At 41.2% G+C, this 283,337-nt stretch overlaps 22 protein-coding genes and 1 long non-coding RNA gene across 30 annotated transcripts; 12 read left to right on the top strand and 11 right to left on the bottom strand.

Annotated features, from left to right (window-relative positions):
• Positions 1–2,750: 2,750 nt before the first annotated feature.
• Positions 2,751–25,823, bottom strand: ppap2d (phosphatidic acid phosphatase type 2D). Its single transcript, XM_079565004.1, has 6 exons — positions 25,045–25,823; positions 10,584–10,741; positions 10,186–10,472; positions 8,408–8,465; positions 5,025–5,201; positions 2,751–3,759 (listed from the first exon to the last, which is right to left on the bottom strand). Exons 1-6 carry the CDS (start codon positions 25,250–25,252, stop codon positions 3,655–3,657), a joined length of 993 nt encoding a protein of 330 aa, XP_079421130.1. The 5' UTR covers positions 25,253–25,823; the 3' UTR covers positions 2,751–3,654.
• A 10,502-nt stretch (positions 25,824–36,325) lies between these two features.
• On the top strand, positions 36,326–42,465 carry LOC306969264. The gene is made up of 3 exons (XR_013793306.1): positions 36,326–36,396; positions 41,685–41,712; positions 42,335–42,465. It is a non-coding gene; the product is annotated as an uncharacterized lncRNA (long non-coding RNA).
• Positions 40,037–42,706, bottom strand: tnfsf14 (TNF superfamily member 14). Its single transcript, XM_079564864.1, has 4 exons — positions 42,327–42,706; positions 40,696–40,735; positions 40,537–40,617; positions 40,037–40,455 (listed from the first exon to the last, which is right to left on the bottom strand). Exons 1-4 carry the CDS (start codon positions 42,531–42,533, stop codon positions 40,076–40,078), a joined length of 708 nt encoding a protein of 235 aa, XP_079420990.1. The 5' UTR covers positions 42,534–42,706; the 3' UTR covers positions 40,037–40,075.
• A 2,201-nt stretch (positions 42,707–44,907) lies between these two features.
• Positions 44,908–48,989, top strand: LOC306968579 (transmembrane emp24 domain-containing protein 1-like). Its single transcript, XM_079563997.1, has 4 exons — positions 44,908–45,112; positions 47,409–47,506; positions 47,582–47,759; positions 48,751–48,989. Exons 1-4 carry the CDS (start codon positions 44,948–44,950, stop codon positions 48,973–48,975), a joined length of 666 nt encoding a protein of 221 aa, XP_079420123.1. The 5' UTR covers positions 44,908–44,947; the 3' UTR covers positions 48,976–48,989.
• Positions 48,990–52,081: 3,092 nt separating this feature from the next.
• On the bottom strand, positions 52,082–80,466 carry dnm2a (dynamin 2a). Of its 4 annotated transcripts, none has more exons than XM_079564281.1 (21): positions 80,015–80,466; positions 73,265–73,338; positions 72,981–73,130; positions 72,566–72,769; positions 72,392–72,490; positions 70,227–70,387; positions 70,005–70,147; positions 69,355–69,490; positions 69,190–69,257; positions 66,653–66,791; positions 64,972–65,058; positions 64,604–64,674; positions 63,168–63,219; positions 62,134–62,145; positions 59,862–59,972; positions 57,159–57,268; positions 56,931–57,042; positions 55,473–55,634; positions 55,062–55,285; positions 54,488–54,751; positions 52,082–53,448 (listed from the first exon to the last, which is right to left on the bottom strand). In XM_079564281.1, the coding sequence occupies exons 1-21, from the start codon at positions 80,173–80,175 to the stop codon at positions 53,376–53,378; spliced, it is 2,613 nt and encodes an 870-aa protein (XP_079420407.1). In that variant the 5' UTR covers positions 80,176–80,466; the 3' UTR covers positions 52,082–53,375. The 4 variants fall into 4 exon arrangements, with proteins under 4 accessions (XP_079420407.1, XP_079420405.1, XP_079420406.1 ...); XM_079564279.1 differs by lacking the exon at positions 66,653–66,791 and adding an exon at positions 67,504–67,642 and having other exon boundaries at positions 56,925–57,042; XM_079564280.1 differs by lacking the exons at positions 62,134–62,145; positions 66,653–66,791 and adding an exon at positions 67,504–67,642 and having other exon boundaries at positions 56,925–57,042.
• A 203-nt stretch (positions 80,467–80,669) lies between these two features.
• Positions 80,670–86,534, top strand: qtrt1 (queuine tRNA-ribosyltransferase 1). Its single transcript, XM_079564905.1, has 9 exons — positions 80,670–80,970; positions 82,567–82,635; positions 82,710–82,848; positions 83,186–83,380; positions 83,642–83,780; positions 83,854–83,929; positions 84,043–84,152; positions 85,464–85,548; positions 86,079–86,534. The coding sequence occupies exons 1-9, from the start codon at positions 80,680–80,682 to the stop codon at positions 86,229–86,231; spliced, it is 1,257 nt and encodes a 418-aa protein (XP_079421031.1). The 5' UTR covers positions 80,670–80,679; the 3' UTR covers positions 86,232–86,534.
• Positions 86,535–91,423: 4,889 nt separating this feature from the next.
• kcnt2b (potassium sodium-activated channel subfamily T member 2b) lies at positions 91,424–172,471 on the top strand. Of its 2 annotated transcripts, none has more exons than XM_079564274.1 (30): positions 91,424–91,994; positions 121,571–121,650; positions 124,272–124,374; positions 124,580–124,642; positions 126,528–126,576; positions 126,881–126,940; positions 128,638–128,712; positions 131,713–131,796; positions 133,904–133,998; positions 135,518–135,698; positions 140,941–141,105; positions 143,189–143,325; positions 145,356–145,419; positions 147,493–147,601; positions 156,905–157,013; positions 157,141–157,197; positions 158,885–159,037; positions 159,370–159,623; positions 160,826–161,150; positions 161,330–161,435; positions 161,510–161,682; positions 162,691–162,762; positions 162,847–162,981; positions 164,325–164,436; positions 164,834–164,935; positions 165,852–165,935; positions 166,024–166,152; positions 168,273–168,612; positions 171,702–171,786; positions 171,863–172,471. In XM_079564274.1, exons 1-30 carry the CDS (start codon positions 91,906–91,908, stop codon positions 171,978–171,980), a joined length of 3,708 nt encoding a protein of 1,235 aa, XP_079420400.1. In that variant the 5' UTR covers positions 91,424–91,905; the 3' UTR covers positions 171,981–172,471. The 2 variants fall into 2 exon arrangements, with proteins under 2 accessions (XP_079420400.1, XP_079420401.1); XM_079564275.1 differs by having other exon boundaries at positions 164,837–164,935.
• Positions 172,472–181,896: 9,425 nt separating this feature from the next.
• On the top strand, positions 181,897–188,966 carry LOC306969216 (uncharacterized protein). The gene is made up of 13 exons (XM_079564815.1): positions 181,897–182,148; positions 182,230–182,281; positions 182,537–182,724; positions 182,923–183,084; positions 183,156–183,266; positions 183,629–183,738; positions 185,432–185,444; positions 187,167–187,442; positions 187,530–187,584; positions 187,835–188,022; positions 188,115–188,276; positions 188,365–188,475; positions 188,748–188,966. The coding sequence occupies exons 1-13, from the start codon at positions 182,005–182,007 to the stop codon at positions 188,859–188,861; spliced, it is 1,686 nt and encodes a 561-aa protein (XP_079420941.1). The 5' UTR covers positions 181,897–182,004; the 3' UTR covers positions 188,862–188,966.
• Positions 188,967–189,385: 419 nt separating this feature from the next.
• LOC306969344 (C-signal-like) lies at positions 189,386–191,274 on the top strand. The gene is made up of 6 exons (XM_079564963.1): positions 189,386–189,652; positions 189,734–189,785; positions 190,122–190,309; positions 190,419–190,580; positions 190,652–190,762; positions 191,132–191,274. The coding sequence occupies exons 1-6, from the start codon at positions 189,509–189,511 to the stop codon at positions 191,243–191,245; spliced, it is 771 nt and encodes a 256-aa protein (XP_079421089.1). The 5' UTR covers positions 189,386–189,508; the 3' UTR covers positions 191,246–191,274.
• An 11,337-nt stretch (positions 191,275–202,611) lies between these two features.
• Positions 202,612–203,786, top strand: LOC306969058 (C-signal-like). Its single transcript, XM_079564662.1, has 5 exons — positions 202,612–202,662; positions 202,778–202,965; positions 203,042–203,203; positions 203,270–203,380; positions 203,636–203,786. Exons 1-5 carry the CDS (start codon positions 202,659–202,661, stop codon positions 203,747–203,749), a joined length of 579 nt encoding a protein of 192 aa, XP_079420788.1. The 5' UTR covers positions 202,612–202,658; the 3' UTR covers positions 203,750–203,786.
• Positions 203,787–203,933: 147 nt separating this feature from the next.
• LOC306969391 (C-signal-like) lies at positions 203,934–205,630 on the top strand. The gene is made up of 6 exons (XM_079565009.1): positions 203,934–204,186; positions 204,438–204,492; positions 204,647–204,834; positions 204,906–205,067; positions 205,131–205,241; positions 205,497–205,630. The coding sequence occupies exons 1-6, from the start codon at positions 204,049–204,051 to the stop codon at positions 205,608–205,610; spliced, it is 768 nt and encodes a 255-aa protein (XP_079421135.1). The 5' UTR covers positions 203,934–204,048; the 3' UTR covers positions 205,611–205,630.
• Positions 205,631–205,794: 164 nt separating this feature from the next.
• On the top strand, positions 205,795–207,638 carry LOC306969088 (C-signal-like). Its single transcript, XM_079564695.1, has 6 exons — positions 205,795–206,047; positions 206,299–206,353; positions 206,508–206,695; positions 206,767–206,922; positions 206,988–207,098; positions 207,498–207,638. Exons 1-6 carry the CDS (start codon positions 205,910–205,912, stop codon positions 207,609–207,611), a joined length of 762 nt encoding a protein of 253 aa, XP_079420821.1. The 5' UTR covers positions 205,795–205,909; the 3' UTR covers positions 207,612–207,638.
• Positions 207,639–208,899: 1,261 nt separating this feature from the next.
• On the bottom strand, positions 208,900–213,434 carry LOC306969528 (E3 ubiquitin-protein ligase TRIM35-like). Its single transcript, XM_079565163.1, has 6 exons — positions 212,717–213,434; positions 212,479–212,574; positions 211,917–212,147; positions 210,168–210,190; positions 209,962–210,080; positions 208,900–209,841 (listed from the first exon to the last, which is right to left on the bottom strand). Exons 1-6 carry the CDS (start codon positions 213,245–213,247, stop codon positions 209,282–209,284), a joined length of 1,560 nt encoding a protein of 519 aa, XP_079421289.1. The 5' UTR covers positions 213,248–213,434; the 3' UTR covers positions 208,900–209,281.
• A 1,863-nt stretch (positions 213,435–215,297) lies between these two features.
• On the bottom strand, positions 215,298–219,169 carry gipc1 (GIPC PDZ domain containing family, member 1). The gene is made up of 7 exons (XM_079564289.1): positions 218,961–219,169; positions 218,072–218,553; positions 217,800–217,985; positions 217,549–217,729; positions 217,030–217,142; positions 216,770–216,851; positions 215,298–216,689 (listed from the first exon to the last, which is right to left on the bottom strand). Exons 2-7 carry the CDS (start codon positions 218,363–218,365, stop codon positions 216,538–216,540), a joined length of 1,008 nt encoding a protein of 335 aa, XP_079420415.1. The 5' UTR covers positions 218,366–218,553; positions 218,961–219,169; the 3' UTR covers positions 215,298–216,537.
• Positions 219,170–219,868: 699 nt separating this feature from the next.
• Positions 219,869–223,057, bottom strand: dnajb1a (DnaJ heat shock protein family (Hsp40) member B1a). The gene is made up of 3 exons (XM_079564285.1): positions 222,436–223,057; positions 221,341–221,954; positions 219,869–221,260 (listed from the first exon to the last, which is right to left on the bottom strand). The coding sequence occupies exons 1-3, from the start codon at positions 222,644–222,646 to the stop codon at positions 221,030–221,032; spliced, it is 1,056 nt and encodes a 351-aa protein (XP_079420411.1). The 5' UTR covers positions 222,647–223,057; the 3' UTR covers positions 219,869–221,029.
• A 1,834-nt stretch (positions 223,058–224,891) lies between these two features.
• tecra (trans-2,3-enoyl-CoA reductase a) lies at positions 224,892–228,376 on the top strand (the record flags this gene model as incomplete). Its single annotated transcript, XM_079565168.1, has 11 exons — positions 224,892–225,059; positions 225,651–225,702; positions 225,785–225,829; positions 225,993–226,096; positions 226,964–227,079; positions 227,206–227,311; positions 227,401–227,473; positions 227,562–227,605; positions 227,676–227,733; positions 227,824–227,912; positions 228,164–228,376. The coding sequence occupies 11 exons, from the start codon at positions 224,892–224,894 to the stop codon at positions 228,335–228,337; spliced, it is 1,029 nt and encodes a 342-aa protein (XP_079421294.1). The 3' UTR covers positions 228,338–228,376.
• A 1,789-nt stretch (positions 228,377–230,165) lies between these two features.
• On the bottom strand, positions 230,166–238,011 carry samd1a (sterile alpha motif domain containing 1a). Of its 2 annotated transcripts, none has more exons than XM_079564070.1 (7): positions 237,472–238,011; positions 234,471–234,795; positions 233,845–233,987; positions 233,694–233,760; positions 231,706–231,790; positions 231,502–231,616; positions 230,166–231,312 (listed from the first exon to the last, which is right to left on the bottom strand). In XM_079564070.1, exons 1-7 carry the CDS (start codon positions 237,832–237,834, stop codon positions 231,166–231,168), a joined length of 1,245 nt encoding a protein of 414 aa, XP_079420196.1. In that variant the 5' UTR covers positions 237,835–238,011; the 3' UTR covers positions 230,166–231,165. The 2 variants fall into 2 exon arrangements, with proteins under 2 accessions (XP_079420196.1, XP_079420195.1); XM_079564069.1 differs by having other exon boundaries at positions 230,168–231,312; positions 233,845–233,990; positions 237,472–238,006.
• Positions 238,012–239,015: 1,004 nt separating this feature from the next.
• Positions 239,016–256,678, bottom strand: prkacaa (protein kinase, cAMP-dependent, catalytic, alpha-a). Of its 3 annotated transcripts, none has more exons than XM_079564284.1 (10): positions 255,901–256,678; positions 248,140–248,201; positions 247,750–247,878; positions 246,875–246,973; positions 246,581–246,663; positions 246,373–246,499; positions 244,673–244,768; positions 244,473–244,595; positions 243,295–243,459; positions 239,016–241,687 (listed from the first exon to the last, which is right to left on the bottom strand). In XM_079564284.1, the coding sequence occupies exons 1-10, from the start codon at positions 255,944–255,946 to the stop codon at positions 241,562–241,564; spliced, it is 1,056 nt and encodes a 351-aa protein (XP_079420410.1). In that variant the 5' UTR covers positions 255,947–256,678; the 3' UTR covers positions 239,016–241,561. The 3 variants fall into 3 exon arrangements, with proteins under 3 accessions (XP_079420410.1, XP_079420409.1, XP_079420408.1); XM_079564283.1 differs by lacking the exon at positions 255,901–256,678 and adding an exon at positions 253,880–254,158; XM_079564282.1 differs by lacking the exon at positions 255,901–256,678 and adding an exon at positions 251,739–252,108.
• Positions 256,679–257,776: 1,098 nt separating this feature from the next.
• On the bottom strand, positions 257,777–260,487 carry asf1ba (anti-silencing function 1Ba histone chaperone). The gene is made up of 4 exons (XM_079564900.1): positions 260,105–260,487; positions 259,646–259,761; positions 258,439–258,615; positions 257,777–258,307 (listed from the first exon to the last, which is right to left on the bottom strand). The coding sequence occupies exons 1-4, from the start codon at positions 260,211–260,213 to the stop codon at positions 258,116–258,118; spliced, it is 594 nt and encodes a 197-aa protein (XP_079421026.1). The 5' UTR covers positions 260,214–260,487; the 3' UTR covers positions 257,777–258,115.
• A 2,221-nt stretch (positions 260,488–262,708) lies between these two features.
• On the top strand, positions 262,709–265,256 carry crb3a (crumbs homolog 3a). The gene is made up of 4 exons (XM_079565068.1): positions 262,709–262,942; positions 263,471–263,677; positions 264,495–264,544; positions 264,627–265,256. Exons 2-4 carry the CDS (start codon positions 263,590–263,592, stop codon positions 264,834–264,836), a joined length of 348 nt encoding a protein of 115 aa, XP_079421194.1. The 5' UTR covers positions 262,709–262,942; positions 263,471–263,589; the 3' UTR covers positions 264,837–265,256.
• A 435-nt stretch (positions 265,257–265,691) lies between these two features.
• On the bottom strand, positions 265,692–268,704 carry tubb4bl (tubulin, beta 4B class IVb-like). The gene is made up of 4 exons (XM_079565398.1): positions 268,509–268,704; positions 267,595–267,703; positions 267,397–267,507; positions 265,692–267,041 (listed from the first exon to the last, which is right to left on the bottom strand). Exons 1-4 carry the CDS (start codon positions 268,563–268,565, stop codon positions 265,984–265,986), a joined length of 1,335 nt encoding a protein of 444 aa, XP_079421524.1. The 5' UTR covers positions 268,566–268,704; the 3' UTR covers positions 265,692–265,983.
• A 2,163-nt stretch (positions 268,705–270,867) lies between these two features.
• LOC306968576 (nuclear factor 7, brain) lies at positions 270,868–273,591 on the top strand. Its single transcript, XM_079563994.1, has 6 exons — positions 270,868–271,358; positions 271,522–271,617; positions 271,700–271,930; positions 272,019–272,041; positions 272,734–272,849; positions 272,975–273,591. The coding sequence occupies exons 1-6, from the start codon at positions 270,969–270,971 to the stop codon at positions 273,511–273,513; spliced, it is 1,395 nt and encodes a 464-aa protein (XP_079420120.1). The 5' UTR covers positions 270,868–270,968; the 3' UTR covers positions 273,514–273,591.
• Positions 273,592–275,390: 1,799 nt separating this feature from the next.
• On the bottom strand, positions 275,391–279,162 carry LOC306969217 (G-protein coupled receptor 183-like; the record flags this gene model as incomplete). Its single annotated transcript, XM_079564816.1, has 3 exons — positions 278,972–279,162; positions 278,209–278,312; positions 275,391–276,342 (listed from the first exon to the last, which is right to left on the bottom strand). The coding sequence occupies exons 1-3, from the start codon at positions 279,044–279,046 to the stop codon at positions 275,391–275,393; spliced, it is 1,131 nt and encodes a 376-aa protein (XP_079420942.1). The 5' UTR covers positions 279,047–279,162.
• Between the last annotated feature and the right edge of the window lie 4,175 nt (positions 279,163–283,337).

A 283,337-nucleotide genomic window follows, 5' to 3' on the forward strand; every position in this document is an offset into this window, starting at 1 on the left:
AAGGGATAGGTCAGGATTTTTGATGTAGGGCCTCATTTCCTAGTTATCCAGAGTGTTATTGATTTCTGGAGTTTTTTTATTTTTTTTATTTTAATTCATGCAGTCCTTATATTTGAACAGTTTAGTCGTGCTAGGCTAATGCTAGGCTAGCACATGTCTATGGTAACTAGTAGCCTGCATTAAAAACCTATTCAAAATCATCAGGTAGTCTTCCAAACGTTGCCATGTCTGATTTGTAGAAAGCTCCTTTGTGAATTCCACATGTAGTAATGCCGGCCGCAGGTAAACAAACTACTGTAGATCCGGTAACCTAGCACATCACTCTGCCGTTGCGTAGTTTACAACCAGAAAGCTGATGCTGCTCAAATATAATAATATATTTAAAAAAATATTCAGTCAACACAAACATTTATATTGGTAGTCATAAGTGATTTGCCTCAGGTGCACTGTGCACTGTGTTTTTAATACCGGCTACTAGTTACCATAGACATGTGTTAGCCGAGCACTAGCCTAGCACCACTAACCTCTTCAAATATAAGGACTGCATGAATAAAAAATAAAAAAATATATATACTACAACACTCTAACTAGGAAATGAGGCCCTCTGTCTCCCTCCTCATTTTGCAATCTTACACACTATCACTTCAAGTACTCCTAGTGAGCCCAGACACACCTGTCCTCCACGGTCTCATGCACACGGCATCGCCCTACAATCAAACATGTCTCCTTAGTTACAGTATTATGAAACAAAATATGCCTCTGAACCACAATCACATTCTTCCCACCCGGGAGCCCCACGCCCTCCCTCTCCCCGAGCCACTTCCCATCTGCTCTGCCAACTGCTCACTGCTCACACTATACACTACCAAGCCTTTTTCTTTAACGTAACATTGGCGGCCCTTATTGCTTCTTCTTCTTCGAGCCTGTTTTTCTTTCTTCCCCCACCACCTGGAAGCGGTTCGGCAAAGGGGAGGAAAAAAAAGTGCCAAGAAAAGGCCTCAGTTGCCCTAATCTGTATCTGGCTAAGCATCTCCATGGTAGCATGACCTCCTAAAACATCCCATCATGCTTCAGTGCACTCCAAAAGGGGCTGAGAGCAGGAAAAGGCCAGAGCGAGGAAGGGGCATGAAGGAGGGGGAAAAAATGGCCAAAGAAATAAAAGAAATGCTGTTGAGCCGCTGGAGTGTAAGACAGGGGTTAAATCATTTATGTCAATGTTTATATTTGGGAATAAAATAAGCAAAATAACTTACTCCTGTGGGACCTTGTAAACATTTTGAATCTTTAAATAGTTGTTTTTTTAGTGGCAGAAATGTGTGACATTTCAACAGAGTGGTAAAAGTATAGAGTCATACTATGTTCCAAGATTTAACCGGAAAAATCATTTTCCAGTACCTCATTATTTTTTACTTACTTTGTAATATTCAGGGACTTCTGGTAGCTTTGAAAAGTATTTCAAACTGACTGTGAACTAGGTCATTATTTAGTACAATAGAGCTTGAATTAGTGTCATCTGCTGTGTAAGTATTCTGGGATTAGTTGCACAAATAATAAACTTATTTAGAGTAACAATGCACAGTCATAATCTTCTTTCTAAAAGCTCTCCACGTTCAGGACTGTGGGTTAAAGTGCGTTGTGACATCATCTTCATTCCCTCTACTGAGATTTACTGGAGTTTGGACATTAGCGTTATTTATGTGGCAATAGTGACATGTTGTTCCTTGGCACTTGTTTACTTTTTTATAGTGGTTTGGCTGGCTTTTAAATGTATTTGCTGCCTGCTGTCAATAAACTGTGGCGTTTGCCTGTAACGTTTATTTTAAAACATTTGAGCCTAGGATTGTGTCATCAAAACTATTCTAGAAATAGGGGCACATTGCAAAAAAAATAAACCAATGGAGATTTAAAAGTGTAAAATACTGTCAATGTTTTACTGAAAGCTATGTTTGCTTGTTTCTCCCAAAAATGTCTGATTTCAATTTTTAAAACAGTCCTTCCCAAACTCTATTGTAAATCTATGTACGTATATTGCTGCCTGTCAAGTAACATGACGGATTTAGCCTGTAACATTTTACCTTTGCAGCACTTAATTATAATCTCTATTACAATAACAGTGAAAGAAAGTCCATGTTGTCCATGTAAAAACGGGCTTTTAAATATTCAACATTCTTTTATTGGTTTGGTTTTTTTTGAGTACAGTGGTTATTTCTGCCTTCATGGCGTTCACAGACGGCATACAACAATAACTACAAACAAAAAATATAGCTTTCTGATAATAATAACTGTGGTGGCTCAGTCTAGTAGTTACAACATGAATTATATAGAAACAAAATCTTCGTACCTGATCAACAACAATAAACACGTGGAGAAAAAAAAAAACGGTCCAAAAACTGGAGCTAATACTTTTGAAATTCTTTGTGGTTTACAAAATGACATTGATATTTACATTCAATTGAATAATTATCATTCAACAATAAACATCGTGTATGTATGAGTTTGCCATTAACAAACACTGATTATTCAACGTGTGATAAAATACATTATACTGATTATAATTAGTTTGCACAATGTACTTTCAAGTGCTAGTAATAATAATAATGATAATAACAATAAAGACGCACAGTAGGGCTGCACAGTGTCGCCAAATTATTTTGATTGTAATGTTAACTGATGCAATATCTGTGGAGAAAGATGACACTAACATAAAGTCACTAATGTCTTCCATCTGACTGAGGACTGACGCCTGCAATGCTCCCAAATTCAGGCCCATTTTAGCCTTGTAGTGGTGAATGATAAACACAACAAATTCCTAAAGATTTTGTGAATTTTAATGACACATACTGCTCTGAAATGGCTTTATAATATATCGCTTTTTTTTTCTTTTCTTTTTTTCTTGTTGTGCAGCCCTAATGCACAGGGGATGAGTTACTCCCCTGTCAAGAGTGGCATAAATCAAGGTGCAGGTCAGGAGACAGGAGTCCAGGGGCAAAGAGCAAAGTTCACCAATTCAGTCAAACATCCTCCTCTGACACAAGGAAAAGTGGTTAGAACAAGAACAGTAGTGGAAAGAGAAAAGAAAAGTCAACATACATTTCCTTATACGCTAGTAATGGTTTTAGTAATAGTGATTAAAATGGCGCCGTAGCAACATCGTTTTGTCGATGCGGAGCTGGAAATATCTGGACAATGCGTTTCCTTATTACTGCTCGTCACATGGCACAGGGATGTTTCCAGGAAAGGCGCCAAAAACAGACGTCCGCTTGTCTTCACCAACAACAAAGGAAATACCAGTGGGGTTTACGAGAGCTACTCCAAAACTCACCTCCATCACGACAGAAACAAAAAATATATAATATTAACATTAGCAGCTTCTAAAAGTCCTCTCAAAAATAGATGCTTTCATATAAAAAAATCTGAAATATACTGTAGTACGTGGCTATGCAGTTTGCTTCACTGGACGGGTCTGGCTTGCAGTCGAGTGTGCGTCTTGAGTTTCACATGTGAGCGAGTTAGGTTGCTGTGTTTGTGTTTTGGATTAGAGATTGCATCTGTTCTTCTTTCCTAGTGATTCCCTTTCATTGAAATCCCATTGTCCCGCTGTAGTCCATCTGTCTCTGTCACTCGGTGATTTGCTTGGGAGATTGTAGGTAGGTGCTAACAGACAGTTTGCTGGCTGGACAGTGGGCTCTCCAAAGACATGCAGGTGGGCGACAGGTCTGGACGCGCGCAGGGCTTAAACATGGACGAGATGTAGAAGGCCTAAAGGGAGAGACACACAAACACCACACATCCTGTCAATCAATGGAGACTCGGAGAATGCCAAAATAGGTGCAAGGAAAATGTACACAGTGAGAATGACCAGAATTCAAGGTCAAGGACAGGCTCTCCATCCTCGAAATGACAATAACAAAGACTAAGAGGAAGTTACGCCTTGAGGATACTTGAGTAAACTAGGGGGAGAGGTCAGGGCAGATTTTAAACTTTTCCGCAAGATGAAAGGGTTGCTCTTTCTGTCATTAGGAGCACACTGGCACAATAAATGAGTAAAATACATATACAATTCCAGCCACGTCGTATGGGCGTTTTTTAAGATGGGTAGATTTGAGATATGTTCTTGCCTGAGCTTAGACGAGTTGATGGGTACCTGTCTGGTTTTTGTCCGTGCCCTCAGTCACGCAAACCAACCAAAGGTGTTTTTAGCATTTGGTCTCTCCCAATGTATTCCTATAGCTCCAAACGGGGGTGAAGTTGGAAGCTACCACACTCTTCCACGGGCACGCACAAAGACCAGACAGATACACATCAACTCGTCTAAGCTGAGGTAAGAGCACATCACAGTATGGAAAAACTATGTGCTCTCAGTCACGCAAAAAAACCAAATGTGTTCGCATTTGGCCTCTCCCAGCATGTTCCTATAGCTCCAAACGGGGTGAAGTTAGAAGCGATCAAGCTCTTCTACGGGCACGCACAAAGACCAGACAGATACGAATCAACTTGTCTAAGCTCAGGTAAGAACATATCTCAGTTTGTAAAAACAGTGGCCTGTTCCTTTAATACCTGGCAACCCCAAGTGCAGCACACCCTTGATAATTATGCAGACGAGTTTCTTTAATCTTAATTACATTTAACTACACACAAACATTTGCAGGCGTGGTTCCTTTTTTTGGCAAGGCTGGTATCAAATGTGACTCGCTTTTGAAAAAAGGTAGTTTGCCTTAGGGGAAGTTCTTGGAAAGCGGCGCGCTTTAATAGGTTGGAGACATCTGGTCTAATTGATCTGACATTGTTATGCTTTGTAGTTTTTAAATATTTAAATATTTCTTGTAAAAGTATCTGTCAGTGGGATTCAAGCTTTGTATTATTGTGAGAGCAATTGATCCTCTAAAATCAGGAACAAACCAAATTACACCATTGGAGTCTAATAAGCAAAATGAAACAGCCCAAAGTATTCAGAATTTGGCCATTTTCACTTCATTTCCTTGTCTTGCAGTGCAATATTTATGAAGCAGTGGTTTGGGACGTACCACCCAGTAGGCAGTGAGGCCTCCTTGGATGAAGCCGGTGAGCACGTCGGTGGGGTGGTGCCGGTAGTCGGAGATGCGGCTCAGTCCGGTGTAGATAGCGATCATCACCAACAGGAACTGGATCAGCGGACGCAAAAGTCGGGCCCCTCGCCATGACAACCGCGCCTGCAGATAGAACTGCAAAACACAAGAAAAGAGTTAATGCTGCGTATACTGTGTTGCTTCGTGTTCTACTATGAGTATGGCATGAGGCCGTTAAAGATACATTCATCAGTATAACTTATTTTTGTGATTATGAATGTACGATATATAATGTGTAAGAAAAAGTCATACACAAGCCCGAAACCTTTACATCACCCTGAAGCTGGGTGTGGGAAATAACTAAGTTGGCGTGACTCCATTAAAGCTATCTATAGTCCATTTCCTGCCTTTGTCCATCCGTGCCTGCCTCCTGCATCAGCATTGTGCTCGAGTGACGGTGTGGCGCTGTAAAATAGAGGTCGTGGGGTGAGAGTGCTGCACATGTAGTAGACTTTTATGAGGTGGTCGTGGGCTCGCGGGCGGTCAGTCTCAGGGGAAACACGTGGTGCGCATTCCTATACGGCGCTGTACCTTTCGAGCAGCTCTGAGCAGGTGTCACTCTTCCTGCATTAAACACGAGCAGCTGGCCACAGTCCGGGCCGCATGTACGTACAGGTCTGACATGCTAACTCCCTCAGGCTGCACACTACAGGCGGTTGAAAGAGTTGCATGCAACAGTGTGTGAGCGCGGTGCTGTGGGGCTGTGAGGAGAAATGTGGTGTCGGATGTAGAAGGGAGACAAAACCTGCAACAAACAAGAGGGGCTTTGTATTTCTTTAGACAAGTGGTTCTTAACTGGTGGGACGAGACCTAAAAGTCTGTCATGGGCCAAAAATTACTAATGATAAATAGTTCTGATAGCTCTCCAGCCCTTTCTAAGTCACTCGCCAAACACTTTCTACATGCCTCCATATGCTTGATAACTCACGTTTGTTTTTTGTTCTAATCATGCAGAACACAATCTGTAAATGTTTGGGTCAATATAGGAAAGTACAAGAGCATGTCTTCTCCTGGGTGAGCTCCATAAGACACATTTTACTCTTTGAAGCATACGTAGCTCTCTGATGTTTTTGTTGCATAAAAGTAGATTGTCGGGTGAAAAAGGTTTGAGACCCTGGGTATAACTGCTACACGTTGTTTGTTTTCATTATTAAAAGGTGAATGAAGGTGGATCCAAAAACTGATGAGAACCACTGCTTATAAAAAGACTGATATGGTTCGGATATGGTCAAATCGGTGGTAATAAGCGGCACATGACCTCGGGTTTTATAAATGGGCCATTAACGCTGTCAAAAGTTTGAGCAGTGTAGGGATGCACCAGTCCGGTACTGGTATCGGATATCGGAGCCGATACTGGAAAAAACATGATATCGGGTATCGGCTACAAATATCCGATACTGAACCGATACTAGTTTTGGCTCTCAATGCCTTAAAGACACAACTTTTACCACCTAAATCTAAGTGAATATGGGCATGCTGTATATCATTGTAAAGCTAAGAACCGGGAGAATTCAATCACTGGGTTAGTTTTAACCTTCGCAAATGTATTTTTGATCGCCGCACAAAATTCTGCAGTTAGCAATGGCATGCTAAAGCTAGCGGGAGCATGCTAATGCTCAAAAAACACATCAAGGCTGGGTCAGAAACTATGCTAGAAATACCTAAAGTCGCCAAATAGAATAAAATCGGTCACTGCTGAAGCCAAGTGTTTGTATTTTAGTTTAAGAAATAACTAATCTAACATATTTGTAATGATCAGATTACTTAATGTGATATGCTTTTATTAATGAAACCTAAAGCCTGTCATTTACCCAAGGATATTTAGTGTAGAAAAGTCATTCTTGTTAAATGTTTATCCAAGAGTTGATCAATAATTGATCATTGATTTGGAACATGACAATAAAATAGACTTTATTGATTTTAAAATGGAGAAATTAGTCAATTAAATTTTTCACTCAGAGAAAGCCACGTTTAAGAAAGTCTCTTAGTATCGGTAAACATCAGATATCGGCAGATACTCAAACCCCAGTATCTGTATCGGCAGCAAAAAAGCTGGATCGGTGCATCTCTAAGTGTAACAACACCATGCCCCAATAATACCGAATCATTCTTACATAAATGTTTTTTTTTTGCAACATGGCTACTGCAATGTCATCCAACTTTCGAGACAAATTAAGGCGGAGGACGTTTTTTGAATTAAATGCACAAACCAAATGGTAACAGATGGGTGGTAAATTATGGGCTCATTACGCGCGATCCATAAAACAAATGAAATTGCTATGTACTTGCCCTCTTCTATATTCTTAGCCATTGCCGCAGATGTCATTGGCACCGCACTCCGTACTCGCATCTCTTTTTCACTATTAACACAATATTTGGTTTGCGGCGTTATTTCAGATTTCACTCACATCCTCCGTTTCAATCAGCGAGCCCCAGAACGAGAACGAGAGGAATGTGGACTTTATCTGGTTAATAATGCCCTTTTGTCTCCCTCTAACTGTCATTTCTGGCCCACAATGCTGCGATGATTACTGGGCACTGGCGACTCGGTGCAAAACAGAGAGGAGAGATGAAGAGTTTTTTTTTTGTGTGGGGGGGGGCAGTCGAGGGCTGTCTCATGCTGAAAGAAGTCTGTCAATCTCTCAGCAGGCATATTCAGTACACCCCTCCAGCCGCCCCTCTCTCTCTCTGTGCTAAATGAGATCCACACAACAAGGCCCTCTCTGTCTGCCCGGTCTCTTCAACTATTCATGTTCCCAGTGGAAAAACATTCCCCATTCTTTAACTCCCTCCTCGTCTCTGTCTCTCTGCTGCTGCTTCTCTTTTAACTCAAAGGTCTTTGGAGGTTTCGCCGCTCTCAGAGATCTCCTCCACCGCGATCAGGGACGTGTGAATGTATTTAGCGGCACACATCTTTGTCAGAGTGTTTGCGAATGTGTAATTAGCTTATCTAGTTAATCATTGCACACAGCGTTCGCGCTCTCAAGGGTGCTGCGTTGGTCTTTAATAAATAGGAGCTGCTGTTTTGCTTGTTCAAATGTGGCGACAGTGGCATGAAGTACTTTAATGTAGATTCTGTTGTGAAATGCAGGTTACAGTTTTATCCTGAAAAAAAACCCCTCTTCCTAAATCACTTGTTTTAACTTTTTGTCAACTTTTCTTCACCAAGTTTTCACCTTAATAGTGATTAACACTAACAACAAAGTAATAATTCGAAAACCTGTCATTCAGCACTTCAATCTAAGGGATTATTTGAACAATAAACATGGGGCTAACATGCGGTGGCTTTCGGATATACTTACTGCTAGATACATCATGGTGTACATGGCGAATGACGCATGTCCCGAAAAGAATGATTTCCTGAAAGACAAAATTCAATGAGTTACACATTAACGCTATTGTTCGGGATAATGAAAACCTCGCCCTCAGTAAATCAAACGTTTAGTAATACAGTGGGTTCAGAGAGTTTTCAGACCTCTTTTAATTGTTTCTGATGGGTTTTATGCAGCCACCTGACCCCTATACTCACATATATGTGTTTTTCTATTGGTAAAAATTGATTTGAAACGGATTCCCAAACATACAAAGTAGAAAATGAAGAAAAAAACCAGCAACAACTGCAGACCCAGGCCAAAGTAGGTGAGAGTAAAAGTTTAGGTCTGTGGTAAACTCTATCCCTTACCCCCTACGGATAGGATTAACCTCTGATCTAAAGGTATATCCCATAGACATCACAGAGTGTTCTATCCCCATGCAAATGAATGGTGAACCAGGCCCTATATTAACCTTGTCACCCCCACTTTAATCGAGCGCATTTTCTCCTATTGAGCATTTACCAAATCTAAAAGCTTCCTGACGGGGAGAGCATACAGCCTATTGACCAGTGTAACACCTTATTTTTGTTGTTGTTTTTTATTGTGTTATTGTTGCATTTTCCTGTACGTTTTGTCATTTGAAATCTAACACCTTGTAGTTTCTGAGTGTAAAACAACTTATTGGTGGCGGATAACAGGAAACCGGTTAAAGAATAGCCAGGTATGGATGGCATGTCCGATTTTGGGAGAAGACTCAGAACGCTACATTAGGCCGATATGTGAAAGGCTGTGTATAGATTGCATGTAGCAGAAGGTGTTTTATATTGCTTTTAATTAAAATTAATTTAAAATTAGTTTTAAACCATTTTACAGAATAACATTTCTTTATGTCTGCTCTTGTTTGAGAATTAGAACAGCCAATCCTCCCCAGGAAATTTTAAACTCATCAGATAAAATTTTGTGCAATCTGGTGTATTTTAGGCAAGAATATGCTTTCCCTCCCAAAAAAGAAAAAGAAAAGCAATGCTTATTTTTATACGTAGCTGCAATTAGACTACTTTTATTATTTATTCTAGTAATTTATTGTTTTTTTTAATATACTGTTAAAATCCTTTGTTAGTGTTTCCTTGTTCAGAGGTGCCAAGCTGTATTAAAACAGAAAAGAAACCGCTAAATACAACTATGAAGGTAAGCTACATGCAAATGCTATGCTAACATCAGCTAAAGCTGCGCAAACAGTGGCTAAATGCTAATATCAGCAAAATCCCCGTTTAGAACAGCCGTATGATGTTGTGAAACATTAAATCCATATGACCTGTGTGTTAATAGTGAGGGCTGTCCACTCTGCCAATCAGAGGCCAGAGTCTGTTCACTAGCGCGCTTTGGCCACCGCCAGAGGTCGGTCCCAAAACCTATACCTGGTCAGACCAGTTTGGTCCTGGCCTTTGTTATGGAAAAGTTCAACAAAGCGGATGAAAGAGCCATTCGGCCGACACGCGCCTGTATATGGAAAAGGAGCTTTTGTTTATTTGATGTTGGTGATTTTCACCACCCAAGGTTGCGAAACTCAGTTCCACGGCCTGCTAACTGCAAACATAAGGATCGAACAGCGCTTCTCCTTTTTTAAGTAATAATTTTTTTTTTTAGTAATAATAAATATAATCTTCAGAATCCGATTTAGACACAACAAAATAGAGGAAAAATAGAAGAGGAAAATAGAGGGGTATGATAACTTTCTGAACCCACTGTAAAGTATCCTGACTAACCTGGCTTCCTCTATCAGCTTGGTAGTGTTCTGCCGACACTTGGGGTCATCTATGTATTCGCCAGGAGTGCAGTTAATGGACGAGTAGGTTATGTTGCACACCGACAGAAAGTTTGGCCGCAGTCTTCCTACGCTCAGCTTGGCCATGTTGGTGAGGGACTGACCGATGCAGCAGCCAAACAAGAAGCTCCCCAGCTCTTTATACAGGCAGGACACATATCGGTTTCGAACAAAGGCCCGCGAGTGCACGCCTCTGAATTTGACCCTATAACACTCACCCAGCGCTATCTGGAAAAGGAAATAAAACATGTGAAGTTATTGCAACATCCAACTTCTGTAAAGCAAACATCAGTATATTTTACAACATTTATGAAGAATATAAAAATGGGTGTCACTTACCGCAATGCCTGTGATCGCGATGCCGCCGGCGATAAGCCAGCTGTCTGGAATGGCCTCTCTCTCCACGTATGGATAGGTGATACTCGTGTCTCCGCAGAAGAACCCGCGTCGGTACGGAGTGACTGCTTTGAGCTCACATGCGAAGAAGGGGATGGAGGCTGGAGAAGAGGGGCAAAGGGAAAAGAAAACAAAAGATGGTTTGATGAATTTTCGTGAGACTTTGAAACATGCAACAAATCAAATTAGAGGTAATGGTCGCGGGGCATAAAGGAGGTCTTCTTCTGTCCCACCAGAGCGTTGGCCTGAGATGAAACGTGAACAGGGGGCATTTAATGAGTGCCAGTCAGGATGTCTAGGGGTCCCTGGGGATCAGGCATTCCTTGCATAGCTGATTTAACCAAAGAAAGAGTGACCAGGATGCACAAATGGACAATTAAGAAGATAAAGGAGCATGTTATTAGACCAAGCATTGGCTTCATGAGTCACTCCCGCTTCAGTGGCCAAAAACCTGAAGTGTCAAAAGGAGTTCATTAAGGCAGGTCTCACTTCAACCCACTTTCAACCCATAATGACAAGTTAACTGTTCATTGCCTCATTTATTATACATCCGATTACAAATACTATAATATTAAGGGTTCACTTGATTTAGATTCTTTCAAGCTATGAGCATAAGATGACGAAGATGAAGTTTTTGAGGGTCACAGCTCACTGAAAATGGTCCTGCAACACACCTTTGGGTCTCAGATAGATGAAAACTTGTGTATTGGATAGTCCTTTATTTACATATTTATTATATATTATATGTTTTTCCTGAAAAAGGAGATATTATTGCTTTTTGCTGGCATTTGGTAATAATCTCAAACACAGCTTTATCAATCACTGTATTGGCTAGAAAATGCAATATTATCCTACAGCTAAAACAGCTAGTTTCACTTTCTGATTGTCTCACCCCCCAAAACGCGGCTCCAAGTATGTTTTTGATGAGAGAGCAACATTGTAACATGCTTGAAAGCTCTAAAAAGATTTTGCCAAATATCCCTAGTTTGCATATCTACCCACACCAAGGTTGTTTATCAAGTTTATAGCAATTTAAAGAGTATACTTTTTTTTTTTTTTTAAACAAATAAGACTCCATTTCTACCTTGTTCATAAACACATTTTTCTATAGGACTTCCTTTTTGCCCTACATAGTGGATCACCATGTTTCTAGTTGGTCACTAATTAAAACAAATCAGTATCATGCGCTTCACCAGACGGTCAAAGTCTAAACCCTTACACTAAACATGCTCCTCTGCCAACTCTGCTCCAGGTTCACAAAGTAAATCTCAATATAACCCCAAAAGCAGCTACTGTGTATTAGGGCTTGCGTCCTACTTTGGGACAACAAGTTAAATTCTTCCATGTCCTTATCCCATGTCCCCTCGTCACCCCGTGGAATGCAGTTCGAATATGGGAATAATCATTAACCTCTGCGCCTCTCCCCATCACCCCGGGCCTGCTGCTGGTTGGCTGGAACGCTCCCAGGACTACACACTGTCCTAGCCAGGGAATCTATCCAACTACGTGACAGATCTGTGCGCAGGATGCTACATGCCCAAATCTGGGCCAGAACATACAAATACACATTCAAACATGACACGCGAAAAACCACTGAGCTACACCTGAGCCCCCATGCGTTCTGTAAGTGAGCTTTTCTACATTATTGCACTGATAAGCAGGGGAAAGGTCAACCAGCTGTGTTGGGAACAATTTAAAGAGCCAAATATTCTGTTAAACAGATCTTTTGTCTCTTTTAAACATGTTATAAAGGTAATTTCCTCATAAAAACAAACACCTGGGGTTGTGTTTTGTTACAAGTGTCCTCAAGTGGCACCATTTAAGTTTCATGAGATATTTCAAGTTTCATTTTTACACACCTTTTGCCGTTTTTCTGTACTTTTACCAGTTTCTCATCATACACTGTGTAAAAAACATGATATTCCAGTTTTTCAGCGGTGTCAAAAAGTGCTTTAAATAACCTGAATAGAGCAAACTATCTTCAAACTTGTTCCCCGCATGACCTTTGTATTTTAAGTTGCCCTGCCCTGCCTGAAAGACAAAACACTGATAAAAAGCCAAGTCTGCTTCCATTGACAGGGAGAGTGAGGAAATGTTGGAGGGAGAGCGAGAGGGAAGCACGTTGCAGGAGCGATAGCGTAAGGCAGCTGATAGGAGCTCTCCAAAGACCACGAAGGCTAACTTCAGTCAAGCAGGTGTGAGCACAGGTACTGGATCTCCCCAGTAACACATTTTAAGTTGTGTGTAATGGATTTATGAGAACGAGCAGCACCTCCATATCTCAAAATCTCACGCTGTAATCCCATTATCTGTGTATGGTGCCTAGTTGGAGGCCTACATAGATATGGTGCAGTTCATCCCTGGTACATCTCCATAAATACATCTGATATGTAAACGAAGGAATGCTACATGAGCAAATGCAAATATAGTTAAACAATCCACCAAGCCCAGGTAAAAGGGTTCAGTCAAGAAATTAATGGGTTTCGTTGTGGCTCAAGGAATAGAGCCTAAACTAAGAAATTAGAAAATACATGATTGTATGTGACTTAGTATAAGCACAATATGATTTGTCTTTTATATGTGCGTAATGAATGAGATAATTTGTCTCATTAGCATAAGTCACTTGCCCTGCTCCTATAGAGTCTTTCTTCTTTGCATGCATTGTTCACTCAGGCCAGTGTTCTGTATATAATCAATAGCTGGTATTGATGTGGAAGTCATAAAGTGATTCTATGCGGCAGTGATTCTGGCGGTTAAAGAGAGATCATTGTAAATGCAGCCAGACGCGAGTCTAATGGAGCTCACACAGGGCTGTGAGGTTACTGAGGTAAACAACACATTATATGGCCCAGGGATAATGCCAATACTAATGCTTTTGAAGGCAGGCAAAAGCAGTTCACTTGAGATCACATTTAAAAAAATCTTTGTATTGTTTTGCTGTTTTATGGCAAATTAGCTGTAACTTTTGAATTATCTAAAAAAAAAAGTTAATTGTTATAGATTACAGGGATCAATTATACAGGTTTAATCTTTGCTTTTGTGGCTTTTCTTTTTTTTACGTTTTATTGTAATCACATATCCCCCGCCTGAACAAGTGACAAAAACACAACTAAAAAGTGAAGAAAAAACAAAAGCCTAAAAATAGTGACAAAAGAAAAAAGGACAATGAGAAAGCAAAAAAAAAAAAAAAGAAGACAAAAACGCAAAGTAGGTTATTTCATAGGTTGTAAGCTCTCCAGTCATTAAGCTTTTAGATTTGGGTAAAGCCACGATCACGTGCTTGTTTCTAAATAACATTAATTCTTGGCACTTAACACACAACCCTAGTTCAGGAGTTTGAATGCCATTTGTTTGTTGAATATTTGAATATATCAAATTTCATGATGTTGTTGTGGCTGCATTCTTACATTGTTATGTCACTCATCAATCATAATTCCACCCGTGTGTAAAAGCTTGTAGTAACCTGTCGCTCTTTCATAAGTGCTCATTTAGATGTCAATAAAGCTTTGAACTTTCATTTTCACTCGTAGGTAACAGTTACTTGGCTGCAAAGCTCCAGTTGGTAAACCCTGCGCACCACATCTTGCTACAACTTGTGCCGTTCACGACGACATTCAAAACGTTCTTCACAACAAGGCCCCAAAAACATTAGAGACACGGCCACCTCATCTGTCAGGCAGCTGTGAACTGGGCCCTGCACCTGGCCAAGATATTGTCAAAGGAGAGCCGTGCCAGCGCGGGGGCCTGAGAGGGGACCCGCTCTGGCACTCTGCGGCGCACTGACACTCAGCGCAGGAATGCTTTTTCAATACGTGAAAGGCGATTGAGTGAAAGAAGTCGGGGCTAAGAAAAGAGCGGAGGAGGGAGGAGAGAGAAACTGTTCTGGTTCTAATTTACACATCTATGACCACAGCCCAGAATGAGCTCAGTGAGAACGAGAAATAAAAATGACAGGCCAGCGCAGACCGGAGTTGTTCATGGATTTAAGGTTGGGCAGCACAATATATTGAGATATTATAGTTTTTTTTTACCATGTTAGGTACGCAATATCCATATCACAAGAAGCCACACTACATCACTGAGGTCTTCTGTCTGAGATTTACATTTTGTGTGTTGAATGATATCACCGTCGCGATATTCAAGACAGTCATCGAATACTGTAATTTTATCTCACGAATCCCTAGAGTAGGTCATGCAGACAGATCAATATGCCATCAGGCTGTAAAGTAGGCCAAAGTGCATCGTGTCCAGGAGAGGCTGCGGAGAGGGGACGAGCGGAGATGATGGAAGCGGGGAGTATAAAGTGTGAGAGAAAAAACTGGGGAAACGGAGCAGCGGAAAGGGGTTTGTCGTCGGCGTGCGGCACACGGAGGTGATTAGTGGTGCTCCAGGAATGCGAAGGGTCAGAGATGTGGACTCTTTTGGGAACCGCTCTGTAAACACAACCCCGCCTTCAACCGTGCAACATAGACGCTTGACAGATTCGCATACATATAACAACGACCGCACTTGGAGGCAACCACACGGGCTTAAAAGACAACCAAACAAACCGCAGCGAGCCCACTAACGCCTGGAAAAAACCCAACTCGGTAAACACGGGCCGATCCTGGAAGCCACATGTAATCAAGACATCTTAAAAAGGCGAACACGGGGGCCTTTTCATTATCACAAATTGAACAGTGTAGCGAAAGAGCGTGTGAATTGTCCACCACAAGCCCCGGAGCGATCTGTAATCAGGTTCGTGGCAGTCGATAACGTCCGACCCAACAAGCCAGGTTCTGCTTTCACACAAGGAGAGGACAAACAATTAGTGACCTGTCAACAAAGGTCCATCTGGTCTACAGCAAAGGGCCCAGGCTCAGCACTTGAACACTTAATCTAGATCCTTCAGGGGTGGTCCACCAACACACCCACCCACCCCTCTGCTGGGCCTCTCACCAGCCCGCATGTGCCAGTGTTTCCCAACTAAAAATTTTAAGCAGCTTGTTTGCCTTCGAGTCATCGCTGCAAAAAAAGGAAATAATAAGCCGAAGAGCCCAGCCGTGAAGTGTTGTAACGTGAATCTCGGCAAAGCATGGTAATCCCTGGTAACGACATTACCTCAGAGAGCATGACAGCCGACGTAACACGCTCGTAAACAGCATTTCCAGCTTGGGCTGGGTGGGCTTAGGGCTTGTACAATTTTAGTGTGGAGTGATGTCTTCATGAGCGAGTAAGCATGACCTCAGTTTTTAAATGAAAATAGGGCTAAGGAAACTCAAAACATGAATGGTTTCAATATCCAAATTGTAAGGACTGCAGTACAATATCAGAGGTCGACCGATGTGGGTTTTTCTAAGGCCAATGCCGATTTTGAGGGGATTTTTATTGGCCGATTCATACATGCACGAATGGATGGTTTCATTCCGACAACCCTCCATTGCGACATCCCGCCAATCTGACACTTTTTGATGCCTTTATTCTGACAATGAAGTTTGAAGTTTAGTTTACTTGATCAGGACAATGTGCAGTTACATTAAAAAGATGGTTGCACCAGATTTAGCACTATGCTAATTTCTATCTGTAGTCCTACACAATCCGACAATTAGACTTCAGTGTCGGAATGGCAGGGTGTAACCGTTTTTTTTTGGGCCGTTTTTTCTAAATGTTTGGTCTATAATCCTGTAAAAACATAAATACTTGGCCTCTCCAATTTCATTTTATTACTTTAGGTGATTCAATCATAGTTTCTGTCCCAGCTTTGATTAGTTGCCTCTAGCATTAGCATGCTGCCCTTAGCATTAGCATGCTGCCCTTAGCATTAGTATACTGCATTTTTTGCTGCAATCAAAAATACAACTGCAAAGGTTAAAGCTAACTCAGCAGTTCAATTCTACAGGTTCGGTGCTTCAAAATGACATGCAGCATGTCTATATTGGCAGAGGTTTTGTGAAACTTGTGTTGAACAAACTTGTAGCTAACAAATTGCAATGTTTCTCCGTTTCCCTGAGGCTTAGGGAGTTGTGGGAGGACTTGTTTTAAAGCCCTGACTTCACTCTTTCTCATACAAAAACAAGTCTCTATCACCTTCAATCCTGGATATATCGGCTTTTATCGGCACTCAATCGGCTGATATTGTAAATCCCCAAATATCAGTCGGCCGATATATTGGTTGACTTCTATACATACAATAATTTCTACAACATGTTCTGCAACGCAAGTGATTGTTGAATTAGTTTAGTTCAAATTTCGGTCTTCTCCCAAATGTTGTACCCCTGGATTTGTGCAAAGTGTGTTGACTCTCTATTTTTGTTTGTAAGGATGTGTATTTTTCAGAATACTGTAGCCCTGGATGAAAGCAAAAACAGAAAAAGTGCTTTTTTTTTTTTTTTCGTTTTTAGCACAAGGCGATGACAGTTTCAAGAATATAATGGAAAGAAACATTAACTTTTACAAGAATGATTCACTGGCACCAAGGTGGCTGTGATTATGATTTGCAAAACATAGACTCTCACAACACCATTAAGTGGGCGGGTCAAGTCAAGTGTTACGGGATATAGCGTTTCCCGTTCTTCCATGGTGGGCTCGTAAGAGGATAGGGACTGGGTATTTAACTTGCCCCCAGTTTTCCTTATCTTTTTTTGTACCTGCTTCAAAGATTGTTTAGACTAGCCCGATGGCGGATGGAAAGGATTTATCACCGAAGAACAAAGACCGCGGAGTCAAAACAAACCACAACAAGCCCAGTGATATCTTCCCCCAGTGCTATTTAAAAATCATCTCCTTCTCTCAACAATACACCGTAAATAAATGCAATTCACATTCAATAATTGCCTCCAACTTGCATCCATTCGTGTTGGGAAAACATACTTTTGAGCTATTCCCCGAACACAAGGCCTTTTAAACCTTGCAGCGCATTAATATTTATTTACTCCTCGAATATCCTCATGCAGAAAATCAATACTTTGCTTGACTCTCTCCACTGACACACACCGGGAGACTTCTTACTTGCCCCCAGCGTTTGTTTCTGTTGCCACTGGCCAGGGCTTGGAGACACGCTTCCCCACAGCTGCCTCTGGTCTCTCTCCACACTAGAATGACCCGTCTCCTGGAGTTCAAGGATGACTGGAGACGTCTGAAACAGCGCTGTCCCTTTTGCCGAGGAACACAAAGCACCCACCGTTCTGACACGCCGCGCCCTTGAAATGGAGCTCGGAGGTGGTTCTGGGCCAGAAAGATACACTACAGAATAAAGTGCTCATGTTATGGCACTTTTTTCTGAGTTTATCCCCATGCTGTTCCTAAGTTTGAACAAAAACAACAACATACAATATCGTAAGTGTTTGGATTCATTCACGTGCATATAGGTTTGAATGATTTCATGAGGTTATGCTTCTCTATGTTTTTAAGATGTACATATTTACTATAATCCTTGTTGGGGAAATCTGTCTTATGTATTTAGCCTTTAGTGCCTTCAGTGCCACTGGGGCAACATGTCAAGGTGCAGCGCCCAGACTGGGACCCATCTCTACATCTTAAGCTGGGTTTGTGATAAACTGGAGGATTTTTTAAGTCCATGCTGCTTCAACTGACCCTTTCAGCCCTCAATTTGCCACCACAACAAAGTAATGGAGCTTTTTTTTAAGGTCTCACTCTTCTATGTGTCTTTATGTGATGTGTCCAGACGTTTTGATGTTCAGAAATTAGTTGAAAATAGAGGCCGGCCGATATATCGGGCCGATATTTGGGATTTTACGATATCGGATATCGACCGATCTAGCGCCGAAAAAAGCCGATATTTTCAGGACCAAAAATGATAGAGACTTCTTTCAAACGAGTCCTCCCACAACGCCTTAGGCCTCAGGGGAGATAAGTAACATCGCAATGAAAACTAGTTGACTTCAAGTTTGTTAAACACAAGTTCCACTAAACATCCGTCAATATGGACATGCTGCTTGAATTGGAGAATTCAATCGCTGAGTTAGTTTTAACCTCCACTATTGTATTTTTGATCATTGCATTTTGTGCTAGCAACAATATGCTAATGCTAACAACAACAAATCAAAGCTGGGACAGAAACTATGATTGGATGACCTAGAGTAATAAAATAAAATCGGCCAAGTATTTGTTTTTACAGAATTATAATAAACCAGACATTTGGAAAAATCGGCTAAAAACGGCTGAGCATATCGGCATTGGGCCAATTAACATCCCAAAACATCGGCCTTAGAAAAACTCATATCGGTTGGCCTCTAGTTGAAATCAGGCTAAATTACTACGACCTGTTTCCTGTATGTTTTATTTAAATTGTAAAGCATGCGATACCATGGCTAAGGTCTCGAAAAGCGTCACACAATGCATAATGTATAGAGCTTTTAAGGTTGAAGTTATGAGTGGTGGAGTGAGGGCTGCCAGTCTGCAATGTGAGAACGACAAAAGGCTTGTGGTTGCACTGAGGTATTTGGCACAGAGCGGGCGGATCGTACCGGGACAAGCGTGGAAGGAGTTTTCAGAAGCTTCGGGGCTGTTTTGACAATGTGTATCGTTATTTTTTTTCATAATAATGTGCATTAGAACAACATCAGAGCAGATTTTTGTCGGATGAAAGGTGGGGAATATCCGCCAGGTGAGATGTGACAAATGATTAAAAAATTTATCCGATAATGGGAAACAATGCCACAAAGCCAAGGGGGGGACGTCCTGTTATGGGAAGAGAACGAGTCATTAGCTTTGACATAACGCAGAAGGCAAGGCTACGGGCTGTATGGAGAGGAGGATGCACTGATAGGAAGAGCCATTCACTCTAATGAGCATAGGGGACTACAGAGCTGCATACATCTTAATAGACTCATTACTACTAATACCTAAGGAGCACCAGGGGCACTTATGGAACCGTCATCGAGTACAAGATTGCAGCTGCCTCATTAAAAGTACATTTGAAGCTGTTTACCGGTTCAAGTTTTGCCTAGTCCTCTCCAACTCTTCACTTAAGACATAAACAGACAGCTGTATATCCGATCTCTCAGGCGCCCAAGGGTCTGACCCCTGGCCCCCCAAGGAGAGATTCTCTGTCCCATCTCCCGAAACGCCGCTCTCATACCCTTGCTTTAACTCTCTTGTCCAACCTGATCCCTCAATCAGGCTCCCACTCGCCCCACTTCCTCCAGGCAGTGCACACAGTCTGAAGGCCCTGACCGGTTTTCTGCTAATGGCGCGCTACAGGAAGTACAGTGAGTGCACCCGCTGCAGCTTGTTCAAGGAGGGTTTGAACTAATGGATGCCAATGGGAAAGATGCATTAGTCAACAAGGACACAAGAGTCAGCATAATTTGACAGATGCGGTTTCAATAGTGTTCAGATTTAATCTGAAATAGGGCTGCACAAACCGAAGGGAAATTGCGATATTCGATGTATATTGCAATAATGTTTTTTTTTTTTTTTACTAGACCATTAAATTAAATGTAAACAAAAAATCTAAGCAATTTGTTTTTCAGCACATTGTGAAAAAAAAAAGTTTTTTGGCTGTTAGCAAAAATACAAAAATGTCAAATCAGATAAAAGACCTGAGTGACGGTGAGATAATATTGTTGCTTCCTCTCACCTAATTTGCTTACACCATAATTCTGCAATATATTGCGCAGCCCTTGTGTACGGAAGTACACATGTATTTTGTGATCAAGCCCTGAAGCAAAAATGTCTGGGTGATTTGTCAACAACACAGCACATGGCAGGATCTCACTAGGTTAGTGACAGTCCCTACACACCGGCAAGTTGTGACGCATCGGATTCCCGCCATCTTAGTCACTGGACAACTTTCTCTGCCAAAAACAACGTAACCAAGAATCTTCGAACAAAATTGTGGCCACCTGCCAAAGACACGAAGGCAAACCATAAAATACACTATAAAACCCTTGTTGAAAAACACAAGGCTTTTAGGGCAGGGTTGATGCGAGGTAGGTAGAGCCCCGTCCTTAGACAAGCTTCTGCACAGGGGGACACAGCTGATCTCTTCATGTCTGCAACCAAAATAGACGCAAACTCAACCGTCCTTTCTCTTTCATCTGTTGATTTTTGAGAAAGACTTGAGACACTGTGTTAAAATCTAGGCATGGCATGTTTATTTATACCATGCATTTCGTACGCAAGGCAGCTCAATGCGCTTATTGCTCGACCAAATATCACTTTATGGTGTGAATATCCAACTAACATTTCAACAAATTCCTTTTACTTCATTATAGACCTGATAATAGTTACAAATGCAAATCATAACATTCTAATTTAGCAAAGAAATAAAGCAGCAAATTCTTTCATTGGTTTATCTGTGAAAAGGGTCTATTGAGCGACTGAAGACTAGCCCCAAGGAAGTCCTGATAATCTCCCTAATCTTTATGGGCTAATGGGGCCTTTACCTAACACTGCTTTCCAATCGCCTCCCCGTTTCACTTAAAGGGAGTCTGTAACTGCCTTTATTGGGGTGATGACAGCCTAAAGACCACCTGCGTATAGGGCAAACATGCGGCGCAGCCTATTGGGAGGGGGAAAGGCCTGTCCGTGCATGTGCAACAGAAATGACAAACACCCGACATCTCCTGACCTGTGGATGGCAGTTTGGACGTGTGATCATATTGATGCGGCCACGGGGCAGCTCACACAGTCCAGCCCCCCTCTCCTTTCTCCTTTTCTTGCTCAGTACGAATGCCTGTACACTATCTGTACTCTATCTATCTATCTATCTATCTATCTATCTATCTATCTATCTATCTATCTATCTATCTATCTAGAATATGATGTTTTGAATTGTTAATTGCCATGGCAACGGTCCAAATTTTTCACAACATGAGGCCCATTATGGATTGACAGGGCGGCTCAATCTCAACCGACTCTCTCCCCTTTTTTCTCTCTCTATCCCACCAGGAATGCCTGCACAGTCTTTTAACCTAGACAAACACTCGAGACGCTCAGGTATGTCGTTTGCAAGGAACTTTCTGACACCGAGAGTCCAACCAGAACAATCCGTCTTTTGTGGGCCATCCATCACCCATGTGCAAGTCAGAACAGCGCTGTAAACATCACGCTGCAACAATAGGGAACAGGCCTATTGGGAAACAGAGGGATCATCCAGCTAGACCTTTAAATCTACGAATTAGACAGAATTAAACTTGTGATGCAACAATGAAATAAAGCCACATATTTCAGCGGTTGCGCATAGAAAAACTAAGACAGATCACTATAGGGGACGTCTGGTGATAACATAATGAGGACGTCCTGCTTGGGGGAGAAATTCCTCAGCTACAGTAGTGAATAGGCCCCCCCTTTACAAGATGAATTACGGCTGCGGGGCAAAAGTCGAGGGAATCCGATGGTGCCATTTTGGAAAGAAAATTGTATTAGTCAGAGATAAGAGGGTTTGGTTGAATGAAGGAGCTCGATTCATGTCCAGTAAGTGATGACATGCAGCATCAGAATGGGATGAGCCAAGGTCAGGTCTGTCTGCTGATAAGCCTGGCATGAGCGGAACATGATAGATAGGCAGTGAACAGCTGGTCTGACAGGAAGCTCAGCAAGTCAGACTCAATAATCTGAGTAATCGGCAGTAAATTAATGATAATTAGCGCATTGGTTATATTTTTTATGGATGCATTTTAATCTAAATTGCCTCATTCCATCATTTCTCCACACCCGTTGGCGATAAGCTACTACACTGCCTGACCAGGAAAAAAAAAACACTTTTAACTTCGATACAGCACCCATTTGTTGTTGCTTGTTTCAAAAAGCTGTCAAAAGATCCAGTGTTTGATTCATTTTCCACTTAGACCTGGTACTGATGATGGGGGAGTGTGACCTATGTGCAAAGCCTTCTCCAGCACATCCCAAAGATCCACAACGGGGTCAAGATCTGGATTCTGTGGCGGCCAATCCAGGTGTGAAAAGGATCCCTGAACCACTCTTTCACTATGTGAGTCCGATGAATCCTGGCATTTACATCTTGGAATATGCCTGACTGTGCCATCAGGGAAGAAGAAATCCATTGATGGAATAACCATTCAGGAAGTTCAGATCGTCAGCTGATTTCATTCTTTGGGCACATAATGTTGCTGAACCTAGATCTTGACCAACTTCCGCAACCACAGAACAGTTAAATGTGGGCTGATACTTTTTTGGGGGTGTCAGTGTATAGCAGCTGATTGATGGAGTCTCCAATCTCCACCAATTGAATATATGAATAAATCTATAGGGTGTTTAAACAGCTTGGTACTACATATCATTCCCACACTACAAATGTCTAACTACTACTACAACTAATTCTACTACTACTAATTCTAGTTCTACAATAAACTAAACAAATGCAAGCCTTCCACTCCACTATCATTACCCACGCAAGTCTTCTATTGTACTCATCAAACTCCAAAAATAGGTGCTGTTACTTCCAAAGAATTGTCTGTAAACCTGATGATCAGTGAGATTGTTGTTGTTGTTTGATTACATTTCAATGAACCGCCCAGCCCAAGTTAATAGTGCTGGTAAACTGATAGTAAACTGCTTGAGGAATATCAATATCACATAATTATGTCATAGTTAAACAGCCTCGTGTGCCATGTAGTTATCAGAGGGGGAAGGAGATCAGAAGCCGTGACGTGCAACTTTTGTAAGTTTGTCAAAGAGCGTGCCCAGGCTGTGCCTTTTGTGGTCAGCTCAGACAAACCATTTCCTCCGCGGTGCTGACTGAAGCTGCATCAGCGCGTCACTTCCTAATCGAGGAACAAAGCCTGGCTGAGCAGTGTACAGCGTGAAAAGTTAATAGCATACCTGCAGGGGAGAGCCGAAAGGAGAAGTGTGCGGCACGGTGTTGTTTTGTCTACCGGGGCACTTTCCTATGCGAACTCCAACTGCCAACCCGGCTGAGGACCTGTCAGTCTGCCTGGACGGGTTACACCTCTCGGCTGTTTACACCGTGCTCATTAAAATCGCACGCTCCCTCCAAAACAAGTGTGTAATAGTCATGTGCAGTGAGGAAAATGTTGTTTGATGAGATTTTAATGTATGCAAATATGACGCATCAGTACAGACGGAGGAAAATACGCATTACTTACGCTTAAGTTGCTTTAAGGTTGCGTTCATGTTGTTGAATTTAATAAATGGAGAGAAAGAACCTGTTAAAACCCTTTTAAAAACTAATAACAGTCAAAGGTATTATTTATCTTTAGGGTCTAAACGTTTATTTTGTTAATCTTGTGGCTCAAAAATCTATTGACAAAGCGTTAAAATGTTTTGCCCTGGTTTCGGGTTAGTACTGGACCTGTTCACATGAAACAAAAACTACCATAAGGTGCCATAAGGTTATGACATCGCAATGATACAATGTTGTTTTCTAACTTAAACTACTTGGAAACTTTACCTAAATGTATTTGGTCAAATCAGCTCACACAACCAGCTGTATCGAAGTTTTAGTCCTGTCAGAAGCAATTTGGGCCTCACATTCCTCTCCTGGTGTTTTTAATCCCCATGTGAAGATTTTCTGCTTAATTTGACAGAAATTATAGGCCTGCCCGTCTCCCCAGCTGAGCACTGTAAATCATCGGTGTCTGACGTTGTGTGTTGTGCTGCAGCGCTCACTTTTCGTCACAAGTTCGAGGCATGTTTTTATTCCCATTCCCACGTTCTTCTCCCGGGAACTTTAGGGGTTACCATAGAAACTGATGAATTCCCGGGACAACTCAGCCGCTGCCAGCTGAGGCCCCCTCACCCCCCTCCTCCCCTTCTCTCGCTCTGCTGCTGCCCCACGTGCAACAAGGGAACTTGGCTTAAGTTTTTCAACTGCTTTGAACTCTCTCCCTTTGACTTCTGGGAAAACTTGAGCTGCTCCGCTAACTTTTAAAATCCCCAAGTAACTGCATTTTCCTTCATGCCACAACTTTCAGGCTGAGCACACAGATCAGTGCAAGTGTGATTATTGTGAAAGACAAAACAAAAGTGTAGATCAGTATGTTTCTGTTTTAGCTTGTTATCCTCATTACTTTGGCCTCAATTTCTTCCCTCAAGGTAATCCATAGGCCAGAATTCTACAAAGAAAATCTACTAAAACTTTTACACACCCACATGGTAGCAATAAAAGAGCCAATCAGATTACCAAGGCCAGGCAACAACACGTTTTATAGAGATTCTGAGAGGGGCCATGTAAAAACATTATGAAGTTCAGCTGAGCACAGTGTACTTTGATATGCAATTATAATGTAGTGTTACATTTAGGGAACTTTTACTCTCTTTTTTGTTTACTTTTATGAGTATATATGCAAATGTATATGAGTGACCTTTGTCAATGCAGACTTTCATGATAAAGTAGTAATAACTAGACTTTCCATTAGGTTATTATTCCATTAGGTCCATTATGTTGACATTGTAAATTTGAGGCCAACTTATAACTCACCAACACAGAGGCAGATGACATCCAGGCAGACCAGCACTCTCCTCTTGGTGCACAGAGGCGTCTGCTCGGGCTGCTGGCTCAGAAAGTGTTTCCCAGCTCCGTTCTCCTTGCCTTCTCCCGAAGCTCCGCTGTCAGCCAGCCGCAGCTGGAGGTCTGCGTCCCGGGGCAGGGTGTCGCTGTGCCCGCCGGTGGAGTTAAACTTCTGCATGTCCTTGTATCAAAGAGTCACAAATGGGAACGCTTCACAAACAAGTTCAGTGTGATAAGAGTGCTGTGTGAATTGTGTAAAAAGTCCAAAGTTTTCAGTCCCTCTGTCGTCCATGCAACAAATCCATGTCAAAGAGTTTGACAGCGAGAACTTGGTCCAAGGCGCTTGTTAGCGCGGGTGACTTAGAGCTGTAATTTTTAAAGTTTGAGCAGGAAGTAATAGTCCAGAGAAAAGTTGGTGAAACGAGATGGATGCTGATTAAAACTCTCGGCTAACCTTAAACTTGTGTGATCTCCTAAAACTTTCACTGTGTTCTGGTTCTGCTCTCCCATAAGACAGTCAAGCGCGCGTGATCAGAGCTCGCCTGTTGCCTTTCCGCCTTCAAAGTAAAACTCGCGCAGGAGGAAGTGCTCTTTTATTTACGATAAACTAGTTTACTGCACCGGTCCAATTTGCAGTGTCCCTGGAAGCATCCACGTGCAATTGACAAATGTACGTCCGCGCAGCAAAGCCCGCAAAATCGAAGTTTAACGATCTCCCTGGAGCTCACAACAATGTTCGATCCACCTGACCCGACTGTGTAATGAAAATGAGCGTCCTCCCAAACGAGCTGCCCCTGTCCCGTTAAACTGCCCCGCCCACAGGCAAAAGCACCACTGTAAGTTAACCCATTTCACTGGCTAATGGATTGCTTGTTTTTAACTGCATTCTAGGTCATTATGAGAATTTGCAGCGCTGGTCGATTTAACAAACAAAGTTACATTTATTTTATTTATTTTTTCGTTTTCTGCGCCTCATTTTTTTTAGTCGCTTTGCACAGAGCAGACGGACCAAAGACTGACAGATGTGGTTTTTGTTTTTTGTTTTTTCAGACATGCTCTAAGACATGCTCTCACACTGTAGTTTCCCGCCACCTGCTGTAAAGACTGGAGCACTCCATGAAGCTGAAGGTCAGGTGCATCATAATTTAGCCTTATTTTTGGGGGGTTTGGAGTTCTCATATCAATAAATCAGGCTTGGAATTAGATACAAAAACATATATATTTTAAGGAAAAAACAACAACGTGATCATCTTGTGAAGTTTAAAGGAACAGGCCACCGTTTTTCCATACTGAGATATGTTCTTACCTGAGCTTAGACAAGTTGATACGTACCTGTCTGGTGTTTGTGCGTGCCCGTGGAAGAGTATGGTAGCTTCCAACTTCACCCCGTTTGGTGCCATAGCATTATGCTGGGAGAGGCCAAATGCTAGCAACATCTTTGGTTGTTTTGCGTGACTGAGGGCCTGGCTGATCCAAGATTCATCCCTCTTTACAAAACTGCTGCACTTCAGTGAGATTCAGGTGGTGCACTTACTTATTCCACCCTCTCCTGTGAATGTTTACATATTATGGCCAGTAAAAAATATGATAAAATGTAAATGTTTGGGGGGTATTATTTTAAGCAGACACTGTTTTCTCATTCTTGATAAATATTAATAAATATCAGACCACATTTTATGACAACTTTAGGTAGAAATGTGAGAACGTTGTACTCACTTTTTCCTTCCACTGTAGATCAAGGGGAGGACTAAACCGGGAAGAAATAAAAAACACCCAACTTAATTACATCACTAAATAGTTAATTAAATCATCTCTTGTGAAAAAGCTGCATAATAATAATGATGATGATGATAATAATGGTAATAAATGAAAAAAGAGTACATAGATAATCCACATAAACCTACACTAGATGGCAGTAGACACAGTCTTTTTTAGTGGCGAGCAGGTATAGCCCGCAGACCTTTCTGATTGAGAGTTGATATTTACAGTTGACCTGCTGGCGTGGTCTTGGTTTCTCTTCGTCATGGTTGCCAGTATGTCTCAGTTACCCAAGTAGGACATATGTGGTTCTGTAAAGAGCATGAGTATAATTATGATGCATTGCATTAGTGTAGAAATTAACTTGTGCGATAAAATTCAGAAAACAAAACAGATGTGCACATTATGTCAGGCTATAACCAAAAGAATACAACACAAATTGGCTGTATTGCATAATGTATGTATGTAACATTTGAATGTAAAGTCAGCGGTTAGTGCTCGTGCCTCACAGCTCGAAGGTCTCGGGTTCGATTCCCACCTGGACGGGGGCCTTTCTGTGTGGAGTTTGCATGTTTTCCCCGTGTCTGCGTAGGTTAGTGGTAGGTTATAAAAACATGTGCAATAGGTTAATCCTCCAGCCAGGTGTTTCTGACCACCAGCCTGGCTCCACATCATGGAGATGGGTCCCCGAGCGCCGGCCCATGCTGGCAGCTCACTGCTCCTACAGTTCGCCCCATGCGACACTGAGGATGGGTCAAATGCAGAGAACTAATTTCTCTACAGAGATTTCTCTACAGAGATTAATACAGTATAACTTATTTACTTAAAGACTGCTATATTAAATGTAACAATATAAAATTAATGATGAATGTTTACAGATCATGAGCTCTCAAACTGCTTAGGTATCAGCAACAAACTGTATTTATTCTCAAGCTACATTTACAAAACAAAAAGGTAGCTCTTCTGCAGATGTCAGTGCACTCCTTTGTCTTACTTGAACTATGCACTTAAACCAGTCAACAAAGTTCACTTTGTCTTTGTCTTCAATGTGAAACAATGATGCATTGTATATTAGGAAATTCTGACAGAATTTTCCACCAAAAGTATTTATTAATAAATTCTTTCTTTTATCTTTGGGCATTTTATCTATGAACCCACACAGAACTATAAAAGAGTTTCCCTCACCTTTATGTCAGTGATATCTGGGCATAAAAAACAAATGTGCCTCTGTAAATGGTGGGGCATTATTGAGGTGTTGGAATTACCACAGTGGAACATTAGTTATACATGTTGCGACATGTTGTGTTCAGCCATCATAAAGCTAAGCCACAGCACAGGTGATGTGAGTGCTGACACATACCTGGACCAAAGGCATCCTGTTTTCATGCATCAAAACTTTCCCTGAGCAAAGGGCAAACATGAAAGTGAAACTACATTCACTGACCTCAGCCTCAGCATGTACTGGCAGGTGGGAAATTCTGCTACGACAAATTGAAAGGCTACTGTTTATGATGTTTGATAATTAGTCAAAACCTCAGCACTCCTGCTCTGAGCTGAGCTCACAGAGACTTCTGTTTTCTTACAACTATAGGGCACTGTGGAAATGTCCTTACACTGCATTTAAGTAGTAGTAACACTGGCTATTTCAAATATTTCCACGGTCCCATTACCTCAGCCCTCTGTTTAACACCTGTTCATGTGCGTCAATTTTGTGTGCACTTTTATTCTTACACTTTTACTCCCTAGGACTGCCTGAGGAATTAAATTCTAAGTAGTAGAAGCAATAGAAATCAGTGGTGGCATGCTATACAGAAGCAGGATTTGGGTTTGATCCAGTTCATCATGTAATAATAATAATAATAATAATAATAATAATAATAATAATAATAATAATAATAATAATAATAATAATAATAATAATAATAATAATAATAACAATAATAATAACAATAATAATAATAATAACAATTATTATTATTATTATTAAAACCGCAAGCAGCATTGAAAGGCCCTTCCGGCCCCCTTAGCCGGTTGCCACACGCCGCCGCAATGACCATCTTTCTTTTGAACAGTTTACTCCAAGATTAATGGCCTCCATGTGACGTGAATCTGCGCCAAATTCCGTTGGTCTACGACAAACTTAATTTTTAACAATCCCATATTATTTTTTGGTTGCTCCCCAGCGGGTGCTATCGCACCCATTTTCCCAATTATACTTTTAACAATTTGCAGAGATGATACGGAGTGGTTATAATGTCACTGCCACCCTAGGATGAGTTTATTAAAGAGCAAAGGCAAGAAATGGCACCTTCGGCATCAGATCACTCGATTTACCCAAAATGGCTGACCTAGCAACCATGTAATGTACTATTTTGTTCGGACAGCAATGACGCACATGTATACCAATTTTGTGTGCACTTTTATTCTTACACTTTTATTCTTACATTCATTTTTATTTGGTGCTCTCAAATTTCTTATATCACGATATCCGGGGTTGAGGACTCAACCAACGATTCAAGTTACACACAAATTAGTCACAGTATGTGCGAGTTATGGCTCTTTGAAGGATGATGCCGAGCTCCGAAAACATGTGCGGAATTCATGGCGTTGCCATGACAACACCGTTAATCCTATTAGAAAGTTTTTAATAACTTTTAATGTCCCACTTGTGTAGATGATCTGGAGTGCCTCCACTGCTGCTTCCTCTCCATGTGAATAATGGCTCCTGCCTGCAGAGGGCGCTAGCACGCAAAACCTTTTTTATTTCACAAGCAGCAGATGGCCATTAGGGGCCGTACTTCAATGACCACTGTCCACGAGCTCCTGACGGAGGGCGCTAATATGCTGTCATTTTGTATAATGTGAGATTCGTGGGCCTATTGGCTTTTTTGATCGTGATGCCATCAAATATGTTTGTGCCGAATTTCATCCACGTTGGAAAAACACTTTTTTTTTTTTTTTGGCCTATATCGCCGGATAGATCTCGATGCCCTGAGTTGGGGACTCGGAATGACCCTTGTCGATGACGGGCACAACGCTCGTCATCGATGTTGCTCATCTATGTTGCATGGATCGGGAAGTCTGGGAATCTCTGCTGAGATTGCTGCCCCCGCGCCCCAGCCCCGGGTAAAGCGGAAGAAAATGGATGGATGTTGCGCCATGCCTGTGGTTATAACCTTCTTTTCAAGCTAGCAGGAACAAATGTGCCTATATCAACGGACAGGCCACGGTGCCGGGAGTCCCCCTATTACTGTTTGGTGCATGGGGAGCGCACTGCGCTCTGTTTCTTGAGCGCGTTTAGGGGTGCGCACGTCTTTGCGCACTGTACAATATTAATATAGGCCCTTGCGACGGCAGGCCGCTCGGGCCTAATAAAACATAATGTAGTGCAGCTTTGGTAGGATTATTCACATAAAAAGCACAAACAGAATCAAAACAACAACAACAGAAGTAACAACAACAGGGCGGTAAGGGGAGTGCTCCACTTTCTGATTGAATGGAAGCCTGTCCAGATCATTGTTATTTAGACAAAACATAAAACCTCTGTTTTACCAGAATGAAATGAAACATTCAGCCCTTGGCCTTTGCGGGAGCCTGAAAGTACATCCTACTTTCAATGATAAAATCCACAAGAAGGAGATGCAATGTCATTACTCTGCTATCGTCTTTAAATATTGTTTAGTATTGTTTTTATTAATCTTTATTAAAGGGGCAATGTACAGAGACATTAAAGGAATAGGCCACCGTTTTTACATACTAAAATATGTTCTTACCTCACTTTAGCCGAGTTAATATATCCCCGTCTGGTCTTTGTCCGTGCGCTCTGTCACGCAAACGGAGCACATACGCAGCCTCTCCCACATGTCACATAGCTCCGAAAAAGCTCACGATAGAAGCTACCAAGCTCTTCCACGTGTTCCCTATTTAAATAAAGTTACGTGAAGTGTTTTCATGCGAAGTATATTTACACAGAAATGTAGCATGTCGATTTTATAAGCAGATAAAAAGGGGGACTATATTGTGGGGCGTAATGATACGAGGAGTAAAACGTCCGCGCAGTAACTCCTAAAGGTTATTGACGGAAGTGAGCAGGGGAAGTCTTTAGGAGTTACTGCGCGGACGTTTTACTCCTCGTATCATTACGCCTAACAATATAGTCCCCCTTTTTATTTGCTTCTAAAATTGACATGTTAATTTCTGTGTAAATATACTTCGCATGAAAACACTTCACGTAACTTTATTTAAATAGGGAACACGTGGAAGAGCTTGGTAGCTTCTATCGTGAGCTTTTTCGGAGCTATGTGACATGTGGGAGAGGCTGCGTATGTGCTCCGTTTGCCTGGCAGAGCGCACGGACAAAGACCAGACGGGGATATATTAACACGACTAAAGTGAGGTAAGAACATATCTTAGTATGTAAAAACGGTGGCCTATTCCTTTAAGCTCATAGAGACAGAGATGTACTGCACCAGATTATAGCTAAATAGCACGTTTCCCTCCGTAGTCCCTGGTTACAGAGAAACAACTAACACTATATGACAATGCATTAATCTCACAGTCAATCTCACAGTCAACCACACAACACTCCACGACACGGTGCAGCTTGTGGTCAGGTGGTTTTGGCTGCTGTCACGTACATGGAACTGTTCCAAACCTCAGGATTGTGGGTTCAACTCCTGGCGCTGACAATTTGCTAAATGTCTCCCTCCACTCTTCACCCCTTTCACCCTGAACGGTTCTGTCTAATGAATATGGTGCTCTGTTTTTACAGAGAATGACTAAATGAAAACAAAAAGTATGATTTCAGGCCTAATACCAAAATATAACAGCGTGATTATTTATTTTTCAAATTATATGATGAACAGTTTTTTTTTACATTTCATAATGATCAAAGTGAGTCACGTTAAAATGAGAAGTCGTTCTCCTCTTTCCTTTTCTCCCTGGTGGCGAGCTTCCTCTTTTGTTGATGGTGAGGAAAAGAAAAAAGGGCCTGTCCCTGTAGTCGGCACATGCAATCTCACCCCGCTGTTCACTGGTCTAACACCAGGGGAAAGTACCATATGGGATGTGACTGCATAGAGGACAAACCAGGGTATATGTAGAGTACTCTCACAAGGAGGCAGTGATCACTTTGAGCTCAGGAAGCCGCCGCTGCTGCTTCTGCTGCTTCAGCTGCTTCTCACTGAAGGAAACCATACCCTACACACTATGATCTCAACCTCAGAGTTTGTCATTGAGCCATTGCGGGAGAACAAGGCTCAGACCAAGCCCAACTCCTCACGTAAAAGGCTGGTGCGAGTGCTGCTTTGGTGGGTGACTGTCCTCTCCATCAGCCAGGTTGTACTTCTGGTGCTTTTCTTGACAATGGGACAGGTAAGACAACTCAAACTACACTATCATAGTTCAGAAAGTATTCATACCCTTCAGTTATTCCTATTTCACAGCTTTATGACACTGATTGGGTGTCTGTTCTTTCAAATGCCTTAATTCTGTCTCTAAACCACAGGTGAACTTTCTTACAGTTCCAAAACCACACAGCATTGATTAAGAGAAACTGAATAGCTATAGAGGGATTTTATCAATGTGATTAATCTCTTAACCCCCATCTGAACCGAGCACATTTTCTCCAGTTCAGCTCTGCAGAACGATCATTTTTTGTTGCTCTTTTATGGCTGTTTTCAGTCAAGTTTTGCCACTTTACATTTATGTTGAACTTTCATCGTTTTAGATCACATTTTTGTTGCTCTTTTGTGGCTGTTTTTAGTCAAGTTACTGTTTTCTTGTTTGTTGTACTTTTGTAGCTTTTTTTCTTTGCGTTTTCTGTCGCTATTTTGATGCTTTTCTCAAGAAGCTTTTAGATTTGGCTAAAGCCGAACTGGAGAAAATGTGCTCAATTCACTCAATTCTGCTGTTAATAATAACAATAATAAGAACGGACACATTTAAGTATTACAGACATAGTCATCACAATGGAGAAGAACAGGTGCTGCATTAGAGATTAAAGATTGTATTGTAACACCTGTGCACCGCATCTGCACTTTCTTGCGGTTGTGGCTGACACAGGTGCTGAGTAAGACTCTGCATCTGTGACCTGTTTGACGCAACATAGACCCCAACCATAACAAATGATGTCATACATTAGTGTAAAACATAGTATTGGAAGGTCTACAGGAAATCCTGTCATACAAGACGAACTGTTGTATGACGTACAATGACCCCAGGAAGATTTACTGCTGATGCCAATCTGGATCCCCATAAACATAAACACATTATTTGTAGTGAAATAAAATTAAAATGGTATTGTGAATAATAATAATAACTCGACATTTTCAGTAAGGGGCCTAAGGATGAATTACGTAGATGCATTTTTTTCCTTTTGGTAGAATTCGGTCCGTGGAAAGCTTTATTGTTAATACAGAGCGTATTAAAACTTAGTTTTGCATCTGTTCTGATTAATACAGATGTTAATGTATTTACAGTAGATAATACATTATGACAGTTGCTATTGCTAAGTCAAGAAACTCTCACTTTTCTCTTTGTTTTTTTTTCATGATGTATTTTCTCTATAAAAAGTTGAAACTGTATTTATGGCTATATTAGTGACATTGTCTTGCTTCCACCTCTAGTCACAAAACAGAGCTGAACAGGGTACACCAACCAAACCTCAGGAAGTCTAAGACTTCTTATTATTACAGAACAATACCTCTGAGCGTCAATGTCACAGTCTACTTAGCATCCTCAGTGCACGAAAGGAAGCCTTGTGTGATGTCGTGACCACATTCGGGGAAAAGCCACCCAACCTCTCTATTATGTTCACACTTTCAAAACACTTTCGCTGAGTTCTCACAGAAAAAAATCATTTTCCATTTTTATTTGTAACACTAATTGTTATTTCCCTATTCCCATCAGTCATCTTCAGAGGGTGGAGTTTCCAGAATGTTCACCTTTAAGGCCAGGGGAGGTAATAAATAGTTTGAAAACTGTAATGATTCATCTAGGAAAATCTCAAACCCTCTCTTCTCTTTTTTTCAGCACGCAACGGCTCCATCAAATGGTACGCTGTAGATTCTGATGATCTTCCCATTGTCCAGGGAAAGCAGGGGGTCTTAAATATCAAAGCGGATGGAGACTACTTGATGTGTCTTCGTATCACTCTGAAGGAATGTAACAAGTGTGAGGAGGACAAAGTGAATCTTGTCGATCAAAATAACAACTCCATCCTGTTTGGGTCAATCAATAATATAACACGGAGCACTGGTCTCCTGTGTAAGATGACACGCCTGTCAGCCGACGCAAATACCCTCAAAGTGGAGATCCAAACCAAACTTAAAAATCCATCCGAAGTGAATATAAATGACAACCTGAATGTGACCTACCTGGACGTCTTCTTTATGCCCTCACGTAGTAAGTCTTAGGAAGAGTTCAAGGGTTTACAAATGTACGTAAAGAGATTATCATCGCCTGCACAATACTTGGAAAACCTATTTGTTGTCGAATGTTAATGGTTACATTTCACATTTTACATCTTTGGACTTGCAACTCTGAAATACAAATCTGCTAATAATGGACAATGTAGAGAACAGAAACTAAGCTCATTGGATTCTGCTGCTATAGCACACCATTTGGTTCAGAAGACACTTCCTTATAAACATACAGCACACAGTCCATGACCTTCCCAAATATGTTTCCCATAGAAAATATGTCTGAAAAGCCCTGATAAAACTAATTTATGCCTGTCTAACCCAGGGCAGCTGTGGCTTATGAAGTTGACCAAAGATTGTTATAATGAACTCGAAAGAGACCTTTCTCTGAGACCACTATATATCATTTTTTGGTCGTAATGGTTATTATTGTATTTGTTCTTAAAGCCTATTTGTACAGGAAAGGTCCGATATAAGCTCAGAGCAGAGATACTTTTTCTTTCTGGACCACACAGGCCTATGATTAAGATTCTTATTTTTCACATTGGTGCTTTCACTACGAACATGTGTGTTTGAATGAATTGATTGTTTTCACTGAATGTATTTTTAGACTTTTTCACGTTTGTAAATTGATTGATTGTTTGCACTGAATACATTTTTACACTTTTTTTTTTAAACCGCTTGTAATATATTTATTTATTTATGGAAGCATTTTGGTCAATGTCTACAATTTAGCAATTTTTTACAATTGTTCCATATCAGACCCTTTCAGTCACTTTGTCCAGATGCAATTGTTACTGCCAGACATTTGGACAAAGGGTAATTTGTTTATTTTAAGGTCTACTTGCGCTGCAATTAAAATGTATGATTCTGTCCACATGCATCCAACGAAAAACAAATAAATGAAACAAATATATTTTCGATTATCTTCTGTGTAAACAAAGCACATTGCGGTTCCCTGAGTCATTACAAGACCCTCGTAAGATGTGAAAGTGAGAGGTCAGGTGGAGGGTCCACACAGTGATCACTGTTGAAGCAATAACATCTGATATTAAATAATTTGAAGAAAAAAAAATACAAACCACAAATAGGAAAAAATGAGTCATGAGACTGTGGCTGTGAAGTGTTTCCAAGTATCAACCGCAGACGCATGAGCCCGGCTATACTCTCCTACTTGTCTGAAGCTTCTGTTTCCATGGACCATTATCTACAGGGACACCATCATTCACAGTTTCATTCAAACGTGGGCTGTGAAACTTTGCACTTCCCTCAACCATTTCCTATCATTATTAGGAAATTATGTTGAGTGTAGATTTGTTCATTGTAGAAGTACTTTAATAATTTATTTAAGACTCAGCTCTTTTGCTGCAGTAGCTAATAAATGTTTGTTTTTTGTTCTTTTTAAATAACGCACTTGTGGCCTTTATTTGAGAGATCACTATGAGACTAGACAGCTACAAATGCAGCTCGGTTGCAATAGTGACACTTATTGACAAGGAAGTAGAAGAGAATTCGTGGCCCTGGGTACTGGCCGTTTTTGTGGGCAACACGAGTGATTATTATATATTTTTAAGCTATAAACAGACTTTTGTTTTCTGAGGGCCCCTCCTCTAAGCCTTGTATTATGCTTGGCCCAGTGTAGGGAGGGGCCCCCAACCAGTCCAAGACCGCGGGTATTGATACTTTAGGCTTATCGTAAAAGTTTCTTGAGGCTGATTGATTGTTTAATTTGATATTACATACTTTTACCTACTTTTAACCCAGCAGATGGCAGCATTTCTCTGTATTGGTGTGCACGTACTGCGTGGAGAAAGTTTGACTCTTGTCTAAACAGCTATTGCTCACTTACGTTTGAATAAGTAAGTCCGATTATACGAGCGACACTGTCAATAAGATCCATAAACCATCTTAGAACTGGACTGTACCTCCGATGAGATGCATCTATAGCTCAAGTATGTAGGCCTGCACATGCACCCACTCTGTTATCTACTTTGTCAAAGCCCAAATATAGCCTATCTAATGACAAATCACGCTGCAACTTCAACTGAACTAGAAATAAAAAGGTCATGTGACTGAGAAAAGGAAGTTTTTCGCCCGCGTGGCACATACCACAAACCTATGCACCGTGGATTGAACATGGAAAGTGAGTAATCGTCTTCTACTCTACGAAATCGTGGGTGTTTATTCGACATTAGCAACGGGATAAAACAAACGAAACGAAACCTCATCCTTCCTTCTGCAGGGTGAAGGGTTTAGTGGGTAGAGTTTGTTTAATGAATAAGTAAATTAACTTTCATGCTTGACATAGCCTTCTTATCTCAATGTATCATTTTATTTATTTTATTATGCCTGTTGCAAATAGAGCTTACCTTTTTCAATAAGTCACTACCATATTTTAGGATATTATTTATTATTTTAGTTTGTAGGGGTGAATATGGGTAAAGTGGGACAATGGGTAAAGTGGGACACTTAACTTTAATCATGATTATTTTTGAATGTGTCATATTTTATCACTAAAAATACATACACACCGAATAATTAGAATGTGCAGGATAAGAAAATAATGGTTTTGTGGATATTAATTCACTTCATATGGCGTGGCAAACCATAATCTACCACCAAGTAGTAAAAAAGCGGAGGTATGTCCAATGACAGAGCATTTGGGGATTTATGATCTTAAGGTTATAACTTTTTAAAACTCACAGACATGCAGATTTTTGTTGACAAATTATATAAGGGAATGCATCTGCAAACAAAACATCTCAAAATCACATGTCTATTCTTTATACTTTTATTTTTATAAGAGATGTTATCACTGTCCCACTTTACCAACGTGCTATTGGTAAAGTGGGACAGCGTCATATTGGCAAAGTGGGACAGTGTATTTTTGTGGAAAATCCTGGGTATTAGGTGTTTCTTTTATTTACACATCTTCAAATGAGATCAATTTAACTCTATATTTCTTGTTTTGATTAAGTTTTCGGATGATTACATTTCTGATTGAAGTTTTAACTGTAGCTGTTGTTCACTACGAACTGTTGATCGCCGTTTAGCAACATTTCAACATTAAGTTGTTCTTTGAGGTTTCTAAGTTCTTTAATTGTAGATTTTTTTTTAAATATCGGCTATATATATATTTCTTTTCAAATCTTTAAAACATGCTTCCCGTATACTTCACCAATTAGAGGCGGCCTGAGTTCACAGAGTAACATGTGTTTTTTGGGCATGTCCTTCAGATTATTCCTCACTCATTCATAAACAAAAACAAATCTGATGAAGGCACTTTACAATATTATTCTTCCATTGTTCTGTCACTCTTGTTTTTAGTTTATACGAAAGGTCCGAAAGGTCCGAAAGTTAGTTATTCCACACTGTAACATGTCTGACTCCTTCTGCACCAACAGCACAGGCTGCACATCAGACACATGTCCATGATGGGCCTATGTCTCACACCACAGTTAGAATAACCATTAGAATGGTTATTATTATTCATAACTTCTTCACATATTCATAAAAGTAGTTGCTACAATAATATTAATGATTTTGAACACAAAAATGACCATGTTAATAGTGTCCCACTTTACCAATTACAAGTGTCCCACTTTACCAATAGCACCTCTAAAAATTTATCATTGGACCAACCTGTGTTTGAGGCCAAATTATAGCTTCTGTGTTAAACATTTGACTTTTTTTCCTCCACTGGTGTAAAATAGACATCTAAAGCTTTTTAAAAATATATAACATTAAAGACTTTGGCATTTAATTCCAAACAAAAAATGAGGTGGAAACTGAATTTTCAAAAAGTGTCCCACTTTACCCATATTCACCCTATTTCTTGCCAAATAAACTTAAATCATTTAAAATCATAGATTTTATTATTATTATTTATTTGTCAATTCCATCAAGTGTAACTTGGCATTATTTCCCAGTTTCTCAGTATAAACTGTGTTTAATTTTAAGACAATATTATAAGACAATACTGTATGGGAAGGGGGTTTTGAAGGGAGAGTTCAGCTTCCCAACAGCCGAACTTGACTTATGTAACTACACTGAGTTATAATTAACCTGGATGTTTTGCTTTATTGTATCAGATTTTGGCAGATAATTCAGACCTGTGCACTTTAACCAGTACCTGCCGTCCCCCCTGATCCAGGAGCTAGGGCTAGGGTTAGGTAACCATAATTAGATATAAATAATTGCTAACAATAACCCTCAAAACTTTTCATCACCCACCGCAGTCTCCCAGCTTTCCTCTGCTCTTTGTACCACCACAATGTCCGGCTGGTTTGTCATTTTGTCCGTCTGTATCTGGAAGTCCCACAGGATCTTGGCTCGGTCATTCTCTATCACCTTTGGAGGTGTTTCCCACTTTGACCTTGGGGTTTCAGCCCATACTCTGCACAGATGTTCCTGTACACAATGCCAGCCACTTGGTTCTGGCGCTCCATGTAAGCTTTCCCTGCCAGCATCTTACACCCTGCAGTTACAGTATGTGCTGGATTGTCTCATTGGCCTCTTTGCACAGTCGGGTCTTGTCTGGTGTGGTAGATCTGGGCCTCTATTGCTCTGGTGCTCAAGGCCTGCTCCTGTGCAGCCATGATGAGCCGCTGTGCTGTCCTTCAGTCCAGTGGGTGGGAAGCTCCCGCTGGACCACGTAACTGCAACATCAAGAACAAGGAACAGGAGAAACTAGCAAAATACCAGGGGCTCAGAGAAGAGCTGGAGAAGGCCTGGAGGGGGGAGGCATCAATGGTGCCCGTGGTCGTTGGGCCACTCGGGGCAGTGACCCCCAAACTGGAGGAGTGACTACAGCAGATCCCAGGAAATACATCAGATATCTCGGTCCAGAAAAGTGCAGCTCTTGGAACAGAAAAGCTACTGAGGAAAAAGAGACCACTAGCGAGGAAACCTTTTTATATGTGTATAAAATAAAATGATGATGGCTGATATCAGTTATCAGCTGTCATCAATGAGCCGATATATAAAACAATAGATTTTTTTGTTAATAGGCCAAATAAAAAAGTTGGGGGGTTGGGGGTTATATTATTTTCCATTTCCCATCGTAGCCACAGTGATAAGGAACGTGCAGCTGACAGTGGATGAGAGAAATGTGATCTGAAGCAAAACCATAGTATATCACAGGTGGAGGAGAGTCATATTGAGAGTCAGTAGCTCAGAGCATATTTCACTCTTGTGGTTTACAGCAGGTCTCTTTGTGCGTGAGTGTGTGGGTGAAATGCTGCTGCTGAGACCACTCTTCAAAAGCCTGTCGCCTCTACAGGAAACGGTACTAAATGTGACAGTGGCCGGAAAAGACTACTCTTGCCCCTGCATGCACAAACCTTTACTATGCACCCTTTTTACATGTTCAATGCACTCTGCAATACAAAACATGCTTTAATGACCAGCTAGACACAGAAAATGGTACTTTTGATGGGTAATCAAAAAGTAACCTATTTAAATCTCAGATATGGCTGTTATTAGTCAACATCTCCGAGCTGGAGACGTCCCGCTCGCAGTAAAGTTACTTTCATGTCTTAGGAGAGGTGAACAGCAAGCACACATGTTTGTTGGTACATTTTATTAGTATATGTAATAAAAAAAAGAAGTGCTTGTACTTTATTCTAATTATTGGACAAAATATTACCTGATGCAGCTTTATCTCTTAGACAAAGCCCCCTCATAACTCTCTTTTTTATGTCCATAGAGTAATACTTTATAGAAAATCAAATCAACGAGGCAAAGCAGGACAATGTAGAATAGTAGAATAAAATATAATATACAATGATCTGTGTTATATTGTAATATATGTATTTTTCCTCTCATATCATGTAGGCACCAAACACATTTTGAGTGGGGTCTCCACGTGCGACATGAGAGGTATCAGAAACCTTGACAAAGATAGCATCGTCTTTGTAGAAGTGTAAAACTCCGGCCAGAAAACTGTTGGACTGTTTTGAATGTAATGAGGGCCGGGACGTCAGTAGCTTGATGCTATTTTTGCCAAGATAATATTTTGTTTTTAGTTCTATTGAGTGGTGCCAGCCTTGATCAGCAAGGAAAGACACTTTGGAGTAAATGTAGTAATATCCATTTTCCTTAAACACAAGGCTGCCATTTTTGTAGCCCACTTTATAGAGAAGAGGATCAGCAATCTCGCTCCATGCCATGACATGTTTTGCATTGGCTACATCTGTGCCATCTATATGAAACAAGACAAAGAAATAAGCCACGTTAGTTAGTTATATTTGTGTTTAAGTTAGAAATGTTTTGGGGGGGTTACCTGTGAGATGTGCCACTGGTTTCGATGGGGCTTCTACCAGTCTGGCCCATTTGGTGGGTGCAGGTCCTATGGCTGGTGCATCTAAAAAACAGGGACAGCTTAGAAAGAGAGCTCATACGAAACACTTTACAGTAACAGAACTAAAGGAGAAGGACGTACTTCCGATCATCTTTGCTGCTGATGACATTTCTTCTGTGGTCTGTAAGAGAAATGAAATAAGGACATGGTTGTTTACCAGAAGAAAAAAAAACATGTTTAAAATGAGTAAGATCACTTTTACAGAAAGCTAAAAGGTAATACTTTAGATTACAGCCCGTGAGTTCCACGTGTAGGTACAGGAACAAGAAAGGAACACGTTCGTACAGTGCAAGGTTTAATAAAGGCGTCCAAAGTGTAACAACTGTGTACAATGTGTAATAAAGGTGTAGGTGGCTTTTTAATGTCATTTTTAATGCACAAATAGTGCATTTTAATGCAACAAACGCAAAAAATAAATAAATTGCCGCTTATTTAATTTCTTAAGATTTGCAATGATTTTATCAAACAGAAGAAAGAGAATTGGACAAAACGGGAAACCTTTGAGCAATTTCAGCCTGACTATGTTTTAGTTCAGTAATTTTTTATTTAATTTGATGAACTGAAATTTGTTCAGTAACATCATTTTCAGAGAAATGTAAATTTAATGCCAGTTTGAATCCAATTTAATGTTTTAAGGCCTTGATTTTTTGTTTGACTGCCTGTTTGTTTGTGACTGACACAGGAGATGTGAGCACGATGTGCTGTGCCGAAAACAAATTCCACCAACTCGGTTATGTGGCCGAGTTAATTACTGATTCTGATTCTGAATGTAATGACTTGTAATGCTTTTTAATGCTGATGTAATGTGTTAACTACAGATGAGCGCGGGTTGAGACGCAATGTACACCTTTATTACTCTGAGTACACAGTCATTAAACCTTGTGCTTCAATGTGTAGTTACATGTACTTACATGTGTAATTACTTTCTTATTAGCTGTACCTACACAGGGAACTTGCAACCTGGAATTTAAAGTGTTACCAACTACGGAAAAGTTAAAGAAATATTGCTGAAAGTGGTTGAAGTCACCACAGTGGAGTATTCAAAATGATAATGTGTCTTGTATCGACAGGTTTGTGCCACAGTGGAGAGGATTAAAGGTGAGTTTTTATTTTGTATTTTTCAAATAGTCCTTGTGTCGCCTACATCTACTTCTTACTGTGATATTTATCTCTGTTGACTTGATGTTTTCACCATTTTTAAAAAATCATAACCACTTCCTCAACATGGCCCAATGACCCGCAGCTGTGTTACTTTTGTGTTATTTCTGATACACAGTTGTTCTAAAACTCATCTAACCAACATGTCCACCTGACCCTGTCCCTGCGCTCTGGGCGCTGAACACAACACGGAACATCGAATAACGCTGCGACCACAGTTACTTTTCGGAATCATTTGGACACCAGTTTTATATTAATTTATTGTAAAACACAAAATTCTTATAGACAATGATTCAGTTTGAACTGTTTATCAAGTCAAAAACAAAATCGACATTCCTTGCATTTTATTATGACTAAACAACATTTGCAGGGTCTCGACTTTGCTTTGTGGAAACTTTCACTTTACTGATGACAGCGCAGCACTTTTCTCTGTGTGACTAAGCAGGACAGAGTAAAGTGCTCTGCTCACAACTTAACAATTTTTTCAAGTATTGATAATTATGGGTAAAATCATATCATGTTACTTAAAATAATATAAAATATAGTTCACTCACTTGTGCAGGCGGGGGATTATAGAGGCGGTAGATGAGCCAGGCTTCCACAACCATCCCACACAGGGCCACAGTGACCAGGAGTAAGAGCAGCACCTGGGTCGCGCCGATCGGCCTTCTGCGCCCGGGCCGTGGGGGCAGAGGAGGGGGCGCCGTCCGGTAACTGTCCACTGTGTACACCGAGGGGTACTTCACTCCCTCCTGTGTCATTGTATCAGTAATCTCTGTAGTGCAGTGTCAAGATGTAGCTCCAGTCAGACCAGAGTGCAAAGGGAAACTGCACTGTGAGTGTGACAGAGCATGGGTGGGCTTTTCTGTGATGGGTGTAAGTACAGTGACACAGGAGGTACAAAAGGAGGCTTTCGCTATTGGATGTTACAGATTTGTGTCAGAACTAAACACGGTGAAGCTGCGTTTTAGTTTTGTGCTGCTAAAAGCTGCTAAAAGATGTGAGACAGGCCTCAACTGCACAATGTTCAAATCAAGAATGAAAACTCTTTTAACTGTGCACATAAAAGTACACTCTCTTCACTCTCTGCTTTTTATTTATTTTTATTTTTTTATCAAGATAGCTGTGATTTCATTTGCCTTTAAGAAATAGTTTCATGTACTTCATGCACTTTCTTGTTCTGCTCGGTGTTCTGCTATTGAACACCTTCCGCACGTGCCCCTGCACTCACGCCGCTTAGTCAACTTCTTGCACATACACGGCCTCTGAGTATGTTCTTCTGGGTGATCGGAATCGGGATTGTCTTACAGCAGTTTGATGCTTTTAACCTCTCTCAAATTATACCCAACCTAATCTGAAACTCCCTCATCTTCAATGCTGATTGTCCTCATTCTCACCAACGCTTCAGCCACTTTTCTATGGCATGTCTACGCTCTGGCTGCGTTGTTAAAAGATCTTTGCTGATTGTAACCAAGCACTTCCTGAAGAGACGTTCTTAAGAATCATTGAATGAGGCTTTAATCTATTTTAAGATTCAGATTTAAATTTAGATTTAACAAATAAAGAGAGGAGATATTTATACATATAGTCTGAAATGGAAAAGGCAGAAGCTAAAGCTTATTGCGCCTATCCCAGTGTATTTACAAAACAAAAGCAAAAAGCTGCCAATGTCTTATGCATGCAGTTACACCGTTTTCGTTTTCAGTTCATCACAAAAAAAAAGAAATGAAAAAGCTCCATCATGTTGAGTGCATCATCAGCATCCATTCTCAACATATTTTTTTCATAATTGATTTCTTCAAATGTTTTAAAGTTTTAAATGGTGTTAGTTGGACCTAGCTCTAGGTCCAACTAACACCATACATTAATCCCATTCCCAACAAAAGACACACAATGCAGCTTTGCACTCGCTCTCATGTATGCTTTTTAAAACATCTTCCTTTTGGAAATTATAAACACAGTCTTGTTGTGGCCAGATTATCAATTAATATGCCTCCCTGAAGAGAGTGTATGCAGTGTAGGAATAAAACAACATGTATCATCAGGAATACCAAACTCTTCCATTATAAGGAGAAATTTGTCCCTGTGGGGAAATTTTGTGCCTCTCGTCTCACCAATCTCATCAGTGTTAATGACATTGTTGTTAATAATGCATTGGTTTTATATAGCGCTTTTCTGGACACTCAAAGACGCTTTACATTGCACTATTCATTCACTCCATACTCGGTGGTGGTAAGCTACTATTGTAGCCACAGCTGCCCTGGGGTAGACTGACGGAAGCGAGGCAACCAGTCTGCGCCATCGGCCCCTCCGACCACCACCACTCACTCACTCACGCATTACATTCGCTAGGCTTCCTGGTGTTCCCAAACGGTCTCCCATCCAAGTACCGACCAGGCCCTTCCCTGCTTAGCTTCCAAGGTCTGACGGGATTGGGCATAGCATAGGCGGCACAATAGTGAAAAGTGACGGACTCACTATCTATAGAGACTATAATATCTCCAACAGATACGGTTGACACTGTGCTCTGCAAATAAAGTTATATGATATGCTTTCATTTGTCTCCATAGAAAATGCCCTCTTCATTACACCCATCCTTCAGTACCACTGGGCAAGCCTTTCTGGAGCAGAGTGAGACTGACCGCAGAGCAGCACCCGGAGACTCATCTCCAGACCTTGAGGTTGGTTTGGTCAGGACAAACTGGAAGTCCATTTGTGCATGTATTAGAAACCAGAGCAAAAACACCTGGAGGAAATCCACAGACTTGGGACAAATATGGAAACATTACAGAGAAAGGCCCCACATGGTCTGGGAATTTACCTGGGACCTTTTTAATCAGGCAAGCGTGCAAACCATTCACTCTTTGTGTAAGATTGTATTAAACCAATGTGTTTGGATTTCATTATCAAAATAGCTTCAATGAAGCTCTCTCGTTGGCGCAGGACAATGTGTTCTGTCACAACTGTGTTAATCCACAGATCTCTGTAGTCAAGGTTATCACGTGACACTCATAGTGTTTTGCATGTGTCTCAATAGTTCACTGTGTCACTATTGGCCAATGCTGATAGGGGCTCATTTTCTCCAAACAAGGAAGTGCTAATTGTCAGAGCATTTGCAAACTAAATGGACTATTTGAACTTTTAGGCTTTGTATTAGGCTTTACTTAACTGAGAAATGCTTGAAAAGGTCTCTTTGCTGCTTCTATGTTTTTCCGCGGACATAGCGCTGAGCCTGGGACCAAAGCAAGACATGGAATTTACATTTATATTACCTGCTGGTAGGACTGAGTGCTTCTTTCAGCCCGCACTGAAGGGAGACACCATGGAGTTTGAATACCAGGTAACGACTTATTTGGACCTCTATATATCTCTTGCATGTCTTATTTGGTCACGGTCACCTTTTTATTTAGTGTTGAAGTTTTGAAAAGCGATGGATGGAAGTTGGTGAATAATTCATAAATATGGGGCTGTGAACTTTGGGCCAGTGCACAGGAAGATAAGGCTTCCACTGAGCCGGGAGACTCTAGTGTGAGCGAGAAAAAAAGCTGAAAATGTGAGCACTGACTTTTTTTTTTTTTTTAATATACAGCATTATATGACACATGAGTGCTTAAAATGTCTTGACAATTTTATGAAGTCTTTACTTTCATTTGACAGTACATCAAGGATAATAAATCAGGCCACCAGTGCAATATTAAAGGGGGGGTATTATGCAAAATCGACTTTTTCAAGCTTTACATCATGTTATTAAGTCATTCCCTCATTAAAAACATGCCTGAAGTGTTGCCTTAGCACATTCACGTATTTTCGAGTAATCTGTAAAAACTCCGATGGCGGCCATTTTAGGGATAAAACGCCTGATTCCTTCAGGAAACGCCCTCGACCTCCAGGATACGCCTCCGACCTTTCGTCACCAGCCGAGTAACCAACCACTGCTCCTCAGCAGAACCCCCTCCCCGCAGTGTCTAGCCCTAAGATGTAAACAGAGTCATCATGGAGGATTAGCTTCATGTGTTGTGAACCGGAGCCACAGCAGACTTTTACAAAGACACACATCAGTGTTTCTGTTACCGAAACACCCAGGATTAAAACCGGTGACAAGAACACTTATTTCAGTGTCTGGTTCTGCGCTGGGCCTTGATGATGCACAGAGCCTCCGGAGAAAGCTAATGCTAAGCTAAACCTCGAGTCATCACGTGAAAACGAGAAATATGCACACATAAAGTCAATAAAACCACCACACACATAAAGAACCGTTTAACAATGATCACACACGGAGCCAGGCTTGTTGATTTGGAAGTTTATTGCTCACATTTCATCTACAATGGGTCATAGCCGAGTGGCTTTCTCCCGGAGCTAACAAGCTAGCCGCGATAAGCTAACGGGAAAATTCACTGAATACAAGCAGCATATTATGCATTGAAAACGTCACTAAAACAGGCAACTGCTTGAAGCAGCCTTTATGATGATCACACACGGAGCCTGGCTTGTTGATTGTGTAGTTTATTGCTCACATTTCATCTACAGTGAGTCGTAGCCGAGTGGTTTTCTCCCGGAGCTAAGGCACTATTAGCCACGACAAGCTAACAACCTTCACCTTCACAACATTCATTGAAAACAGGCAGCATATTATGCACAAATAACGTCAATAAAGCAGGCAACTACTTGAAGCAGCCTTTACGATGATCACACAATGAGCCTGGCTTTACACATGTGTGGTTTATTGCAGACTTTTCATCAACAATGAGCTGTAGTCGATTATAACAAGCTAACGGGTAACCTCGAAAAACCACTGTCCACCTGCACAGATAATGTCCGTCTTTGAATCGTATGGGCTCCTGCAGATCCTGGTGTCGTCCATGGGGGTATAGTTAGAGATCCATAGGGCAGGGCAGATGCAAAGAGATAGCCTCCAAACAGCAGTTATTTTTCAGGCAAGAGCCCCGTCCAAGCGTCCGGTGTGGAAGGTTTGTGTCCAAATCACATCCTGTGTGGCCATTGTTCACAAAGTGATAAACAGTAGGTCCTTTCCAACAATAAAAATGAAAATGCACCGATCGTAGTTTCAATACAGTTGAGACAACGAGCACAGTGTTGTGATGCCACAGACAGCGTGTGGAGGGGGCGTGTCGGAAAGGGTCAGAGGTTCTTAAAGAGACAGGGCCTATTTCAAGTCTTTCGCTACCGCCATTTTGAAAGAGCAATTTTATACAAGGCAGTTATTCTAATTTACTGCATTTACAGACCAACAGAAGGTTTCGTCATCATTGTAGTGTGCCATAGACTGGTGCTATGTGGCTGAAAAAAGCATAATACCCCCTCTTTAAGTAATTGTACTTTGCGCTACAGTAAGGTTTGTCATGTTGCTTATCAAAACCATAAACACATAATATATAGGCTGTATATTGTACGGCATCACAGTGTTTTCCAGTGTCTTTGAAGAGCTTCCTTTGTGGACTTTTCACAAAAAGTCTGTATCAGTCTCTATGGTACATTTGCAGCATAGAGGATGTTAAATGTAAGTGATGAACTGGTGATGAACTCCAAACAATTAGGCAACAAAGTAAAAGTGTGCACACAGTAGATCTTATATTAAGTATATCAAAATTGGTGCCGAATGCCTCTTGTCTAAACAGGTGATCGCGGGGTCTGGCCTGGACGTCAGTTTCTCCCTGATCTCTCCCACAGGACACAGGCTGGTCTCGGAGTTCAGGAAATCCGACGGCATCCACATGTGAGTTTGACCCTTTAACTACCCACATTTTCATTATACTGACTGTGAAATCTAAATTATGGGCACATTGGGCAGGGTGGACTACACAGAAGACGGGGACTACCGCTTGTGTTTCGACAACAGCTTCAGTCACATGTCCCTGAAGATGGTGTACTTTGAAGTGGTTCTTAATGCTCAGAGCGCTGCCCGAGACGAGTGGGACGAGGTGGCCAAAGAGGACAGTCTGTTGGAGTATAAACTGAATGACATCAGGGTGAGAGGAGCATATTCTCCATATTTAGAGCATGTTATGCCATTACCAATGTCCTAATTGTTGTGGTGGTTTAGCACGTTGTCTTGTAATGAAATAAGAAGCTTAAAGTGCATATGACACATTAGACACATTTTTTGCTAAAACATTGTTAAAGCAGTACTAAGTAACTTCTTTACCTTAATAAATCCTTTCCGTAGTCCCTCTGGGGGTAATATAAGTGTCAATGGAATGATTGGGGGGTCTTTCATCTCCCCCTGGTTTATCTGGCCAGAAAACCACTCTTGCAGTTTTCCCTGCTTTGACCCGGAGCCACCAATACACACTTATGTAATCATGAAGAAGAAGCTAACAGGCTAACGGGCAAAACTAACTGCGGGCTAGCGCCGCTTAAACAGTATTTACAGCCAAGTTTGAGTGAAAAGAAGAAAAAAAAGATTGTGTCTCCATTGTGTAATTGGATGTACAATATCCCTCTCTCACTTCGTCTTTTCTGTCAGTGTTGTATTTACTCTCACGGACAATTAATGAGTACCACAACATGCGATGACGCCTGCAGTAGCGCTTATGGCCTCTAGGGGCATGAGTTGCTTAGTTCTGCTTTAACACAATTATATTTAAGATTTTGCTAAAGATTGTACCCAACTGTCTTTAATTTAACCATTTTTGTTTCACTTCCTTATTGGACACCGACAGGAAGTGACATAGATGAAGGCAAACAATTTTAATATGTTGCCGTGCCGACCATGTTGAGTCAATGTGAAGTCAAACTGCTGTGGAATTTTACCTCTATCTATGTCACTTCCTGTTAGCAGCTTAAAAAATCATATAGAATCACTTTTCTGTCCAACATTTCTTCATTAAAATAAATAAAAGGATAATTATGCAACTGATGAACTAATGTTATCTAAATGAGTCATATCTTCAAAAAAAATTAAAACCTGTCATATGCTCTTCCTCACTGTAACATCATCTTGTGCTCTCTCTTTCCCAGACCAGTTTAGAAATAGCGCGCGGACATCTGGACAGGACCAAGCTGCTGCAGGCTGCTCTCCGGGCGTTTGAGGCCAGGGATCGATATCTTCTGGAGGACAATTTATGGAGAGTGTCGTTTTGGTCTTGTGTTACGCTGCTTGTGATGCTCGGTGTTGCGGCTGCTCAAATATACACTCTGAAAAAGCTTTTTGACGACAAGAAGAAAGTGCGCACAAAGGCATAAAAATACTGCTTTTGTGACAAGCGCTGGGGACGTTTGGACTTTGGGGGAGACATTTTTTATAAAACATGTGACGCAATTTCAAGGAATTAAGAAACCCACAATAACTACGGTACTAGAAGCCTGGAGAAAAAAGACCTCTGCAGGTTGATCTCATCTTGATGTGATACTTGTGCAGTCTTGGATTCACCTCCTTTTTGTTCATTGAACCACAAAGCTTTCATTCTTACTTTGCTTGAAAAAGACACTAATAAAATGAATTATTTGTACTTGTGATGCACTTTGGTTTAGCTTCTAGTACTGAATGAAACCTTCGCACTAAAAAAAGTTGCACACAAAAAGTATGGTTTATTTTCGTAAGCTGCTAAAATCATTTTTATTTAAAAAGTACATGTTTGTATCAACAATGTAACTTGCCATATACTCAAACAAAATACTCATCTATTTACAGATTTCCCCAATACAAAATGTTCAGCAACTTCGAAGCCACAATATACAAGAAATGTAAAACAACAATATTTGGCAGCATCTAGGTTTGATTACAATCATTCTATTTGTTCACTTTTGTTGCATCTTATGTTAAATTAACTTAAAAGCTTATATTTGAGGATCACCTCATATTCACACATTCCCAACTTAGGTCATCATTCATCATGTCAACAGTTCCTAACTTGGATCAGTAACAACACTGTGGTGGTGTCCTGAAGGGAAGTCCAGTGCGCAGGAGTCAGTGTTCACCACAGGGGGCGCCGAGGAGCAGGAGGAGGACGCCTGTTCACAAATATCCAGTGTTAATCACTTGTTCTTGTCATAAGGATGAGGGATAGTTCTAGGATTCACTTTCAGAAAAATACAAGGAAATAAGACAATGGTGTGATCAGCTTAGGTTGTTGGAGAGGGCTGGATAACATGAGGAGTGAAAACATCATAAGGCAAACCTTTTCGATGTTTTTGAGATGAAGCAAGTAAAATTAGTAATTGTGGTAATAGTAGAGGTCAATATAGAATTGAGCAAGTAGTAGCAGCAGCAGCTGGGTGTGTCCAGGGCGTGGCCAGGGAGGGCATAGGCCACCCCTCAGATCTGATTGTCTATGGCAGGAATTTGCCGATAAATTGAAAAATATGGCCAAAGCGTCTCAAGCCGTCATCTGTTCTGGGTTGTTATGGTGTTGAGGACCGACACTCGACACTTCAAATCAATGGATATAATTATGCTAAAATCTGTGCATTTAAGTTTAACAGGATGCTGAATATTAAGTATTCAATCCTTAGTCAATATTTTGCTTAAGTCTTGCTTAAACCTCCTGAACCGAGTCCATTTTCTCCAGTTTGGCTTTACCCAAGTCTAAAAGCTTAAGAAAAAGCATCAAATTAGCAACAAAAACTAGCAAAAAAACGATTTAAAAATGTGACAAAAAAACAAAGTACAAAGCAACAAAAATGTGACGAAAATGTGACAAAAACATGACGAAAATGCAATAAAAAAAAAATTAAAAAATGAGACTAAAACACGACAAAATCACTGTGTGACTAAAACGAAGTAACGACATGACAAAAAGTTCAGATCACTTTTGTAGGTCTTAGCTTTCAAATGAGGCATCACACTGTTGCTCTCTAGTCAAGAAGCTTTTAGATTTGGGTCAAGCCGAACTGGAGAAAATGCAGAATGTCCTTGAGTAGGAGTGGCAGTAGTAGTTACAGTGTAATGGGATGGTTTAATAGAAATGTACGGACAAGTTGTTTAAAACAGCAGACAAGGGTAGAGCTGCCAACAAATAGGGCCAAGGGGATAAGTTGATGGTGAGAGAAGATAACGCAGGGGGCTAGATAAAGGCAGACAATTTGCTACGGCTTGTATAATTATTCTAAAAGGTAATTTGCTCATAAAAATCTGCAGGAGCATTAAAAGCATCAGAAGCATTTTGTGTGTGTGGATTTTCAATTGTTCCCATGAGCGCACCTGTCGCTGGGGCTGAGTGAAAACACATCAGACAGGGGCCATTGTTTGAGTGCTGCCTGGGAGGACTGACAATTTGACGTTGCCATAGAAACGTGTGCAGGAAAATGTTTAGATGTTGTTAACGCTGAGGGAGTTTGGGGCAAGAATGAAAAGAATCAAATTAAAACAAAAGAGACGGGCAGGAATAAGTGCGGACAAATCAAACTTTCATTTTTTTTTAAAAGTCATAATTAGCAAATCGCAATATAGCAGCAATTATGTACACACACTGTGGGAATGAGACAGAAAAAGCTCTAGGGTAAGTAGGGCTAAATGCAGACAATGCATTTTCCCCCATGTTTCCTGGGTTAGTATGAAGGAACAAAAACAACTTCCGTTAATTGGGAATATACAAATACATACATATATTTTTATGTACAAAAAAAGGCTTTTGATGATTGAAATGGTCATGTGTTTGCGTGTCATTACAATATTAACTGCTATGGTCTAAACATGGATAAAGAAAAGTGGTCTCCGCTTGGTATGGGGATGTAATGATGTGAGATCAATAAAGTACTATCTTATCTCTTAAATAGCATGCAGTCTATTACTGTGCGGTAAAGTAGAATGTTTAAAATAATGTCCTATTCAAAGTTCAGAATGACCTCCACAGAGACCCATTGCAAAAATAATAAGGCAAAAAGTTTGGAGCAGTAGACCATGACAAATGTGTGGTAAAACCCATGTGACTCTAGTATTACTTTAGCTGTTCAAATCACAGGCTCCTCTCTTTGCTATTATGACCCCCTTGGATTGTTTAATATAAGCACACTAGGTTGGATCCTGATTTAAAGAACAAATTGCATATCTAATTCAGAAACAAAACAAGAAGTCCTGGAACACAGCGCACACAGAGAGACACCAACCACCAGACGTGTATATTATTATTCACAACACCCTTTATTTCACTCTCCTGCTTCCAAATCAGGTCAGATCAGTTCATTGCTACAGAGGCACTTGACAAAATAAAAGGGCTTTCATGAAAACAAAAGGTGTAGAGAAGAGAAGTGGGTATACACACGATCGAGGAGAAAATACTACAATATTACAGAGATTTACAGACTTCATTGTGCTGGTTAAAGTGACAGCCAATTTTGTCCTCCTGCGTCCAATTGGAAATAAATAGTAGACCACGGCAAGTACTCGAGGTGCTTAATCCTTATGTAGGGGCCGTCTTTTTCAGAGAGCTGTCACCACAACCACAACCTATGCACTTGTATTAAAAGCATACTCTGTCAAAAGCCCGTTTAGATACTATATGATTCGAATAATATTTGAGTGTATTGACATATAAGGGCTCGTCAAGACAGAGTGTGCTTTTATCTCATTCGGACAAATCTCCCACCACCAACACCTCCACTACTGATTAAATGGAAAAAAAAGGAGGGAACATCAAAACAACCCCAATGGCAATCCCCTTTTGAAATATACCACAAAATACACTTTCATAGAAGCTTTTGTTATGATACCATCCCTATGAACCCTAACGTCGTACAAGGCCAAAATGTCAAAAAAAAAGTCTGGCTGATAAATAATGTTATTGGGATATTCTATTTTTTTGTTGTTTTAACGGATCGGACACAAGTGCTAACCCCTGTAAAAGAGGTCTGGTATATACAAAATATCCTTTAAATGGAGGCCACTGTTGAAGGCTGAAGAGGAAACAAATTGCTTCTTGCCTTTATGCCCTGGGTTCTTTTTAAAAAATTCAAAACCTAAGGAATGAGTAAACGCTAAAGGCCTCGATGGGGTATTTCAATAGAATATGTAATGGCGACTTCTAAAAGTGATCGTGAGGAGAGAGGTTTGGACGTCGCGCCTCCTACTCGCCGTGCATAGTGTTCTATTCGCTAAGGCTGGAAGTGCTTGGATAGTTATGATCACTCCCAAGTTGTTTATTTTTCTCCTATGTATCGCTGTTAAACACATTCTGATCTCTCTGCGTGTTTTTTTCTTCTGATTTTTAAAGCTACATTTCTCATTAAAAGTCACTCAAATAAAATACAAGAACAAGATATTGCAAAATAACAGTCACCATAAAGTACTGAATGAAATATCTATTCATTAAAGGGACACGTAAGTGGATACAGGGGGGGATGAGGCAGGCCTAGAGTTTGTGTGAAAGGCTAAACATCGGATGAAAATGGGCTGTAAACCAGTTCTTACAAAGCATATCTGAGTTTTGTCCACAGCAGAAGTTGTTCAAGTGCTTGCAAGGCGTTATCACACACTGAACAGGTCGGCATGTGTGGCTTATTAACAGTGCTTGACCAGACATGTTTAAAACGGGCTAATTTGCTGACATGACACGGCCGTAGCCTTTCCCACTCCCGCCAATGCCGGGTTTAAAGTGCGCCGAGAACGACACGGGCGCACACTGGATAAGCTGGGCTTGGCCACGGGTCTAGTCTAGCAGGGAGGGCTCGGCGGGGCGGATTATGGTGGGCCGGTGAGAAGGGGCGCCGGGGGGTCTTCGGCTGCAACAAGGACAGAAGATAGAGGAGAAGTGAGAGACACCAAATAACCCGACAGATAAAAGGAGAAGGCAATAGAAGATACACAGGAACAACCAAAAGAGGAAACAGTCACCCGTGATTGAAGGGGAAACAAGAGAATACAGGATACAAGTTTAGCGCAACCACCAAAGGCTGCAATTATTTAAGGAATATAATGTCCTGCGTATCCTATTGTCCTAAAATGTGTCCCGTTTGTGACTCTGGGCACCAGCAGGAGCGCAAAAGCTTTCAGTTTTATGCAGCTAAAATCTCTTTTTGAAGACGTGAGACAGGTCTTTAACTCTGATTACGTTTATATTCAGGCTGGAAATAGTTCAATTAAGCTGGACATGTGACAACTGAAGGCATTTTACCTTCACTCACACCTTTTCATTTGATTTATAATTATTTATATTTTACAGATTTGATCTGGCTGTTACAGCGGGACTAAACACCTCACTCCGCTCACATTGCATAAACACAGAAAGTTGTTATGGCGCGATATGGCAGCTTCTACACTGGATAAGTGCTAATAACACACTAGCCTGATATTTGGATGCATTGCTGAATGCACTTCCTACTCCTGCTCACGATACGTGATTATGACATGAGTTTGAATGAGCTACGAATAAAATAAAATAAAAAATGCACTTAGCAAATGCGAGCTAATGCATGGTTTTAAGCGAAAAAAGCAACTATAGTTTATACTGAAATTAGAGAGATTGGTCTTAGACGTGTTTAGTTCCTCTTTGAGTGAACATATTGCTCTTATTCTGTAAAGCACTTTGTGTAACTGAGATGCATGTGACTCTTGTATTACTTAAGCAGTTTAGTATTAAAGTTTTCTAACTGAAGCTTCGGTCCCTGGAAGTGTTTTCTGTGTGAACAACATATTAGATTTAAATAATAAATAAACCCCAAATTAAATTAATTACAATCCCCAGTAAAATATCCTTCAACAATTGTAATGCCCTAGAGGAGGAACTCACACACGCTCGTCTATTAGTTTCTAAAGTGATACCTGGGCACGCCTGGTGGGACACGGGCCGGTCGGGAGGGGATCTGTGGGGGTGCGCTGAAGGGGTCCTGGTGGCTGTTGAAGGCGTTCATGGGCTGGTTGGGGCGGGACGGGATGGGAGGGGCTCCGAAGGCGGGAGAGGGGTTGAGAGGAGCCCCAAATGGAGGAGAGGGGTTGGTGGGGGGACCAGGAGTCGTGCCCCGGACCACAGGCGGTCGACTGGGAGGAGCTGTGGAGGCAGGGGGCGGCTTGCGCTGGGGGGTCGGGCTGCATAGAAAGAGAGATGTTGCTGAAATTAAGACAAAACTCTTCGGATAATGTGTCTTTAAAAGCCACACTGCGGAACATTCCAAGTCATTATCCATATGTCATAATAAAAGGACTATTGTAACATGCATAAAAACTCTCCAGTGACACTGAACGTCCTCCTAATGATAACTTTAAAGTGGGTTATTAATGATGAGGACATGACATAAATAAGCCTACTGTTCCTCATTATGCAAGAGTGAGCATTTAAAAATCTTAGGTAAACATAGGAAAATAAATAAACATTAGTGGAAAGACACGTAGGCATTACCTGGCGTTCTGCATCCAGGAGTCGTTGACGGGCGGGGGCAGGGGGGTGGAGATGGTGGTGGTGCTGATGTCTCCGATGATCTGCAGCGCCTCCTTCAGGGCGTGGTACATGCGCAGCATCTCGTCCCTGCGCTGGGCCTGGTCCGCAGACTCCTCCATCAGGGTGTTCTGGTCCCCGCTCGAGTAAAGGTAGGCCAGGAGCTCGGAGTGAATGAAATCCTTACTCTAAAAGACAAAAAAGGAAATGTAATGGAAAAAAAAAACTATTTGGTGAGTCAGAGAGAAATGAAAGTGCAGGTTATGTCACAATATGTTGTAATTATAGTGCCATGGAAAGTTGTATGTTACTTCTCTTTTTTTCCCCGAGTTTAGTTACCAATTTCCTGCATTCAAAACATTATGGGTTACTCACATTGTTGATCATGAGGTGCATGATGGTTTTGGGCAGGAGGTCTCTAATGGATTTGTTGATGATTCCCGTGTATGAGTCCACCAGATTACGGATCGTCTCCACCTGCCTCTCCAGCTGAGGGTCCATGGAAAAGGTGTCTGCAGGGGCCGACTCTTCCTCTACCTGGAAGAGGAGAATGAAGCAAATTAAAACAGAAATGGTATGAACAATGCTGTGGTTCTCAAGTGGCAGAACATACACACAATATACAATTGCCAAATGTTCTCATAATTTGAAACACTGACATGGATTTATTTATTTATCAGGGACGATACAATCAACATAGTTACAATAAAGGTTTGCAGCTGATGCGATGCATGAAGAGCTTTAGCTAGTGCTAGTTCGCAGCTCATGTCCCTGGTATATGATAATGATATTGTTATATATTCTCTATACGTTTGTTAAGGGGTGACATCACAGCTCTACTTCCAGGTTCGCATAGACCGGCAGATGTGCGAGGAACTACATAAAAAACTCTTCAATACCACAATTTCTGAAACTCAACAGAGAGTTAGTTACTGAACATACTTATTTATCAGGCCCATTATTAGCCAAAACCTTAGCCGTACCTACTGCTGTAAAAGTAATATTTACCAAAATCACTACATCCGGGTTTAGCAGAGAAAAATGCTAAAGTCCGAGGCGGCGTAGCAGCAAAACCCGGAAGTAGCGACTTTAGTAAATATTACTTTTTTAGCAGTAGGTGCGGCATTTATGGCTAATGAGTCTGAGAAATAAGTAGGTTCAGTAACTCTGAGTTACTTCCAGAATCTCTGAGTAACTCTTGAGTTTCAGAAATATTGATTGTTGTTTTTAAGACTTTTTTTTCTCACATATTTCTGCCAGGACCCAGAAGTGGAGTCGTGACATTTTTTTCATTTATTAATTCATTTGAATGGGACTAATGGGAATATTAATGAACAGACAACGAGTGCTGTAAATATGCCGGATTTAGCTAACGGAGCGCCATATAAATAGTTGAGCAGTCAGTTAGGTTCAGTTGGGCAGTTGCAAATATCTGCGTCTGTGTATGAGGTGGGCAAAAAGATATATCTGACAGTTCATTATTATTTAGTATAGTTTAATGTGATCATTTAAGAAATGTGATTTAGGTGTTCAATTATGTGTGTACAGTATTAGCTAGTTACTCGTAGTTAATAGTTATTTTTCAGATACCAGACTTTGTAACTGATTGAAACATCATTAAAATTCCTAAACTGCCCTTTGTGTCTGAATGCGATGTTGAGTGGATAAAGAATTCCAGATAACCATAGTAAAGTCCTACAATCCCTTAACATTGGTCCTTCAAGCCGGATATTCTTATTTGGGGCGTGGCATGTCCAAAGCTAAAGCATTTGAGAACCACAGCACATTATATACATAGCAGTGTTACTGAAGCTGGTGAGAGGCCACTGATACCTGGTCCTTCTCTGGATAAACTCCGGCCCTGAGGAAGGATGCTTTCCAGCTGTCGACGTCTTCTTGAGATTCACAAGCCAGCTCGATCTGACGGAGATCCTTATACACGTTCCTGTGCGCATATATCATTAGTATGTTATTTGTCAGATTACAGAATTTACAAGAAAATATCCTAAGAGAAAAACTAAACAGGACTAACGTATCAAGGATGTATAAAGTGAGACACACCTCTGTTCCGTGTTGAATATTGCAAAGACGTGCTTCGTGGACATGAAGCCTCTCTCCACATCTCTGAGCTTCAGGTTGTCCAGAGGAAGCATGTATTTCTTCTCTTTTTCCTACAGCGGAGCAGACACAAACGCATTACTGTAGACATGAAGCCAGATAAATATTTGATATAAAACTGAGCGATTTTCTACTTTTGGAGCAGAAATGGTGGCACGCGTTTCCGTTGTGATCTGAACATGGGGGATGGATGAATAGGCTTGTAAAGAATATTACTACATCGACTTCTCGTTCAATTTCAATTTCAATTTCACTTTTTATTGTTTGCGCCTTAATTTACCATTTACAAGTTATAAAATAATTTCGCTGTATTTTCTTAGGGTTTGGTTTAATAAAAAAGAATTGTGAGAATTGAGTGTACTTGAACAATTATTGAGAATTTTACTTCCAGAACCAGAGCCGGTTTCAATGTAGGCAAGACTTGTTGAGCTCAATTATTGTCAAGAAACATGGATTTTTTGTGTCATCAAAATGTGAATTTTAAATGTCTGTGAAATGTATGCTTTGAATCTTTTTAACACTGAAATAACATGTTTGATTTTTTGTTTTCAGTCACTTAACATTCACTGCAAATTTTTCAAGGCTTTTGAAATGAAAATGAAAAATTCGCCTTTTAAATATTCACTGTATCATTTTTCAAAACATCCAATTCAAGACTAGACTGTAAAATTTGCTATAAAAACTTCAAGTACATAAAGTCACCCTTAAAATACGCAATGTAAAAAAAGAAAATTCAACAGTTGAACAGTGTAAAATTTGCAGTAGAAAAACATTCAAATGGAAAAATTCACCCTCAACATATTAAATATTTAAAGAATCAATTAATTCAACAGTAAAAATTCAGAGTGGAAAAATTCACACAGCACATCGTGGACCTCAAGGCACGAGCAATCAATCCTGGATGACTGAGAGCTGAGATGCAGGATGTTTCCAATTGGTTTGTGTCTTAAGTGGGCGGGGCTTACAGATGAGGAAACAGGAGTTGACGAGTCGCATCTAAGAATTTTGATTGAAAAAAAAACAAATACAAAAATAAAAAAAAGAATTTTGATTGGTCCCTTGCAACGTTTGCCGATGAACCAGAATTTGGCTCGAATCACTCTGGATCGATTGCTCATGCCTTGGTGTCCAGGATGTTCAGTGTGAATTCTTCGCTGCGAATTTCACTCTCTGAATTTCTAATGTTGAATTTGAGGGTTTGACTTTTTTTAAACATTTCATATTTTATATTTTAAGGGTGAATTCAGTGATTCAGTGTTTAAACATGTCAAAGCAGAAAATTCACAGACATTTAAAATTCACATTATGATGACACAAAAATGAAAGGGGTTCTTTCTTCAGATTTAGCACTGCTTTTGTGTTAAATTTATGACACAGTTAAACTTTTTTTTTTTACTGGAATCATCGTGATTCAAGGTTGTAAAATCAGTGGGATTAAATGATCCTCAGTAAAATCGTTGAAATTTGTGGAAGTGTCTACGTAGGGAGCAGCTTCTCTTTCAGTTTCACTCAATCAATTCATTATTGCGATGCCCAATAGCGCCACAACAGTTGCCTCAAAAGGGCCGCACAAGAATTGACCAGTTTTGGGGGGAGGAGTGAAGGGACTTGTGGGGGAATGGGGTGCCAGTGCTTTGAGCTAAGACATCTGGAAACATTTACTCTGGCACTAAACAGCGCGGCGGAGACCCAACAGTTACATCACTCGGAGCTGTGCACAATCCCCAACCCCCAACACATGCGCTCGCAAAGGCCAACGACTTCACCACGCGTGCAACCACAAACAAACAAGTTCAACAAATTGGATACGCATATACTGAAGGGACTTTGGGACGTCTGCTAACACACGTTTAACCAATAGTGGAGGGTTATACATTTTTTTGAAAAAGATTGATTTGCTTTAGACACGGTGCGCATAATCACACCGCCCCCTCCGGCCCCCGTAACCCAGTACGATTTCCTGCAAATTCCAAAGTCAGATCCCGGCTGGAACATTTCAGCTCGCCTGCCACGTCAGATCGCCTCCACCATCCTCCCTCGCCGGATCGGCCGCTTTTTGGCTCTTCCGAACACTCTCAATCCTCCGACACAAACTTTATGGATGTTTAGGCCGTCAAGATGGACATTTAGTGGTTAATCATGGTGCTTTTTTTATTTTATTCAATGATTGGATGGCACTCAGCAGAAGTGGTGAGTATCAGGCTATGCTCTTGCTATGCATCTCACTTAGTCACTGGAACATCTACGCTACATCAGTCAATGAAAATTATAAAGGTTCATCTGGTTCTGTAATATATGTGCGTAACCTTTATCTATTTTACTGTTACATAGAGTCTATACTCCAGCTCACTGACTAAGCATAATTGTATCAAAGAAGATATTTTAATAGCTAAATCTCTTAGTAATGCACATTATTTCTGCTTTATCTGATCCATCTGACCGTGTTTACTTTTGCCTCTTGTCCCAGGTGCAAGCCACAGTGACCTGCAGGTCCTTCCTCCTCCGGACTCTGCCCCCCCGCCTGCCCAGTGTTCAGACTACCTGTTCATGGGCCTATAGCTGAACAGTAGTCTGCACATTGGTTAGGCTGGGTCGGGACGTGCCCCCCTTCCTACACACACAGGGCCCAGTCCCACTATCACTCACCTCCTCGTCTTTGTACCACGACAGGGACTCCGCTGTCAGCACGAACCAGTACTCTTTGGAGCCTCCTTTCATGATACTGATGTTAATGGTCAGCCAACCTTTCCGGATCACCTGTAGGAGTAGGGAGAAGGCGTACAGAGGAGAGAGGTGCAACAAAACGCAGTGATTGTTTAATAGCTTTTACTGATGATGTACTGATCGGTTTATCTAGATTAGAACTGAATCAAAAGATTCATACTTACCTGCAAGCCAACTCAATTATCAATTCAGTATTTGATTCTGGAGACTTATTAGGACTCTTTATAGGCTACTTTGTATTATTAGATGATACTTTAAAGGGGCATACCATGCAAAATCAACTTTTGACATACTTTGAGTGGTATTAATCTTCATTCACCCAGCTTTGAGTAATCCAGTTTAATTTGGTTGTTTCATCTTCTAATGCGGATGCGCATCGATTTGTGTCTCCTTTATTTTAAACATAAAGTGTGTTTACCATTGATTTGTGTGCAAAGGGATCTCTAGGCTAATTCAGAATCCTGACCAGCCATGTCTCTAGCTCTTCACTTCTTATTCATATATAGATATTATTTCGTATAATAAAAGCTAAACCCGTCATAAAAAATGCCCACATTTCTTCTATTTGCCACAAATCTGCATGATATGTCCACTTTAAAGTATGCCTTCTGATTTATAATGAACAGTATATGAATGGGTTCATGTACACAAAAGCATTCAGGATCTTGAGCAGAGAAGAGCAAGGATGTTGTTGTTTGCTTTTAATTATAAAGAATTCCCTAAAACAACAAACAGGGCCAGATGGTGTCCAGAACATGCATCTCCTAAAGTCAATGACCAAGATTCAGAAGTGCAATGTTAGTGGGTCAGTAAAAACGACACAATAAAGACAAAAGCTGTGTTATTGGGTTACCGGGTTACAAACAAATGGGTACAATCTGGTTAAATTGATGGCATGAAGTTCGTGTTAGGATTAGGAAGTAAAAGGGAGGTAGACACATACGCTGAGATCACAAGACTTGGCTGGGTTTAAGGTTAGATGGGAATATATAATGCAACTGAGAATCCAAGAGTGGAGAGGATAATAGCAGGCTTTTGTTTGTTTCGACATTGGTACTTTTGTTGTTGTTGTATACAGAGATTCTAAGCAGCCATCTATTGGCTACTGCAGTTTTTTGAAAACCTGCTTTTGATTGTTCCTGCTCTCTCTGTGCATTCAGTATGACACAAACAATGCTTTAAGTTAGTAGGTGGCAAGCAGCAACATAAAACATGTAGGGAGCGACGAACAAGGGAGCCAAATGTGTAGTGTGCCTCGATGAGCAATTCATTTGAAGTAAAAAAAAAGTTCTGAAGTGCTATTATGTTGTTTGTTACATCTGATGCTTTTGTTTACATCTGTGTTACTGGTTTGAGGATTGATTAGAAACAGTTACCACTAATAAAAGAAATGTACTCATGAAACATGCACTTTGAGTTATTGTGTCCCGACAGATTGAGACCAGTCACCAGATTTGAGTGAGAGTAGTTCTGAATAATGGACCGAGAGATCAATACGACCAAAGGTTTATAAGAAAATAAATAAGAATTTGTTAATATACATAGATTTAGTAGTGGATGTTCATGCACGTAGTGTAAGATCAGTGGTATTCAAAGGAGGTGATCAAAATAATGACTCTAAACAATGATAACTCTAAGCCAGAATCCCTCCCAAATGTATTCCTTGATGATTCTCACAAGGCAAACTTAAGGCAGCTGTGCACAAGGCAGCAGCAGAGGTACGGCACAATAAGAACTGATGGCATCAACATTATCTAGTATTACGGTGTCAACTTTTATCATTCACATTATTCAAACAGTTTACTAAAAATGTATGCCAATAATGTATCCAACTCTAGGCAGACGCTTGTTAGTGAGTGCTCAGATTATGCAATTATGCACAATTACTGTCCCAATTATATCTAAATAGAGTTAAACTGCTGACAGTCCCAAATTACTGGACGTGTGTCAGCAGGATGTTAGTTCTGCCGACAGTACCTCGTGCAGGAGCTCTCCCAGTTCACCGAGCTGCAGGAGGTAAAACCAGGAGCGTGTTGGAGAGACCTGTTTGTACAGCTCTGTTTGTGCTGCTTCCGTCCAAAACCACTCCACTCAATGCAGCCCCTTATGTGTGATGTTGTCAGTTCTTTAGCCTGGTCTACCCCTGCTGCCCCCCCTTTGACAAGGCCTGGTTTAAAATCTGTGGGGTACTTACCAGAATCTCACCCTGCAGTAACAGAAACGGGTTGGGGAGGGGGGAGGTAAAGCAAAGGGGAAAATCGTAGCAAAAAGAAATGGCAAAGCGAGCGAGCAGAGAGACAGCAGTGGGGGCAGAGGTGGAGGAGGTAAAAGATGAAAAGAAGAGAGAGGAGAATGTGATGATACGGCCAGGGCAATAAATGTCCAGGAGAAGGAACATTTATTGATGCAAAAGGCCATGAGGAAAAGAGTGAGACAGGTCAAGAGGAAGTGAGAGGGAGGGGACAAACAGAGCAAGAAAGTTACATGCAATTAGAATTACTTCATGTCAACCACATTTGGTTATGTCATAATTGTTGCTTAGTCGAAGGCGCGCAAGTCCATGCACATTCTGAATTAAAAAACAAAACAAAAAGATGCTGTGAGTTAAAAAGAAGAGCTTCAACACAATCCTATGATCACTGTTGCTGTTACACATGCCTCGCTCTCATGCGATTAATAAAAAGCCATTAAAACAAACTCTGTTTAGAGAAAAGCAGGGAAGCGGGGATTTACTATTAGTTCATTAAGGCCACACTATCCCCTGCTAAAACAACCCACCTGTGATCAGTGCCCACTCTAAATCGTGGATCAAATCTAACTAAGTTTACATATGGCAACTTTGGACAATGTTAAGAGTGACATTTTTTTGAAATGGCTGCACAATATATCAGCAAATTATTGTCATTGCAATATAATGTGGTGGTATATTCATATTACTAAAGCCACAATATATCACTGAGACTACAACCTGACACAAAAGGTTCAGGGTCCGGTCATTATTTCCTCCTGTAGTTCCATTTTAGGCTTGGTTTTTTTTGTGTCATATTGTGCAGCCCGAGTTGCTAATCAAAACCAGGACACACACCTTTAGATGGGTCGAGGCAAATGAACAGCTGTGGGCTACATTACTGTGTCAGGTGTATTCACATAGTGGATTAAAAGGCTGCTAATGGGAGACATCAGTCGGGGGGGATTAACAGGGGAGCGGAGAAAAGGGCAGAGACGTACCTGGTTGGGCATTGGCCTCTTCTTGTTGGCCGCTGTGCTTCTCTGCTGAGCACTGACATTACAGAGAGGGGACAGAACAGAATGAGTGAAAGGGCGACTTAAATGATACCTTATTCATGAAACCCGGCAGCAATAATTCTATCAAATTAAATTGTAATTACAGTATTTTTGTGTAGCACGTTTTACACTTGGGAAAAAATGTAAAAGCCCTTTCTACCCTGTACAATGGGCTTTCAAAAGGCTGCCTCGCTGACATTTACACAAGCCTGCATCATCGGGGTCTGTCTGCCCACCTGCTGTTGCTGTAACCTGGGCTGCTACCATCATCCAGTCTCCGGTAGTCAGGACTGAAACTGTCATGGAAAACGTTAAACAGCCCCGGCTTATCGTTCAGACAGTTTGGGATATCCACTCGCCATGCAGTCGCTGTGCAACAATCCAACTCCCACGCCATTACTGGGTTATTGATGTGGATGAGGAGAACTTTTACTTTTACAATTATGACTGTGTCAATTATGATGTGTCAACTCAAGCCTTAAAGCAGTACCAAGTAACTCATGCCCCTAGAGGCCATAAGCGCCACTGCAGTTTTTTTTACACATTATTTGTCCGTGAGAGTAAATGCTACGCTGACAGAAAAGACAAAGGGAGAGAGGGATATTGTACAGTTACACAATGGAGCTCATTTTTGTCACTCAAACTTGGCTGTAAATGCTGCTATAGTGGCGCTGGCCCACAGTTAGCTTTACCCGTTAGCCTGTCAGCTTCTTCTTCGTGATTCTATTAGTGTGTATTGCGCCTCCGACCCGGTGAAGGGAAGTTGCAAGTGTGGTTTTCTGGCCAGAGACACCGGGGGAGATGAAAGACCCCCAAATCGTCCCATTAACACTTGCATTATCCCCAGATAGACTACGAAAAAGGATTTATTTAGGTAAACAAGTTACTTAGTACTGCTTTAAACTGCATTATCTTTTAAATGTTTAAATTAGTCTACAAGGCACACGCAAAAAGGCTTTTGTAAACATTAGCACTAACCTGAACACTACCTGGCCCAAAAGACAGTCACCATCCAAAAAAAGGTTTTTGGGGGGGGCCGGGCAGTGTCTAATGCAAAAATATGAAAGTCTCATCTACCACTCAATCAAGGGCTTTTGATTGACTTGTCATTTTGTAGCATGCTTGGAATAAAGACAGCCGACTAACGCATCCGTAATCACCATAATTCTCATCTTCCCACAGGAAAACACATGCTTTGATATGGCTAGGCGCTAATTGGCAGTCTACATTAAATTCGCCACAGCAAAGTTCTTAACATGTGTGGAAATGGTAGTTACGGGGCTTTCCCTTGTTATTCAGCCGAAACACAAGCTGAACACGGTATTTTGAGCTCAGCAGCTTTGAAAACAGGCAGTGAGTGAATGAAACAGAGCACATACTTGGCAAAACCAATGAAGTCCTCATGGTTGGTGTTGATGTAGGACAACTCAATGTCAATCAGCAGCAGGACCTTAATGAAAGCAGAAAATTGTGGTTAGGAGTCAAGGCTTCAATTAACACATCCGTTCAGGAGCGTCTAGCCTCAGATTTCACACTTGTAAACGCAAACCCTATTGATATTTACAAATTATAGACTCAGACACTGCAAAGTCAAGTGTGTCTATGCCAGATAGTTATCAACAATCATTTCAATTAAAAAACAACTTTATAGACGGATGTTGGGATAGGTGGCTTAAAAAATAGAATTCACTTAACTTTCCATTTTTTCATTATGTTAACAAGGCAATATTACATAAATAAAACCGACCTGGTCCTTGGTCTTCCCCTCCGTCTCTCGGATGTGCGTGGTCACGATCCTCTCGGTCTCCTCTCTCAGTCTAGGGTACGAGTTGAGCTGCAAAATACCACATAACACACAACAACTGCAGCATAGGTTGGCACAAATGCGCAAACGTGTGAGTCGCAGCCTGGTCAGACTTACCACGAACATCACAGACAAACAGGAAGTGAGAAGTGAGACAGTAAAGAACAGAGAAAAGGGGAAAGAGTCAAGTGACAGTTTAGTGCCGGAGTTAAAAAAGCTCAACACACAAGAGAGACGTTATTGAAGGGTCTATCAGGAGATAATAGACGATGAAAGTTGTTACAAAATCTTTAAATCAGGGATCGCCAAATGTTTTCCCCTGAGAGAAACTAAAATCCAAACAGCAGAGAGCTACTTAGGCTTTTAGGAAGCTAGGTTAAGAAAATGGTTTAGTTTCCTATTATTACTTGGAGACCCCTGATTTAAGTGTTAGTTTTGAGACTAAGATGGGAAGGACAGATTTGTGTGCAATGCGCCTTTCTGACCACAAGATGGTGATGGAGACGCGTTGCTATGGAAACGCAATATTGAGGCTGACAGTGTCCACCAGAGCCCAAGGGCTATTGCCATCATCTCCCTTTTACTTCAGTCTGTTTCCATCTGGCTCAGCCCATGGCAGAATGTCAGGCCACAGCGAAGGGTCAGCGAAGAGCGAGGAGCCAGATTAGCTCCACCTCTGCCTTTGAACAAAATCTTGCTTCTGTTGTTCCGATCAAAAGACATTTAAAAATGTAAACTATCTCAGACACAAACTGTAATAACCCCTGAGCAATAATAGGGGAACGCAGCAAGATTTAGACTTCACTCTGTCCTTGTTTTGGCAAATGAAAAATCCTGTTAACCACCTGGAAAGACTTTATCTCATAAGTCTGCCCCATACAGGAAGACATTTCTAAGTTTAGATGGCCGGCGTTTCAATAGTATCCAATTTTCTTAAATCCCATCAGATAGTAGACTGGGCAGTGAAGCGCTCCAGTGCACACGTGTTAAAACCATTGCACAGTCTCCAAGGCAAACAGAGCCACCCTCTGATTCAATTTACCCCCGCCTTAACCGAGCACATTTTCTCAACTTCGGCTTTACCCAAATCTAAAAGCTTCTCAACCAGAGAGCAACAGTGTAATACCTCATTTGAAATCTAAGACTTACAAAACTAATCGTAACTTGTTTGTCTCGTTGTAGCCGTGGTTTTGATGATAGGTTTTCTAAGCGTTTTTGTCACTTTTTCATCTCTTTTTGTCATGTTTTTGTTGCTTTTTCATTGCTCTTTAGTGGCATTTTAGTAGTGTTTTTGTCACTTTTTTGATGAGTTTTTTTAAGCTTTTAGATTTGGGTATAGCCAGTTGGCTTTTCCAGTTGGTAAAATGTGCTAGGTTCAGGTGGGGGTTAAGAGGATAAAAACTATAATAATTATGCCGAGATGTCATTGATGAAGTTGGATACAACACTAACAATGAAGGGAGTGGGAAAACCTTCTGAAATGACAATATCTGAATAACTGCATTATGGGAGATGGTGTGGATTTGATTGTGGTTAGAACTTCACTGGGGAAAACGGACGGGGTGGGGGTGGGGGGAATGTATTAAATTTCCCCTCCTGTTTCATGGCTTTATCCCACGGTTACCTTGCTGGAGCACTTCACGGCGAGTGCGGTGAGCTCCGACACAACCATGTCCACGCACTTCAGGCTGGGAGCGCGCAGTTTGAGAATTTGCTTTTTGACTATCGCCTCAAAAGCCAGGTCAGGGGTGAAGAGACCCGTTCTGAAATGGGGGGGTCAAAAAGCGATCGCGTGGAAGCAGAGGAGCAAGGGCAGACAGGATAGATATTAAACAGGAGAGAGAGAGAAAAAAAGAGGAAAAGAAAGATATTTGCTCAGTTAGTGATTTTGAGTCGGAAAATTCAAGCCAATATAGAACACGGACAAGCCGCAGTCATTTCACATCCACTTCCTTTCAAAGCTACTTCCTCTAAATTTGTGACGGTAGCTGGGGTGAACACATGTCAGCTGAAAATTTGAGAACTTAGATATAATTTGACGGTTTGGTTTTATGTAGAATGAGGATGTGGGCTCTGCAGCTTGTCCAGAGAGAGCAGAGATGTTGACTGAGGGACAGATCCAGAGGCCCAATAACATCTCATATGCAGCGTTACGACACGGCACGCGCCAACAACACTCCACCACAGCAGGACAGCACGGCCTTCACACGGGGACAACAGGCCGGGACAGGCTGAAGGCACACGGCACAGCGCAAACCTGAGAAACCTTAACTTATGAGTTCCGAGTTGTACGCCATTAATGTATAGGTTATTCCTCTGATTAGAACATACAAATAAAAGTCTGTACTTAAGAGAATAGATACTCTTCAGTTTAGCCTCTAGTCATTTGTTCTGTGTACTATGCCATCAGCTCTGCTCCTCTGTCGCCTGTTGCCCGGTGTTGGGGCAGTGGGAGATGCTGGACACCTGCAGTACCTTGTTGGTGCACTGCCTGACTGTGTTGATGAGCTCCTGAATGACCATATCGATACATTTGATACAGGGCGATTTCAGCTTAACGATCTGCTTTTTGACGATGGCCTCAAACGCCAGGTCAGGAGTGAACAGGCCCGTTCTGAGGACGCACAGAGAGACACGGAGGCACGGAGCCAGACACGTGTAGGACAGTTAACGGACAGGAGAGACACTACCAGAAATGCCAAAAAAAAAAAAAAAATGGCGACATGAATGAAAAGAAAGGCAATTTACAGTGGGTTCAGAAAGTTTTCAGACCACTTTTAAAGGCCCTGAACTAAATTTATCTGTGAGCCCTAGTCCTGATTCTAGATAGGGATGAGTTTATAAGCAAGTTTTCCACACCTTTCAGGGATCATGGCGTGGTAATGTAACATGCAATCTAACATGCACCTGGATAATTGTTTTGAATATCATTGCAACTTCTGAGTTTTCAATCACTGCAGATTGTATTTTTTTTCCCCTCCACAAACATCTGCGAACAAATACTTCATGGGGGCAAAAATGGATTTCACTCTACGTAGAAAATGAATGAAAACAATTTTAGAAAATGGGGAAAAATTGGCCTTAAATTAGGGCTTTCAATTATTTTTATTTCACGTAGCAGTCTGAGAAAAACATACTACATTTGAATTGGTCAAAAGCTTGCACTGCACGACTTCAGTAAATAAGACATTTTAAAGCAGTACTAAGTAACTCATGCCCCTAGAGGCCATAAGCGCCACTGCAGGTGTCGTAGCATGTTCCTTTTTTTACTCATTAATTGTCCATGAGAGTAAATACTACGCTGACAGAAAAGACAAAGGGACAGAGGGATATTGTACATCCAATTACACCATGGAGATAATTCTTTTCACTCAAACTTGACTGTAAATACTGTTTAAGTGGTGCTAGCACACAGTTAGCATTGCCCGTTTGCCTGTTAGCTTCTTATTTGTGATTCCGTTAGTGTGTATTGGGGCCTCTGACCCGGTGCATGAAAGTTGCAAGCATGGTTTCCTAGCCAGAGACACCAGGGGGAGATGAATCATCCCATTAACACTTGTATTACCCTGAGAGGGACTATGGAAATTTTGGAAAATTATGGAAAAATGGATTTAAGGTAAAAAGGTTACTTAGTACTGCTTTAAAGATAGTGAAATAAGTAGCCAGTAAAGCTTAAAATAATTGTTTGAACATTTACAGTATAATATATAGTAATAAATAAATTGAGGGGTGTGAATACTCACTGAACCGACTGCATCAATGCAAAATAAACTAAAATAATAACCATAAAAAACTAGATAAAATGTTACAAAAACTTAAAATTATTAATTATGAGAAAACATGAGTAGTTTGAGTGGATTTGGCTGTAATTTCCTGGACTGAAGCACATGTAACACAATACTATGTAATAACTAAATGCTTTGGCTGTGATGGAAAACGAGTGGGTGGTGCTGCACTGAACAAGAGAAAGATCAAACACAGTAGAATAAAAGGCATTGAACACAAAAGCAAACACTGTGATTAGAGCCTCTTTGAATTGGACTGTCAAATTTCACAGTAAAATAATGTCTAAAGACAAAGCAGCAGCTGTATATTTTGCACAAGACTCCTGCGCGCTCTGTGGGAGGTAGACTGACTGGAGCGTCTTCTGTCTGTACTTGCCTGACACCATGGACGTTCTTGATTGCGTGACTGATTTCCCGTCTGAGCTCCTTCTCATCAAACACAATCTGTCGCATATGGAGGAGGGGCGTGAATAACATTCTGTTACAATCATCTTCGCACGTATAAACATCACAGATTTGCTCGTTTGTATGAAAATCTCACCCGAATCAGTTCAAAAGGGAAGCGTTCGTGGAAGATACGGTTGATCTTTGCACCACCCGACAGCTCTTTGGTGTCAACTTGGTCTCCGGAGCCCTCGATGCACTTCTCAAAGTCCACACCGAACTGCTGCACCATTCTGAAAACAGGAAAGGCATTATTGAATAACATTTACTGCCATAGTGTAAATCAGTGGTTTTAAGAAACTTAAAATTTCCTTCATTAGCTAAATGTTCAAGTAAAACATAAGACGAGACATGCTGATAATAGTGTGTCTGATTGTTCCAATTTGCACAGGAGGTGGTTTCATTTCTCACTCTTACAATAAAGTAACTATCTAAACCATCTCTTCCCGCGCATCTCAATTGTTCGCCACAGAAATTGCATACTTTCGATTTCGATTACAAAAAAAGTCTTTCCCAGTGTCTGCGTACATTGGTGTATGAATGAGAGTATGAATGGGTGAGTGGATCCTTGCTGTAAAGCGCTTTGAGTGCCTAATGTAGGTGGAAAAGTGCTATATAAGTTGAGACCATTTACCATTTTTAGCTACATTTACAATATAGCAGCAAAAAGGAATTTATTTTAAAACAACAAAAGTGCTTTAAAGAATGAACAAACACTCTTGTCCTTATAAGGCCTCTTCTACTCACTGCAGTAAAGCTTTGGTTTTGCGCGTGGGGTCGTCTGGTCGGAAGTTCTTGTACTCTTCCACCTCCTTCTCCAGCGACAGGAGCTGACTCTGTAGTTTACTGCGCAGTCCAGGCAGGGTGTCTCGGATGTGGTTTGTTAATTGCTGTGAAAAGAGGCACAGATGTTTCAATTGTAATATTCTAATGAAGGTGTGTGTAGATAACTCAAAGATCTGCACACACCTGGTTGAGAGCCTTTTGGAGATGTGGTGTGCCCATGCGCTCGGCCATGTGTCTGTAGGCGGGATGCGACAGAAAGAACTTTCTCTCGGCAGCGAGGGCCGCACGGATGTCTTTCTTTCCATCAATGTCTTTCTGACTCCGATTCACCACGCCAACGTAACCTGCAAAGATTACAATGTGTAAGTCAACAAATTCTTTTTTAAAAAGAGATATACCATATTATTGACTATAAGTCGCATTTTTTTTGTCATAGTTTGGCTGGGGAGGCGACTTATACTCCAGTGCAACTTATTCATCAAAACATATAATTTCAGGTTTGTAATTTTCACACTGACAGCTGCTAGAGGGCGCTCTAGGCTTGTGTACCAGTATCAGCTACACCTGTACTACTGAAGATTTAAAAAAAACGGTAATCGAGCAGCAGAAAGGAAATTTTGAATGAGCGAGAAACTTGTGAGGGACTGGCGACAAGCCGAGGTTACTCTTACTGCAATGAAGAAAACAAAAAAAGATGGCCATAGATACAGACGGCATCTCTGGATTCGCCCATATATGGTATAAGAGACAACTTGGAGAAAAATCTAAACTTTTTCTAATTATTCAAATAACACTTAAAGGGGCTAGATGCAAGTTAGTCATTTTATGCTCACTACTGCCACCTCAGGTCTTATGCGTAACTGCAGCTTCAATATTAAAGGGATATTTCAGGATTTTTGACATAGGGCCTCGTTTCCTAGTTATCCAGTGTTGCTGGTACCTGGAGATATTTTTTTTGTAACAGTCTTACACACTCCACAGAGCACCTGAGGCAAATCACTTATAACGCCAGTATAACCATATAAATGTTTGTGTCAATAGAATCATTTTTGAAATATAACTGACCTTGCATCACATGAATGATCGCATTTTGAGGGACTATTTTCTAGCAGATCACTCCTTCGCTGCGTAGCTTATACAAACAAGAAGAAAAAATAAGGTATTTTAAATGCAAAATGGTAAAAATTATTCTATTGACACAGACATTTATATCGTTAGTCTGGCGTTATAAGTGTTTTGCCTCAGGTAATACTGTTGTTAATGCAGGCTAGCTGACATTGTAGAAATGCGCTAGCCTTGCATTAGCCTAGCGCCACGAAACTCTTCAAACATAAGAACTGCATGAATTACAAAAAAAATATCTCCAGCTACCAGCAACACTCTGGATAACTAGGAAATGAGGCCCTATGTCAAAAATCCTGAAATATCCCTTTAAGCTCATGCATGACAGCACTACGGACCCGAATTAACACCTTTTTGAGTGACAGTGCAGGATTTTAGAGGCAGTTGTGGTGAACAGGTCTGAGCTCATTCTACACATTAGGACATTGCTGGAACATGTGGGGGGATGAAAATACTTAGTTTAAAATTTTTTAAACTCCGTATAGTCCCTTTAAACATGCTACATGCTAGCATCATGCTAATGCTAACGCTAGCAAGTGCTTGCTACAACTGCAGATTATTTCGCTTCTCCTGAACAATTGGCTGTGAATGAACACCCATATTGACCTGATTCAGACTTCACTTTATTTGTATGTGATAAACAAGCTAATATTTCACCAGAAAATGGCGAAAAACTAAAAAACTATTGGCTCGGTTCCACCTACCCTACTCTACTCTACCCTGCTCTACTTTGCCTGCATTTGAAATGTTTCCACCAGCCCACTTTACAGTTAACTGGTACTTTTTTTAGTACCTGCTTGGCCCTGGTACTAACCAGGCCAAGCAGGTACTGTTTCCAATGGACACAGTCAAAAGCAAAGCTATATCCATGGATACACCCTGGTAACCATGGATACAGTATCAGATTCTACAGAATAGTGGAAACACAACCAGGCCAAGTAGAGTAGGACCAAACCAAGTAGAGTAGAGAAGGGTAGGGCTGGTGGAAACGAGCCATAAGTTTCCCAGAAGATTCTATTTTCCCCCTCGACAAAGCCATGCCCCCTTCTATGACTCGATGCTGTCTGTATCTATAGCTAGAGAGAGTTTGCAAATGGGTGCTTGAACAATGTGCTGCCGGGAGAGGCTCGTCAACAGTGTAGTCCTCCATGGCCAGGTAGTCACCAAGCCTGCTGCAACTTAAACACCGGAGCGACTTATAGTCTGGAAAACACGGTAATTAGTACCTCTGCGCAACGGAAGAAGTTTGTTTTCAAAAATGTCCTTTGCATCTGTCCCTTCGTCCATAAGATCCAGTTTTGTGATGACACCAATGGTACGTAGCCCTGCAGTGAAATAAGAAACACAAATCAACAAAACACGACAAATAAAACACTGATAAAGCTGAACTCAGTGCTTACCCTGCGGGTCCACTTCCTTGGCGATCTTGAGTGCGTCAGAGTTTGCCAGGTCAGTGTTGGCGGGGGTGACGGCCAGGATGAGGCAGCTCTCTTTGGTGATGAACTGCATCAACATTTCCCGAATCTGGAACTCGATGTCAACCGGCTGGTCTCCCACGGCAACCTTCGTCATCCCAGGAAGGTCGATCAGGGTCAGGTTCAGCACTGAGGGACCGGTCAGTGGAAAATGTCATCAATTGAAACAAATATAGGATTAGCTACTAGCGTTTGTGAAGATGCCCTTTATCAGGGATTGCTCTGGTACAAATAACAAAACAAAAGATTGTAAAATAGACAAATCCATTTCTAAACCACATATTATATTCCTCTTAGGGGGGGAGCTACAATGATTCCTAATGCCACATGTGTCCTTTACCGTTTGGAGAGTAGACCCTCAGGTTAATTGGGATGTTAGAAATGCCTTTGTTGGAGCCCGTTATCCGGTCCGTCTCCGCTTCAATTTCCGACCGCACTTCATCAAAATCCACAAATTTCTTTCCTTTACAGTGCAGGAATTCGGCATGCTCTGTACAAGGAGACAGTGACATTTAGAGAAGGCATATCTAATTAAGGATCTTCGCTCGAAGGCAACGTGAAGACGCTGAAAAGACGGGGCTTTATATAAAGCAGTTTGACAAAAGCACAGCTGGATTTTCACACCTGCTTTATTGTTTATCAGCTGCAAGATGAGAGGTCTGCGGGTAACGATGCCCGATCCACGCGGAAGGAAGTCCCTGTGGAAAGAAGAGAAGGAAACATTAATTTAGCTGAACCTTGGAACGAGATGAAAGATTAATTAATCATTTATTACACTCCGAGACCTGTGTCAAATTAATATCACAGGCCCATTTCACACCTCGACCTGGTCTTACGACAAATCAAATATGACAGCCTGTTTTCACATGATGAGACTCCACACGTGCCCACTTCAAACAGTCACAATGCTACAATTATACTTTTGGTGACACTTTCATCCAATTATGACAAGCTATAATCTGAGAGGTTTTGTATAGTTGATTTCATTTCATTTCTATTTTGCTCATGGTTTAGTAATGGTCTAGCTGTGGTAGGGTAGGCACGAGCAATAATCTCTCTGCAAGTCATTAAAATTGTTAGTTGTGGTCCAAACTCATGCCTAACTTTTGAAACATCCCAATTCTTCACAAGCATCAACTCATCTGTTGCTTTTAAGTGACAAGGCTACGGAGCAATTTTGAACCAGTTGCTGACTCAGTCCCCTGCTCTCTCTCCTCCCTCCACATCGGCTCTGCAAACACACTACATCTGCTGCCAATCACTGCGCACCCCTGGACCTCTGCAGTTCGAGAAGGAGCAGAGCCAAGTCAGCAAACTAACCACCATTATCTTTCCACTTCCTCATGGCCTGGACTTAACTGGAGATGCCCCGGACGAGAGCCAGTCCAAGCAGGTCTACAACTGCTGAAAGAGTAATCGTAATTGTATCAAAATCGTTCTTTCAAAAGTCGCAGACAAACCCCAAAAATCTACAAACAATACTCGGATAATGTCCTTGCAAACAATAAAGTAAGTGGGCTCTTTGTGGTCGTATTATTATTGCTGGGTACCATTACAATCTTTTTGATACCGGTACATAAAGCAGAACTAACTAACTCATGCCCCTAGAGGCCATAAACGCCACTGCAGGTATCGTAGTATGTTGTGTGTTTTTTTTACTCATTGTCTGTGAGAGTAAATACTACGCTGACAGAAAAGGAAAAGGGAGAGAGGGATATTGTACATTGTGCCACAACCCAATTACACATTGGAGATCTTTTTTTTTTCCTCTCAAACTTGGCTGTAAATACTGCAAAATTGGCGCTAGCCCACAGTTAGCTTTGTCCGTTAGCACGATAGCTTCTTCTTCTTAGTTCTGCTTTAACAATACAGATACCTGAACGATACATACAAATATTTGTCATGTAGAACCATAAAAACAGAACAATAATGTTAATCCATTCAATAAAATAGAATTTTATACTATTTATTTGAGCGGAAACAACCAAGTCACTTCCTGCCTGCTTTAGATACTTCTGTTACCGATACCAGTGTAGTTTAACAGTATCCAGTCATACTTATTATGCAGTAAGGTACCAACGAATGGCAAATTTATCGTAATTATAATTTTAGGCTGCTATTAGGAAACCGCATAGACTGCAGTAATTTAGGTAATAAAGAATCTATCCTGCAGCAAAAAATAAAATAGGCTACCCTGTCTTATGTATAAAACATATTGTAACAGTATTCTGAAATGCATAACTGCACGTACACTGCCGACTAAATAAAAAGTGTCTAAAACATAAATAAATAAAAAGTGCAAATCTAATCACAATCACAGTTCTTATCAGAAGTAGTTGGGTATTTCTCTAAAATCACACAGCTCTAGTATGTAGCTTTCAAACAGTTTGTCCCTCGTGTATACGGCTCACAGGGCCAGAGTGGTGGACATACAATATGGTACAGACAGTGGAACATTCTGGACATTGCACACACATCAATGGAGGACGGTGCTAGTGCTGTGTCATGTGGGGAATACCTCGTCCACGCAGCTGGTGGTGTTCAAAATAATGGATGAGGATGTAACGTACAACAACACAGCATGACGGGGAAAAAAATATACCTCAATCATTTCTTGTACTTTTTTCTTAATCTGTAACTTACAGATATTGCTCCTTTCACTGTCAAAGGTTTTTATCTAGTATTATCAAAAGAGCTGGTTTTGAGCTTTGTTCACGGAAGGGCCAGATAGACTGGGCAAATATTTGGGTATTTTACAATATCGGCTATTGGCCAGTATCAGCAGATAAAAAGGTTGATATCTCCAGAACTGAAAGTGATAAGAGACTGGAACTGGAGACTGAGCCCTCCAACAACTTCCTAGGCTCAAGGGGGCATAGAAACATCACGGTGAAAATTGCTCACAAGTTTTTTGCACCTATTTTATATAATTTATGTTGCAGACTTTTACATATTATTTCAGAACCATAAGAGAAAAAGGCTTCGTTTTTGCTTTGGAATCTACTAATTTTTGTCTTTCAAACCAGCTACCCCTGAACATGAATATCCTGAATAAATCAGCCCTATGCCCATATCACCCAATCATAATCCTCAATATTCGGCCTTAGAAAAACCCACTTCAGTCGACCTCTAATAGATATTTCTATTCTATGATTGAAACCTTTACTATAATAATCAATGTTTAACTATAGGTTATTTGAGAGACATTGCCCACCTGTATTCTGTGCACACAAGCATGAGTTTTTGCCACACATACAACTCTTCCATTGGCCATTTCCTATATCCCTCTGCGCCAGAATCCTGTAAATTTGTCATCAGGTCATCACACACAGGCCGAGACAGAGACCTCTTCTGCTAAACCATTCATGCCTCTCTCCAATTACACTTTCACTGAATTTTGACTCCGCAGCTCAACGAAATGGTCAAAGATTGCACACCGACAGCAAAACACAGAGTGTGCAGAGAGAGCCAAAAGCAGCAGGTCCATGTTTGCAGAGATCACAAGCACATCACAAAAACAGTCAATCTTCATCGACAGAATAGGATAAATGGCAGTGGCATATTGAAAAGACGCACGGGGCCAGAGCTCTATTATTGATGCCCTGTAAATGATAGACGAGGCTGAGCAGATTGTGTATCATTTCATGCATTATGGATGGCCGAGCAGAGAGCATCAGGCACTTGGGCTTCCTGTTTGTGCCACAACTACTAAAAGAAAACAGTGACGGACGGTGGTAAGTAGGACTACAGAAATCTAGGAAATAAAACTCTTCTGCATAATTTATATTGAGGTGGACCTTTTATATATTTTGGAAAACCTGCTTCAAACACCATCATTTCACGTTTTATAACTCCCTAAAGTCTGTAGGGAAAATACTCAGATGGACGCCTGCTCTGTTAGAATCTCGGTTCTTGTGCAAGCGCCCTCCACTGGCAGTAGAGAGAATAATCCATGAAAATAACAAAATTCAAGCCATTCTTTTCAACCAACTGCATCGTAACAAATCCATGGTGGTGTGATAAAGCAGTACGAGTGCAGGAAAGGCCCACTAAACTTTTACAAAATCGTGTGTATTCAAGCTAATTTACACAAGAACGTTCCCTTAACAGATCAAAGAGCTTCGGCAGTAGAAGAATAAGCAACTGAAGGACAACCATCTGATCTACCACTAAGTAAGGATTACTTATTAGTGCATGAATGAAGAAAAAACTGTACTTCTGACCAGGGAACATTATAATTAAAGGCTCAAAAGAGTAGACCTTGCATGATCGGTGTCACTGTGTGAATATTAAAAACTAAAACTCACCAAGACCATAATCACAATCATGACTAAAACCAGACTTTTGATAATCATTTTAAGCTGCTTTAAACAATTTCTCCAATTAGCAAACACTAGCAGAGGGAAACGTTGAATAAACTGATGATAAATTAGCGGGATCAGTGCAGATTTATAACCGTGTGGGACAGCGACAGTCTCCTTCCCCTTCTCCTACCTGACAGTATTCATCATTTTACTACAAACAAACCCAGCCACTCCCAGACCTGTTGCCCTCAGCTGATGTCTGTGTTGGCTGAGAGCACTTTGACAGTGCTCTGTGAAAAGCCTCAGGTCACAGCAGGTCCCTCACACAGAGCGCAGGATAAGAGTGACTGACAGAAGTGGTGAAGTGGAACTGTCCCACAGGCGTCTGGTGCGGCCAGGAACCGCATATCCACAGACTGACAGTGTGGGCACGCAAAGTCCTCCCAAAGTGCAGGGAATTTTCTTTTCAAAACAACCAAAACCATCTGGTATAACTACACTAGCCTAGAATCACACAACAGATTGTACTTGGGAAATTTTGACATGAAGAACAATATCACCTGTAAAAGACGTTCTTCATTTCTATTTTTTATTATTTTCTTATCTTTGTAAATAGAAACAAAACAAAAAAGGCTTTCCATTTTCAAATCTCTAAACTTTGCCTTTCATATTTCTATCAGATGTCCCCTACAACATAATATTTGCTTGCTGACTAATATCTTGCTGCCTTCTCTACTGGCAGGAAAATCTGCATTAAAGAATATTCTAGTGCAGGGGTGTCCAAACTTTTTCCATGGGGGGCCGCATATTGAAGCGTACACGGGGTGAAGGGCCGTAGATCGGTAGTTAGTGCCGCAAAAGCTTCGACTAGCAGAGGTTTAAATTGTGCCCCATACCTCTATTTAAGCTTAAAACCTTCATGCCAGCTCAGCCTCACAGTAAAATGTTAGTTGTTAGGTTAGAATTGTATAGAATGATTACATTTCAGATAAAAAGGTCCATCTCTGGTGATGTGTACCGATACAGCAAGAGGCCGAGGGTCACCATAAATGGGTCTGAGGGCCGCATTTGGCCCCCGGGCCGCACTTTGGAAACCCCTGTTCTAGTGGGACAACTCTTAGATATTATGTTAAGTGGTATGTCTGACATTCAAACTCAATGTTTGTTTTGCCTTTGTTCATGTAAATTTGCTCCATGAGCCATGAAAAAACAATGCAAAGTCCTTTCCCCAGGCAAAACAAATGTTTAAGTCAACATAATTGACACTTGTTTTTTAACGTTTATAACCCTACTGTGAGGTTGTCATTAACATCCTCTGAAAGAGAAAGAATTACAACAAGGACTTTGACCGGCACCACACAACTATTTCATTATGTCATATGTAGCTGCTGTAAATGAGCTCATACTGGTTTGAATGTATAAGTGTCCAGCAGCAGCTCATCAGTGATATGGTTTCTGTGGCGGACTGAGAGCAGAGTTGATAAGAGCCGCCCTCCGCCCATGCAGCTTGTATAGGCAGATATCACGTCTTTACTGCGGCCAGTGGAAATGCCACTATCTAATATGCTCTTTATTCATATTCAATTTGATTAAAAAGATGGAGTATTTAATAGGGTTAGTGGGACGATAATAATCTACGCTGGAATCCCTTTGCTGTGTTGATATGCCCTTCATTACCTCTTTAAGGCATAGAAAGTAAAGTGCCAAAATGGATTGGTCTCCATATCCATAATTCTGTCACATCAAACAATTACATAAAAGTAATTATTGAAAAGTGCGATATCTTTTGTTCATTACTGGTATCACTCAATCTGTTTGGTGCCACTCCTGATCTCAAACAAGCCATTAAATCAACAATGAGTCATGTGCACATGCAAACAGCAGTTGTTATAGAAACCTTCCGCCCGCTGGCCAGGTGTAACCCAGGTATGACATTGCCTCGTATCAGTGAGTTTGACTTGTGCTTTTAGTTTCCACACATTTTCCCCTCAAATTCAACATTTTTTATAAAAGGAAAATCTGAAAATTTCATTGATACAAAGCTGTACAGATCCAATCATTATGGTTTACGAATATGTTGGAAATTCTGACTGAAACTCACTGTTGTTACTTTCCTTTAATGAAGGAACTTTAAAGGATTCACATAAACCCCGAGCATAGTTATGTTTCTGCTTGGAGTAAAATCTGTCTGGGCACAGGCTACAGAGTGACATGATAATGCTGTCGACGATCAGAAGTGAAAGCATGAGATGAAGGCTGCTGCGAAATGTGCTGACAGCAATTACAGCTGACATGTGTCAAAAGCTACTTTCGTGTGACTTCTACAAGCTCTGCCATTTCTCGTTTTTCTTGGTTGGAAAGAGCGTTACAACTCGCTCGTCAGTGTTTCCTCTCACTTCTGCCCTATTGCCTGTATACGACGTGTTGTTATGTATTCGGTGTGTGGGTTGGGTTACACCAGGCGTCTCTCAATGGGGCGGAAACCTGCCAAACAAGCTGCTCACAGCCAGTCTGTTTTGTTTCATTATCTCAAGGGTGATCTCATATGCAGCTGATGTGGGACAAGAAGACAAGACCTGAATGTTGAGAAAACTGCACTATCACTTTATAGACACCAGTGGCAGGAGCTTCGGTCCTGTGCACTGAGGAGCTAAAAACTAAAAAAAAAACCTCAATAAAGACATTTGATGGCTGAAGAAAATAGGAGAGATTCATTACTATTCATGATTGTGGGCGTGGCCTGGATATATTAATAGATAAAACACAGAAAGTGATCAGTAATGAAAACCTGAAGAGAACAAAAATCAATCAAATTCTGCTTAAAAAATTCTACATGTTATTTAACAATGGGCACAGTCACTCTTAAATTTGTAAAGACTAAACATTATAAGGTTAACAACAGGTTTCACGTAAGGCAAATTGTAAAGACAAGTGCACAGAGTGACTCGCTGTCAGAGCTCGCCTCAGTGGCAACGCGCAATCACTCGATTACTGGTTTCAATACAGGCCAAACAACATGTAAGATCACAATGACTTCAGTGCATAGATAAAACAGAGTTAGTGCACTTACCTTCCGACAAAATTTTCCAAAACAGAGCTCTTCCCTGCGCTCTGCCCACCGACCACTGCTATTTGCGGAAGGTCTAGGTTGCAGCTCTGCCCTATGGAGCTAAACGCGTCTTGAAGCTTGTTGATGAGGGGAATCAGGTCTTCCATGCCCCGGTTCCCCATGGCTCCAGTAGCTCGGGAGAACCGTCACCAGATCGCCAACTACAGGCTAACGATAGCCGTGCTAAATGGCTAAGCAACGTTAGCTTCGTAGCAAGGTGCTCCCCGGCTGCTCTGAAGAAATATCCCACTGCGGCGAACAGACCCTGGTAGCTTTCCTGCAAAGGCGTAGGGTTAGACTGATTAAAAAAGTGGTGTTACTCAGCGTTGTATCATTTCATTTTGCGTTATATATGTCAGGGATTCGCCAGTCAGCCGAAACGGGACGGAAAGTCGCATAACAAAACTTCCTCAACACAGATATCCGGTCAGAGGAGACGACATCCGATCAACGCCGGCCCCTTAAATCCGGGGCTTCTCATTGGATAAGCTTACTGTCAATCACGCAGCAAAAAACTTGTGATTGGATTTCCAAAAGGCGTGTTCCCCAGTTGAAATCATGCACCCGTCCCGCATTGGTCAACCTGCTTGTCAATTCACTCCCTGTTGCGCGTCACAAGATCCAACATGGCGGCCAGCACGGCGTGTGAAACTCAGGTAAATACTCCAGAAGAAAACAGCATGCTCATCAAGAAAGCCTTGCCCATAATGCCGCCTCTTACTTTGAGGGTTGTGGCTGAGTGTCCAGTAACAAAAGCCAGGGCATGTGACTTGATACTGCCCCACAGTGCGGTGAGCACCCCGGTTTTTATGCCAGTGGGCACCCAAGGGACCCTGAAGGGGATCACTGTGGATCAGCTGGATGCTCTGGGATGCCAGATCTGCCTGGGGAATACTTACCACCTGGGCATGAGACCGGTATGTACCCAGTGTTTCCCATACTTACATGAGGGCACTGTCGACTCAAATTGTTCATATTCTTTTCATACATTTTTTGGGAGCATACATGTGTGTTATATAATTATGCTTTGTTGTAGAGTATGTTTATGATCATTAAAGTAGCAAAAAGTAAACTGTCATACTCCTTTATAGAGGTTATATTCATGTTATAGGACAGAAAGTTAGACTGTGGGGGGTCACCATGGTCTCCTTTATTTATCTGGGTCACTGTGCACCTCTGCATAGATTGAGACCAGCATTATGCTTAAGGTGCATAATATTACAGGTTACAATGCTTTCAAAAATTTGACTTTTTCAGAGGGATAATATGAGTTGCAAGTTAATCAGTTGCATAATTATAAGAAATGCTGGGTAGAAAAGTTTAGAATTTTTAAGCAACTGGCTGGACTCACTCATTTCCCATTAACTTAACATGGTCGGCACGGCAACAGTTTACCTTCTTCTATGTCACTTCCTGACGGTGTCCAATAAGGCAGTGTTTTTCAAGTTGCAGTGTTTTTTTTGTTGCGCCAAGGCACATTTTTTTCATTGAAATAATCACGAGGCACACCACCAGCAGAAAATGTTCTCATCAAAGTGTCTTGGCTAGGAACACCGTATTGTCAATGTCAATGTCAATTTTATTTGTAAAGCACATTTAAAAACAACCATAGTCGACCAAAGTGCTGTACAAGTACAGTAACAATATGTACAATAAACACAATAAAACTTAAACACAGGTAATATATAAAGGCACAAACTGTGTCTGGTCTACATAGAACCAAAGGCCACAGCAAAAAGATGAGTTTTTAATTTGGTTTTAAACTCCTCTACAGACTGAGCCGAGCGCACATGTAGAGGAAGGCTGTTCCAAAGTTTAGGGCCCGACACTGAGAAGGCTCGGTCACCTCTGGACACACGCTTGGATTTAGGAACAGACAAAAGGAGCTGGTCTGCAGACCTCAGAGCTCTGGAAGGACAGTAGAGCTGCAGCAGTTCTGACAGATACTTTTAGTCTCACTAGCCACAATGTCTCAATACATCACTAATTCTCTTGTCTCAAAGAAATTAACTACCTGATATGGAAGAGTATAATATGGTTACTCTGCCGATCACTAGACAGCATAGACACTCGAAAACGGTACATTATTTGTGGATAATGCATTTGTTAAAAAAAAAAAAAAACAACTAGGTGAGATTGGATAATTTCCCAAGGCACACCAGACAATATCTCACGGCACACTAGTGTGCCACGGCACAGTGGTTGAAAAACACTGCAATAAGGATGTGACACTATAAACATCACAAAAACTGCAAAGCTGGATACAATCTTTTGCAAAATCTTAAACATAATTGTGTTAACTATGTTTTAGCAAAAAGTGTGTGTAATGTGTCTACATTTGTGCAGGGTTACACAATGGGAAATCTTAGAATGTGTATTTTACTGTTCTGTATTCATTCTAACCTACTGATCTGTGTAATACTGTACTGATGTTCATAATTGGTCTGCTTATGCTTCGTTGTGGCGGTGTCTACTTAACATTTGGATTCATTTACATGGTCTTCTCTTGTTAGGGCCCAGAACTGATAGAAAAAGCCAATGGGTTACATGGGTTCATGAACTGGAAAAGAAATCTCCTAACTGTGAGTCTTAATTTTACTCGATTTTGGTCTAAAGAGATCGTCATTGGGCTTTAAAGTGTTTTTCACCAATTTAGGACAGTGGAGGGTTCCAAATGGTGTCTCTCGTGGAGCTGTCAGAAGTCACAGAGGAGGGAGTCAAGTTTAAATCACCGTATGATGGCAAAGAGATCCTGCTCACCCCCGAAAAGTCTATCAGCATACAGAACAGCTTGGGTAATGTATTTTGTCAAAGTATATTGTCTTGCAATTTGAAACTGAAATCCAAGCGGCTAAACTGATATAAGAATCTCATGCATTTAATAACTTGTTTGTAAAGGTCTGACAGGGTGAGTAATTTTTTTACATCGTAATTAAGGAGTCACAGTGAAATTATCTTGTTTGCATTATAGTTGCCTAAATAACTGCAGCCTTTGCAATTTGCTAATAGAGACCATTCAATTTGTGATTTCACTTCAATAGCAATAAATCTTTCATCCCCAATGCAAAGCTACAAGTAGAAGCGGTTCTACTTTTCAGTTTTGATCAGTTCCACATTTTTCCTGTGTTTTAGGCTCTGACATCATGATGCAACTGGATGACGTGGTGAGCAGCACAGTGACCGGCCCCAGAGTGGAAGAAGCCATGCACAGATCTATACGATGGCTGGATCGTTGTATGGCGGCCAATAAGAATCCACACAAACAGAATCTATTCGCCATTATCCAGGGAGGACTCAACGCACAACTGCGCAAAACCTGTCTAGACGGTAATTGTGCTGTAATTATGCATACTTAGTGAGATAAACCTGCTTCTCCTGTTTTTGCGCTAAATTCACCCTCAGGCAGGCACAACAAGTTCTGCGGAAAGGTTACTACATTTAGAAATTTGTAAAAATGAATAGATACTGAGACTGGCTGTGTCATTAATAGCAACCCATTAGTTACATCTTCATTACATTGACCTGTTGTCTTTGTAGGTGTTTTTGAAGGCCCATTGATTTTTCTCTAATTAAAGTTCTTCTTTATAGAAATGACCAAGCGTGATGTTCCTGGTTTTGCCATTGGAGGCTTAAGTGGAGGAGAGGAGAAAGATGATTTTTGGAGAATGGTTACCTTAAGTACAGACCATCTGCCGAGAGAGAAGCCTCGATACCTTATGGGAGTAGGGTACGTGTCTTTTTATGTTCAAAGTTGAGACAGTTTTCCTTGTATCTTAGGAAGAGAAATTGTATTTTCGCAGGTATGCTGTGGACCTTGTCGTGTGTGTTGCTTTGGGGTGTGACATGTTTGACTGTGTCTTTCCAACGCGTACAGCGGTAAGCTATTAATCATGCAGCACATACTGATAACCCAACATATTATTAACAATTATATAACAGCTACTAAAATGTAATCATGACGTGTCTAACGGGTTTCTCTCTTTGTTCAGAGGTTTGGTTCAGCCTTAGTGCCTTGGGGGTCTCTCCAAGTCAAACACAAACAGTATGCTAAAGACTTTAAGCCTATAGATCCTGACTGCGAATGTCCTACATGCAAAAGGTAAATAACAATTATTAACAAGCTTCTCACGTATTTGTTGAGTTTTTTTCAGTAATGTTTACAGTGTTCTGGGTTCACACTGTTGAAATGGTTATTCAGTCACCTTTTCACCCATTCACCTCTAGATGGCATTGTGTCATAGGTCTGGTGTAGGGCTGGATGCAAGATATTGCATCCGTTCATGGAAACTATTTATTTTTGCACATTGGTCATTACATAGTTTTGTAGATGCTTTAAACTAATTGTCTAAGCTATATATATCTGACCTCAAGAGGCTGAACCTAACACTGATCTAGTACATTGGGGGCTACCTTGTTATTCTGTCCACTTACCTGTGTGAACAAGTCGAGAGAATAAAAGCTTAAAATCTAATTAAACACAGACTAAAGCTGCAGAAGAGCCTGTGTACCACTGGTGGGACCACTGAAAATCTCTGGCCTACAGTATCGCCGATTTACAATGATGTATTTTAGAACAGGGATGCTGAAAATGCGGCCTGTGGGCCACATCTGGACCACCAAAGTTATAATCCGGCCCCTGAGGCCATTTTCAAATTATGAATTATATTTTTGTACCAATAAATTATGCATCAACTGCTAGCACTCAAAGTCCCCTAGCCCCTGTACCAACTCCTCCCACATCTGCCACACAGCCTGTGCTGCTGTTCGTGATCACAAAAAAACTTCCCTGAGAATGCTCTCTAGATGGAGTGAAATGTTGACATCCTCCCAAAAATAAGTCTTGTTGATTTGCCTTTAAACCTACAATATTCTATATTATAATGGTGATAAAATCCTATATTGCAGCACAAATGTTTACAATAGGTAGGTAGGTTTTAGTAAATTACCCGCTGAATTGCTTTGTTGAAATTAACCAAAAAATAGCCCATGAATTAGCATTATCTTCTACATTTAAAGTTGTTGTTAAATTAATATTTAGAGGTTTGCGATATATGCAGCCCGTGGCACAACCTGATGTCAGAATTCTGGTCCACGGTCCAAAATGAGTTTAGCACCACTGGTTTTGAATCACCCATCAGTGTTAACTTCTGTCCAGATGCTGTAATTAAGATCATCTTTGATAATTTGTTTACAGGTAAAACATCACCAAAGAGCTGCTACCATTTATCTCTTCATTACCTCTTGTGGGATGATGCTGTCAATACACCATGAGAAAATCAATGATGCACATTTTTATCTTAAGTATTACTCTGCTGTCGTGTCGATGAAGCTCCACATAATGTTTGTCAAAGTGAAGAGGGCAGTGTTGATGGATCATGTAATAACACAGTAATGATTATTACCGTTTCAGACACAGCCGCGCTTACCTCCACGCGCTGTTCAAGAGCGACACAGCAGCCATGCATCACATCACCATTCACAACATCAGCTATCAGGTCAGTATATGTCAGATAAAACCTTACAACAAGCCGTCTTCATACTTACGTGATAATGCACCGAAAGATCTGTACAGAAGACTAGATCTGAATAATTTAAAAGCTCATAATCACGACAATGTTCGCTTGTTGGTCACTGCTTTATTGCATATTTGTGGCGTAGCTTATTCCCCACATTGGATTGCACTTACACTATAAAATCGTCTTTATCTCCAGAAACTGTTTTAGCTGGCATTATCAAAATGGCAGTACTTTTTTCTGACACAGTCATGATGTTAAAAGGCTTTTTATGCAACAGCCTTCTACTTTCATTTTGTTCAGGCCAAATTGAGGTTATTGTTTGACGATTTGAGTCCAGTAAAACGCCTCCGAATGGCCTTTCATAGACACTGTTGCATGCCTGCGTTGTGCTGTGGACGTTCCATCTTGCTTTCTCTACATTGCTGAATTACCGCTGACCCCATGCGCACAGGATGTACTGCTAAGATGATTTCCCATCGGAGATCAATAACCGCGTCTGTCTTGTGCAGCTCACCCTGATGCGCTCTGTTCGCCAAAGCATCGTTGAAGGCCGTTTTCCAGAGTTCATACGGACATTCATGAAGCGGATGTTCTCTTCTCCGGATCAGTATCCCAGCTGGGCAGTGGACGCCTTGGCATCTGTCAACATCACACTGGATTAGGCGCCGTTGCTCTGGATCAATATATCAGTGTCAGCGCCATGACCTTTTCCTGTCACGGACACGAATTTGAGGACTTTTGACTCTTCGAAAGCAACAGTATATTCTTTTATTTTCTACAGCAACTGTCCTAATTTGTTTTTTAATCTCATGTATTTTAAAGACCAAGAAGGAGGCAGGCAAAAATGAGGTGAAGATTGATTGTTCCGATATTTTTTTGACCATCACCACTGTCCAAGAACGTTTATTATTCTCTGAGCGGCTTCAACTCCGTATTGACTGGCTTCTTTGGGCAGCATCATTTTTCAAGTACATGAGGTTCATTTAGGGTGGTTAGACAGGTGACCGCTTAAAGGCCTTATACTTGTTTTATGTTTTGTTTACAGACAATAAGAGCAGGAGTGTGTACATCTTTCCTAACGCGTTTTCTAGCATCCCCATTCTTCACAGTTAAGAGTTCATGAGCACGTTTTACAACATTCAGGGAGCAGTGCTGTTAGGGTCATGTAAACAGCAAGAACTAGCTGCTTGTTCACAATCAACAAGTTTCTGTACCCAGTAATTAAAGGAACTATACGGAGTTTAAAAATGTTAAAACGAAGTATTTACATCCCCCTACATGTTCCAGCAATGTCCTAATGTTTAGAATGAGCTCAGACCCATTCACCACAGCTGCCTCTAAAATCCTGCACTGTCGCTCAAAAAGGTGTTAATTCGGGTCCAAATTGCCTTCATGCACGAGCTTAATATAGAAGCTGCAGTTACGCATAAGACCTGAGGTGGCAGTAGTGAGCATAAAATGACTAACTTGCATCTAGCCCCTTTAACAGACAAAAAAAAATCGGATATTAAATTGTTGTCGATTAATTATGTAGACATTTGTTGGCAGCAATGTCAGTATAGCTCCAAGAGGTAGCTTCATGATTAAGAAATATTTGGTGAGTTTCTGGACCCAGTCATTTACAAAAACTTGAAACATTAATGTTTGTGAAGGCTCTCATTCCTCCATGGTGTATCCATCATAGAAAAGGTTGACTGGACTGGGTTTGGTAAATCTGAGGATGTTTCCCTTCAAATCACAGAAGCTTTTTCGTAGCTCTTTGGGTCAGAAAAGACACTTTTTGGGAGGAGCCTGAGTCTTTTATAGACCGCTCCAGTTTGGGTAAAAGTGTCTTTTCTGACCTAAAGAGCTAAGAAGAAGCTTCTGTGACCAGAAGTGAAACGTCCTCAACTTTACCAAGACACAATGATTTAACCTTGTCTATGATTTAAAACATTAATGGATTTTCTGATTTAATAACTTCAAGCTCACAGTCTCTGGCTTATGGTAGTACCTTAGATTTTCATCAACAAAAGCAATCTATTTGAACATTTGTGGATTTTCTTTTTAATTTCCTGTAATTTTTGTCTCTAAACCGTTGCATCCAAGCACATGAAAACATCCTCTTACCATTTTAACCAGGGATGAAACAGTGACTTTTTAAGCCTCATGACAAGATTTGTATTTTTTACTGTTTCTTGTGTTGATCTTTTGATATAAAAGGACATGCCAAAAGTGCCCTGTACCATTTCGTGTTTCATTCTAGTTATAAGAATTGTCTTTAGACTACATATAATGGCACTGCACAGCTCAGTGGGGTTTAAATGGGCTTAAAGACATAAACTATCAGCTCCCATTTCCTCACACACTTTTTGTTGTTACCATGGCGACTCAGACAGGCCCGCCCACTGGAAATGTTTGGCCTCATTGTCATCCTCTGTCTCATTACTGCAGGCTAAGAGCTTTGCTGTGGCATTTTGTATTTACCCAAGGTAGACAGAGGATAAATGCTTCCTTTTTTTTTAACCTTTTGTGCTACTTACAGTGCTACATGTCGCATGTTTGAAATACAACATTAAGTCTTTTTAGGATGTATGCTTTTGTGATGGCCACCAGAGGGCAAAACATGGGGCACACATCAGTGGTCATTACTTAATTTTATAACTTGAGTAAAAGTACAAATACCTTGGTCAAATATTACTCCAGTGCAAGTAAAAGTTGCTCAATCCGATTTTTACGGAAGTGAAAATACTGACGTATTGGCTGAAGAAAAAAAGTTTTCTAAGAAGAAAGAACACAAATCAAAAGCTTTGTTGTAAAGAGAATTGGTTCTCAATCGACCCAACTTGGTCAGATACACTAGCCTGGCTAACGCCAGACTAAAATCACAAGTGATATTTACTGCCGTGCAGTTCGAAATGATTCGAGGGCACACAGCAGTCTGGCGTTAGCCAGGTTACAGATACACTGCCAAACCAAAAAAGACTCTCCACCTGCTGACTGTTATGATCTGAGATTGCTGCAGTTTGTCAGGTTTAGGTTGAGCAACAAAGAAGCTGACAAAATCAGCTGACATCAAGAACACCAGGATTCATGGGCTCACCCTGTGAAAGAGTAGCTCAGGGAGCATTAGGTACCATTTTCACACATGGATTGGCCGCCACAGAGTCCAGATCTAAATCTCATGGAGAATCTTTGGGGATGTGCTGGAGAAGACTTTGTTTTGTGTTCTTACACTCTCACATCATCAATGCAAGATCTTGGTGAAAAATCAATGCGACCACAGGATCTTGTGGCATTGCAGAAGCTTATTGAAACAATGCCACAGCGACTGAGTGCTGTAATAAAGCTATGGTCCAACCATGCATTAGAGCATTAGAGCTTGTTTTTGTAGGGACGTTTTTTGGCCAGTCAGTGTCAAATGTAGTGGAGAAAAACTAAGAAGTTTTGAACAAAAATAGTACTCAAGCAAAGTACAGTAGCCTTACACGTTTTCCTTATTTAAATACAGTTACATGAGTTGTTACACGATCCAAGTATAGTCAGTCACACAAAATTAAACATCGTTTTTCTAAGCAGATAAAAGGGTACTATATTGTAAGGCGTAATAACACCTTAGGAGCACTTCGACGTCCGTGCAGTAATATCGTCACTCCAAAAGAATTCTCTGGGCAGACGTCGAAGTGCTCCTGTAGGTGTCCTAAAACATGAGCTTGGTATATGAAAATCCACAATTTAAATATTCGTTTACTTCTAATGAAAACATTTTGTAGTTTGACCATGTTTTATCATGGCCTATATCAACAACATACAATATTTTCTAACAGAGTTCTATTGTTTTAGGAGCTGATTTATGAGTCAATTTTTGCAAAAGGCACTAAACGTGGTCCGAAAAGACACTTTTAGCTCCCGATCCACTCGAAGAGAATATAATATTTAGATTATAAACTTTCTTTTTAGATAAATCAGTACAAAAAGAAAAACAATAAGGCAACCTAGTTGGGGGGCTGGATATTTGGGCCAATCGCAGTAACTGGGCCGTATATGTGGTTGCATTGCACTGTGGTTAACTTCAGTGCAGGACAAGCAACCATTTACCTGTGCACATGCATGACTTTGTATGGTGGCAGATGCAGATAGAGAAACCGTTGCAATAATCAACGAGCATGCAGACTCAGTCAGTGATATTGTGCACATTTCCCAGGATTAAACTCTTGATGTGAGTGACAAGTACCATCCACTCTGCCCCATTTTAAATTTCACTTTATATATCACCTGCACCTAATGAATTCCACATGTGAAGTTTCCCACAACTATATTTCTGACGTTGTGACTATTTTTATCCCCATGCTTCTGTTTGTCGTGATCACAAAACCTGGTTACAAAGGTGCTCTGTGGAGCGTCTGGAGCGGCCAATTGATCCTAGCTTAGAAAGTATCATTAATATTAATTGGCGCCGGTTAATTTGAATAACACCTGTTATCTGTGGCTTTGACTCAACAGTTCTGTCAAGCAGCACATTTGACTTTCATTAAGGCTTTAATTGTGACCAGAGGCTGCACTAGATAAACATTGCGCCCTTTAACATGCAGCTGCCAAACATTAAAACGATGCAGCACTCTTTTTCAATGAGTGCTCTGTGTATTAAATATAATGAATCACGGTTCGGCCACTTAATTGTCACAAACAAAGCAAAACTTGGCAGAGTTGTAAAACAAGGCAGTAATTCTTTTGAGCAAGCCAAAGGCAAATTTCTGCTGTCATCATCACACAATGACCATAAAGTATTTCTATTCTCCTCATTTATTTAGTTTGTTCATTGAACATGGGAGAGTTGTACATTTAAGATTAATTACTTCATTACACATTTAGTAAAGATGAGATTAGAATCTACAATGGGCAAAACCTGGCCTGCTGCCTCTTTTGGCACCTGGATTTTGATTTCTTTTACAATGAGTAACTTGAAATGCATTTAAAACAGAACTATATAAAAAGGTGTTACAATAGAGGAATCTGCAAGTGTATATTTCAGATCTTCCAGAAGGAGCCCCCCGACACTCTGCACATGAATAAAGCTCATACAACAATAAAATCCGTCATACAACTGCACTGTGCTGCAATTCATACAATTAAAACAAAGCAAACCCTATTGTAGTAATAAATTCTTCATTAGTATATTTTGTTTATACACAGAGATGTGATTATCTCTTTGGCACAGCAAAAAAAGCTTGCAGATATCCAAAAGCTGATCCAAAAGCAGGTTGAGCTTGGCAGTAGCATTGGTTATTAGAGTCCGAGGGCCAAAACACTATGGGAAAAAATATTTGCTGCTTTAAGAACATAAAGTGGCAGCATGTCCATAAAAGTAAAAAAAAAATAGAACTTGTGGGCCAGGAAGGAGCTCATGGGGAGGTCTCAGAACCAGATGGGAGCTCGCTCTACTGGTGGAAGCAAAGGCATAAAGTGACATAACTGTATTTTAGCTTTCAGTACATTTTTAGATAACATGGCACAAGAAATGCAAATGCATATAGGCTACTAACATGTGTAAACAACTACTTGCATGTTTCTAGGTCAGCTGCTTAGTGGTACGTGCTAACAAGGTTTAAAATTAGTAGACATAAATGTGTTGCTGATACAAACTGTTTGGAGTTGTAAACATGGAGTTGCGCCAAAGTAATCGATCCTCTTAAATCCAGTGTTTTTCATGCACAAAGGGAACACACTGTGAGTGCTGGTTCAAATTATCATGATCTTTGAGGCATAAACGCGCTGTCTGTGCTAAAACATAATTGGCCTCAAATCGTGCGTGGACGTGTGACAGGTGTTTGCGAGCGCGCGAAACAGTTTAGCAGTCCAACGCTGATCGCTAATACCATGGACGTGCTGCTCGCAGTTCAGCGGAGCGCTTACTATATTATTTATCGATAAAGCGGGTGTTTCTTCCTGAAATGACAAGTGTCAACAGAGAATTCCCCGCTGATTGTTCCAGACTCGCCGTCAGCGCGCCCATGCGGAGCTTCGCCGGAGGCAGGGAGGATGCGAGCGCTCAGAGAGACAACCAGTTGCTCAGCTGTCACAGTCCAAGCGGAGCCTCCCCTGCGCACCCAAGGATGAAAGCAGTCGACCTGTTGCAGCAGCGGGGACAGCAGACTGCTTCCGCGGAGTAACTCAAGGGAAGAAGTTTATCCTCTCTAAAGAAGCCTGAGCTACGAGGATGAGACCTGTAATTGTATTGGATTTGTGTCTTCGAGTTCAATAGCACAAGGGGGATAGGAGTGGAGTTGGCTCTTCTCTGTGGACGTGCTGTTCGTGGTGTTTCTTTCTCCGGGTTTTTGAGGAGCAGAAGGGGAAACCATGGTTGAGCTGGAGAAGGAGGTGCTGCCGTTGCCCCCTCGGTACCGGTTTCGAGACCTGTTGCTCGGGGACTGGCAGGCCGACGACAGGTAAGAGGAGCTTTTACGCACGGCGCGCGGAGGTCCGTGCGCAATTACCAGCAGCCTAACCACTAATTAGTCAACATGTCGTGTGTTTCTCCTTCTTTGAGATAACTTGGACAGCGCTTACGCTACTTTTAGTTGGTTGTGACAGGTGTTTGCAACAGGTGATTCAATGCTGGAGTCTGATGTTGCAGCTTATCTTTATTATTATTTTAATTTGCATATAAGTTTAAACAAACATGTACCGTTTGGGGGAAATGTGTTTTTTTTTTGTCAGGTGTAGCCTATCAGCTCTACATGCCAGTCTTCATGTTGCCTCATTTCATATAAATACCGAGATTTGCTGTGAACCATATGCCACCTGGGTACGCAATTTCAGAAGGATCATCTCATGGTAATTAACCTTTGCTTACACCCCATTTGCAAAGCAGTGCGGGCGTTATAGCTTTCTGGTATGCAATGCTTTATCTGGCATTTTTGCATCCCGTCCTGATAGAAAACGTTCACCTCCATTTTACGCACGATGTCTCACTCTGACGTCTCATGCCAACAAGGTTCAAAGACACACGGTTGTTGACTATAGTGTGTGTGTGTGTGTGTGTGTGTGTGTGTATGTGTGTGTTTCTTGGAGTAGGATAACTGAGGAGAAACGAGACGAAAGGCTGAGCAGACCAGGTCCAGTTCTGAGAGGATTTAGGGGAGCCAATATTGCTACTGTAACTAAACAACATGTTGCCATAGGGACACCAAATTAGGCTGTATAGTGTACACACAATCAGATTGACTCTTTTTTTTTTTTTTACCATTATATTACTAGAGGAATCTTTCAATTCCTCTGCATCTTGCATAACTTGAGTTCCTGTTGTCCAATAGTGTAGATTTGCAATAATTGTTCGATCACCAGATAAAGCAGTTGAAATTGTTTTGTTTTTTTCCTGTCTGTAATCTGTAAATATTTATCTCCATCATCTCGAGGTGGAGGAGGTTATGATAGTGCTGATGTTTGCTTTGGAGAATTGATGGATGGCTCAGAAATGTGGTCATAAAGATGTCACATAGTGGGGTAATATCAGCCCCAACCTGGTGGTACAACTATTATTGCAATACTGTGGGGAGGCTTGTAGTATTGCCAAGATTAAAGCTTTAAGTTTTATATATGACAGTGCTGTTGCTTTTCAAGAAATTGGGACTAAAACATGCTTTGACTCATCCTTTAGATGCCACTATATCAGCTACCAGTATGGTATAAAAGAAAAGTTTAGGCACTACTGGTATAAAAAAAAATACATGTATCGAAATGTACTAAAAAACAACAAATATTATGCCGATAGAGACCGAGTTTTGATGCCCGTTGGCACAATGGAGATTTTATTTTATTTTTGTCAGTCAAACTTGGCTGTAAATGCTGTTTTAGTGTCGCGAGCCCGCAGCTAGCTTTGCCCATTAGCTTGTTAGCTTCTTCTTCGTGATTCCATTAGTGCAGTGGTTCTCAACCTGGGGGTCGGGACCCCTAAGGGGGTCGTGAGACAAATTTGGGGGGTCGCCAGATCATTTAGATAAAATATACATATTTTCATAATGTAATGTTTTATTGTGGCATGTGTTTGCTATTTTACCACAGGAACTTGTTCGTAGTTTGATGAATTTTTTTCAGCCATTTGTTTTTTTTCTTTGGTTTTTCAGAATTATGTATAGGCTAATGTTCCCATTTCTAAAGGTGTGACCCGGCCGGGGGGTCACGAATCCCTGTACCTGTTATAATGGGGGTCGCGGCTCCAAAAGGTTAAGAACCACTGCATTAGTGTGTATTGGGGAGATGAAAATGATTTATTAAGATAAATAAAGCTACTTAGTACTGCTTTAAAGTGATAGTCTTTTATGGAATAGATTAACATTATTGTTCTGTTTTCTGGTTCTATATGCAATATGACAAATATTTTAGTATAGGTATCAGAAAAAGTATTGTTCAGTTATTTGTGTTAAAAGCCAAGTATCGTTAAAGGACCAGTATTAAAAAAAAACTAACGGTACCCTTTATAAGGAGCAGTGGGCACTTTTTTTTTCCTTTCACATTTATTTATCAGATTATCTGATACTGTATTTATCAGATACTGTATCTTTTGAAATGTTCCCACATCTGATTCTAATATGCTTTAACACTCTAACCAGTTGTTAAAATGCTCTGAATGCGTTTTCATTATATGAAGGCAGAAGTGTCAAAGAGTAATAACCCACAGGTCAGGTTGATCCTGGGCTAAAGGGAAAAGTAGCCATTAGCTGTATGCGAGGATGATGGGGAGCAGTGAGTGATAGTGGCAGAATGCTTAATTATAGCTGAGCTCTCTGTCATGCCCCATTAATTTGGGAAAATCCCTAATAAGAAAGACAATCCAGCTCTCACACATCCAGGCTCTGCAGCCTATAGCATATAATTATATCCAAGGAACATGACTGTAAAAGGGGAAACATGTCTAAAATGTCTATAACGAGGTGCTTACTTTTTGTCTTCACCTCACAGTGGCATGCCATCACCATTATTAATTTTGGCATTTCTCCCATTCACTTAGCATACATAATATTCAATTGTCACTGTACTAGAGAAAGAGGTGGCACTTTACTGTACAGCACAGTGGTATGGTAGGACAGAAACTGCTAAACTAATAGCCACTAATCCCACTTAATAACATGTTTTTTGTAGAGTTTTAAACGGCAGAGATAGACGTTTTTTTTTGTCACTTCACTTGAGTTGTGATGAAATACACAATACACAATACCTTCGTGGTATTGTGGTGGTTTGATTCCCACCAGGACAGGGCCTTTCTATGTGGAGTTTGCATGTTCTCCCCGTGTCTGCGTAGGTTTCCTCCGGGTACTCCGGTTTCCCCTACCACTAAAAACATGTGCAATAGGCGAATCCTCCAGCCAGGTGATTCTGACCATCAGCCTGGCTCCACAATCATGGAGATGGGTCCCCGGGCGCGGCACGGCCGTCGACCACTGCTCCTTACGGGTTGCTCCAGTGGCATCGAAGGATGGGTTAAATGCAGAGAACAAATTTCCCTACGGGGACAATAAAGTATACAAACTTAATGCTGACTATGAAGTGCTAATTCGTTATCTACAAAACAACAAAATATGCTGTTATGAGTTTTCGCATTGTTGGTACAATTTGAAGCTAAAGAAATGTATTCTTTATTTTATGAGCCATATCTATGAAGGTTAGAAATGGCAGGGCAGAATATTCAGCTATATGTCAGGAGCATCTGACATCTGTCCATCAGATCCAGCAGTAGCTTCACTGTTTTCAGGTGTCAGCTGTCAGTGTATTGCACTGCAGCGTAGAGGACAATATGTTCTTTGTTATGGTACTCACTTTAGCTGTCAGCTGTCATATACCGTAAGCTGCATCATATTTGAAAGAAAGATTTGCAAAAGGTTTGGACTGTCGACAGGGGTCAGTGAAGGAACAAATTGTGGCACGTTTCTCAAGCATTATGACAGGGACTTTGTGGCTAATTAATTGTATGGACGCTAATGCAAGACAGGGCCAAAAATACAAGCTCCTGGCACTAGAAGTCAGTAAATACGAACAGTAGTTGTGGCATCAAGCATTGAGGTATTTTACTTCATGTCTTGTGTAATGAAGGACAGCTATGCCAATTTATGATTATGCCGCTTGTTCCATCAAAGAGAAACAACGTAATCCACATTTAGTGTTGTCGTCTTTTGCTACATAGTGGTTTCTCCACTTCTCTAGTGTTTAATCTTAGACCATAGTACCATCCTCCCTCTTCTCTCTTCTCTCTTTCCTCGACATCTTTCTACTGATTGAAGTGTCTTTAAAAACAGTCTTCCCCAGTCTGTCTCAGTGAAATAGCCTACATTTGTTCCATCCATTAGTCTCTTATTCCGAGGAGTCTCCTGCACAGACAGTGTATATGCCTATTTCTTCTTCAATCCATCTAGGCCTTTAGAGCTTTTAGTTAGTGGGCATTATTTGAAGCTACTGATATTTCAAGGCACTGTTTTGCTCTTTCAGTTGTCCCTAGGCAAGATTTGGCATTTCAAAAAAATATATTATTACTTGCTGATATCAAAGTCTTATGTTGGAAACTGACATTGTTTTATTCATGCAAAAAAAAAAAACCTATACCTCTTTCCCCGACTGATTTGCCGCCCATGATTCGCTGTAGCCCCAATACTGTCATTTTCAAGGTGTTCCCTTAAACTAATCAACCTCTCGCTGATTTTGGTCGGAACATTTTGTGATTGTGGCATCTCCGTGTTCTCTCCCTGATTGGTGGCTCTGAGTAGGTTGGGTTCACGTTCAAAAATTTGATGAGCAAAATGTCAGATGGAAGATAGGGGCCAGTTCGCTCGCATGAGAGAGGCACCAAAATAGAAAATGAACAAATGTTTCCCCTTATGCTTGTTGGCGATTGGATCCACAGACTTGCCATTTTGTGGATTAAAGTCATTTCAACAGTTGTGTATCTGTTATGAATTATACCACCCTTTTTTTGATTGTGATTCTGTTCTTTAGTTTACTTGTGCCAACTGAAAAGACAGTTGCCTCTCGTCCCATGTATGAATGGACCTTAAATAAGGTAAAAACATCTGCAATGTCGGCAAACTCTTTGCTGCTCTTCACAGGTTTTGGATGATTTTCATTTTACACACGCCTCCTAACTATTGGATTGAGTGACAAAACCTCTAACAATATCACATTGATACTCATTGGCTTTTGTTGCTATTGTGTGACATCACCTCTGTATATCTTCTATATCTATGGTTGTTGTAGAAGAGAAAAAAAAGGTCAGGATAAGGTTGATGCCACGAACAAAGTCAGTACTATTCAGAACAGGTGATTTATATTTTCAGACTTATTGATCTATGACACATCAAAGGCATGGACTACTCTAAGGGATAAGTCAGCAAACCAGCAAGCATGTGAACGGTCACTATCAGTTTCACTGATAATGGCCAATCACAGCAGACTGTACTTACCAGGTCAACTGTCCAGCACTTAGAATATGTTCTACATTGGAAATCTTGCTCGAATAGGGAAACGTGTCAATATTGTTTCTGTGGAATTTCCCAGCCTGGAACTTAAAGCAGAACTAAGGAACTCATAACCCGAGAGGCCATAAGCGCCACTGCAGGTGTCATAGCATGTTTTTGCGTTTTTTTTACTCATTAACTGTCTGTGAGCGTTGATACACTGACAGAAAAGACAAAGGGAGAGAAGGATATCGTACATTGTGCCACAACCCATGAAGATATATTTTTTTCACTCACTGTAAATACTGTTTAAGTGGCTACCCGTTAGCCTGTTAGCTTCTTCTTCGTGATTTAATAGTGTGTATTGCGCCTTCGACCCGGAGCAGGTAAAGCTGCAATTGTGGTTTTCTGGTGAGACACCATGGAGAGATGAAAGACCCCCTCAATCATCCCATCAACACTTGTTTTACCCCGAGATGGACTACAAAAAGGATTTCTTAAGGTAAACAAGTTACTTAGCTTCTCTTTAGCTCTTTCTTTAAGAATTGCAAACTTGAAAATTATTATTTAGTGGTCATTTTTGGGGGGGTAAATCCTGATCGTATGTGACATTTTCCGGTCATAGATTAAACTAAAATAGTTTTATTGTAGATACGGAAGAGTGTGTCAACTGTGTCCTGGAGTGGGCGCAGGCAGAAAAGCAGTCTCCACAAACTTTTGTAGGAAATTTGAGTTTGGACTGTGTTTCTTCCCTGGCATTTGGAGCCATGTCTTATCCCTATTTCTAAATAAACCCAGAATAAAACTTTACTGGAAAAGTCTCCTGGCATCAAAACAGTGAGAGGAGTTGCGCAGAACGTACCCACACAATGGACATGGGGAGGAAGTTGACAGACTGTAAAAAAAGGGAAGTGAGTTACTTCTGTTTATGTGGCTGATCTTATCTTTCCTCAGTAATTGGAATGAGAATGAGAACATGACCTACACTTCTACATATGTAAAAGTGTAATGTTACTAATCATTGTCTTGATTATATCGAACTCTTCCTGCACATGATTGAAAACTTTGAAAGGCGGTCAAGAAAAGAAGTAACATTTCAATTGTTGCTGAAAAAAATATATAGCTTTTGAGAATTATGTGTATATTTTGATGTATTTGTAGGGTCAACATTTTTAGACACGTGGGGCGACCTGTCTCTGGTACAAGTAGGGGAGGACTTCAAGGAAAAAAGATTGGGATGAAACCGATGTTTGGGTGTTTTTCAGTGACTATTGTAGCAGCACCTGCATTGGCCACAATAGAAGTTGCTAAAAAGAAACACAAGTGTACTGCTAATGCCGCTATCATTTAATCTAGTCTCTCTGGGCAAAACACTAAAAGCACATCATATCTATGTATTAATATAATCAACGGAGAGGCATAATTTGGCTTGCATGTCTTTGTCAGTCTGCCCTAGAGAAAGTCTGGCAACAACAACTGGAAGCTACCACAGGTATATTTCAACTACTAACTTCAGCACTTTTTCTCAAGGAACAACACTTTTGCTTCAAAACAGTTTTTGAAAACTTTTACCGTCTCTAAAACGAACATATTTCTCTCTGTGCTTGCGCTGAATGCCCAAGTACTAAATCCCGCTCCTAATTGGATGAAAAAGACAAGATCGTCCTTCTGGTTGCTGGATCCATGTTTCGTACAGAAAACCTCAGCACTGCTATGTCTGTTGAATATAGAGCAATTCAGCCCTTATTATTTATATAAAGCCACCATTTAGCATCAGCAGAGTTCACAGTGACGGGCAAAGGGTGTTAAATATGTTGTTCTTACAGTATAATTGGCGTTAATGTTTGTGCTGCCAATGCGTAATGATGTACTGTTTTTTTTTTTTTTTCCAGACAATTAAACAACTTTTTGCTATTTTGGAAAGTACAAGTGTTGAAATCACATGTTTTAAAGCTTAGTGAGGGGAGCAGCATTAGTGTTCAGAAGAGCAACAAAATTGAATATTTGGCAATAGCCTAATTCAATATTTTCCCGACAGATCTAATATTTTCCCATTGATCTCGCCTGAATCTAATCCTAATCTATTTTTTCTCAGCCTTTTGGTTTGAGTCAGCAAATGCATTTTCTAATTTGATTAAAAGCCATCTTTTTTTTTCCAAGTGAAACTTCTCTGTCTCTCTTTATGGTTTTGTTTTAATATCTCCTCAATAATAACATACCCTGATTAGTATATCACTTCATTAGAACAGTAATGTTAAATTAGGCTTTTTCCTCTTTGGCAGCATTACAATTAAAATTAAATTAAAATTCAGATCTTTTATTTGTCAAAACCATGTGAATGATATGAAATTATATTTCTATCATCCTTGATTGTGGAGCGGGGGGTCAGGGAAGAGGGGTAGGAGGGAGGGCAGGGAGTTCAGCTTCCTGATGGCCTTGTGTATGAAACTGTTCATCAGTCGACTGGAACTGGCCTGTAGATTCCGGAGTCTCCTCCCGGAAGGCATCACCTTGAAGAGACTGTTTGACGGGTGCGTAGGGTCCCTGGTGATTTTGAGTACATCTCCTTAATAGAGGGGAGAGGGACTCAGATCTTCTCCGCTGCTCTCACAATGCGCTGGAGGCTCCTTTGGCAGGAGGGGTCGTACATTGGAGTGCAGTCATGGGTCAGCAGAGTGAACAGGAGGGGGCTCAGCACACAGCCTTGGGCAGCCCCTGTGTTCAGTGTGATGGTTCTGGAGGACTTGCCGCTGACACGTACAGCCTGTGGTCTCCCCATCAGAATGTCCAGCAGCCAGTTACACAGTGATGTGTTGATCCCCAGATGGAGCAGTTTGTGTATTAGCTGCTGTGGGATTATAGTGTTGAATGCTGAGCTAAAGTCTAAAAACAGCATTCTAACGTAGGAGTCTTTTGTTTCAAGGGGAGTGAGGGCTGTATGAAGCGCAGTGGAGATGGCATCTTCAGCTGAACGATTGGACCGGAAAGCAAACTGGTATGGGTCAAGGGTGGGAGGGAAAGCAGACTTGACGAGCTGCTCGAAGCACTTCATAAGAATTGGAGTGAGTGCTACTGGGCGGTAGTCATTAAAGCAGGACGGTGGTGACTTCTTTGGCACCGGAATGATGGTGGTTGCTTTGAGGCATGTTGGGACCACCACTGCTGCAGAGATGTGTTAAAAATGTCTGTGAAGACTTCAATGAGTTCATCAGCGCAACCTTTCAGTACGCAACCTGGTGTGTTGTCTGGACCTAGCGCTCCCTGGAGATAGCTTCAGCACCTGGTCTCCTGGAGAGGGAGTTGACTTTTGTGCCAGGGTTCTGTTGAGTGCCTCGTACCGAGCAAAGAATTCATTTTGAGCGTTCAAAAGAGAGGTGTCACTGTCACAAGTTTGTCGAGGAGGTTTGTAGTCTGTGATAGTCTTTATCCCCTCCCACAGACTCCGGGTGTCTGCTGTCTCTGAAGTGATCAGTTATCTTTTTGGAGTCCTGCTTCTTGGCTTTTTTGATGCCACGGGACAGATTGGCCCTAGCTGTCTGCAGTTTCTCCTTGTCACCAGATTTGAAGGCAGCATCCTGGACCCTCAAGAGCCTGAGGACTTCACTTGTAATCCAAGGTTTCTGGTTGGACCTAATAATGATGGTCATAGAGTCTGTCACATCCTGTGCACTTGGTGATGTAGGCAGTGACAGTCTCTGGAGATCAGTGATATTGTTGTGAGTGGCAGCCTGCTTGAATATATCCCAATCAGTTGTGTGAAAGCAGTCCCTGAGTTTCTCTAAAGAGTCCGCACTGGATTAGTGACTTTAACCAGTGGCCTTTATGTTGGCAGTAACAGAACAGTTATGTGGTTATTAAGTACACGGTGCTGGACTTTCTGCATTTACACAAGTTACACAATAGACAGAACTGTCCTCCACATTTTCAAAGTTCAGAAATTATCACTGGACCTGTTCTGAGAAGTTCAGTGGGCAAAAATGAAAGCTTGTACTTACTGTTCACTCCAATTTTCCATCCTCACTGCTGCCTACAGAGGGCACTCCAGGCCAATTTAAAATCCTAACCTCACTCATAAACATTCTTTTTCATACCTAGACATAATTAAATTAAGTTCTCAAGTGTAAAATATCAATGTTTAAATGCCCAAGAGAATGTTTATAAGCTGGTGCTTTTATTTTGGTATGCTGGATCGAAATAGGAAGTCACTTCTTAGGCAGCGTTGTTATGATTTGAAGTTATGCACAGCGTCAGTTCTGCCTGATATGTCCACTTTCGGAGCGTTTGTGATCTACTCTCTTTCGCTCCACAGCATAGACCCGTTTCTGTGGGAGACCTCTGCCAGGATTACCATACAAATGACTGGAGCTTTTTGTTCTTAAAGGGGGGGTATTATGCAAAATTGACTTTTTCAAGCTTTACATCATGTTATTAAGTCATTCCCTCATTAAAAACATGCCTGAAGTGTTGCCTTAGCACATTCACGTATTTTCGAGTAATCTGTAGAAACTCTGATGGCGGCCATTTTAGGGATAAAACGCCTGATTCCTTCAGGAAACGCCCTCGACCTCCAGGATACGCCTCCGACCTTTCGTCACCAGCCGAGTAACCAACCACTGCTCCTCAGCAGAACCCCCTCCCCGCAGTGTCTAGCCCTAAGATGTAAACAGAGTCATCATGGAGGATTAGCTTCATGTGTTGTGAACTGGAGCCACAGCAGACTTTTACAAAGACACACATCAGTGTTTCTGTTACCGAAACACCCAGGATTAAAACCGGTGACAAGAACACTTTTTTCAGTGTCTGGTTCTGCGCTGGGCCTTGATGATGCACAGAGCCTCCGGAGAAAGCTAATGCTAAGCTAAACCTCGAGTCATCACGTGAACACGAGAAATCTGCACACATAAAGTCAATAAAACCACCACACACATAAAGAACCGTTTAACAATGATCACACACGGAGCCTGGCTTGTTGATTTGGAAGTTCATTGCTCACATTTCATCTACAATGGGTCATAGCCGAGTGGTTTTCTCCCGGAGCTAACAAGCTAGCCGCGATAAGCTAACGGGAAAATTCACTGAATACAAGCAGCATATTATGCATTGAAAACGTCACTAAACAGGCAACTGCTTGAAGCAGCCTTTATGACGATCACACACGGAGCCTGGCTTGTTGATTTCGTAGTTTATTGCTCACATTTCATCTACAGTGAGTAGTAGCCGAGTGGTTTCTCCCGGAGCTAAGGCACTATTAGCCGCGACAAGCTAACAACCTTCACCTTCACAACATTCATTGAAAACAGGCAGCATATTATGCACAAATAACGTCAATAAAGCAGCAACTACTTGAAGCAGCCTTTACGATGATCACACAAGGAGCCTGGCTTTACACATTTGTGGTTTATTGCAGACTTTTCATCAACAATGAGCTGTAGTCGATTATAACAAGCTAACGGGGTAACCTCGAAAAACCATTGTCCACCTGCACAGATAATGTCCGTCTTTTGAATCGTATGGGCTCCTGCAGATCCTGGTGTCGTCCATGGGGGTATAGTTAGAGATCCATATGGCATGGCAGATGCAAAGAGAGAGCCTCCAAACAGAAGTTATTTTTCAGGCAAGAGCCCCTTCCAAGCGTCCGGTGTGGAAGATTCGTCTCCAAATAATATCCTGTGTGGCCACTGTTCACAAAGTGATAAACAGTAGCTCCTTTCCAACAATAAAAATTAAAATGCGCCGATCGTAGTTTCAATACTGTTGAGACAAGCGGAGTGTTGTTGTGATGCCACAGACAGCGTGTGGAGGGGGCGTGTCGGAAAGGGTCAGAGGTTCTTAAAGAGACAGGGGCCTATTTCAAGTCATTTGCTACCGCCATTTTGAAAGAGCAATTTTATACAAGGCAGTTATTCTAATTTACTGCATTTACAGACCAACAGAAGGTTTGGTCATCATTGTAGTGTGCTATAGACTGGTGCTATGTGGCTGAAAAAAAAACCTCTTTAAGACAATCTTGTATTGCCTGTCGCCTACCCATATAGTCGCTCACTCAATTTCTGTCTGATATGTCCGCTGAGCTCATACCACCTCCGTCAGAACTCCTAATACGCTCAAGATGGCCCTAATCTAGTGCAGCCGACCCAGAGCATGATCCGTAAATGCACGGTCAATACATGGCAGCTATTGGGCATTGACCTGTGCTGTTTGCAGAGTGCATGTTTTTTTTGAGCTAGAAAAAAAATCTGTGTTTAGTACATGGTTACATAAGAGTAATATTATGAATAAATTAACACATAGAGGGGTTGTTTTTATACAGTATTGATGTATGAATGCTATTTTTATTTAGTGGTCAGAGCATTCACAAATCCACACTTTGGGATGCCTTCTTTTCTGTTGAAGTAGCAGAGTTAGTTATGGCTATACCCACTCTTCCCACCTCTGATTTGATGCTTGTTGGAGTGCAGATTTCACAGCTCTCTGTCAAAGAACAAGGATTTGCTGAAGTATGATAAAGACAGCGGAGTCTGCAGTGGCATAAAGAACGGTTATTAGTGATATACAGAAGGCTTGAATCATGAAGGAGTCGGCGCGCAAAAAGTTGATACTGTCAAATGAGAGTGTCGGATAGAAAAGCTGTCTTCATTTTCTCGAATGTACCATGAGTCTCTATCTTTCCCGTCTTTCCTGTCATCAAAAAATATGTTGCGAAAGTCAGCGAGATTAAAGTCGAAGTGCTTTTCTTGAAAGCTTTAATATCATTCTGGAGACTAATTAAACATGAATTAGGTGCAACAAAAGGACAGATATTGCTGCTACACATATTGAAATAATCGAGAGTTTGTGTGGCACAACAACAGTGTTGGTCCAGACAATGCTGTCATCTTGCATGTACAAAAAGGGGAATTGCTTAGAAAAAAAAGAGGTTAACTGAGTATTTTGTAAGAGTGTTACAGCTGGTGCTTCCCATTGGCAGCATCGTCTCATCTCTTCCTTTACATTGTACCTCATGCACCCCTTCAGCATTTAGCCTTAGAGTTCAATAGTGTCTGTGTCTTAAGAGAATTATTGAATCGGCCATAAAGTTGTATCTGAAATTCTACATTGAATTTTTGTGCAACAAAATAAACCACATCTGTCATTCAGGTTGACAAAATATTGTAACAGTGCAAGAGCAGTGTGGCCCAAACTAGGCCATGTTGACGACTGAACAAGCGTGTTGACTTGGGTAATGCGCCAGGAAACATCCACAGTGAAAATCCAGTTAAAACGATGAGTGAGAATTAATTGGGTGGCTGTGTGTAGTTAATGAGAAGCAGGTGGCCCACAGTGGTGTAAGCGAACGCACGACGAACGGATGTCTGTTCACATTAATTAAAAAAAAAAGGAGATTCCAAAAACAGTGCCATAATTAAACTTGTCAGGTGGTGTGCCTGCAGGTGGAGCTATTGAAGATACTTGACGTTTAAGACCAGAATAACGAAGGCTTTAGGGACTGGCTCCATCCCCTTTTAGTCTAGATGATGGACAACACTAAGAGGTAGGGCTGGGACCAAATATCGGATCGGACTCGCAATACTTTGTGCTGCAATACTTTCAATACTTGTGTTTGGAAGCATTTTTATCACACACTCCTTTGTTTTCTAGTAACAGTTACACAGCACTTTATTACATTTTATGTTAATGCACTTTTCAATTTAAACACTTCAGTAAATGTCAAATGGCATTTGGTTTATAAACTTTGGACACATGAGTTTTTACACATTTAAGGCAAATATATCACTTGTTATAATTACTTCCTGTATCGCAATACGTATCGGATCGGCCCCTGGGTATCGTGATGTGTATCGGATCGTGACAAAAGTGGATCGTCCCAGCCCTACTAAGAATTGACCAAATAAACCTAATAAATCTAATAAACCTCTAGATGGGACATGGCCATCTTGTGACTGGCCCTTCTAACCCAGTGCAATGTAGTCAAATGGGAAACATAGCTTATTCCTTGACACTGTTTTTATCTATTTTTTGTTTATTTCATGACTCTTTGATAATTGTGACTGACCTTATGTCATATCTGGCAAGAAAATAAAGTTTTTACATTTTACAATTTTATTTCATTTGCATAGAATGTAGACTTTGGCTACATTTGCTCATGGATTTTCCTCTGTCAAACACTTCAAGTTATATCAAACATATCATTTGTTTCTTACTTTAAAACAGTATTTCTGTACTTTTAGACACTACATGACAATATTTATTGAACATGGGACAGTGATACAGTGAATGCTAGCCACTGAACGCTGGAAATGAATGGAGAAAACAACGAGACATTGAAACGAGACATTTCAAAGAAATTACATCATGACTGAGATATCTAGACTTAGAAGTAATACAACCAATCACAAGCAATGAGCATATCTCATTCTGACATTCTGACGTTGAATCACTCAAAACTGTTGGGTCCGCCTTGTTTGCAGCTGTTAGCATACATTTTCCGTAGACTAACATTAGCTTAAAAAAAAGCAGCAGTGGAACAACTCCGATAGCTGCTGAATACATCCAACTCAATGTGGTGTCCATGTGTTTTAATGTGAACAATAACTCCAGTATTTCCATTAGTTTATATATAACACTACATTGTCTATAGCAGTTAGCCTCGCGGCCATTGTGACTGGCCTCGGGGCGTTTGCCACGTCAACAAGCGTCATGTATTATCTAGAGTTTTGTTAAATATCTTTGGATGTGACTTCCCTATTCAACTATAGTAAAAAATATGAAATGAATCATCCCACCTCCTGCAAACTCCTGGGACAATCGGGCATTCTATCAGGAGCAGTGAGCGAAGGCAGTGCAGTGCCCGGGGGGTCTATCATCAGATATCTTGAGCAATATTCATGGTCTGGTGTACCTAGCTGGAGAGTTTAGCCTAATGTACATGTTTTGGTGTTGATGCGGAAACCTGGCATGACAAAACCACTCTGAATGGCCCCACACAGTCTGGAAACCTGTCAAGCCATGTGTTTGTCGAGGGTGTGTACTCACATCATTTTCTTTCTAAACTGCTGCATGACATCATCTGCATACCTGAGTAGATTCTGTGCAGTCCATTTAAGGTTTATCGTTTGCATTAGTCACCTGGACAAATGCTGGGTGATGTCCATTTTGGCCACTAACATTATTTTATTACAAAATGTGTGAAATGTGCCATGATCAGTGGAGAAAATATAAAGAAAAAAGATAAATACAATAAAAATGAGTATCATTGTACATCACAGTAATACCTGTGTTTGTTTGGTAAAGACAGAACAACCCCCTTTAGTGAAGTTAATTCTGTTTTGTTTTGTCTGTTTTAGTTTGTTTTGCATCTGTGGGAATATTTTCTGAACTGACGCTGCATAATGTTGCCTTAACACAATAGGCTCTAATGACGGTGCTTCCCTGGCTTCAGACTGAAATAGTCTCTCATTCATTGTCAGACCACTCTTGACTCAAGTGCGTAACTCCCATTTGCTTTTGAAAAACACACATTAAATAGTCATGGTGTGTTTATGAGAGAATATCCAACATTAAAACAAAAATTGCCAAATGCATTTCTATTATGGGCAAAACAAGGTATTTTTTTTACACAGTCTATTGCTCCTTGGTATTGCCATACATTATCTACCACACAAACTCACTGTTCCTAAAATCTAAAACCTTAAAACTACCACACTTAATAACATTTAAATCACTCCAAGTAATGTACAAGACACAATATGCTTCCAACAAACATCCAACTCGTTTTGTAACAAAGAAGTCAAATACAATCTTAGACGTAGAAATAATTTCACAAAGAGAGTTCGGGAAATTTCACAGTTACCATGGAGATCTGCCATCTTTGCAGCTGTATAGCATACATTTCCATTGACTAACATTAGCTTAAAACAGTATAAAAAAGTGGAGAAAATAGCCGTGGAAAAAGTCTGTTACCTGCTGAGTTACTGCTGGTAAATCCATCTAACACACTGCGGTGTCCAAGTGTTTTAATATGAACAGTAACTCCAGTATTGATCTTTTAAAATCTCCATTAGTTTACAATTGCTGCTAATCCCATAATGCTTAGCGAAATGACATCACATTCCCAAACTCTCAGGTTTCAGTCGTGTATTTCTCTTGAATAAACGACCTAAATATAAATGGTTACGGTGAAAAAATGCTAATGTTAGCTGCTTACCTTTAGCTGGAGCTGTTAAATGACCGATAGCGTCCTCTCGAATAATCCAAGCCATTTATGTAAAATCTATGTTAAATATAACGTATGTGACTCGTATTTATCCATAAATATTCCAATGTCTCTGAGTTTGGTTGGTCTTTATCGCAGAAATACATTATTCCCGGAGTTTAACAAACTTTTAGCAGATGTAGTGCACTCAATCTGCTGGCGCTTCGGACACCGGGCTCTGACTTACTTTTGGCACGTCTTTGAGCTAACGCTGGAGTGATTTTTGTTGTTGTTTTTTTGTGATGATATTTTTAATTTCGATTTAAATGTCAAATAAAACGCCTGTAAAAGTGCCAAAACAGTCGTTCTGTTTCATAAAATAAACGTTTGTAACAATAAATAAATTCAGATTTAAAAAAAAACATATCTGCACGCTGCAGAGCGCGTGACGTCACGCAGCTCGGAGAAAGTAGTGGCTTCTGTCCGAATCGCCAACAGAATCAGTGGACTATATAGTCGACTATATAGTGCGGGACTATGTAGTGAATGAGGGGTTAGGGACTAGGGTGGACATTCGGACACAGCCTTAGTTGACATGCTTTTGAAACGCTACCATATGGTATCTGACGGTAAACGTTTACTTTCAAATATGTTAATTTGCAAGGGGGTAGTCGTGTACAAGCTACTTGCTTCTGCCTTCTCCTTTTGGGCATCATTTCTGTTTTTTCTGTCATGTCATCTGCTGAATACTCAGCTGCTCAAATTAAAAAAAAAAGATGAATGAATGAAGATGAAATACCAATAAACCAGTACAACATGTTCAAAATGTCACAAACCATCATTTTGTGTTAAAATAAACCTGTATAAATGTTAAGGCGAGTGTAGGGAAGGGCGCGGATATTTTTAAATCTCTAGTGTATGTTGGAAAACCAATAGTTTACCATATGAGCAATAAGAAACTGCACATCATGTCTAGTTTTCTATCTACAGGGTGCTTCAGTTTTGGCAACCACCTTCAAATTGACTCTCACTGTGCACAGCCTTTGATGTTCTCCATGCCTTTCACCTTTTGACCTGATGATGCTGTGTTTAGAGATTCAACAGCTGCTTAAATGCCGAGTTTGGACTTAACTAAAAATAGAAGTCGAACCTTGGATTCAGGTGGAGCAAACGCCCCAGGTGCGGAAAACTCTCTTCCTTCCCTTGGTGGGTTCATTATCATTTAAATATGAGTTTCTAAACTAATGCAACAATATACAACTTACATTTCAGATCAGAGGTGTAAACTGCATGGTTAGCAGTTTTTTTTTTTTCATAACAACCCCATGGATCCAATTAATTGCTGTCTTTGCGATTTACTATTTGCGACTGTCAAAACTGCAATTTCGAACAGTGTCAGATTAACCCTTCAATAGCCTATCGATATATAGAGCATTTAGAAATTAGTACATTGGACAGACACAAGGCCGCTTTCTCTGCGCTGTATTTTTTTCCTGGCTCTTGCCCCCGAGCTGTTGAGACAAAGATAGCCTGTGAAGGGCGTGTCCCCGGAGACCCCCTCTCCAATAAGCCCAATATTGAATTCCCAAAGCAGGTTCTATGTTATAGCTGCGCACCGTTAAAAGCCTTCCTGCTGCCGACACTAGCTGGGCTATAGCTTCCTTTTGTCTCTTTCAGTTCTCCTCCCCGTACGCCCTGTGGCATCCTGGCAGGGGTGAAAAAGGCGACATGCTGTGTACCTCGCACATCTATCCCCTATTCCCAAACCATGTTAGTTTAATACACCGCAGGAGTTGTCTTTCAAACCCCTACCTCCCAAGAGATCTGCCAGACAGCCAACAGCAATGATTCCTCTCTTGTTTCATCAAAATTGCATTGCGGTTATGGCCGATCACATTGATATGATAAGATTAGATCAAATGTCTGCAATGTGTCTGACAACTAATGTGTGTTTGAGATGGAATACAGTGCCATGATGTCTGTGCAGAGTTGAGCAGTCAAATACAGTACATTTACTTGGGTTACTTTCTGCAGAAATGAACACAAAAGCTTTAACTACATTTGAGTTCTTGTTTTTATCTGATGTTACTAAAGATATTTACTCGAGTCACTCAGTACTATATAAATTACTAATTGTACCAAATACTTTTTACTCTTGTAGGCACAAAAAAGAGAATAATCCGAGGCACTCCGATACCTGGTTAAAATAAATTAAATAAAGGACTTTTAACCAGGTATCGGGGGGCCTTGGATTTTTCTCTTTTTTGTGCCTACACTTACGTTTTGATCCTGAAGAGCACCTGACCTTCTTTACAGGCTATTCTACCCACTGAAGCGATCACTTTGTTCCTCTCAAAAATACTTTTCTACTCTTATTGACTTCAGTGAATATTGGAATGACTTCTTGGGGGTGGCAGTGGTGCAGATGGTAGAGCGGCTCATCTCATGATCGGAAGGTCGGGGGTTCAAATCATAGCTCCTGAATGTGCACACTGTCGTCGTGCCCTTGGGCAACACACTTCACCCACCTGACCTCCAGTGTCTGCGTTTATTGGTGTGTGAGTGGTTACTTGAAGTGTTTTGAGTCCCTGATGTAGGTGGAAAAGCACTAAGAGGTTGAGACCATTTACCATATCTTTTTACTTCTACTATTGATAGAAAGTAAATGTAATGCGCCATTGGGTCATACTGTAAACTTGGCCTTATACTTGTTTAGTATAATGGTTCTCATCTCTTAAACTATGCCTAATTTAAACAAATAAAGTGTAAAAGTGCAGATGACCTTGAGCACCAACTGAAAAGCCTAATTACCTCCAGTGATGTATTCCTCTTAAAGTGATAGTTTGTAAGTTTGGAAAGTGAGGAGAGAGAGAGAGAGAGGGAGAGAGAGAGAGTGAAATTTGAAAGTAAACAATCAAATTCCACCCTCTTTAACCAGAAAGCCCTGTTATTTTGCAAAATGAGGAGAGCAGGAACATACTTTTCAAAAGTTACCGATCAAAGCTCCTCCCCCTCCCTCCTGATTGGACCCGACAGGCTGGTTCGCAGGAAAAGCTCGTCTCATTGGTCAACGGGGGAGGATACTAGACTCTGATTGAGATCCGGGAAGTTGGAACTTAAAGGGATATTTCCTAGTTATCCAGAGTGTTGTTGATTTCTGGATTTTTTTTTTTTGTAATTCATGCAGTTTTTATATCTGAAGAGTTTCGTGGCCTTAGGCTAGTGCAAGGCTAGCACATTTATACGGTATAAACTAGCCTGCATTAAAAACAGTCCACAGTGCACAGAGGCAAATCATTTATAACACCAGACTACCAATATATATGTCCGTGTCGATGGAATAATTTTTGGAATATAACTGACCTTGCATCACATGAATGATCGCATTTTGAGGGACTATTTTCTAGCAGATCAATCCGCCGCTGCGTAGATTACAACCACAAAGCTGATGCTGGTCAAATATAAGTTATTTTAAATGCAAAATGGTTAAAATTATTACAACGGCACAGACATTTATATGGTTAGTCTGGCGTTATAAGTGATTTGCCTCAGGTGCACGGTGGAGTGGGTCATGAGAAATAGCAATGGTGTTCGAGAGGATAGATGAAAAACAGGCAGCAGTCTGGATGACTTATATTACCATCGGTGCGGGACCCGGAGACATGAACTTGAGATATTGCGCTAGTCCTACCATTCAAGTCTGTCTTTGCTTCCACAGAAAAGGGATAAACACCCTCTCAGATCGTCATACTGCTACGCAAGAGTCTGAGCACCACAGTCAAGGATATGACAGAGATAGTACGACTGCACAGCTTGACCCAGTATGATAAATAGCGATTTAGTTATCCTCTAACAGGTCAGACTGTTTTTAATGCAGGCTAGCTGATACCGTAGAAATGTGCTAGCCTAACTCGACTCTTCAAATACAAGAACGGCATGAATTACAAAACAAAATATCTCCAGAAATCAACAACACTCTGGATAACTAGGAAATGAAGGCCCTATGTCAAAAATCCTGAAATATCCCTTTAATAAAAAAGAAATAATTGTAAAGCATTCAGACTTATAGACTATCACTGTAAGGAGAGAAGCGTGATCAGACTTGAATGGTCAGACAATGTCTTGAGTTCATCTCTCTGGGTCCCTATCCTGAATAAGAAATCCAAACTCTGGCCTTTTTCATCTAGACTACGCAGTTTCTCCTCCGACAGATTTTAAAGTAACGTAGTAAATATTTTTGACAACTCTACCCACCTCTGCTTCTGTAAAACCGAACAGAATTCACTGCTCTTTCTGGTTTGTCGTTAATCAGCAAATGACAGGTGGAGCCTGACTGTGACGCGGTACAGAGACTCCGTGCCTTGTTCCGCAGGTAAACAACAAGTGTGTAAGCAGATCCCACTCCAAGCACTGAATGATCTGTTGAGCTAAGGACAAGAGCAGACAGCTGACGTCACAGAGCAGGAGCAGGGCAGCCTCCAATCATGATTTATGGAAAGACTAATCCGCTGAGCTCCTCCAGGAAACAGCTTTGAGTAATACACTGCCCACTTACTTAATGTCAGCGTCTGGCAGGATGCATTACACTTTTTGAAGAGAGTAATGTGTGGTTCAGTCTGTGCAGGAGCAGGGGATGTTTACAGTCAGGAAACCCAAATGTGTCAGACATGATTAACAGATTAACACTAATTTCCAAATCAAATGTGCACTGTATGATATACTCTATCGGTTATGCACTTTTTAAGTGAATATTTTCGACCAGCAATAACAGTATAATTCTGAAGCGACCGCGGTAGCACCGTCAGTAAGCAATCGCCCTCAGTCCAGAAGGTCGGCGTTGTGATTGTTGATTTCCAAACTGTTCTTCTGTTTGATCAACTCAGCAATTGGGCATTGCAAAAATACACTGATTTATTAATAATATATCACCAGGCTTGACTATAGGCAAATGACCATACATGAGTATAAACCTGTGCACCTAAATCTATGCTATAGTTTAAATCAGGCGTCTCAGACATGCGGCCCGCGGGCCAAATGCGGCCCGCGAGGTATTTTTTTGCGGCCCGCGAGATAATTACTTATTTATATTATATGCGGCCCGCCGGTAAATCACATTAAACACGTTAGAACTACATTTCCCATGAGGCACCGCGCGGTAGCGCCAACGCTGCTGCGGACGCGAGAATGTAAACATCAGACAGGGAAAGGGAGATGCGCCGCTGTCCCTGAATGCATCTCCCACGCTGCCTCCACCAAAACAACAGCGCGTGGTTCCAGCAGCTACACCACGGATAAGTTAAGGCTTATTTACAACCTCAGACACGTAAAACAAGCGGCGATGGGCGCGGGGCAGGTGAAGACAGGCGCCTGTGTTTGTGGATTATAAAGTTTTTCCAGCTGGAGCTGAGGACTGACCAGACGAGTGAGAATCATGGATAAAGAGGTTTAAGAGCAGCAAGTTCTACGACGGATCCTCAGAAGATCGAGTGCACAGTGAGTGTAGTGTTTTTATGTCTATTCTGTGGAGTAAAGTCAGCCCAAATTGTGCGGCTGTTGCACAGACTTATCTGACATGAAGCGCGTGCGTTTGTTGATGTCTTATTCAGTCTGCGTTTGCCCGTGTTACACATTGACAGGAGCGGGGTTGAACTGGTGTGACTGAAAAAACTATTGCCATTCTTCAGTTTATGGACAAGCCCGACGCTGATGGTCTATTCACTTTTTGTTTAACCCGATTTGGCGAGAGCCCAACGAGTCAGGGGCGCACGGTGGAGCGAGATCTCTCTGCTCCGCCTCCAACCCGGTGTGCGCGGCAGGCGATCTCGTCCACATTCGCCCAATTCTTGACAGATTTTTTGACAGAACGCGACAATTCCCAATAACCCACAACAGCCCGCAACAGCACGCAGCAGCGTGCCACCGCACGAAGCAGTGCAGGAGGCATATTCGTGACCGTGCGTAATAATTCGTGCCATTAATTGTAACACGCAGCAACAGTTCGTGGCGGCGCGTGAAACCTCTACCAATTCCACTCACATTCGTGATCCTGGGCCACGAATGTGGATCCGTGGCTTCGTAACGCATCGTGCCCATGTGTAAACCCAGCCTAGGACATTGCAAAGCGAACACATTGCATTGCATAGTGTTTAAAAGCGTCACAACAGTAAAGTGAGGAGCCTTTTCTCTCAGAGCTACATTATCATGTCAATGAATTTAATCTTTATTAAGGACACATGTGCGAACACATAGTTACATTAAAAATAGAGAATATGGAAATGTATTAAAATACTGCAAATAATGACAGCAACATTGACAGTAAAAAATATAAGCCCCATCAGTTCTAACTGTCGGTCAGAAAAAGGTCAGAGGTCAGTGACTCCACATTATTTACATGAGGTGAATCTCACTGAGCTGATCTCAGACACACCAGAGTCTGGAAAAGTGTCCAAGTCCACACATTCATCGATGTATTTATTATATGACAGGGTGAACATTAACAAAGAGCAAAACAAGTTTGAAGCTAATGCTTTTGCTGATGCTCATGATCAGCTCCAGTCCCTGGTTGGGCTTTTCTACATTAAATTAAAATGACATTTGTACATTTTGCATTTCTTTAAAAGGCTCACAGACAGAAACTGGACCTGACTCCTGAAACATCACTGATGCCCTGAACCAAAATGGGATTAATTACAAAAAACTAATTGTCTAAGTCTGTAATTTCAAATTTAGAAGCTCAGCAAATGTTTGACTGATTGGAAACTTCTGGAAGCTTAAAAATGTGCAGATGTGTCTATTTTAAGTTATATTATAGCAAACAATAAAAAGTTGCTAAATCATAATTGACTTAATATAAAAGGCTTCGTCTGTTGCGGCCCCCGACCAACACTGGGTTCGCATTTTTGGCCCCCGGTCCAAATGAGTTTGAGACCCCTGGTTTAAATGAACTGCAATTCAATTCAATTCTCAATATAAATGTAGCAGGCCACTGTTTTTCCATACTAAGACATGTTCTTACCTGAGTTTTGACGAGTTGATGCGTACCTGTCTGGTCTTTGTGCGTGTGCTCAGTCACGCAAAAAGACCAAAGATGTTGTTAGCATTTAGCCTCTACCAGCATATTCCTATGGACCCAAACTGGGGTGAAGTTAGAAGCGACCAAGCCCTTCCACGTTTCCCCTATTTAAATAGATCCAAGTATAGTCAGACAAAATTAAACATGTCGATTTTCTAAGCGGAGAAAAAGGGGTACCATATTGTCAGGCGTAATGAAACCTTAGGAGCACTTACGGTGAAGTAACTGTATTTAAATAGGGAAAACGTGGAAGAGCTTGGTCGCTTCTAACTTCACCCACGTTTGGGTCCAAAGAGTAGAGGAGCAGAGGCTAAATGCTAACAACATTTTTCTCACAAAGACCAGACAGGTACACATCAACTCATCTAAGCTCAGGTAAGAACATATCTCAGTATGGAAAAACGGTGCTTGTTCCTTGCCCCACTGGGGCACCCCCAGTGAAAAAGGTTTAGACTCATCTCTGACACACTCGTCTACACCTGCATTGCTCACTCTTGTCATGGTAGTCTCAAGGCTGGCTGTGCCAAGGAGGGCATGCAGTGAAAACATCTGTTAAATCATGGGGCGACAGGTTTTCTTTAAATACTTAAAATACTTTCTCTGTGTTCACGAAAACAGAGTTACTGCAAAAATGTTAGTATGACATAAGTATTTATAGTAGTAATTCTGAAAGGTTATGTTTGAAAGTACACCAGATAATACATCGCATGCTGTGGGCACATATATCCCTAATACTTAGTCAATTTGGCATGAGCATTTAGCCAAGTGCTGATTTAGAATAGCTTTGCAAAGAACATGTTAAAAGGCATCATCAAGCCAGGAACATAAACTTCAAGCTGGCATTAAAACCAAATCTTACAACAACTTTAAATTGTTATTGAAAAATACAGTAGGCCGACGGGACAAACTGTTTTCTGCGGTTGTCTGCACACTGGGTCAAGGACAGCCTGTGCCTCTACGTCCTCTGAATCAAACAAGCTACTCTTTGACTTTGTGTTTAAATGGTTAAGAGTGGCCCCGTGGTGATGTGCAGTCTGTTTGGCTTTTGTCGCGAGATTCAATCTGAGCAGCTCTCATCTGTGACCTGTATATCGTTTTGTATGTGTTTTCTTGCCGCAGTGACCTCCTTTCCACAATGTAAAGACGTTCACATATTTGCTCTTTGTGTGGAACGCTGACATCATTCCTTTCTATGTTTCTAACCTGATTTAACAGCCTCTCCTGGGATCAGCTTTATGGGTTTTCAATTGCCTCATTCACATGTATGAAAAGGATGTGCCTCCCAAATGTATTTCCTTAATGATTTCAGAAGTCCATGTTATACGGAGAATAGCAATTACATGAAAAATATACATTTCTCATAGATGCACGCCTTGGTGGGCTTATAGCAATAAATCAAATTGTATGCACTCATTAGAGCGAGATCTTTTCATAAGGAAAGGAAGATATGTTTTAATAAGGAAACACTGTGATGAACATAAAATAATAATAATCATACACGTTCAAATATATACATTGTCAAAACCACTAGTCAGAGATTAGCTGCGCATACCACATAATAACTGAAATATGAATGAAAATACTTCACATAAAGGCATTTGAACACTACAATATATTTACCAGAAAAGGCAGAGTTCTTTGTGCTCCTGTTTCCTTAAAGGAATAGGCCACCGTTTTTACATACTAAGATATGTTCTTACCTCACTTTAGACGTGTTAATATATCCCCGTCTGGTCTTTGTCCGTGCGCTCTGCCAGGCAAACGGAGCACATACGCAGCCTCTCCCACATGTGAGATAGCTCCGAAAAAGCTCACGATAGAAGCTACCAAGCTCTTCCACGTGTTCCCTATTTAAATAAAGTTACGTGAAGTGTTTTCATGCGAAGTATATTTACACAGAAATGTAACGTGTCGATTTTATAAGCAAATAAAAAGGGGGACTATATTGTGAGGCGTAATGATACGAGGAGCAAAACGTCCGCGCAGTAACTCCTAAAGACTTCCCCCGCTCACTTCCGTCAATAACCTTTAGGAGTTACTGCGCGGACGTTTTGCTCCTCGTATCATTACGCCTCACAATATAGTCCCCCTCTTTATTTGCTTATAAAATCGACACGTTACATTTCTGTGTAAATATACTTCGCATGAAAACACTTCACGTAACTTTATTTAAATAGGGAACACGTGGAAGAGCTTGGTAGCTTCTATCGTGAGCTTTTTCGGAGCTATCTCACATGTGGGAGAGGCTGCGTATGTGCTCCGTTTGCGTGACAGAGCGCACGGACAAAGACCAGACGGGGATATATTAACTCGACTATAGTGAGGTAAGAACATATTTTAGTATGTAAAAACGGTGGCCTATTCCTTTAATATGGTTTTGACTGATGCAAGTCTATACATTATTGCCTGCAGCAACAAAACATGATTTTCCCCTCAGTGTTCACATTTTAACATTTGATTCCAATCTTTATGGCAAACTTGCCTACTGAAGTTTTGTTTGTTCTCCATCAAAGCAAAATATAGTTCATTTGTTGTAGGATATAGAATGCTTTGTGTCGCCTCTGCATTGATACATGTTCAGTATTTTACGTTTTATAAATTGGAGAATGTATATGCGTTAATTTGAGTGGCCCCAAATTAGCAGCGGTGTTTTTTTCTCCATTTACCTCCATTTTTAGCCAACAGCATGCTAACAAATCAAACAACTGAAGTAGAGGTATTACTCAAAATTGTGTGTGTGTGTGAATGAAGGAAGTGATAAGCTTTTGATGAGGGAACTCCATTATATTCCATTATGTTCCCTTTAAAGGATTATGACAGATTAGATAACTCAAAGTGCCACCATACCAACTCCATCCACAGGGGGTCAGTAGTGGAATAAATGATAACCCCAAAAATGCATCATGCTTTGTAACTCATTGGATGCTGCATTTACTTTTTATAGATAACTGTACCCCTACAATCATATAGGGCAAGCATTTTTCCCAGTGCAACCATTTTTAAAAGTAATATTTAGGCTACAAAACATTGTAAATGCGAGGATCTTGTTTTGGCTTGTGTTGCATCAGCTTCATTTCTCTTCTTGACTGAGCTGACATTAGCCTCTCACATTGAGATGAGGCTGGTAATCAACACTAATGTCCTAAGCAAATGTGCATTATTAATAATATATCACTGGGCTTGAACAAATATTGGCAAATGACCATACCTGTAAAAACCTGTGCACCTAAATCTATGCTAGTTTGAATGAACTCAATCCAATTCTCAATATAAATGTAGCCTCATAAGCACCCCCAGTGAAAAAGGTTTGGACTCATCTCTGAGACACTCGTCTACACCTGCATTGCTCACTCTTGTCACGGTGGTCACAAGGCTGGCTGTGCCAAGAAGGGCATGCAGTGTAAACATCTGTTAAATCATGGGGCGACAGGTTTTCTTTAAAGAATACTTTTTCTGTGTTCACGAAAATAGTCAGAGTGACTGTAAAGATGTTAATATAAGTATTTATAGTAGGATTTTTCGAAGTGAACATTACACATGCATGCTTTATGTCACCTCTGCATTGATGCATATGTATTAGGTCTGGGACAAAATATCGATACTTTTTCAAGTATCGCAATACATTCAATACTTTGCATTTTTGGAGGCCAGACATATTTACCACAACTGCCTCTAAAATCCTGCACTGTCCCTCAAAAAGGTGTTAATTCGGGTCTGAAGTGCCGCCATGCACGAGCTTAATATAGAAGGTGCAGTTACACGTATGACCTGAGGTGGCAGTAGTGAGTATAAAATGGCTAACTTGCATCTAGCCCCTTTAAGGTAAACCTATTACAAATCATAATTACTTACTGTATCGCAATATGTATCGGATCGGCCCCTGAGTATCGTGATACGTATCGGATCGTGACAAAAGTGGATCGTACCAGCCCTAATTTGTATTTAACGTTTTGTAAATTGGAGAATGTACAGTATATGACACTTGATGTGAAAGGTCTGTGCTTTTAACCACACCAAAAGTTAATTGGAGGGGCCCCAAACTTGCAGCCGGCGGCAATACTCCAATTACCACCATTTTTAGCTAACGGCATGCTCGTAAATCAATGGCACAGTGGTAAGCTTTCGATGAGGGAACTCCATTATAGCATGTGTTAATCTGGTGTAGTTTTATTGTGTTTAGCACTTTGAGATTCCTTGGAATAAAAAGTGCATTATAAATTAAATCATTCTTCTTCTTCTTCTGCAAACCATTGTAAGTACCGGAAAGAGGATCTTGTTTTGGCTTTTGTTTTGTTGCCATCTGCTTCATTTCTTTTCTCGACCGAGCTGACATTAGCCTCTCTTCTTTTACGGGATCTATTTGAGAGTTGTGTGGTGGCGATCAGAGGCGCGGCTGCTTTGTGTGAATACATTTAGGTGGCACTGGTTCATTCCACTGCGTCATTATCAGGCCAGTGCTGTGTCATTACGGAGCTAAGGCATGGGAGGAACAGCAGGGGACAAGGTTGAGCTGTCGATAGATCCTCCTCCGCCCTTTGTCTGTCTGTATGTCTGTCTGTCTGCTACACCGTTAGACAGTCTACTACAGCCTCAAGTTTTATATCTAATCTTGGACTCATTTCCTTATTGTGTTTCTCAAAATAACTGGTTTAATTGCAGCAGTGAGATGAGCAAGTGCTGGGTCAGAGGGAAAGTTGGAAAGGTTACAAGGATCACATCTGAAGTAAACATAGAAAAGTTTGAGAAACACCATGGTTTTTAACTGTCATTGTTGTGGTTGATTTGTGCCCATTGGCCTTTCCCTTCAACAATATGATCTTGTATTTGTCTTGAAAATAAAGCCTGCCGTTTTTTAATGCGCTCCCATCGCTCCCGTTAGATTAGAGATCCTGACTCTCCATCTATCCTGCAGCTCAAGTCTTTATTGGGCCATATTTCCACTTTACTTTTCGCCCTTCGCCGTAACCCTCTCGAGTGGAAACCGTGTCGTTTAGAGAAACACGCCAAGAACAAGCTGACCTCTGAGAATTAGTCGTCTTCTTCGAAAGAGCTTAATAGTTTCTCCTCACAGAATCGTCGGCCGTTTTGTGGACTCTGATCAATTGACATGCATGAATAGCTGCAATCACTGGCTTTTAAATGTAAGGCATCAGGGCATAAAGTGGAAAGAATTGGATGTACAATAGGTCATATTTAACTACATTGTCTATAATGTACTGTAATAACATAAGGCTTCTTAATAGTTGACTGTCATATAAGATTACAAAGAACACAAAAAAACTATTAAAAAAAGTAGACTTTAGTGAAGTAAGAAACTGTACAACTGTGTATGGTCCCTATATTGATGGCTACACAAGTAAACAGTCAATCATTGAAGCTTGGGGCAAGAGCTTTTGAATATCGCATTTCCTATATGACTCCCATACTGCATTCCATTAGTAACCTTCTCTGTAAATAGTTACAATTGACTCGATTTGATTGCTCTGTGCATAAAATAAAGTCACACAGACTCATTGATTAGACACACACGGCCACGTACAATTTCACCTCTCACTCCGTGTCCCGTCTTTCTGTGCCTTTTCAACAAATGGTTGTATTTTCATTTCACTCCACCAGGATTTCACAGGCCACTGAAGCATATTGTCATGCTATTGTGTTTTGCATATACTATGCGGAAATACAAAGGCACAAACCATGTTGGCTGAGTAGGCCCACATCTGTTGACATGACATGCGGGACAAAGAGAGAGAGAGAAACGAGGGATGCTGTGTTTCTATGGCAACCACAGAAAAGTTGACCCCCTTCACTACAGTAGCCCAAATGTCGGTACCAGGAGCAGATGTATCAAAAGAAGAGTGGACGGAGTGTTGCAGAACAAGTGTAGTTGTTATTTTAGTATGATGTTTCTCAAATACAAATACAAATACAAATACAAATACAAATACAAATACAAATACAAATACAAATACAAATACAAATACAAATACAAATACAATACAAATTTTGCCTGAAGAAGGCCATGCTGTGTATGCTGGAGCGGGACATGACCAGCTCATCTCTGTGGAGAAATTGCATCTTTGTTTTGACAACAGATGGTCGAGATAAATCACTGTAAAAAACAGCTTTTTGCAACAGCTCAGTTGCCTTTACAGCATACTGTAGTATATTTCCTGAAAAGATTTGCAGCATCATTGTTTGAAAATTGTATTTAATTTTTAATATTCAAAACAAAATAACTTGTCTCTGCACACTGAAGAAGGCCATGTTGGTTGAAATTAGTTTTACATTACCCTAACTATTATTGAATTACAGTATGTATCAAGTCAAAAATATTCAGTGAAAACAACTGAGCTATCAAATGTTTTCCATGTTGAAGGTGCTTCATGGTAAAAACGTATACAGGATAAGGTTATTCAAGTAAATGTAACCACCACATGATGCCACAAAGCCAGTGGATGATCCACTCACCCCCAGCAGCGCCTCTTCCTGTCCCCACTTACACTTACACAACAATGGGCTACGTCTCTTTCATCTGTCCATGTGTGCTGTTCACTAGACCCCCGCCGGGGCCGCTGCCTGTCTCGCCTCTTTTCATTTGGTCCTGAGTCACCACTTTTATCCATAGGATGAAAGGACAGCCACCCTTCCATTGTGAACAAAAAACACATTCAACAACACCCGTCACTCTTATGGCTATTGCGCCTCTTAGCTGTTTCATAATCATTATATTGTTATTATATGACAGGTGCGCCCCTCACCCCCGTGCCCTCGGCAGGTGATTGCATCTGTAGGTGTGTTTGACAGGAGGGGGGCCCAGATACAGAAGAAAAAAAAATTGTGTATGGGGGGGGGGGGGGGGGGGGGTATGTGCCCTGTAATTATGGCCTCCCATGTTGAGCAGAAGCATCAGAGGGAAGTCATTTGTTGCGCTATATTTAATCAGACCTGATAACAAGGCTGGCTACAGCTGTCTGGGCCCATTCGCAGAAGGAAGACATGTGCTGTCGAGCCATTTCCGCTATTAGGGTTTAATACCGGCCAGGCTTTTATTTCTATACTTTCAGTCGTCAAATCTGACCTTTTTGCTCTAATTTGTAGGCATTTTGACAAGTAGCCCCGCAGTCTGACTTGCACCATTTCTCCCATGGCTCAACCACATGATTAATAGAGCACTCTGAATGGTTACTGTGCACTTTGGGACGCCATGAATTTCTTTACCTATGTGATTTAAAATAGCCTGGCTTGGCTGTGCATCCTGATAATGATTTGAATTTAGATACTTACATTAATTTTACCCCTCTGTCTGTCTCTTCTTAGGGTTCAAGTTGAGTTCTATGTGAATGAAAACACATTCAAGGAGCGGCTCAAGCTGTTCTTCATCAAAAACCAAAGATCCAGTAAGTAAAGATGCATTTTTGTATTTTTTTTTTGCTATGTCATTGTTGTATTTAGTCATTTTTGTGCATATTTTCACTTGGAGTTTAGCATTTACTCCGGTTCTGTGCTGACCTGTTTCGAGAGTACAGTCTATAATTTTACTTAAACGAAGAGAAAAACAAATACTGCCCTAATCTCTGATTGCAACTAAACCAACAATTTTGCCTTTTGAGCTGCATTTAGAATGAGACCTGACTTGGAGAGTCCGACAATATTGCCAAATTGGGGAAGTGTAGTTAAAGTGCGATCTGTATGTATGAAAATACATGTAAATGTATGTACATGTTTAAGTATGGAGTTCGGTCAGAGATGTTTTCCATTTGTCTCTTCTGTTTATTACTATGATGAGCACAGAATTTCTTGATGCAGTAGGAAGGGGCCAGTTTGGATGCCACGGTATCTCATCTCTGCTGTTTGCTGATATTGCCCTGTTGGCTTAATCAAACCAGGACCTTCAGGGTGTACAGGAGCCGATTGCCCTCAGGTACCTTAACCCTGTTGGAGCCTTGCCTCAGGTGGAGGAGTGTCTTGTTCACGAGTGAGAGACGAATACTGCGTGAGCCTGCCAGGCGGACTGTGATGCCAGTAACAAGTTTCTTAGACATGTGGTACTCTAAAAGGAGTTTTTCAGTAATGAGTTTCTTTTCTAACTTACTGTGAGTTACTGTTTTTGTCATTTCCTCTGTAAAAATATATATTTTCAACAACTCACAACCCAACCGAAACAACAATGGAGGGAGGAACGTGAAGCACGTTTTCTTGCTGGGAAGTTGGTCACTATTTTTAGTTTGTGTCAGCATTGATGTTGTTGTTAAAATGCACGTCCAATAACGTGAGTATTGGCAAAAGCAGTTATCATAGATTGTTCTTTTAGTCAGACAGAAGGTTTGTTTTTCTGCTTTGATCCCGTGATCTTCGTCAGAAGTGTCACTTGGTGGGGAAAGTGACGTGTTGTAGGCTGCTTATATGGATTTACCAGTCAGTAGGGAGAGCTTGCGCCCCCTACTGACTGACGCCTTCTCCAGGACGGCATTCCAGGTGTGGGATAAGATGTACGCTCCGTTGTCCCGGTTCATACATGTTGGTCCACGTTTCCTGATCTCGTTGGCTTCTCTGATCCAGTGGTGATACGGATACGGCACGGATGATCATTGTCCCACCAGGTGATGCTTCTGAGGAATATCACAGGAAGTGATCGAAACTATTAAGTAGGTAAACAAACTTTCTGTCTAACTAAAAGAACAAACTACAATAGTTTAGTGGAGCTGTTGTCGGCAGCTGCTGAATGTAACTAATAAAGTAACTTGTAGTCTAACTCAGTTCCTTTTAAATCAAGTAATCAGAAAAGTAGCTAAGTTGCTTTTGTAATCAGTAATCAGATCACTTTATTAAGGTATCTGTGGCACCACTGCAGGTGGATTCGTGCAGCATCTGCAGTGGACATTGGACGTGCTACAGGAACCATGTCTCTCAGCTGGCCTGGGTACACACTGAGGTCCACGGGAGGAACTGGAAGAAGTCTGGGCATTTTTAAAGTGGAAGAAGATTGATGAATAGTTCTAGTTCACTTGATGACGCTCCTACTATGATGGCCTGGTTTGCATCATACATCATATCAAGCTGTTCAAAGCCTGAAACATATGTCGGTGTGAAAATTCCTGTTGAAAACAACTATATTATTATTTCCGAGGTCAAATAAACATGAAATCTCAAATTAATCTTGTTTCCATGGATATACAGTAGCAAGTTCAAAACAAAAGGAAAAAAAAACATTTGCTGAAACCCCTATTCTCTTCTTGTCATGATTCTTAGCACTTGCAACAACTGACAAATAAATAACGATAAACTCCAAGGAACAATTATGATTATAAGAAGACAGCTCAAGGCTAATTCAAGATTTGCGTCAACCTGCAATCCCTTTGATTGAACAATAACTGCAACATCATAATTTAGTGGGGGCACAGTAGCAGTGTTCTCATAATTCTCAAAGAAAGTTATTTATGTTTTTCTTTTTGTTTCGTTTTTTCACGGTGGCTCGGTTAGCGCTTGTGCTTCACAGCTAGAAGGTCCCGGGTTCGATTCCCACCTGGACGGGGCCTTTCTGTGTGGAGTTTGTGTCATGTTTTCCCTGTGTCTGCGTAGGTTTAGCCGGGTACAAATAAATCTTCTCCTTCTCCTTCTCCTTCTCCTTCTCCTTCTCCTTCTCCTCCTTCTCCTTCTCCTTCTCCTCCTCCTTCTCCTTCTTCTTCTTCTTCTTCTTCTTCTTCTTTTTGTTTGTTCCAATACTCTCCGTCCAGGCAGTTATCCCCAGTTTTGGTGAGAGCCAAAACGTCATCCGCAACCCAGTTCGATGAATCTTCTTCTACTTTGGAAAACACCTTTACAACTTTGATTAGTTAGTTTGATTAGTTAAAATGGCCTTTAAACCCCCCACAAAGATTAAAGATCTTGTTTTTCATAGAAGAAACAATGTGGTAATGAAACCCCAAAAAGATGTACTTCACCAAGAAATAATTTGGTGTAACGAGGCTATTTCCAAATTGCATTAATACTGGTTGATTTGTTGTTTTGTGCCCTGCAGGTCTACGGGTGCGAATGTTCAATTTTTCCCTGAAAGTGCTGAGCTGCCTCCTCTACATTGTCAGAGTGCTTTTGGATCACCCGGAGGAAGCCAGACAAGACTGGTAAGAATCATGGTGCAGTTTTTAACAAGTGACACAGGCTGAAAAAGCTGTGCACTGTGTACTGGCTGCGGTTACATCTGTTTCCAATGGGGTCTGATCTATTAGGTATTCGTGTGTGTGTGTGTGTGTGTGTGTGCAAATGTAGCTTTTGAAATAGAAAAAATAAACTTCTTTAATTACCCTTTCTGTGGTTTAATGCCTGCAGTGTGAACGGAGTCAACTGCACCAAAGTGAACACGTCATCTCAGCGCTGGAATGAGTTCGACTGGTAAGACATTAATTGGGGTTTAAAGGAATAGGCCACCGTTTTTACATACTGAGATATGTTTTTACCTAACCTTAGTCGAGTTAATATATCCCCGTCTGGTCTTTGTCCGTGCGCTCTGCCAGGCAAACGGAGCACATACGCAGCCTCTCCCACATGTCATATAGCTCCAAAAAAGCTCACGATAGAAGCTACCAAGCTCTTCCACGTGTTCCCTATTTAAATAAAGTTACGTGAAGTGTTTTCATGCGAAGTATATTTACACAGAAATGTAACATGTCGATTTTATAAGCAGATAAAAAGGGGTACTATAAAAAGAGGCGTAAGGATACGAGGAGCAAAACGTCCGCGCAGTAACTCCTAAAGACTTCCCCCCGCTCACTTCCGGCAATAACCTTTAGGAGTTACTGCGCGGACGTTTTGCTCCTCGTATCATTACGCCTCACAATATAGTGCCCCTTTTTATCTGCTTATAAAATCGACATGCTACATTTCTGTGTAAATATACTTCGCATGAAAACACTTCACGTAACTTTATTTAAATAGGGAACACGTGGAGGAGCTTGGTAGCTTCTATCGTGAACTTTTTTGGAGCTATATGACATGTGGGAGAGGCTGCGTATGTGCTCCGTTTGCGTGACAGAGCGCACGGACAAAGACCAGACGGGGATATATTAACACGTCTAAAGTGAGGTAAGAAAATATCTCAGTATGTAAAAACGGTGGCCTATTCCTTTAAAAGAGATATGGCTTTGCCCTTCAGGACTCCATATGCCCCCCTGGAGAAAAGTGGTATTTCCAGTGCTAGTCCCACGTAAAGAAAAAAAACAAAAAAAACTGTACAGCGCAATCAATACCGCTCCGCTAATGCAATTCGAAATGTTGATACAGCATTATGCATCGTGTTCATTTGTCACAATCCTTTATACATGGATTAGCTGTCAGGGCAAAACACACTGTAGTGGAGATAAACCCTATAACATTCGACTTTAGGGACACAGTGAGAAAAGCCAGAAGGTAGACATGGCTTGTGTATAGGGTAAGTCTTTAGCCCTGGGACCTATTGATCTAATGGGTGCGGGGTGTCACTGGCTAAGCTCTGAATCCAAATGACAAAGAAGTCTGACGGGGCTAGCTCAGGGAAGGGATGGGCCTCCTTCTGCTGTGAGCTTCTCCAGGCAAGCTGCCATAATAAATCTCCAGGGTGTCTTTCGTGGGGAAAAGACATTTCCCTTGTTATAAAGTGAGTACATTTCCACATTGGCTGAATTCAAGCTACACAGCTGTTAGATTAAAAATGATGCTTACTGTTAGCCTCTAGGTAGCCTTTTTTTTTTTTATTTGTTTGGGGGAATCAAAAACAATGCTTGAATCAAATGCTGTTTCTTTGTATTATGTGCTAGCGAAGCTTCAGCAACTGCAACAATGCTTCTTACAAGTTGAATATTTTATGTGGATTGATCATGATTTGTTGAATGTGGGCCCTAGAGCTCAAAACACCAAGAACCACTGACTTAAACAGAAGGTGTTTTGTTAGTCGTAACAAGCTTTAACTGAGTAGAGTTAAGCAAAAACTCTCAGTTTGGCAAAAAAGACCAAATAAACAAAAAGCAATTAGGCCATTAACCTTGGAACTGACAATATATCGCTGATACATTTGATCCTCCAGTCTTTATTTGAGCTGTTTTCAGGAGACACCACTGAAAGGCGGATCATGCACTATGCTTGCATTAGAGGAGATTCACTTATACCTATTGAATGTTTACAGGGCATCGCCATGGTTACTTCTCTTTGAATGACATCACTGAAACTATGAATAGAAAATCCAACAATAGCATGCAATAGCAACACGTGACCTGTTTCAATACCTATTTTCCTTGTCTTCCAGGAAACTAATCATCTGGGTGGACAGACCTCTGCCACTGTGGGCTCTGCAGGTTAGAAAGCACTACTTCTGAGCAAACCATGTGACCGCCTGTACAAACGCTTCCATATAGAAATCTCTGAGAGTATTTGACCAACGCAAAGCCGCAACACAGCGATGACTGAATTTACACATTGCTTGTACACACGGATCGTCTCTGGCTTCAGTGGCAGCCGTTCCCTCTGTAGCTCAATCGCCGCACGCCCACTGCTCGCGCCCACGCTCCTGTCTTCTTTGTGAAGACGCCTAATTTCTGTCTGCACGGGTCTCTAGGTCCCTCTCAACGTCTTTTAATGCCTTTTCTTTTTTCCACACAGGTCTTGGTGGCTTTCATCAGCCTCTCAGAAACAATGTTGCTTGTCTATCTAAGTTACAAGGTAAGATCAGATTAGCTTATTACTGGGCCACATGGAGTGATCGTTTTTACATGCATTTTTATCACAGGCATCGCTTGATATTACAAGCTCGACAAGCTTCTCACTGTGCTACAGTAATTATTGAATGAATTCCCATACTCTGTGGTGGTAAGCAACTATTGGAGCCACAGTAGTATACTGTTGGAAGTAAGGATTAGATGAATGAATGAATGAATGAATGAATGAATGAATGAATGCATTAATGAATGAATGAAGGAAGGAAGGAAGGAAGGAAGGAAGGAAGGAAGGAAGGAAGGAAGGAAGGAAGGAAGGAAGGAAGGGAGGGAGGGAGGGAGGGAGGGAGGGAGGGAGGGAGGAAGGAAGGAAGGAAGGAAGGAAGGAAGGAAGGAAGGAAGGAAGGAAGGAAGGAAGGAAGGAAGGAAGGAAGGAAGGAAGGAAGGAAGGAAGGAAGGAAGGAAGGAAGGAAGAACTTTATTGTCATTATACAACCGCACAACAATTGCGTTGGATGTTGGGTTAGTCGATTAGATATTGTGCAAACACCTTCCATCTATATTGTGCCTCAATTTTGTCTATACTCACGCAGAATATCAAGCACTTAACTCACAAAGAGGCTTATTATGAAGTTGACATACTTCTACTTATTTTAACCCATTTCAACACTGCAGCACGATTGATGTCAGATATAGACCTAACTGTATGTGTGCACCAGTAGAGAGTGGAGATGTGACTTCCAAAGACTCAAGAAAAGCAGACTGACAGTGCATCAACAAGCCATCGTGAAATGATCCGCATACCTTGACTTCTTTTTGCCACTGTAGCTTTTCATCCATTTGGAAAGCTGCTCTTCAGCCTGTCCTGCGGCTGTCTTACCCCCCTCCTGCTATCGGCGTACATCAGTGCTGCTCACGGCGCGGCCCCCGTGTCGATGCAACAGGCATCCTATCCCTCACCGCTGCTGTTCCCCTTTTGATGTACTTCATACCGTAAGCCTATGAAGGGCTCAGGGCAGATTACTCCGGAGGCTTGCAGCGGCCGTAGCATTTAGAGCCCACTGATTCCTGTGGACAGCCCCGCGCCTGTCCACCTCCTACACCAAAGCCACATTCAGGTCAGCGGCATAAAAGGCAAAGCAGCAGACGCATAAAGAAGCAATGGCTGACATCTTAATTGGGTGGAAAGTGGACGCTGAGTAATGCCTCAAAGGGCTTTGGGGGGTTGTATAACACATGTCGTTTATGGTCGTTTTCTCTTTGTACAAAATGTGGTCGATTGTCTTGCTTTATACTCGCCAGTCGTTCAGGTTGTGTGTTGATCCCTTCAGGCCCCCATTCTCAAACTGGAAAAAAATGTGAAATTCAATGATTAATAATTGATGATGGACAATTGTATTTAATTAGCTTTATTAACTACTGCGGGTATACCACAAACTTGCAGCTAAGTAATAAATTCTCATTACTGTGAATTAACATTAATTTACAGTGTGACTATGCAGGCTTTATTGGTCTCTATAGACAGTGGCAAAATGCTGCTGTTTTTCCAACCTGTCACAGCTATTACGAGCTATTATTTTATATGATGGTGCTGTCAAATGTTGCTTTGCTCACTGGTCATTCAGGGGACGGTAATGTGGTAATCCCTGAGGTCGTCTTGACAGTGGAGTTTCCTGACCTGACTCGGTGTCGATGTGTTTCCAGGGCAACGTCTGGGAGCAGGTTTGGCGCGTCCCGTTCATTCTGGAGATGATCAGCGCCGTTCCCTTCATGATCACTGTGAGTAGCATTATCCAGCCCCTGCCCTATAGGTAATGGGCGAGGAAAGCCCTTCTATTTGGTCCTCATGGTGGGGAGCTCACATTGCTGTAATACCACCCTCTGGTGGCCAGGGGTGACTCCAAAAGACACTTGGTTAACAGGAGTTTTATTTTTTCTTAAAATTGCTATGACCTATGTGACAACGCTAGGGTCAGTGTAATATTTTTTCAACCACGCTGGTTTTTGTACATCAGCTCTAAAAATTGGAAGCCTTCATAAGACAGAGCAGCCATGTTGATTTGACAGACCACTCGGGATCATTACTATGAATGGCGCTAAATGGAAAACCAGTTATCTCTTCTATCTTCTATCTATGATTATAGGTAATGTTTGCAGGAATGCGCTCCTAGTGGTTTTAAAAAGGTGCAACAACTTACCTCGGGTTTCCTTTAGGACTCAAGCAGGTTTGACAATATGTGAGCTGTCTCTCTATTGAAAGTTAAAGAGGGGGTATTATGCTTTTTTCAGCCACATAGCACCAGTCTATAGCACACTACAATGATGACGAAACCTTCTGTTGGTCTGTAAATGCAGTGGTTTTTCGAGGTTACCCGTTAGCTTGTTATAATCGACTACAGCTCATTGTTGATGAAAAGTCTGCAATAAACCACAAATGTGTAAAGCCAGGCTCATTGTGTGATCATCGTAAAGGCTGCTTCAAGTAGTTGCCTGCTTTATTGACGTTATTTGTGCATAATATGCTGCCTGTTTTCAATGAATGTTGTGAAGGTGAAGGTTGTTAGCTTGTCGCGGCTAATAGTGCCTTAGCTCCGGGAGAAACCACTCGGCTACGACTCACTGTAGATGAAATGTGAGCAGTAAACTACAAAATCAACAAGCCAGGCTCCGTGTGTGATCATCATAAAGGCTGCTTCAAGCAGTTGCCTGTTTTAGTGACGTTTTCAATGCATAATATGCTGCTTGTATTCAGTGAATTTTCCCGTTAGCTTGTCGCGGCTAGCTTGTTAGCTCCGGGAGAAAGCCACTCGGCTATGACCCATTGTAGATGAAATGTGAGCAATAAACTTCCAAATCAACAAGCCTGGCTCCGTGTGTGATCATTGTTAAACGGTTCTTTATGTGTGTGGTGGTTTTATTGACTTTATGTGTGCATATCTCTCGTTTTCACGTGATGACTCGAGGTTTAGCTTAGCATTAGCTTTCTCCGGAGGCTCTGTGCATCATCAAGGCCCAGCGCAGAACCAGACACTGAAATAAGTGTTCTTGTCACCGGTTTTAATCCTGGGTGTTTCGGTAACAGAAACACTGATGTGTGTCTTTGTAAAAGTCTGCTGTGGCTCCGGTTCACAACACATGAAGCTAATCCTCCATGATGACTCTGTTTACATCTTAGGGCTAGACACTGCGGGGAGGGGGTTCTGCTGAGGAGCAGTGGTTGGTTACTCGGCTGGTGACGAAAGGTTGGAGGCGTATCCTGGAGGTCGGAGGCGTTTCCTGAAGGAATCAGGCGTTTTATCCCTAAAATGGCTGCCATCGGAGTTTTTACAGACTACTCGAAAATACGTGAATGTGCTAAGGCAACACTTCAGGCATGTTTTTAATGAGGGAATGACTTAATAACATGATGTAAAGCTTGAAAAAGTCGATTTTGCATAATACCCCCCCTTTAAGAACCTCCAGAATACAATTCAAGGACATTTCCCAAACTTTTTGGGCTGCAACCCTTGACATTACCAGACCAACAACTCGATGACCCCACTGGAAAATTTAAAGCAGTGCTAAGTTTACCTCAATAAATCCTTTCCGTAGTCCCTCTGGGGTAATACAAGTGTTAATGGGATGATTGGGGGGTCTTTCATCTCCCCCTGGTGTCTCTGGCCAGAAAACCACAATTGCACCTTCACTGCCACCGGGTAGGTGCCACCAATGCACACTAATGCAATCACGAAGAAGAAGCTAACAGGCTAACAGGCAAAGCAAACTGTGGGCTAGCGCCACTTAAACAGTATGTACAGCCAAGTTTGAGTGAAAAAAATATCTCCATAGTGTAATTGGATGTACAATATCCCTCTGTCCCTTTGTCTTTTCTGTCAGTGTAGTATTTACTCTCACGGACAATTAATGAGTATAAAACCACAACATGCTACAACACCTGCAGTGGTGCTTATGGCCTCTAGGGGCATTAGTTACTTGTTTAAATGTTTGTTTAGATGCTATGTGTTGATATTTTTAATTCATTTAACTAAAATATAATTTTCTCAATCAGAAAGAACCCATGGTATAGGTTACAGAAAGGACAATACTTGTTCCTGGGTGGCTGAATTTTAATGGTTTGGGACCTTTTGATAGAAAAGGAATTATTTAAGACTCATTTGGTAATTTCATTGCATTGAATTAGAACTTTGTCAATTATGTGCAAGAGTCCGATATGTTAGGATAAAAAAAAGTTACACTCATTGATGGTACTTTAACAGAGGTTACAGGTCATGAGTAGCAGTGAGTACAAATAATTGTAATAAGTAATAGCTGTTTCTTCGTTAACTGGATCTTCAAGTCATTTTTACTTTGGATCCGCTGGTGGAAATATCTGGAGATTTGGTCATAGCTTTAGTCATCTCATTCACTAGATTTAGCACATTTGATTTTAGACTGCAAAAGAATTCCACTGATCAAATCTATGACTAAGCAAATTTGTCAAAATGGAATTTAACACGGGAGTCTCTCAGGGCCTGTGTTTTTACATAATGTGATCCCTGCATCATCTTCACATTTTCCAACCAAAAACATGCACAGCAGGTTAATGTTCCAGCCAGGTGATTCTTCATTAGCCTGACCTTACATATGGAGACACAGACGACAGCTTAAAAATAAAAGTACCTCTTAACACCACCTTATACCTTTAAAATTTTGTGCACATGATGACTGTTCCCTGTTGCGCATCGAGTCACTGTAAACAACATTTGGAGAAAAAAAAACATTTCTTTTCCCTCTTGACAGGTGATTTTGCCCTCTGTGAGAAACCTCTTCATCCCGGTTTTCCTCAATTGCTGGCTCGCCAAACATGCTCTGGAGAACATGATAGTAAGTAAAGCGCCTATATCCAATTTTCCTATTACTTCTCATCTCAGAATCCCTGCCATGTTGTCTTGTTGGCATGAGATTGCCAATTTTCTTTTTGCAGCTATTTCAACTTGTCGGCTTTATGTAACAATGCGCCAGGAGGTAATTCAGTCACTAAACATCGAGGAGTGTGAACTGTTTTGTTTGTGACTGAAGATTTCTTGGTACATTTGTGACTTCTTCTTGTTTCGTCTCAGTCTTGGATCGTCTCCATCTGCAAATACAATTTCAAGTTGGAACACGGTGTGAATTGTACAGAAAAAATAAAAAGAGGGGAATCATTCGCAAGTCTCAAACGACCATAATTATTCACAAGTGGCTGCAAATGAAATTTACTTTGTGTTGAAAGATTTCTTCATTTAAATCAAGAGGTGACGCTTTCTGTGTCTGCAACACACTTACTGAATAAGCTAGTAAGACAAAACAAAGGCTGAAAGACTGAAGTATATTCTCATCCATTTGTAGTCTTAAAATAGTAGACTGAGCTTGTATATCAACCCAAAGCAAAATCTGTGTATTTTTTGAGGGTTTCATGTTTTGATAATTATTCAATGACCCTGTTTCAAAAAAATATCAAAATCATCTCAAAAGTGAAATGTGGGCTGTTAAGTGATTTGTAATTTCAATATTTCTTCCTGTCATTTTATTAGGATGCGATACTATAATTTATGCCATAGTCTGGGTGAATACTCAATTCTGATTGGCTAACTGGTGTGTGTTAAAACTGCACTCACCTTATTCTGGAGGTTTGCGTGGGCGGCGCCATGAATTGTGCCCGCCCCTTTTCTCCTATCTGTTAACATGGGACTGGAGAAGTCCAGATAAAATCAGCTACTACACGAAAACAAAGCCGTTTTTTGTTTAAATGAATGGGCTTCGCGCTTTACCGGAAGTGCCGAGACAAAGCAAAAAGTGGCAAATGTGGGCGGGGCGGAATAAGGTGAATATTCCACGGTTATGGTGCGTTCCAGGCAACTGGTAATTTTTCCCACTTGAAAGTTACCAGTTACGCCTTCAGTGCATTTCAGGTGATTGTTTTGTTAACATTAGCAGCGCTGGGGGCCACCATTACTGTCTTCATCTCGTGTACGAACTCGTAGTAGTCTCAGGTTTCCAAGTTTCCAAGTTGTAATTACCAGTTCGAGCGGCGTTCCAAGACATTTTTCCAAGTGGGTAGTGGTAAATTTACCAGTTGCCTGGAACACACCAAGTCTGGCAACAGAAAAAATCCTGGTCTATATCCAGCTGTTTCCATAGTAACTACAAACATATGAGCTGGACCTAGTTTTAGGTAAAACGGCTTAAAACATAAAATAAATCCTACCCTGGACAGTGGACATAAAAAAAAGCAAACAGGCCACAATGAACCTGTTTCAGTTTATGGGACCATGGTATAAGCGTATGAAACAACTTGGAACCTTATACATTATACAGTTTTAATGCACGACGTGGAGTGCATTAAAACTGTATAATGCACGGCTCCAAGTTGCTTAATCCTTACATATGATTATCAGTTTTCAATGCAATTTTTTGTCCACAGCACTTTTGAAAAGAGACCAACAAATTATGAACTGCATTTCAGAACATCTGTGTTGTGGTCTAAGGATTAACGGGTTTTATTCATTGTGAAGATGCCATGGAAACAGGAGATTTAGTTGTTTGCAAAAAAAAAAAAAAAAAGTATGTGTACCCAGATGATTGCATTTTTCAGTGATTTTAATTGCGGTGAATTGTGCAGCCCTGATTCCAATCCAGTATATTTTAATGGACATTTTGCACAGTAGGAATAACCTGACAGTGATTTGATGGTCAGAATAAAAGAGGAAAAGAGCGCTGCGTGGGTCAGTGCGTAAAGATGTGCGGAGAAAAAACATTTTCATCAGTTCTGGGAAAAGCGAAACTGTCCCCAAAGACAAAAACATCCAAGACATGTTGTTTGGGGAAAAATGTGAAACTGCCGTTATAATTGCATGACTTTTGGACATAAAAACTGATTTCATGGCATTTCTCCAGTTGAAGCTGGCAATACAGTTTCCAATGAATTTTGTGTGTGTGTGTGTGTTTGCAGAACGATCTCCACCGAGCGATTCAGCGTACACACTCAGCTATGTTTAATCAGGTGGTGATTCTCATCAGCACTCTGGTCTGCCTTATGTTTACATGGTGCGTATGCCACATCACCACACTCTGGGAACCTCCGGGAGGGATTCCATCTGAGGAAATAGCTTTTCACTGTTACTCTGACATACAGGTGGGGGGATAATAAGACGACACAGTAGGAAAGGGAGAGAGAGACGAACGGGTAATTGGTTACTGTGAAGGGAAGGTAGCGCTTCTAAATGACAACTAGTTGATCAGATGAGAGCAGTGGAGGTGACACGTGGAAGCCGCTGATAATCCGAGAAGTCCCACACACGGTGAAAATGAAGCTGTCTGAATGTACCCACATTGACATTTACCTGCCCGATCAATACTTCGAAGATCATGATGATGTGCACAGCGACAAATGGCACACTTAAAGCTTATACGTACATACCTGCCTCCTACTGATGACAGGCTTTTATTTAAATGTCATGAATTATATGTTGAATCAATGTGGTTAAATGCTGCAGTATCACGGGACAAATCATTCTACATATTGATGGAAGCTGTGTAGGTTTACAAAGGAAACACGGCATTGTGTGAGAGAACAATGCGGCCCGTCTGAATGTCTTTTATGTATGGCGGTCAATTCAATTCAAAATGAGGAAAATCAAAACCATATAGAGTTCGGGAATGTGATGTCATGTCGCTAAGCATTATGGGATTAGCAGCAATTGTAAACTAAGCGATTTTAAAAGTTAAAAGACTGGAGTTATTGTTCGCATTAAAACACTCGGACACCACAGTGTGTTAGATTTATTTACTAGCAGTAACAGCTAACAGCTAACAGAGTTGTTCCACCACTATTTTCTCCACTTTTTATTCTGTTTTTAGCTAATGTTAATCAATGGAAATGTATGCTAACAGCTGCAAAGATGGTGGATCTCCATGGTAACTGTGGAATTTCCCGAAAACTAATTGCAAAGAGAAACAATAAATTGCAAAATCAATTAAATCTAAAAAAAGACGGAATTGCACACTTTTTTGCGTACACTGCCTTAAAGATGTTAACCCCCACAAGAACCGACCACATTTTCTCCAGTTTGGCAGAAATGAGACAAAAACGGGACATGAAAAGCGATGAAAAAGTGACAAAAATGCAACAATAAAGTGATTAAAAAAAAAGTGATGAGAAGGTGACAAAAAAGGGACAATAAAAGCAACAAAAGACCTAAAAAAAGTGACAAAAAAATCTACTAAAGACCGACAAAAAAGACAGAAGTGTGACAGAAGAGTGATGATAAAAAAAAATAAAAAAAAATTGAGGAATAATTTTTTAGTTTAGTTTAGCTGAACTAGAGAATGTGCTTGGTTAAGGCAGGGGTTAAGAAGAGGTTAAACATGATGACATAATGTGCAAAAGTTCAGTTTCAGTCCTAATTTTCCTCAGCCTAATTAGGCTTGTTTAGGTCCTGGTTTAGTCAAATCTCTGTGTGTTTGACATGTGGTCGAAGGGACTAATTCACATCCTTGTTTCTTAATGAGACCTTTCATTTCTAACAGCCTCTCTATTCCCTCTATCCTCTCCACTGAAATGCAGTATTTGTGGCATCCAACACCTGGAGCGAGCGGGGAACAACCTGACCCTTTTCGACTCGCTGTACTTCTGCGTGGTCACCTTCTCCACTGTGGGCTTTGGAGACGTCACGCCCCAGATCTGGCCCTCACAGCTTCTGGTCGTCATCATGATCTTCGTGGCGCTCATCGTCCTGCCGATTCAGGTGTGAAACAGGCTGCCAGGGTGAAACAACACGTGCCAAAAAGTCATCAAGTCATTATGCATGCAACACAAGAAACAATAGTGTTGTAAGATTAGTCAGTAGAATTAGATTTGTTGTGACGCTAATATGAAATCCTAAAAGGCCGTGCAAGCTGTTTATGGTGTGTTGTGGTCTGAACTTTTTATTCTTTTACACACCTGATGGGGACATGACACTTGTTTAGGGCACGCATCATTGTGTTGACCACAGTGGAAAAAGTAAGTAACAGAATTACTTCGTTTTTGCTGATTTGGCTAATTCATTGCCAGTGGAACAATTGTGATTTTTCTTGCTTTTGACTTTTTTGTTTATTATTTTTTATTGCAAGTGTACAAGAAAAGAAAAAATACTCTTTTTGTTAATAGCACATTACCGTATTTTATGGAGTTAAAGTCGCACCAACAAAAAAATGCATAATCAAGAAGAAAACAAATATAAGTCCTGGCAACAACCTGGGCGCGTAACTGCACCGTTGACAAGCCTCTCCCGGGAGCACGTTGTTCAAGCACCCATTTGCAAACTCGTTCCTCTAGCTGTTCCCATCTAGCTTTTAGCTGCGATTAGCTTATTTTGTTTTCTTCATTGCAGTAAAAGTAACCTCCACTTTTCGCTAGTCCCTCACAAGTTTCTCCATCACTCCACACTTTCTTTCTGCTGCTCGATTACCGTTTTTTAAATCTTCAGTGGTACAGGAGTAGCAGATACTGGTACACAAGCCTACAGCACCCTCTAGCGGCTGTCAGTGTGAAAATAACAAACATGTGAAATATATATTTTTATATATAAGTCGCACCTAAGTATAAGTCGGACCCCCAGCCACACTATGAAAAAAGTGCAACTTATAGTCCTGAAAATACGTTAAGGCCTGTTCCATTGGCAATCTTTTTTCCACATAGTCCAAACCTACTCAAAATCCGCATAGCATGGCCGCTCCATCATCGCTGGTTATAAGAGTTAATCCACTTTGGTTCTGGCATACCCAAACTCGCATTTTCAGCATGACATTATCGTTAGGTAAGAAAAAAGGTGTGTGTAGGAGAGTAGGTTAGAAAGAGCTCCTTCTTCACAGCTTTCGGTGCAAACATGACATCTGTTCAGACGCTCAGGGGTGCGTTTGTTTTCACTGCAGGGGCAGCACGAACGCGTCAGGCACTTAGTCTTTTTTTATTTTTTTCATTTCTTACGACAGAAATAATGAAAAAGCTGTTTTACAAATTAAAATCAGACCGCAAGGCATTACATTACAGACGTCGGGCACTTCCTGTTTGACACTATAACGTAAAAAATGTCAGTGTCACAAGTCAGTTGTTTTCCAGGAGAGGGCGGAGCAGCTACTTAGAGAGCAGGATTCAGGAGAAATGCTCAGAACTGCGTGAATGAAGCCAAAAAAAACACTGTTTTTGATGAGGAAATAGCTTAATAACATGGTTAAAAGCTCCAAACAGTGCATGTTATAGGACCTTTAATGTTATCAGTATTCCTAAGTGTGTCTTATGAATGCACAGTTTATTGGTACTGTTGGTTTATCTGCAGGGTTTTCTTCCTATATTTACCCTCTTCACTTTTTAAGGAAGTGACTCATCTCGTCCCACATACATTTACATGCATTTTTCTTTGTCTCTACTCCCTTCAGTCACTCCCCAGATCTCTCCTCTGTCATCTTCTTTCGCAGATGCACTGTCTGTTGGGAGCTAACAATGGGAGGCAGTCACATGTTAGTTGTTCTGGGATGCAGCTTGGTAAATGCAGAGCAACAGTTGTTTGTCATACTTGCCTGTGTGCGTCTTGCAAACAATATGACAAAATGGGAGGTATTTTCGGGTTATTGTACACCTGTTTCCCGAGAATAGGCTCAAAAATAATTGCCTGCGACTCTGTGTGGTACAAATTGTGCGTGACGACAATTCACGTCTCTGCTGGTTATTTTAAAATGGTGTCACAGTCGCCAGGCCTTCAGTGAAAGTAGGTGTTCATCCCACACGCGCTTAACTGGCCATTGACTTGTTCTCACATTTTCTTTAGATGTAAGTGTTAGAATTTTTCTTTTTCTTTTTTTTTATCTGTGTAGTATGCAAAGGTACAAGAGAAAATGAACTTTTTAAGACCTTTTTTTTAATCACTCTTTCTATGCTGTTAATAATAATAGCAAACTTGTTAATGAGCAGAATTGCCATAGCAGTATTACCTGTTCATGCACTCTGATATTTTTGTGTTTCATGTCACATAACCTACTCCAAATTAAAATGTGTTGATTTTCTTTTTTTTGTACACAAAGTTCCCATACTCTAAATTGAGCCAAACTTTTTGATATTTTAATCCAGGGTTTCCAAGGGGCGCTAAATTAATCAAGCCAAAATCAAGGCCTTTAAAAGTAATTAAAAAAACATTAAATCAGATTCAAATTGCCATTAAATCTAAATTTCTTGGAAAATATAATTTTCACTCAATGACATGTTTATTGCATACATTTGTCAAAAATACAAAAACTATGGTCTAAAACAAATTCATGTACAGTTTTCACTGAAATGTTACACACTCTTTTGCTCAAAAGTTTCCTGATATGTCCTATTTGATTTTGAATATCAACATTTCCCCTCATTCCCATTTGATTGAATGTTTACAGATCTTACAAAATAAAACCTGCCAAGATTTGTGTGCATCTGTGGCATTAATTATATAGTTTTATGCATTAAAGATGAACTAAGCAACTTGCTAGTTCTGCTTTAATATGGCATTAAAAACAATACATTGGACTTGCTGTCACCTGTAGAAACCCTGTTAACACATTAGGTCTGTTGTCCCCTTATCAAAAACTTACTAAGAGTTATGTTTTGTTTCATTCATGTGCACAACTGACACTTTTAAGCTTAATTTTGAAACTGCCCCCTGTCTGCCCCTGTCTAGTGAGTGAACTTTAGTTAAAAATACATACATGTATAATTGTAATGGCTGTGATACAGTACTTGGTGTGATATTTGAATTGGTGGTACAGACGCCTTGCCAGTCTCCCAGCCATCTCTCATCCGTAAATACCTCTTGACATTTCGGCCCAGGCTCCGATCAGCTCCAGCCCTCTGCCCTCGCTCCCGCCCCCATGTGCGTAGACGCCGTTCTGCTCTGACCGCTCACGGCAGAGACAAAGATCGTATCAAGATTCAGTGACTGTCTTTCCCCTTATCGCCTTGTCCATCGCGTCCTCAGCACTTGCTTTGCTTCCTCCATTCAAAACAAAGCCAAGCGCCGTTTCTGTTGCATTAAATGTATGAGCATCACATGTCAACCGCATCATCTTTTGGCCGAGATCAAAAACACACGTGGTATTGGCCGGCTTGCTGCGTTTTAAAAATGCTATCAATGTAATCATAGCAACTGTTGAGGAGATAAAGAGCTTCATTATAGCTGGCAAAGAGTTCAAGGGAACAATAAAGACAATAAAGACGCTCTCCAGCCAGGAAGATTCATAAATATAATTGAACAAAAATAGACCGCATGAATCTTCATGCTTCACGCTATGCACAAGAATAACACAATTTTATCACCAAGAGCGGATAAGCCCAAGTAAATATCAAGGCATCTTTGTACTTTATATATATATATATATATAGTTCAGGGGTAGATGCTCCGTACCAGCCATTACAGCTTAAACTACACATAAGGATCAATACGACTGTAAGCTTAATACTGAAGGGGGTTATTTACCAGGCATTTCCTCATGTACAAAAGGAGTAATACGTACAAAAGAGGAGTTGCTCACAGTCATTTGTGCATTATTTACTCACGTAGTGTTCTCTCATTTACATATTAGATTTGTTTCCCTTATATTGTAGTACGCAAAGGTTACATCGTGTGCAACATGGGCACAAAAAAACATATTTTATTTTTTGGTTTGCACTAAAACCACCACCCACTGAGCTACTGTGATACGTAGCGCCACAAAACATTCATATCATCATCCGTTGTTTTCTCTGCAAAACAATCAGCTGAAGGTTTTGCTCTTTGCTCTCCTTTTGTGGATGGAGTGAGAATTCTTGGTTCTTAAAACTCGACTTTTCTAATCCACAAGAGAAATTACTTGTTCACCGAAGTAAAGCAGATGTCGTCCTGTAATGACAGAAGATGGTTTGGAGTCAAATAGAGATCCAAAAACTAGTATTTTCAGAGAAATTGGAAAAAGTTAAAACATTTCAAAACTATGACCAGGGCATTGTTTTGAGATGAGCATTGCAGACAGGGAGACACAGTTGCGGCATTTCACTTTTTCAAACACTTGGAAGAATTGCAAAGTTACGAGCTCTTGGGATGTGAAAAAAAAAAGAAGTCTGTTCTATTCTGGGCAAGTTTTGTTTTCTCTGTCTTATATTTTTAACCTCATCACCTCAACTATTTTATAAATAAAAATTCACACCATTGCTTTAGGCATTTCCTTTCAAGCAGAATATTATCCTTTGTACACAACAAAAAAACAATCCTGTCTCCGTGGGGTCTTCTTCTTCTTCTTCTTCTTCTTCTTCTTCTTCTTCTTCTTCTTCTTCTTCTTCTTCTTCTTCTTCTTCATGTTCTTCTCCGTTTATTCTTCTTCTTCATCTTCCTCTTCTCTGTCTTCTTCTTCATGTTCTTTTTCTCTTCGTCTTCTTCTCCTCCTCTTCTTCTTTATCTTTTTCCCCTTCTTCTTCTTCATGTTCTTCATCTCCTTCTTCAAGTTATTCTTCTTCTCCTCTTCATGTGATATCATATGAAGATCACTAACACATGAAAAAAAAAACTTTTTTTCTTTTGAAAAAAAACAAACTTTTTAAAAAAAAAAAAAAAAAAAAAAAAGTCAGGTTCCCAGGATAGATTGGTGGCGCGGTGGCTTATGAGATGGTAATCGCTGGTGAGGAACCAGAACCTGTGTAGTTCCATTTTTTTTTTAAGAAAACAAAAAATTGACCTCTTCTCATCTAAAATACATAACGTCATTTGTACAAACATGTTCTGCATCTAATCCGTTGTGAGGCATCCTCAAGCAGCCTCGTCTAAATCCGCTGCTTCTGCATCGCTCTGTAATCCATCCAAAATACACAGTTAATTAAACCTAAACACCTCACGGCGCAGCATTGTCCCCCTCCAACCTGAAGTCTTTCCTCTGTGCCCCTGCCAATTCGACTTAATCCATTTCTCCCGTCTGCTAAAGTGATTGATGTCTTTTTTTTCTTCCTCACAGTTCGAACAGCTGGCCTTTCTGTGGATGGAGCGGCAGAAGTCTGGTGGAAACTACAGTCGTTACCGAGCGCAGACGGAGAAGCACGTTGTCCTGTGTGTGAGCTGTCTCAAGATCGACCTCCTCATGGACTTCCTCAATGAGTTTTTCGCCCATCCGCGGCTTCAGGTGCCGCCTAACGGGTCATTTATGAGGGACAGGGGGGTAATGGGTGTCATTGGAACAGCAAAAGTAATCATTTTAGACCTGTGTTGACCACCTGTAGCTTGGTCGAGTCTTGGTGGTGAAAAAAAAAAAAGTACAAATCAACTAAAAGTAATTATGAATGAATATTAAAGGAGGAAATGAGATGATTGGAGATGTGAGGTGGTGAGGATCATATTGTGCTCCATACCGTATTTATTCATCTGTTCCACATAAATAACAGGGAAATTGGCTCTGGCTTGCTTGCTGGGTATTAAAAATGCAACCGTTATAATCACAGCAACTGTTCTGGAGATAAAGAGCTTCATTACAGCAGAAATAATCATATATGACTGAATAAATAAAGCCAAAGTAAATCAACGCCTTATATAAGAATAACATGGTTTAACAAGATCTATTGGGTCCTACTAACCTCGGGAACTTCACTGAGGCAACCATGGTTCAATGGTTCAAGGATACCACTAGTTGTAAACGTCCTGACTAAATATCCATCCATCCATTTTCTTCCACTTGTCCGTTGCCGGGTCGTGAAATAACATTGCACCAGCCTCTTATGGCTCCTCCTGCAGGTGGTGGGTCCACGGAAAGGACGGCCTCACGATTTAAACCGGGCCTGTTGGTCTCTCATAAGAGGCTTTTGAACCGCTCTTCGTCTGACCCGTCACCTAGGACCAGTTTCTCATGAGACACCTTACCAGGGGCACAAACCCCTCCACCACGTTAAGGTGGCGGTTCCGTGAGGGGAGTCCTGACTAAATAAATAAATAAAATATAATTTACTCTGGAAGCAAGAAAAATATCTATATGGATTTGCAATGTATAAATAACTGTATACAAACATGTTCTGAAGTGCATATGATTTGTGTTAGTTTAACAGTACATCATTTTCATGAAAAATTAATGCGCCTAGAATTGTTTTTACAATGTGCACTGCGAAATTAATCTAATCTAATCATTGTGCATCTCCCCACCAATGACCCAACAATCCTTTAATGTGGAAAAACTGTCTGGGCTCTTGAAAATCATTGGCCTCTTGAACTAATGAAAATGTTTCCTTTCCCAAAGCCAAGCAGTTTGAATAGTTTTCACTTTTGGACTGGCTTATTTGTGTGCGCTCCGGTTTGAACCCTGTAAAGAGAGGGAACCTGTCAACAAACACGTAGCACTTGTCCTAATATTCAATCTACCCTTTAAATACAGGTAGCTTCACATCAACATAGACACAATCATGTAATGAAAGTGTAACGCAGCCCGGTACAAGGCAATGCACAGAGTAAAACAAGGTTGTAGCTGATAACATCCCAGGCATTACAATTAAGTAATTCAAGGAGAGAAGAGCAGATTTTATGATGAACAAGGTGGGGCTAATGGCAACTGCAATTCCTTCTGACGGCATAAAAGTCAGGCTGCATCCAGAAATAAACCTTGTAACTAAGAAAGCCTTTGGGACAACGTCTTTATTAACAATAACATACATTGCTATTGAAAATGATGTCCTCTTGAGGCTGGAGTTAATGCATCCTTATTTATATATATGCTAGTGATACATAGTGATAGTGTTATTGTGGGTGGCATTGAGATAAAGTTTGGGCAGAAGATTATTCCAGCATAAAGCCTGACTCACTCTGGCGTCATATTTGGAGCTGAGCAGATGCATGTGTTTGTGCTCCAGGGATCTGTCCAAGTGTGCAAATAATACGCAATACCGTTCAAGTATTGGGTGAAGCCAAACCGCTATATAATGGGATGTGATCCCCTTTTCCAGTGTAGTCGGAATAAATTGGTGTTTTGCTTTGCTCAGAGGCGCCGCGAACAAATAATTTTCACACTTGGTCTTGTCAGTTTTATTCAAGTTCAAATACACAAACAATTGGCACCAAAAGAGCAAAAAACAGATTTCAAATCACTGCCAAAAAGAATGACAATGCTAAAGAATCTTATATGTATTCTAGACTGTGTGTATCTTGTGGCATCTTTGACTGCTTTCTTCTGTATATGAATGCTTGTTTCTATAGTAACTGAGTGTCTTCACCCCTGTCTCTTATAGGACTACTATGTGGTGATCCTGTGTCCGGCTGAGATGGATGTGCAGGTGCGGAGGGTCCTTCATGTTCCTCTGTGGGCCCAGAGAGTCATCTACCTCCAAGGCTCTGCACTCAAGGACCAGGACCTCATGAGGGCCAAGTGAGTCCCCCCAAATCGGAGCGGTCTAGTTTGCGTGTGACATTCTTAGAGGTCAAAACATGAGCGAGCACCGTGGCTGGCTAGGAAGGTGAAAAGGCAAGGGAAAAAAGGTTGAAATATGTTTTTTTGCGTGGATCTAAAATTACCTGAGGACCTCTTAGTTTGTACCATACACATTACCAGCAATTCGCACTGATGCAGAAAACCCAACATCATCAGGAATTATCACCATTTACTTAAAAGGGCTATGTGGAGTTTGTCGTCTCTTCAATCGTCTCTTCAAATCCCTGGGCCCAATAAAGTTAGCGTCACTCTTATCACTCTTATTTTGCGGCCAAGAAAAGCTAACATTAGCAACAGCGCAATTATTGTTATAGATACAGACAGCATCTCTGGAATCGCCCAAACATCATGTCATGTTTAAAAACTGTTAAGTGGGAAAACAATTTGGAGAAAAATCTAAACTTTCTCTAATTATTCAAAAACTACTTTAAGAAATGCTGAAATATGAATGTAGCTTTCTACTAAATAAAGATATGACATGGAGAGGAGCAAAGTGGTTCAACAGCCCATAAATCCATAAATAACGGAGAATACTAACAGGAAGCTTCATGTTATCATCGTGCTAATGCTAACGGCTAGCTAGTCGTAGCTACAATTCCCGTTTTTTCACTTCTACTGAACAATCTGCTGTATTTGCATGTGATAAATAAGTTTATATTTTGCCAGAAAATGGCTAAAAAGAGTGAAAAATTGTTTTTCCCAAAAGATTCTATTTTCCCCCTTCTATGCCGAGATGCCATCAGTATCTATTGCTGACGCTACTAGACTGCTACTAATACAACTTGTCTGTCGGTATAAAACTATTAGATCAACTAGTTGGGTAACTTCATAATATGATTATTTTCTGGCTTGTTACAAGGGAGTTTGTACAAAACATGCACGGACACGCTGTTTTGAAAGCATCAACAACACTTTTCCCCCACGTATTTAGTAATAATTTCTTACCTTTCCAGCAAAAAGGATGGCAACTGCGGATCTTTTGTCCTCCCCAGTGATTCTCTCAACATTTTCCGATGCTTCGCCGACCAGACTCGACTTTCGCCCTTTTTGTCGCACTCGAATAAAGTCTTCATTTGTTGGGGTTTGGGCCGGAGTTTCGCCGGTGCTTAAAGCCAGCCTCTTCTTATTCTCCGCTAAATCCATCCTTCCAAAGTAACCTCTTGCTCCTCGGCGGTTTCAGTATGGAGGAGACCGCTAACACTACACCGGAGTGTGAACGCGCATGACATCATTACGTTGCTTGCTTGTTGGCCCCGAGGCACTGTCTATTCAAGTGAATTTCCAGGCATATAGTGGCAATCGTGGTGAAAAGGCCAGGGCTCATTCTACTCAGTAGGGCATTGCTGGAGCATGTATGAGGAAGAAATTTTAAATGTGTATATATTTATTTATGTTTAAACTGATGTATAGTTTCTTTAAGGTCCCTAGGTTATTGTAATGCGAAAAAAAGACACACATTTCAGCGGATAAAGAAAACAGACTGTGAGTTTGGATAAATCAAATGGAAGCGTGTCCACTTAGTCTTCTGCTTAACATGAGCTTAAATCAATATAAAACCGACCCCAGTCTCTGCCCTCCCTGTCTCTGCTGTGTGCGCACGCCCGCTCTTCACATGGAGCTCACCTCAAAGCCACTGCTGTAATTACATATTGCTTATTGTCTGTTGATACAGCGGCGCAGGCAGCACCTTGGGCTGTAGCCTCGTCACGGGCAAAGAAAAGCCAGTTTGTTTAATCTCCCTGTCTCCTCGCCTCCTACTATCTCATCCATAAACAGCGTGGGCTTGAGAGACGCATTGGTTCATTTGTTCATCTATTGTCCCGTCGTTTTGCCTCTTTGTCCCACCGCTCAATAACATGACAACACTCCTCTTGTTTTCCCCTCATTTGCTCCTGACTCTCTCTTTTCTTTTTTTGGTCTTTCTCTCTGTTTTCGTTCTACTTTTGGACACTTCTAACTGGCTGAAGGATGGATGATGCCGAGGCCTGCTTTATTCTCAGCAACCGCTTCGAAGTGGATCGCATTGCAGCTGTAGGTTCTTCACTAATTCTACCGTGTCTCTCTGACTGCTAATACAATAACAAGCTTCCCTGTGAATAGACCTAATGAGAACGCTTTGTAATTGCAAAAAAATACTGTGCATGTCCCCAGCTGCTACAACGAGGCCTATTGATGTTGAGGATTGTAAAGGAATCAAAGTCCCCTCGTCATTACAATAGCAGCAGTCTATAAAAATGACATCTGGTAAACTGATATCAGGATCCAACAAACAAGCATCTGTAAAGCTTCATGTGCATGGATCGCTAGAACATAACTGCTGTTTGGAGATGTGTTTTTATTTTAATTCCCTATTGGAAAGGAGTGCAGGATTTAACAAAAAGAGATAAACATTCCACTACATGAATGGGCCACAAAAGTCCCACTTCTACCCTTCAACTCTTAACCCCCACCTGACCCGAGCACATCTTCTCCAGTTTGGTATCACCCAAATCTAAAAGCTTCTTGAACCAACAAAAGAGCAACAGAAAAGTGACAAAAATTCAGCCAAAAAGTGGAAATATATAAATATATATATATATAATTTTATATTTTATTTTATATTTTTATTTTTTATTTTTTATTTTATATTTTATATATATATATATATATATATATATATATATATATATATATATATATATATATATATATATATATATATATATATATATATTTATATTTATATTTATATTTATATATATATATATATAAAATAAAAAATAAATAAATAAAAAATATAAAAAATACAGTGGTGGAAGAAGTACTCAATATACTTTCTTAAAGGAACACTGCATGGAATTTTACCCAATAAATAACATTGAAATATAAGCATATGACAGATATTTTCATCATTGAAAAATACCTCATAAATGTATAATCAAACAGGAGCCTTTGCTGTGAGCGGCTCAGCTTTCCTAAGACATGACTTTACCGGGAGTGGGTACGTCTCCAGGTCGTCTCCATGGAGATGTGACTAAAGTCAGCAGGATTTGAGATTTAAACAGGTTAGGTTCTCATTCAAATTCATTTTTTGATTACCCACTGCAGTAATAGCATTTTCTTTGTCAAGCTGATCATTAGGAGGATGTTTTGTACTGATGTCAACAGTAGTAAAAGTGCAGATACAGGACCAAAAATGTACTTAAGTAAAAGTATCTGATAAAAGTATGCATTGTAAAATGTACTTTATATGTAAAAAGCAAAAGTATTTAAGAGTTTAATGTACAGGATTTTTAAAATGATTTCTAAACGAGTAAACCACTAACTCCAGTCAAAAACAGGAACTAAACAAGGTCTAAAGGAGTAAACCACTAAACCAAGGGTGAACTGGGACTAAACCAGTTCATCGTAAAGAGGTCACCTTGAAAATAAAATAGTTTTAACACAATTCAAAAATGTAGTGGAGTAGAAAATACAGATAAAGGCTCTATACCTACTGTACCTATAAAATAGTACCCATAATTTGTACTTTTTGCTTGTACTAAAAAATATGACAAAAACGCAATAAAAAAGCAACAAAAAAGGGTCAGAAACTCAACCAAAAGTGACAAAAATGAGATGAAAGAGTGACGACAAAACGGCAATAACACGGAGAAAAAGATCTGTTAAGATAATTTTCTTCGCCTTCAAATGAGGCGTGACACTGGCCTGCCGGCTGTATCCTCCGGTCAAGAAGCTTTTAGTTTTGGGTAAAGCCGAACAGAAGAAAATGCACCCGGAGAAGCTGGGTGGTAAGAGGTTGAAGCTTTTAAGCAGGGCATCAATTGAAAAACACAAAATCATTAGCTTGCCCTACTTTCCTATTCACCCGAGCACAAATTGTTTTTCGCACCTAATGGGAGCACGATGCACCTCAATTCTCAGAAACACAGCACAAGTTGTGTCTCTGTGAATTGCTGAGAGCACGTTGTGAGAACTGGTTGTAGCTTACACATTTTCTTGGACGTCAGGCTTTGCACAGTGGCGCTAATACTCCTGTCTCTTTGTTTACCACCCCTCTCTCTCTCTATGTCTTTCTTCCCCTATTTTCATTGTTTGCACTCTTCTCACTCCCTCTCGCTCCAGGATCACCAGACAATCCTGCGAGCTTGGGCGGTAAAGGACTTTGCTCCAAATTGCCCCCTGTACGTGCAGATCCTGAAGCCGGAGAACAAGTTCCACGTCAAATTTGCAGGTGAGCCGCGTCTGTGGTGGTGGGGGACTGCGAGTGTGAGCTCAAAAGATTATTCCCTTCGTTCAGACGGGAAGGCACATCAGGCGGCAGCGGGTAACGGCACCTGACCATCAGAATTCACTTTCATGCTGAGGGCAATCACAGTCTATCAAGAGTTTGGAAACATAAAGAGCGGCACTGAAGGTTTAATGATGGACGGAAAAAAAATTAACGTGGCATTTTATTTTCAAAGACTCATTTTCAACATATTAAGGCAAGAGTTGACCCAAATAAAAATATGACCTTTAACTTTTGATAAGAACATTTTTCACAGCATCCACATAAAATCTGGGAAAGGCCCATGACCCACTGAAAATGAACCTGCTCACTCTTGTATTCTACTTATCTGATTAGCCTTTACCTTCACTGTACTGTCCATTATTTACAAAGACCAGACAGGTACGCATCAACTCGTCTAAGCTCAGGTAAGAACATATCTCAGTGTGGAAAAACGGTGGCCTGTTCCTTTAATAAACCATTTCAAGTACCCCCTGTTAAGTGCTTGCTTTCCCCTAGTGAGGAAACACTGGTCTAGGGCACGTCAGTCTTTGGGATTATTTCTTTACCGGTATTTTATCTGAGCACTTTGACAATAGTTGGTCACACATTCAGAGGTAACCAGCAGAGTGTTATTGAAAAGCCGAAGGGGTACGAGAGCCCTTCAAATGTACAAAACACGTTGGGAGCCACTAGATTAGAACCAAAGATACACAGTCGGGCCACAAGGTCAAGTTTATTTATAAAGCACATTTACAAAACGGCCATCACTACCCCAAAGTGCTGTACATGTACACAGTGCAATAATACAAAACTACAAAACTACAAAAAACACAACAATATAACACGATAAGAAAAGTAAAAAATTAAAGTGACACAAACGATGGGTTTTAATCAGAAGATAGAGCTTTTCTCTTGGAGCCAGATCTTTGGATATGAGTAGACCATGGCATCATATCCTCATATGCGCAGGGCTGCCTGTGTTACCTTTATTGTTCATTATCCATATTACTTTTTTACTCCACAATCTGGACTGTATATTTATAAATTGATTCAAATAAGGCTGCGCTATTTTGGATAAAAATCTAATAATTCTATTAGACTGAAACATGAACAGCTCATTGAATCACATGCGTTTCAGGGTTAGCTGGTTTTATACACACAATTCATACACAATTCCTATTTGCAACCAAAAACTGACTGATTTCTATATGCTCACTATTAATTGTGTAGTTTCAACTTTCTTTCTCTGCCCCGAACTGCCAAAAACTGTTGCGTAACGCTGTCCAGGTTGACAATGACAGCACACAGCATTAGGTCATCTTAAATAGTTTCTGATGCAATCAAATGAGCCAGCACTCGTGTCTGGAAGCAGCTGCCACACTCAATTTAAAGGCCACTTCTCCTCGCGTGGCATGGCAGCGCTGCAGCAGCGGTGCTTTTGTCCTTCCAGCTCTGAAGTGCGGTGCTGGACAGATTGGCTCAGCTTCCCTTGCCTTGTGAGGGATTTTGTTTTATTTATATATTTTTTTGCACATTGCCTTTCCGGATAACAACGTCGGACCAGTCAATCAACTTAAAGAGGGAGTTATGGCTACACATTTTTTAAACAATATATATCCCCTCTGGGGCCAGGACTCCCCTGAAAAAGAGTTTCTTAATCTCAGTGGGACTATCCTGGTTAAATAAAGGTCAATAAAAATAAATAATGTGTTTTTTTTTACTGGTCAGATTGGTCTCTAAACAACAACCTTCACCTGGATGCAAAGTAATAGTCCATTCTACACATGAATCATTAAAAGAGCTAGATGCAAGTTGGTCATTTTTATACTCACTACTGCCACCTCAGGTCTTATGCGTAACTGCAGCTTCTATATTAAACTCGTGCATGACGGCACTTCGGTTACAACTTTTGAGTGACAGGGCAGGATTTTAGAGGCAGTTGTGGTGAACAAGTCTGAGCTCATTCTACATATTAGGACATTGCTGGAACATGTAGGGGGAAGAAAATAGGCCAGTAACCTACCACATTATTCAAAGAGATATTTGTCAGTGCATTTAATTTTTCCCACTTACCTGCAGTGTCTCGATACTTATGATTCTGTTTATTTGTATGTGTTTGTGTTTTGTTTTCGAGGGTAATTCAAGCTCTAGACCCTCATCCCTGCTGTTTCTATCAGTGATTAACGTTTTACTTCACACCTTGGCGACCAAATCCTGCCTTTCTGTGATGAGTTCTTCAGCGGCGCTAACCTGGCAGACGCTCTCCTCCCTCGAGCAACCCTCCCTCAGCCCATTGCAGTTTAAACACCTCCACACTGCAGCCAGAATGAGCCCCTTTGTATTCGAAGTCTTTAAAAAAAAAAAGATAAATTCACAGTCCTCATTTCGTGCCCTTCTGCTGAAGCGTAATTACCTCCCAGTCAGTGGAAAAGGACCGAAAGTCTGGTCAATTCAGAAAAAAGTCGAGTGAGAGAAGTATTTCCATGACATTTTTGACCCCGTCACTTGACCCCAGATTACGTTTGAGTAGAAAGTGGATCCATTCATGTCTATTTACTCTTTATTTGAGTCCATATATGACTTATTAAACTAAATCTTACACTGTTGATTGAGATTTTACATTATTATTTTAATGTGACTGTGCCGATTACATTTTGACTTCTTAGACACTATTGGGAACAGCAGCTTTTGTGAAATTAAACTAAGTATTGTACACTAATACAATGTGGTAAGTAAATCATTGTTTTGCCGTTACGAATTAAGACATGAACCTAAACTTGAATGATGATGAACTTGCATGTTCATTATCATTTATGACCAAAGGCAACTACTTTTCAACTAAAAGGGTGAAACTTGAGAATTGTATAAGGGCCAGATAGAAGCTCGGGGAGAGCTGACATGGCCGCCTACAGGATCACTACATCTATAGATCTAAAGCAGCGGTTCTGAAATGATGGGTCTGATGGGTCACAGAACCATTTTCAGTGGGTCATGAGCCGTTCCCAAGAAACATTTCTTTCAAAATGTGTCTACTTTAAAGAAAAGAAGAGATTCACTGATCTAAAGCATATATCCTGGAGTATTTGCATCCATAAGCATCTTCAAAAAGAAAATCCACATTTCCTTTTGTGACAAGGTGCATTACCCCAATACATCTTCTATTTCCTATATACAGTACAGACTTTATTTGTTAACATCAACATCAATATGTTTTATGTAGGTGGCGCAGCGGCTAGCGCAGGTGCTTCCCAGCTAAAAGGTCCCAGGTTCGATTCCCACCTGGACGGGGCCTTTCTGTGTAGAGTTTGCATGTTTTCCCCGTGTTTGCGTAGGTTTCCTCCAGGCACTCATGCCTCCCTTACCACTAGAACATGTGCAATAGGTTAAAGGAACAGGCCACCGTTTCTCCAGACTGAGATATGTTCTCACCTGAGCTTAGACGAGTTATTAAAATAAATGTAGAAAAATAAAAAATAAATGTAGAAAAATAAAACAGAAAAAAAAATATTACAGAATAGCTCAGTCCATTTCTGTGGCGACCGTGTTTAGGTTCCAAATCTAGAGATATTGAGCCTACGCTGGCTGCTCACTGCCCCGACAGGTTGCCCCAGCGGCATTGAGGATGTGTCAAATGCAGAGAGAACGAATTATAACAAAGTATAACTTAACTGTACTTTTACTTTTAAGTTATGCTTAAACAAAGCTAAAATCATGGGTTTCTGTTCTCTCCTACCTAAATAAATAAATCAAATACATACAGCAAAATATTAGGGCAAGCAAGAGGTAACCGGTACTCGAGTGGGACCACCCTGGTACCGGGTCGCCAAAATCTTGCTCTTTTAATGCACAGACCAGGACACCCAAAGGCTCCTCCAAATGTACAATGAAGAACAGGTTGAGCAGGAGGTGGGCTGGTGCTCGAAGGCGCCCCCTTTTGGCAACAGCTTCCCAAATCTTGCTTCTTTTAACGCATAGACCAGGACACACTGAAATGTAATCACAGATGACAAATAATTAAAACACACAAGAAGGAAACCATATGTTTATATATGCACGTACTGTACATGTACAGGTGTATATAAATATAGCAATGATGGTTCTATATGGGGCAGCATCAGACGGCAGCAACAACCTGTCACCATTCCATTCCATACTTAAGAATTATCTTATAGTACATACTTAAGAATGTACTATAAGACAGTATTCCTGTTACTGTACCAAAGACAATATAAACTTATTTCCTATGTTATTTCCTATTCTGTACCAAAGACAATGTAAACTTATTTCCTATGTTTGTACCTTAATTGTACCATAATGAGCTGGTCTCAGAGAGTAAAAGAACGGCAGTTGTAAAGTTTGTAAATACGTTTAAAGGGGTAGGCATAAATAAGCATTGTTTGCTTCAGCCTACTCCCTTTTGGGCATTATTGTGTTTCTTTTCTTTTGTAAAAACTTGGAACTTGAAATTGCTCAAATAAACTAAACTAAACTAAACTAATGGGTTTCTGTCGCATAACCTTTCCTTGTTGGATACCATTTTGAAGACTTTGAAAAACCAATGACAAGGGATTGTTGTGACTGATGTGACGTCATCTGAAACCCAGTGATTCGTACTGTCGGTACCTGAACCTCTTATCGGTCCCTAAGCTGTGTGTGCAGAAGATATAAAAAATGAAGAAAAAAATTAAATAATGAAATGAAAAGTGTAGTACAGTCAGTGCAGATGCCATGTTTTGACACCACTTGGAAAATGCTCACTAAGTGCTAGTGTGGGAGGCATTAATGAACAGCCCAGACTGGATTTAATCTGAGCCACAGAAATAGCTTAATAACAGCTCTGCACTCGTTAAAGATGTGACGGCGCGATGTTGCAGCTTACACAGTGCAAGAAAACCTTGCGGTGACCGAACTGAAACGTGCCGCGCGCTGTCGGCTAATTATCTCCCACGTTTTTTGTTTTGGACGATAACTGTAGCGTAACAACAACAACCATTTGATTTAATTAGCTGTGGCCAGTGGATGGTTGCTCAAATGCCCACTCGTCCAAACAGGGCATCATTAACATCAGTTTTGTAGCTAACGAGACATCGGAGCCCTTTCAAAATGTGCAAATAAACTCCCCAAAAAATTGAGCGCATGTCCAGGGTTGGATATACATGCTAAAGTAAAGGTCTTTTACTCATTAATAATCTGTGAACGCTTCAGTTTCCTGCGTTTGTATGTCTGTGTGTGTTTAGATAATAGTAAGTCTGGGAGTTACTTTAGGTGCTGAAACCTGTTAGATTGAGGCCAAAAATGGAGGGGAGTGATGCAGGGTAAGCAGATAGGAACAACGTGAAGCAAAAGAAACTCTGTGGGAAGGAGAGGTGCACAGGGGACAATGTAAATTGGATATGGAATTGGAAAAACAGAACAATGCAGCGTCTTCTTTACGGACGTGGCATAGATTGGCTTTGTGTTTTGAGCTGACAGAAAACAAGAGAATGCATGTCAGCGGATTACTGCCCAAATATGTTGCAAATTTATTGTTATATCATAAAACACAAGAAAACCAATAGATCATGATGATTTTGATTTCTACATGAATAAACAAAATACTTCAACTGCTGCCTTGGCTCTCTGCTTGGATGAATCAGTGCATTATGCCAAAAGGAGCACAGAGTAAATACAGCATAGCACTCAGTAGTGTACTTTTAAAAATTCAATTGAAATCTAATTTTATTTACACAAGTCACCCAAAGCCCTTTACACAGGTTCAAGTGCTTCCCAAAACTAAAGACGCCTTTATGGTCTGTGCTTTTAGATAACTCATTCAGTCAGCAAGGCAAACGTACATTCTGCTGCTCTGTAAAGATAGTACAGTCAAGAGTGACTCTGTAAGGAAATCGATTCTGTCAGTGTGTGTGAGATTCTAATTGGCCTCAACGTAATCCCTTCATTGAATTTGTGCGAAACACGATTGCATCCCTGTACTAAGTGCATATGTTTTATTCAATATTGGGGAAAATTATTAATTTTACTCAAGTGATTTATTTTATTATTCTCTATATTAGTCTTAGTTAGAATAGGTCACTGTTTTTACATACTGAGATATGTTCTTACCTGAGCTTAGACGGGTTGATGCGTACCTGTCTGGTCTTTACATGTGCACTCAGTCACGCAAAAACACCAAACGTGTTGTTAGCATTTAGCCTCTCATCCTCTCCTCTATGGGGCCAAACGGGGGTAAAAGTCAGAAGCGATCAAGCACTTCCACGTTTTCCCTTTTTAAATACGATTACGCGAGTAGTTACACGATCTAAGTATAGTTCCCCAAATGAAACATGTTGATTTTCTAATCGGATTAAAGGAGTACTATATTGTAAGGCGTAATAACACCTATGGAGCACTTGGACGTCCACGCAGTAATATATTCACTTTAATTCTGTGTGAATGTGTTGTAAACATTTTGTGTACAATGCATTTATACATGTGCGCTTATGTGTATATTGTCGTTTTAATTAAATGTTGGACCTCAGTAAGAACAGCGACAGTTCAGCTGCGCTAATGGGGATCCTTTCAATAAACAAACAAACAAACAAACTGTGCGGAGAAGGAGGGGAGGCTAAATGCTAGATCAGACAGATACACATCAATTCGTTTAAGCTGTGGCCATACCGCCTATGCGATGCCCAATCCCGTCAGACTTTGGAAGCTAAGCAGGGAAGGGCCTGGTCGGTACTTGGATGGGAGACCGTTTGGGAACACCAGGAAGCCTAGCGAATGTAATACGTGAGTGAGTGGTTGGTGGTGGTCGGAGGGGCCGATGGCGCAGACTGGTTGCCTCACTTCCGTCAGTCTACCCCAGGGCAGCTGTGGCTACAATAGTAGCTTACCACCACCGAGTATGGAGTGAATGAATAGTGCAATGTAAAGCGTCTTTGAGTATCCAGAAAAGCGCTATATAAAACCGATGCATTATTATTATTATTATTATTATTAAGCTCAGGTAAGAACATATCTCAGTATGGAAAAATGGTGGCCTGTTCCTTTAAGAAAAAGAGCTTAAAGGTACATTTAATGCGACTTAGTGCGTATTTGACCTTGTAGTGGCCCAGTGGCTGTTTGAGTGGTCATCATGGCGCCTTTACTTTCCATCACAATGGTCTCTTGATCGCTCCAGGATCAATTGTTTAAAGGATTTCCCTCCTGACGGAACCTCTCACCAGAAAACCTACAAAACAATTGATGCTGCAGCGCTGTAGAGACCACCGTTATCGAAAGTAAAGGCACCATGCTGACCACCTCTACAGCCGATGGGTTACTACAAGGTCAAATACGCACAAACATCCACTTTTTTTTCCGCATAAAGAGTCGCATAATGCAGCTTTAAGTGAATTTACATACCTGTAGTTTACTCAGAAGCCCGTCGGTTAGCATGTCAAACAGTGGTCGCTCGGTCAATAAAAATAAGTAGCGTGGCACTGTATGATGTGACAGAGTAATGGATGAGAACTGCCTGAAATTAGAAGTAGTTGTAAGAGTAAGCAGGAGTCGTGAAGTAGCTTGCTCTGATGTAGACCTCATAATTGTAGGTGGCATCACTAAGCTTTAAAAAAGAAAAGAAAAAGCAAATTATTTGAAGAAAAGGGGTAATTTTGGGACAAAGCTGTTTAATTAAATCTTTGTCTAACTCGGTGTCCTCTGCAGCTCAACTCAGAGACACGGCGAGGCTTTTTTGAGCTAAAAGCAAATTAACAATGTCTAATAAGTGACATCTTGACTCGATACAGAACCCACACAGCAGTCAGGGGCTGCCAGCCAAAACTCAGAAATTAACCACAAAGAAAACCACCATTTTGAAGGCAGCCATGGGAGTTACAGCTTTTTTAATTCTCCGCAGGTTACTGTTCGGGTCAGCGAAATATTCAATGCTCAATTTAATAATTCATTTTCACAGACTCTTCTTTGTAGGGTTTTCCTTCTGGGATTGCCAAAACAAAACAACCATCTCCTGTGCAGTAATTAGCATGTATGGTTTGACACGCCGTGCCCTTCCTGACAATTATTTAACCTCACAGATTTACAACACACTTTATTTCCATATTGTCTGTACTATTTGACGTATTTTCACTAAATAGATTGTTGTGTTCAGTGGAAGAAATATAGTTTGTCAGAAATGCATTGTTTTATGTAGGGAGTTTTGTTGTCCGTCTCAGGGACTAGAGTTTAAGTATTAAGGCAAAAAAAAACGTAACTAAACATCTGAAGAGGTCACTTTTCTGATTAATGTTGGTTCGAATTGTTAGGGTGGTTGGAAATAAGGACAAACAACCAAATTTTGAGCAAGATAGAAAGTAGGTTAAAACAAGTTTTTTTTTTAAATGAGAAAACTAAGATTCTTTGGACAATGCATTAAAATGAGCCACAGAAAACCATCATTCTTGGAAAGGTAAATGGGGAGAGTGAAATGAGCCTCACTTAAAACAGTTTGAAACGCCGAGGAAGACCGAGGAATTTGGTGCCAGGTTGTTTGAGGTACCCTATGGTTCCTGGCTCGAGTACTAAACATTTCTTAATATATGCGTGAGTTTCATAAGACATCAACTTTGTATCCATTCTCTTGTATTTGTGCTGTTTTAAACATTTACAGAAGTCTGTGGTATTCCATTCATTACCCGTGATACAGAAAGGTTAGATAAGACAGGACTTTATTGATCTCACAGTGGAGAAATTCACTTGTCACAACAGCTCTGAAGAACAATCTGTGGGGTGCAAATAGTGAAGGGAAAATGTGCAATCAAAAAAGGACTGGATAATGTGCAAACCAGTATTAGTAAATAGAGGTATCTAACTTTAAAGATAGATAGATATAGATATAGATATAGATATAGATATACATAGATACATAGTGCAGGTGATGGTACAACAAGAGCGTGCATCAGTGTACATTTTATGGATTCAAATAACTGTGTATACAGTGGGGAAAAAAAGTATTTGGTCAGTTTCACATAGAAATTGTATTGGATTTTGGCCAAATACTTTTTTTCCCCACTGTATATAGTGTATGTACAAAGGAATAAATAGAAGAGCATGAATACTTCTTGAATTCAGTCACTCAAGCACATGCAGAGGTCATCAAAGTCCGCTCGCATTTGTATTCGCAGCACTGCTCTTGGCCTCAGAGTTGAAGTGACTATGACTCGGATCTCTTTGTGTTTGCTTGAGGATTTTGACCTGGGTCGCTATGTCCCTCCTCTGCCCCTCCCGTGTGTGTGTGTGCAGATCATGTGGTGTGCGAGGAAGAGTTTAAGTACGCCATGTTGGCTCTGAACTGTGTGTGTCCTGGTACCTCCACTCTCATCACACTGCTCATCCACTCCTCCAGAGGACAGTAAGTGCACCTCCGCAGCTAAAGACAAATATTACAAATATTACGTATATTAGACTTGTTCTTGTCGTTTAGATGTGCACGTACGGCTACTTTTTTCATTGCACTCATGATTGTTTTTTGTCTCCAGAACTAATCCCCAGGATGGATTCAAGCAGCGTGTGGGAGCGTTTCAGGCCCTTAACAGGTGAGATGAACAGAGTACAAAGAAAGACACAAAATGAGAGTAAATATTTTTTGCAGCTCAAACCCAAGTGAATCCTGTAATTAGTTTTTTTTTTCCTCTTATATGTTTGAATTAACAATTCACTTGACACTTTGGTTCTGTTTAGAATGAAAAGCGACATGTGCATACACTCTAAATTTATAGATCTACTTCTAAAACTACTTTTGCGTGTTTCTGCACTCCTCGTATATGCATCACAAGAAAAGGAGTGTTTTCTGAAGAGCCCTTTTCATAAGTGGTTACGCTTATACTGTGTGCCATTTGGTTTATTGGCTGGAACAAAGGTACGTGATGAGGATTCGGCGTCCTCCTCCCCAGCCTTTGCACTTACTTTCTGCACTAACACTTGTTTATATAATACCGTCTCTGTCGCAGGCCACCCACACTCACACTGCCCCCACAACCTTGCTTCCTGTTATCACCTCTTGAGGCTCCTCGTCTTAAGCCATATCCCCTGGAGAAAACTGCTGTCCACTTAGCTCCTGCCGTGTGCCTGTGCCATCTATTGTTCGAGCCAGGGCCGCCTGTGCAGCCGCCAATATTGATGAACAGCTTGGAGAGGGTTTAGGATTGCCCCAGTAACACCATGGCAGAAAAAAGTCTTGCATTAGGGCTTAGTACAGTTGCGATTTTTCAGACAAAATGGCAAGGCCATTCAGATTTGTTGTTAAATTATGATTTAGTTCACAGTGCACATTTGAAACATAACCAGCCAAATGAATAAGATAAGATAAGATGGTACTTTATTGATCTCACAGATGGAGAATATTTACACTGTGCAACATTTCAGCCAGTAAAATGTTACACAATCAATACATTAATTAACAGTGTTTTTATGGCTGAAAAATACCTCAAAAACCCGCATTGGTATAGTGGCTAAGTGGTTAGCCCTGCCTCATATCAAGATTGTGAGTTCTGTTTTCATATCAAACTTTCTTGTTTAAATACAAAGATCCACTTCCACTGCAGATATAGCATGATCGGTGCCTGACTGAACATTAGGAGCATGTTTGGTGTCACTTTTTTGTTTTGTTTTTTAGTGTCATAACATTTGTCACAACACTCTTGTGACATAGCAGCATAACCTGGAATGTTCCGTAGTGTGGCTTTAAAGCAGAACCAAGTAACTCATGCCCCTAGAGGCCATAAGCGCCACTGCAGGTGTCATAGCATGTTGCAGTTTTTTACTCTTTAATTGTCCGTGAGAGTAAATACTGCGCTGACAGAAAGACAAAGCGAGAGAGGGATATTGTACATCCAATTACACAATGGAGATATTTTTTTTCACTCAAACTTGGCTGTAAATACTGTTTAAGTGGGGCTAGCCCACAGTTAGCTTTGTCCGCTAGCCCGTTAGCTTCTTCTTCGTGATTCCATTAGAGTGTGGCAGGGAAGTTGCAATTGTAGTTTTCTGGACAGAGACACCAGGGGGAGATGAAAGACCCCCCAATCATCCCATTAACACTTGTATTACCCCCAGAGGGACCACGGAAAGGATTTATAAAGGTAACAAGTAAGTTCTTCTTTAAGGGAAGACTGAAACACTACCTGTTGAACGTTCATCTTGTATTGTAAACCATTAACTCAGCCTGTTACGTTCATTGAAAGGTCACTCTTTTTCTTACATGGGTCTTGCATTTGTTTTCAGGGAGAGCGGGGTGTCTTCTGGCGACCAATGGCATCGCACGTACCGCCGCTGCTCGGCCAATGAGGTGCACCACATCCGCCTGGAGGAGAGCAAGTTCTTTGGGGAGTATCATGGCAAGAGCTTCACCTTTGCATCTTTTCACGCGCACAAGAAGTAAGTTTGATTTTGATTAAAAATTGGCAATTTAGTTAAATAGGGCTGATGTCTGAAAATCGATTAGTTGAACCTACAGAAATGGCAGACAAGATAATCATCTTGCTCTGTCAATGCAAAAAGGGTGCATTCTCGTAGATATATAGAGATGAAAAATATGTTACTGACTTATTTACATATTGATATTTTACGTAAACCATATGCTAAGTACATATTCAATAAAAAATACCAGTAGATTGAAACTGATGTGCTATTTTTTCCAGAGTTGTAGATAAGTGATGTTTGTATTAACTTAACATTCTCTCTGGCTTGTATTGTTTATTTATTTGCAGATATGGGGTGTGTTTGATAGGCGTGCGGAGACTAGACACCACCAACATCCTGCTGAACCCCGGGCCGTGCCACATCATGGGCGCGTCCGACACATGCTTTTACATCAACATCTCCAAAGAAGAAAACTCAGCCTTCGTCAGGGGTCAGAGGGAGCCGTCCTGGGGGAGCGGAGGAGGAAATGCCAGAGGGGTGCATCAAACCATCTACCACGGGCTCACGCGCCTGCCTGTCCACAGCATCATCGCCAGCATGGGTCAGTCCGCTAACATTTGCACTCAGCTGACCTTCTATCCCCTGCGTCCGTACTTGCTAATCTCTACGTAGATCAAATTTAAAATAAACCTGGGGGGATAGGGTGGGAGACTTAGAAGAAATGCTATCAGTAGATTTTGTGTGAACGTAATAAGAAGTCACCTTTGATAAGTGCATCGGTAACGCTTTATATTGAGGTGTGCTCATTATTTATTAATAAGCGTTAATAATTAATAGGTCATGTACATTATATTTGTTATGCTTCTAGATATTAATAAGATGCTTATTATACAGCAGCATATAACAAGTGCGATACCAGTGCGTTTGCCAAGTCAACTGAAATAGTGCTACTCCGCTGTTACAAACTCGCCTCCTAGTGGACACCGGGCAGACGGGGTTGATGAGGTAGCACTTTTCGATATCTCTCAAGGTTTTTCTGTCACCTCACAAAATAGTTGACTTTCATCTACCTTTTTCCTGATAAAAACAACTAGACAAAGCCCATGCAATAATATTTGCAACTTATGGTTTTAGAGACACGTGCTCGTCCTGCTCTGGCACTGCAAAAAATAATGTCTTAATTAGTCAAAATGAATCAAATTGGAATAGTTAATTTGAGTAAATCTGGCAGAGTAAAGAAATCTAGTAAGAAAATTAAACTATTTCAAGGAAATCGTGAAATTGTATGTGTAATATGAAGTGCAAAAATATTTGTTACATTGACAGTCTGTTTTTTCCCCCCAATCTTTTACCAACTGAAATCAAGGGTAAATAGACTTGTTTCAAAACATTTTTTTTAGATTGAACGTATAGTACTAAGTGACTGATTAAGATTGATCTGGCTCTTTACATATATTTAGTATTATAGGGATGAATTGTCTCTTTCATCCCAAAAAGTCAAAGACTCATGACCGAGAAAGGAGTACATTTGACCAACTTGAGCAAAACCACAATTGATTATGACAAAACCAGGACAAGCCCAGAACTAAACCAAGGCTAGAACTGCAAAATACTCCACACAGCAGGACCAGTGTCCAAAAGTGGTGCTCAAAAGCAGGTTTATAGGCATTCTTATCCATGGTACTGTATATCCCCTTTACTGTTCTCAAGCCTGTTTGCTAAAGCTACTGTTTTTGCTCATATAAAGTGTGGTAGTTGGTAGAACTTAATAGCTTCTCTGGAATCCAACTGCTCTTGTTACAGGCACTGTGGCCATTGACCTCCATGACTCGAGCGACAGCAGTCCGGAGGGGCAGGACGCGGGCAGCACTGGGATAGGCAGTGGCAGGGGCAGCAGGAGCAGCTCCCGCACTGAGATGAGCGGGGCCAACACTCTGGCGCTGCCCGCCATGGGGGAGTCGGCGGAGGAGAGAAGGCACAGCATCGCCCCTGTCCTGGAGCTGGTGGATGGAGTCAGCAACCCCGCGTTTGACCTGCTAGGAGACCAGTCAGAGGATGAGGCAGAAAGCGAGAGCAAAGAGGACAGCGACAGAGAGGAGAGTGCGCACTGGTGGGCACGGCACTGCGAGTATGTATGCTTTTGGTTTTGCTAAACTTTGGGTTATTTGCCAACTGAAATATTTGAATTATAGGTATTATGATTGTAGACAACAAGTCTGCTGACTCTGCTGTGTCATGCTGTACCTCTGAGTAGCTTCAAGTCAATATAGTCCTACTTTGTGAAGTACTTGCTCTGTTGTGTTGCAGATGGGTGAAAGGATACCCTCTGAACTCTCCATACATTGGTAGTTCTCCAGCCTTGTGCCATCTCCTTCAGGAAAAGATGCCTTTTTGTTGCCTGCGTATGGATAAGGTTAGTCCGTTTGGTCTAATGTTGTGACTCCAGACACTAGTCATGCCTAACTACATGTTGTGTTCCTGTCCCAGGCCTGTCACCACATCCCTCTTGAGGACGCACGCTCCTACGGCTTCAAAAACAAACTGATCATCGTGTCCGCGGAGAGCGCAGGGAACGGCCTGTACAACTTCATTGTTCCTCTGCGCGCCTACTACCGGCCCAGGAAGGAGCTCAACCCCATTGTGCTGCTGCTGGAGAGCGTGTGAGCGCATCTGCTACGTCCTTCTCTGACCAAGCGTTTATTTATTGCTCGCTTTTACATAACCAAGTCTAGGACATGCCAGATCGTCATTGAAAATGGAAATTGTTCTCAGTTGACTACATAAAATCACAGAGATGCTTCAGAGATAGTCGTGCTACTCGTGATCAGAAGCGTTCATATATTTAGTTTATTGTGGTAAGAATATTAAAATGAAGTAATTCTGCATAATTTTGTGCTAGCCCAGAGCATAAGATGAAATGATAAATGATTCCCGGTTAATTTTCTGCATAGCTGTGCGCAGTCTGTGGCGGTGGCTGCTGTACATAAGCAGGCCGCCAAATGAGAGCACAATCCAATAAACCAGCAATGAACTGCTGAGTCACAGAGACACAGGCCGTTAGTCTGAGTCGTATTTCCTCAAATAAATAAAGGGGGGAGAAGTTCGTCACCGCAGCCTGTAAGAAGCACAACAGGCTCACATGAAGTCATAACATTCTTAAGAACAACAGATTGATGTTGATGCGAAGGGCAGGGCAGAATTCAGTGGTAGAATTAGCCTTTTACCTGCTGATGTTTATGGTCTAAGTATGACTGAAACAAAAACTGGCACAAAGTTTAACGGTTCCAATTTATCTTACAGTGCAATAATAGCATGGTAACTACGGGTAAGAACGGTTTAATACATTTCACTGCCCTGTCTTCATATTATTGTCAATTGACAGTCTTTATACTGGATTTATTTGGGATTAATCATATTACCATGAAGTAAAAGTGGTGCGATTACTGTCAGTTAAAAAGACTTTTAGCCACAAGACTAAGACCCTGGGCCAAAAATGGATTCAGCTTTTGCGGATTTTCTGTTTGGGTGCTTCCTTCAAAAAAAGTGAAGCTCACGTAGAGCAACATGTATTGGCCCCTTCTCTCCGTGTGAGATTTTGGACTTAGATGATAGAAGATCCAATTAGTGAAAACTCCCCATCAGGACTATGTGTGTTTCTGTTGGTTTAGACCCGAGGCAGACTTCCTGGAGGCGATATGCTGGTTCCCCATGGTCTTCTACACCGTGGGCTCCATTGACAAGTAAGACTCGCACACAAAGTCCATTTTAAACATACGGCAGGCTTTTTATGTTAAGGTTTTTGTTGCTGCCCTGCCTCCTCACAGCCTGGACAGCTTGCTGCGATGTGGCGTCACGTTTGCCGACACGATGGTGGTGGTGGACAAGGAGAGCTCCATGATCGCGGAGGAGGACTACATGGCTGACGCAAAAACCATTGTCAATGTCCAAACGCTTTTCAGGTCTGCCACGTAGAAATGTCTATTCATTTTATATAAGTCATGATTATTATAACTGGGGTGTATAGGAGCAGTGTTAGGTGTTTAGGAGGGAACAAAAACCAAGATAAGAAATAGTAAATTCAAGTTGTGATTTGATTAAAAGGAGTATAAAAGTGTTAAGTTAAAATCAGTAGCCTACTAAGTAACTTGTTCACCTCAATAAATCCTTCTCATAGTCCTTCTGAGGGTAATACAAGTGTTTGTGGGATGATTGGTGGGGTCTTTCATCTATCCCTGGTGTCTGGCCAGAAAACCAAACTTGCAGCTTTCCCTGCTCCAATAGCACCAATACACACTAATAGAATTTCGAAGAGGAAGCTAACAGACTAAAGGACAAAGCTAACTGTGGTTAGCGCCACTTAAACAGTATTTACAGCCAAGTTTCAGTGAATAGAATTATCTCCATTGTGTTATTGGATGTACAACATCCCTCTCTCCCTATGTGTTTTTATCAGCGTAGTATTTACAGTCACAGCCAATTAATGAGTAAAAAAACGCAACATGCTACGACACCTGCAGTGGCGCCTATGGCCTCGAGGGGCAAAAGAACAAAATGCATAACAAGTAATTTTAACACAGAACAAACCTGTCTCTTTGCAAAGTGTCTCGAACAAAACCCAAAAGGTCACAATGAAGCTAAGTGACACAAAGACGCACAGTTTACATGGTGTTCACAGTGAATCCTAGCGCTAAAGGCGCCATACAAGTCACAGGACACAGCCAGCAAATCCAGGAGCAGAGCTGGAATGAAGTCCAGGGCTTCCACTGCCAGATGCACATGCACAAAAATAGACGGTTTTAGGTACACAAGAGGACTCCACATGAATCAACAAACAATCAAAAACCAGAGAAATCTGCATGATCAACACACAATTCTTTACAATGACTATCTCCAATGTTCCACAGAAACAACATTAAGGAGTCTTTTGCTGCTTGGATTTACCTTTTTATTCTTCGTCAATATATTTGTTCAATATTACGGGTGGTACTATTAGGAATGCCAGTCCTAGTACTTTGAAAGCCAAGTAAAGTATTGATTGACTGGTACATTACTAGAAGTTGGAGAATTATTGAGAATTATGCGCTATAAAGCAATTATGCGCTATAAAGTAAACCCCACATAAAACACCAGGACCGGTCCTCGGTCCCGGCCCTCGGGCTGGCCCTGTAAAATACAGGGCAGGCATACGTAATGCCAACTGCAGAGAACAAAATGCTGTCTCTATTGGATCTTATATTGCCGTCAGTCTAGAATTTGCAATGTTTGAAAAGATATTTTGCCTTATTTTCATTGTTTCTTGCAGACTGTTTCCAGCTCTTGGCATCATCACGGAGCTTACGCATCCAGCCAACATGCGCTTCATGCAGTTCAAAGTCAAAGACCACTACTCGCTGGCGCTGTCTAAACTGGAGAAGGTGAATTATTTATTAAGATTGCGCTCCGTTCACATGTTAACCTTCTGAATGAAAATCTGGGTTACTCTGATTGAGGTGACACGGTTTAATCAAAATTATAATGGAAAAGTTCGTAGCCAATTATAGTTTTGGTCTCCCTATACCCCACAGCTCTTGGCTTTTTGTCATTTCATCTGCTGAACTCTTCTCTAATGAAATCCCGCTGTTAGGATTAATAAAGTTGCATTAGGCTTTTTTCTTGTAAGGTTAGACTCCCAAAATGAAGGTTGCTATTATTATTCTCTGAAGAATCTGGCGCCTTTACCTAGACAGACCATTAGTGATTACTGATGATTAATGGATAGGTATTATGGGGACACTTTGGTGGTTTCACATATCGGTCCCACATTTTTTTCAGAAGGAAAGAGAGAAAGGTTCCAACTTGGTGTTCATGTTTCGCCTGCCCTTCGCCGCAGGGAAGGTCTTCAGTGTTAGCATGCTGGACACGCTGCTGTACCAGGTAATCAGTGCTAAAAACAAAACACAACATTTCTGCTTAACAAGTCTGGTCTCGAAGTGGCAGAGGTGGGAAGTAATGAGAAAACATTCAGAGGTGAGTTGTACTATGATATTTTTTTCTTCTACTCCTGCTTTTTACTTGAGTTGGATGACTTTTTTTGGTAATACTTAAGATTACAGCCCACAAATTCCATGTTTAGGTACAGGTTTACACCTGTGCCTACACAGATTACACATTAATATGCAAGGTTTAAAAACTGTGTTCAAAGTATAATAAAACATGTTGTGTATGTGTAACCACAGCGTACGAGGTGTAATAAAGGTGTGCGTCTCACTTTAAATTACAGGCGCTCATGTATAGTTACAGGGTTTCCACGGGGGATTAAAAGTCATTACATTTGTACCAAGATCAAGGCTTTTAATGTCATTATAAATAGATTCAAACTGGCATTAAATATAAATTTCCCTGATAATGATATTACTCAACAACTTTCAAAGTTCATCAAAAAAAGGAAAACTATGGGCTAAAACACTTTCCTGAAATTTGCTTTCTTTGCTCAAAAGTTCCCCATTTTCACCGTTAGTTTTACTGCATTTGTCAAGTTAAGATGTACTATTTGGGCATTAAAAAGGACATCATAAAGCCTGCATAAACACTGTATTAGGTAGGTACTGTGTATACATGCCTTTCAGTCATGTGACTTTTGTTGTTATGGCGGCCATTTTGAATACCGAAGTAGAATTATGCAGTACTACAACATGTAACAATATCTCTACTCAGGTTTAAAATGAAAGACAACTGATTGACAGTAGTCTTTGCGTGTACTCATAATCATTGCTCAAGAAGAAAACAGTTAAAACATGATTTTTTATTGCTCTTCCAGTCTCATGTGTTTGTATTTGTTTGTCATCTTCAGTCATTTGTTAAGGACTACATGATCTCCATTGCCAGGCTTCTCCTCGGTCTAGACTCCATGCCCGGATCTGGTTTTCTATGTGCTGTGAGCTCACTTTTATATATATAATTGCATAAATAAATAAACAATAAATATTCCACGAGTCAAATAACAGCTTTTTTGTTTTGTTTAGATGAAAATAACAGAAGACGATCTGTGGATACGCACGTACGGACGACTTTACCAGAAACTGTGCTCCTCCACTGGAGACATTCCCATTGGCATTTACAGGACGGAGGCCCACAGGCTGCCAGTGTCAGAGGTCAGCTGCTAAAAAAGCAAATAATTGTTTCCTCATAGGAAGAATATCTGTCCCTGTATTCCATACCATTCCTCAAAGATCGGGCGTGTATTGTGTGCACTGTGACAGAAATGAGAGCAACCTGAGCTTAGTTAAATATTTAGGTTTGTTGTTATTTATTGTGTAGCCAAAGGATCTGGTCACCCAAAGCATGAGGCTCTGTGGGCTTTCTGACTGGACATTTGGTAAGCTTAAGAAAAACAAAGACAACTATTTTTGCTCAATTTAAAACTGTTTTTTTATTGAGAAGAAATCAACATCTAAATTCACATCTGGGAACGTACTGTAGATCATACTTAAAGCTAAAAGAAATGCTTTCAAGTTAATAACAGCAGGCAAGTGTTCACATTGTTAGTTTATTTTCATTTCAAGCGACACAGTTATTTAAAAAATAATTGCACATAATTATCCACATCGTCTGGCACTATTTTCACTGTTTCAGTGTTTGGCTCAGGAAAGGATCACAGCTGTGGTAAGAAACCGAGACAAAAAATAACGAATTAGAAAGCTAAAAATAAACAATACTGAACATGAGTTGCAAAAACAGCTGCTAAAAATATTTGTAGTTCATGATGCGATTTTTGGTTATAAATAGTCTGGATCACTACAGGTGCTGTGCGCTGCACTACTGCCCCCCGGTGGCCCAAATATAGTACAATATCTAAGATTAAAACGGTCACTGTGGCCAAGAGATAAGAGATTTTTTGTAGTGCGCTGAATCATTTCAAGATCACAATAGATTTCTGAATCCAAACTAATCTAACTTTTTTTTAACCGACTGGTCTTCAGCATTTTGCCGTCGGCGTAATGTAACTGAAAACCATCTATGAATATATATTTTTTTGTAATAGGTTGCAGTCACATGACTTCTAGAGATTTGTAATATTGGGTTGAAATTATTTTCTCACAACTGCATAAAAAGTGCCGTTCTTCCAAACCACTTGGGCGGATTCGGCATTTCACCGAGCGCAAAGTATGCTGGTCCAGGACTACCCAGATCGTATCCCAAACTGTTAACATGACCGAGTGTGACACAGATATTTTGAGCGTTGAAAATCTATCTTTTAAAAGAATTCTGTATGAAACAGGAACACAGTGTTACTGGGAAGAAAAAAATAAGTCGTGGCCCTTGCTAAACCAATAAATAAACAAAAAACAGCTGTTATATTAAGTAAATAGACGTATTGGTTACAAACAGCATTAGGTAGCTATACGTCAAACTTACTAATTTAATCCATTCGTCACGCAACGTTCTGGATCTTTTCTTTCAGTAGGAAATGTGTAGAGTAGTACGTGTGGTGGCTCGCATGTACAACGCTGTGAGGTTCTTTTATTGCACTCGTGAATAGGGCAAAGCTTTTCCATAGACTGATTAAGCCCATGTGAACAGTCGCACTGCAATGGGGAATGAATGCGAACCTGCATATCGCCGTAGAACCACTTTAAGCGACGTAATAGTCACTAAATAGCCGGTTGTTCTACTATGATAGTGTGGTTTTAATGGGCTTTGTTGACACCGTGGGTAGTTATGAATATTGACCGGAACATTGCCACGCATGAATACTGACAATGCTGATTTGTAAGCATGTGCTCTGGTTTATAAAAGGGGCTACAATCTCAATTCAACCTTGACTGCCATAAACTGCATGGACACACGTACACGTTTCTGGGCATAATATCAAGAGCAGAATCTCCAGGATTCAGTATTTGGCCTGCTGTGCTGCTAATTTGCTTGAGGGCCAGTGGCATTTAGTGCGAGAGATTGTAAGATCTAACCCAAAGTTTGGAACTCATTCACACTTCTTTGATTGTAAAATTATATGTTGTATGAATTTATTTTACAACTGATATCAGTAAAATGAATGTTGGCTACACATACCCTAACTTTAATACAAAATATTTGCATGACAATTTTACGGACAATGACCGAATCATTAAAGTTCACACTTGAATTTTCTATTTAGAGTTTTGTTGGATCTGAGATTTTGACATGAAATTGTAGAGCCTCAGCCTATTCTTACAACAAATTGTGACAATAAACTTATAGGTATGATTTACTAATTTGAGATGTGTGGGTCCAGTCCCAGGTGTCCATCACAGTGGAGGACTACGAGGACACAAGGGAAAGCAGGGAGCCGCTGCTGTCGGGCTCTCACCGGAACTCCACATCCTCCGAGCCCATCTCCACCTCGTCCCACACCACGGACCACCCGCTGCTGAGGCGGAAGAGCATGCAGTGGGCACGCCGGCTGAGCAGGAAGGGGGGCAGGGCGTCCAGCTCGGCCAAAGGGGGTCCCGGTAGTGCAGCCGAGAGGATCAGCCAGCAGAGACTGAATCTGTTCAGGCGCTCCGAGAGACAGGAACTCAATGCCTTAGTCCGGACCAGAATGAAACACTTGGGCCTGTCTCCCACTGGGTTCAGTAAGCGGACCATTTTTGTTTTTGCCTTTAACCATTGTTTCTCAAACTGTGGTACGCAAGCTTCCTCTGGGTCTAGTCCAGACCATCTTAATCTAGAGGTCTGAGTTGGACCTCTAGATTATTTTGTCTGGACCCCGGTGGCGCCTCTGCACTGTGAGTTTTATTGCCATTGCAGTTAACACAGCTTGCTGCATTCCCGTTAGTGCAGTTTGCAGCTTTGGCCTGTAGGGGCAGGGTCTTAAAAAGAGGTGCACAGTCTGCTGGAATGGCAGGACCCTTTAAACACAGCTGTTAACAATAAGCTCTTTAGGCCCTGTTGAGATTATTGGCTTTTATCAAAATCACTGAATAAAAATAGCATTATAATACATATTCTTTCAATACCTGATGATAGCGCTGTAACTACTGATATACCTTATTTTTTTCCTGGTGTTGAAAACATGAAGCATTCCTCTTATTGAAAATTTAATAGCTTTCTTGTGAAACATAGTCATGTAAAACAAGAAATGGGCAGACTATTTCAACTTTACTGAAATAAGGATCAGCAAGAGACTTTGTGAGGGGGAATTGGAAGCTTTTAAAATTTTAAATTGGTAAGTACCTAAGAAAATATAGCAGTGATCTGGCTAAATCTAAACTAAAACATAAAGAAAAAGTTTATTTGGAAATATCAATGTGCATTCCCAGCCATGAACGTTATAAAGAACTCCAAACCCAGCTGTCTGATTGATGTACCAACCACCCTGGACCCATACCAGTTTGCTTTCCAGTCCAATCGTTCAGCTGAAGATGCCATCTCCACTGCGCTTCATACAGCCCTCACTCCCCTTGAAACAAAGGACTCCTACGTTAGAATGCTGTTTTTAGACTTTAGCTCAGCATTCAACACTATAATCCCACAGCAGCTAATACACAAACTGCTCCATCTGGGGATCAACACATCACTGTGTAACTGGCTGCTGGACTTTCTGATAGGGAGACCACAGGCTGTACGTGTCAGCGGCAAGTCCTCCAGAACCGTCACACTGAACACAGGGGCTCCCCAAGGCTGTGTGCTGAGCCCCTTCCTGTTCACTCTGCTGACCCATGACTGCACTCCAATGTATGACTCAAACCTCTTCATCTAGTTTGCAGACGACACAACAGTGGTAGGTCTCATCAGCAACAGAGACGAGTCAAACTACAGGGAGTGAGGTGAGCAGTCTGGCCATGCGGTGCACACAGAGCAATTGCTCTCTAAATGTGGAGAAGAAAAGAGATTATTGTGGACTTTCAGAGAGCGCGGGTCCAGCATGCTCCTCTAACAATCAACGGTGCTGCAGCGGAGATGGTGACCAGCACTAAGTTCCTGGGCGTTCACATCAGAGAAGCTCTCCTGGACCATGCACACTACATGACTGGTCAAGAAAAGTAATCGGCGTCTCTACTTTCTCCGCAAGTTAAGAAGAGCCAGAGTCCCCAGTCTCCGTCATGAGCAAATTGGGACTATAGAGTGTGGCACGGTGCCAGCCCTGCGTCCTGCCACTGGAGCCTCCAGCGCGTTGTGAGAGGATCTGAGAAGATCAGTGGAGCCCCTCACCCCTCCATTCAGGACATGTATTCCACTCGTCTCACCCGCAAAGCACTAGCAGTCTTTGGTCAATGTGGAGAGTATTTTATTTCTGGTTGTCCTCCTTTGGCATTCCCAAATGAGGACAACCAGGACCTCATTTGAAACTTGTTAATCTGTACTCAAGACCTGGTCAATATTTGGCGGTACTTGAAAAAACAAATAGATTCTGTGGTGGTACTTGCAGTCCAGTGTTTGAGAGCTCAAATAATTGTTAAGAAAAAAAATAACAAAATATTTTATTATAGGAACAAAACACTCAAAGATCTCATTTCTAAGAGCACTAAATACAGTTTTATAATAAAGTCTATTCACAGTGACATTTTCACAATCTGTGTATGGTTTGTTCATTGTCCCTGTGGGCATGTTATGCAGCTCAAAACCAGCGCTTTTGGGCTCAACTTCATTAACAGCAAAACGGAGATTATTAAACTCATGACACATGCAATAGTTTGTTAAGATTTAACTGAGGTCACAAGCACACACATTTTAAGTTCCTTTGACACTTAGTTTTTTTTCTCAGTTGTTTCCTTCTTATCCCAAGCTGCTCTTCTGTACTTTACTGCTGCAACAATGTAATTTTTACACTATGGGACAAATAAAGGTCTTTGTTTTTTCTGCTTGTATTCAGTTATTTGTGCAGTGGTTGATTCTTAACCCCTTGCCTCCGAGTGCATTCTCTCTAGCTCTGCTTTACACTAATCTGAAAGTTTCTCGACTGGAGAGCAACAGTTTAATGCCTTATTAGAAAGAAAACCCATTGTAACTTTATTGTTGACGTGGTTTTGTTACTCTTTTATCACTTTTTTGTTGTGTTATTATTGCTTTTCTGGCACGTTTTTGTTTCTTATTTGTTGTGTTTTTTTTGTCACTTTTTCTTGGCTTTTTTCGTTGGTTATATGTCGTGTTTGTCACTATTTTTTTTTTTAGTTATTATTGGTTTTCCAGCATGTTTTTGTCACTTTATCGTCGCTCTTTTGTCACTTTTTTTTGTTGTGCTTTTGTTGTGTTTTTTTTCTCATTTTTGTTACATTTTCTTCCTCATTGTCGTCGTTATTTTTTACGCTTTTTTCAAGAAGCTTTTAGATTTGGGTAAAGCCAAACTGGAGAAAGTGTGCTTCGGTTAAGGGGTTAATAGTTTATATTAAGTATATTTTTGGGGTATGTTCCATCTGCTTTGACGTCAGTGCAAAAAGGGTTATACTTAAACAAACCATACCATAAACAAAGATTGTAGTCAGACACAAAAAAAAATGTATGTAAAGGAAAAAATCCATAGAAATAAAAAACACACAACTCACCATGTTCAGTCTAAAAAATATAATATATAATGTAAAATATAATGTAACATCAGCTACAATCTGAGCAAATCAGTGAAATAATCTTACAATGTGACCAGATACAGACTGCTTGTCCTGAACATTTTGTGATTTCCTGACTCCTCCTGACCTCTCCTCTGTCTACTCTGCCCTTGTGTCAGATGGGATGACCGACCAGGGCAACAGACTGTCCTACATTCTCATCAACCCTTCCCCGGACACAAGGCTGGAGCTGCATGACATTGTGTGAGTAAACGAGCCCCAAAATGAACAGCCAAATGTGCACAGCTTTTAAAGTGACTTACCTTTTGTGCATACACAGGTACCTAATCAGACCGGACCCCCTCTCAGTGGTGCCCAATCAGGGAAACAGCAGGAAGTGCAGCTCAGGGCTCTCTGACAGCCACCGGTTTGATACGCAGGACAGCACGCATCTGTGAGAGACATGGACACAAACAAACACACGATGAGAGGAGAATCGAGGAGAATCGAGGCTTGATTTCAATGGCAAGTGAACGGCACTCAACACAGACTCTGAGAAGTGCCAGTCGGACCTGCATGGACCTTTTCTATAATAACAACAACAACAACTGGGAATGTTTTATTTATGCACCTTCATATTTTAAAGCGGTGAGCTGCGGACACAAAAGTGCATTTATGAAGAAAAAAAACTCTACATGTAGTATTTATTTGTATGTGCATGTTCCTGCATCACGTACTGTATATGCCGTACGAATGTATACATGTGAATGAATGTACGCCACACAAGAGCACAGAAAGTAGGAGATTACTGGAGCTGGGTTAACTTTCACTTCATTCATAACATGGTCAATCATTATTGTCTTGTATTTTGCTTGTCATGATGACACACTATGCCACACCCCGCCCAATCCCATTGCCTTCTGACTCACTGTGATTGCAACAAATCAGTTCAAACACACCAAGCACTTGCTAATCTAATCTTTGTTTGCAATGGAACTTATTAGTGATGCATGGTCAGCATTTTATTAAGGTTTCAGAAACGATTACTATCCGGTGAAGGTAAAGTGCATGGTAGTTCTGGTAAGTACATGGAAACAGGATACAAAACTAATTTATTTCTCAGTGTATGGCTAATTCAAACCCCAACTCAACATAAAGACAGTGAATTACCAGGAAATATGGCAAGTATTTTCGTGGTTATTATACAGAAACTGGGACGCAAAATGCAATATAGTAGGTTTCCATACTTTCAAAGTCATAACTTTTTCATTCACCACCCCTTATCTTCCAGGCAGGGTTGACAGGTCAGTTGGGCAGTTTCTTTTTTTTCACAGCCGACAAATACGGTCTATACTGTTTTGCAATGCCGATGTAGAGGTTTTTTTATTTTATTTTTTATACACATTACTGTTTCAAAAAAAATCTAAAATCCAAGGACATAAAGGATTCCCACTGTGTGTCAGAGAGAGGGAAGGGTTTTCACATCATCCAAGCACATTGGCTCTGTAGAAATAGTACAATACTGTATATACACTGCCTGCATATAACAAAGATGCCGCCTGGATTTAACTAAGAGATAATGAGATATCATTTTCACACCTGGATTGGCCACCATAGATCCCAGATCCCATTAAGAATCTTTGGGTTTTGTGCAGTAGTCACATTCGTCATCCCATCGGCCATTATAAATATATGTGCTTGGTGAAATGTCAATGCGACACTCACTAGATCTTTTGTCATCGCAGAAGCTTATTGAAACAATGCCACAGCGGATGTCCCTGGGTTTTGGGAAGTTTTTGCTTGTCTGCAAACATCTGTGTGACCATTATGTTCACAGTGCCTCACCATAGTTGCTACCCTATAGGTGATGTAAATGAAATCTATAGGCGAGGTGATTGGTGTCTTGCCCAAGGGCTCAATCTGACAATATACATTTGTTGAGACTGGGATTTAACCATCAATCCTTGGGTTTAGACAAGCCACATAAGATGTGTGTAAAAAAAAAAGTTTGTTTCAATAGGAAGAAATCTCATAGCTGTACAGACCAAGCGACAGCACATTTATCCCTGATCTATTCCCAGTATGTGAGTCGTGTAGTCCTTTATTGTGTCATGAATCCTTTCGACACAATGCTCGCGCTCCCTTTAACAACACTGCCATAACTTTCTGCTTCACTGTTTACATCAGTGTCCATACTCTCAAACTTTCACAGCTCCTGTATTCTTCTACAGGCAACACCAAGAGCAAGACACTGCCAGTTTTTCTCCAACGGGACAAGAGAAAGATGTTCTATGTTGTAGGTGTGTTTTTGTCACACTAAATGTTGTATCAGAAAGTGACTTAAAGAACTTGTTATCATTATTTAGTTGCCTGTGTCCTTGGTGTCACCAGCAGTGGCAGAATCCAAAGAGAAGTTGAGATCATTTAGACTTTGTCAGTGCAGGGTATTGAGTTACATTGGTTCATACTGTGTCTTGTTTGGATGTAAGTACACAACTTCTCATTGGGTATGTATCTTTCTCTCCTTTTAAGTGTTGTCCTGTGATCTTTTTTGTGTTTTTGGTCAATACAATGGGCCTATGGGTTTGTGGAAATGGATCCACGGTTACTAAGGCTCCTGTAGGAATAGGCAAGAGAGGGAGATGTGAATGATGTCAAATGAAACTGCTTAAAATTCTTCTATAAATTCAATTACATATGAGGTGCAGTGTGTCATGTGTCCGGACTGAAGCTTCACAGTCGCATAAACAAGACATCTTTATAGAGACTTTTCTCTGGGTGTTTCTTTCACACATACACAACTGGGTAATTTCAAATCACAAACAATGCCTCAAACAATAAATGTGTGGCTGTGGCTGATTGGGGCCCATTGGCACTGTATTACTGGCAGAAATATTACATAAACAACAACAATTCTTGAAATATTTACTCAAGATTACAAAGATTTTTCTGTCAATTCATGGGAATAGAAATGTACGTTTCTCTCAAACCCTTGGGGTGGAAGCACAAGGAGGGGAGAGTTCAGCTTTCTAACAGCCTGGTGGATAAAACTGTTCTTCAGTCGACTGGACCTGGCCTGTGGATTTTGCAGTCTCCTCCCTGAAGGCATTATCTTGAACAGACTGTGTGATGGGTGCGTGGGGTCCCTGATTATTCTGAAGGCTTCGTGGGTGAGACGGGTGGAGTACATGAAGGGGAGAGGAGGCAGGGCTGGCACCAAACCACACTGTGATGCAGCTGGTCAGGATACTTTCGATAATCCCTCTGTAGAAGTTGTTCATAACAGAGGCTGGGACTCTGGCTCTTCTGAGCTTACGGAGACAGAGACGCTGATTACTTTTCTGGACCAGTGATGTGCACACCCAGTAACGTAGAGCTGGTCCCCTTCTCCACAGCAGCACCGTGAATTGCACTGTGTTGTACTAAGGATGTGAACTTCTTGGGAAGCAACCCATGGTAATTACTTTTCTATGAACAATTGAAAGTACAGTATATAACAACTAGAAATGCGCCATTGCGATTGACTGCGGAATTGCGGGAAGCGAATGCAGAAATTGCATAAACTGTTCAAATTGCATAAATTGCTTAATTTGCATGAAGTGGTAAAATGCATGAATGGGTTAATTTGCATAAATTATGTAAATAGCATACACTGTTTAAAATTCAAAAGTCCTAAATGGCATAAACTCGTCAGTTGAATAAACGCTTTAAAATGCTTTAACTGGTTAAATCCGATAAAGTGGTTACTTTGCATAAATTATTAATATTGCATAAACTTTTATATTCCATGAACTGGTCAAACTGTTGAAATGGCCTCAGTTCTTGATTGGCAGAAGCTGCACAAATGGCTGAAAGGCCTGGAGTCTCCCCATTGGCTGGATTCCCCCCATACACACCAATGCAAACATTTCAAACTCTCGTATAAAAAAACTGGAAATCTGCAGAGGGACATTTTTTTCTCAAAACCCACAAGTTGCATAAGCTGAACATGCACAAAGTACAGAAATTGCAGAAAATGCAGAAAAAAGTGCAGAAAAGCGTGGATTTGCGGCAGCCCCATTATAAGTCAATGGGAAAAATCTCCGACATTTCGGCCGATTGCAGAAAAAACGTAAGTTGCAGAAGTCCCAAAAGTAATAGCACCCTTCTCCTCAACATGCGGAACGTTTTGATGCATAACTTGCATAAATTGCACAAAGCATGAAGGTGCTGAAAGCTGGAGAAAATCGGGAAAAAGATGGAAGATGAATAATAATAAAGAACATAAAAACCAATAATTGACTGCGGAAGAATTCCGCAGTCAATCAATAATTAGATTTGGAAACAAGAAGCAATTGCATTTTATCATTTCTTGATGGAAATACAAGTGATCATAATGTACTAGTACATGGAATTACAATGATCAGCCGCTGTCAGTGCAGCTGCAGTTAAAATGTTTATTTTCAGGGATTACAAGCTCTGGCGAAGAAACATCCCGGCATAATCAAAGTCCTTTGCATGTGTAAGTCTTAAATTACTTTTTTTAAATAGCAGTGATAAACAGGTGTCAATGCGTCCTTCGATTACTCCATAAAAGTAAGTGCATTTCTAAACTTGTGAATGAAAAATGAGTGTATGATGTAGTTGTGTTTCAATTTGAGAACTAATGAGAAGCATGTATTCGGGTAATAAGTTCACTCAGCATTAAGTAATCACTCTTGCCAATGCCATCTCAAATGAGGAGCTTCAATTTCACTAAAGCAAATATGCAACTTGGGAAATAGTTTGTAATAGGTTAAGTGCAGTGTTAGGCCACTCCAGTCCTGAAAGCTCAATAGTCCCGCCTGTTAGAGAATTAACAATGGTGTTCGAGAGGATAGATGAAAAACAGGCAGCAGTCAGGATGTCTTATGCAGGAGAAGTTTATTTACCATCGGTGCGGGACCTGGGACATGAACTCGAGACATTGCGCTAGTTCTACCATTCAAGTTTGTCTATGCTTCCACAGAAAAGGGATAAATACCCTTTCAGAGCGTCATACTAATACGCAAGCATTCAGTGGCTGAGAGTGGGCGCCTGAGCCCACATAAGGCTATGACAGAGATAGTACGACTGTACATCCTGACCCAGTATGATAAATAGCGATTTAATGTTATCCTCTAACACCGCCCACTCCAATCTATAGCTGATTAACCTGTGTCGTGCCTTTAAACACCTAATGGTAGATTTTTTTCAGAAAAGTCAACATGAATGGCACTTTTACTTGCGGACCTTGGAAAAGACCGGTAGGGGGATTTTAATTCAATCAATGGAACGTTCTGTTGCCTTATTGGCTACTTGTATGAAAATAAAGAAATGACAATTCAAGTTGCATATTCATTGCCTACCAAATAGGCAATTTGATTTGAACCAGTTAACACGCCATGAAAACGTCACTAAAGAGCCTGAACGAAAAGTGTAGTCCGTGTAAATTGAAGAACCAGGCATAATAGTCACAGTTTATCAGTTCCTTCAAGGTTAGGTAAGCATATCAAATAATTAGTAACACTATGATGTTGGTCTGCCTAAAAGGGATCATTATCAAATCCCCCAGTGCAAAGAAATCCTGAGTGACATGGCCGGTGCAATGCATGGATTTTGGCAGCTGAAACTGGACCAAGAAAGCAGCAGGTACACCACCTTTAACAGACTATTTGGGCGTTACTGGTTTCTTAGGCTTCCATTTGGCATCTTGTCAGCGCCAGAGATCTTTCACAGAAACTATAAAGTCAATCATAGAGGCTACATTGATGACTTAGTTCTCTGGGGAAACACAAAACAACAACATGATGAGAGACTTGAGAAACTGTTACACAGAGTGAAAAAATATAGAGTAAAGCTTAAAAGAGAAGTGTCTTTTTGGAGTGACAGAAATGACCCTCTTGGGAGAGAAGCTCACAGCAAACGGCGTGCTCACACACTGCAAAAAGCAACCTACTGAAAAACAAGGGAAAAAAATCTTAAAACAAGACATTTTGCCTACTTTTAAGGAAAAAATCTGCCATTGGGTTAAGCATTTTTTCTTGCTAAGAATTCTTATGTCTAGAATATTTTTCTTGCTATAAAACAAGAAAGAAACCCTAAATTTAAGCAAATAAATTGCTAGAATTAATTAACATATCCTCAGAAAATGGAATAATTTCAGAAAAACATTCTTATTTAGAGAAAAAATGTGGGGTATTTTACTTAAATGTAGCTTGATTAAGCAAAACGTTCTAAATTATACCTATTTTTGAGCAAAATGTTCTTAATAAATACTAATATTTAAGGAAAATATTCCTATTTTGGGAAAGTAAATCTGGTATCACTTTATTTTACAGCACCTTGATACATTGTACCTAATGTGCTCTGTAACAATCTGTAATAACTTGTACCTTGTGTTAGATCTCTTCTTTAAATGCAACATAAATGAACACTGTGGACTAAATTCTTTATTTTGAGCACACCAACTTCTTATGTCTTGTTGCAAAAAGCTGTAATGTCAGAACAATGTTAATAGATATAGTTATGGAATTGATACACTTTAATTTTGAGAGTAAAAATAAAGAATGTAATGTATTATCTATCTGTGAGAAGCAGTTGTTTTGACTTTATTTTTTCTTAAAATAAGAAAAAAATATTCTTCTAAATCTAATGCTGAAGAAGATTCAAAAAGTCTTTCTTTCTTGTTACAAGAAAAAATAGCATGTTTTTAGCAAATATATCTGAACAAGAAATGGCTCAATTTTATTTTCTAAAATAATATTTTTTTCTCAAGAAAACTTTGCTAGGCAAGACATTATTACTTTTTAGTAAGACATTTTTTACTTGCTTAGAATCCACTTTTTGCAGTGCAGACAAATAAAAAAAGTACAAGCCATACTGAATATGCCAGCTCCAAGTGATAAAGTAGTTTTGCGAGCAATGGGGATAGTGAACTTTTTGGGTAAGTTAATTCCCAACCTCTCCTCAAAGACTAGCATTTGAGGAGACAACAAAACATGAAAAGAATGGAAAGAACTAAAGAACTGTGACTACTGAACCAGTCTTAACCTACTTTGATGCAGCAAAACCAACCAAAATTTCCACTGATGCATCCAAAGACGGACTAGGAGGTGTATTGTTACAAATGAATGAAGAAAAATGGCAGCCTGTAGCATATGCATCTAGATCAGTGTTTTTCAACCTTTTTTGAGCCAAGGCACATATTTTTCATTGAAAAAATCCCGAGGCACACCACCAGCAGAAAATATTTAAAAATGTAACCCTGTAGCCTATATTCAGTCGTTCACATCAAAGTGTCTTGAATTGGAACACCGTATAGTCTCACTACCCACAATGCCACAGTCACCGCCACCTGCCGCATCCATGCGTCACTAATTCTCTTGTTTCAAAGAAATTAGCGACCTGATATGGAGTATTTATTACATGGTTACTCTACTCTAGACAGCACAGACACTCGAAAACGGTACAATATTTGTGGATAATAATGAATTTGTTTAAAAAAAAACAACTAGGTGAAATTGGATAATTTTCCAAGGCACACCAGACAATATCTCACGGCACACTAGTGTGCCACGGCACAGTGGTTGAAAAACACTGATCTAGATCAATGACAGAGACTGAACAATGCTACGCTCAGATTGAAAAGAGCTGTGCATGTCAAACGGACTCCTGCTGAGAAAGAACAGGATTGTGATCCCACAAACCATGTGCAAGGACACGCTTCAACGTCTTCATGAAGGACACCTGAGAGTGGAGAAATGTAAGAGAAGAGCACGTGAAGCCATCTACTGGCCAGGTGTCGACAAAGACATGGAGGAAATGATTCAGAGATGTGACATTTGTCTCAGACACCACAACAAACAAGTCAAGGAGCGCTCCTTGGCAAAAGATGGGCACAGATTTATTTCATCTGTATGGCAAGGCAAGGCAATGCAAGGCAACTTTATTTATACCGCGCATTTCGTACACAAGGCAACTCAATGCGCAATATATGTAAATTACAATGCAAAATTACAGTTAAGGCAAAGCACATATATAAAAACATCAAGACATGGGAAACACACAGTACACCTGGGCAGGCGCTGGAATTTTTTGTTGGGTAGGGGAGGGGCGCCCACCTGTCGACTGGAGGGCGGGGGAGGGGAATTGAAAAAAAAAAACGTTTTTTCAGTACCCTGTTATCAAGAGTCCAAATAAGTAAATACCTTTGATGTCTCCGACCGACAGGACCGCTAGGCAATAGATCCACTTACTCCACGCATCCACATCCCAGCGACGTGTTGAATGTCAGTCGTGAACTCGGAAATAGCAGAGAGATGCTGTTGCTGCCGAGATGACCATGGTTCAGAGGTTTTAGCCATTGCAAACGTTAGAGGCTTGTGGTCGACAAAAGCTCCTGGCTTTCTAAGAGGAACCTGAAATGGCACATGGCAGGGAAAAGGGAGGGAAATGTTCTCTGTCAAATGTACTGTATTTTCTTTCCGAGTCGGGTTTGGGATGTGCCAAGAGGACGGCCTTTGCAAGTGCCATGTTAGGGTCGTCAAATGCCACCAACCTCTCCGGGGTCCAATCAATGTCCTGTTTTGCCTATTTCCCCTTCAATGTGTCGTATAGGAAGTGCTTAATGTGGGTAGCTCGAGGGATGAAACTGTTTTAAAATTTAACCATGCTCAAAAACTCCTGCCGGGGCTTCACAGAGAGGGGGAAAAGCCGAAACCGCCTCAACCTTGGCAGGGAGAGGCACCCTGCCCTGACAGGGTACCTGCTGGTAAGCTCTCACCAAAACCTTAGAGAAAATCACCGCCCCTGCAAGATGCACCGAAAAGTCCTGAATGTGAGAGATCGGGTAAATGTCATTAGTCATAGCATTATTGAGACGCCGGAAATTGCCACAATGGAGCCAGCCCCCATTGGACTTAGGGACCATTTGCAGGGGTGAAGTCCACGGGCTGTTGCAGCGGCGCACAATGCCCAACTGCTCCATGTTAGCAAACTCTTCCTTTGCGATAGCCAACTTAGCAGCATCTAAACTGATGGACCAACTGTAGTGATGTAATGCTCAACCTCGTGCTTAGCTACTGCGGCAGAAAAGGTGGGAAACGTGAGGGCTGGATATTTGGTGGCAGCGGGCAGGTATCGGAACAGTCCCATTAATCTGCAGATAGTGGCCGAATCCCATACCGCGTCAGTAAGGCACACTCATGCTCTTTATTTGGGTTACTTTGGGACTACTTCATACCAAAATATTCTATCTCCTTGCTTTTCCATTCAGGGCAGGCAGCCTTAAACATGCTGATTACTTGTTCTTCCGTGGTGCTCCAAAAAGATGAGATTCTGTTCCACTCGCTGGACAATCAAGTTTCTTATCTCATCGAACAGTGCACGCTGCTGGGTGGGTTCGCACATGGGCATGGGCGGAGCAAATGTGAGCAAATCAGTAATCTTTAATGTCACTAATCAGACCAGCAATAAAATCTAACAAATTATCTTCAAGACAAATGGGGTAGAAGGCAAGCCAAGGCGAGACTTTTGTGACTCATAGATTTAAGAATAAAGGCCAGATTTTATAAATGTCTGTTCTAGACATTGTGACAACAGCTGGATTGATCTATGTTTATAAAAGCATTGCCTTTTCATGATCCAATCTCACTTTCTCCCAACAAAACCTTTTAGCTAAAGCTTGATTAATTAATAATGAAACACACATTACCATAGCTCTGTTCACAAAACATCCCTTTTCTCTTTAGGCAACAGTAGAAGCTCAGGAGAGTGTGCAAGAGAGATGCTGCAGGTCATGAACTCCATGACAGAGAAGAGCAATGGAACTCTGCAGGATTACAAAGGCCAGAGCATCCCCTGGTAGAAACATAATGCCTGATTAGAATTTTACATGAATTGCATCTATATTGTATACAGAGAAGTTTGTACCTAAAGTGCTATGTAATGAAAGTTTTAATAATTAATAAAAATCGCATTTATTGTAGCTGCTGTCCAGTCTTTTTACATCATAAGTCCTATATGAGGTAACTGAGGTAAACTGTAAAAGATTAAAGCATGTGTCTGTGTTTCTAGTCCTGGTGAATGGGCCATGTCTGTGATTTGTGAGTTTAACTGCTTATTTCAGCAAACTCAGTGGTCCTCTGATACACTCTACTGGAGTGTGAATCCATATGTCTATGATTTGTGCATTTATGTTTTTTTATGCCCATTTTTTTGTCAGGCATATATATTTTGTATTCTTTTTACTATTTGATGAGAGAACAAAAATAAACAAATAAAAACAAATGCAATTATTGAAAGTAAGACTATTGTTACTGCCATGCCCATGCACATGCCCATGACAGTGCCGAATTTTCTTTTGCGTGTAGGTGGAGCCCGAGTTGAGCCCATAGGCGTGGCTTAACCATAGATATAATATTACCAGAAGCTTAACTCAGCCATATTCAGGTGCTTTGGTTCGAACCTACACAGAACAGGAATATGGCTTGTAAACCAATCAACGTGTTGGTCACAGGAGCAAACAGAGGACTCGGTCTGGAGATGGTCAAGCAGATCTTGACGACCCTGCGTCCGTTGAGTAAGGTGTTCGCCTGCTGCAGGGACCCAGACGGCGAAAAGGCTCAGGTAAAATTTACACTTCATTGTGTAAACAGCTGAGTATAGAAGACCATGATCTAACAACAAAAATACATGTACATTTTTCAGGAATTAAGAGAGCTGGCAGCGAAAAATGACAAAATCAAAATCATCCGCATGGGTAAATCCTGTAACTTTCTTATTCAAAGTGCAATTCTGTTGTGTATACTGATTCCTGGTGAAGATACCAAGGCAATGAATGAGACAGCCAGCAGATTCAGAATTAAATAGTTATTTTATTGTTGTTCCCATAACAAAATGTTCCCACATTCCATGTTTGGGCCCCGGCTGCCTTTGACAACTTACTCTATTCAAATGTGTTACTGAAAGATTGCATTCTGTAATTTCTTTAAGTTTGATCTTTTTTACATATTAGATGTTGCTGATCCAAAAAGCATCAAGGAGGCAGCTGCACAGGTGGGCTCACTCCTTAGACAGTATGGTCTGAACCTCATCATAAACAATGCAGGAGTCGCGTACCTGGGCAGTCTCTCTGCGACCACCCCAGAACAGATGCAGGACTGTTACAGAACAAATGTAGTGGGACCTACGTGCATCATACAAGTAAGAGAAGTCAAATGACCAGTGGTACTATTTATGACACTTCACCCACTGCCTAGAATGTACAAATGTAGTGTTTGGTCGGCGTTCCTCAGGGCAGCACCGAGTGTTATTAAATAATGACTGCAGTGCATTGAGAAAACTGACCAAACTTGTTGAGTAAAATAAAATTTTAAGCTCTTATCATTATGTCATTTCCAGGAGTTCCTTCCGTATCTTCGCACTGCAGCAAAGGATTCTGGGATGCCGGGCATGTCCATTCGCAAAGCAGCAGTGGTCAGCATCTCCTCATTTGTTAGTTCAATTGGAATTGCCAAAGATACATACAATAAGTTCCCGGGTCTCCCATACCGTGCTAGTAAGGTAAGCCACCCTCCACTGATTTATCACCACTGTTATTACTCTGTTATGACACTGTTCTGATGTATTTCTAGGCAGCGCTGAATATGGTAGTGGTCTGTGCTGCAGTGGAGCTCCAAAAAGATGAGATCCTGTGCACGCTGCAGCACCCTGGATGGGTTCGCACGGAAATGGGTGGACCAGACGTGAGTCAGCACTTTCAATCAATCACTCCCACTCACACACACACACAGTGTTTACATAGTGGCTCGAGGTTCAGTTGAAAGGGTGTATTGGGACAAAGGTAAATCAGACAACGGTGAGTAAAAGATCTAACACAAATAAGGATTATAGACTGAACGACTAATTTAATCATCAGGGTGTTTTTGTCTGCTGCCATTGTTATAATCAACCATTTTGTTGGATGTTTTCTGTGTTCTCATTTGAGCATATCTGCAAACAGCTTCTCACAGAGCCACACCCAGCAGCAAATCTAGGATCGCTGCTTGCAGACCAGGTTTTTGCATTTGTGCAGGAGTGGTGTTTACATCCCATTTGTGATTTACAGGGAGAGATTGACGCTCAGGAGAGTGTCCAAAGTATGCTTAAAGTGATGTCATCTTTGACTGAAAAGCATAATGGAGAACTGCTCGACCTTAAAGGCAAGAATATCCCCTGGTAGCTTCAACACTGTAAGCAACCGACAAATGAAACTTGCCACTCCAGGGACTGCAGATGGAAACTAGCTCAAGCTAAATCTGGTGCAATGCATCTTTAATTCAGGTTTTTTTTTGCACATTGTACCTGTTGAAATAAAGTAATAAACTAAAATAAACTAAAGTCATGAATAAAATGTTAATTATCATATTTGTTGTCAGAATTGAATTTCTTTGACTGAACTTAATGATATTTCATGTTTTATAGCGCACCACCTCACCATCAAATAAATCACACTTACAGAGTTGTGTGAGGTGATGTATACTTTCCAGACAAAAGGTGACAAAATCAATAAAATACACTTCAGTCCATAAGGCATGTCAAAGCTGTCTATACATACATATATTCTTTTCATAGTCTTCAAGCACTTTCACTATGAAAAAGATAACTTTTCTTAAAATCACCTTTAAATACATGGAAGCATTTGTAATAGGGCTGAGAGAACTGACTTTAGCTTTTCCAGAAGTAGATTCAGCCACGGAGCCAGAGTGTGTGAATAAAACACATACAGAAGTTGCTTTTAAATAATATATTGATTATATTAAAATGTCCAGGTATTATTATCAGTTTATAAATGTATATATATTATTTTGCAAGTAGTAGTCAGATATAATTAACCAAAAAACAATACAATTCAAAACAACCAATGCTTTGCAGAATGCACTGGTCACAGGATTTTTCCATAACATTTGTTGCCTCAGGAAATGTGAGTTACACATTACAGTTCAGAATAACACATATTTAGATACATTAGAGTAAATGCTATCAGCTGAGTCTTTTAGGAGTGCCAAAATAAAATGCAAAATATTCCCCCAGTTCAATTTTAAACACCATTAGGAATGGATTTTTTTTTAAATTATGATATTGGAAATTCTGAAAAGTAATAATATGCTCTAACTTGACTTGCAGAATTTTCTTCAATTTAATTTTCAGCCAATTCGAGACACAAGAGAAAAACAGATGTTCAATAGTTTAACTCTCCTGGGAACAGAAAACACATGGCTCCAAGTCAAAACCAAATCTTTTTTTTAAGCATTGGTGCTGCTGGATAATATCCTTTTATGATTTTGAATTGAATTTCTTGGATTTTAGGGATATTGGCCAATTGATTCATTTATTTGTTATTTTGTCATTGTGCCAGTTTGGTCAAAATCATGAAAGAGTTTACATTTTAATATTTTACAAATATTATTACTGTTATTTTTTTGGGGGGGAATTTGGTTTAGTTGTCCTTTGGGCAAAGTTATTTGTCTTTTAGGACCATATAAACGTTTTTGTATCATATTTAATAGGGCTACTGGTATAGCGTTACACACTTTATTATATTCCCTCATTGAACCTTGTTTTTTGAATTTTGTTTTAAAATCTGTAAACCTAAAAAGAAATTACATGTTGATCTAAAATAAACCCTGTTCCAAATTATTATGCAAATTATATTTTTTTTTCCATATTTTCTAAATTGTCAACTCAAATGACAGTCAGCATAATTTTCTTATGGTCTTAACTATCAGAGGACAATATATAGGCCTATGTGATTGAAAGAACCTCCCAATGATACATACAATTAAAAACTCAAAATCTACTGTTACAAATTATGCAACTCATATACTTTTTAAAGCTTGTAATTAACTGAAAATGGTCATTTGTGGAATAGGGTTGAGATCAGGGTAGGATGGAGGCCACATGGGGGCCAGAGGTATTCTTTATAGCATGACATGGTGCGTTGTCATGCATGAAGAGGATTTTGTTAGGGAAAGCACGGCTCTTCTTTTTGTAGCATGGAAGAGGGTGGATAGTCAGAAACTCTTCAGAGGTAATTTTCATACCTTCAGGGAGCCTAAAGGGGCCGACCAGCTCTCTCCCCATAATTCCAGGCCAAAACATGACTCCGCCACCTCCTTGCTGATGTCACAGCCTTGTTGGGACATTGTGGCCATTCACCAACCATCCACTTCTCCATCCACAGGTTACACGGCACTCATCAGTGAACAAGATTGTTTGAAAATTAATCTTAATGTATTTCTGAGCCCACTGCGGTTTCTGTTCATCAACATTCAATTAAAGGAGTATATTATATTATATTATATTATATTATATTATATTATATTATATTATATTATATTATATTATATTATATTATATTATATTATATTATATTATATTATATTATATTATAATATTTAGGAGGATCCGGCAAAGATATGATCTGATATAATGGTGTTTAATGAGAGTGTTACAGGAAATGTTTTTGCCTGTTCCCTGAATCCATCACATCAGACCAAAAGTGTTCCTGAAACTACTAATTTACAAATTAAGCAGCAGCTTCAAATACCTGTATGATGCTTTGAGCTGTTCTCTTAATCTGATGCATTTGTCTGGCAGAAACCATCCTCATTGTGCCTTTATCTGCACAAACCCGTGTGTTCCACAAATCTCTTAACAGTAGGATGATCGCGCATGATCAGTCGAGAAATATCGAAGGTTTTCATACCTTGTCCAAGGCATTCAACCATTTCACGCTTTTCATCAGCAGAGATCCTTTTTCTTTCCCATATTGCTTGAAAATGGTGGTCTGCTTAATAATGTGGAGTGTCCGTCTTCTGTAGTCCCTTAACTAGGCTTACTGAGACTGATGTCACTGAGTAAGAGCCCTGAGACACAAACACTTGCAAACACACCACAGATGGAATATAAGGAATTTTGAGGGGTGGCCTATTTTCAATAGCTTTTTTCTATGTCCATCCTTCGTTATCCCCACATAAACAATTAATCTACTATACCACCGGCTACATTTGTACCGGTTAACTCACCATGAAAACATCCCTAAAGAGCCTGACAGAAAAGCGTAGTCCTTGTTAATTGAAGAGCCAGGCATATGTTACAGTTTATCAAAGTTCCTTCAAGGTTAGGTAAGCATATCAAATAATCAGTAACACTATGCTGGTCGACTGACAAGCGCAGCTCGGCCAATCAGGATTGCAGTGGGCGGGCTCAGTCTGCAGCACAAAACCAGCCATAGGCTCGGCGTCTCGACCACTTCGGACGTCATTCGCGTCATCACAGCGCCGCCAAGTGTTGTTCCATTTCACCTGGACCACTCGCCCCCTCGCAGCTCGACTCCTCCGTTTGGCTCATTTACGAAGGATACAGCAGTGGATCCACCGCTGCCTCAGAGAGCTGAAATTACCCATGATGCACTGCAGCATAGTTTCTTTTTTCTTTTCTCGCAAAACTTTATTAGTTTGAACTCACTTTAAAAAAGTTGTGTTCCACATAAACAGTTTCCTGGCCTCTGTTATTCATAAAACAGTTGTTTTAATGAGCATAGATTGACACGTGACCTGACGCAGCCGCTCGCTCCGGAGGCCGTTCCATTTGAGCTCAAAGGCGGCGGAGAGAGGACACTCCGCTCCGTTTTGGAGGAGCCGCCACCGAGGACGTCAACGAAGTGGCCAAACAGAGGACGGATCCTCGCAATTGAGAAACGGCCACAGTCAGCTAGTGAGGTACCAGCGACAAAGATGGCTGCTAAACCGGTCAGCGTGTTGATAACAGGAGCTAACAGAGGCATCGGCCTGGAAATGGTCAAACAAATATTAGAAACCCAGCGTCCTTTGAACATGTTGTTCGCATGCTGCAGGGAGCCGGACGGAGCCAGGGCGGAGGTAACATGGCTTGGGCCTGGTGTAGGCTACTTCTATCGGGCTAAACTTCTTTGCGTCAGTGAGTCTTTACTCGTACTATTCTTTTAGGCATTACAAACCCTGGCAAAGACGCATCCAGACATCGTCAAAGTCGTCCGTATGGGTATGAGCAACATCTCTACTTTTTTTTTTTTATCATATGCGGAACGGGAGCATTGGCACAGCTGCTTAGGGCTACTCTTTACATCGGAGGTGACACCCCTCACTCCTCGAATCACTCCGTTGCATAATTATGAAATTCGTTTCATCTTATATGAGTGGCTAAAACGGGGTAGTCCTTTTGATGGAAAGAGCACATTCCAAATAAACACACACACATTGAATCTGTTGAAATGTGTGTCTCTTCTTGTTAGACGTGGCTGACTCCTGCAGCATCAAGAAGTCTGCGCAACAGGTGGGCTCACTTCTTGGAGACAAGGGCCTCAACCTGATCATAAACAATGCAGCGATTTTAGTCCACAGTGGTATCGCTGACACAACTCCGGAAGACATGGCCAGCGGTTTCAATACCAATGTGATTGGCCCTATGAGCATCATTCAAGTAAGAGGCACAGATTGATTTGTTTATTATAATTTTCCACTTTTTGATAATTTTTGCTTGCTGTGTTTTTTCTGTTTTGTTTTTATTGATAGGAGTTTCTTCCTTACCTACGAGCAGCAGCAAAAGACAGCGGTTTGCCAGGAATGTCGTGTCGCAAAGCCGCTGTGGTCAACATTTCCTCCACTCTCGGATCAATAGAGTCTACTCCTCAGTCCTATGGACCCTTTAAGACAGTCCCATACCGCGTCAGTAAGGTCTGTCTTACACCTGTTACTCTGGGACTACTTCATGCCAAAATGTTCTTCATCGTCTTGTCAACTTTCTCCTTGCTTCTCCATTCAGGCAGCCTTAAACATGCTGATTACTTGTGCTTCCTTGGAGCTCCAAAAAGATGAGATTCTGTGTGCGCTGCTTCACCCGGGGTGGGTTCGCACGGATATGGGCGGAGAAAACGTGAGTCATCAGTAATCTCTAACGTCACTAATCGGACCAGCAGCAAAATCTAACAGATTATCTTTAAGACAAATGGGGTGGAAGGCAAGGCACCTTGAGATTATTATAAAGAATGTCTATTATAGACATTGTGACAATGGCTTGATTGATCTATGATCATAAATGGCAAAAGCAACATTGTGTTTTCATGAACTAAAGCTTGATTTAATACGTAACGAAACACACACATTACCATAACTCTGTTCACTAAACATATTTGTTTCTATCTTTAGGCAACATTAGAAGCTCAGGAGAGTGTGCAAGGGATGCTGCAGGTCATGAACTCCATGACAGAGAAGAGCAATGGAACTCTGCAGGATTACAAAGGCCAGAGCATCCCCTGGTAGAACATAATGCCTGATTAGAATTTTACATGAATTGCATCTATATTGTATACAGAGAAGTTTATGCCTAAAGTGCTATGTAATAAAATGTTTTAATAATGAATAAAAATCACATTTATTGTAGCTGCTGTGCAGTCTTCTTTTTACATCATAAGTCCTATATGCACAGGATTAGTACAACCTATGAACCTGAGGTACACTGTAAAAGATTAAAGCATGTGTCTGTGTTTCTAGTCCTGGTGAATGGGCCATGTCTGTGATTTGTGAGTTTAACCTGCGTAATTCAGCAAACTCAGTGGTCCTTTGATAATGCTACAGTGTGAATCCATATGTTTATAATTTGTGCGTTTTTTTAGTTTGAGTAGTCAAAACTTTTCTTGAACCTATTTTCATTTTTTGTCAGGAATATCTATTTTATGTTCTTTTTACTATTTGATTCACTGCAGTACAGAACAAAAGAAATTACTGAAAGTAGCACTGCCGTTACAGTAAATATTTGACCTACCCATGACAGTGCCGTCTTTTGTTTTGCGTGTAGGTGGAGCCCGAGTTGAGCCCATAGGCGTGGCTTAACCATAGATATAATATTACCAGAAGCTTAACTCAGCCATATTCAGGTGCTTTGGTTCGAACCTGCACAGAACAGGAATATGGCTTGTAAACCAATCAACGTGTTGATCACAGGAGCAAACAGAGGACTGGGTCTGGAGATGGTCAAGCAGATCTTGACGACCCTGCGTCCTGTGAGTAAGGTGTTCGCCTGCTGCAGGAACCCAGATGGAGAAAAGGCTCAGGTAAAATTTACACATCATTGTGTAAACAGCTGAGTATAGAAGACCATGATCTAACAACAAAAATACATGTACATTTTTCAGGAATTACAAGAGCTGGCAGCGAAAAATGACATTATCAAAATCATTCGCATGGGTAAATCTGTAACTTTTTTATTCAAAGTCGTTTATATGTGATTCAATATAAGTAACTGCAATTCTGTTGTGTGTACTGATTCCTGGTGAAAATACCAACGCAATGGATGAGACAGCCAGCAGATTCAGTCATACATTTTGTAGTTGGACCTTCAATAGGCTTGCTAACAAAAACTGTCAAAGCAATTCATCAACAGCATTTTTTTTATTTTTTTATTTTTGCAAAGGCCCACAAACCACCAAAATGTTGGTCCATGTTTGGGCCCTTCACCTTTGACAACTTGTGTTACTGAAAGATTGCATTGTGTAATTTCTTTAAATCCTTTTTACATATTAGATGCTGCTGATCCAAAAAGCATCAAGGAGGCAGCTGCACAGGTGGGCTCACACCTTGGACAGCATGGTCTGAACCTCATCATTAACAATGCAGCAGTCGCGCACCTCAGCACTTTCTCTGCGACCACCCCAGAAGAGATGCAGGACTGTTACAGAACTAATGCAGTGGGACCTACGTGCATCATACAAGTAAGAGAAGTCAAATGACCAGTGTTACTATTTATGACACTTCACCCACTGCCTAGAATGTTGTTGAGTGCAATAAAATTTTAAGCTCTTATCATTATGTAATTTACAGGAGTTCCTTCCGTATCTTCGCACTGCAGCAAAGGATTCTGGGATGCCGGGCATGTCCATTCGCAAAGCAGCAGTGGTCAACATCTCTACTCTTGTTAGTTCAATTGGAATTGCAAAAGATACATACATTATGTTCCCATGTCTTCCATACCGTGCTAGTAAGGTAAGCCACCCTCCGCTGATTTATCACCACTGTTATTACTCTATTATGACACTGTTTTGATGTATTTCTAGGCAGCGCTGAATATGATAGTGGTCTGTGCTGCAGTGGAGCTCCAAAAAGATGAGATCCTGTGCACGCTGCTGCACCCTGGATGGGTTCGCACAGACATGGGTGGACCAGATGTGAGTCAGCACTTTCTAAACTTGTTTCTAAAGAATTTCAATCAATAAATCACTCCCACACACACAGTGTTTACATAGTGGCTAGAGATTCAGTTGAAAGGGGGTATTGGGACAAAGGTAAATCGGACAAGGTGAATAAAAGATCTTTAGCATTATAGACTTCACGACTAACTGTCAATGTGTTTTTGTCTGCTGCCATTGTTATGATCGACCATTTTGTTGAATGTTTTCTGTGTTTTCATTCGAACATAGTGACAAACAGCTTCTCACAGAGCCACACCCAGCAGCAAATCTAGGATCGCTGCTTGCATAACCTGGTTTGTTGCATTTGTGCATGAATGGTAGTTACATCCTGTTTGTGATTTACAGGGAGAGATTGACGCTCAGGAGAGTGTCCAAAGTATGCTTAAAGTGATGTCATCTATGACTGAAAAGCATAATGGAGAACTGCTGGACTATAAAGGCAAAAACCTCCCCTGGTAGCTTCAACACTGTAAGCAACCGACAAATGAAACTTGCCTCAATAATAAAATGTTGTATTCATGTTGTCCGTAGTCACAATTGAATTTCTTTGACTGAACTTAATGATATTTCATATTATAAGGTGCACCACCTCACCCCATAGCCGTGGCCTTTTCGTCCTATAAGGGTGAGGTTGCGTGAGGTGAAGTAAACACACCAGACAAAAGGTGACTAAATCAATCAATTAAGCAAAAGCACTTCAGTCCATAATGCATGTCAAAGCTGTCCATACATCCAGTTGTGCTCAAAAGTATACATACTCCAGAGAGTATTTTTTCCCTTATAGTTAGTGGTTGTGCGGAACCATTTATGTTTAAGTTTAATGGTTTTGTATTGCCCAATATCACAACAGAAGTTGCCTCACAGGGCTGCACCGAACATTAAGGCAATAAAACAGAGCAATAAATATGACAATATAAAGTTCAGGTGAATGAAGTATCCAGGCAAACATAATGTCGAATAAGCGTCGGCAGCAGGGAGCGACGAGCGGCGCGGGTGTCCCCCGTCCTTAGACTCTACAGCTCAGCAAGGAAAAACTCAAAAACCTGGCGGGAGAAAAGAGAAACCTTGGGGAGAACCACAGAAAGAGAGATCCACTCCCATGGACGGACAGGCTATAGAGACCCAGGGCCGAAGGATCAGCAGACGGGCCGATATCGCAGACCGTCCAGTCCTCAGATTCCAGAATGCAGGGTTCCTCCGTTCTTTATCGTAAAGACTCTTTTCATTTATGGTCAAACAACTGAGTTTACTCTTTTTAAATCATACTGACAACAACAATATCAAAAGGACCCTGATAAAAAGTTTACATATCCCGGTTCTTAATACTGTGTATTGCCCCTTTAACATCAATGACAGATTATTAGACTGATGAGGGCAGCAAATCCAGGTGAAATGACACTTTGACTGTGCATTCAATATCAATCCAAAGAGTCAAATTCTACAAAATTACAGCTGTTTTATTCAGTTCAAAATCATATAAATGTCCATTAATTCACGTCATATAATCTTGTTCATTAGTTCCATAAAAAGGTTAAAATCACACAGTGAAACGGTCATCAAACATTGCCAGCACCTGTGGGACTCAGAAGTGGCTCCATATTTCTAGAGCACCACCACAGCACCTTCTAGTGGTGACACATGGCTCCAACACTCCGGCCCCTTTAATTGTTCTTAAGCAACAACAGGGAAAAACAATTATAGAAATAAGAAATGAAGGAGCCATGTCTCAGTAATACAACACTTTTCAAACATTAAGGGAATACATGTCCTCACTCCAAGTACAAGAACGTTCACATTTAGCAGTAAGGCCGCAACTTTGAGAGTAGATGGCACAATTTACTGCTCCAAAGCTTTGTCACCTTTTCTGTCAACGTGAAGCACGACATGATGGATTTTACAACAGATTTCGCAGGTTGGAACATGATCACAATCTCTCCTCAAGTGCTCAGCACCAAGGCAGCCAAAACATAGTCCCTTGTTCTTATGCTTAATTTATTGATTTCATGCAACCCCTGTAATTGGGATTTATTTGATAACGTAAGACGAAAAGGCCAGGGATATGGGGCGTGTATAATTGTTGGTGAGGTGGTGAACATCTTTTCCCTATTGAGCCCATCCTACTTTGTGTTTAGATAGCAAGAAGTCGTTTTCTGTACACACGTCACTTGGGGCAGCACGGCCGTGGCTGCAGAATGCATTACCTGTTGACATTTCTACAAATAAATGTACCAAAATGAGAACTTGTCTCACTGCCTGTCCTTTCATGTATTTTACGGCAAGACTGGAGCAGGACGTTATGGGACCTTTAATATGTTTGTGTTCAAAGCCATCAATGATCTGGCCCTGGCCTACCTTGCAGAATTAGTAGCGGTCTACCAACCAGCCAGAACTCTGCTCTCCTCTGAACAAACCTCGCTGACTCCCAAGTTCAAATATAAAAAGTTTGGAGTCCGGTCATTTGCCGTCCAAGGTCCAAAGCTGTGAAACGCACTTCCGGTACAGTTTCGAAACATCGAGTGTTTGTAAATCCCAGTTGAAAACACATCTTTTCAGACTAGCTTTCAATACGTAGCCACTGACTCGACTGCTGTTTTTATGTTCTTTTATGTTTTATCAATTGATGTCTATTGTGATTCTTGTTTTTATACTGGAAAGCACCCTGGGCACCTTCTGGCTGTTGTAAGGCGCTTCATAAAATGTAGATAACATTTGATTGATTCATTGATTGATTGATTGACACACAAGTTGTTTGTAAGATTAATGTTACTTTCAATAATTGCATTTATTTATTTGTTTATTTCGTTCTATACATAAGTGTGACGGCGTAATAGGGTCATTGTGAGGGGGAAAGATTTTTGTTGAAACAAGCAAATCTACGAGGAAAAAAAGTCGCAAATTTCCGAGAATTTAAAACATGCAAAGTTGCGAGGAAAATAATAGCAAATCGGTTTCTCTGACCTCGAAAAACACCTGAACACTATTTCATTTTGCAATGACAAATAAAGCACTTACGTTTTCATGTAGCTATTACAGAGATATTAACCATAAACCAAGTCAAAAGTTGCCATAGTTACCACAATAGGGATGCCACGTGAACGCAGCCTACCAACACAATGCAGTATCATAGTAGAAATCCTGAGTCAGAACTAACTTTAAAAATGCTCATCATATAATTAGAATATCATGAAAAAGTCCATTTACCTCCGTTATTTAACTTAAAATGTGATATAGTGACCAACTAATATATGATATGGACTCATTACATGCAAAGTTACATATATTAAGCCTGTTTGTTATAATTTTGATGATTATGGCTTACAGTCCATTTTTAAAATATCAAAATTTTAGATTTTTAATTTGGGTTTTTTATAAGCTGAGAGTCATAATAATTAAAATGATAATGGCTACGCATGTCACTTTGCATGTAATGAGTCTATCATTTATTACTTTCACAGTTTAAAGGGACTATAAGGAGTTTGAAAATTAAAAAAAAAAAGTATTTTCCTCCCCCTAAATGTTCCAGCCATGCACTAATGTATAGAATGAACCCAGACCTGTTCACCACAACTGCCTCTAAAATCCTGCACTGTCACTCAAAAAGTTGTTACTTCGGTCTGAAGTGCCGTCATGCACAAGCTTAATATAGAAGCTGCAGTTATGCATAAGACCTGAGGTGGCAGTAGTATAAAATGACAAACTTGCATCTAGCTCTGTCTGTCTGTCTGTCTAGTCTGGTGGCCGGGTCTCTGCCCACGGGGCCCGGCCGGGCCCAGCCCGAAGGGACGACGTGGGCCCGCCCTCCTGTGGACCCACCACCCGCAGAGGGATCCGTAGGGGTCGGGTGCGGAGAGGACTGGGTGGCAGTCAGAGGCAGGTGCCTCGACGACCTGGTCCGCATGCACAGCTTCTGGCGTTCGGGACATGGAACGTCACCTCACTGGGGGGGAAGGAGCCTGAGCTTGTGCGGGAGGTTGAGAGATACCGACTAGATATAGTCGGGCTCACCTCCACGCACAGCTTGGGTTCCGGATCCCAACTCCTGGAGAGAGGCTGGACTCTCCATTTTTCTGGAGTTGCCCGCGGGGAGAGGCGGCGGGCTGGGGTGGGTTTGCTCATATCCCCCCAGCTCAGCCGCCACGTGTTGGAGTTCACCCCGGTGGACGAGAGGGTCGCGTCCCTACGCCTTCGGGTCGGGGACAGGTCTCTCACCGTTGTTTCGGCCTACGGGCCCAACATCGGTGCAGAGTACCCGGCCTTCTTGGAGTCCCTGGGAGGGGTACTAGATGGTGCTCCGACTGGGGACTCCATTGTTCTGCTGGGGGACTTCAACGCCCACGTGGGTAACGACAGTGAGACCTGGGAGGGGGTGATTGGGAAGAACGGCCTCCCCGATCTGAACCCGAGTGGTGTTCTGTTATTGGACTTCTGTGCTAGTCACAGTTTGTCCATAACGAACACCATGTTCGAGCACAAGGGTGTCCATAAGTGCACGTGGCACCAGGACACCCTAGGCAGGAGGTCGATGATCGACTTTGTAGTTGTGTCGTCTGACCTCCGGCCGCGTGTCTCGGACACTCGGGTGAAGAGAGGGGCTGAGCTGTCAACCGATCACCACCTGGTGGTGAGCTGGATCCGCTGGCAGGGGAGGAAGCCAGTCAGACCTGGCAGGCCCAAGCGTGTTGTGAGGGTCTGCTGGGAACGTCTGGCGGATCCCTCTGTCAGTGGGGTCTTCAGCTCCCACCTCCGGAAGAGCTTCACCCAGATTCCGGGGGAGGCGGGGGACATGGAGTCAGAGTGGACTCTGTTCTCCTCCTCCATTGTCGATGCGGCTGCTCGTAGTTGTGGCCGTAAGGTCTCTGGTGCCTGTCGCGGCGGAAATCCCCGAACCCGGTGGTGGCGCCCGGAAGTAAGGGATGCCGTCAAGCTGAAGAAGGAGTCCTACCTGGCCTTGTTGGCTTGTGGGACTCTTGAGGCAGCTGAGAGGTACCGGCAGGCCAAGCGTGCTGCAGCTCGTGCGGTCGCGGAGGCTAAAACTCGGGTCTGGGAGGAGTTCGGGGAGGCCATGGACGAAGACTATCGGTCGGCCTCGAAGAGATTCTGGCAAACCATCCGGCGCCTCAGGAGGGGGAAGCAGTGCTTCACCAACACTGTGTACAGTGCGGGTGGGGGGCTGCTGACCTCGACTGGGGATGTCGTCGGGCGGTGGAAGGAGTACTTCGAGGACCTCCTCAATCCCGTCGTCACGTCTTCCAATGAGGAAGCAGAGGCTGAGGACTCGGAGGTGGGCTCGCCCATCACCGGGGCTGAAGTCACCAAGGTGGTGAGAAAGCTCCTTGGTGGCAAGGCTCCGGGGATGGATGAGATTCGCCCTGAGTACCTTAAGTCTCTGGATGTTGTAGGACTGTCTTGGCTGACACGTCTCTGCAACATCGCGTGGCGGTCGGGGACAGTGCCCCTGGATTGGCAGACCGGGGTGGTGGTCCCTCTCTTTAAAAAGGGGGATCGGAGGGTGTGTTCCAATTACAGAGGAATCCCCCTCCTTAGCCTCCCCGGTAAGGTCTATTCCGGGGTGCTGGAGAGGAGGATCCGGCCGATAGTTGAACCTCGGATCCAGGAGGAACAATGCGGTTTTCGTCCTGGTCGTGGCACACTGGACCAACTCTATACCCTTCATCGGGTACTCGAGGGTTCGTGGGAGTTCGCCCAACCAGTCCACATGTGTTTTGTGGATCTGGAGAAAGCGTTCGACCGCGTCCCTCGTGGTGCCCTGTGGGGGGTGCTCCGGGAGTATGGGGTCCGGGGCCCTCTGCTAAGGGCTGTCCGTTCCCTGTATGACCGCAGCAGGAGCTTGGTTCGCATTGCCGGCAGTAAGTCAGACCTGTTCCCGGTGCGTGTTGGTCTCCGCCAGGGCTGCCCTTTGTCACCGGTTCTGTTCATTACTTTTATGGACAGAATTTCTAGGCGCAGCCAGGGGCCGGAGGGTGTCCGGTTTGGGAGCCTCAGAGTCTCATCTCTGCTGTTTGCGGACGATGTTGTTCTGATGGCTTCAACGAACCAGGACCTTCAGCACGCACTGGGGCGGTTTGCAGCCGAGTGTGTAGCGGCCGGGATGAGGATCAGCACCTCCAAATCCGAGGCCATGGTTCTCCACCGGAAAAAGGTGGCTTCCCCTCTTCAGGTCGGTGGGGAGTCCTTGCCTCAAGTGGAGGAGTTCAAGTATCTCGGGGTCTTGTTCACGAGTGGGGGACGGATGGAGCGTGAGATCGATAGACGGATCGGTGCGGCGTCAGCAGTGATGCGGTCGCTGTATCGGTCTGTCGTGGTGAAGAGGGAGCTGAGTCGGAGGGCAAAGCTCTCGATTTACCGATCGATCTACGTTCCCACCCTCACCTATGGTCATGAGATTTGGGTCATGACCGAAAGGACAAGATCGCGAATACAAGCGGCCGAAATGAGTTTCCTTCGCAGGGTGGCTGGGCGCACCCTCCGAGATCGGGTGAGGAGCTCAGTTACCCGGGAGGAGCTCGGAGTAGAGTCGCTGCTCCTTCACGTCGAAAGGAGCCAGCTGAGGTGGCTCGGGCATCTGTTCCGGATGCCTCCTGGTCGCCTCCCGCGGGAGGTGTTCCAGGCATGTCATAGTGGGACAAGGCCTCGTGGAAGGCCCAGGACACGGTGGTGGGACTATGTCTCCGAGCTGGCCTGGTGTCGCCTCGGGGTCCCCCCAGAACAGCTGGAGGAGGTGTGTGTGGACCGGGAAGTTTGGGCATCTCTGCTGAGACTGCTGCCCCCGCGACCCGGCCCCGGATAAAGCGGAAGAAAATGGATGGATGGATGCATCTAGCTCCTTTAAGTTGAATAACATAACATAAATGCACTTTTTCATGATATTCTAATTATATGACGAGCTCCAGTATAAATAAGCATAATGTGTTTGGGAGAGGGGAATGAGTGAACAATGTAGGACACAGTGGCAAAAGCGTTCAAACAGTATTTGAACAAACAAAAGCGAGCAAAAGGTGTGCACAGACTGATTTTGGCTATAACTTCCTGTCCATATTTTAGCATAAATTTGAAAAGACAAAAAAGTCATAAGAAGAAACTAAAGTGAACATCAAGCTGAGTGTGTTTCATAAAAAAGCTTCATAGCAACATGATGCTAACTTCCTTAAATAAGGAGTGTTTCCTGTTTGTGTTTTAGTTCCAATGGAGAGTTAACTGTCTATTTAAGCAGTACATGGCAGTAATCACTGACAACCAGTGGTTAAAGTGGGATTTGGGAGGTGGGGGAACCCTAACCTTCAACAAGCAGTAGGATACACGCTACATTATACATTTGTATATATTCTATTCTATTCTATTCTATTCTATTCTATTCTATTCTATTCTATTCTATTCTATTCTATTCTATTCTATTCTATATATTCATACTGCACAATACAAGGTATTTGATACTGTATCCAAGCTGGGTGGCTGGGTGGCTGGGTGTCTCGTAATTATATTAAATTCTAAGCCAAAAACAAGTCGTTTACATGACTGAGCACATCAGGAGCTACATAACGGATCAGAGGGGTTTTGGCTCCACCCCACATGACCATCAGAACCTATTGAAAGTGTGGGAGGGCACTCTGAAGGGGGAGGTTTGGGGGTCCTCCCCCAAGAAATATTTTAGAATTCAGATATGATTTCCTGCAATCTGGTGCATTTTAGATCGTAAATAATAATTTTAGCTGGTCTATTTACTGGTGTTAAAGAATTATATTTCTGGGCCCCTTTCAAATTGGCCCCCTTCATCGTTACAGCCCTGCCAAAAGGTACAATGACACAATGTCCCTGTTCCTCTGCGTCAGTCATTCCAATTATTACCAACAAAAATCAAGTAGCACAAGCTTTAGAAAATATGAACATTTGATCCCTGTATTTTGCAGTATGTTAGAGCATGTTTGATGATTAAACTTTGAATATGATTATTCATTGTAATAATTACTTTTTCTCTGCCTATCTCTCCCTCGCACAAAAGGGGGAAAAAACTGAAGTAAAAGAGCAAGGTGTAGCTTCAACTCGATCTCCGCTGTAACCATTGTTTATTATTTCATTAGGACTTTTATTTCTCAAACTCGTTTGCGTGCTCACTTTGAGCGCCTCGTGGGGCAGCAGCAGCGGCGGCGGAGGAGGAGGCAGTGCGCGGTGATGTTGCTTCAGAGGCGGCCAAGAGTGGAGTGAGCTGAGTGAACAGGTGGAAGATGTGAGTGTCGGGGCTCCTGTAAGCCGCCTCGTCGCATACGGAACCCACGTGCCTTTTTCTCTCCCATGGCCCGGGAGACCTGGCGCTGGAAGCGTTCTGGCGCTCTCTCGCTGTTTCCCCGGAGCCGCGCCGCGTCCCGCGGGTCGTTCCCTCTGCAATCCCGTCAGTCCGTCCAACGATAAGCCTCCTGTTCTCTCAGTTTACCGTTTTATAGAGACACTAGCTGAGACCCGCCCATGGAGCTTATGGCGGCGGCCATGGAGTTTGCGTTTTCTATTATAGATTATAGATTATTATAGATGTTTCTATTTGAGCCTGCGGAGCCGCAGGCACACTGCGGAGCGACACGAATACGGAAAATATATATTTTTATGGAAAATTAGGCGCGGGTCAGATCTTATTGTTTGGCCCCAGGGACGCATAGTATGGCCCGACCTAGTATTTTTATTGCCTCGTATGTGCGTGAAAATTCCGAGGTTGCCGTTCCCGCCGTTCCCGCCCATTCCCGCCCATTCCCACCCACTTTAACCCCTGCCTACATGTATTCTAAAGGTAGAATACATGGCATCATGTAAAGAGGAAAAGAATGTGAAGGTTGCCACAGAAGAGCAGCGCTCAGATTGCTGCTTGTGATGAACCATGCCTCGATCTCTTTTTTAATAAGAGACCTCCTCTCACTGGTGGCGCAGCCACATAGCGCAAAAGCAGTGCCACATGCAAGATATCGCATGTCTCACGTTGCGTTTTGTGTTGCGATCTCCTTGCGCTAGGCAGAAGATCTGGTCTAAGGTGTTTACATAGTGGCTAGAGGTTCAGCTGAAAGGGCGTATTGTGACAAATGGTGAAAAGGACAAAGGTGAATAAAAGATCTTACACAAATAAGCATTATAGACTTTTTCACTTATTAAATTGTCAATGTATTTTTGTCTGCTGCCATTGCTATGATCAACCATTTTGTTTCTATGTTTTCATTCGAGTAAATCTACAAACAGCTTCTCACAGAGCCACTCCCAGGGCAAATCTAGATAGGATCTTTGCCTGCATAACCCGGTTTGTGCATTTGTGCATGAATGGTATTTGCATCTTGTTTGTGATTTACAGGGAGAGATTGACGCTCAGGCTTGAAGTAATGTCATCTATGACTGAAAAGCATAATGGAGAACTGTTAGACTATAGGAACCTTCCCTGGTAGCTTCAACACTGCAATGAAACTTGCCTCATGAATAAAATGTTGTAATTATGATGTTTGTTGTCAGCATTTAATTTCTTTAATTTATGATATTTCTTATTATATGGTGCACCACCTCACCAACAATCATACACGCCCCATAATCCTTTGGCCTTTTCTATGCCTTATAAAGACGTTATCAAATAAATCTAGGGTTGCTGGAGGTGAAGTAAATACTCCAGACAAAAGGTGACAAACTTGTAAAAGTTTAAAGAAAATCGAAATTTTAAAGTACGTGCGTGCATGCATGCGTGTACTCACTCACCAGATACTACTCACCCGAGGCGTGGGAAGTGTCTGTTACTACTTGGTTTGTGGGCTGTCCTACTCTTCTCTCCCCTTTGTTTTCTTTTTCAGCAGAGCAGCACTGGCAGGGGCAGGGGGATTGGCTCACTCCTCCTGATGCTACAGACTTGACACCTTGTTTCAAGCTTCAAACAGCAGAAATTGGGACTAAACTGGCATCACTGTTTTGGTGATGAGATAATTATTAAAAACAGCAACAGAGTCAGGTCAAAACTTGCATAGAGTCAGACTTGGAATGAGCCTGTAGGTAGGTGTGATTTACTACAAATACTTCCCTGGATCAATTTTGGGCACAGTGGGTCAAAACTGCACAGAAGAGGAACATGTCTTCTAAACCGATGAGCGTATTGATCACAGGATCAAACAGAGGACTCGGCCATATTTTTGTAAATTTATCATGTTTGCCAGACAAATTATATCGAATCTCCTCGAGGTACAGACAAGACATCATATCATTCAACCATATGTAATAACTAGGTGGCGTGGTGGCCTTCCACTCCTTCAAAATGACCCTCTTTGCAATGATCATGCCAAACATGACAGCTTGTTGTAGGGACTTAGAATATAACAAAGTTTGATCTGAACAACCAAGTATCACTATTAAAATGCTAGGTGTTATCGCTTGCTTGTATATGGTACTATACAAAATAAAAATTTGTGACCAAAAGTTTTTAAGAGTGGGACAGAAAAAAAAAAAATGTCCTAGTGTACCATCACTTGCTTTACATTTGTCTCACAATGATGAAATCGAAGGGAAAAGTCTATGTAGCCTAGTTTTAGAATAATGTAAACGATGTATGACTTTAAACAGTATTAGCTGGAGTCTGGCATTTATTGAACATAATTTAATCCCATTTAAAGCTCTATCCCATAAATCAACTGAGATCTGGGCACTTGCATCTGTAACCCAAGCTTCTTTTATATGGTTCGATGATGTTGGTTTAGAGAAAAGATCGACAAAGTGAGAAATCAAATGCTTAGATGTTGGAGGTTTTCTCAAAAACTCATAAAAATCATGTTGCACTGGCAATTTGTCAAGATGGGTAAAAGATTGTCGTACAAAATGTCTAATCTGCAAATACCTAAAAAAATGACTAGGCGGAAGATTGAACTTAATTGCAACTGAGCAAAAGATACAAAATGATTATTGACATAAAGATCTTTAATTAAAAGTATACCTTTGTTTGACCACTGACTGAAAACAGGATCCAACATGGCTGGCTTAAATGCTGGATTTTGGCATATGGGGGCATAAATGGATAGATCCGGGAGACACAAGATCCTCTTAATTTGCTTCAAAATTTTTAAAGAGTTACGTAAAACAAAATTATTTTTAAATATTTTCAAAGGAATATCAGGTTTACTAAATAATAAAGTAGGCAACGACACACCAGAGGCAGATTCACAATAATAAGATTCAATTGCTGGCCAGCATGGCTTTGGGTCCCCTGCATCTTCATGGCCCTGGCACCAAAAAACCAAAGCCCTGGCATTGCAGGCCAGGTAAACTTTACATTTGATTTCAATAGAGGTGTGTACAGTAGCCAAAATATTACCTCAAGTAGGCCTAGTTCTACGAGTGAAACTACAAAAGTCTCATCTATTTATTTAGTAAGAGTATAACAAACGGAAGTTAAGTTTATTTTTTTTTAAGGATAATGTGCAGTTGCATGAAAAAGATGGCTGCACCAGATTTAACACTATGCTAATTTGCCACCTGGACTACAGATGGAACATAACATAATGTAAAAAGGCTGATATTTTCAAAGAACTCACCACACACATTGGGAACATGTGGCACAAGAAACACTATATCTCTTGTTAAAATAGTTAACACAAAGCTTCTGACATGTATTTTTGTCACATATAGATTAGAGGGGAATTCTATACTTTTTACTTACAAAATAATATAGATCATAAAATAAAATCTACTTCAAAATCTTTACTTCAACAAGCTATTCTAGTACATGTTTTTGAGCAAAAATGCACTACCCACTCATTTTATTATATTATTTTATAAGAAGCTATGATACTGTCGTTTTCAGGAATTACAAGCTCTGGCGAAGAAGCATCCAGACATCATCAAAGTCATAAAAATGGGTTGGTCCAATAATGCTTTAGTAATTGTAGTTTAGTAATGGAAGATATGTTTATTTACATGCTGTACTGAGAGCTTGCATTGTAACGTTGAATCAACATTTCTTCTTCACATCAGACGTTGCTGATCCGGACAGTATCAAGCAGGCAGCTGCACAGGTGGGCTCCCTCCTTGGGCAGAGTGGTCTGAACCTCATCATTAATAATGCAGCAATGGCAGCCTACACCCTTTTCTTAAACAGCAACCCGGAAGACATGATCAACTGTTACAAAACCAATGTGGTGGGACCTATGTGCATCATGCAAGTAAGACGCACCCATTGGAGTTAATTTTGCTCAAACTGCTGCATGGTAACATTATTTGTATTTTTCACATCTCCAGGAGTTTCTTCCTCATCTACAGGCCGCAGCAAAGCATTCTGGGATGCCAGGCATGTCCTGTCACAAGGCGGCAGTGGTCAATATCTCCACCATTATTAGTTCCAATGAAAATGTAAACGTTTTGTACGATAACTTGCCCATGGTCCCATACCGTGCCAGTAAGGTAAGTGGGTTATCTTGTTGTCATTATCACTCAACATTATTAAAATACTGTCACTGTTATTTCTAGGCTGCGCTGAATATGATCACAAGCTGTGCTTCACTGGAGCTACAAAAAGAGGAGATCCTGTGCTCGTTGCTGCACCCTGGATGGGTTCGCACTGACATGGGTGGTTCGGATGTGAGTTAACAAAAATTTTGAGCAACCACTCCCTTACACAAGGGTTTTACACAACAGCTGGATAGTACAAGAGGGTTTATTAGGACAAGAGGTCAATGGAGCATAAGTGAAACAAAAGATCTCAGACAAAACAATGAATAGAACAGTTGAGTGGCGTGGCATTTAAAATCTATAGCAGATTTAGGATCACTGCTTACAAAACTCTTTTTGGCTTAATGAATGAATAGTTATTTACTTCTTGTTTATAATTTACAGGCAGATATTGGCATCCAAGAGAGTGTCCAGGGGATGCTACAAGTGATCAACTCTATGACTGACAAGCATCACGGGGCACTGGTGGACTATAAAGGCCAGAGCATCCCCTGGTAGCTTCAACACTGCAATTCACAAATGGAAACAATATAATTACAGAGGTTTCAAAACATTTTAGCATAATAAAATGTTACAATTAAAATGTTTTTTGTCAGAACTTCACTTCTTTGTCTTAATTGTACTTGTTTGACTTCCAGCACTCATTACATAAATTGCTTTTATATAAAGCCAGTTGGTCCAAACTCCAAAGTGTTTATAGTCGAGTTGAAAATAGCCTGTAGGCGTGGTTTAGTTGCATAAATACTCCTCTCAGTTAAGTCTGGTTGCAGTGGATCAAATCTGCACAAGACAGGAACATGTCTTCTAAACCGTTCAGCGTGCTGATCACAGGAACCAGCCGAGGACTGGGTCTGGAGATGGTCAAACAGTTTGCAGAGACCCAGCGTCCCTTGAGCATGTTGTTTGCCTGTTGCTTGGATCCAGCCAATTCTGAGGTAAACTTCACATCTGATTAAAGCAGAGGTGGGCAGAGTAGCCACAATATATACCAATATAGAGTAACAATGCTTTGAAATTACTTTTTTCTTAAGTACAAAAAGATAAGTATCTCAAGTAGGAGTAAAATAAAATAAAATTATAACTACTTAAAATGGCACTTTTACTTCAAAACATTACTTCCCGCCTCTGGACTTTAAGACTTTAATACACTACAATGCTATTCGACTAAACAGTATTTTATGTTTAGGAATTACAAGCCCTGTCGAAGAAACATCCAGACATCATCAAAGTCCTTCGAATGGGTTGGTCCAATAATGCATCAGTGCTTACTATACAGTACTTCTTGTTCAGTAATCTGGTCAAATTCTTATTTTCTTTTGTTAGACAAGTCAACACAAATACTTTACTGAACCCTTGCAGAGAAACATTCTCAAAACTTGATTTCCTTCACATCAGACGTTGCTGATCCGGACAGTATCAAGCAGGCAGCTGCACAGGTGGGCTCCCTCCTTGGGCAGAGTGGTCTGAACCTCATCATTAACAATGCAGCCATTGCAGTCTACAGCCCTTTCTTAAAGAGCAGCGTGGAGGACATGCTCAACTGTTACAAAACCAATACTGTGGGACCTATGTGCATCATGCAAGTAAGAAACACCCATTGGAGTTAATTTTGTTTAAGCTGTTGCTAATGTTGTTCATAATTTCCCATCTCCAGGAGTTTCTTCCTCATCTACAGGCCGCAGCAAAGCATTCTGGGATGCCAGGCATGTCCTGTCACAAGGCGGCAGTGGTCAATATCTCCACCATTATTAGTTCCAATGAAAATGTAAACTTTTTGTACGATAACTTGCCCATGGTCCCATACCGTGCCAGTAAGGTAAGTGGGTTATCTTCTCATTATCACTCAACATTATTAAAATACTGTTACTGTTATTTCTAGGCTGCGCTGAATATGATCACAAGCTGTGCTTCACTGGAGCTACAAAAAGAGGAGATCCTGTGCTCGTTGCTGCACCCTGGATGGGTTCGCACTGATATGGGTGGTTCGGATGTGAGTTAACAAAAATTTTGAGCAACCACTCCCTTACTCAAGGGTTTTACACAACAGCTGGATAGTACAAGAGGGTTTATTAGGACAAGAGGTCAATGGAGCATAAGTGAAACAAAAGATCTCAGACAAAACAATGAATAGAACAGTTGAGTGCCGTGGCATTTAAAATCTGTAGCAGATTTAGGATCACTGCTTACAAAACTCTTTTTGGCTTAATGAATGAATAGTTATTTACTTCTTGTTTATAATTTACAGGGAGATATTGGCATCCAAGAGAGTGTCCAGGGGATGCTACAAGTGATCAACTCTATGACTGACAAGCATCACGGGGCACTGGTGGACTATAAAGGCCAGAGCATCCCCTGGTAGCTTCGACACTGCAATTCACAAATGGAAACAATATAATTACAGAGGTTTCAAAACATTTTATCATAAAAAAATGTTACAATTAAAATGTTTTTTGTCAGAACTTCACTTCTTTGTCTTAATTGTACTTGTTTGACTTCCAGCACTCATTACATGAATTGCATTTATATAAAGCCAGTTGGTCCAAACTCCAAAGTGTTTATAGTCGAGTTGAAAATAGCCTGTAGGCGTGGTTTAGTTGCATAAATACTCCTCTCAGTTAAGTCTGGTTGCAGTGGATCAAATCTGCACAAGACAGGAACATGTCTTCTAAACCGTTCAGCGTGCTGATCACAGGAACCAGCCGAGGACTGGGTCTGGAGATGGTCAAACAGTTTGCAGAGACCCAGCGTCCCTTGAGCATGTTGTTTGCCTGTTGCTTGGATCCAGCCAATTCTGAGGTAAACTTCACATCTGATTAAAGCAGAGGTGGGCAGAGTAGCCACAATATATACCAATATAGAGTAACAATGCTTTGAAATTACTTTTTTCTTAAGTACAAAAAGATAAGTATCTCAAGTAGGAGTAAAATAAAATAAAATTATAACTACTTAAAATGGCACTTTTACTTCAAAACATTACTTCCCGCCTCTGGACTTTAAGACTTTAATACACTACAATGCTATTCAACTAAACAGTATTTTATGTTTAGGAATTACAAGCCCTGGCGAAGAAACATCCAGACATCATCAAAGTCCTTCGAATGGGTTGGTCCAATAATGCATCAGTGCTTACTATACAGTACTTCTTGTTCAGTAATCTGGTCAAATTCTTATTTTCTTTTGTTAAACAAGTCAACACAAATACTTTACTGAACCCTTGCAGAGAAACGTTCTCAAAACTTGATTTCCTTCACATCAGACGTTGCTGATCCGGACAGTATCAAGCAGGCAGCTGCACAGGTGGGCTCCCTCCTTGGGCAGAGTGGTCTGAACCTCATCATTAACAATGCAGCCATTGCAGTCTACAGCCCTTTCTTAAAGAGCAGCGTGGAGGACATGCTCAACTGTTACAAAACCAATACTGTGGGACCTATGTGCATCATGCAAGTAAGAAACACCCATTGGAGTTAATTTTGTTTAAGCTGTTGCTAACGTTGTTCATAATTTCCCATCTCCAGGAGTTTCTTCCTCATCTACAGGCCGCAGCAAAGCATTCTGGGATGCCAGGCATGTCCTGTCGCAAAGCAGCAGTGGTCAACATCTCCTCAAATCTTAGTTCCAATGAAATTGTGTTGTATGATAAATTGCCCATGGTCCCATACCGTGCCAGTAAAGTAAGTGACTACCTTGTTCTCATTATCGCTCAACATTATTAAAATACTGTCACTGTTATTTCTAGGCTGCGCTGAATATGATCACAAGCTGTGCTTCACTGGAGCTACAAAAAGAGGAGATCCTGTGCTCGTTGCTGCACCCTGGATGGGTTCGTACCAAAATGGGTGGTTCGGATGTGAGTTAACTCCACTTTCGAGCAACCACTCCCTTACACAAGGGTTTTACACAACAGCTGGATAGTACAAGAGGGTTTATTAGGACAAGAGGTCAATGGAGCATAAGTGAAACAAAAGATCTCAGACAAAGCAATTAATAGAACGGTAAAACTGAGGTCCAAAGAAAAAAGATGTGTATAATGACTATACGCATGTCAACTGCATGTAGATGTGAAAATAAGTACAAACGATAGTAAATGAAGACCAGAGGGCAGGTAAACAAACAAGTGACATGTCATCACACTGCTCTTTAATCTGTCACACCATATAAAATCTAGATTAGATTTAGGGTCACTACTTGCACAACTCTCCTTTGTTTCGTAAATTAATGGTATTTACGGCCTGTTTGTGATCATCAGGGAGAGATTGACGTCGAGGAGAGCATCCATGGGATGATACAACTGATGAACTCTATGACTGACAAGCATCACGGGGAACTGGTGAACTATAAAGGCCAGACCATCCCCTGGTAGCTGGTACACGGCAACCAAGTGACAGATGAAAATAAATGTAACTTTATTATTTTAATGACCACTGTCTTTATTTCAAAACACTAATTCACAATAAATTGTCCTTGTTATAATATTTCAAGCCAGAACATATTTAACTTATTGATATGTTACATAAATTGGCAAATTGCCCTTTGTGAGTCTGTTAATTATTGTCATACTCCTGGGACAGTTCCAGTTACCTCTGACTACTGACTATTGGAACTATGTGCACAAAGTTCAACAATTCGATTTCTTTGAGTGCTATTTTTGTATGAACCAAGATTAAATGAATCAGTGATATGTTATATGATATATGATGCTATTTTATTTCTATTTGTGCAAACAAAAGCACACTTTAAAAAACACATTGGTACTCAACAGGAGCAGGTTGAAATTTTGAGAAATTAATAGTTCTTGTTGAATAGCTGATAATAATTGATCAGTAATTGTTCAGCCCAGAATACTGTCTACCGCTCCACCTGGCCATTCAGCATATGACACCTCTCCCTTCCACTCCTCCTCAGCTGCATCATAGCCTGGCTCTTAATCCACTTCCCCACCTCAGCCTATCAATGCCCAGCTGCACATACTATCTCCACTCTTCTTGCATGATTCAGTAATCCTCCTCCAACCCAACTCCATCTTCAGTCCACTCTCCTTCTCAACCACCTGTTGCGTACTCTCCCGTCTCGACGCATTACTCACTAGGCGCCAAAGCTGCAGTTCAATTTGATCAATGAACATGTTCTAATACATGCTTTCATCTCTGTTTGAGGCTCTCCAAGTTGAACTTACTTCCCTCCCTCCTCTTTCAGACCGACAGTGCAGCACCAAATGAACATCCAAAATCCAAAAACACCTGCAACCAATAAGGCAAATAAAACACACTACCAACCAGATCATGTATGAAGGTGGATTCACATGCACAAGTAGTAGTAACGGAACACATGTATTTAGAATACTCATTTTGAGTGACTGTATTCAGGTTACTCTTTCATTTTAGGGTATTTAGAACACAGAAGGGTAGATTGTGACACTCAATCATTACATTTGTGTTTTTATATTCATAACATTAATAAGAAAGAAAAGTTCAAACCAGCTGGGAAAGAATTACTTCAGTGCTTTTTTGCATTCCTTATTAGGTGTAGCAGCTGCATGTTTTAGGCATGAATATAATGTAAATCAACAACAAAAAACGGTATACGTTACAAAAATACATTTTATGGAAAGTATTCAGTATTCAGTACCTTAATTTCATTTCAAAGTATTTTCCCTAAGACTGCACCCAAGCAATAAAGCAGCCAACGCAGGCACAATTTGACTCAATCCCAGACTAGAGCAGCACAATTAATCGCTGTTGAATTGAAAACAAATAGAGCAAATTTGGTTACAAATAGCTAGCACAACAACAACTCTATCACCATATGACTTTATTATGTATAAAAGGTGCTAATTTTACAGTTTTTCAACTGTATAACATGTTCTGAAATGCATGGGTTTGTTTTATCACTTAAGCTGTTCATAATTCAGCTATTTATCAAACGCTGCTGGTTCTGATCGCAGTGGCAAGTCGCAATTAGGTGTTTATTCCAAAATTATAAAGCCCTAATAGGGGCAGTCTGCAAGTCAGTGGAGGCAAGTGTGACTGTGCATCACCAGGTGGCGCTGTTCCACACGGCCACTTTCACAGGGCAGATTTTCAGGGGTTTGGGGTTACTGCCGTTGATGTTGGCCCCGGGGCAAAAGAACGGAAACATCTTCTGCGTAAAAAAGTCGTGAAAGGTGTAGATGGTTGTCATGGCGACGGGGTTGGAGAAAGCGACCTCTCCAGCTTCATAGTCGAGCTGCACTCTGACACGGGACAGCGGGGCGTTCAGAGTCAGAGGGGTGCAGGGTCTGGTCATGGCGGAGTACTCCCCCTCACAGTGTGAGATCATCCAGAAGCCTCCCTCGGGACACCCTGAAATCCGGCCTTTCCTGTCTATGGACTCTCGGACCACGCCGAGCATCCAGTCCACATTGTCCCCCACCTCGACCTCCCAAGCGTGTCGTCCCGAAGTGAAGCCCTCGGAGCCCAGCACGAACACGAAGTGGCCAAACCGCTCCGGGTTATCGGGCAGCTTTTTGGTAGAACCGCTGTTTGAGACACAGGTCAGGTCTTTAGACAGGGACAGCCATGAGTAGGCAGTGTTGGGGTCCAGGGTGATGGGTGCTGCAAAAAACAAGGAAATATACATAATTTCACAGTCATTTACAACCTATATTGCGTTTATTTTTTATTGCATTGTTATATTTGGATGATAGGGGATCAATGTTATACTATGCAACTTACTGTAGAGAACCACGTCCGCCATCTTCTCCCACACGTGGTACTTGAGAGAGCTGACATACTTGGCCACATTGATGAGAACATTAGGGACTTTTTCTGGTTCTTTGAATGTGAGCTCTGCCCTGTAAAGAAAACCGACAAAGAGAACTAACAAGAAAGATAATCTTTACAAAATGAAAATATATTGTGGAAAATTACAGAACTCTGACCTTTTTCTTGTGTTGCTGTAATTCTAAAAAAAGAAAGAAAAGAAACATTTGGAGTCTTTGAGTCTTTTACAACCAATGTCACCCAAGAAGTGGGCACAATTTCAATATTTAGTAACATAGTATAAAGTATTTGCAGTAGTAGTGGAAGTCCCTTTAAATAACTGTCTCTCTCTCTCTCTCTCTTAAAAACATTATTTATTTATTTTTCTTCATTTAACCAGGAAAGTCCTACTGAGATTTGGAATCTCTTTTCCAGGGGAGTACTGCCAGGGGCACCGTTTTTCCATACTGAGATAAGTTCTTACCTGAGCTTAGGCAAGTTGATACTTACCTGTCTGGTCTTTGTGCGTGCCCGTGGAAGAGCGTGGTAGCTTCCAACTTCACCCCTGTTTGGAGCTATAGGAATACATTGGGAGAGGCCAAATGCTTACAACATCTTTGGTCGTTTTGCGTGACTGAGGGCACGCACATAGACCAGACAGGTACGCATCAACTCGTCTAAGCTCAGGTAAGAACATATTTCAGTATGGAAAAACGGTGGCCTGTTATAACAAACAAACAAAAAAAATAACAAATGGCACCTATAAACCTTTGAGCTATTTTTTAAATTAAACAATAATAATGATATATAATAATGCAGTGGAAATAGTGAACAGCGTTTAACTTAAGTAAGAGCATTGATATTTAGAAGTAAAAGCTGCTGTCATAAAAGTACTCTAAGATGTACAATTTCCTGAAAAAGTTACCCTTAAGCTCTAAAGAGCCATATTTGGCTCCGCCCCCCTTGTGTCTGCATCTCTGGGGCCATAACTTTCGCATACAAATACTGTCAGTCATATTTTTCACCTCTCCGTGTTCAGTGGACTCTCAGCAACAAATTCATCCCCTCCAATTTCAAATCAACAGATCCTAACTCAAACAGCAAGCCACAATATGTCAATTTGTCATAATTCGTTGTACATATTTTGGTCATTGACAAATAAATGCTATTGTGTAATGTTTTTGGAAAGAATGGTGTTCATTTTTAGACAGGGAATACAATTTTGTGACCCAATATGTCCCTATGGCTAAAATACTAAATTTCTGTAAAAAAAAAGAAAAAAAAAATTATAAAAATTATTATTATTATTTTTAATTTGGCACAATTTGGCACAGTTAGATTCCGCCTGGACTTTTTTTTTAATAAAGCATGTATAACTTCAGTGTTTTGACCTACTGGCATTTTGTTGACTACAGGGAGCACACATTATATTGATTATTTCCATTTCTGTTCTTATTTGCTACAGCACAGACAGAGAAAGAGCATTTTTAGGTGCAAATATGTGTTTTTCATTCAGGCGGAATTTTGATTTTTCTGTTTCAATCTAATTTTTACTTACAAACTGTAATTTTTTTTAATTATTTTTCACTGAAACAAAAAGTCCCAAGGATAAAGTTTATTTTGGTACCAAGATTAGCCATCTACCCTTTGTAGAAGCTGAGTTAAACCCAAATAAACACATGTATAGCATTTTGGGGAAAAGGGCCCTAGACAAGAAAGGGTTAAGTAAATGTAACTGATAAGCTACTGCCCACCTCTGATCCCTATAGGCACCTAAAGTAACATTCTCATAACCTCAAACTGGAATACAATTTTCTACTGTTTTACACTAAGGCCCTGAAAACCCATCACGACCCCGGAGGGAGCGTTCACCTTGTGAGCCCACAGATAACATCCCACAAAAGCCCTTAATAAAGTCCCTCACTGACCTGAAGGAAGAGGGCATCGCTGGCTGCCATCTCGTTCTCGATAGCGATGACGGCGTGGGAATAGGTAAGGATGTCTCTGGTGATGTTGTCCGACTTCCTCTTCACCAGCTCTTTCTTCTCCTCGTGCTCCTGCTGCAGCGCGGACAGTCGAGCCTCCTCCTCGCTCAGAAGCAGCGCACGCAGCTCCTCGAACTCCTGCCGCATCTGCTGCTCCGTCTCCTGCATCTGTTTCTGACAACAGCAAAGTCATTTCATTGAGAGATCCTTTATCATTCTTTTTTTTTAACAAATGTACATGTACAGTATGTGTTCAAAGGCACTAGTTTTATCAGGCAACACTTTTTACTAGGCTACTACTATACCTTTACTTTTAGAGTTGTATTGTTTGGCTACAGCTTCACTTTATGAGAATGAAAAAAAAAAACATGAAGTTTAAAAGAGAAAATCTAAAATAATTGCTTTACCAGCGATCAGAAGGATTTTATTTATTGTGTGCTGAAATCATCATTCTTTTTTGTGCAGGAGCTTGTGTTTATGGCCTAACACGGATGTTTATTGATACCTTTATGTGCACAGTTGTGTCATCACACTCCTGCTTGGCTTCATACAGGCGACGCAAGTTCTTCTTCAGGGGACCCAATTCATTCCTCAGCTCGGACTGCAAATGGTATGATACAAATGAAATAACAGATTTGCTCAGATTTTAAGAAATATAAGGCATTTTGGATGCTTCGTTGTTGTTAAATGAAAATGATGCTATGGAATAAGGGTATGTAATACAAAAACTAGGAATGAATTACCTTCAGGTCTTGAGCACCTTCTTCCAGGGGGCAGATTCTGTGGCCGAGGTGTTTTTTGGACGTGTGACAAACGCAGCATAAGACCTCAAAGTCGTTGAAGCAGAACAGCTTGAGGACTTCTCCGTGAGCGCTGCACTTCTCCTCGGGTGCGTCCTCCTTTTTTGCAGCTCCAGTCTGGGCCGCAGCTGCGTTTCGCTCCTGCTCCTTCAGAAAAGTGTCTGCCACATTCTTCAGTGCCAGGCTCACGGTTGGCTCAGTCAAAGAGCACTTCCTTCGGCAGATCGGACACTCGCGCCTGGCTTTCTTCTTGTTCCAAAACTCCTGAAGGCAAGATCTGCAGAAGCTGTGGCTGCACTTAAGCACCACGGGGTCCTTAAAGATCTCACAGCACACGGGACAGGACAGCTCCTCCTCCAGCATCGAGCTCGAGCGGGACGACACAGCCCGTGCCCGCAGAGTGGAGGCCACTTTTGGACTTTGGAAAATGGACAGTTTTCCAGGTTGAGAAGACGCACGTGGCCGCAACGCCATGGCTGCCAGCTTTTAGGATGACTGAATTCCTAGTGAGAGCAGTGTCCGAGGGAGTTCTACTCCTCTGTGATGGGTACACAGCATTTTAACATGTCTGAGAAAGCACCATTGTTATTGATAAACACACACTTGACAAACAGGTTTCATTCTAGTAAATGTCACACTCCCTCATTCACTGGGCACTTAGTATGTTATGTTAAAACATGACTTTTGACCAAGTGTTATGTTCTCAGACATTTTTCTGAGAAACTGGGAGGTTATTCAATATACACTGCTCACAAAAACTTAGGGCACACTCAAAAAACACAATGTAACTCCAAGTCAGTCAAATTTCTGGGATATCAGACTGTCCAGTTAGGAAGCCACGCTTATTGTGAATCAATTTCACTTGGTGTTGTGGAAATTAAACAGACACAGGTGGACATGAGAGGCAATTAGCAAGATCACTCCAAAAGAGGAATGGTTTTGCAGGTGGTGAACACAGACCATTTCCCTGTCTTCATCCATTGGTCCGTATTTTTGGAACACTTTTGCATTTGTCCAGTGTTCTCACCACTAGAGGTATCATGAGGAGCATCTACAACCCACAGAAGTTGCTCAGGGAGTGATGCTCATCCAAAATGGCACGTCCATTCGTGCTGTGGCAAGAAGGTTTGCTGTGTCTCCTAGCGCAGTGTCCAGAGCATGGAGGAGATACCTCCTCCATGCTGGGGGGGGGCCAGACCGAGGTCAACAACCCAGCAGCAGGACCGCTATCTGCTCATTTGTGCACAGAGAAACAGGAGAAGCACTGCCCGAGCCCTACAAAATGACCTCCAGAGGGCCACAAATGTGCATGTTGGTCCTCAAACGGTCAGAAACCGACTCCATGAGGGGGGTATGAGGGCCCGACATCCACAAGTTGGGCCGGTGCTTACTGCCCAACACCGTGCAGCCCGATTGGCATTTGCCCGAGAACACAGCGATTGGCAGATTGGCCAATGGTGCCCTGTGCTCTTCACGGATGAGAGCAGGTTCCCCCTGAGCACATGTGACAGACGTGACAGAGTCTGGAGACGCCCTGGAGAACGTTCTGCTGCTGCAACATCATCCACATGACCGGTTTGGTGGTGGGTCAGTGATGGTCTGGGGAGGCATTTCATTGGAGGGCCCAGCCCTCCATGTGCTAGCCAGAGGTTCCCTGACTGGCATTGGGGACCGGGATGAGATCCTCAGACCTATTGTAAGACCATATGCTGGTGCTGTGGGCCCTGGGTTCCTTCTGATGCCTGATAATGCCAGGCCACATGTGGCAAGAGTGTGTCAGCAGTTCCTGCATGATGAAGGTATTGATGTTATGGACTGGCCTGCCCGTTCCCCAGACTTAAATCCAATAGAGCACATCTGGAACATCATGTCTCGGTCCATCCATCAACGCCACGTCGCACCACAGACTGTCCAGGAGCTGACTGATGCTCTAATCCAGGTCTGGGAGGAGATCCCTCAGGAGGACATCCGTGGTCTCATCAGGAGCATGCCCAGGCCTAGGGAGTGCATTCAGGCACGTGGAGGCCACACACACTACTGAGGATGATGCAGACTCGTTTGGAGGAATTTCTACAGAATTTGGATCAACCAGTTTTTTTTTTTGTCACTTTGATTTTGACTATAATTTTGGATCCAGACCCCCAGGGGCTGAGAATTTGATTTCCATTAATCATTCTTATGTTATTTTGTTCTCAACATATTGCCCTACACTATGAATAAAGATTTTCATCCAAAAAATCGAATTGATTGACATCTAGGATGTGTTTTTTGAGTGTGCCCTAAGTTTTTGTGAGCAGTGTATGTGTTGTAGTAGTTACTTGGTGTCTATGGAAATTGTCTAACGGCCCTAGAGTTGACCCTTGGAAATGACCGGTGGTGCTATCGGGTTCAGTAAACTGGGTCTGATTACATTGCTGCTAATGCCCGCTGACACTCAAAGTGATATTACTGTCTGGGTGATGCTATGTATATTTCAGGAGGGCAGTGGATGGAGAGGTAAACAACAAAAAGGCACAGACGGCTGCCATGTCACTGTCATTGTATTATAACCAGACATCGACAACAGTGTATAATACAAAGCATCAAAATAACGTCCTCTCAGTGTTACAGTGTTATAGCATCATTTCCATTACAGAATCCATGGAGTGAAACGAAGTTCTACAAAATATTTTTTGAAGGTCTGAATATACAGAGGGTCGTGAAAAGGCTACACCAAAAAACCTCAGAGATTAAAAGTAGGTGTATAAACAATTTATATAAATGTTATGGACAACAAAAGACACCATGACTCATGATGGAGGAAGATTGCTATCAATCTGACCCGGTAACAGTGTCATGCAAGCGTCTGACAAAATATAAAACTGTAAAATAAAAGACAAAAAGGCATTTGTAATCCAGACTCGCGGTGTCTTTGCACATTAATCCCATTTCGACTTGGCATCCTTAAATACTGCTCACTCCAATGCTTAAACAACATTAAAGTACTTTCAACACTGTTTAAAAAATAAACATACACATCGCTTCATATAAAAACACAGACATAACAAGCCGCTCCCCTTTCTTTTTGACCTTCCAAAAAAATAACACTGATTCACGCGACACTGTCAAATGGGAATGTGCTACTGCCTTTACAGCAATGCACTGTGGGTTTAACAGCGAAAGGTCCCCTCAGCTTCACTATGGTCCCTGTGCAATCACACAATGATCATTAAAAATAAAAATAAAAACAGCATAATCATGACAAAAATATATCAGCACATGCATGGAACAAACATCACTGTATTTTGGGGAGGTCAGAGCAGGTGCCTGTTTGGGAAATACCCTTCTGCTCACTAACAACTGAGGTACAGTGCCATACTCATTAGTTTCCTTTACAGCACAGTGCTACACAATGTGATGTTAAGAATATCACAAATTCTTCCCATATAAAATTCAATTTAGTGTTAGCTTTGCTCTTTAATTTCTCACATGTTAAATTCCTATCCGTTACTATCTTGTCCCTGTCCACCACTACCACAATTACATGCAGGTTGGTCAGAGTTAAAACTCATTATGCCAGTATATTTGGGACAAATCTGGAAGACAAATAAAAGCACTAGGAAGTCATCACAGTAGCTCCTCCCAATAAAAACAGACTTCCAAATGTGATGCACTAAATAAAGTAGGTAAACATTGAATAAAAACAAACTAAAAATGGTAGTGTTGAGTTTCTTAGTAGTGCTGAATGTTGTGGTGAGGTTGTTCAGCTGCAGTTATGACTGAGGTCAACCTCTCCCGACCTTGGCGTCGCCGATGGCCCCCCACACGTCAAACACAAACTCGTCCGGGAAGGCGAAGTCTCCCAGGGTTTCGTCTAGAGCCTCAGCGAACTCATCCGGGTTCTTTTTGTCCTTCCCCAGCTCTACCATGGTCGCCGCTGTGAACGCAGAGAGGGGGCAGATACATTATGTAACAGGTATAGGATTCATTATGAGGTCAAACCATCGGCACGCTTACCCAACTCACTGTCTCTGATGCCCATGTAGCTCTCCAGTAAGTCATCCACTTTTTCAATGGCTTTTTCCTCAAATGCAGATGGCTGGCAAAGGGATAATAAAGAAAATACATATTATAACAGAAATAAAACAATAAATGAACCATAAACATTCATGCCAAACACTGGGTAAGATATAGCTTAAATATTATAACAATAAGTGCTCAATTTTAAAAGATGATGTAATTGAATGCTATTAGAACTGTATCAGGAGGACGCTCACCAGCTCCTCCACTGTTGCGGGACCTTTTGACCGCAGTCGCAGCGTCCCTCGACCTGTGCCCAGCTGAACCCCCGACGCCGATCGAGACCCTCCCGATCTCTGGCTGATCATATCTGAGGAACAGAGATTTTTGAGAACTTTGTAATGGACAATAAAGCTACATGGAATATGAAAAGTCAAGACTTAAAGCAGTATTAAGTAACTCATGCCCCTAGAGGCCATAAGCGCCACTGCAGGTGTCGTAGCATGTCGTGTTTTTTACTCATTAATTGTCCCGTGGTGAGAGTAAATACTACGCTGACAGAAAAGACAAAGGGAGAGAGAGATATTGTACATCCAATTACACGATGGAGCAAATTTTTTTTCACTCAAACTTGGCTGTGAATACTGTTTAAGTGGCGCTAGCCCGCAGTTAGCTTCGCCCATTACTATGACTAGGACTACGAAAAAGATTTATTAAGGTAAACAAGTTACTTAGTGCTGCTTTAACCTGTTCACAGTAGTTACACATACACCTACCAAAAGCTTTGAGTGGCTCAATCAACCTGATGGTAAACTCCTTCCCTTTCGGTAATTCCTTCAACATTTTGGCAACTTCATAGTGTCGGCACCCAATCAAACGATGACCATTGATGGACTCAATCATGTCACCCACATTGATGACCTGAATCTGGTGTATGACGCTGCCCTCACGTATTCTCTGGAAACATAAGAAATACTTACAACTTGAATTATCTAAATTCTTTTACACTTAACCGTTTTAAGTTTACCTTAATGAAGGCATAGCCGGCTCCATTGTCAGTGATTGTCAAGCCCAGAGCATCTTCTCCTTTGTAGACAATGATTTCTTTTTTCTGACCCTTTACATGAGCGAAAATAAAGTCCTCCAGCCCAATTTGTCCTCCCAACAGTTTGTCCATATCCACTTTGTGAGTGTTTAGCGTGCAAAACATGATCTGGGGGGACACAATAAACAAAAGGTATGTTTGCGAACACACTCACATTCATCATTTAATCACTTACAATAAATAAAAAGTCAAACCTCAGATGGTGGAATCCCAAAAGCTTCTCCTATCTTGCCGTAGAGCTCCCGTACGTTACTAAAGCCTTCGATGCGTCCAGTGGGGCTGCCGTGGGCGAGCTGGGTGTGGAAGATGAGTCTGGGTCTCATGCTGCTGGGGGGAGGTGGGAGTCCTTCAGAGGTGGCTCCTTCTCCACAGCCTCCACCTCCGTCTAATCCATCCAAACCTGCCACGGTCAGACCTCCACGAATGGGCTCAGCCTCTTCATTCTCCACCAAAGAGGCCTTCTTCCTTCTCCCAATACCCAGAGGCATATTGTGGCTTGTGCCTGGCTACAGGTGTGCAGGATTGTATGGTGAATAGTAGTACTCCCAATGTTCAAACACTCCCAAAGAGCTTAAGGGCTTTCTTAACCAGGCACAATGTTTACCAAATCCATTCATTACAACAGTTCACATAGTGGGATCTCCCCAAGTCCAAAAGCTCTGACTGTAGCCTTAACCTGTAACAGATTATTAAAAAAACTGTTTAATTTAATACTACACACACTTACAACATCCACTGCTATGATATAAACAATAACAACCAACATGGACATTTTAAACGCTCGCAGGCATTGGTTATTTTTATAAACAGATGATGATGAACAGATGCTAATGTTAGCAGTTAGCTCCTGTTACAAAACATGCATCATATTTCTGAATTGGACAGTAATACCTCTGAGGTCTACACAAATAAAATATCCGATTACTATAACGGGCAGCTACGTAAATCACAGCTCATCCCCGATTTAGTTGGCTTTTCTGTGTCTAATGTGAGTAAAATAGCTGAGATTAGTTAGCTGCCTTCACTGTTGCGGCTAATGTGAATAGAAGCGAGTAAACACCACACAGGCCAGGCATTTCTTACCGGAGTTTTAGCGCTTCCTGCTCACGTTACTGCCCGGCTGTCAGAGATTAATAAAAAAAAATAATAATAATTAGAAGAATAAATATCCTTATGTGTGGTTTCACTGGGGATGGAGTGCCTCGGTTTTGCCTGGCAAGATAATAAAGCGGAGCGTGTGTGTCGGTATGCTGCTGCCGCTGCAGATTAGCTTCTGTCAGAGCACAGGGTGTAACAATGGTGCGTTCATGTGTCCGTAAAATAATAGTCACCGGCTTTAAGAACAGTTTTAAAAAATATATATATATAAAATGTGTTTAGGGAATCGTGTCGTGCCTGTTTAGTAGGATATGTTTTATTCTTGCACTGCGTTCAATTTCCTCAATGCTTTCTGTCCTCCTGTACATTTTTATGAAAACCAAATCCAAATGTTCTAATAAGTCAAATTCTTTATTGCTTCTACCTGTATGTTATCTTAATGAGAAAGATTCATGTAAAATATATAACCAAATTACAATGATCACATATTAATGATGACCAATCTCAAATCAGCTGTTTGAGGTTACATTTTAATTTATATTCAAATAGGCAGTTCCAAACAGCTGATTGCCAATCAAAAGTCACATGACTGAGAATGATCTACATCTGTATATTATTATTAAAATGTCATTTGAGAGGCTGCTTTTGTCTTTTACCTCTTTATATTGCAGAGGTATATTTATACTGCAGCTTGGACACTAGATGGAGTCGTGATCTCTATTGGAGTCACAATTATTGTGCTATTATACTGCCCCTTACAGGCCACACAGAGTAACTGGAAGACTAAAGTTTAAAGAGTTTGTCAATGTCTCTTGAATTTACCGCTCAAGACTCTGTAAGACATGTCCCACTGATGAACACAAAATCACAATAACCAAACTTTTAGCGTGTTTAATATGGACACGTAAGCTGACACAGCATAAACCTCATTAAATGTTTACCTCACCAAAGTCATTTTAATCAACTTGAGGAATTTCTAAACATACACGTGAGACCAGATAAGGTTCACAGCTTTGTTCTTTTAAATAGAAAACAGTAAAAAGTATTTCAAAAAACAAAAAGGTGAAACATTACAGATGCCACATCTCCACATTTATGTAGTAGTGGTACAACATGTTGAAAATTGCACTCTTTAGGAACAACAATCAGAACAGGTAGTGTGCGTGTAATGTTCAAATGAACAAAGGAAGACCAGTCATGTCACACTGACTGGACACTGTTCACAAGTTTATACTTTTCCAGTTATAACAATCCCACTAAGACTTGACTACACCATTGCACCCTCAAATAAAAGTATTTTTAATATGATTTTGTAGTTTCTTCTACTTCAAAAGGGACAAAGACACATGCTTCCATACTAAGATGCACAGCTTAACTCAGGAAATATGGCACAAAGTCATATTAGTGGTACCAATAAAATTATAATTTACAAAGTTTAAAATATTTAATTTTTGTAAGACATAGAAGGTGCACAGTTATCTTGAAGTCAAACTTCAAAGAGACTTGTATACTGTAGCAGCAAAACTGTTAAACCACTCACCGACCACCAGAGACACAAAGACCTGTGGCTCAGGTGAATATCAGAGTCAGATTTGTTGTGACGGTCGTCCCATGATCTTATTGATCTTATCTAAAGGCTGTAAATGAGTCCTGTAGTGTAGACAAAGCTACATTGAAGCCCTTCACCTGAGATATTGTTAACATTTGTTGGCAGCTTGCTGTGAAAAAGGATTGCAGTGAGACAATCCTTAGTTGTTGAAACTGTTCAGTTCAGCGTCGTGTCGAGTTGAGTACTGTTGTCTTTGTTATTTTTGCAAACATACCATGATCACAATATACGAAGGTGACTTGCATAATTTGTTGGAAATTGTTGAGGTAGACATTAATACTGTTAATGGTACCAACACTCGAATGGTAATTTTTAGTTAACCACTGGGAGAGAATGGGTCATTTCTTACAGCATGCACTCGCAGCTGTCACCAACTCCACCTCACAAGTTCAGGCAAAGATTATGTGGAAATGTATTTTTTGCTTTATCGTCACAACATTTACAGTCAGGGCGGCAGAATCTGCCTAAGTGAATCACGAGTGTTTTGGCTCAGTTTGTCGGGAAATTTCACAGAGAAGTCCAAAATCATATCCCCTCTTTTGTCTGGGGACTTGGAGAGCGGAAGACCCTCCCCAACAATGCGCTTTTTCATGCCAGGCTTGACCACATCTCTGGAGGTGACAGTGACAGTCCGGCCATCCAGTGTCGGGGCATTGACCGTACATCCACACAGAGCCTGGAAAAGACCACACACACGTTTAGTGTTAGGATGCAGCATTAGAAAATATTGATTAGCGAGATTTGCAATTCTCTTACATCTCGTAGAGATATCTTAGCAGGGTAAATGATATCTGAGCCATCTCTCCTGAACACAGGATGCGGCTTATCTTTTACCACAAACACAATATCTGCGGGAATGTTGGTCGGCGTCTCATCTCCTTCTTTTGGAAAAGTGATTTTTGTCCCTTCTTTCCAACCCCGTTTGATGTCCACTGTCAAAATTTTATCCTCGTTCCGCATCGTGCAGCCGTCAGGGTTCAGTCTCTTTCTGGAAATTTTCATTTTTTTGGTGCAGCCCGAGTAGACTTCCTCTAGGCTCACATTCAGCTCGTGCACCACCGGAGGGTCCTTCTTTTTCTCCCGCGCTCTGTGGTGGCTCCCAGGGTGAGCTTTGAAAGACCTGTGAAAGCCGCCCATCCCGCCCATCCCTCCCATCCCTCCCATCCCGCCCATCCCTCCCATCCCAAAAGCGGAAAAGGGATCGTGAATATCCATTTCTTCCTCTCCATTCTGTGAGAAGAACTGATCAAACGGGGTGTGGCCGCCGAAGAACTCGGCAAACATTGCATGGGGATCTCCGTGGAAGGTGTAGTTGTAGCTTGGGCCACTGTGTGCTCCTCCTCCAGCTCCTCCGGCACTACCTTTGAGCCCTGAAATGAGAAGCAAGACTGCAATAAACGGGAAATGCAGGAAAAACTGCCAGGCTCAGTGCAATAATTATGAAGGAAAACATTTATGTCACACACTTTAAACAGAGCTTTATAAGGCTCTGCCCATGAACAGTCACATGATTTGACTTGTGAAACTATCACAAATTGTGCAACAGAATTTTAATACTATTTCAAACAAACGCACACATTATGTAATTATCCATGCATTTCTTTCTTTCATTGTTGTAGCTCTAACATTTGCAGACTGGTGTCATGCACGATTCCAGCTGTTTCCAGTAGCTTCACTGGCTACTTCTAATTGTGCTCACGTCCCTGCATTGTCTGGCCCCACATCCACAGATTAAATAGTTGTAACGCATGCAATTCACTCTAAGACAAAACTAAGCATTATAACTTTAAAATAAACACTCAAGGATTGACTTTTGACAGCAGCGTGAATAGTGGCGGAAGCACAGCATACCTTCTTCTCCGTAGCGGTCATAGATCTCCTTTTTCTTCGCATCACTCAGGACGTCATAAGCTTCAGCTATCTCCTTAAATTTGTCCTCTGCTCCGGGGGACTTGTTTTTGTCTGGGTGAAAGCGTAAAGCCTGTTTTCTGTAGGCCTTTTTGACCTCATCTTCGGTAGCACCTTTGGCTATCCCCAGCACTTTGTAGTAATCTTTACCCATGACAACAAACAGGCCTTTAAAAAAAAAATCAGTTTGGCTTCATAATATTAAGTCCAATGCACAAAGGAGTTGCAAAAAAGCGTTTATCAGCAACTCATCCCGCAGCAGCAGCAGCAGCATGACCCCCTGTCTGTGCAAGTCCTCAAACCAGCTCCGCCGCGGCAGCTGTCAAAACCACCACCACGGCCATTGCAGCGAGAGCCAGGGATGGCGCCTGTCGATAAGGGCTTTCTTCCACTGTCCACACTGGCCTCGACCTACGACTTCACTTTTGTACGCATCGACACGAGGCAACCACATGTCACGGAAATGTGGGTCAAATTTATCGCCGAGCACTTAAACCATGCTGAGAAACTTCTGGAAGAAAAGACTGCTGGCTGCTGATAAACGCGTCACCTCCGCCATGCAAGAGAAGCTGCTACCTGCAACTTCCGGTTTGGGCTTGAAGCGCAAACCGGGGCAAAATGTCGTAAAACAAAACAAAAAAATGCTACACGAAAAATCATATTTTAGACAGGTAAGAAACACGTTGTAGAATTACATTTTGGAAATTTCTCAATTGATTTCTCAACTACTATTTTTTCAGTGGCAAAGTTGTTTTTTCTTTGTAAAGTTGGTTGAAGTCCCCCCAATTCCAAAATCGTACAATAACATTGCAATTTTACGGATTTACTTAAAGCCACAGCGCGTAGAATTTAACCCAATAAATCAAATTTAAATATCTTTATTTTATGACAGCTATATTCATCATTGGAAAATACATCGTAAAAATGTGCTTTTGCTGTGAGCGGCTCAGCTCTCCTAAGACGTGACAGTACCATAATCAAACATAGGAAATAACTTTACATAGTCTTAGAAAACTGTCTTACATTGTACTGTGCATTCTTAAATATGGAATGGTAACAGGTTATTGCTGCCGTCTGATACTGCCCCATATAGTACCATCATTGCCATATTTATATATGCCTGTACATGGACAGTACGTGCACATAAAAACATACATATATTTCTTTCTTGTGTGTCTTAACTGTTAGGAGCATGTTTTGTACTGATGGCAAATGTTACGCAGTGTGACTTTAAATTTGTGTGAACAATATTTATTAAAGATTTTTACCCAAATTCCTTTGAAAATTCCTTTATGTTTGCAAGAATTAAACAATTTCAGATATACATATACATTCCTAAAGGATCTAGTGGACATTTAACCAGTTTGGAAAAAGTGTTAAAACTCTGCTTATAGATCTGTTTTGTTAGTAAACAATTTCGATTTTGTGTGTATTTCTATGTCTGTGTTGACTTTTTCAATCAAAGCAATTATACATATTATCAAAATCAAAAGTATTCATCATCATGCCTTTTATCAACAACAAAACAACAGTGAGTGACTCTTTTTCTGCCAACCAGAACTTGGACCGAGTCTGGAATGCCAGCCTAGATACCACTGGCTGCTGAACTGGACTCCTCCTCCTCGATATTAATAGATAAGAGTCTACATACAGTTGGCCATGTGCAAAGAGGAGTGGAGTGTATGACGACAGGCCTCTAAAGTTCTCCATCAGCACTTTTCTTACTCTCCCCACGCTCACTCTGTTTTGAGGAATGCTATTAAAAATGCTGTTTGTTGAGCAGACGTTGTTGTGCAGTAATAAACGTATGCCTTTCAGCAGTAGGTCAAAGCAATATCAGACACAGGTGGTTTGGGGGACGGAGGAAGTGTTGGCATGTCGAGGTCTTTCATTCTGTGGATCAGGATGTTAATGGGCCGTCAGTGTGAAACCATGCGTAGACCGGAGCAGACAGGAGCTTTGTCTTAAAGAGTACATTGGCATTTTGTCACAGAGAAGGGGCGTATGTAGTTTCTCAAGGTTACCAGCTCGTGCAGAGCAAATCAGGAGACTTATATTTAGCCTTGCAAATGGCGCTCTATGGATTATGTCTTGGGGCTCTCCGGTTTCGTCTTCAGTTTGTTGCATGGAAGGGGGTTGTGGACCATGCATGATCTGTCATTCAGGTACGGAGTAGATTCACCAACTTTTCCCAGAAAGTTTTGGACGTTGGTATTGCTGATATTGTCCATGTGCTTTTGACATTCTTGTCGGTCCTCCTCTGCAGAGAGAAGGCTATTTAAGGAATCCTGCAGACTCTCTCAAGTTGGACATCAAGTTGTGGTGGCACGTACTGCAAGGGACGACATTCACTTCTAGAACACACTTTTCAAAAAGGCTTTTTGCAGTTGGCATCAACAATGGATGTACTTGCTTTAGAGGCCAAAAATGTCGATAAAGCAGAAGCTGAAAAGAAGTCTGCACCAAGGCCCAAACCAAAAACTCCCAAAAAAGCCAAACGGATTGTGTACTTTGAGGTTGAGATCTTGGACGCAAAGACCAAAGAGAAACTTCTGCTGCTGGACAAGGTGAGTGTCAGGTTACTATCACCTTTCATATTGACCTATATGGTTCTGAAAACTTTAAAACATGAGTTATTTTTATCACTGACAAGTGTTGCTCTACTGACACCACTAACATACAAGCTTTTAGGATAAGTCTCCACAGTTTATCGCCCTCCATAAGTTTCCTGACATGAAACAGTATCTAAATATAATCTGAGTAGAGCTGCACTTCACACCGAAGTCAGAGCAGATCCAGCAAATTACACAGTGATCATGAGCCGATATTTTGTAGATAATGATCGGGTCCACGCTCCACAGAAGCGCTGCCCAAGAGCAGCCATTAGTAGTTTGGGTAGTATTGGCTGAATGCGGTCATTAAAAGGTGAGAAATCCCTCTTCATCTGTCAGGAATGTCCTGTTCCAATACAGTACATGCTTGTGTCGTTCCGAGCTGCAGCCTGGCAGTGGCACACATGATTAACAGCCTGTGTCAATGTGCTTCTGTCCAACACACAGGCTACTGCCGCAAATGAAGCAGAATTAAACCGTTTTTTTTTTTCATCAAATGTGGATTTTTGAATGAGGAGACTTGACTGACTGTCAGTCTGTTTGTAGGTGGAACCAACTGCCACTATTTTGGACATCAAGGCTTTGTTTCATAAGTCATGTGAGAAAACTATTATAGCATAAATATTGTTAAAATATTAATATATCTTTTTCAAAACTAAAGTTCCTCTCAACCCATACAGATCCAAAGTGGTATCCAGCTAGACAGTCCCTGCGACTGGATCCAAGTATGTCCATTGTTTTGTTTTTTGTTTTTCTCTGAAAAGCAAAAATGATGACCTTGTAAACAATAAATGACGCTAGAGTGGCAGTTTAACTTTCACATTTACAGCGCTGTTTTCTCACTGTGGATTCATGACACCCGTCTAAATTGGCCTTTATCTTGGTCAGAGGGAAAGTGTCTTCGAGATGAAGACATTCTACAGACACTTCCTGTGGGCACCACGGCCAGCTTCTACTTCAGTGACCTGGGACCTCAGGTCACATGGGGAACTGTGAGTCAACACACAAGCTGCACATGACAACTGCACACAATATGGCATTATTAATGTGGCAGATGCCAGTGCACTTGTCAGGTCAGTCAAGAGCATCATACAGTTGTCTGCACAGGCACATCATAAAATGACTTCTATGGACCTCAGTGTAAATAGACCCTCATTACGTTTCATATAAATATACCCGCCCCAGAGACGGATTATGTCGATTTGATCTGGATTGTTTTTCTCTCGCTCTCTTGTGCACTGCCTGTCCTCTGCCCAGGGACACATAATCTTGTGGCCTAATTTTTGAGTGCAGTGTTTATCCCCTTGAACACCTCTTTACTCGCCCTGTGGCAGTCCCGCCTTCACTTCAGTGCCTTGAGCACAGCTCCTGGTTGACAGTGTGAGGCAGTGGACTGTGAGCTCACTCAGAACTGAGCCTGACTCCGAGGTGCTGATTCAGAGATCACTTTCAGTAGCAGCTGCTGCACTTGATCATCGTTTCATCTTTGGAACTGTGATTACAAACTCCTGCCTGCTGTTTCTTTTGTACACCTGAGTGCTTTATTCCCTTATTGGATATTTGTGTTGTCAGACAATAATCTCTGTAACGAAAACATGCACAATAGGTCGCTAATCCTCCAAAAACCTATCTCAAGACCTGAGATGACCATGTGCTGTAGTCGCCCACTGCTCCTGACTGAGGCACTGGTTGACGGATGAGTAAAATGCAGTTGACTGGGATAATGATGAAATAAATTTAGTCTTCATGCCGCCCTTGTCTTATGTTGTTGTCTTGGTTCTCAACACATACCTAGTACCTTTAAACAGAAAGTCTCTGAACCCGTGATTGACCTTGGCTAATTTCTCCCTTCTCTTCAGGTCTTTCTGACAGAGTGTGCGGGCCCTCTAATAATCTATCTGATGTTCTACTTTCGTCTCCCCTTCATATATTCACCCAAATATGACTTCACCAGCAGCAAGCACTGGGTCGTACAGTGAGTGTGTTGTTGTTGTTGTTGTTGTTGTTGTTGTTGTTGTTTATAAATTTATATATATATAGTGCCTTTGACTTCCCTCTGATTCTGGGCATATTGTTCTAATCTAAATGTGCTGTACCCCAGTTTGGCCTGCATGTGTCACTCTTTCCACTACATCAAGCGCATTCTGGAGACGCTCTTTGTCCATCGCATCTCCCACGGGACCATGCCTCTCAGAAACATTTTCAAAGTGAGTGCGCTTTTTTATGCAGCGACAGCATGCGTAGGTTTTGCCGCGTGTGTCTATTTGTTCTTTCACGTCACACCATGTATTTTCAGAACTGTGGTTACTACTGGTGCTCGGCTGCTTGGATGGCATATTACATTAACCATCCGCTCTACACGCCGCCCTGTGAGTGCTCACCTTTTCAAAACACATTTAAAGACGCATTTTGATTTCACTTTCTATATTCCACCCCTCCCCCCCCAACTGTGTGCAGTTTATGGGCAGCAACAAGTGAACACAGCATTATATATTTTCCTGGTAAGAAAGATATATTTTCATCCATACATTGTATTGCTTACGTCTGATGCTCATTTTGCTTTTTGTCAAGTTTTGCCAACTGGGGAACTTTTCAATCCATGTTGCGCTCCGTAACCTCAAAATTCAAGGTAAGCTGCCGTTCTTGCATATTCGTGGAGGCTGCGCGTAATGGGAATGAATACTGCTGTTGAATACGATGCACAACTAATCTGTCCCAGGGGCGAAGGTCAAGAAAATCCCTTACCCAACGAAGAACCCTTTTACATGGATCTTTGCCTTGGTTTCCTGTCCTAACTACACCTATGAGGTAAATGCATCTTCCAATAATATCTCATGATCATTATTGCTATAAACAGACAGAAACAGAAAATCAATTCTTCCCTACATGAGTCATTTTGACCTTGAGGGCAAAGTTGGCTCGTGCACTGGACTCTATACTATCATTACTGTTTGCTTACCCTCTAGTCCCGAGTATGTTGTTATGCTGCCTCCTACTGGGGACCCCCTGTAATTGTTTATTCATGTGTTTTTGTGTCTGTGCAAACTTCTTGCTCGCAGCTGGGCTCTTGGATCGGCTTCAGTGTGATGACCCAGTGTGTGCCAGTGGCTTTCTTCACTGCGGTGGCTTTCATCCAGATGACCGTGTGGGCCAGGGGCAAACACAGGAGTTATCTGAAGGAGTTTAGAGATTACCCCACTCTGCGCTCCTCTATCCTGCCCTTCATTTTGTAGAGCTGGAGAAAAAAAAGCACAAGGCTATTGACCTCTTTATGTCCATCAGAGTTTGGCCGTAGAGCATTTAGAGATGTGGCGGACTGGCACATGCTGCTGTGTTTGAGGCCTTCAATGTGATTTTCAGCAAAGTCTTAATTTATTGTTTTAGTGGAGCATAGTGGTGTTTTATGAAATAGTGTATTCTATTTTATGAAACTGTATTCTAACTTTTTTTTTTTTTTTGAACAATAATAGGACAATATTATTCAACATCTGCAAGCAATTTTGGCTACCTCACGGGTTTTTACAGCGGTCTCATGTGACAAGTGATAATCAATGCAACAATTCATTAATCTCAATTCTTTCTATGGGCGCCACAACAGATGAGATAAGGTTCTTTACTGCTCCTGTAGGGAAATCTGTCTTGATTTGACCCATCCTTCAAAGCTGCTAAGGAAATTTGTTTGGAGCATGAGCAGAGGGGGACTGCAGTGCCGTGCAGTGATCTTGATTAGGGTGCCAAGCTGTGGAATTGCCCTGTTGTATATAAGTTGAAGGCTTTCCTCATTGCTACATATGCTACATTTAAGATGTTTTTTCTTTCATTCTGAAAATGTTGAAAACAATCTACTTAAACATTTAGCCACAGTGAAACTCTGAAAATTAGAATATCGTTCAAAAGCTCATTTATTTCTGTAATTTAACTTAAAATGTGAAACTGACTAACTAAGATTCATGACATGCAAAGTGACATATGTCAAGGCTTTGTTATAATTATAATTTTCATGATTGTGGCTTACCGCCCATTTTCAAAATATTCAAATTTATGAGATTTTTAATTCCAGGACTATACATATGCCACTTTGCATGTAATGTAATATATCAGTTTCATAGTTTAAGCTGATTAACAGAAATGAATGCACTTTTTAACAATATTCAAATTTTCCGAGTTTCACCTATAAATGCACCTAGTTAAATGAAGAAAAAAAGTTGGTCAAGACAAGTGTCATTGCAGCATAAGAAGCTCTTTGTAAACGTTGTTCTCACAAGGTTAAACATGCTGAAGACCCCAGTTGTAGACAAAGAGAGAATACGTAAGCTCCACATCAACATCAAGCACAGAAGGGGCTTTTCAAAGAAAAGTACCAATTACTTTGCCAATGTTCATCTGCCTTCCTTTGCGCTGTGCATTTACTCTAGTTTACAATCTACATCCGGAAGCAACCCTGACCATGGGCTTTAGACGTGAGCCATCTATGACGACTGTTATGAAGATAATGTTCACTATACACATATATTTACCAAAAATGATTGTTGATAAATGTTACCTTTTGACAGTTTAGCTCATGATCTGCACGTGAGGAAATACTCATTTTGAAAGTAATTACACTCACGCATGAGCACTCAAACTGAAAAATGTTTTCATTTTTTTTATTAGGGTTAGAGATTGCGGTGATGTCGAAGGTGGGTCCTAAAGCTATACCAGTTCATACAACATACTGTGCTGTAAATACATGTCTGTATAATCTATAAATCTCTTTCTTTCAAGAGCTGTAAAAACAAGAGCCTGAAATGCATTATTGAAGTGGTTTGCACTGCAGCCTGGAGCTGACATGTGGCTCTGTGTGAATGATGATCAAAATGACCTTTACTCTGGTCGTCAAGTTAGTCCTACATTTTAAATGTATGCACTGCCATTAACTATGCATCATTCTTCACTCAAATATAAGAAAGGGGCAATCAATCTGTTTACAGTGTCTGCATTTTCTATTTTTTTTTCTTCAGATTGTGTGTAGATTTGATTTGTGTTACCATCAAAAAGGGAAATAAAACTAAGACTAAACATAACCATGAACTTTATTTGTGACTGGACTGGTTCATGTTACAGATAAAAATGAATGTTATACTGGACATAGTGGACTATACAGAATGGAATGTAATATTTAAAGTAGATAGATATTCCACAAAAAGACACTTGACAAAATATATAAATTGGTATTGCATTTGATCAACACGTCTGCCCCAGTAAACAAGCTCAGAGCAGCTGGATTCATTTCAAAACAATATATTACAATTGCATTCCTATATCAGATTATATTACTTACTTTTTGCCAGATGATATGAAAGCATGTTTCCTGGTCACATATCCAGGTTTTCTCCTTAAATGAAACTTTAGTAAGACTACAGTCATTTTAAATGAGAATATACATATTGCCTTGACAGCAGGAAGCAGCATAGGTTTTACACTGGTTATATCCTAATGTTAGACAGAAATATCCACCGTCAGAGACTATAGGAGGTGGTTCAGTCGAAGCAGTGTGGGCCAACTCTAATGAAGGTGCTGTTTGACTCAGCTTCTTCTTTAAATTCAAGGGGAGCACAAGAAAACTATGTTGATTGTTTTGGGGTGGAAAGTACCATGAATATTATACAGAAACATCAACATCACAAACAATGAACTTTATTGTGGACCATGAACTGAGAGCTGCAGTCTCTGAGTATATCTGCCCTCTGATCCACTCGGTGCAAAACTCAATCCCCTTTGGCTGCGGAATCCATATTTATTCTTTAAGAATAAAACATTGTTCGACTGTAGCAGTCTGTTCCTTAAGCAATGCGCCACACGGGTGAAATGAAAACCATTTGAATAGCAAAGGCCATAATGAGAGGTAGGATGACAGTCTTTAGTTATGGTCATTCTCACAGTGGAGGGTAATTTCACTGCAGCCGTTCTCCGCACACACTCTGTGGACATGTGCTGCATATGAAGGTGGGCACAGAGGGCACTGCATGCACATGAACCATGCAGCATCAGTCTGTGTGGGAAGTGCCAATAGGAATCTGCCTCACAGGTCATCAAACTCCAGGAAGTGTGTCCTTTGTAGCACCTTCACGTGTCGCTCGTAGATTTTTAGGGCAGGACCCAGACGGATGGACAAACCAGTCAATACATCACTGCGCTGCATTAGGAGAAGGGACTTGCCATCAATTTCCTGAATGCGGGACAGATAGTTTGCTTAGTTAGAGTCCGATGTCAGAGTCCCAATGTGTTTTTACTTATATATTTATAACCAAATGCATACTGGATTATATGATGTCAAGCTATTGAATATCAGTACATTTGAGGTATCTGTTTGCCTCATTAGCATACACATATTGCCCTCTTGTGGCAGGACACTTACCTGCGACCGAAAGGCCAAGGCCTGCTCTGGGAAACCTGCAGCAGAGAAGTAACTCGCCACATCAGCCACGGTCCATTGCAACAGGTTTGGGTTCATGGTCTCCTTCTTCACTGAGCTGTTCACAGTAAAAGTGTCAATAAAGCGTCATTATCATGGCACAAATACTAAAGAAATGTAGAAGTTTGACTCTATTGCGAAACTTACACATCTTCACTGCTTCCACCATTCACGTGATTTTCCACAGCTGCCGGGAGAGCGCCTACATCTGTTTTCTTGGTAAATGATGTACCTGAAAGTATTAAAATGTAAGTAACAGTCCCCAGTGGCATCAATAAAAAGAAAAATTACTTTACATAGAACCACTGACTAAACTAATCAGGCTTTTCCTATGCTATAAATAATCCAATGTTGCCTTTAAGCAATTGTTTTTCTATTAGATGGTGTCTTCAGAACAATGCAGGAATATGGGATGAAATCAGATGCAACACTCCCTGCGTACCTTGTGCCTGAGTCGTCATGGATTGATATGGTTTGTTAAAGCCTCCATGTCTATCAACATTTTCGAAGCACTCACAGATGTAACCCATATGAGACAACCAGCGTTTCAACTTTGACAAAAGAGTAAAAGTGCTCTCTATTGTATGACTCAGACATAAAGGCTGTGGAGACAATACCACGTGGGATGCAATTTCATGTTTGATAGGGTTTATAAAACTGCAGTAAGTGGAGTGCCAATAGATTTCACATTGTAAGGACACCACAAAGTAGTCCTTGAATGAAATGTTTAGCATAAGTGAATCTCCACCCCTTATGCTTTGAATTCGGAAAAACGTTTGCAGTAAAAACTGAATTCCAAAGTAAAACAACATAGGGGGGCAGGAGGCTTGTAAGACAGGCTCGTGAAGCATTTAAAACATCTTACACAAGAAAGCCTTTAGGCAACGGTGAACAGAAAAGGCCCAAACTACAGCTGTCATTAGTCGGCTCCTCCAGGTTCAGTGTGTTTTCCTGTTAGAGGAGCCACATGGGGCAATATATAAAAGCAACTCTACACAAACTAACAGGGGTTTTTGTTTTTGACTGATTACACATAATGCACACAATTTCAGCTTGCACGATACAGTACATAGATGACTGTGTTTCATTCATTTTCTGACAAGGTGAAAAGACAATACAGTGGAAAGAAAACGATAGATCCGCACAACTGTGATGCTCACCAATTGTTATTGCTCCCACCGGCAGTGACGTTTCAGGCCTCAGCCATTGGTGAGCGTCATTGTTGTGCGGATATGTCGTTTTTTCACCTCTTCGATTTAAGTCTTTGTTTGTGCAGAAAAGGCCAAACAGTTCAAACAAATACTGTATCATTAAACTCTACAGTCCATTTAGGGGGAAAAAGTAACAGAAAATGGTCAATTAACTACAAAAAAGATATTCAAAAGAGATCATTCTGTAAAACCCCATGTTGCCTTAGTTTTTGCGTCTGAACAGTGGCAACATTTCCTCCATTCCTGGCCTCAAAGTCCAGTTTGAGAAAAGACCATATCTTACAAAAAAGCATCTTGATTATTGATTACATTTAACATGATTCAAAATACACCACTTTACCTTGGCAAAGGGGTGAGATGGCAATGGTAGCTAAGATGTTCTTGTGGCATTTTCTTGTCAATTGCTGTGTATTGTATTGTTTTGTTGAGTCTTTGTGGCCTAAGAAAACACTTACAATTGTGAGTCAACAAGTAAACAAAGTGCTTGCTGACAGGTTGTTAGGAATGTTAGGCTAGACTATGCTCAGATTGTTTTATTTATAGGCTCAACAACAATGATTTGGACAGGGATTTCTCAAAGATAGATACTTGAACATCTGACATAGATTGAGACATCTGCGAAGTCTCAATCTATGTCAAGTAAAACTGACTGAAGGCCAGTGTCAGGAATCTTCTCCATAATGTGCATCTTAAATAACGCTCTTGCATTTGTTGCAGCAAGAGTTTGAGGGAAACCATTTCTATTCTCTGTATGTGCATTACATGCGGCAATAAAAGGCGACTGAACTGAATAATATAACAAACAAAATTTTAGGGTTATTCTGGATGTAAAAGACAAGATAGCAAAGACTAGCTTTTGTTGTGAAAAGTGAAAATACAGTTCTAAGAAAGGGAGCGGAGAGGCAGAACAAATAAAAAACTTACCATTTTCAGCAGGCAGGAGGAGTGTCTGGGGTCGTCCGTTGGATACATTGCGGGGCTCTTCCTGATGCTGAAGCACAAACACAGAAATAAAACATGCCGTCCAGCCAAGATCAAAGCCACATAAACCATAAGAGCTGCAGCTGATGCGTACCGGCCGGGCTGCGTAGTCTGGTACCAACTGGTCCAACATCATCACACCTCCTTCCTGAGTCCTGCCCCCCTCTTCTCTCTTCAAGCTGCTTTTCAAAGCGCACGGGCTGCTCATTAAAGACGGCATCGCCGGCTTTGTGATCGCTGCTGCAAACACAGTATATACCACTTCCATTATGCACTGACAACCTTCTGCAGCTCTCAGCAAATTATAACTCATGTTTGGATAGCACCACAAAAGGTGATTTATTTATTTAAATATGTATCAATTTGGCAATAACAAAAAAGAAGCAAACCAGTGAGTAATGTGTTGGAATATACTCAAAAGGATGCAAAAGAGTGCGATATTTTTACAGTCATTTTCTCATATATAAGGCGAGTCAAAAGAAGCTGCAGGGAGCCATATGCCAGCGTACACTTTGTGCTGGTCCCAAGCCTAGACAAATGCAGAGAAAGGCTCCAGGCATTACATAAAATATATGAAAAAAAGAAAAACTGCCAAAACTAATAAATGCCTACATATTTTCAATGGTTGTTTTTGAACAGTTGACTCACGTCACTGATGTAGCACAGTAGTAGTGGATGTACAATGCGGGCAGATGAAACTACATCTCGCAGTGTGAATACCTTTGTCTTTGTGCATTCCTGGGTGCTGGCGCTCCACTGAACAGACAGCCGAATCATAAACCCAGTCATTGTGTGCCAGGGCCCGGGGGCTGGAGGGGGGTAAGGAGCTGGGCCTCACACCGGCCAAAACGGAGCCATGTCCCGGGAGAGGCCGCGCACCAGAGGGGGAGCACGGGGCGGACACAGCGCGCTCAGGGGGACAGTGCACTGGGGTGGAGGAGACTGAGGCAACAGCAGAGAAGTGTCCGTCCTGCCCATCCCGGCTCTCATCGGCCCCCTCCTCGTCCGCATTACTGTCCGTGTCCATGGCCATTGAGGCGTCGACCTGTTGTATACATTGCAAGATGAGCAACATTTTGAGACTAAATGAGCAGATTTAAAATGAGAATTGCCTGTAAGAATTGTAATATTAAAACAGAATATTTAAGCCCATTTATAATTGGTTCAATGATCTTAAAGCATAATCACCATAAATACTTATTCATATGAAGTACATATTTAATATGAGCCATAGAGAAATATCAAAGCCCCATTCAACACACACAAAGAGATATCTGAAAATGTTATTTGAAAATATTAAAAATAACCCTCAACTCTCTTGCATATACAATATAATAAAGAACTACTACAAAATAACAGGCCATTAGTGATGTTTCTTCAGTTATTGTGTTGAGTTGTTCCAAGAACCCTGAAATACTATTGAAACAAACTAATATTTTATAAAAAATGTTTTTTCTAAATTCACACTGCAGTGAATTTTGACACATTTCACACTTTGTTCCCATTAATTTCCTCGCTGCTTTCTTTAATAGTCTGAAATGTATCATTTCAGAATGTGTTTACTTGGGGTGCACTGCTGTCAGTTTGTTTCTCAGTCCTGGGAGAGCAGGCTTGATCATTTTAGTTGGAAATGCCCCCAATTGGCCAAAATAATTCATTTATGAGTTGAAACTATGTGGCCTACGCGACAGTATTGTTCAAATTACTCTTAATTGTAGGCCAGCGTGTCACGTGAAACACGCTCGCACAGATGTCGCAGTTTGACCGCTGCTGTGGTGATTACTGCCTTTGAATGCTCCATACCTCGCCGCGGTGCGGAACGACTCCGCTCGTGTCCGTAAACCCCACACCTTGGTCAGTTTCATGTCCCGCGTAAAGCTTGAAGAATGTGATGTGGTGAACTAGTTCTTCACGCAAACGCTCGTTTCATTTGTCTTTTGTCGACGGCTCACTGAGAGCGACTGCGTGTCCAAGACCCAGCAGCAGCAGCAGCAGCAGAGCACAAGAGCGCACTGAGCCCGCCCCGCTCTGTGAAGAGCCGCTTGTATGGCTTTCACCCGCCGCGCTGCATTTCACACAACTTTACCCAAAACGAGTCTGACACTTTCACGCCTCAAACGCGGATATTAGTCGAAACAAACACAATCGACGCACAGGGCGCGCCTCTTTGATTGATAATGCGAACAGGGCGAGCGAACGAAAGGGACGATGGGAGGCGTAGTGTTTTTTCCTCAAATTCTCTCCAAAGTGCGCATGGAGTTGGGGAGCGGAGAAGACCTCGCCATTGTGTCTGAGCTCTGTTTTACGGAGCGCTTTCCTTGCTGTGGCACGTCACACCAAGCTTTATCTCGACCGTCAAACCTCCACGGCCCGCTCTGGTGCGACTAACCACCACCCCCACCCACCAACACTTTGACTTTGCACGCTTTTACAGTAAAACATGCGGAGCGCTGTGCCCGCCGCCACAGTCTACATTTGACCCTTGTGCTCGGCCAAATCCAGATAGACCAGGTCCAGGCACCGGCCTAAACCACACATTTCCCTTTCGTTTCCCACAGAACACTCAATTTGATCTAAGCTTAACCCAAATCGGACAGGCGCATCCGGCTGCTGCTAACGCTGCTGCTGCTCCCCGATCACTTTGCGGTCGCTCGCTTCAAGTCCAACCGGCTCTTACGTGTTCTATCACTTTGCAATTCGACAGATGGCCTCTGCAAACTGTTACCCAGCGCTTTCACGCCTCATGTGAGTGATGCTGTGGCTATACAGGACGACAGAGGCCACAACAACAGCCGAGACCGAGCGTCAGACGTGACCGGGCTTAACTGCGTCCGACAATGGAAGCAGGGGCTCGACTTTACGCTCTGCGACGGGAATCTAAATGTCGCTCCAAATAACAGCCGGGCATGAGAATAAACTTTATGTTTTTAAAAGCACAGTTTGAACGCATCCAACACTTCTGATTTGCCTTGAGGTTCGACAAAACAATAGATGCACGAAGTCTTTCCGTGAGGACAGGCAGCGTGTGCTCGTGTGTGTGACAGACATGAGGTGTTTAGGTGAAGCCTCGCCGCGCTCTCCCAACTCAACGCCTCAAGCAACTCCCTAATGTCCCAGCCAGCGTCCCTATTCTGCATCCGCGGCGTCTTAGACTTTTTCTTCCTTTACCCACTCCCACGACAACAAGCCACGGACAGTGCGACTCTGCTTCCCCCGATGATCGTTTCAAAATAAACCCCACATCAAACAAACGCGACGGCTCCCGTTTTATTTTCCTCCCACTTCCGCCGCGCTTCCGGGTTAAGTCGCGTCAACTAACGGAGTCCTCCTCCTCCCTTCGCTCCAACGCCGACTTGGGGCACGAAAAGCGCTTTCCTCTGACAATAATGGTGGCTTGTGTTTTGTGAACGAGCGGCGCCTCGCAACTTTGCCACACTGTGAAAATAGACCGCTAAAAGTACCGTAAAAGCGGGCGAAGCTGCCCCCACACACGTACTCCGGCTGTTCACGCACCTTCAGTTTTTTTTTTTCTCCCCCCCTTTCCACCTCGGCGCTCCCCGTCTGCGGCAATGTGGAGTGCACTTGCAAAACGCACCCTTTTCAGACAAAACACGTTTCCCCCCGAGCACACTCATTCAGCCCGTTTCTCTCCACCTGTTAATCTTCAACGGTGCGGTTAGCGTAACACAAGTGAGGTGAAGCTCGCATCAGGCGGACATACCTCCAAATCATCGTCATCTTGGTCAGCGGGACCAACAGCGCTGTCCCCGTTGCTCAAGTCTGAGTGACTGGCTTCCTCCGTCGCGCTCCTTCTCACAGCCGTCACTAACGATACATCGTCCTTTTTTCTGCTCCTGCGCTGCACCTTGGCGGCGTTTCGGTACGAAATGGAGCCCTTGTAGTTAACTTTGAGCACGGTTTGCTCTTGAATCAGTTTTTCTAGTTCCGCGCAGGTTCGGTCGGGCTCGGACCCATGTCGCCTCCGGACCATTCGGCAAATCCTCTCCAAATCCGGCCGTGCTTTCCGCGACCGCAGCGAGTCGATAGTGTCCAAAATCCACTCGCGGTACTTGGGCTCAGACATCCTGCGCGGTGTTGCTCGGCGGCTTTCTTTTTCTACTTGCTTTTTCTCACTTCAGTGCGTCAACCTTGTTCATGCCACACAATGTTTTTTCGTGAGCCGCGGTCCGAGCCCCAACTGAGAAGCGGAAACCTTGCCGTACGCCAGCCTCAGTTTGCGTGTGCGCTTAAGGTAGACCCACGGAGTTAAAGGCAAAAGTTTCACTCGGCACAGGCTCTTAAGGTGGTATTTGCAGTCCTGCGCGGCTGCGTACCGCCGGGGGAAGGCGCGCGCTCAATCCCATGTGCGCAGTAGAGGTTAGAGGCGACATGTTTTTACTTAAAGGGCTAGAATTAGGCCCCGTGGTGCGCGCGGACACTTTAGGCCGGTACTTTTACCAAGTCCCCCGGCCTTGGATGCAGCCACGCTTTAAGCGCGCCGGGTTGTTAAATGGCGCACAGGTCATTTGATAAAGGATCGGCTCGGCCATATCTGAACCACGTAACCCCCGCGTTAACCGAGTGCATTTTCTCCAGTTTACGGAACTGGAGAACGCCTCATTTGAAAGCTAAGACCAACAAAACTGATCGTGAGTTTTTATGTTGCGTTATTGTCGCATTTTGTTTTGTTTTGTTTTTTTGCTTTCTGATGCATTTTGTCTTGTTTTTGTTAAGATTGTCACTTTTTAGTCATTTTTTTTTAATTCTGTTTTTCTTGCTCTTTTGTTGTTGTCGCTTTTTCCTCCCAAGAAGCTTTTAGATTTGGGTAGAGTCAAACTGGAGAAAATCTACTTGGTTAAGGCGGGCGTTAAGAGGTTAATTCCATTGCCTACACAAGTAAAAACTGGTTTAATTTGATTTCTCAGCACGAGAAGTTAACAGTAAGTGATTAAGGGCAATTGACAAAAAGAAGGAGGAAAAAAAAGAAAACAATAGAAACATGAAGTAAACACGCATAGTTGTAATTTTGCAAAGTGACCTGCAGGGGGAGGTTTGGAGCGAGTAATTGATCCGGGTGACCCAGTGAACTCTGCATTATTAACTAAACCTGGGCATTCGTCCCCTTGAAATCTCTTTAAAAGCAAATACATAAACATCTATAACTTACTATTCAACTTCTAATGGAGCGAAGTGACTTTGCGGCGATAACTCGTGTATATCATTTGAGACATATTAGTCTTTAACAAGTAAAACTTTATTGGAATGATACAATTTGCAAAATATTACTTTATATTTTTAACATACTCATTGTGTTCTAAGGATAATGTCAAGTTCTCCAGAGGGTAAGATAGTTAAGACTGTCAAAGGCAAGGATATACAGTATGGTTTCCCAAAAGGTACAATTAGTTACTGCACAATCACTGTACCCAGGTCATGAGGAAAAGGATTAAAGTTGTTTTTGCAGATTTTTGTCCTTTTTCTGAAAATACAATTAGAAAATATAAACACAAAACATTTCAGATGTAAAAAGTGTGATGTTTTTAATGGACAGTGTGTGAAAACATGATTGAAGAAGGCAAAAAAAAAAAAAATAAGAAGAAGAGGAGAAACCCCGAGACAAGCACAGAGCAGCTGATAGTGTTCAAACTGAGGACAATTTACAGATTTGTTTTCAATAGACACGTTTACAATGTCTCAAGTGGATCAAGGCTCAATGACACCAACTGAAGCTGAATCATTTGCCAAAACAAAAAAAAACAGACATGTGCTCTTCTTTGTGATTGATTTTCAAATAAATGAACATTGTAACATGTGCTTTACTGTTTGCAAATGACCACACGAGTTGATGGCAATCCACTATTTCACGCGACGCTCCGACAAATCGAAGGTTACGCTGCGCTGCCAATGCGTGCTGTGGAAACAGAGTCCTGCTTGCTGTTCGTTTGGGTTGTTAAAATTTTCAGAGGGATGATTCAAATAGCACTAAAAATCCGCAGACAATTTAAGACATTCAGAGTAAAGTATCCCGGCATTGACCTTGGTTACATCGAGAGACCAACAAAGTACAAGTTGCACCCATCCCCGTGAAATCCTTTAGAATCCAAAAACATTCTCAAATCTCATGTTTACAATACATTACGACTAGGATCGATGCACACCAAACAACTGACGAAAACATTAAGATGAAATGGACAAAGCATAGCACCTAGGGCCAATTAGGGGAGGAGGGGGGGGACCAAAGCAAACAACATCCTTCATAGAAACATTTCAGTCAACAAACCAGCCTCAAGATTTGGTCTGCGATTGTCTTGCATTCACTAAAAATCAACGTGTCAAAAGGGGAACATTAAAGGTCAGTTTAAATTTAACAATTCATAAGACGAAGTCAATTCAAACCATTTGGTTGGGCAGCAAATCTGAATGTGTTGCATGAGATATTTACAAAAAAAGGAAAATAATAAAGAAATCTTTGAGACAATCAGAAAATTGTTGCCATCTTTTGGGAAATGACCAAGAGTCAAAGATATCTTCAACATGATCGTTAAGCATGTGATTCATAATCCCAGGTACCTCAGCACAATAAAGCAAAATGCTCTAATATTTCTTTAAGTAATATTTTACAAAAATAACATACATTTTGTCGAAACATTTTGCTACTTTTTATGTATTAAAATTGTCCACACAGAAAACTGCTCTCATTTCGCAAATTTGGCAGAATTTTATAACAGATTTTTCATTTATTATAATAATTGGATTTCACAGCCATCAGACAAAGCTGAGAAAGATAGATGGTTAATTTTATGTACTCTATCATATATATATATATTTATATATTTCAATATACATATAAATGTGCTATGATAAATAAACAATCATCAGGAGTGTGAGCACAATATCATGGCAGCAAAATCACAGCCATTGCCTTTAGGATGACCCAACCCTTGAGCACTAAATAACACACGAGTCACCAAAAGGACAAAATGATCACCATTAGGGTTTTTAAATGTCAAATAAACTCAGCAAAGAGACTTAAACGCAGACCTCTCCATCGCCTTAAAATCCCCCAAAAGATTAAGACCTATTCAAAATGAACTGAGATAGATCGTCGCCAACACTGCTTCCATAGTAAGCAGTAAAGCATGTCATCTACCCAATAATCATGCCACGTGGCGCAGATAAAGGCAGGTGCACGTCCTCGGTTAAACGGGACCCACAGGCCGATGCTCGACTCCGCTGCACCGAATCATTACCCACACGCTTTTCCAACGAGGTGGCATTGCGATAGGCACATCTGTTGGACTTTGTATTGCTTGGACAGATTGAGGATGGAGGAGTTTGGGGGAGAAAGGAGTAACTAGTGAAAAAGCCCACGTCAACATGTTTTTGTTTTTTTTTAAGAGGAGGAGCCCGTTCACAAGCACAGCAGCGCAGCAGATCCAGTACCTTAATACAAAAATCAAAGCCGCAACCTGCGAAAAAACTCAATACATGTCATTAAGCCATCAGAGAGATAGAAGCATTACTGAACAGCCACGAGCCCACTACGCCTGTCGTCCTGAAGCCCCCACCACAAATACAAGAGGGATAAATAAAATGAATAGGTAACAGTTGTGAAACAATTAGAAAAGGCAACACTGCTGGTTCTGTTGGATCTTTCTGCACTTAGCCTACCTTTCCACCAGGGGAGGTTTACATTGTTGTCGTCATTACAAATAAGCAAGTTAGCAGTCCACGCTAGCACTTCACACCCCTGTACTCTCTCTCAAGCCCTGTGTCTTTCTTTTTAGATCTCCACTGCTCATGGTTTGGACCTAGAACTCAGCAAACTCCTTTGCGCATTTTTCTGTGATGGAGACACGGATTTCCTCTTCATCGTAGTCATCAAAGTTGCTTGTGTCGCCGGGGCCTTTGCACTTGGGGATAAAGGGAGCTTCCACCTAAAACAAACAAACAAAAAAGCAAAATGAATTTCCCACCCAAGGAACAGCACGGAGAAACGCACATAAACATGTTTTTACTCCAAGCATTCTACCATTTAATTTATTATTGATTAAACTATCTATCTATCTATCTATCTATCTATCTATCTATCTATCTATCTATCTATCTATCTATCTATCTATCTATCTATCTATCTATCTATCTATCTATCTATCTATCTATCTATCTAGAACAATTGCAACATTGATTTATCCACAAAACAAAAATTCTACGTGATGTTAAAGTTGTTTGTTTACATTTTACAAGCCAATTATCAGGAAGCATACAAAGCCCTACATCTAGGGTTGCCAGAGCCTATGGATCAAATCAGTTTTGTAATGAACATTGGGAGCAGAAGAGTTCAAACTAGTCAAGGAACTGATTGGAAACACCCCCAAAATTGCTCAGTCCCAGCCTGTACCACTCCTATGGAAAGACGCTTATACCTTATTTACCTTATTCACCTTATTCACCTTATTCACCTTATTCACCTTATTCACCTTATTCACCTTATTCCGGAAGTTCGCGTGGGCGCCGCCATGAATTGTGCCTGCAATCAGTTACTACACAAAGACAAAGCCATTTTTCGGCCGCGCAGAGAAACGGTGAAGAGTTGACTTGTTGGTGCAAATGAACATTGGAGATTTTACACAAATCAATCGACTAAACATCAGATTTGAGCGGAGAATATTTTCCCTTGTTCTCTGTTTAAATGAACGGGCTTCGCGCTCGACCGGAAGTGTCAGGACAACGGAAGTGCTGAGACAAAGCAAAAAGAGGCAAAAGTGGGCAGGACGGAATAAGGTGAATAGATTCTCAACACCTCCAGTAGTTCAAACTCTGACTGACTTCTGGGAGTTAAATGAGGAATGGCATGTTCATACATAGATTACATATGCGGCACCACAGGTAGCCCACCCTACCACCCTGCTCATCTGTCTCTGAGCAAAGTGTTACATTGTGCGCTCTGCTCCAAAAACTGTGTCCTTTCCTGTCATCCCCACAGAGCGGTTTGTGACCAGTGCGGTGCTGAATCGAGTCGGTGATCAATTGCAATGGAAACGTATTTTTTATTTATAGACGCAGATGTATTGGCGGAGACGCGTCTTTCCCCTCTCTCTCTCTTTCTGTGCCTTCCTTCCTCCTTTCTCTCTCTTTCTTTCTCCGCTGTGACCGGCTCCTAACTTTCTGTTGGAGACTGATGATTGTTTTACGTTTTGTCGGATGAATGAATGGAGAGACTTCATGCACGATGTCTGTGCATGAAGTCTGCCCTGATCGCTGGCTGTGTGGCACATGTTTCTTTTACTCCTGTTCCCCCTCATTCTCATTAAATACGGGCATATTTTTGTCAACCACCGGTCAATGCAATTCAGTCACAGAGCGTTTGATGGTCAAAGCATGTGCGTAAAGCAGGTGCCGCCACTGGGAGAGGAGTGAGGATGCAACACATTGGTGTAAGTCTGTGTCAACAAAGCCTCTTGTTTATTTTTTCTGGTTATATTAAGAAAACGGAAACATATGTAGTGTAAAATCATCGACGCAGCAGCGGCAGCCATCTCACCTTCCTCTGGTAGATGGCAATCCAATCAGTGGTGGCAAACCACTTGTGGCCCTTGATATCGTTCACTCCGTTCCTGAGGTTTCCAAAGCGCTTGGTCAGGTCCACCTGGAGCAGGTTTCTCAGCAGGTCCTTTAGGTCTGAGCTGAAGTGGGACGGGAAACGAACCTGCGATAAAGCAATAGGAAGTTGAGTGTTGTCTGTTTGAATTAGGGCTGAAAGATATATCATTATCATATCGATGTCGAGATATGAACATTCAAGATATCAATATCGTATGAGCAACAATATATCGTTATCGTATTGATATCGGGATATGAACATTCAAAACATTCAAATAGATAAAAGCAAGATGTAAATGATATAGATTTTTTTTTTTATTATTAGTTTTTAGTTTTCTGAAAAATGATTGTTTTTTACCTAACCCATAGTTATATCGTATCGAGATATCTGGCATGAATATCGAGATATAAACCTTTGTCCATATCGTTCAGCTCTAGTCTGGACACTCGCTGCACTGGTATGAACAGAATTTGTCTTTTAATGTTGAGAGAAAACTGCAATCATTATAGGACATCTTCAGTTCTAGTGACAGTATTAATGATATCCATTCATTGCAGTCGCTTGAACTCTGATCTCTCATTGCCTTTGATGCGCATGAGCGAAATTCCACCACAATTTAATGTAACATCCAATCGGTGAATCGGTGCAGCAACAAGGGGCAGAGATCTGAGCCAGTAGTGCCAGAAGCAGAGACAACTAATGAGGATTTGTCCACTGATGTCAAAGCGGTCAGCTCCACCTGGTTAATATTAAGTTCCACAAAGAATAGCTATGCACAGGCTGTGCTGATGTGATTCTAATTTGTACCAACATTTAGTGAAGATACTTAAATGTCTGCCACAAGAGCTTGTCTGTTGGATCGGCCTGACAACTTCAGACACAGAATTCTTCCCTGAGAGCTGCAGTTTTGAAGGCACTTTGAGCCAAATTATACCTACAACATCCGGTTAGGCATTTGCCCATTTTACTTGCATGGGGATCTGAATTTTCACTTGGTCCATAATATATCTTATCGTTTAAACGGCTGTCACGATAAGGGATACTTTTGCGAAATTTACCTCACTATTGAATTCCTAATCTGCGTATTAGGTGATGACATGAATATAATTTGGCCTCACCTTTCCCGATACAATCTTCTCATAAATCTGAATGGGCTGGTCTGCAAAGAAAGGAGGATAACCAGCTGCCATTTCATAGATGAGCACTCCCAGAGCCCACCAGTCCACAGCTTTATTGTAACCCTACAACAAACAAAGATAATAGTCAAACATATTGTATAAGGAAGACAACATAAAGGGGGTGGTGTCGCCCAACTTACTTTACTCAAGATGATCTCTGGGGCCAAGTATTCTGGCGTCCCACAAAGTGTCCAGGTTCTGCCTTTCACTCTTTTTGCAAATCCAAAATCTGTTACCTATGAAACAGTGCAGTGGCATTAGAGGTCTAATGATACGACCAAAACCAGGAACTATAAAGCAACATATATTGAAGTGTGGGCTGGCAGTTTGAGTGTGCAAGAGGCAGACTTCAAGGGCTATTTCCGGATTTTTGACATAGGGCCTCATTTCACTCACAGACTCACATATATACACACACACATGTGTGTATATATACAAATATATAATATATATATATATATATATATATACAAATATATATATACATATATACATATATATATATATATATACATATATACATATATATATACATATATATATATACATATATATACATATATACATACATATATACATATATATATATATATATATATATATACATACATACATACATACATACATACACATATATATATATATTTTAAGTCATGCAGCATTTGAAGAGTGGTGCTAGGCAAGTGCTAGGCTAGCGTATGTAACTAGTAGCCTGCATTAAAAACAGTCACCAAGCACAGTGCACCTGAGGCAAATCGCTTATAACACCAGACTACTGATATAAATGTCTGTGTTGACTACAGCCATTTTACATTTAAAATAACTTATATTTGAGCAGCATCAGCTTCCTGGTTGTAAGCTATGCAGCGGCAGAATGATCTGCTACGTTACTGCAGCACGGTAATTTTGAATTGATTTTAAAGTTTTTAATGCAGGCTACTAGTTACCATGACATGCGCTAGCCTAGCACTAGCCTAGCACAACTAAACTTTTCAAAAATAAGGACTGCATGAATTAAAAAAAAATTTATATCTCCAGAAATCACTAACACTCTGGATAACTAGGAAATGAGGCCCTATGTCAAAAATCCTGAAATATCTCTTTAAGGGGCTCTATGCACACAAACGACACATGACTTCCGAGTGCGATCTCCAGATGCCGCAGTGCTTCCTCTCTCGCTATTTTCCAAATAAGGATTAACAATGTCTTGCACAAATCAACGAATAGCTCAAGAAAACATCACTGACATTACGTTAGATGTAAATTCTTGACTGCAGGAAACGTCTGTGTATTGAGGTAGGATTTTTTTTTCTCAGAGTTAATGGCTCTAAAAAAAAAAAAAAAATCACTACAAAAATTAAACTAAAAGTACTTAATAAATAATAATAATAAAGACAGGCCGATTCTTTTTTGAGCAGCTCTTTCAAAATCTTGTTGCCATTTTAATTTTAATTTGGTGTTAGCCGTTAGCATAAGGATGTTTCCTCCGGTGAATTCTTTGCTCCTGATGCAATGTTTTTAACATGATGCAAGTGACTGTCTACCAGTAACTCACTGCCTGCCATGTAATCTAGAGCTATTTATTTTTCCAGACAAGATGTTGCCACTAACTCATAGGGAAATAACGGAGACAGGAAGAGCAGCGCCTCCTGAGGATCCACTCGGAGGTCACGTGACTATTGCGTGTATACAGCCTACACTGTATGTAGGAAACATGGCAATTGGAGCAAAACACCACTCCAGATGTTTTTGAAGAGAACATACTGTAACGTAACATGGCTAGAGTCCAGAGTAAGGCTCTTTAAGATTTAGATTACAATGCTTGGGGAAGACCTCTTACCTGGATATAACCTTGCTGGTCAATAAGCAAGTTCTCTGGCTTCAGATCCCGATAAATGAGATCCAGTGAGTGAAGGTATTCAAAGGTCAGTACAATCTGGGCTGCGTAGAAGCGGGCGTGGGGTTCACTGCAAAGAATATTTAGCATTTGAAAGCACATCTAGAGCAATTAGGAGATAAATAAGGGTATTTAACAAGAATAACCTTACCTGAATCTACCAATTCTCCGCAAGTGTGAGAACATTTCACCTCCAGGGACATACTCCATTATCATGTATAGATTACTGTTGTCCTGTTGAGAGAAGAGCGCATATTCATTGTGGGCAATGGCCATGCAGGGCTCACACTTAGACATTCATGCATTTAAGACTGGTTCTGTGATGACCGTCCCTAATAATAACATCAGAATGTGAAGGAAATGTGCCCATACACTGCCAGTATGTACTAAAGTAACGATTCATTGTGGATAAACTACATGAATAATTGCATTTATTTGCACAAACCTTAAACGAGTGCTCGAGTCGGACCAGGAAAGGAAAGCTGACGGCCTGAAGGATGCGTTTCTCATTCAGCGTGTGCTCTATCTGCTTCAGCTTCACGACCTGCAACAGCCCGTTATGGACGACATTTTACTTTGAGGCAGATATTTCACATTACATAATTATTTCCTGCTTGTTCATTTATAAAAGACTTGTTTAATCTTCTGAGCCAAGTCTTGTGCAGTCGCAGTAGAGGTCAAAACACATCTCAGACAAAGAGTATGTAGGAATTGATTTACCCGTTTCACCAGACATGAATTCAAAACATTTTACTTGATGTCAAAGTTGTTTGTGTGTACTGTTTTTCTTCTTTTCATAAACACTGACAACTGTCTAATTAGAAATCCCACAGAGAGACACGCTTAGGGTTGCCAGATGCTATGGCGAAAACTAGTCAGCAAGAATGCTAAATACATGACAGCCTGTCTTTATTTTCGTTGTGCCATTCTAAAACAGTAAATGTGTATTCTACATACCCGACCTTTTAAGTTGACCAGGACGTGTTGACTTTTACCACACAATAGATTAATCGCCATCAGTCAAATTGGCAATTTGAGTAATATAAGTGTAAATATAGGTGGTATGCAAAAAGGCTGTATTTGCTCTGCTCTTGAAGCAAACAAAAGAACTAACCAAGATGGAGTAAACTGCAGGGCTTGTATTTATGATTCCTTATTCTGAAAAAGACAGTGTGATATTGCAGCAGTGAAAAGGAAAAAATGTGATTCCAGCGTCTGTATCGGAACAACCCTACTTTCAATAGTCTTTGATATCGTTTCCAAAATGTATGCAGCCGCCACACTTTGCGCTAGAAAAAAAAGGTTTTCCTCTTACTTTACCTTCTGTTTGTCAAGTATTTTCATTGCAAAATGCTGGCCCGATTCTTTGTGTTTAACCAGCATGACTCGACCAAACGACCCTGTGCCTAAGGTCTTCAGGCGCTCAAAGTGGTCCAACGCTGCAGTTTGCTGCAGGGCAGAAAGAAGAAAACACATTAGGACTTAAAGACATAAAAATAGCAGACTTTTCGTTGATAACCACTTCTGCAATACATTTTGTCTACACTACAGAACATCTTTGCTGAATTATGTCAAAACAGTGTGCTTGCAGTTCATGTGTACACCAGCAGATGGCACACTGGCTATATTAATATATTGAGGCAATCCAATTCTAATGGACAAAACAATTATTTATCATAGGACTGTGACAAAATAGCATTTCAGCCTTACCTGGGCTGGATTCTCCCATTTTTTAAGGAAATCCTCTTTGGCTTTGGCAAGAAACTCCTTCACTGTAAAAACAACAAAGAACACAATTTCAGGTGAAAACTAGAAGCAGTCCCTTCATAATTCATCCGAGGAAATGCAGAGTTTTTTTCATCATATGTATAAAATGTGTAGGAGAAATGTGTAAAGTTAATTTGTTTTAACTGGGTCACTGCTCGCCCTGTTTAAATTTGGGAAAAGTAGCTCATGGGAAAAATCAGGTTGGAGACTCCAGGGGAATGAACATTTAATTTGTATTATCTTATAGTTCCGTCTCCGATTGCTGATTGTGTTGTGTTGTGTAGTATAGAAATAGAGATACTTAATAAAATAATGTTAATGGGTTTTATGATTAGTTTTGCATAACATCGCTCCTTAACCATCCGTACATCTCCTGCATGACACGTAACCTTAATTAGACCATGTAACAGCACAGACGTAGGCCGCTCATGTGATGTCCCCGCAACGGATTGTCCCAGTTGCAGAGAGGCTGTTTGGTCAGAGCTAAAGCCGTCGCATCATCATGTTTATTATGATTTATAGCAATGGCTGCACTAAGAGCACAATTGGGATGCCTTTGAGCATCGGGCCAAAGAATATTTTAAGGGTAGATGAATGAACAGAACAAAAAACAAATCCCAAGAAGCAAGCCCTTAAAAGCCCACAGTACAGGTAGGCTTTTAAACAATTTGTGAACGTTTTAATTCTGTTTTAAGTACATGAATACACAACATTAGGTGCTGAGAAAAGTATCATTCAAGTATCCATACCCAGAAAGTATCTATCAAAGTGGCATTAGCATAGTTCAAACTTGTCTAGTCTATATGAGTTTTAAGTGTGCTTTAAGGAGCAGTTTATCTTTTTGCTTGTTGTCCTAGTAAGTGCAACACATTTTCCCGACTTTCATACATCTTGCTAACAGACTACTAAATCATTTTAGATATTATTACATTTATTACAGTATTTACTACATTCAAATGAACGTTTATTTAAGTACTGTACCATCAGGGAGCAGACATTTTCTTCAAAAGCACAATAATGTATTTGTATAATGTATTTATTTAAATGTATTTGACAGAAATTAGCAGCAAATTTATGTACAGAACTGGCTTGTGTAATGAATCGAAATGAAGCCTTTCCATAAACAAATCCACAACCAATAACAGCACCTAATTGACTCAACTTCAAATCATAACAACGCCACCCAAGAAGTGACTTCCTGTTTCATTCCAGCACACCAAAATAAAAGCACCATCTTATTCATTAGTTCTGCAGTTCATTAGTTCAACTTTCTTTCTGCCAAACTATTAACAGACAAAACAAATGTGTGTATTTAATTATATTTTTATAATGTTGCAAGTACCTGCTGAACTAACCAGTGTGCTTTTACTTTGGTGTGCTGGAACGAAAGAGGAAGTCACTTCTTGGGCGGTGTTGTTATGATTTGAGGTTATGCACAGAGTCAATTTAGAATTTGGACAATGGAGCAATAAAAAAGGCACTGAAGTAGCGATATATAATTTTTGTAAGCTGAGGTTCATTCAAAAGGTCTATTTTGTCTGTATAAACTACATTAGGAAGTTGAAGATTGTTTCAAAGCAGAAAGAAGTATCTCATGCCCCTAGAGGCTATAAGCGTCACTGCAGGTTTTTTTTTTTCTCATTAAATTGTCCATGAGAGTAAATACTACGCTGATAGAAAAGACAAAGCGAGAGAGGGATATTGTACATCCAATAACACAATAGAGATTTTTTTAAAAATCCACTCAAACTTGACTGTAAATGCTGTTTTAATGGCGCTAGCCCACAGTTAGCTTTGCCGGTTGGCTTCTTTTCTGGCAGAGACACCAGGGGGAGATGAAAGACCTCCCAATCATCACATTATCACTTGTATTACCCCCAGAATGACTACGAAAAGGATATATTAAGGTAAAACAAGTTACTTAGTTCTTTAAGTAAGAATTGTTTTAAATCAAAAATCAAGCCAGAACAATATTTTCCATATCACTGAGCTCTACAGACAAACATTGTGTGTGTGTGTGTGTGTCTTGAAGTCCAATTAACATTCAAGTATAAGAAAAAACAACAACTCAAACATTATTATTTCTAGTGGACAAAGTGCAACAAGATTTACTTTCACATAAATGAAAACATGCAGTTTAACACAGGACCACAGTAGTCGGGCGGGACGTGCTGTTGACACAACTAATACTTCTCACACTGGTCACTCTCTCACGCATAAACACGTCCACTACTGTGTCACATCACTCTGGCCTTATCTTTATGGGGCTAATCAATGTGCTCAGTGGGAACAGGAACATGCAGATAATCAGCCCTTCCTCATCTAAAGGGTGAGCTCGTCGAAGACAATAAAGTGGCTCTGTAGTTACAAATACAAATCACAGGTGCGAGGGTGCTCCAAGTTCACTAGTTTTAAAAATATGGGAGGTTGTTGCACGTTCTGACACCAGAACGCTCCAGCCAAATGAACTCCTATGCAAACATCTTGACTAGTAGGCTAATTAAAACACTCCATGATTCAGGATATGCCAAATAATGAGATCTTGAAGGCTCTGACCAATGTACAACAGTTAAAATCCATGAGGCACAGGCAAGTCAGCAGTTCAATTCAAGTAACATTTAGTTCCTTGTTCTTCATTGAAAGTCTGAAAAATTGCATCAGATTATTCCAAATGAATATAAATTCGAATGGTCACGATAAGCAATTTGGCTTCTCTTTATAAATCTCATGGGGCCATTCAGTTTAGACCTTGAATCTCCTGAAAAGTATTTTTTTACAAGGTCATATTTCAGTCTTCTCTCAGATTTTGAATGCGCCGGGATATGTTCAAATATGCACTGTGAACTGAATCAATGTTCAAAAAAAAAAAATCACAATAGATTTTGCCCAAATTGACATCGGTGCATTAATGCGTTCAGAATTGGGTGCCATCCATGTGGTCAATCCTGAACAACAGCCTAGAGGGCGGTTTAAATAAAACACTGTCAGCTGTCGATATGCCAGCAATCCTCCACTTCTGGGAAAGCGCAGCACCCACTTTGTAATGAATTCATCTTTCCTACTTTTTTACTGTAACTTCAAACACCTAAAAATACTTGGAAGCCAAATTCCCATAGCTGCAGTGATTTCCTGTCAATTCTCCAATGGCCGGCGGCTCCAACAATAGTGGGAGAAAGCCAGGCTGGAGGGCAGAGACCAAAGTTCAGATAAAGTCGCCGCGGGACGAAAAGCACTGGTCACTCCCCTTTTCACAGACGCGTTCATTTGGTTTTCCAGAACGGAGCAACAAATAAGTAGTTAGGGTTTGCACGATTCATCGCAACCAAATCGAGATTAGAATTAGGAGACCTTAAACACCAAACATATTTCAATTTTGCACAGTGTGAACCAAAATCATGATTATTAATTGCACGTCCAATCAGAAAAATCACAATTCGATATTTCCGAAATATAGCATCTCAAAAAGGTAGTTTAACCATGTCCTCGTTTCAGTGATTCCTCTGCGATGCACTCAAACGCACTCTTATCTTAAAAAACCTTACCATCTGGGAGGACTATGGGCACTTCTACGGCTGCGGTGGCATCTGCGGAGCGAGACCCTGACTCAGTGGAGCGAGAAGATGACTCCCTCTTCCCTGCGTGCTTTCGGGAGCTCTTCCTGTCACACATTAGCCCTGTGAAGATCCTTGTCCCGTGGCCTTTTCCCCCCTCACAGGTGCTGACTCATGACCCGAGCCGCTCTCCGTTCGCGCCTCAAAAACACCCGGGCTTGTCCTTGGCCAGGCTTCTCCGTCACTGTCCCCTTTGCACAGAGCATCTACCTCCTGCGAGAGTCCAAACATAGTACGGGGGCAGCAGCAGCGCTTCTGTTACGCGCCCCGCGGATCAATTGGACCATTGCTTAGTTTGTATCAATATTTATTCTGTACACAGTGCCAATGCCTCTCATGCCAAACACACACACAGACTATATATTGATTTAAACAGGGGCATAATCACTAGTGGGAGGGGCGTAAAACACTGGCTGATATATTTATTCAAGCGAGAAGAAGGGTAGTGGAAAACTAGGACCATGCCACGGGCAGACAGACTTTCCAAAATTAGAAAATGTACTGATAAAATGCCCTACAATGTATTTTTAAAGCCTCTTGGGAAAGAAATGATACAATACCCATGTGCAACTTTTTCCTCGAAGGCAAAACACCCAGCGGGACGGTCTATTGCCTGGGCTCAATTGATCCCCCCCCCCCAAGAAAATCAATTGCACATGTCTCCCCTGGGTCTCGGTGGCCCACTTTGACGCAGGAACAGGGGGGTTATATTAGGGCGAGATGACCGACATTTAACTGCGGAGGGCGCCAAATCAGGTCCCACACACACCAGGCCCCATTTAACAGAGCCCCAGAAGAGCTCAGTGAAGGGAGCAACACAGGTTCACTACAGGCATTTCATCTGTTCTTCGGTCCGTGTCATGTAAGCTTATCTTTAACTAAATCCTAACATTTTAACTGTACAATTCTGTACGTTTCAGCACATTTTTACAATTACAAAAATAGCTTTATAATGTTTTGTATATAGACTCCAAGTCACCTTTCTTAAGAGATGTCACTGAGATATAAAGCATAATATGTCTATTTCATTATTATATATTTGTGAAACTGGTCAGCGATGCCACTATTAACAAGGACACGGACGCTGAGACTTCCAGGGTAAATCAAGTAGGAGGCGTTCTCACTGACATCGTGTGGCGCATTGTCAGTAGTTAAAGTCTAAACACCTGATTAAAAAAAAAAATCTCATACGCCTTTGCTCACATTTGCCCTGTTCATTACTTTAAGTTACTGTAAACTTTGAGGTTGGTTTTATTTATTACATATTACTACAATATCTAGAAGCAGGGTCTCATTTTAATAAGATCATGTCTGTAAACTTCTTTGAAGTATTAGATCTATAGTGTTGCCAGAAGGAACTCACTATTTCCAGTTCAACAGCATTTTAACTGCTTGTTTAAATAGTTAATAGAGAAAAGAAGTCAACATAAGAGTAGCTCGCTGCTTTGCAGTTACAAAAGAATGAATATGGGCTCAAACAGCCCCTCTAAGACATTAAACTCATCTGAGCTGACTGAGGCTCAGCTGACTGGTATCCGTACTGTAATGTCCATTGGCGAGTGCTGATTTACCATAAAGTCTGTTTAAGTGAAGACAGGAAGTGATGAGTGATCTAAACACAAACCTTGGCCTGCTGCACAAACCAGCTGCGCATACAGCCAGACTGAAGTGCACAGATATTTATAGATGTTGGGAGGAGCACACTGGCATGATGCCACTACATTGAGTAGTTTTTAAAAGCGAGTTTGAACAGTGGCTTTCAAATTTCCGAAGAATAACGAACTACAACTGTGACAAGTGCTTGTGCATAATGTTATCGTTTGCTTATCCAAAGTAAACTACGTTGAATAGTTTGTAGCTCTGTTCAGCAACTTATAGACTTCCTCAGGGATAGTGCATTTCTATCCCTGAGTAATGCCTTTCACTGAACTGTAACTGAGAAACTGACAACAATGTCTGCTGTACAAACAGTAAGATCCACGCAGTCAGTTAACTACAGCTTCTGCCTCATCATCCACTACACATTTCTATATTACTTAAAAGACTTTTTGTCAGTCAAAACATAAACTCACTGGAGCAGCACGCGTCTATCTCGTGAGGCTGGTCATTTCCTCTCCCTGCAGCCGAGTCTCCTGCACTGGGCCCGGAGCGATTGAAAAGTCGCTCTGCCAGCTTGTGAATCGCAGCCATGACGCCAGGCTGTGTCGAGTGTCAACACAGCACCATCTCCATATGATCAAAGCAGTGAAAGTCCAAATGTGTGTAGATAGAAACAAAGTCAGCTTGTCGACACCATTGTTTTCACAGAGCAGTGTGCAGAGCCTGGGCTGGGCCTTCCTCGCTTCTTCACTTCCTGCTGCTGTTCGGTCTCACTTCTTCCTGTGGGCCACATCTCAAGTGCAACACACTTCAAGTGCCTGGGGCCAAATGTGCAGAATAAGGTCCTGTTTTTTAGTCGTTGCATTATTAGTTGTGCATTTCCTTAAAATTTGGCTAGATTAAAAAAAAATATAGAACCAAGAGGGTTTACATGGTCAGTTCAACAATAGAGGCTTTCATGCAGCTCATTCATAAAGGATATCCAGATAGTGTTTTGCATATGGTGCAAAAATACTCCTGTGTCTCTCAGATTTGGTAAAACCACAAGATATTATTTAAAGCATGTTGCCATCCTTATGTTGATAGTGTATGATGTCAGACTAATTTCTGAAATGTTTACTTCTTTAACCCGCATTATAATTAATGTGTCTGTTAGGGCATGGCCAAGTCGACCAAACTCATTTCCACCACTTCCCTCACTGTAATTCACAAAACTGCTTTAAATGTTCGGCTTAAGAGAACACTGCAGTCTGTCTGACCCCTGTAGCTAAAGCCAATGGCGTTGCTCCAGAAGTCACAGGGACAGGTTAAGGTTACCCAACGGCTGCTGCCCAATCTTCACACTCAGCCTCCAGCACCAACAAGTATCTGCCGCTCATTCACAGACCCATGCCCAGACTTTGCACACTCCACTGTCACTAATGGTCTTCTTTTGCATTAAACAACATCCAACCAGTTCACTAAAGCTTGAGAAGAACATAAGTGAGAAATGGGTAGTATTACTAAAGCAAATAGTGTCTGTCATTCCTGTACACACAACTGCTTGGTGACATATACACGTATCCTTGTTTGAAATGCTGGTCATCACATGATATTCAAGAGACTCCTCAACTCCCAAGTTTCTGCCTGAAGAGGATCACCCTGTGTGCATCATATGACCCTGTCCTGGTGTCTCTTGCCTTCTCTGATAACAACAACTCCCCTATATTCACTTACGGACAAACGTTCTCCACAGTGTGCACCACAGTTCAACCCTTTAGATCCATATCAAGTGAAGAAGGGCAAAAGCTTCACGTAGGACCACTGGACGCCTGTTAAAACTTGTAATCACGTTTAAAAAAAGATCTTTACTTCACTCACTTACACAATCATTAAAATAACTGAGCCCATTAGAGACAGAGAAACTTATGACTGTCGAATAAGACCGACTGTACCAGCCTCTCTAGTACCTCCGAGCGCTCGGGGGAGTCACGAGCTGTTCCACAGACGTCTCCAGGAAATTGAATAACCTTCTCTCAGAAGCCACATTGGAGTTTTATGCAACAAGGATAAACAAATTAAGAACAAAAAAAAAGTGTCATCAGAGGCGAGGTGTTGACAAACTTGTAAACAACCCTGGATGCCATGCAACAACAATGGCATTCAGTGTTGCTTAAAGACAATGATGTGACTGTTTGGACAAAAAACTAACTTTAAAATCAAACTGTGACAATGAAAATCAAACCAGTGAATCAAACAGATGTTATCACTCGACATGTATTGACACTGAGCAACTTTAGACATAGTGACTTTCAGTAAACACACCCTTTGATTGGAGTTTATGGAGACAAATGTTGTAAAATAATTTGCTTGTGAAGTTTTTGTGTTATTTTCTCTTTAAGGATAAAGGGGGTGCAGAGAATGGGACATGAGTGCGTACAAGTGTGGTATTTTGCAGTAAACATGTGTGTGCTGATGAATGACAGAGCTGCAGCCTTGGTGGAGGGCTACTCACCGCTCTCCATCTCATTGCCCTTCTTTGCGGTGGGCGTGTTGCCCATGATGGCAGTCTGGTGGCTGGGTCCACGGGCTCGGCTTCACTCCTTAACAAGTCTGAGATGCTGCAAAGCCAAGTAACGTAGCCTCTTGATGAGAAGCTGACAGCAAGCCACTAGCTAGCAGCTATCATTATTGACTAATGAGTGAATACTGGCTGTGATAATAATCCTATGCGAGAACAGGAAATCTCACCAAAGCAAAGAAGTCTTGAGCTAACACGGAGGGTATTAGTTAGCCTGCCTGATAGTTAGCACGACCGCTAACAATAAATACAGAAATAGGCTTCGAAGATCTAGCTTGAGGAAAGCGCGGTCTAATAAAATGTCCGCATGTGTGCATTGGCTGTCGCTGTGTGCTTGTAGTCCAGAATTAGGTTGAAGAGGGTTTGCTGAGGGCTGATTTCCGTCCTCCTAGGGTCTTCTTAACGAGCAGGCTAGCGTTAGCTCGCTGCGTCCCTCTGGCTCGTAGTTGTATTCTGGCCTGATCTAGCCAGGTGCTATCTCAATGCAGACAGGCCTTTTAGTGGAAACCTGGAATTCAAAAGTACAGTCCAACGCACCCGTCCTTTCCGTCTTCGTTTAATCCGAATGTTGCTTTCTCCATTCGCATCTGATGCAATCGTCAAACTAAGTGTTTTTCCTGGGACCGATCATCTGACAGTCGATTCCTGAGATCAACAGACCCCTTCCATTAATCTTCAGACCGCAGGGAAACTCCAGTCATGCATCCTCAAGGCCCGCCTCCAGACGCCCCCCATTGGACAAGAACTCCAATACTGGAAGCATACGGGCCATAACTCGAGTTGTTATTGGCTACGAGTCAATACGTCCAAGCTTTGCATTGATGCGATAGGTCAGCCGAACATGTCCCGCCCATTAAGTACAGTCAGCAAAAGATACTTTTTTCTATTTTTAAAATATCATTCTAACCACTAGATTAAGATCTAATTTATAGTCACGCATTATATACATTAGAACAAGTTTGAGAGTTAACGAATTACACTCCATTGAATACGATATAATAACAAAGCTATTCTCTTCCAATGTACTGCTTTCAAGTTCATATGTGTAAACACTAGGGCTGGGATAAAATATCCAATTGGATTTGGATTACAATACTTTGTTCCGCAGTACAAAGTATGCTTTATCAAGTGTCACAATACTTCCAATACCTGTGTGGAGGCATTTTTATCATAAAAATGATAGCACTTTGTTATATTTTGTAACAGCACTTTGTTATATTTTGTGTTAATGCATTTTTAAATCTTAACACTTCAATAAATGTCAAATGGCCTTTAGTTCATAAACGTTGCACACATGACTGTTTTCTTTTAACACATTTTAAGATAAACATATTACTTATTGAATGGAGATACCTATCAGATCGTGACAAAAGGGGATCATCCCAGCCCTAGTAAACATCATTGAAAAGAAAAATAGATTATTTTGGGAAAACTTTTAATAGTAAGAACATTTTATTATGAGATAGACAAGTTCTACTGAAGACCAATTTGCACACCAAATTATTTGCAATGGCAAGTTCATAACCTTTATTACACAGCCAATCTGTGAAAAGAATATTACTTAATAAGTGCAGAACATTAAATATGTATCGTCAAAGACATATTTCTGTTTATATTTAATCATGGTGCAAACCCCTTTTCACAACAAAAGAAATATAAAATAAATGCAAGAACACATCATTGTTTGCATAGGTTTTGAAAAGCAGTCATCTGGGTTGTTGAGAATTAAAGATGCCTCTCATTCAAGAAGCTTCTGCATTTCTGATCCAAGCTGAAGAATCTTAGAGGTGAGGCGAAACATCCTGTTTTTAACAACACAGATGACTACTTTTGAAAACATTTGCAGCAAGAGAAAACTTCTGGACGACAAGCTTACACAAACATTGTTATGTTACTCTTACACTCCCTGTCTCATCCTTCCATAAGTAAAAAAAATTGAGTGTTGACTATTTGACCATTGTGGCAGTGGATATTTCTTCCAAGTGTAGCGCACACACAGTGAGGTATTAACTTGACGTCTGGATTTTTGACAAAAACAATCCCGTGGCAATTGTAAGGCAAAGGGAGGTTTGTATTTGTACTGTAATGTCCATAGGCATTTTAGTAGGTTTTCTGGTTGACCCATCACCTTTGAAACAAAGTGCCTTCTCTATAAGCAGTCCATGGAGTTATCAGGAAGTATTGCCATTGGTTGAGCCTTGCCTGGGAGACAGGATGGCGGAAGCATGGAGTTTGATGATGGATCAACATTTTCACAGTCTTCCATTCGCTCTGCTGTTCCCTCCCAGTTTATGTGAAATCGTGTAACGCGTGGGTTTGACGCCAAAATATTTCTCTGGAGCTTTAAAACAAACAAAAACAGACTGTTAGTTAAACATAGAATTTGAAGTAGCTCTGGTAACAGAATATCCCTTAATCTCAATACATCAGCATTATTAGCCATGCTTCTAACTAACTAACTAACCAACTAACCTGTGCGTAGTCTGGTTTAATTGGCGGGTTTTCTCTAAGCTCAGGGTCGGTATATTCGTTGTTGACATAGTAACCGATGCGGATAAATTCCTGTCCACGGTAAGTGCAGGTAATGAGCACCACAGTCACACCAACAGCATCACTTTCAGGGATTAATCCGGTCTGTGGTGCATCCGCCTGTCGTAAAAACAAATATAACATGCTGTAGATATGAAATAGTTTTTACACAAACTATATGTTTGACAAAAGGCAAGTTATTGACAGTACAAAATATGTCAGTGTTCCAAATAGTCTGGAAAAGGAAATGGTACATTTATTAACTGGAATAAAATCAAGATTTAACAATTTAATTTCAGTCAGATGACGACCATAAGGGAACAGCAGATAGTAGGGCTGGGACGATACCCTTTTGTCACAACCCGAAACGAGCAATCGCTGTTATTGTTTACTTCTGCAATTTTCACCGGATGTTTTGGTGAATGGTAGGCAACAGCTGATGCATCCAGGTCTCTAACTCGGTTTTATAAAATGATAGTTCTGTTACAGCGCAAGAGAAGCAATGCCCTGTTTATGGACATTGTTTTTGCCGATCATAGGATTTTCTTAACATTTTTATCAAATATGAAAACGTAAAATGCCTACCACAGCCAACGGATGTGACGACATCGCGATCGCTCGTATACGTATTGCAATACTCAGGGGCCCATCTGATCCGTATTGTGATACGGTAAGTATTTATATGAAGTGATTAATTTACCTTAATTGTGTAAAAGGAAAACACATGTGTCCAGAGTTTATAAACCAAATGCCATTTGACATTTACTTTGTTATAAGTGCTACGATTGAAAAATGCATTAGCACAACAAAATATAACAAAGTGCTGTGAAATTATCACTGGAAAATCTAAGAGTGCATGATAATAAAGCCTCCAAAAACAAGTACTAAAAGTAATGCGATACTTGATAAAGTATTGATATGTGGTATTGCAGAAAAAAGTATTGCAATCGGATCCAATGTTTTGTCCCAGCCCTAACAGGTCCTTTGAGTGTTGTGAGTGAGTCACACATCTTTACCAACTATTGTAAAAATGCGACTCCTAGAGATGATTTGAATTACTGCAATTCAAAGGTGAAGATGACCAATACCAGCGTCAATTCTATTACAGAACAATGATAATTAGATGTTTTAAGTAAAGTATAGCAAGTACCTGGAAAACAAACATATGTCTCCCTGCGGGAACCGGGCCGACCAAAACAGAGTCAAGCACCTGGTCATACTCTTCACTTTCTGCTGAACCTACATAGATAATCTTCCACTCCAGGTCTGAAACAAAAAAAGTGAATTTTTTACAACATATTGGAAAATTGCCATCTCATTTGACACATTGGTAATTTGATTACTACAAAGTACATTCAAAGCAGTTCTGACATTTTATACAACGCATCTAGAAGATCAAAAGCTTGGGATAAAAACAATCTTAACACATCAAAATAATTGACATGGCAGCATTATCAGACATTTGCTTAAGAAGACAAACAATGTAAGTATAATTAGGAACATGTGTCGTTATTACAGGAATATGAGAAGTATCGTAAAACTAGCATCATAGTAGTACCCATTACTAGCGTTAGCATTAAAACATTCAGACAAAGCGATCAATCCGTACCTTCTGGGAGGTCCTCCATACACTCAAAGGTTATTTCGAACTGAAAGGGGTTTCCAAATGGACTTGGGTTATCCAAGACGGCCACATTTAGCACTTGGACCTTCGCCATTGTCTTTGTAGCGGTAAAAAAGTAGCTAGCTTAATCCAAAACAAATCCACACCAGGTCCACCGGAATAGTTTTAAAGGCAATAATCCAGCACAGAGAAGAGTTTTAATCCAGCGTTTAACCCTTATGTAAATCAACAAAAGTATCTAAACGGGAAAATACGATAAAATAACTTGATACCAGGAGAACGGGGCAGTCTTGTGGACCTAAAACTGTGTACATTTATCTACTCTCCCGCCGCTCTGACAGGTCTACCCATGTTCCACCGCGCCGACGTCAAGCCGCACATAGGGCTGCGTAAGAACGTGAGTAAAAAAAAAAAAGAAGAAGCTGCAGGGAGAGACGTTTTATCGCCTACCAGTGGTAGAGTTTAATAATGCAGATAGGATCACCACCAACCTCTGCCTGTCATGTTTGAATAGATCTGGCCACGTCTTCCATGTTAATAAATCATGAATCTCAGTTTGTTATTTGTTTATTTTATTGTTTACTTTAATTCTATCAAAGTCTCACTGAGATTTCAGAACCTCTTTTTAAGGGAGTCCGGGCCATTGGCCAACAGTAGGCTATAAACTTGGGCTGGGACATCCACTTTTGTCACGATCCAATTGGCTACGTATCACGATACTCAGGGGCCGATCCGATACATATTGCAATACAGTAAGGAATTATGTATTATTTGTAACATATTTACCATCAAATTTGTAAAAACGAAAATTGTCCCAAAAAAAAATTGTCATGTGTCCAACATTTATAAACCCAATGCCATTTGACAGTTATTGAAGTGTTAAGATCAAAAAGTGCATTAACACAACATGTAACAAAGTGCTGTTACTGGAAAATAAAGGAGTGCAGGATAAAAATGCCTCCAAAGACAAGAATTGAAAGTATAAGAATTGAAAGTATTGCGATACTTGAAAAAGTATCGATACTTGGTGTTGCAGCACAAAGTATTGCGATCCAAATCCGATTTGATATTTTGTCCCAGCCTTAGTATAAACAGAGGTGGGTGGTGCTCACTTACATTTACTCAAGTCCACTCATCCATTTTCTTCCACTTCCACGGCCGGGTCGCGGAGCAGATGTCTGACCTGAGATGCCCAGACTTCCCGATCCACGCACACCTCCTCCAGCTGTTCTGGGGGGACCCCGAGGCGACACCAGGCCAGCTCAGAGACATAGTCCCTTCAGCAATGCTCGGAACACCCGAGGGATGCGACCAGGAGGCATCCAAAACAAATGCTCAGTTGGCTCCTTTCGAAGGAGCAGCGACTCTACTCCGAGCTCCACCCGGGTCCTTTCTGTCATTGCCCAGACCATAGGTGAGGGTAGGAGTGTGAATCGCTCGGTAAATCGAGAGCTTTACCCCCTGACTCAGCTCCTTCTTCACCACAACAGTTCACTGACGCTGCACCAATCCGTCTATCGGTCTCACGCTCCATCTAACCCTCCAGACCTCAACCCCCGTAGGCCTAACTTTTTGAAGATTTTTTTTTTTTTTTTTTTATGTAGTAGCTACTTTTAACTTCTACTTGAGTAATACTAAAATTAAGTAGCATATGTACTCTTACTGGAGTAAAAATAAATAAATAAATAAATAACTTGTGCCGCTGTGAAAAATAGATGTAGCTATTATGTCTTATTTACTTAAAACTTCATAATTATTTCTTTTTATATGTTTTCACAGTATTTTCTTTGAAAATATCGTAATTTCCACAATATTTCAAGTTTTGTTTCTCATAATTTATGTCACTACTGAAACATGAATCAGACTTTTACGCTCAGTTACACAGTTCTCAAGTAAAAAAAATATATATTTGTATTTTGTATATAGCCTACTCTACCCTCCTCTGCCAATAAAACACTTTACATTATAAGTGATGAGTTTAAACCTCTGTTCTGAAGCTTTGGGGGCCCTGTGACCAGGTTGGTTTTCACTAATATGCAGTAGCAATGATGTGTATGATATTTATTCCCTTTTTTTCCACCTGCAAAGAGCATGTACAGTCCAGACCTTAATATTTTCACTTCGCCTTGGGCTTAGGGACGGATTAGAGTCCAGTGGTCCGGCCAGCAGTCCAATTCATCCCTCAAATATGCCAGGAATGCTGATATCTTTTCTCATTATTTGCAACCCTGAAACCTGTTGGAGGCGCTGTTTATATGCCTTGCCACCGTCTGCAGGTTGCTAGGTAAACTCTCTTAGGGGAGAGAAGACAAACACAGCGAGTAGCCATCAAACAGATGACTCCATATCATCTGCTGTTCTTGCATTCAGGAGGAAAGACGTTCTTTTAATGACAGCAGACTGGACGTTATTTCTAAGCAGTCTGCAAACTCTTTTCAACGAGGAGAGTTTGATCGACTACGCCAGTTCTCTCCGCAGTACAAAGGACCTCCTGTCTGCCCCGCTGCAGGTAGATCAACGCGCTCAGGTAAAGTGTAACGTGAAACTGTGTCACGTGACCGATGGCGTTTTTGAAGAGTGGTTGTTTTACATATTTCACCGCCCGACGGGATGTAGCCGAGAGCAGATAAGAAGGTGGTCAGGTGCAAAAGGACCTCTTCAAGGCTTTCGGCGAGGAAAGAGACGATTGTTTGGAGATGTTACTTATTCATTTGTGGGTTTTGGGTTTTCTGGCATAGTGGAGCGGTGGTGACATGGTCCAGGAAGCAACCTGCTGGACATTTCCCTTTTTCACTAAAGCACTGGGCGATGAAGGGCAGAAGGGTGAGTGCACCTGTTGCGTTGAAAGTAGTCTTGACCACAGAATAGGATTATCTATAGGTAATAAAACAAATATAGGCTATAAAAAACTATGTGGGCTATTTATTAAAGCATGTTGTATACATTTTGATAATAATAATAATAAGAGGGCTCTTCTTATTGTGAGGCACTATTTGCTTAAAGGCCCTGTACCCATTTCTTTGAAGTCGTGGAATAAAATGTGTTTTGTCTGTTTGTCTGATCATAAAGCATTTTTATATTTGTTGGCATTACCGTGACAGTGCTTCCATACAAGTTATAAAAACGTGCTTATAAACTCATCCCTGTGAAGAATGGGAACATTAGAAACGAGTTGTTAAAGTTAGGAATAAACTGGCCACAACTAACAGACACATAGGCTGCAGACCTATAATAATAAATAAACCTGATGGTGTGATTCAACATCAGGCTGCCTTTTTTTCAGTGTCTGACTCACAATAAAACTCCCTATGCAAGATTTGCTAATAATAGTTTTGATTACTTTATTTTCAGATGCTTAGAAGATACACCCATTCGAGTAATGTTTGCTTGTTGGATTTGAGATGAGCCCAAGCTGATGCCTGGCCAGTGCCTTTCCGCCCCTTCTCGTGCCCCTGTGGTGGCAGGTAGAGATGGCAGCGTATCCGGATGTGCTGCCCATACCTGGACTTGTGGTCGGGAGTGTGATCCTGCTGCTGCTCAACAGTAATGCAGCGTGGGGTGAGTCAGAAACCATTTATCCAGTTTTATTCTAAGTGTCTGACCACAGACACCGTCACACGCACCACTGGAGCCACGGATGAGAAATGAAAAAGGTTACGTAGCATTCCTGTGGAAAGATACAGCTGGGGGGTGCTAGTCAGAAGGTGCTGAAAGAACAATTCACACTGGATTTTGAAAGAGAGCTTATGACAAATTATGTTTCAAGGCTATTAAACTTTGGATTAGCCTCTCTCTCTCTCTTCCTCTGTTTGTAACTCATGCTAGTTGTTATCAGCTTGTACTTTTGCCCTTTGAAAGTTTGCTGTGGGTCGAGTAAATCATTCACTTGAAACTCCTCACAGCGTGGTTTTACTCCAATCAATAGTAACCTAAATTTGTGAAAGCAAAGCTAAACAGAAACCTGATCATAGAGTGTACTTATTTTCATTCGGTAAAAAGCGTATTTGCACTACAGATAAGTTGGATCCTGCGAGTCAGCACTTCTTAGTTACACAGTTGGCTACTTTGTAGTTTCGCAGTGTCACTGACTGAGTTATCATTTGGGTGCTCATGAGTGATTTTGCTGTAAACAAGTAACTGAATTGTGACAAATAGAACCCACTATAACCATACCCATGTCAAAACACTTGCACTGTTTTACTCAAGCGCTTTAAATGCACAATGGCGGATGCAGAAACAAGACCATAAACTCACATTATATTGTCCATAGTGCATGTCTTCTTTATGTATTGTACAGTATAACCCACGACAGTTTAAGTCCTTGTGTTCGAAGGCTATTGTCGAACATCTACTCAATCTTTGTGCTTTTTAACAGGGAATTACACCCTGCTTACACCGGAAACTCACTCAAACAAAACTGATAATGTGAGTAAAAAACCTTTACTTCACCCAAATCCTGACTTTTGGTTTTGAAGGCTTACATTGTACATGGTTTGTGCTCCTTTAGGGCCTGAACATAGCAGCGATTGTAGCCCCTACAGTGACACTGGGAGTTCTGGCCATTGTGCTTGCTGTTCTTGGTTGGCTGTTCTGTGTGGTGAAGAAGAAGAGACAGACAGAAGGTACTTACAGGCCCAGTGCAGAGGAGCAGTCGGGGACCAGGAGTGTCGTGACTCCTGATGCACTCAAGCTCCCGAAGGAGGAGAGACTTATTTGACATTTCACGAGATGTCCATGAAATAAGGACATGAACTGGGGGTCCAGCTCCCCCTCAAGCCTAAAAACTCCAAAGCTTACTGTTGAAAGTGCCTTTAAGAGCCACTTTAAGAGGACGTATTTATGCAGATGGACTATTTCAATGTGTGGACAATGGACTTCAACATACCATACAAATAACAAGCGTGTGGATATTTGATTGAAAGGTGACACATTTCAAATGAAGACATCTCAGTATTTTGTTAATATAGGCCTTATTTCCTTTGTCCTCTTTATCATGTGCCTGCACCTGTTTTCCAGCTGTAAGGACTCCTGCTGTATAATTTACCTCATATTCTTGAATCATTTGCTACTGAATCTATGCATCATATGATGTCAAATTTTGATTACTGAGGATAGACAAGAACTTTAAAATGCGACCACACTAAATAATTCAATATATGACAAGCAACTGTTTACACTTAAAGTATTATTTCCAAACATTTCTATTTGAAAACATTATTTATCAGAATAGCGCTGCAGTGTGCTTTATCTAATCAAGTAAAGTGTACTTCTATGTTAAATTTATTTATGTTTTATTTTGAATAAAAATAAAAAAACATAAAATTTAAAAGACCATTGAACTTTTCTGTGCTTTAATACTAGATTTAGGTTCCATACACCAAACATGTCTGTAGGGCCATCCTCTTGATTCCCAGGAACCCTTGTGCAAGAGGAGGCTGTTCTTTTCATCAATGTACATGTATTTTTTTTTTATGTGCACATAAATATAGGTAGAGTTAAGTGTGTTTTTTATTATACTGTCTATATATGTTTTGATTACTCCACAAGCTAGTAAAAACCCAGAAACAACAAGTGGCCTTCAAATCAGATTTTAATGTTTATCCAATAGCAAGGCTTCACAGTTAAAATCACTTGCTTTATGTTTCTGCAAGGCAATGACGGGGCAAAGGATGTCAATGATCAGTGCATTCACAACAGACAAAAAACACTATACCAGATAACACCAACATCTAAAACTAGAGCCATAGTGATCTAGATACGTCTTCTCTCAGTGTGCAATGGATCATTCCTTTCATGATGGGGAGGGGTGGAGCTTGACAGCGGGCGGGCATAATGAGATTTGGCAGCTGGGCTTGGATGAGAATTTAAGCGACCTCTTCCTCTCCTTCCTCCTCAAACTCGCCCTCCTCAGCAGTGGCGTCCTGGTACTGCTGGTACTCTGAAACCAGGTCATTCATGTTGCTCTCAGCTTCAGTGAACTCCATCTCATCCATGCCCTCGCCTGTGTACCAGTGGAGGAAGGCCTTACGACGGAACATGGCAGTGAACTGCTCGGAGATGCGTTTGAACAGCTCCTGGATGGCCGTGCTGTTGCCGATGAAGGTGGCGGCCATTTTGAGACCGCGCGGAGGGATGTCGCACACGGCGGTCTTCACGTTGTTGGGGATCCACTCCACGAAGTAACTGCTGTTCTTGTTCTGTACATTCAACATCTGCTCGTCAACCTCCTTCATGGACATGCGCCCGCGGAAAACAGCAGCCACCGTCAGGTAGCGGCCGTGGCGAGGGTCGCAAGCCGCCATCATGTTCTTGGCGTCGAACATTTGCTGAGTGAGTTCGGGCACGGACAGGGCACGGTACTGTTGGCTACCCCGGCTGGTCAGAGGGGCGAATCCAGGCATGAAGAAGTGCAGACGAGGGAAGGGCACCATGTTTACGGCGAGTTTGCGGAGATCGGCGTTGAGTTGCCCCGGGAAACGGAGACAGGTGGTGACCCCACTCATCGTGGCTGACACCAAGTGGTTCAGATCTCCGTAGGTGGGGGTGGTGAGTTTGAGTGTGCGGAAGCAGATGTCGTAAAGAGCTTCATTGTCAATGCAGTAGGTTTCATCCGTGTTTTCGACCAACTGGTGCACGGACAGAGTGGCGTTGTAAGGCTCCACCACGGTGTCGGACACTTTGGGGGAAGGCACTACGCTGAAGGTGTTCATGATGCGGTCGGGGTATTCCTCACGGATCTTGCTGATGAGGAGCGTACCCATACCCGACCCGGTGCCGCCGCCAAGAGAGTGGGTGAGCTGGAAGCCCTGCAGGCAGTCGCAGCTCTCTGCCTCCTTCCTCACCACATCCAGAACTGAGTCCACCAGCTCTGCTCCTTCAGTGTAGTGACCCTTAGCCCAGTTGTTGCCAGCACCGCTCTGACCTGGTAAACAGGAAACATTTATTAAAATGAGTCACCAAAAAAGTTATCTCCATTGCTAATGTTCAACTTTTTTATGTGGAACATCACGTTTTTCAATTGAGGTTACCAATTAGTCATGAATTGGCAGGTTTTGATGCTCAAAACCTTTGAAAGGAGTTAGAGGGTTTGAACTGGAGACTCAACGGTGTGGGAGCAGACTCTAACCACTGCTGCAATGTGGCCTTGTTACTATGCTATGATATTAATACTGCCAAGCAATTTCAGAACTTTGTATTGTTCAAGGACTGATATGACATTGCATATTTTTTGTGTGTGTAGAGATTTCTATCTATTCAATTGTAGCTGCGACACTTACCGAAGACAAAGTTATCAGGTCTGAAGATTTGCCCAAATGGACCAGACCTGACTGAGTCCATGGTACCGGGCTCCAAATCCACCAGGATGGCACGAGGCACATACTTCCCACCTGAAATAATAAAAACAGCGTGAATAAAATCATGTGCAATCAGCACAGTAAGAGGATGGGGGGGGATGGTCCGTCAAGGCCATTTACCTGAGGCCTCATTGTAGTAGACGCTGATCCGGTCTAGCTGCAAATCGCTGTCGCCATGGTATGTACCAGTGGGATCGATGCCATGTTCGTCACTGATCACCTCCCAGAACTGGAGGGGTAAGAAAGAGGCGTGGTCCAGTACATTAATACAGTGGCCTTACCGAAAAGAATAACATGTAGGTGCAATCTGAAAAGCCTGTTTTTATCCAGGCAAAGCTATTAATCCCTAGGTAAGTGCAGTCTACTAGTCTTGCAATAGTGTATCAGGCATAAGGGCAGATGGCAAAATGCTGAAAGGTGAATGAGTTCATCCAAGACAAGTCAAGGCGTTTCAAATATTGATGGAAAAAAACTAAACAAAAAACGAGGTCCCAACTTACTGTGGAAAAAAGTGACGTGATTGTAATGAAAATCATCGAGCAAAATGGGCGTGTAAATCGTCTTTAATGGAAATAGGTCACAGAGTGGGCTAAATGTGTGGGGGAGGGGAGACGCCGCCGCCTTGGTCACAAAAAGACTGCGTTTTCATTCATGCTGTCGACGGCTACTATTCAGTGCACTTTGCAACAAAAATAAATATCAGTTCAACAAACCCTCGGGCTAAAAATGCATTCAGATGTGCAGAAATGTTAAAAGATTTGGTGTATTATGTAACTATGCAAATGAATGGAAGCTGTTCACATTTAGAGCACATCTAATGTAATCCTCTTTTATTTATTTATTTATGTTTAAATACGATTAGTAGGATTATGCGTATATTGCATTTCTTGTGTCAAAAATGACAAAACGTTTGACCCTTAGAGGAAAATCTTCGATGATGGATTACACGACGCCCATGAAAGCCGGTGCGACCGCAAAAGCTCATCTTGAACAATCTCGTAAATTGCACCAAAAAAATCATGAAATACGCTTACCTTGGCGCCGATCTGGTTTCCGCACTGTCCGGCTTGCAAATGCACAATCTCGCGCATTTTGGACGCAGATACGGGCGTGGAGGGCAGAGAGGCTCGTGCAGCTGGTGATGGGGGGATGAGAGAAGCGAAGAATCGAGAGGCTGATGGCTGCGAGTGCTCCTTACGGGGAACCGGATTTTGGTCGTACCGCCTCCTGTTCCTCTACTGGGCTGAAGCGGTGGCGCAACTTGACGTCATCACCACGGCAACCGCAGACCGGAGGAGAGCGAGGGGAGGGACCACTGCGAGGAGAGGGAGATGCGAGAACGATCTTCGACTGACTAAGGAATCATCACCGAGGTACTCAGTGTTCTGGGAGTGCAGTTTCCACACCCTATCGCCCAGTAGGCTCATTAAGTGCCATCATTTGAGCTCAAGCTATTTGTGATAACAATTATGATATGATGATATGGACATAGCCGAAACACTGTCTGACAAGTTTGAAATGTCTTGTTATAAAGGCATGTTATTATATTCCTCACTGAGATCAATTGTTTCAAAATGCCTGATAAACCAGACTTTTCATGCCCCTGGTCGGGTCTCCCATGGCAATCAGGTCCTAGTTGACGGGACAGACAAAGAGCGGTTCAGAAGCCCCTTATGAGAGACAAACAGGCTCTAGAAACGTGAGGCCGTCCTCCCGTGGACCTACCACCTACAGGAGGAGCCATAGGGGGCAGGTGCAATGTGATTTGGGCCGCTCGAACGGTTGCCCCACTACCTGGCAAGTAGACAAGTGGAAGAAGAAGGATGGATGGATTCTTAAAACACTGCACTGCGAGAAGGTAATAAAGTATTAGGCCTAATTGTAATAAATATGACATGGCTTAAAGCTTTATACTGTTGTAGTTATTCAATCATTACATCAACTAAAATATAATGTATAAAAACTGCCTAGTAATAGCCTGATACATGGCAGTGGTAGACTATTACTGTACAAACATACTGGATTCATCAGATTAACATAGACAATAAAATCTTGTGGTTAAATGACTAATGAAATGATATAATGACATATTTCCACACCGAGTATCTCCTCAAAAGCATAAATGTAAATCTTAAACGCAGTTGTATGAGCCTGGGTTTGGAAAATCGAATACATGAATTTTCTTGTTTCCTTATTTTCTTGTTACTTGTTTAGTATCTAGGAAATGCTAGCTATGGAGTCTATGCGTTCCACTCATGTAATTTCCTTTTCCTTTTATGTGCAAACTTCTTCTTGGTTGTGGATACAGTCCTCATGTATATCTGTAAATGGTAAACGTTTATTATGTTGAATGTGGGGTAGGCGCTCATAAGCTTCTTGCTTCAGCCTACTCCTTTTGAGCATCTGTGACTGGTTGTATATGTGTATTTGTAAATCAGGTAAATGTATTTGCTCAAATAAATTAAACTAAACTAAACTAAACTAAAAAAATATCTGACCTTCCATAATGCCACCAGGCCCAGATAAAATCAGGACTTAAACTGTCTAGATTAGGTGAAAACCATGTCTAAACCAGGCAAAACACCTAAATGCATTACGAAGTCTTAAGCAAATATCCCTGAGCACCACTTGAACTGTCTGCTGACCATCCTTGGCTCGTGGTTCTTGGCGAGAGCCAGCGGTGCTACAGACAATTACTGTCGTCATGCTTGTTACTTACTCATATTTGCATCAGTAATTTACTAAATGACATCAGCTGCATTTGGAATGTGTCCTGAAAAAGAAGGCAGCCTCAGCATAAATCAAATCCAGGCTCCGAACACAAGTTAGCTATATTTATCCTTTGCACACACACCTTGCAGCTGTTTTTTAGCCAGTGCTATTTTGAGCTTATTTCAACATTTGTCTTTTTAACTACATCACGCACACACATTTTTCCTTTTCTTTTTCTTTTCTTTTTTTTTTTAGAGTTTGCAGAATCAATGAGGAGAATACAAACAAGTAAAACAACTTCACAAACACAGACAAAACATATCAGTGGTATAATACAAGAACAATTAGGTCTGTCATTCAGCTAACTGTCATAAACCTGTTACACTGGTTTGAAAAAGCATGCTCAAAATCTTTACACCGCTCTCACTCAACAGAAAAATGAATAATTGAATTCAGTTTCATTTCCAATAAGACAGTGTGTTTTTTTTAAACTGAATCTAACATTATCAACGCAGCATCTACGTCACTGTCCTGCATGGCAGCATTCCAAACATGCTACAAGTTAACAACAGGTTTAAAGTTATCCAGCAACTGGCCAATGAGCTTTTATTTCCTGTTTCCCAGCCCTGGCTCATGTGGTGTTGGTCACAGTTGTGCATGCGTTATTCTCACAGACGACATGCTCAGGGCAACAGGCACTTCATTACTGAAACAATAGTGAGTAACCCCTGATGAATGAGCTGTAGGACCAGAGCGGCTTAGAGTGTTTTTGTTTTTGGATCATGGCGCTTCCAGAGGAGGACCTAACATGCCCGGTGTGTTGTGACATCTTCGCTGACCCCGTGTTGTTGTCGTGCAGCCACAGCTTCTGCAGGACGTGCCTCAAGCGCTGCTGGGACACGGGCATGCGAGAGTGCCCCGTCTGTCGCAAGAAGGCGCCCAAAACGTGCCCCCCTTCGAACCTGGCTCTGAAGAACGTCTGCGAGGCGGTGGTCGAGGCCAAGAGGAAGTCTATGGTGGTGGAAGATCTAACCAGTTGTTGCCTGCATGGGGAGAAACTGAAGCTGTTTTGCCTGGTGGACAAGCAGCCCATATGCGTGGTGTGCCAGTCTTCGAAACTTCACAAAGCGCATGATTGTTCGCCCATAGAAGAAGCGGTGCTGGATTGCAAGGTATGGGGAGCTAAGATAACAAGTGCACTCTCAAAAAGTCTCAACTGCGCCTAATGGTAGAATGCTGCTCCACTAGTCTACCGAGGCATCCACACCTGACTCTTAAGTAGCACTGTAAAAACGGTTACCCTTTTACTACAATGCTTTGTTGTTTCTTTACCAGGACGAACTTTCCATATCGCTCAAACGCCTGCAAGACAAATTGGAAGAGCTCAAGCGGATCCATAGGACATCTGCAGACTTGTTTACATACATCAAGGTAAACGAAGCGACCGAAACAACGTCCCCTTCATGCAACTTACAACCATCTCCCATAACTATGTATATATTGTTCATTTTAGAGACAGTCCATGGATGCCCAGAAGGTTATTAAAAATCAATTCGAGCAGCTGCATCAAATCCTAAATCAAGAAGAAAGTGCCAGACTGGCAGCGGTTAAAAAGGAGGAACAGGAAAAGGTTGCGAGAATGAAGGACAAAATAAAAGAGGTGTCAGCTGAAGTGCTCTGTCTGGCCGAAACAATAGCCCTGATACAGACGGAGCTGAAAGAGGAAGATTTGGTGCTGCTGAAGGCTAGTGTGCATAAGGATAATTAAACTTTACCATTGTTTTGTGAGTGTGTTGTAATTGAACTCAGCATTGTGTTTTTTTTCCCCCCAGAATTTTAAAGACACTCATGAAAGGTATGTGAATGGCCATTTCATTTAACGTTGAAACATACAGTGGTGCAAAACTGATTACTTCAAGAGCACACCGAATCTTTAGACAACAAAAACAACCCCCCAAAAGATTTGTCTTTATTCTGAATATGCTCCCCGTTCCTCTGACCTGAATCGTAAACTGTGAGACATCTCCAGCTCGTCTCCATGGAGATGTCGTTGCTTACTTTAATGAGTTTCAACCTCTTCTAAATGTGAGGTTCTGCATGTGGTTAGAAAGTTCTGCTGTGGGTGGCAAAATTGATATATCTTTTGAGTTATGAAAGCTGTTATTTGATTTTGCCACTCGTTTTGCCACTCTTTGGAATGATTAGGGTTCATTTAGAATGAAAAGAATGCACATATTGTTGGCATGCTTCTTTGTAAAGTTTTACAGCTGTTTTGTTGCTGATGTGACTCAGCAGCTTAGTTTAACTTAGAATGATCCGCAGTGTGGCTTTAAGTCCTTCTTGTTACTGCCATATGAAGGATTTCCAAAGTAAAAAATACATTGCATTAAAGTAAAAGTTTATTCAAAAGAAACTCTAAATATAAAGTTACCATATGATTATATGTTGTGTGTACAAAGTCATTTCTAAAGTAAACCTATTCAGCTAGTATTACTGGTTACACTACTTTAACTACTGCAACTACTACATCTTCTTCTGTCTCAACAGGAGCAAAAGTATCCCCCTCGGTTCGGACATGTCTGGCGCCCTCGTTGATGTGACCAAGCATCTGTGTAATCTCAAATACCGAGTTTGGGAGAAAATGCTGGACCACATCGACTACAGTGAGCGACGGCCTTGACTTTGACATTTCCCTCATTGTCTCGCCCCCACTGCAATTTTCTCATTCTTCTTGTGCGCACGCCTCACTTCCTCTGTTTTTTTTGTTTTTTGTTTTGTTTTTTTGCAGCCCCGGTGACATTGGACCCAAACACAGCCCACCCTTGCCTCATCCTGTCCGACGACCTCACTTCCCTGCACTACTCCCGCCAGGCCCTCTCCTGCCCGGACAATCCCGAGCGCTTCCACATGAGCGCGGAGGTCGTGGGCATGACCACGCTGGGAGCAGGAAGTCACCATTGGGTTGTGGAGACGGAATCCAACCAGGACTGGCTTGTGGGTGTGGCGACTTTGGCTGTGCCCAGGAATCGCGAGGTCTCGGCACGTCCTGAGAATGGATTTTGGACATTGTGTTTTAGAGATGGGGAATTCCTTGCGATGACCTCACCCCCCGTCCCGCTGACACTATCGAAAAATCCAAAGCAAATCAAAGTTGAGCTGGATTACAATAAGGGGATGGTGTCTTTTTATGATGCTGCAGACGATACACTCATATATACGTTCTCACACACGTTCAAAGAGCCTCTTATTCCTTATTTTTACACACAAAGCAGTCACCCTTTGAGGATAATGCCGCAGAAGGTACTGGTCACAATGTTGCGTCATTGATGTATCCATTATTAAGCAATTATTACAGTACAGTACAAGCTGAACATCATCAGGATCAGGAACATGGTGGATCCTGTGACCAATACACTCTAGTGAAGGATTTAGATGCTATTAATAATTTCTGCAGGTATTGAACTCATCTCATATTTTGAATGTATATCTAAACCAAAATGCTTACATACATGGTCGTCAGGGTTTTAATAATTTACTGTGACAAAAAAAAGAAGATAATATTGAATGTCATAATTTCTCTGTTGGACAAAGGCATAGCATACTGTCTAGTTGTTCTCAATATATGCTATATTTAAGGTGCCATATATTTTTTTTTAATAAATGAAAAAAATGTTTCTGTTTATTTTTTTTTATGATGCAAAATCTGGTCTTTAAAGGCCCACTGTGTAACATTTTGGATTATACTGTTGCCATCACTACTTGCTCCTATTGACCAACTCAAAACAGAAAGTGCTATTACTGCAATGGGCAATCAAAATATGGATGGAAACCTAACCTGTTTAAATGTCAAATTCTGCTGCCTTTAGTCACATCTTCATGGAGACGAGCTGGAGACGTACCCACTCCCGGTAAAGTTACAGTCATGTCTTAGGAGAGCTGAGCCGCTCACAGCAAAGGCACATATTTGTACATTTATGAGGAATTTAATATCTGTCATAAAATAAATGCTTGTGTTTCAATTTTATTTATTGGTTAAAACTCTGCGTTGTGTGGCTTTAAAATTAAAGAAAGGTATGTTGTCTGAATTGTTTTATTTCACAGACCTCCCTGATGGAGGGTGCATAACATCACATTCTTCACAATATTACATCGAATAAGAAAAACGCTTTTGAAATGTGTGCACATGATGGCGCCAAAGTACAGAAAATAGAAGCAGAAAAAAAAGGACACTATGCCTACACTCTGGTTTTGGACCTGGATTTATTCTTATGGGAGTGTGTTTCGCCAGGGCGACCGAGGGAAACCCCAGGGTGGCACCAGAGCGAGGCTTATCCCAAGTCTTTAAGACAGGTCTCACCAAAAAACGTCTGTGGGCGCCTGGCGCCCTCTGAGACTTTCTCTGGATCCCATGAGACTTCACCGTTCAGGTTATTGAAATCCCATTTCTCACACACTTGTTTCTGTTCTTGTGACTCAGGGTTTGTTTAGAGAAATGAATTGATTGACATTTAAGCTAATGGTTAATATAATTCAATAAAGTAAACTAAAAGTCTTGTGCATACATTTTTTAAATTACCTCCAAACAAGAAGTAAAAATCTTGGTATTGTATGGTGATATGATATATGATTAAAACTGTATATGATATTCCTTAGCCACAGCTGCCCTGGGGTAGACTGACGGAAATGAGGCGACCAGTCTGTGCCATCAGCCCCACCAGCCACTCATTCACACACTACATTCACCCCAGGCTTCCTGGTGCTTCCCAAACAGTCTTCCAAGTACCGACCAGGCCCTTCCCTGCTTAGCTTCTGAGATGGCAGAGCAAAGGCGGTATGGCCCAATCAGATGGACCAATCAGATTTCAGTGGTGGCCTGTGCTCCTGAACACCCCTCGTACAAATCCCAATACACATATGTATATAAGTATACTTTGCAATTAGTATGTAGGATCTTGTTTTTATTACTTTGACAAGATAATGCCGCCTGTAAATAATACATCACAAACAATGGCAAACGAAGGGGGGAAAAAATAATCTTCTTATTCTGTTATATATGTTTTGTTGAAATAGGTAGTCTAGTCTGTTATATGCACGTCCTCACTTACTCATTTAAGTGCTTTTGTTGTTGATAGATAGATATATGTTTTTTCTTAATCTGCTCCCTCTCCCTTAACAACTCCTGAAGTTGTTGAGCTGTTGAGAGTCTATGCTGGGGCTGGATTGTTCTGCCTATCTGGGGCTCTGTTATTTTCCCTATCCCGACAAGGGCAGATCTTCTTCACACAGCTCTCAGGTAGAAACGGCACCTTCTCCAGGCGTGACAGGTAAACCAGGGGCTGTATTGTGCTGCTTATGTTGAGGAAAGCAAATCCCACTGGCTGAACGTAGCAACGGAAAACATCTGGAGTGTAGTAGTCTTCGAATGGGAACAGAGCCACAGGAGGAAGGTAGTTAAAAATGATTATGCACAGGATGGATAGCACGATTTTAAAAGCTTTTTTCTTCATTGGGTGCATGTCGTCTTTGCCTGCACCGCGAGATTTCTTCAAGGCCCAAAGGATGCAAGCGTTACATATGACCATCCAGGTAAAAGTAGCTAGTATTTCACCGGTGAATACCTTTTCGAAATTTGGCAGGCCCCCGACAGTCTTAGCGGCTGAATATGCAAAAGTTAACAGAAAGACAATTATTGCTAGAACAACCCTGTACATTATTGGCTTAAGTTGGCCAAACAAAATAGGAAATACGACAGCGAGAAAGCGATCAAGGCAAATGCAAGACAGGAAAAGTGGTCCGCTCGTGTCCTTAACGCCGTAAGCGAACTTAATAGATGACCACACTTCCTTGTTGTGCCAGTGGTACAAGTTAAGGAAACTGATTGGAGGGACGGTGCCAAAATAGGTGTCCATGAAAGCCAAGCACCCCAGGAAGATGTCGGACGTAGAGGGCTCTTTGCGCTTTTGGAAGAGAACGCAGATGACCAGGATGTTTGCAGGGATCCCCACAACCACGTTGAAAACCTGGAGAGTGAGATCAAAGAGGATGCCCTCAACCTGAAGCTCGCAACCCTCGAAAACGCTAAAAGGTTTGGCCGTGGCGTCGACAGCGGAGGTGGAGTTCATAGGTGAGGACGTAGAGTTGGGGAAGGCCATATTTCTGTAGAACATTCAGACACAAGCAGAGAGTTTCGGTATTAATACTGATCTTGTTTCTATGACGCAGAAAGTGTGGGAGGACTTTTGTTACTCATTGAAGTAGAGTCACAATATGAAACCTTGACTGAAAAGGGCATTTCAGTCAATCTCCAAAACTTTTACTCTGTTAGCACTCAAGGCTGAACAAACTGCAATGGAATATACAGTTGTGTTGTATAACTTTAGAATGAAAAAAAAAAAAAAAAAACTTCAAGGTTGTTAAATTTGAGAACGATTTCTTAATGCTTTAGTTGGCTCCCTGAACCATGGACAGTTTGTATGCTGTTGCAATGCTCCATTATATCAGGTAAGGTCAAATATGATTAAAAAAGGTATTGCATTTTTTCATTGGACTTAATCACTTAGTAACCCCCACCTCAACCGAGCACATTTTCTCCAGTTTGGCTTTTTTTTTGGGGCCTAATTTGAAAGCTAAGACCTGCAAAACAGATCCTAATCCTTATCACATTTTTGTCACGTTTTTCATCTCTCTTTTATCGCCTTTTTTCTTGCGTTTTCATCACATTTTTGGCACTTTTTGTTGTTGTGCTTTCGTCAAATTTTCATCACTCTTTAGTCGTGTTTGTGTCGCTCGTTTGACACCATTTTGTTGCATTTTACATCTTCGTTTTCCTCTCTATTTTGACGCTTTGAAGCTTTTGGAATTGAGTAACGTCGAACGAAAGAAAATGTGCTTAAAGTGATAGTCTGTAAGTTTGCAAAATGAGGAGAGAATGAAATTTGAAAGTACAAAATTGATCAAACTCCTCCCCCTCCCTCCTGATTGGACGTGGCAGGCTGGTTCACAGGAAAGCTCGTCTTATTGGTCAAAGCGGGAGGATACTAGACTCTGACTAGTTGCTGATATCCAGGAAGGAGGGACTTTACAATAAATTATAATATTGCTTAGTTCACATCAAAATGCAAGACCAGATGATGGATTTTGCATATTTTATAAGATTTGTTAAACATTTAGACTTCCAGACTATCGCTTTAATTATGGTGGGGGTTAAGAGGAGAAAATTAGATGAAGTAATGCATGGGAAAAGTGACTAGTTTTAATGAAAATGTCAAAGCCCATGTCAAAAACAGTCACGAGACTCACGACGGCTAATCAATGGTAATGTACCCATGTGTCTAAACCAAACCAAACAACGCAAACTAGTAACTTTAAAAAACAAAACAAAAAACTTCACTCTGCTTCTCACACATAAACAAAGCACAGGTTTTCTGCGATTGGAGCTGTGTGATTCATTTGTCGTTGGTCATAATGTTACGCCTGACTGTCCCATTTATCCATATTGTTTTTATAAATCCTTCTATTTTTAATGATGAACAGTCTCAGCAGAAACTACATTTCCCCAGAGTGCCCAAAATCACCTTTAAAAACATGTTAAGGGCATTGTCCCGAGGCTGTTTTCGAGGTGTTATTGTTTGAGCCTCTCTGTGGGAGCGGATGACTGGGCACACTGGGGCCGATAACTCACTTAAGGGACTCTGGCCACAAGCGCCTCCCCTCCTCTCTGCAGCATAAAAAGCCACCGAGCCCCGAATTAAAATGGCAAACTCTCCACAAAAGACGGGGGTTTAGCTTTAAGAAGGTCAGAGGAAATGTGGATATTTTTAGGAAAGCATTGTTTTAATAGTTTTGAGGCAAGACAATATCAAAGTATGGGTTAGGGACTATCAATGCAAAGGCAGTATTGCTATAAACTCTTATTAGTTATCGGTTTCTTTTCACGTATGGCTCGGAGTTGTCACCAGTCGCCTCTGCTATTGTCAGTATGACGGGTTTCTGGCGACATCGTGGACTTCTTGTATTTCTTACCTCGCGCTCCGCTCCGGGACCAATCGCCCTCGAGTGACGCTCTTCTCCCTGGAGGCAACGGGCGCCAAATCAAATGGATATTTCCTCAGGCGATTTGGCTCAAGCTGAACTTAAACAACAACCAAAAGATAACGCTTTTGTTCAAGATTTTGAATGTAAAAAATGCTTGAAATGTTTGAGCGTCTTATTATCATGCACCTTTCTTAGCATTTATATTTCTGCGTATAAAATCTGTACTTGACTCTCAGATAATCAGCTTAGAGAAAATGGTTTAACTTTGAATTTCAATGTTGTTAAATGCTACTACTGAGTAAGACGTTAAAGCCATACTTTCTTGTTTGTGGCATATTATACATAAACTGAAATAAACCAAGAGCTATACCTATCAATTCATCTAAAACTGGAATTTGTATGAACCAAACTTAAATTACACTGCTCTCTCATGTTTTCTAAAATAAATGTAATAAATACATTTTTCACCAACGGTCTTATGTGATGTGCATACCATTTTCATGTTACCCTGTGTACGTAAGACACTCTTACAGACGGTTATCTTGTTGAAACAGATTTAAAAATTTCGCACATTTCCAATTACACGTCCTTGCAAAGAGAAAGTCATTGATTCATAATGGAGTGAAATTCTAGGCAATAATGTCATAATAGCATCTAGAAATCAAACACAGATGAATGAATGTAGTTTAATTAAAAATGAACTACCAAAGCCAATATATTCTCTGAAATGATATGGAAGTCATTTACTCACCACAGGCCAATGGTAACGTGTCAGTGTATTGGAGATTTTGGAGCCAGGATCAGGAGGGAAGGATCTTATGTACATTTTCTCTGGGGGAATGTCCGTCAGAAAGAAGTACTCGACATATGTAGAGTATAGTAGGCGATTAAGTAAGAAACTGGTAAGTAAGAGGCGGCCTTTGCTGAGATTAGTTCACAATGTGCTCCACAAATTTAAAGTGCGCAATAGCTTGATGACATAAGAACAAATAGATAAAAAACACGACGTAATAACTTCTCTAAAGCGGAAGTGTAATGAAAAAAAAAAAAGAGAAAAGGATCGCCTCACTGCTATCATTTGCAACACCGCTCTACTTGATCCATGACCAAGAGCATCGCAGTGAGAACAAAAGCTTTGCCTTGGGGTTGACTCCGGCAGGTAATTTGCCACAGAATCCCGACTCGTTTATCAGAAAGTGGGCAGGCAAGCGCGAGTTCATGGCCACTGGTTGGCCTGAAGATCTACAAAGAAAAAGCTCACTGTGTGGAAAGGTCATGGGGATATGCCGACAGAGGGAAATGTAGGTGTGCACATTGCTACTACTACTATACTATTACAAAATGAATACCACAACCAATATGATAAAAAAAAACATGGCTGCTGATAACATTTTGCTTATTATGCATTTTCACCATATTATTATTCTTACAACAAACATGTTTTGACACTTTCCCCCAGTCAAAGACCAGGCCCGCGGTGAATGAAGTGAGTTGGAGAAAAGGTCAAATTTACAACAGAACGCCAAAGGTTACACTGGTGTCAGTGGCTCGTCTGTCTGGAGCTTGTCATGTGGTTGAAGGGGAGTGTTGGAGTAGATACTTTTCCTGAAGCGATACATGTCATTGTCATTCAAGCTTGTTTCACACTCTTCTCCATGAAGGCGTGAGGTGTATAATAGACTAAATGTCAATGTGTGAGACATAAAATGGAGTTAGATTGGCTTTGGGATTAGATTATGGTCATCTTAATTTAATTCACCAAAAAGCAGACATTGCAGTTATTTATCAATATATTGATACAGACAGCATCTCTGGAATCGCCCATATATGGTCATGTTTGAAACAGTTCAGGGGGAAAACAAAGGAGGAAAAACTACTCTAACAAATGCAGAATTATTGATATAGTTTTCTACCCAATACAGATACAAAGACATGGAGAGGAGCAAAGTGGTTCAAGAGAATGCTAAAAAATGTGACGAAAACGCAATAAAAAAAGCCACAAAGCAGCAACAGAGTAGTGACAAAAGCAATGAAAATGTGGGAGAAAAAATGTCATGAAAACGCAAGACAAGTTTAGATAAGTTTTATAGGGAAAATGAGGCATAACATTGGCCCTTTTGGGTAAAGCCAAACGGAGAAAACGCACTTGGTGAAGGTGGGGGTTAAGAGGTTCATTACGGACATTAAACAACAATGATACTTGTACATGGGCCAGGTGTTTCTTTTGCTGTAGTTGACCACAGCCCATTACAAGTCCATAATGTTTTATCCCAAATCGCCTCATTTAGTCCCAGGAGCCAAAAAAAACTCTTCTTTAGGACATGTTGATGAGGTCATACAATAGAATTATGAAAATGGGTACAAAATATCCTGATATAATGAGGCTGAATAGCTTTGTCTGGGACTTTTAACATTTTAGGAAAGTGAAGGGTAGGCTTCTGAAAGAGTAGGACCCTGAGAACATTCTTGTTAAATTGGATGATTGTGTCATGAAAATTAAAAAAAAATAATTGTAAATCTGATCTTTTCCACAAACATGCCGCTGACTCAGGCATCTCATCCTCCTCTCAGCTCCTGGTGTAGGAGACGCACTTGAACAAAACATGGGACTATCGACTGTGACAAATGAATTACACTTGTTTAGGACCCAATGTTCTGTCCCACGGGAGCACAGTCAAAGCCATGACTGTTGTTTGTATTGATGGAGTCATTAACGTTGGAGGCAGAGGTGTTGTGGCAGTGTTCGGTCAAAGGGGTCACTAGTGTTCTTTGTTGATGGTAAACTACAGGACTGAGTGACAACATAGCATTAAAGGCCTTATACCTGCCAATTAATATGATCATGTATCATATATTGTTGATTGTTATTTGTGATCCTAATTCATTCCAACCTTTCTGAAACATCACGACTCTCATTGGCTATCAGTTTTTCTTGTAATTCTCTGTTACTTATTATTAGTTTTACTTCAGTATTTCAAATTATATCATGTCCGGTCCACTGGATTACTTTTACACAATGTTGTAATTTATGGCAGTACAATGGACATTAGGTTCAGTGGTTCAGCTACAAGCCTGCATTTATGTATCTTCATAAAAGCATTGTCCCCTTTACTAAATATCAGTGTTCATTTTGACAACATATTATATTTTATTTTAGTTTTAGTCTTTTGACTAAATGGTAATTTAATTTTAGTCAAGATTTAGTCAAAAAAAGTTTGAATTTTGATCTAGTTTTAGTCGACTAAAATTGTATGTCAATTTAATCGACTAAAATTAAGACTAATTTAGTCGACTTATATTTATAATATTCATTAGTGCCTATGTGTGAACGGCTGAGGGGGTCCCCAGGAAGTGATCCAGCGATTGCTTCCTGGGCTCCCTTGATGCCGAGCAATATTCATCCATCTTGTTATGGACTGGATCCTCTGCAGATCGTGAGCCAGTACAGGATGGATGGATATATACAATATCCGACTATATTCTCAAATAATGTAATGTCTCGATTGCCCCTCTCTCCTCAAGTGTGCATGTGTGCGTGACAGAGTGAACGAGTGAGTGGATGAATGCAGTTAAGGGTATGAATGAACAAAGTGTGAGTGACCAATGTGATTTTAACTGTAAATTCAATAAATATATTTGGATATTTATAATATTCATTATACTCATATTTAATCAAGGTCCTCGACTTCATGGAGCTGCTTCCACATGAATAAAGCACAGACTTTTTCATTTGACAGTGAATTTAAATGATATGAGACTTTTTCAGATGGTCAATAGAAGTTTGGATGTTTTTTTTAGTCTTATTTTAGTCGACTAAAATATCTGGACATTTTAGTCATAGTTTTAGTCCCATGAGAAACTTTTAATTTAGTTTTAGTCCAATTTTAGTCGGCAAAAATATCACTTTGACTAAAAGTAAGACTAAATATTTTAGTCACGAAATTAACACTGCTAAATATGTACAAAAATACACATTGACCTGAATGGTATGGCTTTGTTGTTGCTAACCCACCAGTTTTCCTCTGTCTCTTCCAGTTTCGGCCCACTGAATACGCAGTAAATAAAATCACGAGCTACAATCAGCTGCTAGTCTGTCTCTGCTGCTGCTGCTGGCCCTCTCTGTTTAATTACATCACCATAATTACAAGGGCCTTGATTTGGGGTGGCAGAGCAGCACGCACATCGGCCCATTTTGCCATCCACAAGCTAATAGAGTGAATGGAGAAGTCACTAAGCAATGGAAATTACACAGTATTTATTATTTATTATCGGAGCTGACCAAAGCGACTTGTCTGTTCAGTAAGAATGCGAAATATGAAGAAGTAATTCACCACCTTATAGATTTCATTATTACACTACGGTCTCCATGACACTCCTGTACACTCACAACATTACATGGAACTAAACAGTAATCATGACACACCCTTCAATAGAGTCCGCACTGGCGTATTTGTGCGTAGGGGGGAGCGTTCGGCAAACTGCTATTTTTACACTCAGGGCCACTGTCCAAGTCCGAGTGACTGGTGCTACTGCTGGACTCCATTGTAAGCCCACATTCGGCAGGAACAAACACCTGCCATCGCCCGCTGAATAATTATACACACAGTAGGATAAATTCTGGCTCAACATCAGGAAGGGAAATTGCATTTGTACTTCCATTAACTGAGACTGTTATTATCACGGAGCACACAGTGGATCGATATCAATCTAAAGGTTCAACGTGTAAGAAAGTAGAGTTGCCAAATAACCTTTGAAGCAGCAGAGAAATGAATTGAATGAGAAAAGAAATGGAAATTCATCAAAGTGCATATTGCAGTTGCACGTGCTTCCCCACTTGGCATTGTCACTCAGCTTTTATTATGCATTTAAAAGCATTTCAGCTGTGGTGAATTGTTTCCCTAAAAACACTCACGTATTGAACTCCTGTCACTATAAAGCAGCAGGTTGTAAATGAAAGGACATCTGGGCATCAAGGCGCCATGATGGGACTGACCAACACAGTAGCAGCTTTTGTGACTGGTCTCTCTTTCTCTTGATGTCTATGTGCTCTCCCCTGGGCACTTGTGCGTCCGCCCAGCTGCCTCTGATGGGGACAGGTGAGAATAGCGCCTTGAGCT

The sequence above is a fragment of the Gobius niger genome (genome assembly GCF_951799975.1).
Source record: "Gobius niger genome assembly, chromosome: 10".
NCBI classification, from domain to species: domain Eukaryota; kingdom Metazoa; phylum Chordata; class Actinopteri; order Gobiiformes; family Gobiidae; genus Gobius; species Gobius niger.

What these genes read in the sequence shown, in the direction of transcription:
- asf1ba (XM_079564900.1), bottom strand. Translation starts at nt 260,213, where the DNA reads ATGGCGAAGGTCCAAGTGCTAAATGTGGCCGTCTTGGATAACCCAAGT. An exon ending in GACATATGTTTGTTTTCCAG is followed by an intron (nt 258,616 to 259,645) that starts GTACTTGCTATA and finishes TTTTTACGACAG; the next exon opens with GCGGATGCACCACAGACCGG. An exon ending in TTAAACCAGACTACGCACAG is followed by an intron (nt 258,308 to 258,438) that starts GTTAGTTGGTTA and finishes TTTGTTTTAAAG; the next exon opens with CTCCAGAGAAATATTTTGGC.
- kcnt2b (XM_079564274.1), top strand. Translation starts at nt 91,906, where the DNA reads ATGGTTGAGCTGGAGAAGGAGGTGCTGCCGTTGCCCCCTCGGTACCGG. An exon ending in GTCTGCCTTATGTTTACATG is followed by an intron (nt 133,999 to 135,517) that starts GTGCGTATGCCA and finishes ACTGAAATGCAG; the next exon opens with TATTTGTGGCATCCAACACC. An exon ending in CTGGAGCTGCATGACATTGT is followed by an intron (nt 171,787 to 171,862) that starts GTGAGTAAACGA and finishes GTGCATACACAG; the next exon opens with GTACCTAATCAGACCGGACC.
- LOC306969088 (XM_079564695.1), top strand. Translation starts at nt 205,910, where the DNA reads ATGTCTTCTAAACCGTTCAGCGTGCTGATCACAGGAACCAGCCGAGGA. An exon ending in CATCAAAGTCCTTCGAATGG is followed by an intron (nt 206,354 to 206,507) that starts GTTGGTCCAATA and finishes CCTTCACATCAG; the next exon opens with ACGTTGCTGATCCGGACAGT. An exon ending in GACCTATGTGCATCATGCAA is followed by an intron (nt 206,696 to 206,766) that starts GTAAGAAACACC and finishes TCCCATCTCCAG; the next exon opens with GAGTTTCTTCCTCATCTACA.
- dnajb1a (XM_079564285.1), bottom strand. Translation starts at nt 222,646, where the DNA reads ATGGGTAAAGATTACTACAAAGTGCTGGGGATAGCCAAAGGTGCTACC. An exon ending in TGACCGCTACGGAGAAGAAG is followed by an intron (nt 221,955 to 222,435) that starts GTATGCTGTGCT and finishes TTCTCATTTCAG; the next exon opens with GGCTCAAAGGTAGTGCCGGA. An exon ending in CTAAGATATCTCTACGAGAT is followed by an intron (nt 221,261 to 221,340) that starts GTAAGAGAATTG and finishes GGTCTTTTCCAG; the next exon opens with GCTCTGTGTGGATGTACGGT.
- crb3a (XM_079565068.1), top strand. Translation starts at nt 263,590, where the DNA reads ATGGCAGCGTATCCGGATGTGCTGCCCATACCTGGACTTGTGGTCGGG. An exon ending in CAACAGTAATGCAGCGTGGG is followed by an intron (nt 263,678 to 264,494) that starts GTGAGTCAGAAA and finishes GCTTTTTAACAG; the next exon opens with GGAATTACACCCTGCTTACA. An exon ending in ACTCAAACAAAACTGATAAT is followed by an intron (nt 264,545 to 264,626) that starts GTGAGTAAAAAA and finishes GTGCTCCTTTAG; the next exon opens with GGCCTGAACATAGCAGCGAT.
- gipc1 (XM_079564289.1), bottom strand. Translation starts at nt 218,365, where the DNA reads ATGCCTCTGGGTATTGGGAGAAGGAAGAAGGCCTCTTTGGTGGAGAAT. An exon ending in TTGGGATTCCACCATCTGAG is followed by an intron (nt 217,986 to 218,071) that starts GTTTGACTTTTT and finishes GTGTCCCCCCAG; the next exon opens with ATCATGTTTTGCACGCTAAA. An exon ending in CCGCAACAGTGGAGGAGCTG is followed by an intron (nt 216,852 to 217,029) that starts GTGAGCGTCCTC and finishes TCCCTTTGCCAG; the next exon opens with CCATCTGCATTTGAGGAAAA.
- LOC306968579 (XM_079563997.1), top strand. Translation starts at nt 44,948, where the DNA reads ATGCTTGAAAAGGTCTCTTTGCTGCTTCTATGTTTTTCCGCGGACATA. An exon ending in CCATGGAGTTTGAATACCAG is followed by an intron (nt 45,113 to 47,408) that starts GTAACGACTTAT and finishes TTGTCTAAACAG; the next exon opens with GTGATCGCGGGGTCTGGCCT. An exon ending in ATAAACTGAATGACATCAGG is followed by an intron (nt 47,760 to 48,750) that starts GTGAGAGGAGCA and finishes TCTCTTTCCCAG; the next exon opens with ACCAGTTTAGAAATAGCGCG.
- LOC306969058 (XM_079564662.1), top strand. An exon ending in GACCTATGTGCATCATGCAA is followed by an intron (nt 202,966 to 203,041) that starts GTAAGACGCACC and finishes TCACATCTCCAG; the next exon opens with GAGTTTCTTCCTCATCTACA. An exon ending in TCCCATACCGTGCCAGTAAG is followed by an intron (nt 203,204 to 203,269) that starts GTAAGTGGGTTA and finishes TGTTATTTCTAG; the next exon opens with GCTGCGCTGAATATGATCAC.
- tnfsf14 (XM_079564864.1), bottom strand. Translation starts at nt 42,533, where the DNA reads ATGACACAGGAGGGAGTGAAGTACCCCTCGGTGTACACAGTGGACAGT. An exon ending in ATAATCCCCCGCCTGCACAA is followed by an intron (nt 40,736 to 42,326) that starts GTGAGTGAACTA and finishes TTTCTCTTACAG; the next exon opens with ACCACAGAAGAAATGTCATC. An exon ending in ACCAGTGGCACATCTCACAG is followed by an intron (nt 40,456 to 40,536) that starts GTAACCCCCCCA and finishes TGTTTCATATAG; the next exon opens with ATGGCACAGATGTAGCCAAT.
- prkacaa (XM_079564282.1), bottom strand. Translation starts at nt 251,865, where the DNA reads ATGTGTGACAGGAAGAGCTCCCGAAAGCACGCAGGGAAGAGGGAGTCA. An exon ending in AGAAGATTGTATCGGGAAAG is followed by an intron (nt 243,460 to 244,472) that starts GTGAGGCCAAAT and finishes GCTTTATCGCAG; the next exon opens with GTTCGTTTCCCGTCCCACTT. An exon ending in TTGCCATCTACCAGAGGAAG is followed by an intron (nt 241,688 to 243,294) that starts GTGAGATGGCTG and finishes TGTTTGTTTTAG; the next exon opens with GTGGAAGCTCCCTTTATCCC.
- LOC306968576 (XM_079563994.1), top strand. Translation starts at nt 270,969, where the DNA reads ATGGCGCTTCCAGAGGAGGACCTAACATGCCCGGTGTGTTGTGACATC. An exon ending in AAGCGGTGCTGGATTGCAAG is followed by an intron (nt 271,359 to 271,521) that starts GTATGGGGAGCT and finishes TTTCTTTACCAG; the next exon opens with GACGAACTTTCCATATCGCT. An exon ending in GCTGGACCACATCGACTACA is followed by an intron (nt 272,850 to 272,974) that starts GTGAGCGACGGC and finishes GTTTTTTTGCAG; the next exon opens with CCCCGGTGACATTGGACCCA.
- samd1a (XM_079564069.1), bottom strand. Translation starts at nt 237,834, where the DNA reads ATGTCTGAGCCCAAGTACCGCGAGTGGATTTTGGACACTATCGACTCG. An exon ending in AAGATGACGATGATTTGGAG is followed by an intron (nt 234,796 to 237,471) that starts GTATGTCCGCCT and finishes TGTATACAACAG; the next exon opens with GTCGACGCCTCAATGGCCAT. An exon ending in CCTTGGCCTTTCGGTCGCAG is followed by an intron (nt 231,313 to 231,501) that starts GTAAGTGTCCTG and finishes TCCCGCATTCAG; the next exon opens with GAAATTGATGGCAAGTCCCT.
- tubb4bl (XM_079565398.1), bottom strand. Translation starts at nt 268,565, where the DNA reads ATGCGCGAGATTGTGCATTTGCAAGCCGGACAGTGCGGAAACCAGATC. An exon ending in GAAACCAGATCGGCGCCAAG is followed by an intron (nt 267,704 to 268,508) that starts GTAAGCGTATTT and finishes TTACCCCTCCAG; the next exon opens with TTCTGGGAGGTGATCAGTGA. An exon ending in ACCTGATAACTTTGTCTTCG is followed by an intron (nt 267,042 to 267,396) that starts GTAAGTGTCGCA and finishes CCTGTTTACCAG; the next exon opens with GTCAGAGCGGTGCTGGCAAC.
- LOC306969216 (XM_079564815.1), top strand. Translation starts at nt 182,005, where the DNA reads ATGGCTTGTAAACCAATCAACGTGTTGGTCACAGGAGCAAACAGAGGA. An exon ending in CGTCAAAGTCGTCCGTATGG is followed by an intron (nt 187,585 to 187,834) that starts GTATGAGCAACA and finishes TCTTCTTGTTAG; the next exon opens with ACGTGGCTGACTCCTGCAGC. An exon ending in TCCCATACCGCGTCAGTAAG is followed by an intron (nt 188,277 to 188,364) that starts GTCTGTCTTACA and finishes TTCTCCATTCAG; the next exon opens with GCAGCCTTAAACATGCTGAT.
- dnm2a (XM_079564279.1), bottom strand. Translation starts at nt 80,175, where the DNA reads ATGGGGAACCGGGGCATGGAAGACCTGATTCCCCTCATCAACAAGCTT. An exon ending in TTGGAAAATTTTGTCGGAAG is followed by an intron (nt 73,339 to 80,014) that starts GTAAGTGCACTA and finishes TTCTTTCCACAG; the next exon opens with GGACTTCCTTCCGCGTGGAT. An exon ending in CAAGGAAGTGGACCCGCAGG is followed by an intron (nt 72,491 to 72,565) that starts GTAAGCACTGAG and finishes ATTTCACTGCAG; the next exon opens with GGCTACGTACCATTGGTGTC.
- ppap2d (XM_079565004.1), bottom strand. Translation starts at nt 25,252, where the DNA reads ATGCAGAAGTTTAACTCCACCGGCGGGCACAGCGACACCCTGCCCCGG. An exon ending in TCGCGATCACAGGCATTGCG is followed by an intron (nt 10,473 to 10,583) that starts GTAAGTGACACC and finishes TTCCTTTTCCAG; the next exon opens with ATAGCGCTGGGTGAGTGTTA. An exon ending in AAGCTGATAGAGGAAGCCAG is followed by an intron (nt 8,466 to 10,185) that starts GTTAGTCAGGAT and finishes TTTGTCTTTCAG; the next exon opens with GAAATCATTCTTTTCGGGAC.
- LOC306969344 (XM_079564963.1), top strand. Translation starts at nt 189,509, where the DNA reads ATGGCTTGTAAACCAATCAACGTGTTGATCACAGGAGCAAACAGAGGA. An exon ending in CAGATGGAGAAAAGGCTCAG is followed by an intron (nt 189,653 to 189,733) that starts GTAAAATTTACA and finishes TACATTTTTCAG; the next exon opens with GAATTACAAGAGCTGGCAGC. An exon ending in GACCTACGTGCATCATACAA is followed by an intron (nt 190,310 to 190,418) that starts GTAAGAGAAGTC and finishes TGTAATTTACAG; the next exon opens with GAGTTCCTTCCGTATCTTCG.
- LOC306969528 (XM_079565163.1), bottom strand. Translation starts at nt 213,247, where the DNA reads ATGGCGTTGCGGCCACGTGCGTCTTCTCAACCTGGAAAACTGTCCATT. An exon ending in GCGATGCCCTCTTCCTTCAG is followed by an intron (nt 210,191 to 211,916) that starts GTCAGTGAGGGA and finishes TTCTTTTTTTAG; the next exon opens with AATTACAGCAACACAAGAAA. An exon ending in GGCGGACGTGGTTCTCTACA is followed by an intron (nt 209,842 to 209,961) that starts GTAAGTTGCATA and finishes TGTTTTTTGCAG; the next exon opens with CACCCATCACCCTGGACCCC.
- qtrt1 (XM_079564905.1), top strand. Translation starts at nt 80,680, where the DNA reads ATGGCGGCCAGCACGGCGTGTGAAACTCAGGTAAATACTCCAGAAGAA. An exon ending in GCGCAAAACCTGTCTAGACG is followed by an intron (nt 83,381 to 83,641) that starts GTAATTGTGCTG and finishes TCTTCTTTATAG; the next exon opens with AAATGACCAAGCGTGATGTT. An exon ending in CGATACCTTATGGGAGTAGG is followed by an intron (nt 83,781 to 83,853) that starts GTACGTGTCTTT and finishes GTATTTTCGCAG; the next exon opens with GTATGCTGTGGACCTTGTCG.
- LOC306969391 (XM_079565009.1), top strand. Translation starts at nt 204,049, where the DNA reads ATGTCTTCTAAACCGTTCAGCGTGCTGATCACAGGAACCAGCCGAGGA. An exon ending in CATCAAAGTCCTTCGAATGG is followed by an intron (nt 204,493 to 204,646) that starts GTTGGTCCAATA and finishes CCTTCACATCAG; the next exon opens with ACGTTGCTGATCCGGACAGT. An exon ending in CTGATATGGGTGGTTCGGAT is followed by an intron (nt 205,242 to 205,496) that starts GTGAGTTAACAA and finishes TATAATTTACAG; the next exon opens with GGAGATATTGGCATCCAAGA.